This window comes from Aulonocara sp. 'chitande type north' Nkhata Bay, linkage group LG20 (genome assembly GCF_057382095.1).
Source record: "Aulonocara sp. 'chitande type north' Nkhata Bay isolate Kocher_YH1m ecotype deep benthic linkage group LG20, A_spYH_male_GT1.1, whole genome shotgun sequence".
Taxonomy (NCBI): Eukaryota; Metazoa; Chordata; class Actinopteri; order Cichliformes; family Cichlidae; genus Aulonocara; species Aulonocara sp. 'chitande type north' Nkhata Bay.
In genome coordinates this window covers 30,411,857-30,639,505 of record NC_141363.1, presented here as the reverse complement: position 1 = coordinate 30,639,505, position 227,649 = coordinate 30,411,857, and the positions used below count along the sequence as shown (strand labels likewise).

The window sequence follows — 227,649 nt, the reverse complement described above, 5'->3', positions numbered from 1 at the left end:
TTCGTATTATTTGTGAATTAATGACGCTAGAGAAACTCGGACGTATATTAGAGCGTCAGGACGGATACCAGGTTACACCGCTGCTATCTGTGAGGTTGCAGTTGATGGAGAACTGGCTCCATCTCGTGGCTGTATGTCGACACACACCCTGGCAAGTTTCAACAAAGACCTACATCACACAAAACATAATTTTCTACTATTGCGTCAAGGCGTCTCTTTTCATATTTAATAAACCATCGTACTGGTGCTCTTGACAGCTTCTTCACTAATAATTAAAACTATTTAAGCTCCTGTGTGTTCCTTAAATCTTAAGGGGTTCCGTTTAAAGATGTTTTTAATTCCGTGATGTAATTAGCTTAGTTTATTTACGCACAACTTCCAGTCTGTTTTCACTTTACGTGCATCTTTTGTCCCCCCCCCCCAAAAAAAAAACCCCTCTTGCCCTGCTTCCCCAGACCTTTTGTGTGAATCTCCACTTGCCTTTTAGGCAACCAGTGGTCGGTATAATTTAAAAGAGAGAGGATCTTAGCAGCAAGTCTCTCAGTCTACCTCTCCCTCTGCAGGAGCGCACGAAGGCAGGTCCCACCTCTCCCCTCACTAGCTTCTTAAATCTTTTACGTGTCTGCAGGCTCTGAGTGAGGGAACACTTCACATCTCATTTCATCACACACTCTCGCGCTCTTTCCCTTTAAAGTACTGTTCCTCTCCTCTCTCCTCCTCCGTGCGCCGTCCTGCCCTCTTGCGTCCAGCCGGCCCAGGAGGAGCTCCTCCCTCCCATCGCCAGAAATAACCTCAGGGTATTTGAGGAAGCCGACGAGCAGGCACGAATCAGGCATGGAAAAAAGAAAAAAGAAAAGAAAAGAAAAACTGAAAAGCTGAAACCCGAGTAAACGTTCTGGCAATCCACCTGCCCCTGTTTCCCAATAGAGTGATGACTTACAGTTTGCGTATGCTCCGGTACTTTTATTTCAGAGAGATAAGCAATGGCGCATCGTGTTACATAATCTCAGCAGGTGAGCATTTACTACATGTTGTACAGCTGGACTATGAATTACTTTTTATTCAAAATTTGTGACGATGGCAATAAATAATTAAAAATCAAATCACTAAAATATGAAAATATTTTTTGCCAATGTATTCTTCCAGGCGTCAGACTGTCAGCCTTATATTTTTTTCGCCAAATCACACCACCTTCATCAGCTGTCATGGTGTGCTCGCTTATGTACTCAAGATCCACCTGGTTCCTGTAAACTAACAGCTAGAAGTTATTTAAAGACAATCAAATACATTATAATAGAAGAATGACAGTAATTGCAGTTAATGCTCAAAAGGTTACGGGGACCTGAGTTAGTTATAGCCAGGAAATACTGTTCAAGCTTAACATTCAAGTGATACTGTTTTGTTTTGGGTTGTTTTTGTTTTTGGGGGCTAGGGGTGGTTACTTTCACATTTTTATTCCAAATTCTAAATAGTATTTATCTTGTCATATTTCATTGAATAAAGGTGTTTGCTTGGTTCCGTGTGAGTGATTGCTCTGTTTGCCTGTAGCAGATGGCATGTTTCACTGTTACACATCAAGCCTGTAAGTGCAAGACATAAGTGAAGCTTATTTATTCCTAGGCCGCATTTCTCATGAGAACACGGCTTCTGAACGTGTGCCATAAATCTGTGCTTGTGTGTATTTGGGTTGCTGGTTGGGTGGGAGAGAGTGAGACAGAGAGGCAAGCACAAGGCTGAAATAAGGTCACTGTTAAAAGTTCTGTTGGAAGCCTTGATGGAGGTTCTCCTTGTGTTCTCATTTTGCCTGACACCTCCTATCTTCACAGTCTGCATAATGTGTGTGTATGCGTGTGTGTGTGTGAGTGGGTGGGTGTGTATCCAGAGTACTTCTTTCATGACAAGTGTGGCCCTCCGGGGCTGCTGTTCTCCATGAAGACACTAATGTGAAGTGACAGGAGAGCCAGTGGTGCACTGCTCTGAGGGGACCTGCATTGTGGAGGAGACCCAAGAGTCTGGCCCACAGTGGACAACAATAGGAAAAGATCTCAAAAGGACAAGGCCTGTCTGTCTTTGAAAAAGCGTCTTAGCCTGTCGCTTTTACTTCTCTTTCTTCTCCTTCTCTCCTTCTTTTTTCCTCACTGATTCTCTTCTCACACGTTTTTGGCGCTCAAACACACCAGTGAGGATTTTGTCCTGCAGCACTCAACAGAAGTCTTTTTCACTTTTATCAAAGGGCCAATTCATCATTTCTGAGACATGAGAGCAAAAGAAATTGAATCCATATAATTACAGCAGCCTGAAAGACTTGATTTCCCCCAAATTATTGTTCTTGCAACAGTAGTTTGCTCACACCAAAGGTTCGCAAATGATGTTATTATTCAGGCAGAAATGAGTATGTCAGCTAGGGGGGGTTAACAAAAACAACACCGGATATTTTTGCAGTGGTGCAACTGAAATACATTACAACCTAACTTTAAATCAAACGCGAAATGAGCTGCTCCCTTCAGCTCTGTGGGAGATTTGTCAACACGAACTAGCTTACACAGCTTCAAATTACAGCCACCGCCGGCTTTCCAACACGCATATGAATGTTTTCTTTATTTAGGCTATGCTCATAAAAGTTTAACGATATACAGTGCATGTGGCGATGGGGGCGCAGTCCCATCTGATTTTTTTCCTTTTCTTTGTTTGCTATTAAAGAGTTCAGAACTCGATAAACAAGGAATACAGAGGCTGCTATAAGGAACACGTCAATAACTGACAATACTTCGGAAAGGAAATATTTCTCCTCAGGATAATTTTTTGAGAAGTCGGTGTTACTCTAACTGCGGTCGCTTGGAGGCACTCTCTGTGAGGTCAGTCTTAATTGAATGGGTGCCTTCACAGGTGCGTCAATAGAGATTGAAGCCGGAAAAGAGGTGAAGAGGAACCCCTTCAAAATAAAAGTAATATATTTCGTGCTGGTTAGACTTCAGGGGAAATCACAAAGTTTTCCTAACCAGAGAAGAAATCAGCTTGAGTTTATGCTAAATCAACAGCAGATACTGCTAGAGAGAGATATCAGCCCCACAATCGATTCAGACCAATTTAAGACAAGAAAAGATGAAGAAGGAACTAAAAAGATTTTAATAATTTTATTTATTTATCATTTTGCAAGATGAAATCAAATTTAATCTACTATCTTTTTGGTGATTTCTACTTTACTATTAATGGGATTCTTCTTCAGTTTCCTTTCCCCAAAACTTTAGCTATAGTGTTTTATTTTGAAGTACGGTAACAGGAAGTAAGCGTGCCATCGCGTGTGTTTGACGCTATTTTCAGTCACATGGTGCTGTCCAACCGAGGGCTGCTGATGGAGCCAGATGAAAAAGACAGGAGGCGAACCCCTCCGGTTGCGCGTCAGCATCCCCTCAAATAGGAATCCGCTTCTGTCACTTCTGCCCTGCACACCGAGAGACGGACGAGAGCAACCCCGAAACAACACCTGAAGGAGAATTTTATTTGGCATGCAACGGGTTTGATTTTCTTCGTTGTATTTTTTTTCTTTTGTAATGCCAAAGAAGAAGAGTAAAGGGAGGCTGTGAGGAGGCTGAAGCCTTGCAAAGAATGATAGTGAGGATCAAGGCGCGCTGTCCCAGGAGAACTCATCTGAAAAGCTGGCCGTGAGAGACCGGGATGCTCCTCTAAGGCACCGGGGACGAGTGAGTACGACGCATCTGGTCTCCGTCGTTTTCATTTTTGCTTCCACTTTGGCGACATCTGGGCAGTTTTGGATAGTGTCCCTCCTTACCTCTGATTTATGCCGTAGCCACTACTCGATCCCACCTGTCTGATCAATGATTCACGGGCGTCTTTGTAAAGCGCGCATAACCGTGTCTTCACCGACGTGTGAAAGTTGCCCCTCATTTGCAAATGGTGCACTTTCAGCGGCAACTTAATGCACGCAGGCGTCAGGGGTTTGATGTCGTGCGGGTGATTGGGAGGTCGATCGTGCCCCTTTAAAGTTTTGATTAGCGGGGACGTGTTGCACACTGCGGCCACAGCGTCGGTGTTAGGCTAATTAATAAAGCCTTTGTGAGGGGCTCTCCTATCAAAGGCACTTATCATTAATCCACTGATGGCTCGGAGGGCGTGGGTTGCTGTACGTGATGTTAAGAGAAAGGCACCAGTCCCGCTCACACGCTCGGGCTGATTAATTATGGACTCAGAACTGATGAACTCGCTGACTATTAAGTGCCGAGGAGATGCGGGCTTGTCAAAAAGAACCAGTGGCTTTTCAGATCAGCTTAAAGTTGGATTGTCACAATTCAGTCGTGGCATTTGGGCTCTTTTTTTCTTCTTCTTTTTACTCAAAATACAGGTTCGGGCCGTTAAGACACGTGGTGTGTTAAATATAAGCTCGCCAGTTAGAAATGACATCATTTCATAACATCTGATTCACTCAGTAACCTGAAATAAGAGTGAAATCCTTGCTGTGCTGCTAAATGTGTGGGTGTGAGCAGAACTTCTGCAGCAGGCTCAGTGCATGTAGATGAGTGAATTGCACTTAACTATGCAATAAGGGTTCCCATCTCCTCTGTGTGTGTGTGTGTGTGTGTGTGTGTGTGTGTGTGTGTGTGTGTGTGTGTGTGTGTGTGTATTTCACCTCATTACACCCATTGTGTTGACTTAAGCAGGAGAGTCACCCCTGAGGCCCATTCTCCTGCCTTATTGAGGAGTGATGCCCTGAATTTCACCATGCTCGCCCTGATTACAGACGAGGGAGAGGCTTTTCAGCTTACGTGTTAAATTCACGGCCTGTTATTTCGACTGAAGCATCATGCATGAGTGTGACGTATATTTCCTGCCGCAGATATGCCAGTGCATTACACAATCACCACAATGAAGAAGTACCCCCCTCAAAACAAGTGCTTTGTTTTTGAGAGGTGCTTAACTCTTGCACGTAATAGATTTCCAATTTGCTACGGAGCTCCGGCTTTGGTCCGAGTCTTCAGCAATTATATTTTGCAGCCTGCCCACGCATGCTTTGTACAGGAGCCCCACTATTCCTGGTTGTTCTACAAACTGACCAAAAAAAAACCCTCTCTCCCTTCCAGCCCGTGTGCTGCATTTCTCCTGAGGCATTTTCAATATTCTCCCTGTGTATGTATTAAACATCAAGCTTGTCGAACTGCGAGCGCGGGGCCGAGCACTTTAAGGCAGAGTTAGCCTTCTGTTGAGGGTGACAGAACAGTCAGATGGCCCCCACAGGGCAGAGAACAATTCCTGCTGCTGATGCACCCAAGGCGACAGGACTGGAGCGCTCTTTCCTCCTCCCTTTTCTTTCATCCAACCTACATCCCATCATCCCTTCCCACCTTCATCTCAGAGAAATGGAAAAAAAAAATGAAAAAGGGGGGGAAAAAAGAGTCTCACTGGTTCTCTTGCACACCTGCACCACGGCGTCTCTTCTCTTTCCGTTTTCCTTGCGCTTCGACATATGAAACATTTACACCCTCCTTTATAAACACACATGCAGACGTGTGCCTCAGGACTAATATTTATGAGTGGCTGCTTAGGTCGTAAATCAGACCTGTTCTCACACACAGCACAGCTCTACTTCACATGTAATACCTACAATCACGTTTTTTAGCATTTTGTCATAATTACATACCCTGCTGTTCTCTACAACACACACATTTATTGATTTATTTGCAGTCAAATGCATTTGTTCTCTTATAAAGTCTCATTTTTATGAGTGTTAAACTGTGTTTGAGTAGAATTTATGTCATAAAGATGATTATGTAAAGGACTGTATTATGTTCAGAGGTGTTTAAAAAAGTACAAACACTTCTCACTATCATGCACCGCATCTTTATCTGCGATCTGTCAACAGCCTCTCAGTACTACAAACTTAAAATGTTATAGAAGAATTAAACTGCAGCGCTTTGTCATATACATGCAGTCAGTGTGTCATAAAGGTAGTATTAGTCACTTACACGTATACATTTGCTCATAAAGTCAGGCTGTTTTGTCACACTGTGAGATCAGTCTGATTTGTTGCACAAGCATGACCTTAAACTCACTAAATGCTCACGTAACTGCTTGCCAGCTGGGTAAATTAGCATGCTTAGAAAAGAGATACTGCAAGGCTGTACTGGAAGAGAAAAATCATCTTTGTATAAAATGTTGCTATTCTTGGTGAACAACTTGAACTTAGTGAATTTTTAAGTTCTTCTGCGGTTGGTTTGAAATCTTCTCTGAAACGTAAAGATAGCCAGAAGATACGATTTCTTTCCAAAAAGGCTGCGAGCCAATCAGAAACTGAGAATCTCAACAGCTTCTCTGTTCAGAGAAACTACCCCCTGTTTCAAATAAATGCTCTGCACACTGACACAGATGTAAAGTGCCTATTCACTGTCATTTTTTTTCTTCTGGTACAATCGTACTGACTCATAATATTCATGCAAACAATTATACAACAGTTATAGTCTTTCATTTATAATCTTCCCCACACACTGATGTGTGCCTACATGCTAGCTTTTAGCAGATATCCTTCTGATCCCACTCACAGTATCATGCTCTCTTTTAAAAAGATTTTTTTTAAATCATGCAAACTACCATTCAGTTATGCATACATGATAAAAAGAGGGATATGTTGCCCCGACTTTAAGTAAGAATGATAATGTTTAGAAGAAAAGCCACACAAATCTTCCTTTTTAAAATATGTTTGAACCAAGTGCAATTTTTGTGTCCAATTTCAACTTCTCTCTTTTGTGGTTTGTTTGTTTTTTCTCTAAGTGTGATTTGCCAATGCTAACTTTTGTCAGTTTTGATTTTCTTTAAAAGAACTACAACTGACAGCGTACAGAATCAAAAATCAACTTTTCATTTTTGTGCACTTTTTTTCATAAGAAACAAAGGTGAAGGTGATTTAAGTGTCTCATTAGGTTAGTTGTTAGGTGGTGTTCCTCTGCAATTTAAGTGAAGTTTGTGCCCTCCTCACTCACAGTGAAGAACTTGCTAACAGCCACACCATGGCGACATGTTGGTGTATGGCTGTGAGTGTGCCGGTGACCATTGTGTGCATGTTGCACATCCATGAAATGGGTTGACTCATAATCTGACAAATGTGAGACTGACGCTAAGAACGCTGATTACACTGATCCCAAATCCAACAACGGCTAACTTGATTAGCTAACTAATGTTAGATCTATGTCAACTCTGTTCTTCAAACTGCAGCAATACTGACTCATCCAGATTCAAAATACATTGCACGCTCTGAAGTGATTTGTGAAACCAACACTTTGCAGTTGCAAACTGTGCTTGTAGCAATGGAACAACACAACTGACTTTACAAAGCAGATTACTTTTTGGGTTACATGTTGCCGCTACAGAGTTTTCCCATCAGGATTCTTTATTATTATTTATTTTCCTTTTTTGTCTTTCTGTTATAATCTCTCTGGCAGAGACCCTCGGCAGCACGTAGTTGTTGAGAGCTTTGAAAATGTAAGCCATTGTCAGTGGCTTTTGGTTTGCTTGTTAAGCGTGATGGTAACTTTACAGATCACAGCGTTAATGGTCCATGAATCCTCAAAGTGTGCATGTGCATACACATGCAAGCATGTCAGCTGTGTGCCTAATAGCTCAGGGATCAAGGGGCTGTAGATTGGCCAGTCAGCCAGACAGATGTGCCCTAGCCTTGACTTGTAGTGCAGGGCTTCAAACTGGCCTGCCACCCAGCATTAGTGCCACGGATCTGTTACCAAAGGGCACCAAAAGTTACTCTCAGCATAAAATGCTCTAAATTATTAATTCTGTTGTATAAGGCAGTAAATGGCATTGCAGTGGCCATTCAAGGATAACATATTCAATAGATACATATAATGTGCATTCTAACAAATTTATATCAGATAAAATTACCATACCACAGATCAATACAGTGACTGCACAGCACTTCTCTTACTATTTGCTTAGCCTAATTAAAAAAACAAAACAAAAACAGGTTCGTTGGGCCTTCATCATTTTCACCATATTTTCCATGAAAAAAGCCTCGGAAGTGGTTACCACGGCTCATCCCCTGAGTCATCACTTGACGCAATTAACTAACAATTATGCAGGATCCTCCCGACTAATTGTCGAGTGCATGGAATGTTTAGTGTCCATTGTCTCGCTGTGCACTAAATATATTTCAGGCTTAGCGTGGCAAAAGCTTGCCATTAGAGTCTGAGCACGGTAATTCATACAGTAAGTATTGATTCATGTCTCAGCGGCACTACAGCATAATGTCCCTGAAAACAAACGCGAACAATAAATAAAGTAAAGAAATGGCAGTGATTTACATAGTTATGCTTTTAACTCCCCATTATGTCTATTTGTAATGCACTTATAATCCAAACGACATAAAATAATGTACTTAGAACATTTTAGCTTTACTATTACATGTAAGTAATGTACTACAGCCTCTTCTGCTGAACGTGACCTGAGAGAAGTTATTCTCCTCTTTTGAACCTTGAATCAGAATCAGAAAGACTTTATTTATCCCCAAGGGGCAATTAACAAACAACAGAGCAGCATGACGTTGAAGATAAGCACAATAAGAACAGGCAATAAGAGTGAAATAATGAATATACAGTATATACAGTTTTAAAATTAAAGTGACTGAAAGGTGAATAAATAACTGTAAGTGACTAAAAGTGAATAAAGTGTCGGTAGTATAAGAAGAGTGTAGTTTATGTTTATGGGTGTGGGAAATGGCCTTATCGGCTGGAGTTAAAAAGCAGAGTGGCTTTGGGGACAAAGGTGGCTCTCCTCCTCTCAGTCTTGCAGGAAATGCAGCGTCGCCCAGAGGGGAGCCATTAGAATGCAGGGTGAAGAATGTGAGATGGGTCGTAGATGATTTTGGCTGCCTGTCTAAGGGCCTGTTGGCTGAAAACCTGTGCCAGAGTTCTGACAGGCAGGCCAATGATTTTAGAGCACACTGATGGAGTGTGCTGCAGTCTGTTCCTGTTCTGAAGGCTGGGGGAGTGGAACCAGCAGGTGATGGAGAAGACCATGATGCTTTCCAGGAAGGCATAGTAAAACGTCATCATGATGGGTGTGCTGACTCCAAAGGAGTTGAGTTTCCTAAGGAGGTATAGCCGTTGGTGGCACCTCCTGAGAATCTCCTCTGTGTTGGCAGAGAATTTAAGGAGGTTGTCAAAGATGGTTCCCAGGTATTTGTACTCCTCAACTACCTCCACTGGTTTCCCGTGGATGGTGGTGGTGACTGAAGCGGCCAGATCCCTCTGCCTACTGGAGAAGGTCACCACCATCTCTTTGTTTTGCTCACGTTCAGTTCAAGTTTGGAGCTGTCACACCACTCTACAAACTCCTGAAGAGCAGGCCCGTGGTGTTGTGAGGGGCCTGACAGCAGTGACAGGAGAACTGTGTCGTCAGCATATTTAACCAGGTGACAGTTGGGCTGTGTGGATCTGCAGTCATCAGTGTAGAGGATGAAGAGCAGGGGGGAGAGCACACAGCCCTGGGGGGAGCCAGCTTTTGGGCTTTATTTTATTCAGCATTACTTCTTGAAGTAAGCAACCTCATCCAGTAATTTGATGAAAAGCTGAAGAAAATGACCCTACTGTAATAAAATGCTGCAGTTTTTACATGTCAGGTTATTTAGGCAGAGGAAACTGTAGTAGACACATGAATCTTCTCGCATTAAACTTCCTATTAGCCGGTTTTAGAAAGTCTGAAACCCTTTAAGTCTCAACTGCAGGCATAGTTGTCAAATTATGCTTTGAGGAAATATTCCTTCCATCTTTAGCTCATACTCAGCATTGCCACTGCATGTGATCCATTATTTCTTTGGTAGGGTTGCATGAAGGCGAACAAAATGCGCTTGTGTGTTGGTTTTTTTCCCCGTTGTGGGAACCACAAGTTAACTCATAACCTAGTTCATGTTTCAATGCAAACACGATAAATCACCCACAATAACGATAATGTGATAATGCAACCGTACAGTTCTTTGATACGTGTCACGTAGCAGGACAGTTATTTACAGTAGATCGAATCTATCTGTGGAAATGAGGGAGAATAAAATAACCATAAAGGTAAAAACTGGTAATTTTGTTTGATTTATTGTATTGTGTAATATTGTTTAATTAATTAGCTCTCTGAGTCACTTTGTCCAGCTGTCTGTGAAATGTCCCCTGTGAGTTTCTTCGTCATCTTTCATTCAGTAAGCTCCACCACAAGAACTCATGAAGTAGTAATTCCAGAAAATTAAATTTGGGAATCCACTCAGGACCTCTTAATGGTTTAAAAAATAGTTATTAAAATATTTGGCACTGGTGTAGACCAGACCACTGTATCACATGGAAAGAAGTGCTATATCGGGTTACATAGTTTGTCCCAATCCTAATCATCACCAAAGTCCTTTCTCTTCAGAGTGCCAGACGTGTGTAGGTGCCATTTTTGCCCTACTTTGTACTTGAGTCACGAGTGACTGAGCCTTTTTATTTCTTTAGAAAAAGGGGGGGAAAAAATGAATGCATCGTAAACCAGTTGCTCAGTTTGCACAATGTGAATCCACAGAATTCATAACTGTGTGATGCATTACAGGTGCAACTTGAGAAGGTGGATTTTTTTCTGATTAGTCAGATCGCTAAATGAGTCTTTGAGACTTCTAAAATTACCTAAGTAGAGGTGATTTCTGATAAACTCTGTCTGTATTTTCAGACTTTTTTCTTTTCTTTCTTATAATTTAGAAAATGTGGTGTGTCTAAGCATGTCCAGGGGTTGCAGAAAAATCTCTTCAGTTGTTGTGGCCAAAATTGTGAGTAACCATAGAATGTCAGTAAACAAATAAAAATAAAATAAATAGCTGCATGTGATGTCTTGCACAAATGTCCCCTTTTTGTGCGTGAACCGATTTACCATTTGCGACATTTGTGTAGTCACAAAGTGCGAAGTGTGCAAAGTTCCTATTTTTAAATAAAAAGTGAATCTTTTTAGTTTCATTTGCCTAAGGAAATTTGACTTGGCTCGACCTTTTCCAGCACTCCCGACAGCGTTCTGCTGTCTGCAGTGTTGCTCCTCTGAATGTTCAGGGCCACACTGAAAAAGCCTTACAGCTACAGTACAACAAGTACCCTGTTTCCATGCTGATAAAAGAGGGAGGAGAGTTTTTCATTCTTAAAGTTAGAGTTTCTGACTTCTTGTGGGTGGAGAAGTGTTTATACTGTAAGTTTAATCTGCACAAACAGAGCATATCTTCTTGATCTCATTAGCGAGGATGGGATGCTCTTCTTTAGCTTGCCTCTTGTTTTGTACTGCTGTAAATAACAAAAGAAATACTCCCTACTCTTGGTTCAAGAAAAGAGTGTTACATATGCATTTTCCATGATCAGATTTAGGCTGAGCTAAAGCCATCGTCTATATAGTTACAGAGGTGTTGCATCAGGTGTTTTACTTAAGCTTAATACCGGCATCTGTGCGAGAGACCTCTAGATTGGCTTTGGCTGCAAATAAATCACATTTGCTACCACCATCTAGCAAACATACATGGAGTTAGTTATTGGAGACATTTTTAAGTGTTTATTGATTGCAATGAATATCTGTTTGTGAGTGGACGTCAGGAAAAAAATGTACAAGAGGAAACGAGCTAAAAGTTCTTTATTGTCTTTTGAGTGCAGCTATATCTTCCCATTGAATGTATTAGATTTGATGCTATTATACCAGCCATCTGTCTCTGTACTTCCACTTATGTCGTATGCATGTTTGTTATATGTTTGTTCTCACTGGCGACTCACACTCATGCGTCAATTTGAATGTGAGGTGTTCCTCTGCCGTAAGTCTCTTTCTGTTAGAGACGCAGACAGTGGGAGCACAGTGTGCACTGGTGGGCGAGTTCACCTTTGCAACAGTAGCTGTTTATTGATTCCTCTGACAGTCACACAGGTGTTAGCGATGGAAGATCAGCCTCTGCACTCAGAGAACACGGTGACAGTGGGGCATTCATGCTGACTTCCCTGTTTATTTATTCATTAACAGGCGGTTTGCTCCTCAGCTCCACCTCAGAGGACTATTTTCACCCGTTTCACCTCCTGAGGTTTTAGATAGTGGCACATCAGGCACCACATCTGTCACACATGCACACGCATGCACAGTAGCGTCAGCTTCACCCTGTGCTTACCATGAATGAGTGAGCCTGTGGGGGACAGTGAAAGCCAGAGGAAGAATGAAGGGTGGAGTCGAGGGCTCCGCGGACCATGGCAAGACAGATCCTTTATTGATTGGTTTAGTAAGAGAATCCTCAGGCTTTTAGTGGGGCTGCTTAATAAGAGTGGCTTGTGGAAAGAGAGATCACATCATCTGAACTCCACTCCAGAGGCTGCCTCTGGCTTTAAAGAATAGTTCACAGCAAAATCAAAACATAAACAAGAGGGGGGCTAATCCGTTTAAATAATGGTTTTCGGCACTCCACAACTTTCAGGATTCAGAGGTATCTCGTTACACAAGAGCTCACATCAGAGTCGTTTACTTGCACTTTCTCCCTGAGGTCAGTTCAGGTTTTCAAACATGCAATATAATGGCCCAAAAAAACTTTTGACACATGGCCAGATGAGTACCCTGTCACAAGCGCGTCCATACATCCGATTCAAAACCTAAAAGGTAGAATTTATGTATCTACCTATCACATAGTACATAGCAGGATCACACAAAACGAAACTTGAGATCTTGCGTTGGGTTTGTGCGCCTGTCACAGCGGGGATGGTGTGGTTTTTTGTGCACTGACGTCTCTTTTTCTTTTTTCCTTTTTTGCTGCACGCTCCCCTATCTGCCTATCTTGGTGTTAAGTCAAGTGCCTGGCTTCAGAGAAACTCTGAGCTATTTAAGGAGGCAGCACATTGTGCTAAGCGAGGAAGTAAAGTGACACAACTGGGGTTGAGATTTCTTGGTGTCTGAAAACCTTGAAAATATCTTTATTTAGTACTCTGCTCCCCCGACACCTTGCAGATTGCACCTAGCTACCATCAGATAATGAGTAGCTATGGAAGCAAGCAGCACATCAAAGCCGGAAGATAAACAACGCATTACTGACAATAGTTCTTTTACATTTTATTGCAAAATGACATTTCTAATCAGAAAGCCTCTTATTGCTATCTTTAGGTCATTTTAATTTTTGAGCAAGTGCTAACAAAAAAAATAGTAATCATCATTTTGACAATTCAATTTATAGATAATTTAATGTCAGGACTGATACAGACTAATGTGACTCCAGTGAATGTAGAACATGTAATATGGTGCGTATATTATTGAAAGAAGGGCTGGGACTATTTTGGGCTGTTTTTGATGATTTAATTTTATTATTTATGTATTCACCTCCACATGAAAGAGCGCTTAGGTCCCATGCGGTTTGTCTTTTTCTCGCTCATGCACACTTTTTCATGCAAACACATGCACAAATCCATATTTATTTAGTTATTTGCTACCATTTGTGCAACTACCATCACCCTTTTTTATATATATATGTGTGTGTGTGTGTGTGTGTGTGTGTGTGTGTGTGTGTGTGTGTGTGTGTGTGTGTGTGTATATACACATATCCACATACGTCTGCCCTTTTGCAACCAAGCTGGTGCAGTTCATTTCAGTGTAAAGAGACACATTTGTGTGCTGATACAGTCTGGTGGGTTTTTTCATGTGCTTGGACTTGTTTAATTAAAGCACCTGCTGTTTGTCCCCTTCATTCACCCATTTGATCGATAGCAGGCTGGCTCTGTCAGTGTGGTAGCTGTAATGGAATCTTTGCTAACCCAATTAGCAGTGCCCCTGCACTATATTAACCCTATTTACATCGGTACACATACATCTCCCTGACATGAAGCATGCAAGGCCATGCAGCTGGTCAGACATTCAGCGAAATGAAGTCAAGTGCATAGAACATTTCATATAACAGGTTTAGACCTAATGTCCTTATCACTACTCATACCCTTTGGTTCTTCCATAGCGAGCATTAATGGTTGTAAAATATTAATGGCCTGTAATGTCTGTTCCTTTGTTGTTGTTGTTGTTTTTTTTTTTATTCAAATAAATTAAGTATTGGATAATTCAGGAAATAGGACTTGAATAGGATGTTTGGTACTTTTCCAAAGTCATTTCTGTTCATGAATGTTATCAATACCTATACTGTTTTTTCTATATACAGAAGCATTGTGACGTCTCCAGTTATGTGTTTTTTTCTTGTTGTTTTTGTGTTTTGTTTTTCTGCTGGCGACCATTAGTAAGTCGATGATTCCACAGCAAAAACGGCTGGTTCATTATGATGATGTTTGTTTATCCCGTGCTTATGTTAAAAATGCGTATTTTTATTGAACTTTTCTCAGCTAATGCTTTTCATCATGCTCAAAAATTCACTGCAAGTGGAGCTATACATATGATGTCAGCCATCATTGTCTCCTACTGTTAGATGCTTATATAAGCATATTCTGTTTATTTCACTTTTCATTATTTATTTATCTGCTATTATTTGTGCCAATAAAACAAAGAGTTATAACAACATATATGAAAAAACAACTGTTATGACGTTTTTTAGCTCTCATCGTGCTGTGTTTGAACATTATAAAACATTGCCATTAGCAGGTTTAATACATTATACTGTATATTTATGCTACAGAAGTTCATCTGTTTGGCTCTCATTTCGCTTGTTTTTGTACTGTTTAGTTTAATTAATAATTAAAATGATTAAAATACTCTTGCTGGCCACTTCATTAGGTACACCTGCTCATCCACTTGTTAACCCTAATGTCTAATCAGCGGCAGCAACTCAATGCACTTAGGAATGTAGACATGGTCAAGATGATTTGCTGAGGTTTCAGAGCGGAGAAGAAAGATTTAGGTGAATTTATGTGATGGCTGTTGGTACCAGTCTGGTTGGTCTGAGTATTTCAGAAACTGCTGATCTACTGGGATTTTCACACACAACCATCTCTAGGATTTACAGAGTATGCTCTGAATAAGAGAAAATATCCAGTGAGTGTCAGTTCTCTGGGAGAAAATGCCTTGTTGATGCCAGAGGCCAGAGGACAACAGGCAGACTGTTTCGAGCTGATAGGAAGGCAACAGAAACTATTGGCTTCTCTTCACTGGCTCCTAGACTCTAACTCAAAATCCTTCTGATCACATACAAGGTCTTGAATAGTCAGGCCCCATCTTATCTTAAAGACCTCGTAGAACCACATCACCCCAATAGAGCTCTTCGCTCTCAGACTACTGGCTTACCTGTGGTTTCTAGGCTATTTAAAACTAGAGTGGGAGGCAGATGTTTCAGGCCCCTCTTCTGTGGCGCAACCTTCCGGAGACAGACACCCTCTCTACTTTTAAGATTAGGCTTAAAACTTTTCTTTTTGATGATGGTTGATACACCACTCTGCATTTATTCATTAGTTATTATTAATCTCTGGCCTGTCATCCTCCCCTCACCCTAACTTGTCGCAGCAGTCCCTGAGCCTGGTTCTACCAGAGGTTTCTTCCTGTTAAAAGGGAGTTTTTCCTTCCCACATGTCACTAAAGCACTTGCTCATAGGGGGCATCTAACTGTTGGGGTTTTCTCTGTTTTCTGTGTATTATTGTAGGCAACAGCACCTTGTGGAAACAGTTTTTGTTAAATGGAGCTGAACTGAATAACCGTTCATTACAGCCAAGGGATGTAGAATGTTACTGTATCTCTAAATACACATTGTGTTAAACATTGTTAATAACCATTTCACTTCCTTTATGACTATAGTGTGCACATCTTCTGATGGTTGGTTGGAAACATGGCAAGAAGTTCACTGTACTCAAATGGCCTCCAGGGTTTGGGGGCAAAAGGGGGTCCAACCTAGTACTACAGGGAGTGCAGAATTATTAGGCAAGTTGTATTTTTGAGGAATAATTTTATTATTGAACAACAACCATGTTCTCAATGAACCCAAAAAACTCATTAATATCAAAGCTGAATGTTTTTGGAAGTAGTTTCTAGTTTGTTTTTAGTTTTAGCTATTTTAGGGGGATATCTGTGTGTGCAGGTGACTATTACTGTGCATAATTATTAGGCAACTTAACAAAAAACAAATATATACCCATTTCAATTATTTATTTTTACCAGTGAAACCAATATAACATCTCCACATTCACAAATATACATTTCTGACATTCAAAAACAAAACAAAAACAAATCAGCGACCAATATAGCCACCTTTCTTTGCAAGGACACTCAAAAGCCTGCCATCCATGGATTCTGTCTGTCATGGATCGCTGTGTGGCAGGCAGGAGGAGGACCCAAACGCAAAACTCACAGACACGGGGATGAACTCAAAATCACAGCTTTAATGCTGGAATGGCAGAACATAGGAAATACAAAACTAAACTGGGAAAAGTAAACTAACATACGCAGAGAGACACAGGGAGATCCACACAACATGAGGGAGAACACGACGCCGAACAGAGGGAGACTCAGACAGAAATACACAGAGGGAAAACGAGGAAAGTGGGCACACACGGGGAACACAGGTGACACTGATAATCATAACGAGACAGGGCGGGGTGAACTGAACATGACATGTAGAGGCACAGAGGTTCCGACAGGAGGAGAGAGAGCACGGGGAAAACACAGACATAACGGGCTGGGGAAACATGAAACAACCACAAAGGGAGACGAGGGCTCATCAATACATAGAGGGCACACAGGGGGGAGAGAGCCATGAAGGGAAAAACACTTAGGGAACAACACAACAGGGCAACTCAGAAGACATGGCCTAAATAAGGAACGAAATACGAGAATACAAAGAACTAAGAATACTGGGCCCACATGGCCCAGGACCATGACACCACCCCCCCCCTAAAGGGCTGGCTCCCGACAGCCCAAACCCGAGAAACAAAAACAAAAACAGAAAACAACCCACCCAGGGCGGGAGGCGGGGGACCAGGACGGAGGGACCAGAACGGGAAACAAAATAAACAACAGAAAACACGGGAGCACACGACCATAGTCAAAATAAAGTTCAGGGGGCCGACCCAGAGCCCACGGGAACAAGAGTTCACGGGTCACACGGTCGGGGGGCCGACCAGGCGGGTGGCACAGGTGGCAGAGCTGGTCCGGAGGCCGGCCGCGCGGAAGGCAGCGGCGGCGGCGAAGGAGACGACGGAGCAGTTCAGGGGGCCGGCCGCGCGGAAGGCAGCGGCGGAGGAGACGACGGAGCAGTTCAGGGGGCCGGCCGCGCGGAAGGCAGCGGCGGCTCTCCAGTGTCAGGCGTGCTGGCCATGGCCCGGTGGGCACAGGACCAGACGAAGCACAGGCCGAAGCCGCGGCAGACGAGGCACAGGCCGGAGCCGCGGCGGGCGAGGCTGCAGCAGACGAAGGCTCGGAGGCTGCAGCAGACGAAGGCTCGGAGGCTGCAGCAGACGAAGGCTCGGAGGCTGCCGCTGACGAAGGCTCTGAGGCTGCAGCTGACGAAGGCTCTGAGGCTGCAGCTGACGAAGGCTCTGAGGCTGGACCAGGCGAAGGCTCTGAGGCTGGACCAGGCGAAGGCTCTGAGGCTGGACCAGGCGTAGCAGAAGGTGGCTGGATGGGCTCCTCGGGCCCTCCAGCTGATGTGGCATGGTGCTGAACGGGCCCCTCGGACCCTCCAGCGGAGACAGGAGGCTGAACGGGCCCCTCGGACCCTCCAGCGGAGACAGGAGGCTGAACGGGCCCCTCGGACCCTCCAGCTGACGTGGCATGAGGCTGGTGCGGTTCTCCTGAACCCCCAGCTGACGAGGAAGGTTGCTGAACGGGCCCCTCGGACCCTCCAGCGGAGACAGGAGGCTGAACGGGCCCCTCGGACCCTCCAGCTGACGAGGTAGATGGCGGCGTGGGAGCCGCGGAGTCCTGGATGAGCTCATCCGAGCTCCCAGCAGGAGCTGATGCAGAGCCAGAGAGATTTGAGACCCCTGGCTGGATGTTAAGCTGACCAGCGGACCGTACTGCTATCGGGGACTGGGCTACAGGAGCTACTGGGGCCTGCGCTACAGGCGGCACTGGAGCTACTGGGACCTGCGCTACAGGCGGCACTGGAGCTACTGGGGCCTGCGCTACAGGCGGCACTGGAGCTACTGGGGCCTGCGCTACAGGCGGCACTGGAGCTACTGGGGCCTGCGCTACAGGCGGCACTGGAGCTACTGGGGCCTGCGCTACAGGCGGCACTGGAGCTACTGGGGCCTGCGCTACAGGCGGCACTGGAGCTACTGGGGCCTGCGCTACAGGCGGCACTGGAGCTACTGGGGCCTGCGCTACTGGCGGCACTGGAGCTACTGGGGCCTGCGCTACTGGCGGCACTGGAGCTACTGGGGCCTGCGCTACAGGCGGCACTGGAGCTACTGGGGCCTGCGCTACTGGCGGCACTGGAGCTACTGGGGCCTGCGCTACAGGCGGCACTGGAGCTACTGGGGCCTGCGCTACAGGCGGCACTGGAGCTACTGGGGCCTGCGCTACAGGCGGCACTGGAGCTACTGGGGCCTGCGCTACAGGTGGCACTGGAGCTACTGGAGACTGAACCGGGGGTGACACTGGAGCTACTGGAGACTGAACCGGGGGTGACACTGGAGCTACTGGAGACTGAACCGGGGGTGACACTGGAGCTACTGGAGACTGAACTGGGGGTGACACTGGAGACCCAGGTGACACTGGTGTACTGGGGTGAAGGCAGCGAGGATGCAGTCTCTCTCTTAAGGGAGGATCGAATGATTTAGCGATAAATCTTGACGGGAAAAGATGCCGATGCTGAAAATACCAGGCAGCGGGGGCTTCCAGGAGGGTAGCTGACTGAGCTGTGAAGGGCTGCGAGGGAGCTAACTGAACTGAGGGTGGCTGCGAGGGAGCTAACTGAACTGAGGGTGGCTGCGAGGGAGCTAACTGAACTGAGGGTGGCTGCGAGGGAGCTAACTGAACTGAGGGTGGCTGCGAGGGAGCTAACTGAACTGAGGGTGGCTGCGAGGGAGCTAACTGAACTGAGGGTGGCTGCGAGGGTGCTAACTGAACTGCTGGTAGCTGCACAGGCGATAAGCAGCTCGCTTTGACATCCGCCACACAAGACACAGCTCCTGAATGAACAGTCATAATGTCTGGAAAAGACACAGAGTCCTCACTCACCACAGCAGGTAAATTAGGAGTCCGAATGTCCGGCTGTGGGGTGGTGCGACGGCGGCGTGAACGCCGTTCCTTCTTGACTGCAGCTCCCGATGAACCAGACAACGGCGCTTCATGCGCGCCGGGCGGCGTCGCAGAGGCTGGTGAACTGGGTGCTGATGGAGCGGTAGATGAGAGTTCCTGGAAGCTCAGGGGACCCCCGAGAGCCAGGCGGGTTCCCCGGAAGATCTCCTCATAGTCAGGAGCTAGCCACGGCTTCCACCGGAGCTCTTCATCCAGTTGATCGCATGCTGCACGCTGCCGCTCCTCCAGGTCGAAATCCATGACCTCCCCCGCATCCTCGTGTGGCTCGTTGGAGGGCGAAACATGCCGTAGCGCTGGGCGACGGCGACGCGAACGCCGCTTCCTCTTTGAGGTGGTCGTGGATGAAACTTCGATTTCTGTGGCGACCGGCTCCTCGTCTTCTGACCACATCCGTGCCAGATAGGAAGCGGAAGACGGGTAGGTCGGTCGAGGCGGTGAGGGTGAACGACTGAGCTGCGACAGCGAAGTGGAAACCGGCGAGTAGAGGGACGGCGCCAGCGTAGAGGAGTGTGGTGCCGTGGCGAACCTCAGCGTGCCGACTTGTATGCTCACAGCAGGCGGAGGGGAGGCTGCGCGGCCACGGGGCTGTGGTGACGCAGTCCGCACACCGGACCGCTGATGCTGCCGAGGGCAGGCTGGGAGGATGGTGCGGAGGAAGTCCGAGATCAGAGGGGGTAGCGCCTCCCATAACCAGGGAAAAACCGTGACGCTTGTCCCCAACGAGGAAAGTAACTCCTCCCTCTCCTCCTCACTAGAGCTTCGGCTCCACTGGTAGCATAACGACTCCACCGCTTGTATTACGTCTCTGCCAGGAGTCGCTGGGTCCATATCGTGGTCGTGTTCTTCTGTCATGGATCGCTGTGTGGCAGGCAGGAGGAGGACCCAAACGCAAAACTCACAGACACGGGGATGAACTCAAAATCACAGCTTTAATGCTGGAATGGCAGAACATAGGAAATACAAAACTAAACTGGGAAAAGTAAACTAACATACGCAGAGAGACACAGGGAGATCCACACAACATGAGGGAGAACACGACGCCGAACAGAGGGAGACTCAGACAGAAATACACAGAGGGAAAACGAGGAAAGTGGGCACACACGGGGAACACAGGTGACACTGATAATCATAACGAGACAGGGCGGGGTGAACTGAACATGACATGTAGAGGCACAGAGGTTCCGACAGGAGGAGAGAGAGCACGGGGAAAACACAGACATAACGGGCTGGGGAAACATGAAACAACCACAAAGGGAGACGAGGGCTCATCAATACATAGAGGGCACACAGGGGGGAGAGAGCCATGAAGGGAAAAACACTTAGGGAACAACACAACAGGGCAACTCAGAAGACATGGCCTAAATAAGGAACGAAATACGAGAATACAAAGAACTAAGAATACTGGGCCCACATGGCCCAGGACCATGACACTGTCAGTGTTTTGATCTGTTCACCATCAACATTGCGTGCAGCAGCAACCACAGCCTCCCAGACACTGTTCAGAGAGGTGTACTGTTTTCCCTCCTTGTAAATCTCACATTTGATGATGGACCACAGGTTCTCAATGGGGTTCAGATCAGGTGAACAAGGTGGCCATGTCATTAGTTTTTCTTCTTTTATACCCTTTCTTGCCAGCCACGCTGTGGAGTACTTGGACGCGTGTGATGGAGCATTGTCCTGCATGAAAATCATGTTTTTCTTGAAGGATGCAGACTTCTTCCTGTACCACTGCTTGAAGAAGGTGTCTTCCAGAAACTGGCAGTAGGACTGGGAGTTGAGCTTGACTCCATCCTCAACCCGAAAAGGCCCCACAAGCTCATCTTTGATGATACCAGCCCAAACCAGTACTCCACCTCCACCTTGCTGGCGTCTGCGTCGGACTGGAGCTCTCTGCCCTTTACCAATCCAGCCACGGGCCCATCCATCTGGCCCATCAAGACTCACTCTCATTTCATCAGTCCATAAAACCTTAGAAAAACCAGTCTTGAGATATTTCTTGGCCCAGTCTTGACGTTTCAGCTTGTGTGTCTTGTTCAGTGGTGGTCGTCTTTCAGCCTTTCTTACCTTGGCCATGTCTCTGAGTATTGCACACCTTGTGCTTTTGGGCACTCCAGTGATGTTGCAGCTCTGAAATATGGCCAAACTGGTGGCAAGTGGCATCTTGGCAGCTGCACGCTTGACTTTTCTCAGTTCATGGGCAGTTAGTTTGCGCCTTGGTTTTTCCACACGCTTCTTGCGACCCTGTTGACTATTTTGAATGAAACGCTTGATTGTTCGATGATCACGCTTCAGAAGCTTTGCAATTTTGAGACTGCTGCATCCCTCTGCAAGATAGCTCACTATTTTTGACTTTTCTTTTGACCCATTTTGCCAAAGAAAAGGACGTTGCCTAATAATTATGCACACCTGATATAGGGTGTTGATGTCATTAGACCACACCCCTTCTCATTACAGAGATGCACATCACCTAATATGCTTAATTGGTAGTAGGCTTTCAAGCCTATACAGCTTGGAGTAAGACAACATGCATGAAGAGGATGATGTGGACAAAATACTCATTTGCCTAATAATTCTGCACTCCCTGTAGTAAGGGGTACCTAGTAAAGTGTTTGGTGACTATATGTACTAAGTGCATTCAACTAAGTGCTGTAGTTGAATGGGAGCCTCTAAAGTGTGTACGCTATCATTTGCCCTGTAACACCTGGGATAATGAATGTATGGAAAATTAACCAAACTGAAATGACACATAAACCCCATCTTCCCCTTGGTTGGCAGCTCTGTTTGTAAGCCAAAGTGAACAGATATTAGACTCAATAGAAAGGAACTCCAAGCACAGTCAAAATGCTGTTCTTAACATTATTCACACAGGCGAAAGGCAGAAGATAATGATATTCTAGCTAACTGGTATGGGTCTCTGCTTCAAACCCCACATATCATTTTAGATGTAGCAGCACGATTTGTGCTGATAAAATTAGTCATCTGTGGCTTTTCTTCAGTGTCAGAGGCTGTGAGTAGTGTAATGGATGAGCAGGCGTAGTAACTTGGCAGCAGCTGTGCTACAGTGGAGGTGTAAGGTAGGTGGCCTTGGACAAGGAGTGTAAAGAAAGGCAGGATGACTCACCTAGTGAGGAGCATGCAATACTCCATTGACGAGCAACCCACAGAGCTCCCTCTCCTGTCTCTTCTCCATCTGTGGTGTTTCGTAGGACAGTCAGGGAAAGCAGGAGAGTGATGGGAAACATGCATGTAGGTTAACGTTTCAGAATTCACCTGGGGTAATGGTTTTTCCATAAGCTGCCATTGTTGAGGCTGACCTGGCTTTTAAGACTGAATCAAATCGATGGCTTCTCCGTCTGAGGCTGGGAGGAGCGAGGGAACCTGTCTCTGTCTGCACAGCAACGATAACACTGCTCAATAGGCACTAACCACCTTTCAAATGGAAATGTAGTATCCAGTGAAATTAGACACAGTTATCTGGATGGTACTGAGTAGCTATGGGGCTGTGAATGGGAGATGGTAGGGCGACTGTTGAGGGTGTGTCACGCTTTGACTTTGTTGTCCCAGAGCTTAGTTTGTGCAGAACATTCGAGGTTCACGTTTCATGTCTTTGAGGTTCGATAAACACACCCAAAAACACGCAAAAAGAAATTGTGTTTCATATCAAAGGCATGTACGATTGGATGCAAGCTTGCAAGTGCAGAGGGTGACTCACCACCCAAAACCATGGGGGTGTGTGGTACAGACAGTATGCTAAGTTACAGTACACACTCATCACAGTGCCAGTTCGTTCTTCCTGCGTCTCCCCCTCTCTCTCTCTCTCTCCCTCACTCGCCATGTCTTTGCTTCCCACCTCTCGCTATCACTCATTAGCTTGCTTGCAAACACACATGCGCATCCAGACAAATTCAGACTAAGGGGGTGGATTCACAAATTGCTGACATAGAAAGTGAGTGCTGTGATCAGGTTCAGTGCTGGCTCAATCCTGTAAAACCCCCAGGGAAAGGTTTAAAATAAATCACTCATAGATTCTGCCTGCCCTGAAGATTAAAGTGGGGGAAGAGTGTGTTTGTGTCTCTGTGTGATCATTCGAAATAAGACAGTTTGTCTGCATTTGTGTCTCTTTTGTTTCTGTGAATTTACGCCATGTGCATGTAGTCTGCGTCTTCGTGAGAGTTACTGACTGTAAAGGTGATGAAAAGAGCCACTGGGTGGGTGTGCTAAATGGCTGCATGAGAGTGTTGGCATGTGTAACTGCTCCAATTGGCTTGCCGGAGTTGTCCTCGGGGAAATAAGGGCACCGGCACAAGCGAGATAGCCTGCCACTGATACAGAGTTATGTGTCTTTCCCATATTTGCAGGTTTTTCTTGTGCATTAAGACTGATGCCTGGAGATGCAACAAATGTGCAGAATGTGCAGATACAGGATGCAGTCATTTACATTTTGTATGCGTGCATGTTCATGCATCTCATATCTAGCTAGACCCATAGAAGTTTTAACTATGACCCTGGAAATGTCTTTGTTTACATGAACAATATGTCTGAGCATATGTAGACGTACTGTCTGTGTCCAAAGGCTACGTGTGTACAGTGGGTTTAGTCAGGTCTTCCAAGAGGTCCATATGGCGTTAGGGGCAATAAATGGACTCTAGGGGGAACAATCGGCAGCTGTTTGCAGAGTCACCCTGAACCATGACCTTTACCCTCCAGTGTGTAAGGGCGTGTGGTTAAGTGGCTCTCTGCTCATTATAAAGTATAGAGTGCTCTGGATTTGAACCCACCCAGACCACCTCATTTGCACATTACACCCTTTCTAACGACACAGCTGAAGATGCTGCACTGTCGTCCGCTGTTTTTGTCATCCGGGGTTTTTGTAGCCATGTTGCATGCCCTATAATTAATCCTATACAGTGTGCATCATCAGACCAAATCCCATTTATAGCTTTACTGTTAGTAAGTGCTGTTATTTAATAGATTATCGATACTGGTCAGTGTGTTAAGTGTTGATCAGCCTAAAGGAAACTAACTGGAAACTTTGTGATGAAATCAGATTCAGAATACTTTATTAATCCCAAAGGAAATGATATGACTTCAAAATTTAAGGAGTCAACTCTGTCAAATATACTGTCAATACAAGGTCAGATACTTTCAGGTAGGAAATGTTTTCTCACTTAATGTGGTTCATTGGTGGAAAAAGAACTAAAGTGCCATGAATCAGTCATCAAATAACTCAATGACATAAAAACATTCAGTCGTGACAAAATCATTCTTTCCTATTTAAGGATCGGTTGACTTGTACAGCGTGTGTGCACATAACTTGTAGGTTGTGACCTTTCAGAAAGGTCGCTTAAAACGTGACGTGAACACATTGTGTGAGATCAATAATTGTATAGGGTCTGCCTGGGTTTCCAGGCTAACTCTATCAGCATAGATGATACCTGGTGCACTGCCAAACATTTCTGGGATTTGCAGTCAGGAATTTCTACTCTGCTGTTGCAGGATTGTGGACATCCATCCATCCATCCATCCATTTTCATCCGCTTTGTCCGGGGCCGGGTCGCGGGGGCAGCAGCCTAAGCAAAGAGGCCCAGACCTCCCTCTCCCCAGCCACCTCCTCCAGCTTATCCGGGGGAATACCAAGGCGTTCCCAGGCCAGCCGAGAGATATAATCTCTCCAGCGTGTCCTGGGTCTGCCCCGGGGCCTCCTCCCGGTGGGACATGCCTGGAACACCTCACCCAGGAGGCGCCCAGGGGGCATCCTTGTCAGATGCCCGAACCACCTCAGCTGGCTCCTTTCGATGTGGAGCAGCAGCTGCTCTACTCTGAGCCCCTCCCGGATGGCCGAACTTCTCACCCTATCTCTAAGGGAGAGGCCAGCCACCCTTCGGAGGAAGCTCATTTCTGCCGCTTGTATCCGCGATCTCGTTCTTTCGGTCACTACCCACAGCTCGTGGCCATAGGTGAGGGTAGGGACGTAGATCGACCGGTAAATTGAGAGCTTCGCTTTTACACTCAGCTCTCTCTTCACCACGACGGACAGGTGCAGCGTCCGCATTACTGCAGCTGCAGCCCCAATCCGTCTGTCGATCTCCGGCTCCCTTCTCCCATCACTCGCGAACAAGACCCCGAGATACTTGAACTCCTCCACTTGGGGCAGGAACTCATCCCCGACTGCCAAGACTGGATTGTGGACATAATTATAGTATTCTGACAGTAACTGTTTAGATAAGATGACGTACCAAACAGAAGTCTCAGACGTCGGTAACGAACAGTTCAGACCGGATACATGTAATGTTACACCCATGCTTGTAATGATTAATTGCATGTTAATATGGAAACATGAGCAGCAGTGCCAACATAACAGAATACAGTGCATATCACAATTATACCAATACCAAACAGTGCAACAACGCAATTAATCGCCCCTTGGCATAGTCATAAGTCATCAGAGAAGCCGTCCTTCGGTTTTCTGCATGATACTGAGGTTTCACTGCGTTGGGCGGAACAGACACCCCCTTTTTAGCTCCAGTTTAGCTTTGGTTCAGCTGAACCTGTGCTTGTTTTGACAGAGCAATCAGGTCTAGTTTGGCATGCAGCTGCGCTTTTAACCCCTCTGGGTTCGAGATTAGCTGGAGCCACTCTAGACCACGGCTAAGCACATCAGATGCTAAGCGACAGAGTAATTGTCCCATTAAGTTTAAACTGGAAAAGATTAGGTGCACTGTTAATAAAAGGCTGAAATGTTATGCTTTATTTCATGAGTACAGCTGCTGAGCAAGAGTACGCGAGGTGGATAAAAAAAAAAGAAAAAAAAAAGCCTCTTGTGCTGAAAAGGTTGAGCGCCACGGTAGCTGAGTTTCAGTTTTGCTGGTAATTCAAAAAATCTTTTTTTCTTTGTAACTGTTGATTGAGCTGTAGAGGATTGGAAGGTGCGCGGTTGGCTTAGAGAGAAGATAAGGGAACTAATTCCTTGCCTCTTCTCTTTCTGCTCTTTGATCCTCACCTCCCGCTTCATATCTCTTTGATTGCCATGTTTATGACAGCTCCTTTTCCTTTTCTCCTCTTGCCTCTTTCCTCTCCTGCTGTGTGGTGTGGCATGTCAGCAGTTCATCTTCTGTTGGAGGTCTTCGCACACACGCGCGCACGCTCCGAATCGAGCATAGACAAGCGCGAGTGGAACACACACTCAAAGGAAGACACACCCGCCTCCATCCTAACTGAGGTAAAGTGAGTGCACCAGCATCCGTGATGAATAATTGAGTTATCTGGCTCTGCGCAGAAATAGCAATCTCCCCACATAAGTGTGAAAACATCACTTGCCACCGGAAACCTGGGAACTGGTGCTGCCATGTGGGTCTACACGTGTATGCGTGTGGGCTTCTGACTGTATTAGCTTATATTGGGACCTTTGTCATTTTTTGTGTTTTAATCTGTGAATATTTTAGAGAGGGAGTCACGGTCTCAACATGCCTTTCATTACATGCTGAGGTGGTGACGTTTGCGTATCTGAGCTACAAAATGAAAACGTATCAAATATTGTGACGTTGAAATGAGAGCATGCCTCCTTCAGCGTGATGCTCCGATCACTCAGGCCTGTGTGATTTGAAGAAGAACTAAAATGTGGAATCTTTTTGAGTCCATCTCCAGTCGTAAGAGCAGCATTTTGATCACACACCCTGCCCATGTAGCTCAAACCTTAAAAATATAATATTTTGCTAGAAAAATTTAAAGAGATGCACAAACATAAATGGAAATGGAATATATAACCAAAAAAACAGGCTTTGTACACTTCTAACAAGCTTTAAAGTCAAGTAACCACTTTTATTCTTCAATACAGCCTAACTCTCTTTCAAGCTTTCTTGCTATTTCTTTAAGTAGATTTCAGGAATAGTTGTCCAGGTTTCTTGAAGGACATCCGAAACTCTTCTTTGTATTGTCGAAATGATCTCACACTGCTTCAGTAATGTTGATGTCTGGGAGACCGGCACATGAATGATCCACTGGCATGGCTGTTGCTCAGGTGGTGGTGGTTCAGGTGGTTTGATCCTTTGCTGCTCCAGTCTCCATACCGAATATCCTTGGGCAGCATACTAACCCCAAGATGCTCTCTGATGCATCGGAGTGTGAATTTGTGTGAACATTAGATAGAAATACCTTAAACATAGAAAAAAGCACTTGTGTGAATAATGGGTGAGAATGGGCAAACGAGGCCTGTTGTATAATGTATTTTGAGTGATCAAGTAAAGTAGAAAAGCGCTATAAAGGAACCAGTTTATTTACCTTTAAAAAAAAAAAATCCAGTTATGGTATGGGATCATAATCACGCTGAAAAATTAAGCCGTTACCAATAAGATGCTCAGATCAAAATCGATACTACTAATGATCCTTTGTATTCAGTTATAAAATATATATATATATATATATATATATATATATATATATATATATATATATTACAGTTTTCCAATAGTACTGCAACATGACATATTTTTCCATAAACTGTCGTTGCTAAATATAGGACACGACCTGTTTCTGTAGTTTGATTGTGGTAACAGCAGCTCTGGAGATTATCGTAGTTGTTTAAATAATCATAACTAGTGTTTTGTGCGGAGCTTAAGCATTCCATCTGTCTCAGAGAGGACTGACCTGATGTAAATCAGCTACAACGCCTGGCATATATTCTCCCAGCGAGCACCTCCCAGGAGCCCTCTGAAGCAGTCGAAACGGTGACATGACAAAGCTGAGGGAGCAGAATCACAGCAAAGTGACAAATAAGGCCAAATCTGACAGGCGAATCCTCTGAGCAGCTCCACATTTTGACAGATCCTTCAGCGGAGAAGCACAAGCCAACGCCCTCCACGGGAGCGCGATTGGTTAATGCTGTTTCATAACACTACGGTGGAAATGATCACGTATGTGGCAGATCACCTATCAGATATGGTACATATACTGTACTGTGTGCTGTACAGTATAAAAGTGAGGTTATATAATAAGGAGGAAACCTTTGAAGAGTAAGTGTTAGTGCTGCAGTAACACAGGCTTGGGGGTGGACTCAACCAGCTGTTGGGTCTAAACACCCGGTGTTCCGTTATGGGGAGACAGCAGCAGATTAAACAGCAATCCCGCTGATCCAGCCCCACACAGTTAGCCCGCCACTCCCCCTCCCCCTCATACACGCCCACATTCATCACGGCGAGGAGGTGCTACTGTGAGTGACCATTTTATCTTCTGCTGGGCTGTAATCTGTTCTGTTCATGTGGCAGTGTTTTGCCATAATAGGTAACAAACCTGAAAAGAGGGCGAGGGTGAGATAGGGTTAAATCTGGGGCAGGCTGTCCCAGGATGGATAGCTTCCACAGCTGTCAGCGTGATGGGGTTTACTGGGAGGGAGTGCAGGGATGACATTATCAAGACACTCAAGGTAGTAAGAGATGATGATGGAGCATGCTGCGAAAAAAATGGTGAGTTTCTGGTGTCATCATGCCGTTAAGCAAGTGTTTGCATATGTTTGACAGCACGCTTGCACTGACATTTACACTGCTGCGTGTGTGAAACTGGGATTTAGCGATAGTGTGCAGTTTGGTTTCAGGCAAAAAGAAGTGAGCCTCATGCCCCTGCTCTTTGCTTCCTATGTGTTTTCTAAGGGGTTAAGAGTCTTTAGTGTGGAAATCGTCATTAATCTGCTCTGTGCAGACGAGTCAAACAGAGCTGGGAATATTAAAACATGTAGGGAGAAGTCTCCCTGGATCATTCGAAATCCTGTTTGGATGTTTCACTACATTGCAGCTGAGAGATTGAGCCATTCCCAATCCCGCTTTACTGCATCTGTCTCACCCATTCTTTGTTCTGGTGTTTTCCTCTCCCTCTTCTCTCTCTTTCTCTGTCTTTCTTTTTTTCTGACATTCTTGCGGCGACTTCTTTTTCTCTAGTCTGCCTGTCTCTCTTTCTCTCTCTTTCTCTCTCTCGCGCTTCTCGTCTTTTTGCTGCCAGCTGGGGAATTGGGAGGGTTCCTCCAAATTGGCACACAGATGAATAATGCATCTAAAGCAAAAGCAGAGAGCTGGTGTTGGATATATCTGTCTGTCAGACTCTTTCTCTGTATTACAGTTATGTACGGAGTTCTGCTGATACTTCAGAAGAGAAAAAGAGACGTTTGACGCACTCTACCCTTCTTCCCATTTACTTTCCCGTCTGTTATTAACTCTTTTATTCTCGGGAAACGTGAGCATGTATGGTTGCAGAACACTGCGGATAACATGCAAGTCGGATGGTGATACATAGTGTGAAAGATTCTTGAATTTTGGAGCTTTTCTTTTTAGTAACAACGCACATACATAATGCATACATAGTAGTTTGATTTCATTTGATTCTCTGTCACTGTATGCATGAGTTTCTCTGCATGTGTGTGTGTGCGTTTCTTGCTATTCCCAAACTGCAGTGTTAAAAAGCAAACTGCACTCGTGAGCATAAGCTCACAGTAGAACCATCATTAAAGTAATGAGCAGGAAGTTAGCACTGAAGTCAACCATAAACAGAGAGTTAGAGAGGGAGAGGGGAAAACAGGGAGTGAGGGAGAGAAAGCGAGAGAGATCCCCAATCCCATAAGGACAAATCTTAAATCCTGAGTGTTGCTTCTGACTCATTCTGGTTAATTAAGTCGAGTCAAGTGAGAGGAAAATGGGGTCTTGCCTTCCCTGAGTCTGTAGGATCAGCACTATACTGTATTTGCAGCTTATGTAGTCTCTCACTGGAACTGTCCTCTGTGCACTCACAAAGCAGGAACGGAACAAATTGTATTGAGTCTATTCCTCCTATTTTTATTAGCTTGACCTGCACAGCCTCTTTATACTCAGAAGATTTCACACACACTTCCTGTCAGCTCTGAAATTTACATATACATCAAGAGAAAATGCTCCCATTCAGCATTAGCTTTCAGGCAGTAGATACGCTAATGGTTTCATTTCTCACACTTTATTATTCAACTCCCACCAATTCATGGTAAATGTTATTTGCTCTGCACATCCTGCATTCTGCAGTTAAAATAAACACGTATCCCACCCCCTCCGAAACTCAGAGAAACAAAGAAATCTGTTGAGCAACCTCTGGGATTTTCTTTGTTGTGTTATGGTGGAAAGATTTCGCCATGCGACAAAGGATGAGGCAAACAAGTGAAATGTCAAAACCCTGTGTAACTCTAAAAATAAAACAACACAAGGGCTGCCGTTCGAGGACATCATAGGCGCTCGATCGGGTGTGGAACAGATAAAACAAACAGTTCTTTATACCCAACAGCAACCGGGGTAGAGCTGCCAACTGTCCTCTGGTGAGAATAGCAGAGAGCGGATTTTAGAAATGTTTACCTGTTTAACATTTTAAACCAAGTGCCCTTAAGATTTATAATGGCAGACAAACAACAAGGGCCTTTAATCAGCACAGCGTATCCAAAATGCACCATAATGTGCAAAATATCATTTATTTACATTTGAATTACATAATACGCTTTGTGACGATGTAATACAAATGCTGTGTGATGCAATAAAATCATAGTTAGTCCCATCACAGCCTTAAGGCTAAAGGATAAGCCTGACATTATTCTGTAGTTTCTGTACTCAAAGCAAATCCTATAAGAAGACTAAATCTAACAAAACATTAGTCCGTCCCTCTTCTGACGAATCTTTTAAAAGGCAGTTCTAGATTAGCTATTTCCTATCATGTTCTGAGTAATGTTAGGTCTGCAGGTTTTATCAAACGCTACACAAACAGCATTAATTGGCACGTTTGTCAAGCTGAGAAAATAAACTACACTGTTGATTTTGGACAAGTATGCAGGGCTGTGGCATGGACAAATATGCGAGTTTAGTTCTTGGATGGTGTTAGTAAGTCTGTTAGTAATGTGATGGGTTTTGATCCATGTAATTGGTTAAAAAACATAAATGCAGAGTATCAGTAGATGTAGTAGACAAAATGTAAATATAATGTAATGTGAAAAATATGAAAATCTTTTATTTTTATTCATTTATTTATGTTATTTAACCCCGTGTTTGCGTGGGTTCCCTCCGGGTACTCCGGCTTCCTCCCACCGTCCAAAGACATGCAGCTTCTGGGAATAGGTTAATTGGATAATCCAAATTGCCACTAAGTGTGAATGTGTGAGTGAATGTGAGTGTGACTGGTTGTCTGTCCCTGTGTGTTAGCCCTGCGACAGACTGGCGACCTGTCCAGGGTGTACCCCGCCTCTCGCCCTATGACAGCTGGGATAGGCTCCAGCGCCCCCCGCGACCCTGAAAAGGATAAGCGGAAGCCAATGGATGGATGGATGGATGTTATTTAACCTTCATTTAATAAGGGTAATAGTAATTATACAGATCAAAAATCTCAAATTAGCATGTCTTGTCCAAGATGGAAAGCAGCTCAATTCATTTCACTTCAATGTTATTTGATTTATATAGTGGCAAATTGCAGCAGCAGCAGTTTCAAGTCAAGGACTTTATATTAAAAGGTAGTCACCCTACAACAATAAAGAGAAAACCCCCACAATCAAATGACCCCCTTTGAGCAAGCACTTGGCAAGAGCAGGAAGGAAAAAGTCCCTTTTAACTGTAAGAAACCTCTAGCAGAACCAGGCTCAGGGATGGGCAGCAGTCTGTTTAGTTACCATGGATTACACAATAATGCGCACACAGCAAAACATAAAAAAGACTGTATGTATGCAAAAGATGGACAGTGACATGTAAAAACATACAATATTATAAACTTTAAAGCTACAGAAACACAACTGAATTTTCACACAGTCGTCACAGGTGCACAGGTGAAGTGTTAACATAATACTAAATCGGTTGATTTTTGCACCTGATTCCAAGCAAATTTGAATATGCTCTTTCCTAATTCAGTAAATGCTTTGTAGATACATAAAAGGAACAACGCCTGGGAGCGAAGGCAGTGACTACCAGTAGTTTTATGACGGATGTAGGTCTGTAAATAAAAAATGGATAGCTGAGAGAGAGAGGGCCTTGAAAATAAGACGACACCCGTGGTTGAATTTAGGGAAAGACAAAGCAGACCATTCATCTCATAGACAGATCACCGCATCAGCAAAGTGCGTGCCTGGCTGTAAATTTTTAAATGTGTACAGCAAAGGGGTTTTGAATATGTGGCATGATTTTGGAATTATTTGAATGTTTAATAAGTGAACATATTAAATCACAAGTAACGTAAGGCTTAGGTGAAATGGCAGTTGATGATCTTGTGGTCAACAGAGAAAAGTCATACATTCTGTGCAAGAAAGACACATTCAGCAGCTCAGCAAAGGATAACTGTCAGCAGCAGTGCCAGAGCTGCAGAGCCGGATACTGATGTTCATGAAGTTAGAACCTAACTGAGGAAAAAAAAATTTTTTAATTTTTTTTTGATAAAACTTTAATTTTTTTTTTTACTTAATTTTTAAAATGTCAAAAAAATGTAGAATTTTCCCTCCAAAATTAATATATATGGTAAATTGCCTGTATTTATATAGCGCTTTACTAGTCCCTAAGGACCCCAAAGCGCTTTACATATCCAGTCATCCACCCATTCACACACTGGTGATGGCAAGCTACATTGTAGCCACAGCCACCCTGGGGCGCACTGACAGAGGCGAGGCTGCCGGACACTGGCGCCACCGGGCCCTCTGACCACCACCAGTAGGCAACGGGTGAAGTGTCTTGCCCAAGGACACAACGACCGAGACTGTCCGAGCCGGGGCTCGAACCGGCAACCTTCCGATTACAAGGCGAACTCCCAACTCTTGAGCCACAATCGCCCCGTATATATAACATATTTATTTATATCTCATAAATAAACAGGCTATTCTGAAACAAAACCAAAAAAACTGACCCTACACTTGCCACTTAATGCTTTTGCTCATTAAGGAAAGTATGCTTAGTAAGCTTTTAGCAGAGTCCAAATCATATTTGTTCTTGGTTATGAGATTAGAACGTTAGTCCAGGACAAAAGCTCAGCAGGTTAAATTCACTTGATCTTTTATGCGACCGTTTGTAACAGGTCACTTCGGGATAGGCATTAAATTGCAAACTGAATTTTCAAGTTCCTGTACAAGGTCTTAGTCCTGTGCCTGTGTGTGTGTGTCCGTGTGTGTTAGTGAGGCTTAGCTGATGGCAAAAATGTCAGAGGGTTAAGCTGCGCACCCCCATCCCTCCACCCCACCTGCCTTCCTGTGCGTCTCTTTCCCTTTTTACTGCTATCTCCCCATCAGTCCATGTTGTTATGCGCAGCGTAGCGGTGTCCCGCTGGGCCTGAGATTGCCACGGACATGATGTGATTCCGCGTCTCCTTTTAGCTGTAATATGCTGCACTACAGGCCTCTGATGAACTTGCCTCATAAGGCATGTTGTCCTCTACACTCTCCTCTTTCTTTCTCTGATTGCCATCTATTTCTGTCAAACACAGATAATGCGTGCTTCAATGACTGATCTTCAAATGGCATTATTGATTGATTTGGAGGTGGGAAGTAAAGAGGACAGACTGTTTAGTTACAAGTCGGTGCTGTGGAGGTGATTTAAGTGAAAATATGTCATATCACTCGATGGGCATTGGTGGCCTGTAACTGATGTGTTGATTTATTGGGAAAGAGCAGTGCTGCACACTCGCTCATTCACAAAGACCCACACACTTACGCAGCAACCCTCATATCTCAGAACTCCATTGTTGCCGTTGATTAATAATCACTTAGTTGAATTTGTCCTAATGTGATGACAGAGGTTGAAAGCTGTGCTCAGGATCATGGCAGGGGCATATCAGCCTTGTCTGGCTGCATTTACAAAAATTGCATGAATGCTGGCTTTATTAATCAAGTGTGAAGAGGGAACAGTGGGGTTTGGGGGAGTCTTTATGTGATAAATTCAATAAGCTTGGGGACAGAAGAGACAGTGGCCAACGTGGGAATTGGAGGGAAAAGAAAATTTAACTCACCTGTCTAGCATTGTAGACAGTTTCGGTTTTACATACTGAGGTTTTGAGATATCCATCTCTGAAAAGGTTATTGGTGCTGCTCAAAGTTACCAAAATACAAAAGCGTTCAACAGCAAGCTGTCAATCAGCGAGTCGTCGTCAGTTTTCATCGTGACTATTTTCAACTGAAGTTGACAGTCATGCCAACCAAAAAAAGTCTCTTTGCGTAGTTTTTGGAAACAAAATGGCCAAATCTGAAACTTATTTTAAGAGAAAAACGATGAGATAAAAAACTTTGTTGAGGTAACACAATGTTTTTTTTAAAACACCAGCCAAACTATAAATAGCGAAAAAAGGTGGAAATGATTGTCATCTATGAATAAAACACTGCATACTGTCACGTGTTGTTACGTTTGGCTTTTACTGTTACGTGTGTGTGTGTGTAAAAATAGTTTGTGGGATGTTGACAGATTTTCCAGATGTTACAGCTTTACTGATAAGTTTTTAATGTCGAATTACCTGCTAAAACTCTGATACTATTCCTGATTGTAACTATATAGTTACATAAGTAAATTTAACCAAGCAGTCTTGTTAGCGATATCTTAGTTTTTTGTTGTTTTATTATTGTTTATTTCTTATTTGAGCTATTACTAAATTATTACTATCATTCTATCACAAAGTGTTGCCCACAGTGGCTATGGCATCAAAATAACATTCATTGTACAGTCTGTATCTGTATCTATCTAATATAAAGCGCTTTGAGGCGACTGTTGCCGTGATTTAACGCTATCAATAAAATTGAATTGAAAATACAGCAATAGTTTAAAATGAATCTTAATATCTATGTAACCGAAGATGAAAATACACCCGAAGAAGCTGAAATTGTGTCTTCATTCACTACACTGTGGTGTTAGTTTGTTCTTTAATGTCAGGATTGTGTTATTTAATTTCAATATTGTTTACCCAAAGTGAGTTTCTTCTTCTTCGCTGCAGCTTTTGCTCACTTTCATTAAGTAAGCTGCATGAGAACTCATAAAATAATAACTCTGGTGAAACTGTTGGGTGTGCAGTTCAGTGACTGCATGTTTTTCTGAAGTACTGATATTTGTTACTACTCTGTCAATAATTGTACCTGAAGAGGAATCATTATAATGTATTGCCATATTAATAGTTCATTCTACCCCACTAATGGTAAGAGTGTCCTTTTTAACTTATAGTCTATTTTTGGATAATTTACTGAAATAAAGAATATGTTTATGATATTACAGTATTTTAATTTATGAGGTTATTTATGGTAACATTAATGTCTTTTCTCATTTACACACTCATTCTTAGTACTGATGTGATATTGGATATTATTATGCTTAAGTTTTAGAATAATAGTTTATGCAGTGGGGATGTAGGCAGAGAGTGATTTTCCTCTTTGTTTTGTAGTGTTCTGTTTTTCCCCACATTTAGCAAATAGATTCATCAACTTTAGTTAGTGGCGGACATCAAATCAAAGATAGTGATGTGATTGATGGAAACAAAAAGGTTAATTTCTCTCCTTGGTGAAATACTGTGGTTGTGATGTGTAATCTGTCCAGTTTGATAATGCATAAACATGACAATGTGTGTTACGGTGAGCGTTAATTAACATCTTCATTATACAGTATGTTTTTTATGCTTAATGGAGACCAATGGCAGAGAAGTTGGTGCTGCATTGTCAAAATAATTTAATCAGTAAAATACAAAATAGATTTATTTTTACATAATATTTTTACTTCCATGTTCTGCATTGTGTTTACGCACGTGATGCTCCAAAAATGTCTCTTTCGCAAAGCTTGCCAAATCAGAAACTAAGTAATGTAAGTAACCTTATGTAAGTCGTTATAAGAGAGCCATTCTAGGATACAAGAAGAAGAAGAGCAGCTGCACAGATTTCTTTAATTTTGGATGACTGCAGGGAATCACTGTTGAAATGCTGAGGCGAACCTTAATATACTTAATATATACTCAGACTCCCCAAAGCCGTCCAGCTTGTGCTTTGTGCAACATTTGGCGCTGTTGGTATTGAAGTCATTTCTATTCAGCTCTTCTGCTCTTTCAGTGAACCCTTCATAGGGCACTCATTGAAATACTTGGAAATGTAAAATTTCGACCCTCGTGTGTTATTGGAGGATATGATGTGAGTTAAAATTGTTTTTATTTATTTATTTTTTCTTACTTTTGTAAGCTGGGCGATACAGCCTTAAAATTGAATCACAATATTTAAATGAAATTTGCTTTAATATTTCTGACGATATAGAAAAATAATTACTGAAAAACATTTTATTAATGCTTGCAGCTTACAGACTACAGCAAGTGTAAGCAAGTGTGCTACCACCAATGATGACACACTATGTAATTCAAAGAGTGAACGTACGAGATGTCTGCAGCAGTATTACAGTGACACAGCATTGTATTCAGTGATAAAGCACAAATCAACTTAAACAGCAAAGTAGCCTAGGTCATGTTTTCTTTGTAAATTTTAAGTCAAAGTATAAAATAACTGCTCGACACATTAGTTTAACACTAACTTAACCTTGTAACACTTCAGAAGCTGCAGAAGATTGTCAGATAATACAGTTGAGATATATTTTCTACCTTGGATGTTCCATCTTACTTACGCTGAGCTGTTTAACCAGCTGGCTACAGTTATGCTTTTCCACCATGTAATCATATCATATGGACTGCAACTAGTGAGCACAGCTAGTGGCATGTAATATCGCGATGTGACACTTTTATATCACATAAAAATGTACATGATGTTATCGCAGACAATATGATATGGCACAGCCCCCCTTTTTTAATATTTTTATGCTGCAAATCAAGGTCAATTATATGATTTCTCACACATTTAAGGCAAAATAATTATTATTTAGGAATATTTATCTTTACTGATACTCGCACTTGTCAGAAATATAGCACACAGTGCAGTCCTGTCCAGTCATAGGGAACTGTTTCATAGCACTTGGTGAAACTGCTGTAATGTGGCAGCTCTTTAAGCTCTTTCATAAACATCGAATTAAGCATGTGTATAAATCCAAATACAGCTTGAACTATTCTCTGGCATGGTAGTTGATAGTCTGGCACAGCAACATCCTCTTTTTTCCATAAAAGGGAAGATCACAGTTGCAAAAGAAGATTTTTTTTAAAATCAGTATTGATATCCCACTTTGAAGTGAAACTGTAACAGTAAAGTGCAGATCCACTGAAAACAAAATACGTTGACATATAAATCGTAAATATATAACATTAAGTGGTACCACTTAATTTTTTTCCTACACAAAATTTCATCAAAACTATATAAATCCCAATATTGGATTACTAAATCAATTTTAGCTGCACCAAGTCTCACAGCATAAATATACACTAGTATATGCAATATAAGTACGTATAATAAAAACTGCTATAAGGTCATAAAACTTAAGAACGCACACATATTTGACTGTTTGAAAATGTCTATGGGTGAAGTAAACTTCTTACTGTATCACTGTATATTGTTATACCAACCTTTGGCAACATCCAGTGTACTATTAAGCACTACTGTCCAGAGTTATGTGTTATGGCTTACTGAATGCATCTGGTGTATGTCTAAAAATGAACTGGGTGTAAGAATAATAAAAGGCAAAAAAAATAAATAAAAACACATTTTGAGTTTAAAATACTCCGGGCTCATGTTTGTTCAGATCTTTGCTTTTTAACTGGGAGAAAGCCATGTGGTTCTACAACCTCACAGAGAAGCATGGGGAGGCTAATTTTGATGTTAGCATACATGGTTCCCTGCCTAATGAGAGGTTAAAGCTAGCCTTCACAGGAAGCTGACCCAACAAATCTTGACTACTGAAAGTTATTAAAATTGTATAACAACCCATGATGCAATCCACAATTTAAAGAGAAATATAAATGTCATCTTAGAGATGCAAGTGAGCCAGGTTATGTTTATTTTGAAACTTTACAAAAAAGCCCACTTTTGATGTAGTGCTGCAATCTAAGAGAGGTCGGTTCATAGTAAAAAAAGACATTGCTCATAAAGTAGCTTGTTGATAATGATTTTTTTAAATATCTAATTAAAGGGATAATGACTAAAAATGCTTGTAGTTATTCATTTGCAGAAACGAGTCTGATAAATTTCCTCTGCTGGTCTCTAAAACAGATTTCCACGCACCTGAAAAACTTGCTGATGTTTTTTTTTTCATCAGTCTATTTTAAGCAACTAAAAGTGGAATCTATAATTAGCTTTAGTTAAGCAGAGATTGCAAAATCACAAGGCTGCACAAGCTTGCCAGACCCCATTTGCACGTTAGAGGGTTAAATAGTGTGACGATTTGACTTTTTATTTGCAAAGTGATTGTGCAATCCAAATACTGGCATTTGTAACACAGAAATTGTTTTATGTTCTCTGTGTGTGTGTTTGTGTGTGTATGTGAGTCTCAGAGACACACAGAGGAAACCTTCCACCCTGTGGTTGTGCTGCACCGCTGCATCCTGCTTGCTGCTCTCTCAGTTCTGCTGCTTGCATCCGCACCTCAGTGTGTCTTTGTAACAATCCCTTTGACCTCTTTACTCATTATCATCAGTACCATTACCATCAGTATTAGCTACTGCACCTTTCATCATCATTGCTGACATCTATATTATAATCACCAGCAGCGGGCCTCAATAGGGCTATCACCACCATTGTCATCTTTCTCAATATGCTGTTATTATCACTGTCATCATTTTACACGTAATCTTCTGAAATGAAGACAGATGCTGGAATAAACATTCTTGCACCCTAACTGTGTGTCACTGTTGAGCATGCTGCAGGGGCGTTGCGCGTCATGCAGGAACTGCCTCTCCTCCTCCTCCTGAGGCTTGTTCACCACTTGTGAGCTTCGCATACTGTTAAGTATGCTGCTAGACATGTGCTCCCGTCTTGCATTGTGTTCGCTGGCAGTTCAGAAACACACCCGTCGTATGTGTTTCTCCTCTGAATATTTCAGAAGGGGGCTGACAAAATGCAGGCAGAAACAGACCGCTGATGACCTCCTTCTCATCGACTCCTTTTTCTCCCTCTCTGCGCCCCCCTCCATACTCCCGCGTAGATCGCACATTCTCTAAGGCTTCCACGGCAACGGCATTTCTCTGCTGTCCTCATCCTCCTAGTCTCATCACTCTCTTTTCTCTCTTCCCTCCCCCACTGTTTATTGCACCCTTCCCTCCTCGTTCCTCCTTCGCGTTTGAAGTGCGCTCCCCTCTTTCCCAGTCATCCCCCCATTTTCTTGCATATCTTCCACCATTCTCCCCTTTCATCTCCACTCATTTGCTCCCGTGTCTGACCACCTCTCTCTTACCATTTGCCTTCATTCATTTTCTGCCTCATTCCCCCCCCGCCCTCTCTCCACTGTGATGTACTCTGCCTCCCTGTCTGTCTATTCCATAAAGGGCTGTCTGAGGCCTCTGCTCTGCTAATTCATTCGCTGTGCATCGCCTCACATATCTGCAGGGTTATGCAGACAGACAGATAGAGAAAGAGAGAGAGGAAAGCAGATCTAGAGAGAGAGAGAGAGACAGATGAGAAAAAAGAGGACATGGAAAAGATGTAGTTTTATCTCCAAGAAACAGGAAGCCAGAGCCAGATCCTGTGGTGGTATGTTCCAGAATCACTCTCTCACACACATTATGTACAGCTGTATACAGCCTGCCATGACCTCTTTCTGTGCACTGTACGCTTTGTCACTTGGATGCAATCCTTAACCGCATGGATGCCATTGTCTGTGTTTCTAGAAGAATGCAAAGCATATAGTGTGTTCGTGTGCCTTATTCCTAATAACTTGGGCTGATAAGTTAGTAATTCCGAGTATATTTGGACTATATTCAGTTCAGGTTTTAGAGATAGATGAAGCAGCCTTTTGCAAAATTAAGCTTAGATGTTCACTTAACGAACTTAAGATATGAGTAGACATTAGTTCGTGTTAAATATTGACACTGATAACTTAACACTGCAGACTAACTAGATAACCATAGCTGACGTCTACGGTTAGCTTGCAACAATGTGGCCCGTTAAAGCTGAAAGACGTAAATTAACACAAGGTATAAATACTCTGTTCAAGTGAAGACACAATATACTTAAAAATAAAGCCCAATCGATATACGAGTTTTGAAACTGATACCAGTGCAGATATTTGGACTTGGATCTCATATATTGGCTGATGTATGTATGTGTGTATGTGTGTATATGTGTATGTAGTATAGAAATAATCTTACTTTGGTCCATCTAGCTCTGCTCGGATCAGTTGGCTGTTGCCTTTGTGGACACACTATGCAACCACAACACTCATAACATGGTTGAAATGTGTTTGTCTCATTTTGTCTTCTTTGCAGTACCAGTATATTGGCAAAGAGCTACTAATAGTCAGCCTCTAGTAAAAAAAAAAAATGCAAAAAGCAATAATAATAATATCAACATAAAAACATTATACTGGTATGTGTATGTTAACTGTACTGATCATATGGTACTGGTAAAGTTAGTGTTGGCACTAAATATCATTAAAAAGCATCTAGCATTTTTCATTAAGTAAGACATTCGTCAAAAGTGTGAGTCTCTTTTTGAAAGCTAGGCTGTCCTGTAGTAACTGAAATGTAAGGTTCATTTATATTAAAAATAACTTAACTGGGCAAAACACTAAAATATTCTGCTTGGAATAAAACCAATACTGCAGCTTAGTGCACTAAAAGCTAAAGATCATTAGCGTAATTAAATAGTTAGCTAATTAAATATCAGTATCCTTAATAGAGCATACAGAAAGTAGGTTATATCAGCTTGCTGCAATTTCACGGATCATTTTCCTCGATTGTCACTTTGGCTGAACCTAAATATACCGCACTAGGAAACAGACAGGGTAAAAGCACTGAAATATCTGACTCATCTCACCGTGATGTTTGTGTCTCCCCGACACCTCTCTCTGTACTGTTCAGTAAAGTTTATGAATGCAGTCCATCTATAAAAATATATTCACAGAAATGCAATTGGAGGAAGAATTAACTTTTCCTTTACTACATACTGTACTCCATACCACTTTCAAATAGAAGTACCATACTCCCACAAATGCACAGGTATAAAATAAATTCAGCCTAGTTTGTAAAATACTCAATTTATTATAAAAATTGGTCATTACTGCAACCTTGTTGATGTACTATACTTAATAATATGCTGATATTAACACATTTTAACCTGATAGTAGGCAGCACATTTTGGAAAACGAATCTCATTTAAGGCTTATGTAAATCAAATTGAGTGTGTTTGTGAAGTAAATTATATAAAAAGACCTGAAGTGAAAATCCTACCTTGTATGTCGTACACTTCATTATTAAAACTGAAACATTTTGCTCGTCAGTGTTTGAGCCACTTGTGATATGAGAAAAAGAATTCTGCAGGCAAATGGAGTGTAGCAGCAGCGAGCCTGGTCCTTCCGTCAGTGAGGCCACACTCTTGGGAGCTCAGTTGGTTTTTCCTGTTAAACTAACTGCAAGAATCTCTCTGGTTAGTCAAATGAATGTTACGGTATCATTTGATCTTTTTTTAACAGCAAAAAGAAAGAATGTGATGAAACAAATTTTGGCGTGCTCGTAGCCGCTGCTTTGTAAGGTGTTCTATTTTCTGTGCATTATTCGACTGAGTCAAAAATAGAAACTGATATGTCAGAATGAGACAGTGACAAAGAGCCAGAGGCAAACCAGGAGCACACACACAAACACACACGCACATGTTTTCACCTTGTTCTAGGCAGCATTTTGCTTTCTTATCTCTCATGTCACTCATATGTTGTATCGCGTGCTTTATCCTTCTCCTCTATCTTTGCAGGTTTTCCTTAGCAGACGGTGTGAGCGGAAGAGTTTAAGCTTGAGTAAGGAAGTGAGCAAAACGGAGTGGGTGTCATGGAAAGACAAGGGGGCTCTCAAGACAACCTTACCTACCAAAACCTGCTTCTACTGGGAGCCATTGCAGCAGCGTCTGCTTTCGTGGTCACCATCCTGATCGTCCTTGTCTGCGTCGGCTGCCAAAGGTATGATTTGTGGTCACGTGACATTGAAATGTGGTATAAGTAGGCCGTGGAATAAAATGATGAACGGCCAGTTTTATGATCTTTGCAGCTTCTTGCTTTAGTGCCTTCCCAAATTACTCTCACTATCCCCTCTTTCTTTTATGTGTCTCCGCTTCTTCTGAACTCTTCTCCTCCTTCCTTTCTTTTCACTTCTACATCCTTCCTCTCCATCTCATTTATCCCCTGCTTTGAGCAGAGTGGCGCTAATGAATGTTAATGGCTGCGAGTGTCGGATCAGATGAAATGATGTTTACAGGACACTGACGAGACAGGCCAGAGTCAGAGCAGGATCACGTCATCCCTCTCCAGCAAACTACTCAGCAGGCAAAAGCAATGGGACACCCCACGGTTTACAAAGGATTAGACTCTGAGCCAGGCAGGAGCAATGGAACAGCCTATGACTTTTTTGCCGAGCCCTCAGAGACCAATCAGAGGCACTGCAGTTTTGTTGCTATGGTATACAAAGACAAGCATGTGGAGAGAACCTCGTTTGTTTTATGAAAACATAACTGCAGTAGTGTTAAATTGTAAAGAAGATGTAAGCTTCTGATTTTTAAGATGTAAGGTTCTTTTAAATTCCAAAGATTGCAGTGGATCTGACTTTATGCCTTCACGTCATTTTTACCTTAAACCCTTCTGCTGTGCCATGTTATTATGAAAAGCTCCAAGGGGAGCTCTCTTCTCGTGGTTTCCTTGGGCAATGATGGCCATATGTTTGAACAAAAGATTTCCAGCTTACTAGAGGAGATAATATCTAGCTCCAGTGACATGGATCTGCCACAACTTCCCGTGGCACCTTTTATATTCAGATTTATTTTAAGCGACTTGCATAATAAGAAGGTGCAGTGTATGGTTTCTGCACCTGTTTGCAGCGCTCTGTTTTGCAGCACAGCAGTAAGAGCTCAGATCTCAGAGGTGGGGGTAGAACTGTTGTCACATTTGCACCTGCACCTAGGAGCTCTTGTCTTCTCGTCACACTCTCAGCCATATCAACTGTTTCCTATAGATACAGCCTCCGGGGATCCACAGTGCACTCCATACATTTGCTTCACGAGGTTAATGCTAGAGGAAAGTAACGTGAAATTGCAAAGAGAATCGGCACAAAGCAAACAACATATTAATAATTGTGAGCTTGCCTGCTCTTATCTTGAAAAACAAATTGCAGTGAAGGTCATTCTCCACTTTGGCAAAAAAGCCTGAGTCACGCTCGTTCAATGTTTTACTGGGCTCTTGTTATCAACCGAGGACTTTTATGCCCTAACCAGAGTTGGATGCTGATAGTATCTATCTGCTCTGAGTGTGTGTGTATATTCTCTTTCTGTCCACTGGCTTCTGTTGACCTTCTTCACTTTGATTTTGTGTCAGGAAAAGCAAAAGCAAGCACCCTCCGGCCGGGGAGAAAGGGACATCTGTAAATATGGTGAGACATCTTTTCATTATTCTATCTTTTCCTCCCTTCTTCGTTTCCTCTCTCCACTTCTCTATCTGCCACTGCTCTTTTTCCTCCAAGCTAAGTACAGATGCACATGCATACGTTTGCATGTTTTACGTCTGTATTAACAAGTCCATGTGTGCACGACAGCAGGGTACCCTTCGCCACCCAAAACTCAACTCCATGAGTAAATCTGACACCAGGCTCCATGAGATCAATCGCTTTCCCTGCAATGGAAACTGTAAGTGGTGGCTAACAGCTCTTAAGTGATAATAAATGATATACTACAATAAGCCGTTACACTGTTTCAGCCATGACACAACCATCTCCTTACGCTTCTCCCTCATCTTTCTCTTTTGCGCAGCTGTTAGTAAGAGCCGTCCAGCTAGTATGGACCTCCTGCTTCTCCACAGTCGCCGCTCCCAGACGGATCTGAGGCCCTCCCACGGCCGACAGCTCCCCCAGATCCCCACCAGTCCACAGAGATCTGGCCAGGGGGGAGAAGGGGAAACGGGAGGGGAAGGGGGAGGCGGAGGAGGAGGAGGCGAAGCAAGAGATCACACCTACACTGAGGTGGGCCTACGCAATAACCCCACCCCTACCCACTACCTGGATGATGGCCTATATGAAAGCGTAGGTGTCCGGGAAGGCCCAAAAGTACCCTCTGCCCCACCAACCACATCAGCCAACGCTCCAGCTATAGCCAGGGCTCCTCAAAGCCCCTCTACTCATGCCAGCGGAGCTCGGAGTGGAAACGGGCACGCAAACGTACGTACATGCATTTTAAATAGCTGTAAATATAAAGCAACTTGCTCACGAGCAATCATGCATTCATGTACATTTCTCCGAAAAACATCTGGGGAGGTACATGCACTAAGCAGTTTAACAGCAGCTATTAGTCACGTGAAATAAAATGTGCCGCACAAGAACCAGTATTACAACTAAAATCGCTGTTTGTTTGCATATAGATGGCTTGCATCATTGCCTTGTTCATGCAACATTAGCTTAGGGTGCTTTGCATGTAATTTTTGTGTGTCTGTGTGTGTTTTTGGATGGTTGACGCTAATAATTTTAGGCAATGCTTACATGTTTTCTCTGTTCCCATTTTATATTTTTTACTCCCAGGGTGGCAGAGGGAATGACACTATTAATGGACCAATGACGGGACGAGGTAATGGAGCAAGTGGGGTCAGTAGGTCACCTCTCTCTTCTGTGAATTCCCTGGCTGTTCAAGATCCATCTTTAGCCGAGTATGCATCTATACGAAAGTTTAGAAAGGTAATTACATTGATTTGTTTTTATCAGTGTTTTAAGCTGGTATCTTTTAAAATTAAAGAGGTGGCGTTTCCCTCATTAAAGCTATGAGTAGGGAACTATTCTAAGTCAGTTTAGTATAAGGAGTAAATCTTTAATCATTTACCTGCATTCACTTTAAAACTTCCAGCAAGCCCAACCTGAGGTAATAAAAGGACACAGATTCAGCTGTACATTCATGTATCTTGTTACCTACTGTGACTAATGTAAGAAAACACACTAATTGAATTCATTGAATAAAGACGTTCGCTTTCAATCTTTTACACTGCTTTTTAAAATCGTCTATTATATTAAAAACTTTTATTAAAACTGCATATAATGTTTTCAATGATGATTCAAAACCTCAAGGCTGACAAGATAAACAGGAAGGAAAACAACGGCGCCGACAGCCAGTCAGACAGCCAATCGAGCGTGAGTGATTCACCCTCTGCTGGTCCTCCTCCACTACATCGCAGTCAAGAGTTTCCACGGAAACAACTGGAGCCATTTCACCTTCACTCCTTCCCAAAGGTAGAGAAATTATTGAATCAGAATGCTCTATGCGACCCATCATAACGCCCAACTATCCACCCACTTTTCCAAACTGTAAGGCTGTCTGATTACCACCAGGGGGCACTGTCCACAAACAAACAGCTTTCTAAAATCAGATTGAAGATTAGTATTCTTGGATTGCTAAAAAATTTTGAAACAACAGCAGAAGTGATCACGTTCACCACATCACTGACCTCAATAAGTTCTGTTTTTATTGTTTTGTATCCTATCTTAATTGTATTTGTTTTATTAAAATTGTTGCATGTGCCAGTTGGGATGTATTCATAAACACCTATGAGCATGGGGATGGCTATTACTGTGTTTTTAAGGAGATTTATTTAAGGGTGTTTAAAAAATGCATGTGCATGTGTGACTCTTTCCCTCCTTTGCACTTTGCTGTGCAGCGCAGTAATATTGAGTAAAGGGTGGAAAGATAGATTATGTAAGAGTTTGGCAGGCTGCCCAGCTTTGTGTGTATGTGTGTGTGTATGTATATATATTTAATATATATATATGTCCTGTTGAATCTATCAGCAAGTCTGTCTAGAAACGGCTAACAGGTAGCCAGCAGCCAGAGTGGGAATAAATATTGTTCACATATTGAAGCCATTTACTCTGCCCAGGCCTCTATTACTCACTCTGACTGAGGAACAGGAGGAACATATAAAAGTTTAATCATCCTTGATCACATGTGTACACACCACTACATGATTTCTAATTGGTTTTTCATCACCAGTAGTTACTGCGTCCATTTTAGTGTTAGTTTCCCACGCGTCTTCTGTTTCTTAGCATGGAAACAAATAGAATGGCATTGTTCACATAATTTGATCGAATCTATGCAACTGTGAATTCAGTTGTAGGAATTGAAGTTTAAGAAGGTCCTGTAATTTTGTAAAACAGAGATTTTTCTTAGCTGTTTTCCCTAAACTCTTGCTAAAATTGCCTCCTCCTCCATTTAACTCTTACAGGCAGAGTTAAATGGAGGTTGTGTTTTCGGAGGCATTGTCTGTGTGTCAGTGGGTCTGCCTGTCTGTCAGCAGGATGTCTTTGACTGAAGGGATTTGCATAAAAGCTTGTGGAAGAGTTGGCCACACAACAAGGAGAAACTGATTAACTCACTCCAGATAGAATCCATTGCTTGGCACTAGTTTACACCTCTAAAGCATTTTTCAAAAATAACTATACAGCTTATTTTGAAATAGAATTGTTTTTCAAAAGCCTGCTATTTGTTACATGTTGTGATATGTACTTTTTGCAGCGCTTAAAGATTGTAAATGCAATATTTGCCTGAGCTCTTACTTTGATTTTCCTAACAGGAAGCAGTGTTCATGGGCAATGGGGAACAGTACATCTGGAAGCCTCCAGAGGACAACGACATCATCACCTTGCACCCACCTCCACATCACCCACCTGGGGAGAATGAACAGGGACACCCATCGCCTCCAACTGCAAAGGAGGTAGTATGTGTGTCTGTGTATGTGGTGGGAGCTGAGGGAGGGACTACTAAAAAGTAAGGGCTACAAGAAGATGGATAGATAGACAGGTTTCTGATTACTGCTGTGTTTACCGAAGGGGGCGCCCATCTCATATGGCATGCCGTCATAGTACTGCTGCCCTGTGACCTGCCTGTCATACAAGGTTTCTGCTTACAGGCAAAGGTTGCGTGACATGGATCCAACACCCTGCTTGCGTGAACCCTGACCCTAATCTCCAGCCCCTCCCCCCACTCATCTATCTGCCTTGAAAGTATGAGCAGACAGATCAGACATGAGTATTGCTTGCCCTGAAATAATTAATAATCTCTTCACATTCATGGAGATGCTTGTTATATGCTAGATTTTGGTTGGGTTTTTTTCGCTTCATCAATCCAAGACCATGACCTCGACTGGGTCAGCATATGTCTGGTGGGGGAAGGAGGAAACCTGCGCTTTGCCAGTCATGTCAGATACTCCACCGCATGCGTTTCTGCAGAGCAACGCCACCCCCACTTTTCCACTCTCGGTCCCCTGTCTCATCTTTTCTCTCTGCTGGATACAGAATGAAGTGAGAGAATTGCAAGTTGTGTAGGAAATTCTGTTATGCCCGAGGGGCTGGGGGAGTCAGTCCAGCTAGATGGACAGACCCCTGTCTATAATTAGTCTGTGTTTAACACAACTTCTCTTTTTCCATTCCATTCACCAATCTTTTCTATCATCTTCAACAGGCCAGGGATAGTTTCTGTGCAGTAATAGTTTCTTAATTTTGACAACAAAATAAAACTTTCTTGCATTAAGGATGAGGAAAAAAGGATGAACTAAAATAAAGTATGGTTGTATCCATATTGTCTATCTGTAGGCATGTTCAGAACAGTAGAGCAGCAGTCCTGACAAGTTTAAAGCTACTGCTAAGTTTCTTGTCTACGCCTGTGTTGAGCCACACAATGCTGTTGAATGCTGTATGTGGAGACGAAGAGGTTACGTCTCAACTGTTTGGCTTCACTTTAACTCCTCTTTTTGCAAATCAGACTGATACACAGAGCAGCTGGCCTTGAATGCATCCTGCTATCTCTTTTTCTTTTTTTTGTCTTTTACAGACTTTTCTCTCTTTTTAGCGGCTGTTTTTCTGTTTTCAGTTGCCCTAACATGCCGATATACTTTGTATCCTCTAGAGTTTGTCAGTTACAATCGTCGAAAGGTGTTGGATTTCCACTCCCGACTAAATCTCCTCCTCTTTTCTGGCGCTCTCTTCTTCTGCTCCACTCCATTTGTGGCTATTAGGAGGCGCTGCCTTCCCCAACCAATCGCATTGCATGAAACATGTCTTACCAGATGAATATCAACTGCTAGAAGACTGTTTGGAAACTTGCGCCATATCTGCTATTCATAAAGTTGATCACACACAGATGCATCATGCATATGGCTGTTTCCACTGCAAATCAGCAAATGCAGAAAATAAATTTGTGACTTAGCGAAGCCTCGGTCTAAGCAGAGTGTTCAAGCAATGCCAGAAACATAACAAAAAGGAGTACTGGGTGAGGAAGGAGAAAAGAAAACATACAATGTGCAGGCTTCCTCAACAGCTGCAGATACGAAGCCCAGTTTTGAAATCCCCATCATCTTGTGACTTCCTTCCTCTGCAGCAGAGCTGCAAATTCTGTGTGCACACGTGTGCATACGCTTGCACATACACACACACAGGCACACACACACACACACACACACCACATTGGCTGCACACACTTACACCATACGCTAGGGTCTTTGTTTATCCAAAAAGGTCACAAAAGAGAGATTTGTGGGGGGAGGGAGTGTGCATCGCTTGAAATCTCTCAGAGATAGAACCAACAAACAGAGGAGAGAGAGAAAGATTTACAGACAGTGAAAGTGATTTACACTTAAAGTGTATTTCAAAGGGACGGTAAATATGTAAGACATATAAATGCAAGGTGAGCACACGCACAAAGAGCACTGTCTCTGTGTTCTCAGGTTTCAGTTGTTTGGGAGTGCACAAAAACAAGACTAATCTTGCTCCGCGTGTAAGCGTGTACATGTCTTTGTGTGTGTGTTTGTGTGTGGGGGTGGACACAAGAGTTTGCATAGCCAGTGTTTCTCAGGGCCAGTAGATCAGAGCTGCTGGCCTGGGTGTGAACATGGAAGGTAAACAAGACCATGTCCCACAATCCTCTGCTCTTATGCTTCTATTGTGGGGAATTCTGATAAACCAGTGTCGTGACCTCTGGTATTTCTGTGTCAAAATTGCATAAGACCTCACACATGGCCTTAAGTGGCAAATTCTAGATGTCCGATTTTCTCATTCGGACATCTGCATATGCAGTATGAGCTCACTCATACTGCATATGCAGTCATGCTGCACGCACATGCAGAGCACGAAAAAAAAAATGCACATAAGCAAATAAGACGAGAACAAAGTCCATTAATGAGCACAAAGCTTTTTTTTTTTTTTTTTGCAAGTTGGCTGTGATCCAGCTCTTTCACACTATACTTCTGTTGCCAAAGCAGTCGTGGTGAAACTTTAACAGGTTCGTCCACTGCACAGTTAATGCTGCCTCTCGGCCTAGAACTTAACGGACTGATAACATAGTTTACTCTTTCTTATCCTGCCCTGTAAAAAAAAAAAAAAAAAAAAAAGGTCAGGTCACAGCACAGAGCTCTGTCAACACATACACAAACTGTTGCATACGTACACAGTCCAGGCTCGGACAATTATTATTTGTCTGAGCCTGTAGTATATACAAAACGACTTATTCACAAATTATACCTTTATATCTGGAATGCATACAGAAGTGGACAAAAACGGGTAATTACAAAAATATTGGAGCTACATATAGATAACTCAGGAACTGGGAAAGAGGTGACTATTTAAATGCCAGTGCAAGTGTGGTTACGGACTTTCACCAACACATAGCTTCTATTTAAGGAGCTGTCATCAGTGGACTACAGGATAGAGTTGTAGTGCAGCGTTATTAACTAACAACATCTTCCTTCTCCTACTGTGTGTGTTCTCAGATTGCAGACACCTACTCTATCGTATGTAAAACCCAGAAAAAGAAACCTCCTATGGAACACAATGGAGCCAAGACCCTCCCACGATCCTTTGGTGGAGATAGAGGAAACATGGGTTCTCGGGGCCGAGGTAGGGGAGTCCAGAGCCAAGCACGTTCGCAGGAGGAACCCTGCTACGAGCCTGTAGGAGACAGGTCCTGGTCTTCCCCAGTGGCTGAGTCAGACCCTGCATACGCGACTATCGACCCACACCGGAAACGTGAGCAAGGGGGAACCAATAACAGCACAGCTGGGGGTAGTGCCACTCTGAAGAGAAAGAAGCAGCAGCAGCAGCAGCAGCAGCAGGCAACACCAGCAGCACCTCAGGCCTCAGGACCAAGCACCCTTCCTACTAGAGGCCTGCCTGGTGGGGAAAACTTCTATGAGACCATCAGTGATGTGAAACAAGGGGGCAACAGCACTACCACCATCTTTACTTTCAATGATGGCATGGAGATGTATGTCACAGGCCTGTAGCTGACTGACAGGCAAAAGGGCCCAGAACCCACTGGTATAGAGTCTGGAGATTTTCCTGTTTACAGAACAACAGGTTGCTGTACATAGACACAAGGCCCTCTATAGTAAAACAACATGAGGATCCATTTTGTGTTGAAATCAGGTACAAACAGGGTCTTTATCCAGGTTCAGACTTCCTTTGATTGGTCTGTACTTAAGAACCAGCCTAAGCCTAGTCCAGCCCAAATATGGACTAAAATCATTTGAAAAAACAAACAAACAAACAAATAAAACTGGGATAGAGATCTTCAATCTGCTGTGTCACTCACCATAGTCACCTGTTTGTGCAACATTTTCCATAATATCTTTATTTTTATATGAAAACTCTTTAAAGCATATGTGGTGTAACTCACAACCTCAGAAGAACACACTTATATATATATATATATATATATATATATATATATATATATATATATATATATATATATATATATATATATATATATATAATACTCTGTCCTGAGTATGATAAAATATAATATAAAGAAATGTGCATGCATTGTGCAACTAAAAACAGTAGCAGTGAAACTGGCTATATTGTACAAGGAATGTGAGGCACACTGTAACGTATTGTCCACAGTATACACACACAAACACACATGTACACGCCTCCTCTTAAGCACATGGATGTCACAGAGATTTGCGGTGCTATCTCTCCCTAAAATAAACACTCGAAACAGATTTTCATTGTGCGCCGACCTGTTGCCTGGAAGACGCGATTGAGGTGTTGTGTCCAAATACTGGCTTATGATTTGTAGACCTGTTTAAATGTGAAGGATGTTGTCCTCAGAAATGATCCAACCCAAGCTTTTTAGCAGTTTTTGGTAATAGCCCACTTAATAATCACGACGCATATGTTTGGCTCGATAGTGTAACCTCCACTTGAATGAAGAGATTAGCTAAAAATCCACCTAAATTTGACATCTGTAGCTAGAGGCATGTTGACACACCCCAACACACACACACACACACACATGCACACATATTTGGCAGTGATGCAGGGAAAAGTGATCAGGTCAGGGGTATTGAATGGCTTGTGATATGGATGATAGATTTCACAATGCAAGACTTTTACAGTATTATTGTGAATACAGAGAGAAAAATATTTTCAAAAAAAAAAAGGAAGTGAAAGAGTGTCCAAAATAATACAGGATGCTTCATCATGCGCAGTTAATGTCATATCTTTTGGGCACTGTAAACATCTGATTTTATGACCATTGTAATTTAGCGCTGGACAGCTGCAGGACTGCTGGGCTTATTTGTGCATTATTGTGCCGTAAAAAGCACAGCTCTGATTCGTTTTCTGGACTTAAGTTAAACCCAGAGCTCCCGGTAGCTTACCAGATTTAAGTCTTGTGGTTGAAATAGCAACAGAAGTCTTGGATTCCAAGGAAAATAAAGAGCTGGGCATAAAAATGACCAGCGAGTGTCTTTTGGAAGTTTGCCCCTCTCCCCACCCATGTCTCCAGCCTCTGTCCTGAGTTTGCTTCCATTATAAACAATGTCTTTCCCATGTAGCTGTGGGGAAACATTGAAGAAAAAAAAGGAACAGAGGGGAAAAAAACAAAATATTTGAGGCTTAATAAATGGGCATAAAGATATGAAGTGAAGAGGGATACAAACTTGCTCGCTGGCTGAGAGTAATAAGATGTATTTGATCTCACTGTGAGACCAAATGCAGAGAGAAGACAGGTTTAGTAAGGTTAGTAAATTAAATTAATAATGTCAGAAAGTATGTAAAAACAAATGCACTCTGTATTTTAATGCACTGTTTATTTTTTCTTACCTACTGACAATTCTATTGGTTGAATAGCTCATACCACTGCCATAAAAACAGTATGTTTATGTTGTTGGTGCAATATTTCCTGCTTGGTCAAAAAAAAGTGCATGCTTTAATATATCGAGATGAAAAATATTGTGGTACATAACTGATCTTGTTTGTTAATCTTTTCTGTTGTACTTTTGTTTTTCTTTTTTGCCATGTGACTCAAAGCAGTTTTTCCAAAGCAACAACTTGGAGGAGCAGAGCAAGAGAGCTAACAGGGAGGAGCCGCTGGGAGTTTAGGGTAGAGCTGTGTTTATTCTCTGCTCTGGGGGAGCAAGAAAGTGTCATGTTGAGGGGGTGGGGGGTGAGGGTGCACACGCAGTATAAAGCTGGATGAGGCTCACTGCAAATGGACACAGACCCACAGGACACTCCTCCTCTTTCTCCTCTAGTGTGTGCACAGAGAGCAACATTCAACCATGTGCTTCTCCAGTTTAGGGGAGGAAGCACATTTTGCTTACATTTGGTCAGCTCTTGCATAATGCTCCCTTTTCCAGCTGTGTTCATTCTATAATACAGACCTCTTTTTCCTTAGCTTCACCTTCCTCCCTCGCTGTGCAGGTGAGGTGTTTGATGTGCTATTCTGAGGGACTGGGAGCGAAATGGAAGTTGAGGAAGAGGGCAGAGGCTGTGGGTCACGCCAACCCCAGTCCGATATCAACAATGCACCCTCGGCTCAACTATTATCTAATGTGAGAAATGGCCAACAGCTGAGACGCTTAACAAGCTCCGCTGAAGCTTCCCTTAAACAATGCCGGCTGGAAGCCGCTATCGCACTTAATCCTTTTTCTTTGGCTGTCACCTAATGTGTCACATTTCCTTTATCCCGAGAGGAAAAAAAAGCACTGATGGATATGTTTGGTTGTTATACACACATCGAGACAGATGTTCATTGCACAAATACAGTATGATGATGTAAATGTGTAAAATACACTGTTGCTGTTCTGATGTTGTTGCAATGTAACATACAGTATACATTTGTTGAAAAAAAAGAGATGGTTGTCACAGACACATTGTACTTTGTGGATGCAAAATCTTTCATGCTTTCCATGCAGATACAGACCCTGTTTCTTAATTGTCTTCTTATATAAATATGGGCCAATACTGCTGTGACAGCTGTAGCCAATGTTGTATGTTCCTAAAGCACAGGTTTTAGTTTCAAAATAATTCATATATTAAAATATAGTGTGACAGTGCAGATACTGTATGCAGAAGATTGTAATGTTTTATATTAACCTTCATAAAACATTAAAGTGAGTTTTTACTTTTCTAATAAAGTGGCACATCAGAAAGTGTTTGTTTTGCCTGTAGTTTCATTGCTTTGTGACAGCTTTCAAACTACACCTGGTTCCTGCTCTGCAGCGGCCTCTCATTTGAAAGTGCAGCTTACAAGAAAATGCTTTTTTGTGTGAGAAATTAAGCAATACAGCAGGAACAGCTGGGAGGTGTACTGTGTCGTTCAATAACAGGAGCTATGCTGAATGAAGAAAGGTTGCTGAAATCTTTTTTTTTCTTTCCGACCACACTCAAAAGGCATTTTATAAAAAGGAAGCAGACACATGGACGACATATAAAAATAGAGGAATATGACCTGAAACCTCTCGTGCAATGCAGTGCAAGTCAAGCTTACGCAGATTTGAATTAATCACCATAAATCTGTACCTTGCTTCTGCAAATGACCTTATTTACTGCAGTGAGTTGCAGTGTTTCATGCTACTGTGTCCGGACGGTGTTAGTTTTCCAAAATGCTAACTTTTGAATTAGCATACATTTCCCCATTAATGCAGGCCAAGTCACTTATAAGGAGAAAGCAGTGTATGCATTTTTTCTATAATAACTCGCCTACAATGAGAAGTTCAGGTGTAATAGTTTGCAACTCGCTAAAGTGCTATTTGAATTGCAAAATTATAAATGCGCAGTTAGCCGCTGAGGCCTGCACGCTGTTTTTCCTGTACTCTCTCGACCTCGCCTCCCTCGCAGACCGGCTCAGCGTCGACAGACACCGGCCGGTAAACTGAGAACACGCCCCTCTCTCTCTTCCACCCACAGTACTTAGCTTCGAAAAAAATGTTATTGACAGAGTGAAACTAGCCAATCACCTGCAGCTTTGCGGTGGACGCGTGCCAGAATGTAATGTTTATATATGCAGAGCACCAATAGGAGTGGAGCAGAGGGGGCGTGGCAGCCGTTTGGAGGAAAGAGGCAAAACAATCTTTTATCCTCCTGACCGGGCGGCTTTTTGGGGCAGCGGCGGCGGCAGTGGTAGAAAACTTTACATGTAGGCTAGGATATAAGTAAAGACACAGACAGTTCCCATCAACTTGCGACAATCCTAATAAATGTATCTGACTCCAGCAATTTGCACTAAAATTTCTAGAAAGCTGGTTTTCTTTCTCCTGCTCGCCTTGTCTGAATATGGAGTCCAAATATATTGTGGAGAAGTCGTCGGTTGGGACAGGAGCTGGCGGTGCGGACTTTAACTGTCGGACCGGCCGCTCGGTGCTCCGCGACACCCGGGTCCCTTCGGTGGAAAAAACCGGTTCCATGTCGGCGTACACAAACGGGGCCGTGCCGTACAAAAACGTAATGGACGGCGGCTTGGCGGCGGAGATTAAAAGCGAGAGGACCCCTCTAAAAGGGAACGGGCTGTCTCTGGGTGGTCGGCTGTTGCACGACGTGGAAAAAGTAAGTGCAGTTGAGAATTTTTACGCGTGTGCGCACGACTCCATTAGCCGGTAAAGTCCCTTCATATACCCGAGTTACCGCTCAAGATAATATCGCCCACGTAATGTTAGCGTGTCTGCAAGCTGTGTGACTTCAAAGTTTTGACATTTTACGCCATTTTCATGTGCTGTTATTACGTTTTAACGGTTGCGACTGTGAGGCTTATACGTCACTACTGTGTCGTTATTTTTAAATAACTTTTAAGCGCCCGTTATTTCAATTCCTGCCCGTTCCTATCATTATTAACTCCATCGTACTGTAACCGCTTTTAATGGCGGCTCACTCTTTGCAAAGTTTACAGAAAAGGGGGCAGGGACGTCAAACTACAAGCCCAACCCCCCTCCCCCATAACTTAAGGGTGAAGCTACAGTTTGGGCTTCCTGGCGACATGGGAAGGCCCGACTATAACTACACATACGCCACGGACTTAACAGTAAAGACACGTGATATATTGTTGTTGTTGTTGTTGTTGTTTGCGTCGGCCTTGTACTTGCATTGTGTGTGCCTGTATTTAATTTGTGAGCCTTTATGCAGACAGCAAATAAATCTCATAATAAATATGCCAGTTACTCACGATATTAAAACCACGACATCAACTTATCAAAATAATCTCCTCACAATGTAACACTGCTGGGAAATACTGGGTCCTGCCATTCATATGAATGCGGCTCTGACACTTGTTGCCGGCTGGAGCATTTTTGCAGACCAAGCACACCCCGTAACAGTATGGGCCCTCCCCGGTTGCAGCAGCCTCTCTTTAGCAGGATAGTGCACCCTGCTACCAAATTCCCAAGATCGCAATCTGATTGTCCCAGCAGAACAAGCCAGAGCCACAGGAGCCCCACCCCACAACCCACAAAACCCAATGGATACTCTGCATCCCAGTGGCAGACACTATAGGACAATCCCAGAGGTCTGGTGTGCGTGGCCATGCCCTTATTTCTGTCACCTCAGATTTAAAAACTTTTTTAAATCTGAAAAAAGCATGTGGAAAGCAGTTCTGGACTGCCAAAGTATATTTGTAACATTTTATAAAGTTAGTGGTTAATCAGTTATATAGATAACACAATGAGGCATATAGTTACTTTTACACTGTACGTGCTAGTTATTTTCATATATTATCATGTAATATTCAATAGAGTTTCCATTTGCATCGCAGAATACACAAAACTGGACACTGGACCTGGCAGTTATGTGTATTTAGCAGATTTACACAGCTACTTTTCTAGATTTGTGTTGTTTTGTAATTTAGGTGGCAGGAACAGAAATGATAACCATATTCTAACCCAGGATTGCTTCTGTTCTGGTTGGTTCAGCAGCGTTCATGTCCAGTGGAGAGGACAATAACCTTGGGTTTATTAAGTGAGAGGAAGGAAAAATTAAAGAAGATGCTATTTAAGGCAAACGGTTACACTAAAAAACACCATACCCTGGCTTGTGTATATATATATATATATATATATATATATATATATAATTAGAGAAAAACAGTAATCTTATGCTCAGTTAAATAAGAACTTAATGGTATTGCTAGACTTAATGTTTTTAATCGAGGCCTGATTGTAACAGAGATAAACTCACTGTAATTTTTTCTTGCTGCATTTTCTAGAATGGCCTGTTGGACCAAAAAGACACAGGTTCCACGGGGATCCTGAAAAGGGCAAGCCCCACTCACTGCCTGGGTGTAAACGGGCAGTTGCCAGGTGGCTTTATGCATTTGGACATCAGAAACCCTGGGAAGCAGCCAGACCCGACCAACAACTTCAGAGTAGCGCAAGGGCAGATCCTACCACAGACAGAGAGATATTCCCTCTCATCATCCCACATCCCTGTCCCCAGAAACAGGTATGGAGAGGCTGATGTCATCTATAGTCATGGACACTTGGTGAATCTTTGGTTTTCTTTTCTCTAGTGTTCCTTGTTGCATGAAAGAGAACTTCAAGAAATATAGTTATCTGATGTGTTTCCTACTTTTATCTTTGCATTCATTCACAAGCTTGGGCATATGTGAATAGATTGTAGCTATAGATTTATGCAGCACATTGTAAACAATCAAACCAGATTTTGTGCTCTTATCTCTATTAAGCCCCTATCCCACTACTAGTTTGGCACTGAATATGTGGTGATAAAAGTGTTGCAGGCAGTTTTCATGCACAGCTCTGGACTTCTGTTCCTTGCCAATGCTTCGACATCTGGCTAAAACTGTACAGTGGTTTGGGCATGAATGGTGTGGGGGCGTGCTGGTTAACTGACTGCATGTTTGGTATTTCATCCAGAATGGTTTCGAAACTCGTCTTAAAAGAGCCAAAGCTTTATGAGGGCCAGGATTGCTCAAGCGCTTGACCAAGTGAAAAGGAGACTGCATGAAATAGTGACAGTGCATTTCGCTGATAACTCCACTATCTAGATTTCGGAAAGTTTTTTTTTTTTACTACTCGCATGTCTAAATGTATTGATTGCACCTAAGCTCAATGCCATCTTTGTTGACCCTCTCTTGACGGGCTAGTGGATATATCAGCGTGATGTGTTCACTGTATGTCAGGCAGTAAAATGCACCTTTGCTGTGTGTGCGAGTGAGTGTATTTTATTAGATGTTTCATGTGCATTGCAGTTTGCTTTTCCTCCAGTTGTTTCACACTATTTTCACACAGAGACACATGAGTATTCCTGCCCAGAGCCTTCTGTGATTGGTCTTCGTTAAACATACATGCAGAACGTGCACCCTGAGACAAGCCTACTGCACTAAAGTGATTATGTAACAGTTAAAGCGGACTGGGAGAGGCTGTAGGTGGTGCCTAAGAGCATTTTCCTTCTTTTTATACAACTGCTGGGGTTATTGTCCGTGTCCAAAAACTGTTTGCCTGTCAGACTGCACTTTCACGCTGAAATACCTGTTAGCTGTATAAAAACTGAGCACCTTCTTGTTGAATATGTTTATATGCAAATGTCACAATTCTTTAAGAGGTTCTGTATGATAATTTCTGCAAATGTAATAACATTCATCGGTACAAATAGTAAGCAGGCATCGTTTTTGTATGGGTCTGGGGGTTTGCACAGCGCACGTTTACTGTTTTCCGTCCTTCTCTCATCATCACATGAATTTCACGTGCTGCTGGTCATGTATGATGTGAGGGAGTGTCTCCTGGGAACATGCAAGACTGAGCGTGCGTTAAAAACCAGGGTGATAGTGTTAAACAAAGACAAAATGGCTCTTTTTTTCTTTTCTTCTTCTTCTTTTTTTTTTTTTTTTTTTTTTTTTTTTTACTGATCTGTTCAGTTTAGAAACATTTATGTTTCTTTTTATCTCCACAAGGCACAAGAACATAGTCTGGGTTGACACTATGCAGTGGCTAAAAGAGGTTGCATAACATTATATAACTGCGCAGTGATATTAGCGAGGCCTCTTTGTTGCTCCATTGACCTTTCGGAGTAACTTCTAGTCTCTACTCTGCTCCAACTGGTTTTGCTGGTGATAGAATCTCCTTTCTCTCTCTCTCCATGAAATTGTTTACCTAGTCATTATTCATATTTGGATTTAAACTAGGTCTGTGATTGATTCATTAGTTGTTTGCTCTATAAAACATAAGAAAGTATTGAAACTTGAACTTCCAGCTCTCAAGATAATATTGGTAATATGAAATTATCAATATTTTATTGTTTGGTAGCTAATACATATATCTCTACGTAAAATGAATTTTGTACTGATTCTAGTAGGAGAGCTCATAATGCTTGTTTGATTTTCTTGGCTCATCTCAGCTCTCTCTGTTACCCAGATGTGCATGCATGTGGTATTCATCACAAATTATAAGAGCACTTTAAAAGGGAACTCTTATTGCCACACAAACCCACTCACAGTAATTTGGTTTTGACAAATCTGGCTTTGACCTTCACAAAGTAACAGCACTGCGCTGCAGTGTAAGGTACCTGTTTTTTCTGCTAGTGTTGGCCACAGTTGGAAAGTGGTAGTTGTCTATGTGGGTGTAACTAGGGCTGAACGATTATGGAAAATAATCTAATTGCGATTTTTTGCCCCAATATTGCGATTGCGATGCGATATGCGATTATTTTTTAAGGTCTTTGTCTTCTGTATTATTAAACAAAGACAAGCAATACATCATATAGTATGGCCAATACTATATTACATTAATTTTAAACTGTTCTTTCCTGGAAGACAGACCTCTGTTATGATGACATGAGGTGATGCATGAATTGATGACTGACATTTTTATTTAACTTCTTCAATCACAACAGTATATTTGAACATACACAATAGTTTATTTTTAGCTTACAAACATCTGAGCATAAAGTGCTGACAAGGAACCCTGGTGTAAACATTAAAATGAAAGTCAGTACAATGTGCAGATTGCAGAAATATACATAAACAAAATCAGTGGCTTTACCACACTCAGTTTTTCGACATCTGTGAACTACTAGACAGTCATTCAATTAAAAAATAATATTAAATAAATAAAACTAATAAATAAAAAATACACACATCTTACTGATCTCTGCAGTCAGTAACATTACACATAAAGTGCAAACATAATAGCAATTGTATAAACACACACACAAACACGCCTTTAAAGTTTAAAGGCGTGAAATTGGACGGTCTAGTTCTGATTAGCGTCACCGCTGTCTCGGTGGAGTTTAATAAACTCGGCCGTCTGCTTCTTGCTATCTAAAATATAACCAGACACTGGCGTAAATTCTCGACTGTCTCATACTTCTGTTTAATAAGTTTTCTGTTTGACGTTTAGTCAGCTGTGTGAAAACCAAGGAGGAACCCACCCGGGGGATTAATAAAGTTTTATTTTATCTAATTAATAACTTTAATCTCAGCCAAACCGATTTACTCACGAACAAACAAAACACTGAAAAAAGCCCAACAATAACATTTTTAGGTTGTCTAAGTGACTTATATATTACGTTTAACCCGAGCAGCGAAACTCCGCGGTGATCTGAAAATGATGTGCCGGGAGTTGTGCCGTTCTCGGCCGCATCAGTAATCCTCGAGCTCCCGGCTAGCTGTCGAGCTGGTGGGTAGCAGACGCCTCTGAAAACGTCGAAGCACTTTTGCAAATATGGGATATCTTGATAAACCGAGCAGATATTTGATGTTTACACAACTACTTTCTCGCCTGAAAATATGTTAAAAGTTTATTTTGTGACCCAGAAAGATTAGTATGAGTAATTTTAAAACTTAGTAGCGGCCGCCATTGCTGGAAACTGGAGTTTGGCTGGGCCGCGCTATGAATTCTGGGATATGGTAGTAATTTGGACAGCCTTATAATCGCAGTATAATCGCAGCCTTTGCGGTTAGAAAATTGCACTTGATCATGTCGCGATATTATCGCAAATGCGATATATCGTTCAGCCCTAGGTGTAACCCCCAGTGCATTTGTAGCACTCTTTGCCTTGCGTTAGATTATGTCAACAAAGCCATTTATTTTCATTGGTTCTCCACCGACTTGGGTAATACCGTCAGTGTGGGACAGGATTAACTGTGTTTAAAAAGAACTTACTTTAAAGATGTCACTCAGTCCTCTGTGTGTTTTATATTAACTGCTTTGTCAGTTGCATATTGTTTCTTCAATACGACTTGATACTTTTACACCTTGTCTTGTTATTTTGCAAATGCCGCAAAGTAGGTCACTATTCCTTAGACAAGCCTGGACAAAGATCTTGCAGGAAGGAAGAGGAAGAATCAGCACATTTACTTGGGCACAAATGGTTATGGTCATCTAAACATAGTCAAACTGCAGCACATTTTTAAACATTCCCACCTGTCTTGTCAGCTGCGGTCTTAGTGTGTGTGTCTCCTTTTAACTCTCTTTTTTATGTTCGCTCTGCAAAGTCTCCCTTTCACCCACATCCTAAGTATACCACGTCAACCTGTCAGTAGTCATCAGTGTGAGATCTAGTACCCTGATAACAGAACAAAGACCAGTTTGAATGAACATTAAAAGAGCTCTAAGAAGTGAAGGGGGCGGGGCTGTTTTGTTGCGATATGAAAAGCTTTTCTCTTATCGGTCCTTGGTCAGGTACACCGTTACCACAGTAGGGTAACATGAATGGAAAACATAGAATCAGCATAAACAAGACACCAGGAGGGAAAAACAGGTCTGTTTTTAACATAATTACTGACCGGCCTCTGACTCAGTCTGTATAAGAATCACCAGCAGGTTTTAGGTCTGGCGAGCAGGCAGAATGTAGTTCATCACCTCTCAATCCCCCTTCATCCACCTCATTACCAATACACTTCTCCCAAAGGAGACATTACTGGTGATTGTTGAAGGTCAGAGGAACATCTAACCCACCCCCACTGTAGTGTGGAGGTGTCTAACCCACATTCAGGGTGCTGACATTTCGTCCTGATTGAGGGAGATATAGTTGCATAGTTGCCTTGAAATGACACTTTAGGGTTTCCAGATTTGAGATAAAAAAAAATTACCGTAATGTCAGTGTTAAAGTGAGGAAAGTGACGACCGTTATCAGTATTATTGCAGTGCTGTTAAAACACATAAAAAACACACATTACACATGCAGCAACAGGACAACATGTAGTGTTGGTTACAAAGATGGCTTCAGTTTATATCGCTGGCAATGTGCTAACAAGTCAGACTGGCAAACTGTCATATTTCCCATTTTTGATTCTTTTTAAATAGTGGGAAGTACTTGTGAAGGGATTTCCTTCCTGTCTTTTGCAGACAGGGTGACAATTTTTAATCACATCTTTCTCAGCACTATGCTGAAAAACGAAATACGACCACACTTAAAAGTCAGTCCTACTATTAAAAAGCTAAAAAAGATATCTGCCCTGTCTTTGGGCCAAACAAACTCGCTGTGCTGGTTCAGCTGCATCTGTTGCTAAATTTGGTTAATGGTGAATAGTACTGTTGTTATTTTTTCAAAATATGGCAATCAAACATGATTTCATTTATAATTAGGACTTTAAATGGTAATTGTATGTTAAAAATGTTTGTTTTTTCATAAAATCAATGTCTGAAAAATCCCTTCTGAATTAGAAGGTACATTTTCATCCTTGCTTGTAGCCTCCTTTCTTCCCTCCAGAGTACAAGAGGTTAAACCTCTTGCACTGATAGGCAGGGGTTAAAGGTCATCTTCAATGAATGGAGTCATGCAAGTGGGGAGGGTCAGATCAGGACGCAAGCAGGCATCTGGAATGTCTGCTAGGTCAGCCTCAGGATCTGGGTTATGAGCTACATAGGTGATTTATAACCCCAGAGGATTGTAGCAGACAGCTTATCATCTAACTATGCAGCTTTACTGTCTACTGATTTGGAGGGGCACGGAGGAATGAGGATCTACTATCAAAGTAAAAAGTTTTCAGGGTGCACCTTTGTGGCTGTCTCTGAATCACTCCTTCTTTAATACTAATAAAGGTCTCTGGAAGAAGCGCAGACTAATGGGGGGAATCTGCACTGTGTGTGTATGTGTACAGAGCTCTAATGAGACATTAATCATCTCCTGATATGCGGTGAAGAAGAGAGGCAAAATTTCATTTCAGTTTCATAAGTGAGGAGGAGCGTAGGAGGCATGCAGGAATGTTTTCTGCAAACAGCGCTCTGTTGTAAAAACACTGCTCTCTATATTATGTGTTGGATACATGTTCAGTTAAAAGGCCTGGATTGCTTTTTCGTGTTCGCTAGTGTATATGTCAGTTTTTATAGTGTCCTCGGGCAAGATGCCTTAAGGACAGGGAAAGAAATGCTTATCACGAGGGAAGGAAACTCTCATTGCGCAGCTCTGGCAAGGCTGCAGAAAAATGCTTTATCGCTTGCTCACACACACTAATAGATGCTTACATAACGCCTCCTGTTCTGCCTCAGCAGCGTTTAAAGATTCCAAAGTCAACTATCTCTCCTTCTCCTCAGTCAGTCTCTCTGTCCTTCTGCCCAATTCTTTATACCAACCACCAGCTGTGCAATCCCCTCCTACCCACCGACAACTGCCACCTTTCTCTTTCCTGTGTGTCATTATATCCTTCCCTTAACTTTGCTTTATCTAAACAACTGTTATCATTCCCTCGATATCCTTCCCTCTTGAGTCATTAACATTCTCTGTTTCAGTGTTGGGAAGGTTACTTTTGAAGTTTTACAGATTATTTATCATTCTGTTATTTTTTTTTTTCAGAAATAAATCCCTTTTAGTGTTTATTCCAGCTTTATTAAGACATCTTCAATTTTTTGCCATACAAGCATAAGGTTTGTCACAACTGTTATTGTTCCTATCAACTCTTAGTCAGGTGCAGCCATACTTTCGATCATTTAGATCTCTGCATCCTAATGTCTATGTGGCCCACACTACTTGCACATAGACTCCCACCAGTTCAAATCAACAGAGAGGAGTGTAAAGCAAAAACAAATCATCTGCAGGCTGGAGAGAGGTAGTTTCTGCTGGAAGAAACAAAAAACGCTTTACTCTGTACAGTAATGTCAGAGGCCTTTCCTTATTTTGGTTGGAATTTGAAGCTCTGAAAGACATTCTTGTCCCAAGACATGGCCACCTGCCTTGACATGGTCAGCTGGTTACTCGCATGACAGACTCGGGTTGGTTCAAGTAATGCATTTTGACATGCGGGCGGAATCAGAAACAAAATGCAAAAAGATATATCACCATTGTGGAATAAGTGGACACTGCATCAATGTAGAGACAGGTTCTTGAATGCTTTCTTGCACTGATGTTTGTCCCAGGCCTTTGCTCACCCGCGTGATTTGCAAAAGGGCCAATAGAAAATGCAACAAAAAAAGAATAACTTCTGTATTCTCACAGAAGCGTTGCATGGGACATAATGTATTTGGATGCAACCCAATATTTTTATTTGTAACTAATTTATTTACTTGTTTCCCCCGTAATTGCACCAGATTACAATTACTGGTATGTGCATACCATACTGCAGCACTGTTTGGTCTACATTTGCTGTTGGCTGTGAAAGAAAATGGTAAGAGTGCTTTTCTAAGTTGTTATTAGTGTCTAAATGTAAAAAAATAAAATGAAATATGATTTTAGCCCATTGTTTTGTTGTTATTCGGCAGCATCATGGGATTATAATGTATCCATCAGCTTATATGGACAATTGGATCCTTTTGTAATGTGCTGTAGATTGATAAAGTTTTTTTTATCATGTTGCTATCATGTTATAGGGTGGCTGTAGCTCAGGTGGCAGAGCAGGTCAGCCACTAATTTGAAGGTCGGTGGTTCGATCCCAGGCTGCCTCCTGGCGGCATGCCAAATATCCTTGGGCAAGATACTAACCCCATGTTTGCCTACTGGTGGTGGTCAGAGGGCCCGGTGGCGCCAGTGTCCGGCAGCCTCGCCTCTGTCAGTGCGCCCCAGGGCAGCTGTGACTACAATGTAGCTTGCCATCGCCAGTGTGTAAATGTGTGTGTGTGAATGGGTGAATGACTGAATGTAGTGTGAAGCACTTTGGGGTCCTTAGGGACTAGAAAAGCGCTATACAAATACAGGCCATTTACCATTTCTAGGCAACATGATGATTACGTAATATCTGACATAGATAACAACCCCCAGAGATTTAAGATGCACTTGGTCTCGCAACTCCTGATGGCGTAGGAGGAATTAACAGATAAAGAAACAAACACAGACAGTCAGAGAGATCAAATCAAGTCAAACGCTCATTTGTTTTCTCTCTTTGTGCAGTTTGCTTTTGTAGATGTGAATACACAGTCGGATATGGACCAAAACAGTTTTACTAAAATTCTTTGGACAAGGTGGTCTCAGCCTGCTTTCAAACAGGCTCCAGAGAGGTTTGTTTATGATCCGACCTCAATCTGACTCAGTATATGCTGCAAGTTTTTTGAGCTAGCAGAGCACTATTGATTGTGTATCGTACAAAACCTGCACAATATTACCAGGTAAATACGAATGTTAAGAGTAAATTCTTCATGTTATCCACTTGTTCAGACCACAGCACCTTCCTCTCGTATTTACTTTGGTTGCTCCCTCCCCTCACATATCCGGCCAGTAAGCGTACCAGACATTCTCACATGGTTTGTAGTGCCACATTTTGGATCGCTTGGAGTTTTCTCTCTGTGAAAAGAAGAGTTTACCAACTCCTGAGCTGATTCTCCCCCAGAGGAAATGATCTATAAGTGTGAAAACACCCTTAATAACGTAATTGGTAAATGGACTGGTTCTTATTTAGCAGTTTTCTACTCTACCTGAGCTACACTACCAAAGCTCTTTACACAACCTGCCTCATTTACCCATTCATACAAGCACTTTTTTCGGTGCTTTTTCCATTTAAGTGGTTTCTATCTAACGTTCACACACATTTATTCTCTGATGGATGCGTCTGAGAGCAACTTTCCCAAGGATATTTGGCATGCAGACCAGGGATCAAACCACCAACCATAAGGTGTGGAAACGATGGCACACTCATCACTGGAATTTTCACATTGTTTTTGTTGGCATTGCAGTTGCAGATTTGCAGACTCAAAAGCCAAGGAGTGATTTTGAGTAGAAAATGTGTTTACTGGTGTGCAAGGTTAAAAGTTTTTTTGTTTTTTTCCTCCAAAGCATATAGTCTGACAGTATTATACATTTAAATTGTAAAAATCCAATGGCAAAGCTAAATATGCCAATTTTACTACTCCTTCCTGTGAAAGATAGATTGGCACAACACAGCAGGAAAATGAAAATGTTCTGAGTATGCTGCGTAATGCTTCGGTGCATTTGCAAATGGCACCCAAAACCAGCTCCAGGATGGCTGACAGCAAGCCACATTCATGGGTTTTCCTTTCCCTTGTTTCAAATCACAACACTTATAAATACACACACAACTCTATCGAAGTCATCTCGTTCTGCTGACAACAAGGAGTGAAATTCAGACAGTACTGCAAACTTAAAAGTTTGATGGACTCTTACTGCGTACTTTGCCCTGTGCAGAGGGGGGGGGGGTCTTATATTTGTTTAAATTACTGATAATGGTTTTTGGGTTTGGTGATGTCACTGCTGATAACAGTTTTTAGGAAATAAAAATATTTGTAAAAAATCCATATGTTGGCTGATATTCTTTGTGGTACTTTTGTATTAGCACCCCCCTTTTTCCTTGGCAGGATGCTTATTTAACATTTCTTTATCTGTTTAACTAAAATGGTGTGTCCTTATGATGCTTTTTCTTGATAGCTTTTGGCCATTACTGAACTTAGAGCAGAAATTTCTACACATAATGTCAGAAAATTTTCCTCTTCTTTTTTCCTGTCTCTTCTTTGTTACACTGGCTATCTGCATCTCAGTTTGGTAGTATGCAGGACATGGAAAAAGCTTATTTCGGGTAGTGTCCTGAAAAATGTCAGGTGAACGTGATCTCACTTGTAGTAAACGACTTTGACAGCCCCGTCTTTTGGTTTAGTCAAAAATTCAGTTGTACTGGGCTACTGGCATTTCAGTCGTTTTTGTGTTGGCACTGACTTCGCAAAGTGCCAGGAACTGCAATTCAATACATCAAAATGGGAAGAAAATACCTGGAAGCACTACATAGACTGTAAGTCTTCTCTTCAAAATAATTTTCAAAGATTAGGGCTTAGATAAACAGATTATAAAAGCTACCACGCCCAGACTCCAAAAAACCAGTGGGCCCAAATCCTCACAAGCTTCTAGAAACCCCCTACGCTTTGTGTGTATCCTTAAGTGTGTGTAGACATGTGCATCCTGAACAAAAGAACTACAGTATACAGGCTTTGATAATCACTTATCCTCATGCTGGTGGACAAGATGAGCAGTCAAGCAACATGTGAACAGATGTGTGTTTTCCTTTTTCACCCCCCTATTTTTCTCTTTATCTCATGCACAGATGTACACACACACACACACACACACACACACACACACACACACACACACACACACACACACACACACACACAATCGCTTTCATTCTGTAGCCACAGTGAGGTAGTCAGGTTTCATTTAGCACTGATCTGCCAGTAAGGCTGTTGTCCTCTCACCTCCAGGTTATTGCTTCATGCGTCACACTGTTTGCTCTCCCCTGCTAAGCTATTCAGCAGTATTTACACACAAGTCAGTTATATGCACAAAGTCAAATTATAGATGACTCCATGATTTAGCCACATGATACACAGATGTTTCCATATTAATGTTTGATAAATGTATGTGTGTGGGTTGTGTGTAACAGAGAAATAGAAGGGAAAAGAAGTGGTGCTTTATGTGCATATTGTTTGCTTTTTCACCTGCTAACTTGGGATCTGTGCTCTCCACTTGACTGGATTGATTTTTTTTTCCACACACCCTTTTTTTTTGTCTTTGTGCTAGCTAAATCTTATCAGTCCTATTGAAGAGAAAGCACTTCACACAGCCCATATTTCCAAGTTTTGTTTGTTTGTTTTATAACTACAATAGTATTTTGCTTTATTTGAATTTAATTTTAGTTGCTATTAATAACACATGAAGATGGTTATAAGCATTTATTTATTTATTTATTTACTTTTTAGCTGAGTACTCTCAGGAACACAGTGACTGGACTCCTGACTGCTGCCAAGATAATGTGGAGATTTCCGGCCTGTGGATATGCAGAAAGTAACCCCTCTTAATCTTAGTGGCTTCCAGCACCAACATGCCACTGCACAAAGCAGTGAGTGTGTGAAGCTGTTCAGTGAGGTGTAAAGTACAGCACCGATCACTTCCTGACTAACCTGTAGAACTTTCATAGCTGTTCCGAAGCACAGAAATAGTGAGAGATTTTCATATTCCTGTTAGTCTTTCTTTTCAGATTTGCTGGATTTTCAACTCTGGCTTTTATCTGAAACTGAACTTTTTTTTTTCTTATTTTTTGGTTCATATATGATAGATCCAATGGTGAAGTCTCTCCAAGCTCAGCATTTTTCATCAAATCTATCTTGCTTGCAACCTCTTTAGAGGACAAGACTGGGCTGATCACAAGTCTCTTGTCTAACACCTTTTGCTCTGTCCGAATTGCCGTGACCTGGCTTGGGCCAAGATTCAAAACAATGATCAATATGTTTCACACTATATTTTTTCACCACAGTTGGCCCATGAGTAAACAAGAGAGAGAGAAAAGAGAGGAAACCATATGCTTAGTTTTTATATAAAATTTACACCAAGGTTTCTATAGAACCTGAACATTTGTGTTTTATGCTTTTTGCTTGCTGTCAAGGAAGTGACATCCTCAAGAAGATACTAAAGTAATTGTATAGTAAAATTACCAAAAAGAAAAAATAAATAATATGCATGGAAATATAAAAATAAAAAATAAAAGCACTATGTGCAGGAAGTTGTAATGTGTAGGAGTAAAGATTAAAGTAAAGATTTTTACACATTTATAAGGTAAAAATAAAAGTCAAAAGTTAAAGTTGTCATGGAATTGTAGATGTAAAAATTTTTATGCCTTGAAGCCTGCTAATGTTTGTCATTAATGCACAATTCCCATATGTAGTTCTAGAAATTATGTGTGTGCATGTGTGTCCGAGTCTGAGACCCCAGAGACTTGGATGAAAAAGATCTGAATGTCTGACAGAAAGACATCTTGCTTGCACAAAGCATGACTTTCACTGGGCTAGAGCTCCATCGGGGCAAGTTCTCCCATCTGTTTGTTTGTCTGTGTGAGAGAACGAGTCTGTCCTAGTCTGACCAACCACTCGGCCTATCCTTATTGGAAAATGCATAACTCTCAGAGGGGAACCAGCATTTGCATTCAGCTAGTCATACTCCTCATCATATTACATCCAACATTCATTTTTCAGTGAGCTGCTAAATGTTTTAAAAAACAAAACAAAACAGAAAAAGCTAGGAGGCTGGACCAGCAGTGAGGTTTAATATTATTTCAATAATCTGTGACAGTTTTATCATCATCACTACCATCTCTCTAGTGTTTCCATGATGTGCTCTTATTGCTACCATTTATCTTATTAACTATTCCATTCCTGACGTGGCAGAGTGATAAAGGGACCATTTTCCTTACCTTATTCCCAATACTGTCATAAGGCCAGAAGCTCCACAGGGAGGCTTAAATTACCAAAAGATATGGTTTATGGCATTTTCCTCTATATTAGTCACTACCCGGTACAGTTTGGCAGGATTAGCGAGGAGCTGAGAGTAGGATGATATTCAGTGAAGATCTGGGTTGAGTAAAAAAATAAAAATTTTTGTTACATATAATACAAAATAATATATAACAAAATGAGAGTCTGTTTTCATGCCATTTTTATAATTTAATCTATAGATAGTTATCCAATCCCTGTGCAAGTTTTTAAATGTATTTCTGCTAATGGTTCAAATACATGTCGCGCAAAAATTAGGATGATCATTATAGAATAGAATAGAATAGAATAGAATAGAATAGCCATTTATTGTGATTGTACATTTACCACGAAATTGTGGATTTTGTTGTACATTAAATCCACAATTATTAGTTTTTTTGTGCATGCTTATCAGTCCACCACGAAACTGTGTCAAAGGTCGTCCTTAGATGACAAACATAACTCCTAACACATCTTTGCTTTTACTGCACAGTAAGCAAACAGGCTGTAGACAAACATTCAACTTAGAAGCCAGGTAATACTTTTGCTTTTAACGTCTTGCTTCACATTCATTTTTGTTTAGTTATTTTTTTATTTTTTTTTCAAATTTTTTGCGAGAGTGCTTCTACTGATGTGCTTCGTACAACCCCTATCTTTTTTAGGGGTCAGTTTATTTTACTGGCTGGAGTCTTTGTCTGTCTGACGGTGCCCTGCAGATATTTGGCTTTATAGGAGTAAGTAGAGCAGTGTGGCTTTGCAACAGCTTTGGTTTGCCTTTGCAAAACACAGGAAACCAGGCAAAGGCCTGCTCTGGCTTGTGATGGCAGACGAACAAATCTCAGGAGTAGGCAAGTGTAGGAGTGAGAAGTGAAGAATTTAAAACAAAATAAAAGCATGACTTCTTCAGGAAGAGAACTTGACCGTTATTCAAAGCCTTTTCACCATTTCCACTAAGTAGCATTTCTAGTATTTACTTAGTATTTTGCCAGTTAATGTGAGTACATTGAGTGACTGGGTGGTTTAAATTAGTTTGACCCATACATGTGATATGCACTGATGACTTCTTACTACATCAAATATAGATTCATATTTGTTTTGATAAGGAGTAGAGGTTTTCAGGCAGAAAGGTCTTTTCTTGTTTACTTCCTAGAGGAAAATAAGGGCACAGGCCAGAAGTGAATACCCCACATTCCCCCTAGCAACAGCATTGTTATTGGAGGGAACTAAGTTAGTTATGAGAGACATTAACACTATTATAAAGATGTCTAAAAATAAAACTACTGACTAATTGTAGTATTTATTACTTTGTAATAATATTACATGTATAAGCAATATACAGCTATAATACAGATTTAATGTCTTACGTGAGGTGGTAGTACCCTAAAGTGTGGCTATGGAAAAGTGACTGTGGATTTTTTTTTTTTTTGTATTCATTGACGAGGTGAGGTGAGGTTTAAATTCAACCCTTCTTCACTCGGCGTCTGGTTGCACTGGACTGTGTCAAGCTCGCACTGTAAATCTGATCACCTACGATTACCCCATGCACAGTTTATGAGCATGGTATGCAAGTCAGGCAGTGTGTCATGATCTACTTTGTCATCATCCTTTTAAGTGCTGTTGCTGAGTCAACATTTTCTCACTGAGGCATGTTCGTCACAAGCACCTGTGTGATCCTGAAATGGGATGTGCGGTTACTCGACACGAAATAACCATTATTCACTGAGGTTTGAATCAATGCGAGCTTGTAGTTCAGCTGAAATTTGTAGATATCATCCTCTGTGTTGTGTAGTTTATGACATCTTGAGTGAATCGCCACCGCCACAGAGGGAATCATGCCTTTTTCTCAACATCTAGCCGGTATTATTTTGCCAGAATAAAGCTATCTGTTGTTTGTGCTTCTCCCTAAGGGCACAGATTGCATTCTAGGATCAAGAGAGAGAAAGAGAGGGCTTTTTGTCCCACCACTGAATAACCATCACACTCACAACCCACTTTAAAGAGACACGGCTCCTGTCTGACAGCCTCTCTCTCTCCGGGGGTTCAAAGCTCGGAGACTTACGTAAGCGGCAACATGTGTATTGAATGGACAATAATGGCGGACTTAGGAATATACACACACATGTGTGGTTACATGCACAATGATAATCATACTTAATGCCTACCCACACTTCTATATTTATATACTTCACATATTTTTACATTGTATTCATTCAGTTCATACAGTGCATAGTACCTTTACATAGAAGTGTAAAGCAGGAAGCCTAGAAAGAGGCAGAGTGGACACTAACACCAGCTTGTGTTGGGTCAGGGATAGAGTGTGCTAATCATTACCATCTGCCTGCAGCAAAAATAGTGAGACAGAAAAAGATGAACAGAGGGCATTACGTAATACTGTGGAGTCAAGGCAAGATGCTGAGGGGCAGCGAGAGTGTGGGATTGAGAGTAGTGGGTGTGGGTGTGGAAGGGGCAGCTGTCCGAGCTGCACCCCAGGCAAGAGGAACATCAACAAAAGCCTGGTCTTTTCTAATAGCCTCTATTGTCTTAACGTTACCTCATTGGACAGAATATCCCAGTTAGATGACATTTTGCTGAATTTTCTTCATTTTTAGACAACAGTCCTCATTTTCTGAGGGCAGCATTTACAACCCTCTTAGTCTGAAATAGACTGAAATCAAAAAGAAAGAAAACACCTATTACAGCAAGGGAGGAAAAAAATATGTTAGCAACACACTTTGTGGCTGCCATCTATTTACCTGTCAGCCTCCTTCACAGAGTGTGTGCATGAGGATGACTAATGCAGGCGGAGATATTACCTTTATTTTTGGTGTGCATATCTCTCTACCCCATGTGTATTTGGATTTGTTTGTGTTCAGTAAAGATACCTCATAAGAAAACAGGAAAAACACCAGTCAGCATATGCTGAATGTGTAGGGTTAGGTTCCATGATGACTCAAACAGAGAGGTGCTTCAAAGTTTATTTTACTCGTGTGATTGTGATGCCGTGTTTGCTGTCTTTCTAACTGCCAATCACACGCAAGCCTCTGCCAATTTAAGGAACGTGCACCTGCTTTGAATATGAGGAAGTCAGCACACATACAGCACATACAGGCACAAAAAAGCTATCTGATGCCTGTTTTGGGGATCATGTTGAACACATGATCACATTGGACAGATAAGTGCTATTTAAAACCTCCACCACCGGGGCTTAGGGGAAGATCAGAGATTATTGTTGGCAGTGTGTTGCTCCAGTAAAAACTGGACCTGTCATACTGAAGTGATACAACAAACGATAAATATTACAAATACTGCCAAGTCCCTGTCCCTCTGCCTTAGGGCTGTTCGATATAACGATATATATCGGATGACGATATAAAAACGTCTAACGTTTCATTTTACGCTATCGTTTGTTTCGTGGTGTCGCAAAATAAACTGTTTAGGGCAATATTTTTTTCATCGTTTTGATGGTCACTGTAGTGGCTATGTTAATTTCTTAAAGTTCTCTCTTTCTCTTATATTTAATATAACCACACTACAGACGGACAAGCGCCTGTTTTTATGCGTTTTGGTTAGCAACAACGACGATAACACCATCGCGTGTCCGCTTGTTTATGTTCCACATAAACCTTTCACAATAAAGCTCAAGATCCTGTTGAGACTTTTCAAAATAAACTGAATCACGTGAAAGAGCAGATTATTTACGGATGAGAAGTAAAAAAGAGCCGCCAGGTGCTAAAAAATAAACCTTAGACTCAAACGTTAAAACAGGCTTTTCTCCGCAGCACGCCGTGTAATAAATACTCACAAAGAAAGCGGCGGCCGCTACAACTTATGTCTAGAAATGTATAGTTTCATGCATCTGTTAAAACACTCGACTCCAGCTACATGACGCGCAGCTGGAAACACTTCCCGCAAGTCGAGCTGCCCGAGATTCACAGAATTTACAGAAAATGTTACATTTTTGTGATTTATATCGTTATCGGACGATAGAATTCTTATATCGGGATATGAGATTTTGGTCATATCGCACAGCCCTACTCTGCCTTCCTCTTTTTTTTTTTTTTGAACTTCTAAAACTGGAGTCAAGTGAGGCACAGTTTCTTTCTTGGTAAACAAGATAGATACATCAATGTAGTCTCATTGACATGCAGGAGAAGCCCTAGATAAGAGGGGGATTGTTGGTAGTCAGTTTTTATAAAATGAGTATATTCTTTGGCAGACAGGTGAGATACATCAGTGGCATTACATGAAGAAGAAATAGCAGATAGAGAATCCTAAATAGAAATCTGTTTTACCCCTCTAAAGAGCAAATCAACAGTTGAAGTGGGAAATACATGAGCCAATCATAGATAGGGACAGTAGAGGTTCACAGCAGTTTTAACTGTGTAATAGCAGCCATATCTAGTTGTTATCTTAGACATGAATTTATATTTACTGATCCACAACAGGAATTTGTATAGATTTGTACAGTACTCTAATGGGACACGTAGTTTTTATATCAAAGTGAGAACCTAATATAATAATTGGCCTTGTTCCAATTATTTGACAGAGGCTTCAAAATAACTGCCCAAAGGCATTACCAAGAAGTGAGACACTTCTAGAAGCACCTTGGATACACATGCAATTATCAGATTAGGTTGGGAAAAACTCAGATGAAAGGTGTACTTTAGAAAAGCCAATAAAGTATGACAAATCTTCAGCCATATACACAGTGTATCGCTTTTTCAGTCATGTGTTTTGTAGCTGTTGACCTGGATCTTAAGTGGGCTATCGTTCTATAAACCAGGCAGATCCTAGGGATTTTGACTGGAATGGTAACTAGAGCAGAGGTGATGTGTTAAATATAGTGGGGAGGCCCTGTCGTCTCCCCAACAACAGCACAGAGCCCACTATAGTACCGGCTGGTGGTGCCAAATCGTAACTCGGCAGTATCAGAGTCCTCAAGTGTCCCCTTAGGAAACTTGGAAAAACCCCATGTTTTCCACATCCAAGTAATAAAAAGTCAGCTGGAAAATCATCCCACGGAAACAGCCCGCTCTTGCCTGGCTTATTGCAGTGCACATTAGGTGAAATGGTCATCTTTAAAACGTAACTGTTTTTGGCACACAATATACAAATATACACATCCCTGAACTCCCCCCCCCCCCCCCCCCCCCTCCCCGCCCTTTCCATAATCACACCTTGTTGTTGCTGCCTGCTTCTTGGCTGGGCTTTAAGTGGCAGTCTCTTTCTCTCCCTCTCCCTGTATGTGCCTGGGCCTGGCTTGTTGATTTTTAATTTTTAGCTGGTTGTGTTGTGCTACTGCCAGAGGGGAGTGTTTTTGGCCCAGCCAAGGCCAATATAAGTTGAGGAGGAAGGAAGGTAAGAGGTTGTGTGTGAGCGAGATTGAGTGAATGGTGTTGTTTCTGCATGTACTTAAGTGTGCCAAACGCTTCAACCAAACTAGATGCAAAACACACACACATGCAAGTACTGTAAAATAGAGTTAGAACTTCCCAACTGATGTATTACCTGTCTCATAAAAGAGAGTTGTCAATGGCACTGCTTGTAAATTTAAGAGCTTCAATTGCAAATTATGTCATTATAGTTCAACAAATACCAGAGTTACCACATAGTATGTGCCTACACATGTTCATGTGTGGGAGGGTGGAGGGCTGCTATGTTTATCATGTCACTATTAAATTTACTGCATGCCATAAATGCACCATGGATAGCCTCAATGGTTCGTGTAAACATCCTGGAAACCAAAACCCCATATATACCACACACAGACCAACTTTGTTGACAGCAATCGCTGTTCTCTCTTTGCCTCACTCTGGGCACTAAATAAAGACATCCCCAGTTTAACTTGCTCCAAAATAAAGCCTCTCATAAGAAGATGCAGACAGATTTACGGCACATCAATGCTGTTGCTCTTTCAGCTGTCATCCACTCTCACCATGTTTAAAGGCTCCTTAGTTAGTTCACAGGCAGATGAGAAGTGAAAACAAGAGTAGCAGGCCGTGTCATTTAGTGTGCAATATCTGCTTTAGAGTGAGCGACAGACAGGGATGGTTATCTCTCTAATCTGGTTTTTATAAAATGTAAAATGTGACAGCTGTCTGCTTCTAAGTTGATGTAAACATTGATATCAAAGTCTGTGTGATATCAGATTAGCTCTGCTGCTGTCAGCAAGAATAGAAGTCAATCAACAAGTGCCCTTTTTAAAAAAGGTTTCTGAAGGAGGCCTTTACTGTTTTGTTTTTGTTTAATCAATGCACACTCACACACATTAAAAACTTGAACCAGATGCAATGAATCTGTGGTGTAGTTATCATTGCTTTTTCTGGTAAGGAGGAAGGAAAACACTCAATGTCAGGAAATCAGGGTGGGTTGTAGGGATGGGTATTAATGAGTGCTGGGGTGTGCTGGAATGGGTGTGTCTATATCAATGTGTACGAGAGGGGAATATCAAAGTTTGAATGAGGCCATACATCAACTACAGGGATTGTTGTCCTCCCAGTTTGTGTTTGTTTTTCCTAATCTCTCTTGCTAAGGCCACACACCAGAAAACAGACATGCATGACTGTCAGTGGTATGCTATCAGAGTACTGCACTATATGAAGGCCAAATGGAAGGTAACCAAGAGCCCTAACACAAATTTTATAGATGGATTTTATTAAACGAGAGATGGAGGAAAATCAGAAGTATGTCCCTGGTTGGCCCGAGTTATTGCTGAAAACAAGGCTAATGACTGCAATAGGACACAGCTAATCTTGTTATCTCTTTATCTCTTGTCCTGTGTGTGTGTGTGTGTGTGTGTGTGTGTGTGTGTGTGTGTGTGTGTGTGACCATGGCTTCTATCTTGGCAGTATTTGAATATTATAGAGTATATCCTACCATTTTTCCAAATGTCTGCGTTGAATTCACAAACACACAAGTTTTGGGATGCTGGAGAGTAAAACCAACAACTTTTGTGGGAGCACATTTGTGCTCAGACTGGCTGAAAGATTCCTCCGTATCGGGTACATTCCATTTTGATCTGTTTGCTTCCTATCCGACGCATTCTCATCAGCGTGGGAGCTTAGGCACTTTTTAAACTTTTTTTCTGCGTGTGTAAAATGTTTTAGAGACTTCTCATTTGAAAATGTGTGTGAATGTGCGCAGATACACGTAGACTTGCTGATTTTGAAACGTACTTCTCTTGTTTGTTGATTCCAGCATGAAGTTTGTGTTTTGTGTGTGTGTGTGTGTGTGTGTGTGTGTGTGTGTGTGTACGCGCACCGAGAATTCAAGAGTGGATCTCTGCCAGGGCTTAGGGCTTGGCTGAGAAAATGCCTCAAACCAGTTTACTCTGGTTGTGTAGTGAAGAGGTCTGGGGCGGGACTAGAGCTCTTAAAGCTGCAGACTCTATTCTCTATGAGAATATGAGTATGTGTCTACTGTGTATAGCACAGATCGGTAAATTTGGATTTATATTTATTTACATACATATGGTACGGACACTGGTATATCTTTTTCAGGATGTTACATGAGAATTGAAATCTGTTTATGTGTGTGCAAATGTGAACAACTGTGTGGGGATGAACGCTTGGCCTGGCCTCAAATAGTTTTCCCCACATTTTGCTTTCAAGGACAGTAGAAGTCTTAAATAGAACCAACAGGAATAATAAGTGTGTGTCTGAAGCAGATAAGCTTATTTGTCTTTGCAGGATCTTTTTTCTTTTCTTTTTTTTTTTTTAACAAGAATGCCTTATGCCAAAGCACACTGTTTAGGCTGTCTGTGCCTGTGTTTGTGAATGTTTTCTGGTGTCAGTTCAAGTGAGTAGTATGAATAAGATTTAAGATGAGGTTGGATTGCTTTGCATGGGGCGTTCTGAGAAGGAACTGAGCAAAAAGCATGGTTCTCCCCTCTAAGCGAGGTTGCACAAGCTGTGCAGAAACACACCACAAAACACTTTCACTCTAGAGGCTTTGTCCCCGTGTTTGTATATATGCACACAAGCACATATTTGAACACACACAATAGTAAGTTGTCTAAGATTTACTGTACATGAAATTACATATCTCTCTGTCTTCTGGCTGCTTGTTGGACTTGTTTACCTCCTAATGTAAATTTCTTCTAACATCACAGTTTGTATTTTGTGGCTATATAGAGAATTGTATGTTTCTCTGGGGACAAGGTTAAACTTTTTTTTTCCTTAAATATTTTCCAATACTCTGAAAAACAGACAAACCTCTGTTTAATAGAGCATGGGGTTGGTTAGACAAGAGTACCCCTTAAAACTACACCAGATATGTTTCTTGTGCTCAGTGTGCATTTTTATTTTTCAGGAAGCCGTCAGGTCACGCTGATAAGGAGGTGATGGCTGCCACCGTCCTGACCTCACTGTCCACATCACCTTTGGTGCATTACCCTTCGTCTGCACCCACAGGTAACACCATTGGCTCGGCATCAGTTGCATTCATGTACCCATGCACCTACTGCTCCTTGAGTGCAAGCTGCTTTGTCACACACTGACTCATCCACTGTGTTTAACAAAATCAAGGACATTCACTTTGTGTTGCTCGCTGGGGACGGTGCTCATCACAAATCACTTGATGTTAGTTTACCCTGACACAGGCTGAGCTGCTGACTCGTTGATGTGTTAACATGTATTTATCCCAGAGAAGGGTCACGCAGTGTTATTAGCACTTTATTCCATCATCTTTCCATGCATGTATGTTTACCCAAGCCCAGCACTTACTGCCAACTGTTTAGCCTTGACCATTTCACCACAGCTCCTTTTGCTGTTTCCAGTGTTGCTGTGGTTGCTATTACCATGCCAACCACCAGACGGTCAAAGTCCTGACAGCTTTTTAGCTCAGCGCTAAACCCGGGCTGCTGGTTTTTTGCTCTCAGGAAGAGCTTCTATAGTTTTTATCTCTAAAGGCTAGAAGCACCCTGTTGACACTGCTGCACCATTTCGGACATAATAGAAATAAACCAAGAACTGTAAGCTTTCATTTTAGAAATGATCTGTGATGCAGTCATTAGATCAGATCAGAGGATGCTGTGAGTTTATGATTGCAATGCTTGATGAAATGCTTATTTGACAAAATATTTCAGAAAGGGGGTGTTGCTTGATTACTCTGTGGTAAATCACAGTGGTGCTTTTATAAAAAGTATCCATGGCTGTATGGATCCCTGTTGAGATTGGATAGTTTTTTTTTTTTATTTAATGCAACCTCCAAAACCTTTCCTTATATTTTTATAACTTAAAAATTAAATTGTTTATTTATTTATTTGTTTAGCTCCTGGTGCATTTGGTTGTTTAAAAAAGTGGCAGCTTTTTGTTTTTATGAGTTGAGACAGGATTGGATATCCTATTTTTATTTTTATATTTTTTGTGTTAAAACACACAGTCCACTGAAGCCCCTTGATAATTCTGAAAAATAGTTTGATAACCCTTATCTCTTTATATTTATATGGGAAACAGTTATTGAATTGTAGAAGGTCTCTCCAAAATGTATGATATTAGTCCTTGCTCTGTGTTTTTCACTATAATTTGCCTGATTAAAAGTCAGATAAAGCCATTGTGATAATCAAGTCTTAAAGCACTATATAATTGATCAACAAATTAACAAATGTATTGAAAGGGTTTCTGGGCCTACACACTGGAAATCGTATAGTGTTTGTTCTGGGAAGTAAAGAAAGTTTGGACTCAGTGGTTGAAGTTTCAGTATACAGTAGCTAAAAAATATGTGGTGTAGTAAAGAATCCATTGTTTTAGATATTATATAATTTGTGGAAATAAGCTTCTAAGGTTTACAGATTAAGACATATGTTTTAATTATTTTGTGACATTAGAATTGGGATTGTTTTGCAAGAGAGCCCCAATATTATGTTTCCAGTAATACAAATTTAAAATTGAGAGGTATTATCAAAGAGTTCTTATAACAGATCAAGTTAAAATTGGTTGTCCTGTTCAAGGCCATCTTCTTGTGCACCCCCTGGACTGTTGGTTGTTTTTGTTTTTTTGTAGGGCAGCTGTCCACTTAATTTGTGTCTGCGATGGCCACTGAATCTGGTCCAGTGTGCCAAAACTGCTGCCCTTCAATTTCATTGTTATTTTTGGGGAATGGAGAAAGTTGCAGGAGGCAAATCTAATGAGGGGCCCATATGGTGAATGAAAATTGTTATGTTGTCTGGCCAAAAAAACTCAAAGTGCTCTGAGCTGGCACTCTGGTATGCAGCATGGTCAGAAGATGACGGGAAGTGATTTGAAAATACCAGCTGTGTTGGAAGCTCAAAGCTGTCTTCTCATCCATGAGATGGCCAGATTTAAATGAGCTAAGTTTGCTGTTTTTATGGACCTGTTCTCAGAACTTCTATTTTTTTCTCATACCTCACTGGTTCACATTTGGCTCTTAGTTCATGGTCAAATTTGTATGTCTTCAAACATAAAACATCCTCATTTCAGTCACGTCTTGCCAATAACAATAAGTTGTTGTGTTGTATAAACTACAGCCCCCGAGCCGGCCGGCAGAGCTTGGAAAGAGGTGCTGTCAGCTAGCTACAGCAGTTCGACCAGCGGCAACTGGAGCTGGGATGCCAGTGACCATTCAGTCCCCTCCACTCCGTCCCCACCACTTTTAAACGATACAAACAAGAGCTTCCCGCTCTCGTCCCAGGGTGATGATGGCAGTGAGGATGTCACAGAGAGCCCGCACTTCATGTTTGAAGACCCCATACCTCGGAAGCGAAAGGTAAAGATAAACGCTTACGTCCTGACTTTCTTTCTTAACTTGGGCAGTTTTGTGGCATCCAAGCGGCTTGAGGCTTGAGGCAGTGGTGTCACACCTCTGCAGCTTGGACTTTGTTTTGGTCTCAACAGTTTTTTTTTTCACCTCACTACACCTTAGTACACCTGATGATTACAGTTTGTGTTTAGATTTGGTGTAGGCTGCTGGGGGCTTCCAATAGTGCACTGAGCATTTCTTCTTCTTGACCTTTTTTTCACTCTGTGTTTATACACCACACTGTGTTTCCACAGCATGTATTTTGTCCTGTCTCACTCCTCTCACCCCCAGCTGATTGCAGCAGATGGCTGCACTGAGGTTGGTTCTGCCAGAGGTTTCTTCCCATTAAAAGGGAGTTTTTCCTTCCTGCTGTTGCCAAGCGCTTGCTCTTAGTGGGTCGTCTGATTGCGGGAGTGTTTGCTGTATTATTGTAGGGTCTCTACCTCACAATATAAAGCCCCTTGAAGTGACTGTTGTCAACTTGATAAAGTTTCATAGAGAAGTTTAAAAGAGGAAAAAGCAGATTCAATTTTAGTTTTGAATAGGAAATAATCAGTGGTTCATCCACCCATCTGTCCATCTATTTTCTTAACCACTTGTCCAACTTAGGGTCCCAGGGGCCAGGAGGCTATCCCAGCTGTTATAGGGTAAGAGCATTTAACACATGTCTAGGCTAAATATATAGAGTACATCCTGAAGATAGTAAATCAAGCTGAGCTTGTATACAAACAGCTCTGTACCTTTCTAATTTTTAAGTACTAGGTAGGAGATAGAAAATCCACAACACAAACAGTCAAACATAAGCACTAGGCAGGTTAAATAACCTCTTACATATGGCCTGCCACTCTCTGGTTGTGTGGACGATTGATTATATTCTTGCTTTTACTTCACCTCCTCCGTTTTGTACTACAGAAGCAGTCCAGAACAGCAAAATGTTTTTGCTGTCAAGTAGCTTCCAATTGCCTTTTCAGTCCTTTCAGGGAAAGAGGTGGTAGGGTTTTATAACAATGAAAGAAAATCGGCAGACTGTGTAGGAATGAACAGCAGGAAGTAAGCATGCAAGGGATGCATAAAAATGAGGGCAGTTGGAGGGTATAAAGACGGAAAGGAGAACTGATGCACAGGGTAGCAGCAGAAGGAGAAATCAATCTCAATATTTCCTCCGGCCATACGGTGACAAAGGAGAGCTCATATACTGTATATGTGGGAGTTTGCAATTGAGCCTCCCTGGAGTGAGGCAGCAGTGAATATATGAAAACCATAGAGACTCCAAGGACATGCCATTCTATAGATAAGCAGACAGGAAATTAAGTAGGATGATGCTGGGGCAAGTATAGAAAAACAAGTTGTGTGGAAGTGGGCTTAAAGGTTGGCTAATTTGCTGGTTAGCTTTGTGTTGTGACATAGCTGTCACAAACTCTTAACAGCAACTACCCCCACTGGATTTTAGGCTGTCTGATTTTTGTGCGGGCATTGAATTAAGAGGATTATTTAACATGACATTCACTAGTCTTAATGTTACTGTGGTAAGAGGCAAGAAAAACACTTTGAGAATTAAGTGATTTGTGATTGTTTGTAGGATTACAGATTAGCTTTGCTGTGTACTTTTTGTTGCAAACAGCTTCATGGGGTACGTGCATAAAGCTAGCAGCAGTCAAAGAGTTTAGGAGTTTGGCCTCTTGTGTTTTTGAAGGGTTTAGGGGTAAGTGTATGCTGTAGGAGTCAGTGAGAAGTAGTTCAGAGGAATAGCGGTGCAGGAGAAAGTTAATGTAACTATTGTTAAAAACCTGCTTTAAACTCGTTTCTCTTGCCCTGCTTCCTCTGTCTCTCGTGCTCCCTCCCTCAGTTCTCTTCTTCTTGCCCTTTTTTCTCCAGAGGCTATTGGAAGGTAATAAAAGCACACACCCACTGTCTTTCACCCACTGTCTTTCATTAGCAGCAATGCAAGTCCCTGCCTGCTAAAGGGACAGCTGCCAGGGCCTGATATGTGGAAAAAGAAAATAAGTCAAAATAAAAAGTGGCAATCTATCTCTCATCAACTAACAGCTTCCCATTTAAATGAACTAAGGTCTTATGTTTTGTTCTTTTGTTGTTCTTTCTTTTGGTAAAATCACAAAAAAAACAAGAGGATCAGCTATGAGAAAAATTTCCAAATTACACGTCTAGTTTTGTGAGAGGTCTTGAATGTTTTGTTAAACAGTGTGACCAGCCTTTTATGTAATCACCGAATTATTTCCTGTGCTATATATCCCCATTCCATCCCAAAGAGTTCCCACTGTACTCTTACTCTTTCTCAACAGAGCAGTTCTTATTGAGGAGGCCACACAGGCCATCCCATGCATAACTGAGTTATGCAGAAAATGTGTTCATTTATTTATTGTTTTAATTGCAGCTTGATTCTCACTCAGAAACCAGAGCACAACTGCTAAGATTTTGCAACAGCCAGCTAACTTTAGTTTTGTTTTTGGTAAACGTCTCTTGCAGAACTCAATGAAGGTCATGTTCAAGTGCTTGTGGAAGAACTGTGAAAAGGTCCTCAGCACCTCCTCAGGGATCCAGCGACACATCCGCACCATCCACCTGGGGTTAGTTGGTAGTCATCACAAAGTAAACCCACACAGTGTTGAGTTACTGCCTTCGGGGCTCAGCAGACTGTATTTGTGTAAAATATGACCAGATTACAGCTGCATATTCATGTTGTGCTGTCAGATGTTTAAAAAAACGATTAAATGATTAGAAAATTGTAGGCTCTCAAAGATAGTTTTTTTTTTTTTTTTTTTTTTTATATATTGTGTGTATCATGCACTTAGCACCATGCTTTTCTTAGCTAAATACTTAAACATACCCATGCCACCGTCATGTGTTTTATAATCTCAAGAGATCACACGGATATTCTTTTTTGTGAAGCTGTCATTGTTTAAAGCTGTGTTTTCTGTTTGTGTTAGTAATCTCTTTTCTGCAGCTCCAGATAATACTCCCATACCTTGTGATTTTAAAATAGTGTGGTAAGACAAGAAAAGTGACACACATTGCCACAGTTTGGATGGTGTCCAACTGGGCTATTGAATTACTGTGCCTCTGCACAGGTGCTCACAGGCACATTTGCTATCAAAAACCATTCAGCCATGGAACGTATGCAAAGGTTTACAAGTAAAACATTTTCATTTTCTGGCATGAATTTCTAACTGCTCAAAAATAAGATTTTTTTTTTAGGGGATTTAGACCTGCTGTGCAGATATAAATCCTGAAAATACAGGTGTTTAAGCCAAGAAGCAAGTACAGCAAAGATAAATGATCTGTCTCAAAAGATAGAAAGACTAAATTGATTACACCAAAAAAGGCAGTGCTTGAAGGAAGATTCTACATTCTTAAGCAAAGGGCACATAAAAGGTTAGGTGAATATTACAAAAGGAAAAATGTATTCACATTGTATTCACATCACAAGTTTATGGAGGTGAATAATTATGACTGCAACTGTGCATTGCCCAGTTAAGACCAATTTTTCTCAGCTTAACCCATAATTTATTACAGTGCATGGAGATGTTGTTTCTTTTGCAAGACATCACATTATATTATATATGGTCAACTGGCATTGATGAGTCATGCTGTGGCTGTTTTTGCTGTGCAGCAGGTACGCCTTGGGTAATCAGAAATCACTAACAGAAGGCTTGAAAGCGATTTCATACCTTTATGCAATTCTAAGTTAAGAGAAAGAGACACTGTTACTCGAAGGATTATTTTCTCTTGTGGGCGTTGTACTTAGTTTTTGTTTTTGTTAGTTTAATTCCCAGCTTGTATGTTTAAGGACCTTTGCAGCACACTGGGTTATACTGCCCCCTTCTGTTGGAGAGAGTACACTTTTTTTTGTTATAATCAACAACTTGTCTATCCGTATTTATAGGTGTCTATCTTGATTCCGTCGTAATGTATTGAGAGCCTGTTTGTGGTTTCTTATCATTATCACTTGTATGTTTACAGTTTTTCTTAAAAAACAATTTAAATGTTTATTTTAAATCGGGAATATATAACCTTCCCCTGTAGGCGAAGCAGCGACTCTGACTACAGTGATGGAGAAGAGGACTTCTACTACTCAGAGATTGAGGTCAACATGGACAGCCTCACGGAGGGCTTGTCCAACCTCACACCCACTTCCCCAACCACAGCCGGTCCGCCGCCCATCTTCCCTCCACCGCTCACCGATGTCCCTCACTCCAAGCACATCAACATGAATGGTTCACAGTGCCACGCCCCTTCACTGCTCAGTCAGTCAGCTCCCTCCACACTCTGCCACATCCGCACTGACCATGCCTACCAGGTAATTCACATTCAGCGCGAGACAAGACACACAGAATAGCTGAAGCTGCATTTAAAAAAATAATAAATAAATAAACCAAGACAAAACATTAAACATTTGGCAAGTACAGCAAAGATAAATCCAGGATTCAGTATTCTAATATGTGGAATGTGCAGAGGCAGTTTTTCAAATCAGTGAAAACAAACAAACAAACACAAACAAATAAATAAATGAATAAATAAAGAGGCCAGGGTGAGTTACTTAGCTCCTACGCCAGTGTGGGAGTATGTAACAAGGAGAGAAACAAAACTTTCTGGCAAATATTGACAGAAGTTCACATGACGAATGAAGTCCGAATCCAGTTTTTGCTCATTTTGATATCAGAAAAGTTTTAGTTATTAGATTTTCAGATCATGGTTAAAGTCCTGTGTAGTCCTGTTTTAGGTGTCTATGCCTTCTTAAACCTCTTCTCATTGGCCTTCCTTGCCTGTCTATGCGCCGTTTCTATTGACCCGTCCTTGAAGGTAAAATTACATGGTGTCAGCTGGAAGTTTGGTTAAAGTTTAAATACTTTAGGAATTCACAGAATTCAGTCCTTTTCATTGGCTTCAGGCAGGATCACACTTTTAGTTGCCATGACAACTGAATACACATATTAAAGAAACAGCAATGTTTCTTTTATGCAAAGAAACTGAATAGGACTACTTCATTTTCTCTGTATTGTACTGTATGCGTACTCTTTTATTTATCCTAACTTCATATTCTTCCTGCTATTCCTTATACTGCCGTTTGTGCAACATTTTGCAAGTGCCTGCCAGTTTTGGTTAACTAAAGTTTTCACTCAAATCTTTTTATTTGTGTGAATTTAAAAATATTAGCAGTTTTGTTGTACATTTGTGATCAGTATTTAGTTTAAGGCACCTTTCAGATTAAAAGCTGAAGATATGCCTTCCTTTCTAATTTATACAACCTATTCCCTCTGTGATCTCTTATTTTCTGTTTCTCTTTGCTCATTTCCCATCCCTTCTCGTTTCTGTTGTGTCTTCTCCTGGCTATGTGGGGTGGCTGTCCATGTTCCAGGCCACCGCTCCAGTGAGTATCCCAGTGGGTCCTGAGCTGGCTGGGATAGGCAGTGGTAATGGGATCGGGCCTGGAACTGGGACTGGCAATGGCATCAGTGTGTCGTGGCAGTCCCCTCCTGTCATTTTTAAAGGCATCCCGGTGAGTGAGGCTTTATCTCACAACCCTTTTAACTTCATCTTAACTTCTCCACTGCTCTTTTCATGGAAGCTTTTTTCACTTTTTTGTTTTTCCTGTCCTTGCTTCTTTACGCTATGTTCTTTTTATACAGAGAAGTGTCAGTCTTTGTTTCTGTACCTAAAGCAGTTGACGACTCTGTTGGTTTCAAATGATCATTATCTAATACAATTTGTTTGCTCAGTGCAATGGCTATAACATGATACCAACAGAGTTTACCACCACTTTGAATGAAGGCTCGATTGCACAACCAGCAAAAGAAAAGCAGAGTTCTTTTGTCTTCCACTGTAGATAGTGGTAGTTTTCCCACTGGTAGGAAAAATTGGAGCTGGAAGAAGGAGCAGAGTAATTATGGAAAGGCAGTTTCCCCTGTTTTGTTACGGTTGTGTTGCAGAGAACTTTTAAGTCATGCTCGTGCCAGTGTCTGAACCAAACAAATGCAAAATTTAAATGTCATTTGTATATTTGTGATAAACCTGTGTGTGTGTGTTTTATAGGTGTTGCACAGTACACTGCTCCACAAAGTGATCTTGTTTCTCTTAGTAATCAAAAACAGTGAAAAACATAGACATAAAAAAATGACTTTTTAGATTGGTATTTTGTTGTTGTATTTTTAATTTCTTTGGGTATATCAAATGAACATTAATTCTGCATTAAAATGCAAAGAAAAGACTGCTATTTTTACTTTTCACTTCAGAAATATATGTAATTTGCCAAAGGGTGCTCAGACCACTGAACAGTATGTTCACCTGCCACTTCATTAGGTACGCCTTGCTAGTACTGCGTTGCTCTCTTTTGTCTGTAGAAGTGCCTAATTTTTTATGGCATAGATTCAATGAGGTGATGGAAACATCCCTCTGACATTTTAGTGCATATTGGCATGATGGCATCCTACGGGTGCTGCAGATTTGTTGGCTGCACATCCATGATGTGAATCTCCACTATATCCCACTACCTCTATTGGATTGAGATCTGATGACTGTGGAGGCCCTTTGAATACAAAGAACTCACTGTCCTGTTTAAGAAACCAGTTTGAGATGATTTGACCTTTGTGACATGCTGCATTATCTTACTGGAAGCAGTCATGATAGAATTGGTTCACCAGAATCCTGAAGAGATTGACGTGATCAGAAACAATACTCAGCAATACTCATGTCATGCTGTTTTAGTTATGATTAGTATGATTAGTTTGATACTATGGAACCCAAGTATAGCAACACACCATTACACCATCAGTAGCAGCCTGAACTGTTGATTTAATATTAATAATTTAGATTTGTATAGCACCTTTCAAGAAACCCAAGGACACTTTACAAAAGAGTATAAATAATCAAAAAGTCTAGAGGTTGAAGGCTTTGTTGAAGTGATGAATTTTAAAAAGTTTCTCAGGAGTCCAGTGATAGAAGGAGGCATGCTTTCATGCTGTTTAAGCCGAAATCACACTCTACGATCTGCAGGCAGCAGAAATTGGCAATCATCAGACCAGCTGACATTGTTCAAATCTTGTGTTATCCAATTGTTCTTTTTTTGTCCTATTATTAACTAACAGGAGTGACATGATGTGGTCTTGTGCTACACTAAGGTACTGTAGTTCATTAAGACAGGGGCAGAAAAATCCAGGTTGTGTCTTTCTGTTTTTCAGCTGTCATCATTGTGTGGTTGTAACTGCATAAACATCATGTGTCTGTTCAATCAGTATTTGATATCTGATCATTTCTCTTGATGAAGCTGGTCTGCTCTCTGTCAGTATGATTTTGAGTATTGACTTAATGACTCTTTTACAGGGGGCAACAACTCATGTTCGTACAGTTAGCATTGGAGAAAAGCGGCAGCCAGCACCTAGCTCACACGCCATTGTTAACAAGAACCACCCACTGATTATGCCATCGCCTAAATCAACACAAGGAGCCAGGTATGCATCCACAATTTACTTAGAGTGCTGATTAAGTCTGCTTGAGTCAAAGTGCTAAAAGTACTTTTGCTTCATAGGAAGAATGTTTGGGATTTTAAACTGTTGGTCAGCTGGTGCTTTTCTGTGTGAAGTGTGCATGTGTGTTCTAAAGGTGTTATAAATTGGTTATAGGTGTGGATGGGAGTGTGAATGACTGGCTCTTTCTCTCTGTTTGCAGATTCAGCATTTGATATCAAATGTGAAATCTTTTCTTTCTTTTGCATTTTTTTCTTACTTTTGCTTACAAATATATACAGTAAAAAGCATCTACGTAGCATCTGGGTTATAAAAATTAAACCTGCATTCTATCTAAAGGCCACCAGATGGCGAAAGCTGTGGTTGCTAAAAGACTTATGGTTCTATAGAAATCTATGGGGAAATGACTCTCTGTTTTGACCTTTGTAAATACTTTCCTGGTGAGTTTATGGGCTCACTCACCTGTTTTAGCTCATACTGAAGTAAAAAAATAAGATTTTGAAAATCTTGGCCATACTGTAAAAAATGGAGCATTATCAATGGTATGAAACCGCGTAGTCATTGGCTAACAACTTGTAAAACACAAGTCAATAGCCGACAAAGCACATGGTTTCACAGTCAGACGTGCCCCTCCTTGTCAGATGGCAAGAAACGCTCATTTCGAGGGTGTAAAACTGGACTTCAGAAACCAGTTGGTGACGTCATGATACCTGCGTCCACCTTTTTTTAATTGTCTATGCTTTCAACACACTTCCCATTAGTTCCCTTAGAGGAGTCTGCAGGAAGTCCATGCAAACTCCTCAGGCTGGGAACTAAAATGAAAGATTTTGGCTATTGTAGCTACAAAGCTATTATCATTTCAGTGGGTCACAGTAGGTTAAATGAATAAAACTGCTGCTTGCACTAATATACTTTCTGAAACGTGAATGTGATTACATTCGTACCTGTGTGATGTTATTGGGCTGGGTATTTAATTCTGCTGATAAGTAGTTTGACTGTTTTAAATTCTTATAATGGCGTTTGGATCATATGTGTAATTATAATTGTGCACCGCCAAAAGCCTGTGTTACTCTTCAAGGTGCTGAACCATGTCAGATATTACATGTGTATAGGTATAATAATATCGGCCTCTTCAAAAATGGTGTTCTTGTACTGAATCACTGAATTATTTAAAAGAGAGATACTGTACCTACTCACCTTTAAGCACATTGTACGTACATGTTTGCCGTTTGCCCATGTGTGTGTCTGGATGTCTATGTGCATGTCCTTATGCTGTCACATCTGCTGTTACCAAGGAAACCCCGTGGGGAGGCGAAGAAGTGCCGAAAGGTGTACGGCATGGAGAAGAGAGACATGTGGTGCACAGCCTGTCGTTGGAAAAAGGCCTGTCAGAGATTCACCGACTAATAAAGTCCCCTTCCTCGGTCTGCGATATGAGCTCTTCCCCTCTAGGAGCGACAGCGAGGTGGACACTTCCACTGAGGAAATAAGGGGAGTCTCTTCACAATGGAGTTCTCAGCACTGCTTCCTCCAGCCCAGCAGTGGGTTTCGCCTTCACTCTTTTCCGTTTCCAAACACAAAGACAAAACAAAACTGATGCTTCAAAACAAACATTTTAAAAAAACTTCTCGAGAGAGAGAGAAAAAAAATCTTTATGCAGGTTTGGATACTTTGTTCTAAGACTGAAACATTTTCACTCTGTTGAGTTAAGGAAAAAAAAAGAAACATTTAAATTCGATTATAAGCCTTTTGATTTGAGTTTTTGTTTTCAAATTGCTTCAACTCAAGGCATTGTTTAAAGACTACAAATAAGCTTTTGGGCATGCTCTGTTGTTTATCAGAAGAGCATCATGCAAGCTACTGTTTTTGAGTCGGATCATGGGTTAACACCTGATGTGCTTTGTAAGACCTCTGTAGCATATCTGTTTCTCAGTGTCACTGTTTAAGGGACTCCAAACCTACCAGGTGCAAAAAGCCTGTTCACTTACAGCCAGCAGATTTGGCGTAAGCTCTACCATCTCTGTCTTCAGCAGTCTGGCTGACTGCATGTCGAAATGCGTTTTGTCCAGTATCAAACAACTAGTTTGTTACACAGATTCAGAGTAGCCAAACAGCTATATTTGTTTTGCAAAGCTGCACAAAAACCCTTCACACTAAGTGGTACAAAAATATTTCCTGTGATGCACCAAAATGTTTTCAAGATATGTATTTCCCTCTGTTCTTCTCTCTACTTTTAGAAATATGCACCTTCTTTTAAAGTGTCATGGTAACAAAAAAAAGTGGACATCTGTTTCTTATACTGTGTAGTTTATTTTCAGCAATGAGTTGCTGACGCAACAAGTAGATTCACTGTGCAATTGGCAGAGTTGCAGGATTGATTATCATCTGTCTTGCTTTGTGGTTGAGTTGAGGCTGAAAGGCTGATAGTTTTTTCTTCTAACAGCTGATGCTCTTAAAGAGATTGTTTACCACGACGATACGTGAATGAGAACTGCCCTTTGAAACTTTAACTTACAGTCTGACTTATTATCTGACTTGATTGCCACCTGATGATGACAATCAGGCGCTCTAATTCATATTCTTACAGTTTTAAGAGGACAGGTTACTCACTCTGCCATATTTGGAATAGTTAGCATTAACCAGCATTGCACACCACAGTTAATTTCATAGGTCTGAAATTATCTTTTGCTCTGGTGTAACATTTGGAAATAAATAAGCAGGATTAAGTCAAGTCAGTGCAGGGCAGGGTTTTTGTAGATTGACTGATTTATGTAAACAATTAATGTAGCAATATTTTACCAAAATGAAGTCTTACTTTTCAGATTAGGGCTATAAGAGTAAAGGAGAGGCCAAGATTTCCATGCTTTAGATAAAATATAAGTGGGAGATTTTTAGAAGGTTAAATTCTTTATTGTTCTTTTTTCCCGCTCAACATAGCCCCTTTAAGGACGTTTTACATCACTACTGGAAATTTAAAGTAAATGGTTACGTCTTAAAATCCCATTTATCTGAAATAAGCAACAGAGAGCAAAATAAAAACAAGATATTTTTTAGGTTGTCCCTGTTTAAAGGTTAACTAGCTTTAAATTGTGAGCTTCAATGGCAAAAAGCACTTATAATTGACAAATAAATGACATGAGTAATCTATGTAGTGATCTGTTTTTGATATTAATTTAAAAAAAAAAATCAGGAACAATTGTTAAGAGTGCATTATTATTTATGCATATTCCCCTTCCCCGTTCATAGTGTACATCTCTCATCAGGTTTCTCAGAGCTGGCTGAGGTATTTTTTTAGATTTAGATGACTGAGATGAAAGATAATCTTCTAAAGATACTTCCCATTAACCATTGAGCCAAATAAAAGTGCCGACATTCTTAGTGACAAAATAAAGGTTTCTGGCAAAACTTCACCTACTTTCACAGAAAAGAAGGTGAAGTCTGAAAGTGAGTAAGGCGTCATGAGCTCTTGTAGTTGACCCATGTGTCAGGATGTGACTGTTGAAAGTGTTGCTGGATCTTCTGTGTAGTTTGTAATATCTCCTGTTCTTTGGACTGCTAATTCTGATACAACCCAACTCCATTAGAAAGAAAAAACTTTTAACTGGTAGCTTTTTTTTCTCTCAGAGACATAAAACAGATATATATTTTTCCTTTTCTTTTTTTTTTTTTTTGAGATTCAACTCTGTGTTTATTGTTAGCAGATTTTATATGCAGCTCGGCAGCATGCCCTCGACTCTCTAAGCGACACTGCCTTTACCTGATCTCAGTAGAAATGTATGACAAACAGAGTGCCTGTCCTCCGTATGAGAATGCAATCTTTGAACTGTCTCCTTGACTGAGGTACAGGATGACTTCAGACATTTGTCGCCATAGAAACACCTGTGCTGTCCTTTGTCATCGCAGAGTCGCATGTGCTGTCTGTTGTTGGTTGATGCCACATTAGAGTGAGAGAAACAATTACTTTATCTCCTGAGTTCACTCACTTACAAAGAAATGAACAGATTTTTATGGTAGTTACATTTTAATGGAGACAGACAGAATATCAACCAAAAAAACCCAACAAAAAACCCACATTACATAAAAGTTTGCATGTAAAACATGACTTAGTACTCGATGGACAAACCCTTGCTGACAAGCACAGCGGTAAGACGTTACTTGTAGTTGGTCACCAGGTTTGCACACATCTCAGGAGAGATTTTGGCTCACTCCTCTTTACAGAAACTCTAAATCCACTCAGTTTTCTTGGCCTCTGTTTGGCACTTTAAAGCTCAATTTCAGCTTCAGTTCCCTCCACAGATTTTCTCTAGGACTGAGGTCTGGAGACTAGCTAGGCCACTCCATTCATTTGTTGCCTTGCCGGTATATTTTGGGTCATTGTCATGCTGCAAGACTCATCCACGAGCCATCTTCAGTGTTCTGGCTGACTGATGGAGGCTCTCTTCCAAGATTTTACAGTACACATCCTTGTCCATTGGCCCCTTTAATGCGGTGAAGTTGCCCTGTGCTCTTAGCAGAAAGACAGCACCAAAGCATAATGTTTCCACCTCTGACTGTAGGGATGGTTTTCTTTGAGTGATACTCAGCATTTCTGTTCCTCCAAACATGACAGGTTGCGTTGATGCCTCACTGCAGCACTTTCTCCAAAGCCTGCTGTGAATCACTTAGATGTTCACTGGCAAACTTAAGATGGGTCTACGTGAGCAGGGGGACCTTGTAGGTGCTGCAACATTTCAGTCTATTACAGCGTACTAGTGTGTTACCAATGGTATTTTTGGTGACTGTGATCCCAACTGTCTTCAGATCATTAACAAACTCTTCACGTGTAGTTTTGGGCTAATCCACCACCTTTTTCATGATCATCCTCACACTGTGAGGCAGGATCCTGCAAGGAGCTCCAGACTGAGGGCGATTGAGTCATTTTATATTTCTTCCATTTCCCAAAAATCACACCAGCAGTTGTCACTTTCTCACCAACCTTCCTACTGATGGTCTTGTAGCTCATTCCAGCCTAGTGCAGGTCTAGTGCAGCCAATCAGTGGAGATAAAGGACTATCTCTAACTGATTGGCTGTAATCTGTATGCCACATGGGCACATAGCCAATCTGTTGGACCCTGAACTCTGGCTGGGTTGTAGTAGATGCTTATTTCACTCACTGATTGCAAATAAATTTATGATGTTTATGTAATGTTGGTGTTTTTGGGGGGGGGGGATTTTTTGTTTTGGTTTTTTTTTTTGGTTGGTTGGTATTCTCCCTTAAAAATTAGCCACTGTTTATTTCTTTGTAAGTGAGCAAACTTGTAAATACAGCAAGGGATGAAATAATAATTTCCCCCACTGTGTATGGTAGCACTTCCCCCTTCTAGCATTAAACACACACGAGCACTTATTGTTGTTATTGAACATTAATTTCCCCACCTTTTAAAAGAAAAGCATTATTCCAGTGGCATCTCACATAAGCTAGGTCAGCAGGCCTCTAACGTCAGAAAATTAACCATTTCACCAAGTGCCAATGAAGAGAACACAAAAAGGAAAAGATATACTGAACTAATCAAGTTGCACTAGGTTGCACTGTGCAAAGACGCGTTTTTATAACTGAAAATTTTATATACGAAACTTTTTAAGTGAAAGGGGTATTTTGTTTTGGGCGGGGTCGTGGGTGGGAGGCGTATCGTCACTGCCTGATGGAATAAATGGGGTGTCAGGGGCAGGGGTTGCGAACCTCTGCGGTTCCCCATTATTAGCACGTGATCCTGAGAGTCAGTGTCTTGCACTCTGTGTCAGAGTTGTTGTACTAAACACGGCAGTGCTGCCAGCTTTAGGAGCGTGGTACTGGAAGTACAGTGAGGTACTCGGTAGTCACTTTGCCTTTCCTTGGAAGAGTGCCAAGGGATGAACGCAGCACCAGCCTTGTCTCAGTGATGGGAAAACACCAGTTTTAGCCAGTAGCTACACATTATCAGCTTGATAACAAATGCTTTACAGTGTTTTATTGCCTGGAGTTTCTTTTCACAGTACAATTTTTATCCACAAAGCTCAGCCTTGTGCTTCCTTTACTTAAAAACAAGTTCCTGCTTCTTTACATTTTGCTGAAAAAAGTAACATGTACATATGTTATTAGTGCTGGATACCACTTTTTTATTTTGTATCCTTCGCTGAGCTTTGGGTTAGTGTCAAATGCACCCCATTTTAGCTCTTTCTCTCTCTCTCTCCTCCCCATCCGCAGTGCAAGCACTTTCAGATTCCACCAACGGTGGTTACAGGCCAGCGCTTTAGCAGGCAGAGAATGGGACTTTTAGCACCTGTTAAGCTAGTATGACCCTCTGCCTGCCACAGAGGCAGGTTTTTTGTTTTTTCTTAAGTTGCACTAAACTGGCGTGTGAGGGTAAGTCCCTAGACTTGTTTTATTAGGAGTTTTGTTCTTTGAGTGAATCTTGGGTAAAAACATGGGAACAAAATTGCTCTTGTGTTAGACAAGAGAACATTTGTGGTGACAAGATCAGCCATTACCCCTTTTCAGCTACATAATGAGAGATGGAGATAGAAGTTGACTGTTTGTGGGTGTGCACATTAGCAGTAGATGGAAAGCAGTGACGATATAGATGGTTTTGTGCATTTTCAGGGCTTTTTTGTACATATGCAACATAAAGAGAACCGTGAGGTTGTTGTGGGGTTTTTTTCATATATCGCTTTTCTTTTGTTTGTTGTAACTGTCATATGAAAAGGAATTTTTTTTTTACAGTACCGAATGTTTTTCTTTCATTTTTAAAGTTGTTTGAGAAGTTATAGTGAACAGATTCAATGTATATTGTAGCTTAGAGGCAAAGGGGAGAAAAACAAAACATGTTGAATGTAAAACCTATAAAAAAAAAAAAAAGTATAAAGTCTTTTTTTTTTGTTTTGTTCTTGTTGTTGTAATAGTTGCTGGCTAGTTGGTATTGGCCTGTAGTGAACCTTTAACATGTCCTGATTTTTGGTATCCAAATCTTTAACACCCACAGACAGCTGTTGCCGCAGTGCTAAATCATATAAAATGGCACGACCTTGCAGTATTGCTTTACTATCCTACTTTGTGCAATGAAACGCTTTACAATGGAACAAGAACTAACTTGCTTTTTGGTGACGTTCACACTGTTGCTGTTCTTTTACCCTGGCATTTTTTTTTGTTTTTCTGTGTGGTTATCATTGTCAGAGGTGTTGTTTGTGGATTTGATGTTAAGTTTTTTGTTAGGCAGGATAACCTTCATCATGGGGCACCATGGAAATTTTTGATCCTGCCTTGCACATTCCAATAGATGGCATGCTTTTAGTGTCTTCCAACTTCTCACATAAAAACAAACAAAAAACAAAAAAACATATCCTTTCCACTTCCTTTTTACTACAGCGATTTTCCCGATCACCTTTTCCACTTCCTGTTCTTGTCCTGTCCAGCTTTATTGTGGTCACACCCAAGCCTTTACCCAGTATATTAAGCTAAACTAAACCCTTGAAATGTGCATCAGAAAGCCTTTGTTTTGCTGTTGTTTTGTTCTTTTTTTGTTTTTTTCAATTACGTCAAAATTGATGTGGTGCTTTTGTGAATGTCGTCTGTAAACCAGCAGCAGCAAAGCCAATAGATCTCCTTCCAAATCAAATGTAATGCATTGCAATGGCAGCTCTACACAGTTCTCTGCTTCTTCTACTACTTTGCTGTGTTGTTTGTCTGGGAGTTTACTCCGTCTGTCACTTCTCTCATCCGATGACCTATTTTTTCCCCGTACCATCTCGTGTTTTTACTGAGCCTTACGCTGGCTGGCATAAAAACCAACCTTTGCTTTTTATTTCTCGATTGATTGATTGATTGTCTGGTTGAGTTTGAGGTTATTTTGCATGTCTAGTATCGCTCATTTCCCCCCCTTTTTTTCTTTTTCGTTAGGAGATACAACACTGAAGGGTTTTATGTGTTAGATTTCCCCTCCAAGTATCCAATAACCCAAGGCTGATGTAGTCTGTTTTTCACCAGATGTAAAAATGCTCATTGCAACCCGTAACACACACAAACACACAGTGCTAAGAGCATTTTGTGGGAAACTTGACATCAGTCTTGGGTCTTCACTGGAGGGCAAGATTTCTCCTGTGTGTGGGCTTGGCCTCTGGTCCTCATCAGCAGTCCCACGCACATGGAGGAAGCACTTTCTGAGGAGTGGTGCACTCAAGGAGTATTTGTGTGAATGTCAAGCTCATGACGAGAGCTTGGAAAGATGGATGAAACATGTATGATGTCGATAATGTGATCTCTGTGATGTAATGTGACAGAAAGGAAAATAAAACCTAAATGGAAGCAGCCTTGTCATCGGGTTCATTTGTTTATATGAAGATGACTATGACTATCGAAGTGTAAGCTTCAAAGGCAACAGTGGATTCATTCCTTCTGCTTTTGCTACCTCGGCTGTCTTTTGACTTGTGTATTCCTCCCCCTTGTGGACAACAGGTGGTGTGACAGCACCATTGCTATTAGCTGTGTTCATGAAAACAAAAGGCACAGCACACACTGGTCACTTCTTTACAGCAGCAATTTCAAAATTTATTGAGACTGATTGGTTTTTGCAAATAATAGTCAAGCTAATTCTTCCACTAAACATGAATTAGAAAGAGGCTTGGACGGCTGGCGGGCCTGTCCCAACATCAAAACAGGAGGCTCATGGTTGACTGTAAAAATGTTTTGTGATCAGTACTATCAACCAAAAAAATATCAGCACAAGAGCACTTAAAATCTGCCCAAAACAAAACAGGTGTAAAAACAGGACAGGTTTTTTTTTTTGATTATTTAGCACATTTTGTTACAAACACAGGATTATGATAATATAAAGTCAGCATCATATTGAACAATATTCCCAATGAAAATAAACAAACCTCAAGCTTCAAGTGCGACCTTTTACAAATCAGAGACCCTCTGAAACTTGAGGGAGAAAATAAATAATATATAATAGTAATATAAATTTATATATATGAAGGTATACACACATCACTCTTAGTAGAAGAACAAAATCTAAAGTAAAAAGCGCCAATTTTGAAATATAGTATAATATAGATATACCCATATCTATGGCTTCATGATTTGCACGTGTGAATCAAGCTATACAGGCTAAATGAGGATTGCAATTTGTACATGTCTAAGAATACCCATATTCATCTGCAATAGAGCAAAAAATTCCAGTTTTGCATCGTGTGGAATGAGACAGTTGTGTGCAGATGCCGAAGATGCCGCTTTGGTATGACAAAATGAACATAGGCATGCAGTTAAGACCACAGAATCAGGGCACAAAAGGTCATCAACACACAGTGGGAAGGAGAATCTGGTCGCCCATCATGATTTGTCTCTTTGAAGTTTTCAAAATCCTCGAACGTTTCGGCCCTCTAATCTGATCGGTCGCATCTCGATAATCTCTATCCATTGAGTTACAAATATTCAGTCGTCTCTTGGAAACAAACACTCTTGCAAGCACACAGGTGAAATGTCATTGAGGCACATATTGAGGGGTTGATGGCAGACGTTTTCCTGAAGTACAACCCAGAATGAGGAAGAAGACGTACAGTACAGATCGTGAGAAGAGCGCGGGGGCCGGGGGAGTCACACATACATCCAGATGCCTCTCAGGGGCCAAAACAGCACCACAGGACAGAGATTTGCCACCGATTATGGGCTCCTTCCACACCCACCATTGACATTCATAAACATATTCTACCCCATTGTCTTTCTTCTTTTTTTTTCACCCCAGAAAAGTACAACTGTTTGATAAGTGGGTCAAACAAAAGCACAATAAATAATGCAAATAAAATAAAGATATCTGTCAGACATAAAGAAAGCATCACAAATCTCACTGTACTGAGAGTCTCTCAGCAGGGGCTGATGGGAAGTGCAGTCCATGGCACCTACAGAAGAGGCCAAATGTGTGCGACCAGCACTGGCAACAAAATGTTTCCCAGAGTTACTACTGCAGCACTCTTTCCCTTTATGTAAATGAACTGGGGTCAAGCCAGGAAAGCACTGACATATAGGAATACAGCATGTGGACTCAACGCTCTACTGTCCGATAGACGTGTTTCGTCTGCACATTGCATTTCTACTTGATTGCGTGTCATCAAAGGCGTGAGACACAGCAGTAGCCAGAAAAAAGAAAGGAAAAAGAATCAGCCTGGTTTTAGGATGCGGTCTTCAAAAGCTAGCTGGTCCTTTCACACAGCCCTTCATATTCACAATAATACCATAACGTGCACTTTTTTGTTTTTTGTTTTTCCAAACTGTGACGAATAATGACAGGTTCAAAAAAATAAAAACAACCCAACAACAAAACTGTTTACCACAACAATAAATCCAGAAGCACCTGCACACACAGACCGTGAAACAAAAGCACTTTATGTATACAAATTACTAGATTGTTTTTGGTTCGATATTAATCAATTAGTGTACATTAGTGATGCAAAAGCATGTGCTGAATACATGTTTCAATCAATATCTAACAGAGATGTTTGACAGTGAATGTGTTTTCCCCCCTGGTAAAAAAAAAAAAAAAGAAGAAATAAAAATAAAAGCAAATACGACAGAGAAAGCATAAACTGGCACAATAAAAGATTGATAAAAGCCCCATGGCTTGCTGTCCACAACAAGGCAAAGTATAAAAGCTTTTTTTTTCTTATACAAGATATAAAATATCCAAAAAAAAAGAACACACCATAAAGCTTAGCATCCAGCACTTAATAATAATTAATAATAGTAACATCAACGACAAGTAATCATAGTTCTGATATTCATAATAATAAGACATGTCATCTGACTCACTTGAATTGTCAACTTTGCCGAAAACAAACAAACCAAAAAACAAACCAAAACATGGAAATAATCTTAAGAACTGAATATAGAATATCTTTTGGCCACTGGACACTCATCCTTGCATACAAGCAGCCATCCTGTTCCACTCAACACGTACAGAGAGGGCGAGAGCAAGGGAAGGACTTCTGAAAATTAGGAATCCACAAATAAACAAACAGGTTTCTCAATAAATAGCTGTCAAACAAAACAAAGTCAAATTACACTCTCTGCAAAGAGCAAACTCTGAATTTCAAGCACAATTCTGCAATTCTTCTTGTTTTTTTAACCTTGCAAAGCCAGAGAAAGCATATCAGCAAAAGAATCGTGGAAAGAGTCTGCATATTCTGATTCCAGCAAGTGGAATTACATGACTCACTTAAAACGCGCACACGGCAAACGAACAAACCAAAAAAAAAATTTACACAAAGGCAGCTCCTCCTTAAGTGTGAGAGACTTAGCTCTCAGGTCCTATCGTCACAACCTCCAGTGTGAGAGAATCTGGACCAGAGAAAGCGAGAGAGAAGGAAAGAGTTATTAGTGTAGAGCATCCACTGTGTGCTTGAATTGATTTTAAAAACAGGAAGCAGAAACTGATGTCCACTCTGTGGGTGAAGACGGCTGAAACGCTAAAAAGCATCTTTCGGTCTCTCTGTCTCTCTCTGTCTCGCACAGCCTACAGCCCCTTTTAAATTTCCACCCACCCCCAAAAAAACAACCCCAAAACCAAAACAAAACTTTATGTACATTTCTCAAAACTCCAGTATTTCTTGGAATGGATCAATAGAAACCAGGCGGTAAACTTAAGTGAAGAAAAGATTAAGGACCCCACTGAAAGGCATAGGCTATATAAACAGCAATCTGCACAAAGATTCAGTGATTTCTATTTCGTGATAACAGTCAAGAGGACATAAAGTATATCCTTAAAGGTAGGTGCGGTCACCGAGTTGTTTAGGTAAGTAAAGATCAGATCAAAAATGTAAACCACGGGTTCAGGGTATTGATAGGAGTCAGTTGTCATTAAAGTGCAAGTCTGTGGCAGTAGGACTCAACAATGTGCCATTGGGCTGCCCGGTCCTCTGACACACGTAGCTTTGCAATAGATTTAGACCCCCCCTTCACTCATAGGGAGACACTTTTCCCAGAAGCATTATAGTCATAGTTATAAGACCAAGACAGCCTTCCTCCTGGCTATTTCCCTACACTGTCAGTGATCCTTGATTTCCATGATGATTGTGATGGCAAACATACATAGCAGTCTGGCGTTGGCCATGTCCTTGGCAGCGCCGCCATTGATTCCTGTTTTGACAGAGTAGAAAACTACTGGACTCTGGCCTGAACCCTCGAGAAAAATAACACAAAAACACTGCATCAGAATTAAAGGAGGTAAGCAGAAAAAGCCTTGCACTGAGCCATCTCTTCCTCTACTATGGCAGTCAAGGTTGAGAAGAGCGTGCGTGCGTGTGTGTGTGTGTGCGTGTGTGTGTGGTAAAAGTGTGTGCATGTCGGTATGTGTGCATTTGAGTGTTACTCGTAATGGTATTAGATCATTGTCGCGCATCACCCTACAGCATTTCCACTCAAAGGAAGGCCTGCCCCAAGTGGGACGAATGGGTAAAGAGAGCAGAGGATTCTGCCTGAGAGATCACAAAAGATCTTCAGAGATCGGTCGATGGGTCACTAACAGGAGCCGGACAGACTCTATGAGATCCAGGCAAAGTCCTTCTCGCTCCCATTCTGCTGTTCCCCCTCCTGTGCCGAGGAGTCACTCTCCTCTTTCTCATTGTCCAGCGTTCCGTGCGTCTCAGCGGTCATCCCTGAGTCCTTCCACTTCCCTCTGTCTTCCTCCCCTTCTCCCAGCATCTCTCCGTCCCCTTCGACCATCATCTCCTCCTCCCCTTCTCCATCTCCATCACACTCTGCTTGGTCATCGTGGAAACGGTCGCCAGGATACAGCTCCTCCTCCGGAGAGATATCGCCACCCACCTCACCATTGTGGTCCAGGAGTGCGGCCATGCCTCTGCCAGAGCAATCAGCGCAGACGCCGTGGCGGCGGGAGCCATGCTTGATTCCAACACTGGCTGCTGACATGAAGACTCGGCTGCAGACTTTACAGACGTACTTCTTGTCTTTGCTGTGGACCTGTGGGATGGAAACACAACATTTTTGCAAAATTTTTAAATTCCAAGTGGAAGAGCAAAAGCCTGCAACTTCACAGCTGAAACTGAATGTGAATCCATTCAAATTACAATTGCAGCAATATGCTAGTGACAGAATAAATAAAGAGGAAGAGGAATACAATTTATTTGCTGGCAACAGGTGACTGCCAGGGGGGTCATTGACCAGTCTGCAGACCTGTGACATGGGGCTTTAGCAATTTTCATTTGCCATCAACCTCCAGCAACCACTAATAACAAGTCAGGAAATACAAATATTTTCACTCACGATCGGTGATTATGAGATGGTTTTGGACCACTCTTTAGGTCTCTGTGACTGGGGCCTTGTTTACTTAAATTGTGAGCTAGGTTGTGACCATGATTGTAACATTTCCGGCAGACAAGCTAACATCATATGATGGATGGTCAAATGTCTGTAAAACCTCAAGAGAGATCTAGGGCCTCCTAATTTGACCTCTGTAAACACTTTCCCACAGAGTTTATACACTCACTGTGTCACTCGTTTTGGGTCACACTGAATAAAAAATTCTGCTTATTTTGTAAATCTTGCTCATACTGTGTTTCGAAATTGAGTATTTTCTGTGATCTGAAGACACACAATAAATTGCTAAGAACAAGAGAGTGGTTTTAAAGTCTGCGGTAAACCTCACATCACATCCAGTATTTTGCAACAAGATGGCGATGGTAGAAACGTTAATCCCAAGGCTTCAAAAGGGGCACTTCAGAACCCAGTGGTAGCTATGTCCATCTTTTATACTGTCTAAGATTGCTTTGAACTAAGTAGCTGGTGTCTGTGAATGCACTATAGCATCTAAATAAGCTGGCCTTTTGTCCAAATCACTTATGGCTCCCCCCCCCCCAAAAAACCAAGATGGTAATAGCATTGATGTTAAATCAAAGCTTCTACACAGGAATTAACAAACGAGTCGGTAATGTATATATAATGTTTTGTCTGTCTCTTATATATAACATCTTTAAATCTTCACTTTGAGTAAGGTGTAATTTGCTACCTCCTACATGTAAATGAAGGCCTGCACTCACCAGTGTGTGCCTCTTCATGTGCTCCCTTCTGGTGAACTTCTTGCCACAGATTTCACAGGGGTAGGGCCTCTCACCAGTATGGGAGCGCATGTGCCTCTTTAGGATGCACTGGTGCATAGCAGAGAAACTGCAGTAGGGGCACTTGAACTTTTTGCGGATCACCGTGAAGTCATTCACTGAAAGGAGAGAGAAAGGGAGGGAGGATAGAGAGAAAAAAGGGGGAGAGAAAAAAAGAATTGAAGGTTGAGTGAAGCTTGTTTAAATAAACCAACATGTCACTTTTTAGTTACTGCATTTAATTAGCGGCATGGTCTAGAAATGTACCATCAATTCCCATGGTCACCCCAATCCCCGTCAAAGCTACGGTTGCCCTGGCAACAGCTCTTCCTCTATACTAAAGTAATAAAGGCAAAGAGATACTATAAACACATAACACAACAGCCAGTCTGCCTTAGTTGCACTAGAGGGTCTCTTCTATGGACAGCGAAAAACACAGACAGAAAGACAAACACAGACAATGACAAGAAAATAAAATCACCCACACAAAGAAGGAATATTGAGTCACACAAGGGGAGGCAAAATACAACAAATATTAATACCATGTCTTAGTGTTGTGTCGGGGTCTGGTGAATCTTTTATTTAAAGTCTAGATTTAAGTGGTAGCTTAGGTAAAAGACATCGAAGTAAACTGTTTCTCTGTGTTTGTCTGTTTCTAGCCACTGACACAAAGCATATGACTCGGGGAGACTGGAATTGGATTTACGAATACAAAAACACAACAAACACTAATCACGTATAGTTGGGAGTCAAACATACGGTAGGGGTTACAAGCTTTTACAATATATTTACCTCCATCTGCAAATCGACTTCTGCTCTGATTAAATATTCAAGAAGCACATCACAAAAAAAGCATGCAAATACACATGAACTGCACAACAGTTTTGTTTTGTTTTTTGGTTAAAGTGCAAAAGTAATGAGAGAAATATTGCAGTGTGTGTATGTGTGCACATGTGTACATAACACGGATAGCTTCATTGAAGAATAAAAACGGCAGCAACGTTTAAAAATTTCCATCATAGTTTAATTACAGCATAAAATCTACAAGTAGAATCTTGTTTGAAAAGTACAGCTTTTGTACAACACAGGGATGTCAATGAGAAAATCTAGAATGTAGAACAAAATATCTTTCAGTATTTTCACATTTTGCAACAGCACTCAAAAACAGCCTTTCAGTATTTTTCATTTCTACTCAGTGACTGGCTCTGACTATTTCCTGACTTCTGCGAGCCTGCTGCTCTGTCCCGGCTGCTGGCTAGGACAGGGCGTGCTACCTGAAAATGTGGGATTCTGTGGTAGAAAGGATTTGGCATTTAGGAATTCCCCACAGGATATGCACACAACAGGAAGCAGACAGATTCCCAATTGACACCAGTTCTGCTATTCTAAGCACAAAGAAGTTGCAGCTCAGTGTGCTCAAGTGATAATTAGAAGTAAACACAGGTGAATAGCTTCTCTTTGGGCATAGTAATCACAGTATGCGTATACACAATAAACCTATTTACTGTAATTGGGTTTTATCAAGACAGTATCTTGTTGCATGTTAAAGGCCTGCTGTAAACGAAAGAGCGAAAATTTTGGCAGAAATTGGTGTAAATTTACATTAGCAATGGGTTTCAAGCCAGTGTTCAAGCTGATTCCAATAATCCTGCTTCTGCCCATCGACATCCTCCACCACCTCTCTTATTATTCTCCTGCATTTGCCTACTTGTCTCTCTTGATCTCTCATTTTCTACCCCGTGCTCACAACCACACCATTATCTATCTGCAGCCGTGACATCACTAAGATCATCCAGAATCTGCCCTTCATTGCCCACTTCCTCTTCAGATGAGGGGTCAGAGGTTAAGAGGGGCCGGAGCCGTGAAGGACCAATTACTGTCCAGCTCCAACCACACTCAGCCGTTGCAAGAATTACAGATCTGGGAGAGAAGAGATGGACAGAGAAAGAGAAAATGACACCACCCAACCCCCCCTTCCTAGCTGCTACTGATCTATTGTTTTAGCTGGCTTTGTCTCGTTCAGCACATCCCCTCATCTGTACCGATATGACAGTCTTTGACTGAAAGCTGTCATGTCGCACTGAGTTCAAGATACTGTGCTCAATAGCGGTGGATTTTGGGGTCAAATTCTCAAATCGAATGTTTTTGTTCTGTGTTTCAGTTCTTTTATGACAGTTCCTTCTATCAGCTGAGGCGTACTGCCCCTGGCATCAGTCATATTCTCGCCTGGGTTTTTATTCTGTCCTTATGATGCAATGCTACAAAATTCCTGCAGGTGGTGTGGTTGTGTGGGCTGTGACTCAGAGTAATGCCTGGCAGATATCTTTGAATGTCTTTGTGCCCCTAATGCAGGGGTGGACAGAAAGATAAAGATCTCTCTGCCTAAAAAGGAGAGAAGAGTTTAGTCAGACTGGTGGCTGGCGACAGAGAGTGAGACAAGTGGTTAAGGTCGGGGAGGTGGAAACCCCCATCCCCCCCCAAATCTCTCAACCCGGCACTGCAGTGGAAAGTAATTCACCTGTTCATGGGTACACTCAGTGCTCACTAAAACTATTCGCTCAGTCTAAAAAGACCACATATATTTTCAGTCAAAGGTTTGTTTTAAACGTATCTCTCTTTTTTTTTTGCATAGCAGTTGTGCAGTTTTGACACATTAGTCGTCAGTTTGAGTCACCATTAAAAAAAAAATAGTGACATAAAACTTTGCAAGCAATAGAAAAAGTCCCTAGATATTTATATCCATAATCAACAGACATATGATTTTAAAAGGAACTCTTACTTTGTTACTGCGATGACACCACAGAGTATTTTTTGGCATGAACGTAAAACACATTTGAGGATACACGACTAACTGATGGGTAGGAAATTGTGTAGCGTGCTGCCTGTAATTCCACTCTCAGTTTTCCACATTGATACTGTGATTGTGATTGTCAACCTTCATCTGTTGCGTTACTCGCCACAGTGGGTCTATAGTCCCACCCTGAGACATTTCCATTCCAATGTTGCCTCCCAGTATAGCTCCTGGCACTGACCCCACCTGGCAGCACACCTTTACATGTGTGGCCAGGTTTTTCTGGGTGCTAAAAGCCTTGGCACAGGCAGGGCAGGTGTGCCCTCTCTCTTTGGAGTGAACGGATGACAGGTGCCTGTGTAGGTCTGTGCGGTCTCTAAAGTGTTTCAGACAGTACACACACTGCATCAACTTCTTCTTGAAGTGGATGGTCTTCTCGTGTCGGTCCGCATTAGATTTGAGAGTGAAGCTGGCGGGGCACTGCGAGCACAGGTACCGCGCCGGTGCAGGCTCAGCTACCGCAGGCCGGTATAAAGACTGAAAGGGAAAAGGATGATTTTGCGGATGTTGATGGGGCTGGGTTGGTTGGTGGTGCGAACCTTGGATGCTTGGCCAGTCAAGGGACAAGGCCATCAGAGATAGGGTGTGGCGGTACTCGTGCTCCCTGAGATGCTCCAGGCTGCGGAACAGCCGTTTGCACAGGGAGCAGGCGAACCCCTGTGAGGGCCAGGCACCGTGCTCTGGCACAACCCTTTCCCCTAATCCAGCCTCTTCACCCAGCCCAAGCAGCCCTTTAGTCCCTCTGCCAACCACGGGCACTGACGCAGGCACAGTCAAGCCACCCGCACAACTCCCCTCGCCCATCTGATCCCTCTCGACAGGAGACTGGTCACCTTCCAAGGCTGAAATAGTGAGAAGGATGGTGAGAGTGAAAGTCAGAGAAATAATGAGGTACAATAAGCACAAGCTTAAGTTATCACGACTATTAAATTGTGACAACTTTTATAGCATACTCCATACCTGTGTTGTATTCTTTCGTGTCTTCTTTGTCTTTCGTGCCCTCCTGTAAGCGCAAAACATATCGTTATGTCACACAGGCATATTTATACAGCCTGTATGGAATGTTGTCTGGACATGCAAGAGGAAGGAAGATGGTACAAGCTGTGAAGGCAAGCTTATTTAAAAAATAATTGTAAGAAATGGAGAAACAAAGACATGGAAGCAGAAAATTAAAAAGTAAAGCAAAACAAGGTCATGATTATTCAACGACTTTGAAACTGGAAAGCAAACAGAGAAAAAAATAGTAAATCATTTCTGGATGCTACAGCTGTCTCATGGGCACAGAATGAACAGTTATGCTGAGCTACAGTGTTAATAAATGAATTACAGGAGAGATACTCATAAACTCAAAACTCTCTTGGTGTGGGGACGGGTGCACCTAAACACCCGTCCCCACACTTTCTTTCCTTCGGCAACTAAACTAAACTCCACTCTTCTTCTTCTACTCCATGCTCCTGCCATTCCTTCACCCCCGCCCATTTGCTCAGCCCCTACACTCCTCCTCCTCCTCCTCCTCCTCCTTCCTCCTCTCTAAGAACAGAACACCATGCACTGGGCAAACAGATGGCTTGTCCGTAGAGATAGGGAGGCTTGTTGGGAGGCAGGTCCACTGAAATCAAATGCTGCTCCTAAATGCTCACCCGCACACACAGCGCACACACATAGACTGGCACAAAACTCACTGCTACACATGCTCATATTGCCATGCTCTCTCTTACACACACACACACACACACACCCACTCTCTCACTCACACACTGAGAAGAACAAACAATCTCCTGGGCTGCGAGAGCAAACCTCTCATTGTCTACTTGTATTGATTCTACTCACTCTCATCACACTACCTTGCCTGTTATCTGCCATCTCTAAGCACACGCTGCCATTGTGACTAGACGTGTCATCACTAATGTAACTACTACGGACTACATTACCACTAATGTTGAGCAAAGACATTTCTGGCTTGAAGGTGAATTCAAGTCTAACTATATTAAAAGATTATTTGAGAAGGGAGACATGAGCGAAGAACTGGCAATCTGAAAGGAAGAGAAAAGCAAACAAAGCATACAGAAAAGAAAGAGCAAACAAAGGAAAAAAATAGCATTTCTTCTCCAGCGAAGCAGGAAATATGCCAAATTCCACAAAGAGAATGAGATACAGAAAGGAATTGAGCAATGATGTGCTAACATTTTAAAAAGAACTCTCTCTGAAATAAGGGTAATATCCCCATTAACCCCCAATTCCTTCTTGCAAAAACTCCTAGCTTGCTCCCACCACATCACTTGCCACTTCCTACCCTCCATCACCTCTCAAACCACTTCGGTGTGTGCGTGTATAGAAACAGGGTGATGCTGCCCCCTGGATACTTATCTCCACTGTTAGAACTTTTATCTGAGTGGAGTAGCAGTGCCCAGAGAGCAGCCTGTGCCCTGGAGCTGAGCCAGGCTCTGGTACACTTACCTCAGGCAAGGTGGAGGGCTCTGGGCCCTCAGGGGCCTCTTCAACTTCCATGTCCAATCTCTCTGAGTGCAGCAGGGGTGCCCCAGCCCTCAGACCGGGGGCCTCCAGGGGCCGAAGCTCAGAGGGGTGCAGTGGTGTGGGTGGAGTGGGTGGGCAGTATGCTGATGTTGATGTTGTTGATGATGATGATGATGATGGCGGTAGTGGTGATGATGATGGTGGAAGATGAGGAGGAAGAAGAGGAAGAGGAGGAGGAGAGGAGCCAGCCCCCTGTTTGTTATGAATAGTGGCCCCCGTGGCCCCTGGCCGAAGCGTGCTGCAGTAGTTGTTGGAGTAGAGCCCTGAGGAGCACAGGAAACGAGTCTCACCCACCCACTCACGTACAACTGCAACTCTGCAAGCAGCTGGCCACCAGAACACAACGGGAGAGAGTGGGCAGGGGGGCACACAGAGGCTGCCAGTGCTACACTATCAAACACTATGCAGAGGGGGAGGAAGAAAAACTCTGAAGTTTCACTTTCCACCAGCCAAGGGGAAAGGGTTAGGGCTTCTCTTCTCTCTTTCTCTCTCTTTTTTTTTCTTTCGCTCCTCTGCTCTCCTTCTCCTTCCACCCACATGCGTGCGCAGAGGATGGCAGCGGGTGTGTGTTTTGTGAGTGTGTATGTGCCATGTTGTGTGAGTAAAATGCATATAAGGAGAGGGCTTGAGGATCCTCTGTAGCGTGGAAGGAGATTGTTTTGGAGAGGAGCCATCTTGCAGCTCAAGTGAAGATTTTTTTTTTTGTGCACGGAGGGTAAAGGACGACTACATCGACCATGTAAGATGTTTACCAGCAACAAGTTAAGACACGCTGGATAAAATTTCAATTTTTTTCACAGAACCTTTAGCTTTCCACAACTATTCACACAGAGCCTTTTTTCTGCTACATTAATATCACCATTAGCTGGTACTGAGAGCGCATTTCTTTTTTTCTCTCTTTCTTCGCTTTGATTAATAGTGTGTATTAATCAAAGCATAATGTATCGCAAGATTCTCTAGACAGTGCGTGTACGCATGCAAGCGTGTGCAAATGTGGGCAGCATTTTGGGGAATGTCTCCAGAGTTATGCAGTGGGTTAGCCATTCATTGCCCTCCTCTGCACAACGGACAGAATCACACAACCATGAGGCTCGGCCGTGGATGGATTCCTGGAATGTTAAACTACCGCACCCGACACTCCCCACTCCCACTCACTGAGAACACACACAAATGCTTAACTCCCCATCTCTTCTTCCCCACCCCATCAGTGACAGGGGAAACAGCATTAACAGCGAAGAGGAAGTAGAGACCGAGAGTAAACGGATGAGATACAGGTGAAAGGGAGTAGCTCATTAACAAATGGTGTTCTGGCAGTAGACGGTTCTCAGGAAAGGGCTTTCATGGAATAGTTAATCAGTTTTGGTTCAAGCCTCTTGCAGAAATGCAACATGTAACTGAATATATTACAGTGTCGTATCACTGAGTTTAATATTTCAGTTGTGTCTGGCAAGCTTTAAAGTATGCAAATAGCAGTCAGCTGACTGCCTGCACAGCGGCAAGAAAGAAGAAAGACAAGAAAAAAGTAAAATAATTGCATTACTTAAACATGGCTCAATAGGAACTAACATACAATCGTCATCCCTTTCTTTCACCTGCCATCCCAATGGAGTCTGTACTTATTACATCTGTTTAGGCTTTAGGGAAGCAATTACCGGAAGGTGACTGACCAAGGTTACTAATTAACTAAAAAGCTCTGTAAGTTTGTTAGGCGAAAATAGCAAGATTGGATTGGATTTTACCTCTCTGTAACCTCACGGAAAAATGCTTAATGACACATGGCTAGTCATAACCTTTGGACAGTGTTGTTTACTTTTTATTATTTGAAAAACTATATGAACAAAAGACCGTGCAGGTTCGGGTTCATGGCAGCTTTGTGCACATCCGCGTATTAGATCCCTCCACTTGCAGGTAAGAACTGTTGAATCCAAAAAAGTTGATATATAAAGTAGACTCAATTTGAAAATCCAAGTCTGGATTAGATTCATTTCCATCTGCTTTTTGAATTAACCCTCACTGTTCTTCCTTTACAGTTGCAGTACCAAAAAAAAGAGAGAGAGAGCCAGAAGACAAGCTATATAGGATCCATTTGTTAAATTTGGAACAAAATTTGTGTCACAATCATAAATAAATTTTGAAAATCTCTTGGCAGTAGCTGTGGAATGAACGGTAGCTCACAGAGGTGAGTCAATTTTTAAAAGTAGATGTGAATTGATGAGAGCTGGCAATGGAGGGAAAAGTTCAATAATGTCAGTATAATCTCTATAGTTAATTGGATGTTCCTAACATCCTGTACATGGTGGCAGTGTGGGCAGGTGTGCAGGGATGGTTTTGCAAAATCCATTGTCTGGAATTGACTCTCTGACGCACAGAGGGGTAGTGGGGCCAAATCCCATTGATCTTAATTGGATTTTGGAGGTTGATTGACATACACACTGATTCCACTGTATTTTGGCATGTGGTCCGTGACCCATGCAAAGGATAGCAAAAAGAGAAGCTGTGCATTTTAATTCCATGTCCTGTCAACAAGATGGGGGTCGAATCAGTTTGACTTGCTACATACAGAGAGAGATATTTCCAGTATGATCTTATTTTTGGATGCGTGGATGTTTAGCAGAAACCCGGTTTATTAAATCGTCAGTTATGTCGGGGGAAAAAAAAGAATGAGAGAAAGAGGAACAAGATGAAAGGGTGTGGGAGGTGGTAGCTCTATGTCAAGGCCTTTTGCTTATATGCAAGCCTCTCTGGAATTGGGACAGGTGACCTTGCTCTGCCTCCTCCGCGCCTAGATCAATACTTTCCCACTATTTTAGACCAACATGCTTTGATGCTCCACAGCTGAAGTAAAAGAGGGGGGGAAGAGACAAGAGTGAGACAAATATGGAGGAACTGCAAGAGCTGGCCAAAAGGGGAGGGAGTGAGGGAGAGTGTGAGGGATGAGTGTTAAGGAGGGGTGAAGGAGAAATAGATGGAGGAAAGGAGGGACGGATAGCGTGAGGGGGAGTACAGGAGGGAAAAAGGACAGGAAGGATGTTAAGATGGGTTGAAGGAGAAGCGGGAGGAGAACAAGAGGAGGGGAGGGGAAAGGGCTGAATGGAAGGAGGGAGGCAGGGAGCAGTGATCTGTCAAACCAGGCAGACTTATCCTCCGCCCAGTAATCTGAGGTACAGTGTTTGTTTATTTTCTGTCCTCATTTAGACACAGGGACAGACCTGGGGAGGGAGGGGAGGATGTTGGCCATCTCGACAGGCCCATTTCCCCAACCCCTATTGTGTAGGGAATAGAAAATAGGGTTTGGCTAACCAAAACCCTCCCTGAGGTTTCTTTGGTGACAACTAAAATACAGATATAGTGCTCATTCAATGTGTTTTTTTTTCCATGCACAGAGCAAATGATTAACATTCTCTGAATTCTCCAAATCCCCTATTCATATAGTCAAGGCTGAGTGTATCTGTAAAGTCTGAGTGTGTATCAGAAAGCCTCTTCTTCTCTTTTCTGAGGCTTGTGAGGCTGTCTATCTGTGCTGTGACAGCATCCGATTCTCCTCTTTAAGCCAACAGAAACATCTCAATCCCACACACTTAACACTGACACAAAAGGAACGATGTGATGTGGCGTGCATGTACGAGCGCGTGCAACTGCGAATGTGTGTTTTGGTCTATTAAGTCTTGGCCCTGTCTTTTATTTTGTAGGTGAGTGGGGCTCAACTGAAAAGACATGACAGAGTTGTACCCTTCCTTTGCTTTTCTTCCGCTCACAAAAACAGGCAGAACTCGGGACAAAAGATCCAATTACTAGACTGTAAAAGCTAAAGAAACAAACACACGAGTTGAATACACACATGCGCGCGCACACAAATGTGCCCACGCGGACGTGGACTCAAGCAAATGCATGCTCACACTGGGACACACACACACACACACACACACACACACACACACACACACACACACACACACAGTTTAACACCCTCATTGAAGGCAGAAAAAACTGACAGAACAAAGAAAAAAAAATCTCTTGTTAACACAGACAAATTAAGCACCAATGCGGCCGCTTATTGATCTATTATTGATATGATTAGGAAATGATTTATTACAGTGTAACAGGAAAAATTCTGTGATTTAAGAGCTTATTTTACTAATTTTAGCTGAGCATATCAGATTTTAAAGAGAAGAATAATTATTGGTTGCTCGGTCGTGCACAGATATATAACAAGAAGCAAAGATTTGTAGCGAACAAATAGGTGAAGATCACCTTTTTATTGCTTGCTGTAATTGTGTTCTTTGTTTATGACATTTGGTGAGTTTGGATGTATTTGTTCATTTTGAAAGACCTTCTAACAGCTTGCAGAGATTTATATATTGTAGTTGGAGCAATTCGGTAAGTAAATATCTGAACAGTTGCTGCTGCACTGTTGTGTTATTTTGCTGCGGTGAAATACAGCCGTAGACCCACTGATACCCACAAAGAAACTGTCACATAAAACCAAACAAATTTTCTCGAGACAGCACGAGCGATCCCAGCAAAATGTTCTCTCACTGAGTCACTGCTGACTAGTCATCACTGGCATTACCACACAAACTGGTTACACACTCAAGTGGCACCACACACGCACACACACACACGCGTGCACCAATATGCACACACAATTGCACACACAGGGATTCAGAGTTATCCAGATAACAGTGGCTGATGAGGGAAAGTACTACAACAGAGGAGGCGCATGCCAGAAGCAGTCACGCCTATATGTTTTATGTATCGCAGGTGACTACGTAAGCAGGTAGTCAAAGATAAAGTAGTAGAAAATTTGTGTATGTCTAAGTTATATTGAGGTGTGTGTGTGTGTGTGTGTATGTGTATAACAATCAGGGTGAGTGCAGTGTTAGTAAATAGTGACTTACAAGACAGGGAGTGTCCTCCTTTGGGCAGGTACTCATACAACAAGGGGTTATCATCTCCCATCATCTCAGCCCGCAGTGACAGCAGGCTGTTCTTACTCATCAGCGCTGCCTTCAGATTGGCTACAGATGAGATTGTTCCACCCCCGGCTCCTCCCCCGGCCTCCTCCAATTCGTTGGTGCCCAGGAAGCTGGGCTCTGTGGCAAGAGGCTCTTCCTGTTTGAGGAAGAAGTCGAGGCGTTCGCCACGGCTGTCTGAGCTGTTGGGTTCAGTCACGTCTGCCCCTGAATAGAGATGAAGTAACAGAAGACGGGTGAGGTTCTTGTGTCCTTATACAACTAAAAATGAGTGACATTAAAATGCTATTCAAGCTCAAGCTGGTGTTTTAAATCACTGAAGCACTGTTTTAATATATTTGAGGGATTATATGTTTCTCTATAGGATGAAAATTCCATCACTTTTGACACTGTGAAGCATCTCCAAAGGGGATAAACAGCGATGGCCAAACTACAAAAAACAAGAAAAAAAGTTGACACTTTTAGGTTTCACCTGACAGTGATAACAGCCTGAGTGAAAGCACAAAAAAACACCATATTAAACCAATCCTTTCAACCCTCTCAGCCAAGTCATCGTTTACACCCAGTGTTTTTGGTAGCGACTACCAACACGTCACCACTCTGATTCATCCCTCGCTCTCCTCGACTCCCTAACATACCTCATCATCGCCAGTCAACAAAAATACAGAGAGATCATAAAGAGACAGTGTGAGACCGAATGGCAGACACAGACGTGATCCATGTGTGCGCGCGTGTTTATGCGCTATGCCTCTGAGCGTGTGTGCTTGAGTGTGTGTGTGTGTGTGTGTGTGTGCGCGTGTGTGCATTTAGCCATCAGACTCGTTGAAAGCAGAGAGAAGCTGTCAGCAGTAGACATGTCGCTGGAGGTTCCACTGTAGATCTACAAGACTGTCAGACCACACTGCTGACGACAGCTCTGCTCAGCACACACACACACGCAAACAAAAACACACACAAATACAGACACAAACACACTTTTATTACCTCCTAATTGACATTTAGCTGATGACAGGTTGCTTTCTCCAACAAAGAAGTAGACAAAAATACACACCAGGCACATCACTGGCTTAGAGTCTTTGAAAGAATGGCTTGTCTACATCTAAAACAAACACAGAGACTTCTGAGAGCTAATGCAGACTTGAGTCTTGCCTTAAGGAGAGGGGTGTGTGTACATAATTATGTGTGACTGTTCTGGACAGAAACCTTCTGACATCCTAATATATAAGTTTACCGTTGCACAGCGCCCATGCAGCGACAGCTGAAATCACACTCAGAGCTAATGGGGAATAAACAGAGTGAGGACAGTAACTAGGGTGATGCGGGGGCACTGAGAACAGAAACGGGTGGGGAAGCAAAAGAGGAAAGAAAACATGAAAAAATTTAATGGAAGCAAGAAAACAAAATAGCCCTATTGTTCATTTTAACTACAGTTGGGCAGTGTTAAGTGTTTCCTGTGCAGCCTGGTGGCCGTCTGCTGCAGGGGAGTCAAGGTGACAAAGACAGTAGTTTGGCTCCACGTCTGGAATACCGATGGGTATACAGCTTTTTCTCAGCTTACTAGGTCAATGCTGACCACCCTCTCTCTCTCCCTCTCTCACACACAGACACAGGGAAACTGTCAGTCATTTTTCATGCTCGGGATAGATAAATGATCCCAGATCAGATGGATGGATACATGTTCTGTATGCATGGCTGCACATATAGATCTGAAAGGTGTAGAGAGATATGAGTGAGATATTGAGGATGGGCCGCCTCAGATGAGAGTGATATACATACGAAGTAATCAGTAGTCATCAAACGGCTAGCTAACGTATCACAAGATATAAAAAAAAAATAAGGGTAGGGGGAGTAAAGAGGGAAAAAAAGAGGAGGCATGGGCAGCGTAGAAAGAGATAAAGGAATAAAAAAGGCAAGGGAGTGTAAAAGCGGGGGTGTTGAGCTGTGGAGGAAGCACAGATGATACACACAAGACACACATGCGTGCATCCACGCACACCCCCGTCCCACCCGCACACACACACAAAGTTAATTAAGGAGGGGGTGTAGGGGTTGACGCACAGGGCATGAGGTGCAGGAATTCATTAGAGCTCTGCCCCCTCCTTCAGTGGGCAGCCCAGCAGCCACAGGAGTCAATCAATAACATAGATCTGCTGTTGGCCAACAACAGCACACACACACACACACTTGCACAAATACACACATATATGGAGAAAGAAGAGGAGAGAGGGAAAAGAGGGTCATCTCTGACCCCTATCTCCTTCCACTCATCTGTTCATTGGGTGAGTGAATGACCCCAGAACGGTTTCCCAGCATCCCCTTAGACACGTGCATCTACAGATGGAACATATCCGCACTCCTCACAGTCATACAGTAACAATCCTTCAGTCACACATTGTAGATTGAATGGAAGGGTTATGGAAGAGTGATTGCTTCATGGTCTCCTTGCAGATGCCGGTCTAACTTCTGTCTTGCACAGAAAAATGTGTGAAATGAATTTTTGTATTTGATGCATTAGTGAGCCACTTTCCCTTGCCTGCAACATGCAGTGCCATATCCTGTTTTTCTGAGGATATACCCACATATCCGGGACTAAGCGGGAGATATTAGAAATTAGTATTCAGCTGATCGCAAACAGGCTTCCTCGCTAAATAATCGCAATATACGGTATAATCCGCCTTTACTTATGTAAGCTTTATCGGGCCTGCGTAGATGCTGTCTTACTTAAACCTCATCCTGTTCTTACAGATAAAATCATTTACCACACCAGAACCAGTCGCACCTAATCCCATGCGTGCAGCTTATGGATTTCATCATACATGTGCCGGGTTTGGTTGAGGATTTGTAGATACACATATTGTGGTATCTTTCAAAGGCAATAGGTTTATCCCGAGTTTTAGAGACACTGTGGTTACATCATTCCTTTGTGCACATATGCTGAGTGTTAACGTACCGGTTGTCATGAGGCAACCTATGAATTTCAATGGCGTGGAATATGGCTTTGAACTGCGTGGTCAGATACAAAAAAAAACAATAGCATTTTCCTCGTCTTTTTTTCCCCCTCCTCTTTTCTTCTGCCTTTACAGTGCAGCGGTCTCTATACAGTGAAGGGAATTTTCATTTTCCCCTTCATAAAAGAGTCCGAATAATTTAGATTTCTGCTCTCTGAAGAGATCTTCCGTTTAATTTGGTTGCCATGGTAGCCGGGCACCCTTGGCTTCAACATTTATGCTAAATAAAACCCCCTTTTAAAAAGAGAGACACATATGTGGAAATGGTGGGTTCTCTTTGTTCATGTGTGTGTTTTGGGTGCGTGTGCGCGCGCATGAGCGATGCTGCAAGCTATGCAGGGGCTTGAGTGGGAAAAAGCAAAGGAGGAATAAGACTTGCCTTGGAAATAAAATAGGTGTGCGCTGAACTATACTTCAAATGTGTTATGAGGAATCCTGAATTTATCATCCATTGAGCGAGTTACGGCTAATGGATAGAAGATAGAGTTTTATGCGCTGTGGTTGGAGGCTGCACTGTATCTAAGTGATATGTGTGTGTGTGTTTCACAAGGGGAGTTGTGTTACTAGAGAGCACGCTTTGACGCAGTAAAAAGGAGGAGAGAGAAGGCCTGAAAAGGGAGGGAAGGGTCGGGTGACCCAGTTTGACCTCTGATCTTCTGTTCTGATTGTGTGTGTGCGGGCGGGTGTTTGTGTGTGTTTCGCGCTACAAATGCCTCCCTCTTCTCTAAATGAAGCCTGACACTGTTTTGGGAGGGAGTTTCCATTTTCCAAATATAAAGATTCTAATAGATTTAAAAATAAAAAAAAAAAAGAAAGAAAGAAAAAAAGGCACAAAACTCCCCCCAAAAAGATTTCTACAGGTTTCGCACTCAAGCGCACATGACCTGGCTAATGATGGACACGCTCCTTCAACACCTCGAGTCACAAACACACACTCACATAACTCACCCCGCCTTCAAATCAACAGAGACAGTAACCAAACACAATGGAGAGAAAAAGTCCAGGGTGGTTAAGCAACGAGTTACTGAGGCTTGACGACCACAAGAGAGCTGTCAGAGAAGAAAGTAGGGCTTGTGTGCATGTTTGAGTATGAGAGAGCGCAAACAAAGGAGAAAGACTCTCTCAATGTGTATCTCTCCATGCATATATGTGCGCATGTGTGCGTGAGAGACAGGGGAGGATACAGAAAGAAGCCTTGCCCCAAGTCGGCCCGGTTAATGGCTTGACCAGCCTGAGGTTGAAAAGGACAAGGCATTACAAGAGCCGTGTTGCTCACAAGACTGTGAGCAACACGCGCGCCGCCGTCACAGCGTCAAGCTTCCAAATGAGAAAATGAAAGTCTCTCCTTCACCTTTTATTACAAACAGTTTCGTACGCTGAACCTGTGATTAGTGCCTGTTTGTCCTCGAGTGGACAAAGAGGGGAGGGAAGGTGGAACTTGCTTCCTCAGCATGCCAGAGTTTGAGAGGGTAAAAAAGTAATTTCAGCTAAGAAGGGGGAGTGAGGCACTAAAACAGCTCAAGAATTCAGAGGCAATTTAAAAAGCAGTGTGGGAGAGGAGAATGAAAAAAATGCTGGGTTAAAAAGGAGGGAGGATGGAAAGTAAAAGAGGTTGTTATCCTCTCTCTCTCTCTCTCGCTGTTGCTTTCTTTCTCTGTTGTTTTTAGGGACTAGCCGGGCCACAACCTCCAGGAGAGATAGGGAAGGATGGGTGGGTGGGTGGGTGGTGGTGGGGAGGTGGATAGGGAGGGCAAGCATAAATCAAGCAGTGCCTGAAGGCTTTAGAGGAGGGAGGGACAGAGGGAAGAAAGTGGTAAAGGACAGGAGAGAGAAAGAGAGAGAGAGAGTGAGATGATGGTGCTGGTAGTGATGGTGGTACTGCTGGGGGCTCGGAGGAAAAAGAGAGAGTGTGGGTGGAGGGGAGGAGAGGAGAAAAGAGAAGAGGAGCACAACGATTGCAAGAGTGGTGGGGTGAGAGGTGGACGGTGGGGTGATGGAGCGTGGGTGGGTGGGTGAGTGAAGGGGAAGCGAGGAGAGGTGAGGGGGAGGTTACAGAGGCTCCGGGAGGGAGGGTTGGGTGGTGACGGTGGGGGCGAACGAGCGAGTGTGAGAGTAGGCTACGGAAAGCCAGCTAAATTTGAAAACGCTTGCCTTTCTCTGTGCTTTTGCCCGTGTCTACATGAAGACGGCAATGCTAAACAACCACAAGATGCAAGCATGTGGGCAGAATTAATCAGGATGTGATCTCACGTAATCTGGCTACGGTGCAATATCTGGCCACGGTTAACCTCCTCAAGTGTTTTTCCAGTGCATTTGTATTCACGAGGGGGATATACGTGTATTTCTAGGTAGGATTTATCCCTTTTTAAAATGGCGGTCACACTTCAAAGCAGTGCAGCACAATTCATCGACACATCCGTAGGCCCACCTACCCGCAGGTGTCAAGCTAACAGCTAACACTTCGGCCAGCCTCTTTTGCACTTATTCTCGCTTACCGTTTCCTTTCTGTGGCTTACGTGTTATATAAATATCACTGAGCTGAGCATTGTAGATCACATCATTCAACAGGGAGTGACTTAAGAAGAATAAGCTGTCCAAATGAGAACAGTTGGATTTGCTTGATCCTTAATGGATCAGTGCTCTAAGTTCCAAGAAGTTCTCAGACTAAATATTCAGATTGGTTGCTCGTTAGCGTCCATATGGGAGGTTTAGCTCGTACCTTCTGAAGCCTCCCATGTAAGTTGTGGCAGTGGCACAAACACAAATGACTCTCAGCCAGGTCCTCTTAAGTGTCACTTTTACTCGCAGTTTGATTTTCTTCTTGAGGTTGATAATGGAGCTTGATGAATGATGTAGTTAGTGTTAGGAAAATGTCATGGTTGAATTGCAAACTTTTGCAATGCCAAACACACATAGGGCAGGGCTCCATGCTCTGTTTCTTAGGTGCCACGTTTTTCTACGTATATAAGTGACAACCCTGGCATGCATTTTATATCTACTTAGTCACATGCTTCCCTTTAAAATGGAAATGACCTTGTCTGTCATTTAATACACTTTCTTTAAACACACTAAATATATTTGTACCTTTAACTTCTGCCTCGCACCTGTCTGCTCTTTTGTGGACCAATCTGTATTCTGACAGAATAGATTCAATAAAAAAAATGTCAGAACACAGCATACGAGCAGCACTTTTTTTGTAATGACCTGATGTCCCTTTTCCTGCCCTTTTAAATGCTGGTATGCACAGGACTTTCATCCACCAGTAAAAGCATAATGGAAAGTATGTGAACCACTAGTATCAGAGATTTCTAATGACATACAGGTAAAAGGTAGCGTCAGTTCAGTCAAACAATCCCAGCTGGTGGAGGATATCATTGTCAGCTGACATGGGGTTATGGCTCAGCTGATATCCTTCTACACATCCAATTAGAAAATCTCATTTAGGCCATGCTGTTTAGGCAATTTTCTGTTGATTTGAATGCTCACCATAGTGGAGTTTCGTTTCATTTATAATTCTAAAAGGCTGAATTCTGAAGCATTTTGATGAGCCTTTATCGTTAATTTGCTTTTGTAAAACTACTGGCTTGAAGGACCTCTGTGTGTACAGAAGGCCTAACTAAGTATTCACATCTGACTCATCTTTGATGGTCTGTGATCACTGTTCTTTTTTTTACTTGGCTAATTTTTGGACAGTAGAAAGAGAAAAATATCTAAATTAGAAAAAGAAATTGTATCTTAAAGACGGCTGTGTATGCCTCTTTCCTTAACACAAGTCAGTGAGGCACAGTTCTGTTAAGGCCAGTGGACTAGAGATCTATTTTTCTACAGTTTAAGTGTTTGAGCGTGGACAGAGATCTTCACAAAATGCCACAAAGCAGTTGTTTATCCACACTGTCAAAATTAGCTGTGGACGTAGTCTGAGTGAGCAAGTGAATGACTGAAGGAAGGGAGGGAAAGAAGAGCGGGTGAGTGCGTGGGGGATGGAGGATTGCAGGGCTCAAGGTAATCTGGGGAGTTAATGCAGCTTAGAGGGACTGAGAGGAGTGGGAGGGAGGTAGAGAGAGGGAGAGAGGGGGAGTGATGGCAGAGAGAGAGAGAGAGAGAGAGAGGGAATATAAAAATAATAGGGTCAGCAGGGAAAGAGAGGGAGAGAGAAATAAATGAAGATATATCAGAAACAAAAAAGCCAAAGCAACTGAGGGGGTAGACAAAAAAGAGAGAGAGAGAGAGCGGGGAGTGTACAAGCTGGTGAGATAGGGAAAGAGAGAGAGCGATCCGAGTAAGTGCGTGAGATAAAGAGTGGGCTAATGAAAGGTAGGGTGAGGCTGAGTGAGTTGGCGGGCAGGAGGGAAGTCGACAGAGAGAGAACGAAAGAGAGCGGGGGAGAGGTCTGCATGGGGAAAGAATGCTGGGTGGGGAAGGAAGGCAGACACGCAGGGCTTTGTGCTAAGAGCAAAAAGAGAGAGCGAGATCGAGAGATTGAGAAAGAGTGAGAGGTTATGTCTTGGATTTATACATGGGAGAGGACCCGGCTCCAATGCCCCCGTCCAGCCCAGTCAGGGTTGTATTTTGAAGGGTGAGTTGGGACACGGAGATATTGAGAGGAGGGATAATGGAAAGTGGAGGAGGAAAATGACAAACACTCAGGGTGGGGATGGTATAGCCTGTGGGTTACTGGTGTGTGGGTTAACACAATATTTGACTCACACTGACCAACAGAAAAGCTCGAGTCTAACTATCCAGCCGGTATAATCTTTTTACTTCTCGGTGGAAATAAATTTAAGACAAGTTTAAGAAGCAAACAAAGTTGGCAAATGTCAAAAATATTTCCAGCTGGACATCCTGGAGCAGGTTGTGGAACTATAAATGAGATAAATGGCATATTAATGTCCACATATTCAAGAGAGTTCAGTGGTGAGGAAAAATGGTATATTATATTTTCTTAAAAATATCTCACCTTTCCACAAACTCACCACATAGTTGTGATGGAAGTTTCTGGAACTGATTACAGATACCACTGCCTACTTACCTACTTAAAATTACAACAATATGATTATTTCATTTCATTTCAGAAACAATTAGTCATGAAACCAATAATTCAAAACACCTGATTAACGAAAAATCATTAATAAATCATTTGCACTGGACCCAAGTGTACAGAGACTCTTATTTAATGTTTTTAGATTTCTTCAAATTTAGCACTCGGTTGTGTGCAGACAATTGCATTTAAATTCATTTGGTTAATGTTTTATATCCAAAGAACGGCAGCTCGAATGCTCCCACCAAGTGACTGCCTGACAAATGTGCAAACACACAACACAACACATGCACTGCAGTCATACAATACAGTCACAACAGGTGAGCGGGGAGCGGGCGACCAGAACAAAAGTTACTCCACAACCCACCAGTGTCACTGTGCTCCATCCACACAGGAACACTTCACAAAGTGGGAAGCATAGGGAGTTACATGTACTCTGGAGAGCATTAGCTTGCTGTGGAGCTGCCCAGTGACCAGAGAGGCTATTGCCCCTCTTCCCTTCTCTCTGCTCATCTCTCCCATCTCATAACATTAAGACTGTGCCTCTATGCTTGTATCCTTGGCAACCTGCCTCCAACAATGGAGGCAGAGAGCTCTGGCCTCAGCATGGGAGGAGTATGGTGCCATGGAGAGGAAAAAGCAAGGGCGAGGAAGATAGAGGGAGATGGAAAGCTGGCACGGTGACTGCAGAGAAAGGGAGAGTGAGGGAATCACTGTTTGGCTCATATACAGACATACGAATGAAAATGAAGGAACAGAGCAAAGGGTTAAACAGGAGAAGGAAGCGCAACAGATGAGCTATATATGAGCATATACACCTGTGCTAGCTGCAAGCTTGGTGCTAGTGGATCAGGGGGGATCTGTGTCACTCCTGAGCTGATAAAAGCTAGATGGATCTCAAGATCAATCACGACAGATCTGGACCTTGAACCTCGCACTACTCCACGAGCCTGTCAGCAGTCTGAAAACCAAAATCGACGATTATCTGTCCTAATGCAGCTCTGAATTGTGGTGCTGTAACCAGCGTGGAGCTGATTACACACTAACTGTGCAAATCCAAGTTTGGCTTTCCAAGTATCAACTTGTATTTTTATACTTGACTCAAAATTTTGCTAATCCATATAAGTGATTCATATGTTTGCTAACCTTAGACTCATTAAAAGCTTTTCAAACCAGATTGTGAAAAAAGGAAAAAAAAAGGGGATTTAGTACTAATATTTGTCTGCAAAGACAAAATTTGCTGGGGTTGTTCTGCAGGGGAAATCACAAGGGACGACATGGGAACGACCGCAACAGCAGAATCCCCACAGCTTGTTCCCTCTATGATACAAATATAAGGGATAAGAAGTGTAAAAATCACACTGCATGGACGGAGGGGAAAACCAGAGCAAGGGACGCCTGCATAAAGAGGACTGTGTTCATTTCTCTTCCCCCACTGCACCCGAGCTGAGCCATTGAGATTAATTGCTTATGATCAAATCAGCAGAAGCTGTGCAAATTAAAGAGCCCCCAACCCAGCCCAGCCCCCCACCCGCACTACCCTCCTCCCTCACCTCCAAAACATCTCCCACCCATCCCCGTGCCAGACCCAGTGGACACTGCGCGTGATGAGCTGCAGAGCTTATTCGAGGCTACAAACGTGTCATTTCCTCTTTCCCCAGAGAGGAACAGAGAGCAAGGAAAGGCCTTCAAATGGAGCAAGGGTCGGTCAAGTAGCGCAGACTATGTGCGCGCACAAATACATGTTCAGCTGTACGCACAGCCTCGTACAGAGACACATGCACGCGCACACATGCACACACTGAGTCAGTACCCCAAGCAGAACTGCTGATATCTCACCCCACTTCTCAAAAGCGCTTCTCTCCCTGCTTCTCCCTCGCTCTCTCTTTCTCATTAAGAAGCCATTAGAGGAAAGGGCAGCGTGAGACCACATGACCTCTTCCTAACCCCTGTAACCCACCCTTGAAAGGGAGGGAGGGAGGAATAAAGCGAGGGGGGAGAGAGAAAGGGGGCAAAATATATAAACAGAGTTGGACAGCAGAAGAAGGACACAAAAGAGTGGAATGAATAAAAAGAGAGGTGAGCAGTGAGAGATGAGACAAAGAAACCCCACTGCAACAGAGTGATAGGTAAGTGGCAGAAATACCTGAAAATCTGTGAGAGGTCAATTTGACTTAATATTTGGCCATACAGTAAGCTTTTATAGTGATTTTGGTGTTTTTCGGCTTCTATTAAAGCAATCCTAAGAGTGATGCAAGACATAATCTGAACTTGTGTTTGCATTGCAAAACAGGGACATTATGTCACTGTACCACCAGATCTTTTTCACTTGTTCTAGTAAAACATTTTACGCTCACTGTGAGATGATTAGACATGCTGTTTGCACCGGGCTCAGTGGAAGGATGGAGAAAGATAGAGGAGGTATGTATGAGTCAGAATGGAAGAGAGAGGTAAAGAGGTGTGTGTGATAAGTATGTAGTGATTTTAGAAGAAGGGGATAATTTGGGAGTGGAGGGGAAGACGGCTAGGCTGCTTCCTTAGTCGGACACAGGAATGTGGAGCGGGCGGATCCCAATGTGTGTGTGTGTCTTTGTGTACGCATGCATTTGTGCTAGACAGGAATCCCTAACCCCCACAGACTTCGGCTCCACTTATCAAGGTCTAAACAGAGGGGTATGAAGGGGGAGAGAGGGAAGAAGGGTCTGGGTGTCCTCCGCTATCAAATCTACCTCTCACCCCCGTTGCTCGCTTTCTTCTTTCCTGTACAGCACACAGACACACACACACACACATCTACAAAGACACACAAAACTAAACCTTGAAGTTGGATGTCTCTGAGGCTAGATAAACTACGGGAAGGCCAAACAGTCTAACCACACAGAGGGGAAAAGAAAAAAAAAAGCCAGGGTCACAATTACATTTCCACCATATACAAACTTTTCTCTATCTCTTTGTGCCCTCCTCAAACACATGCTCACTTACATATTTACCACCATGTTCCACTGCCTAATTTCTCATTCACTCTGACTTTATCAGAGAGGTTTAACCTTTTTTTTATGGTCACTCAGGCGAGGTGTAGTGTCAACTGGGGGATTTGATGAAGGGAAAAAAAAGATACGGGTACAGTTGCTGGGGCCCACCTGAAACAAGCCCGTGACCCAATTCAGATTCAGATTTACTGACATATAAGAAAGAAGGTTTTGGGGGTGGGGCAGAAAAAAAGATAGAGAGGAGATTAAGTGGATCAGATGAAGTTATTGTTTGCATGCTGCTGCTGGAGCATGAGGGTAGCGAGGAGGAAAAAGTTGCGAGGCGAGAGGCAGAGGAAGGTGGAAACAATGAGGAGTGTGGGCAGGCAGGTGATCTGGGGCAAAGGGGTTGGGGAAGAGTGGGAGACAACGGGAACAAAAGGAGACTGTGGCCTCCTTTTATCAAACTATGTTAAGGGACAGCAAGGCACAGAGGATACAGAGACCTGGAGTCCTGACGTCAATTCTGGGCTAACCGCTGTTCTAACAGGAGAAATATGTCGCCGTAAGTTCGTCAGAGAAAAACCCATCGATGTTACACAGAAAGGCAATGCTAATACAAAAATAATGAATATAGACACTTGGGAAAGGAAAGACTGGCCTGTGTTTGTAACCTCTGACAAACCACCAACAGTGTGACATCACTTGTTTTTTTTCTCTCTGCAGCTTTTCCCTGATGTGTGTTTACATGTGAAAGAAGTCACACAGCAACTAAAAGCAGGCCATTTATAGGTCCTGCTGCTCTTTTATAACAATATATTATATTGCATTTATTGTAACTGAGTGAGAAAATTTAGAAATGAACATTTTAGTATGAATTATGAATCATGTTGGGTATTTTTTATGGCGCTAGCACTGATTTGTGTTTAGAAATGTAATAGCACATGTGTTATCATCATGGGATGATTATATGAATTGTATTGAATAGTGGAGTGTAAAATCAGGAGGAACTGCTTTCAAACTGCAGTGAGGCAAGGCAAGAGGAGTTTTTTTTTTTATATGCAGTGGGGCAAAAAAGTATTTAGTCAGCCACTGATTGTGCAAGTTCCCCCACTTAAAATGATGACAGAGGGCAGTAATTTGCACCAGAGGTACACTTCAACTGTGAGAGACAGAATGTGAAAAAAAAATCCATGAATCCACATGGTAGGATTTGTAAAGAATTTATTCGTAAATTAGGGTGGAAAATAAGTATTTGGTCACCTCAAACAAGGAAAATCTCTGGCTCTCACAGACCTGTAACGTCTTCTGTAAGAAGCTTTTCTGTCCCCCACTCGTTACCTGTATGAATGGCACCTGTTTGAACTCAACATCTGTATAAAAGACACCTGTCCACAGCCTCAAACAGTCAGACTCCAAACTCCGCCATGGCCAAGACCAAAGAGCTTTCGAAGGACACCAGGAAAAGTATTGTAGACCTGCACCAGACTGGGAAGAGTGAATCTACAATAGGCAAGCAGCTTAGTGTGAAAAAATCAACTGTGGGAGCAATCATCAGAAAATGGAAGACATACAAGACCACTGATAATCTCCCTCGATCTGGGGCTCCACGCAAGATCTCATCCCGTGGGGTCAAAATGATCATGAGAACGGTGAGCAAAGATCCCAGAACCACACGGGGGGACCTGGTGAATGACCTGCAGAGAGCTGGGACCAAAGTAACAAAGGTCACCATCAGTAACACACTACAACGGCAGGGAATCAAATCCCGCAGTGCCAGACGTGTTCCGCTGCTGAAGCCAGTGCATGTCCAGGCCCGTCTGAAGTTTGCCAGAGAGCACATGGATGATACAGCAGAGGATTGGGAGAATGTCATGTGGTCAGATGAAACCAAAGTAGAACTTTTTGGTATAAACTCAACTCGTCGTGTTTGGAGGAAGAAGAATACTGAGTTGCATCCCAAGAACACCATACCTACTGTGAAGCATGGGGGTGGAAACATCATGCTATGGGGCTGTTTTTCTGCCAAGGGGACAGGACGACTGATCCGTGTTAAGGACAGAATGAATGGGGCCATGTATCGTGAGGTTTTGAGCCAAAACCTCCTTCCATCAGTGAGAACTTTGAAGATGAAACGAGGCTGGGTCTTCCAACATGACAATGATCCAAAACACACCGCCCGGGCAACAAAGGATTGGCTCCGTAAGAAGCATTTGAAAGTCCTGGAGTGGCCTAGCCAGTCTCCAGACCTCAACCCCATAGAAAATCTGTGGCGAGAGTTGAAAGTCCGTGTTGCTCGGCGACAGCCCCAAAACATCACTGCTCTCGAGAAGATCTGCATGGAGGAATGGGCCAAAATACCAGCTACTGTGTGTGCAAACCTGGTAAAGACCTATAGTAAACGTTTGACCTCTGTTATTGCCAACAAAGGTTATGTTACAAAGTATTGACTTGTATTTTTGTTATTGACCAAATACTTATTTTCCACCCTGATTTACGAATAAATTCTTTACAAATCCTACCATGTGAATTCATGGATTTTTTTTTCACATTCTGTCTCTCACAGTTGAAGTGTACCTCTGGTGCAAATTACTGACCTCTGTCATCATTTTAGGTGGGGGAACTTGCACAATCGGTGGCTGACTAAATACTTTTTTGCCCCACTGTAGCACCTTTCAAACACTACAGCAATTCAAGCAAGTACAAGATTTTAATAAAAAAAACCTTTATTACAAAAAGGTATCATTGAATTATTTGCATTATTACAAATGTGACTATGCACTAGCATTTCTTCTTGCTTTTTTAAACTTTTGGAACCTAACCTGGAAATTCTGGTTTTACACAAGCAAACAAACTGACACAGATCCTGCTGATGAGGAGGAAGTTTAACCCACAGCTCTGCCTTTATTTGAAGCCCATGTACTCAATCTGAAACCACACACACACACACACACACACACACACACACACACACACACACACACACACATGGCCGCGCACACACACACAAACGCACGGCACAAGAAGTGGCTGTAGCTCCAGTGTACGAGATGAATGAAAACAGAAGTGACAGCGTGAATTGACAGGATGGTTAAAAAAGGTCCAAACAGACGGAGGGAAGGAGGGATAGAGGAGAGAAGAAGGGGAAGAATATTTGTGAAGGACAGATAGTGGCTTCCAGGACTGTTTTCAACAACGTCACTGTAACTATCAAACCCAAAAAGAACCGCACACAAACACACACACGTACACAGCCCAAGCCATAATTGTCCCCTGTGGTGATTTTGGCCTCTCCCTCCTAGTTTCTCATTGCTGTTGGCCAACTCTTCTGTATCTTTAACACTTTCTTTTTTCCTTTTTTTTTTTTTTTTTTTGAAAGAAAGGCAGAGGGGTGGGAGGTGGGGGGTGTCACAAGAGAAGGAAAGAGGGATGAAGGAGAAAGAAAGGTCTAAAGGAAGGAGGTGTAGAGGGGTGTGACAGCGGAAAGGGGGAATGAAGGGAAGGAGGGAAAAAGAGAGAATGAATGTGTAAGAGGAAGGGAGACTTTGCCCTCCAGCGGGAACACTCCCACGATTGTGTGTGTGTGTGTGTGTTTGTGCGTGTGCACGCTTGAGTGTTTGTGTGCGAGTTGTGTCACAGCCAAACCGACACACCCACAGGCTGTAGACCTCTATATCCTGTTCGGGTTGTCCGTTTGTCCAAACATCATGCCCTCCTCCCCCTCCTCTTCCTCATCGCTCCCCTTTTCTAACTGGTCGGACAGGGGTAGAGGCTGCTGAGGGAGTGGGTACAGTAAATAGAACAAAGCCACCTTTCTAAAATAAACAGACTGGGAAAGAGGAACTTCACATTGACTGAAAATGAGAGAGAAAGAGAGCGCATGCATTTGACTTGATGAACTTACTGTAAAGTACTTTATTTTAAGGTTAAACTCTTTCCTAAAGTTGCAGCTTCTGCTTCTACATGTCCGTCACTATGTCGGCGTACGTGTTTGCCCCTCTTTCGCTCTCCCCCACACTTCAGTATCAGTATCCTCCCTGCTTGTGCTTGACTAACTCTTGGTAATTTTTGGGTACCATGTCACACACCATGAGCTAGCAGTGTTATCCAGGCTCACTGACTACAAGGACCATTACTGGATATCAGATCACTGGAGGAGGGAGGCATCCTAGCGCACATCACATCTCATGTGTCTAAATCAGGCGCTTTGTCATGGATCCTCCATCAAAGAGTGGAAGCAGGAGCAATCACTCATGTGTAAAACCAATTTGTTTTTAACATTAAATTGCAAGTTAACAAGTTAATTACAAGTGAAATTATAGTTTGTCATGTTTCTTACGCAGTTTTGTCCTGTGCCTGGCCTTCTGCACAGCAGCACCTTGAACTTATTCAAATGGAGCATTTCATGTGTGAAAAAATGTTACCGTATAAGGAGAATGGATTTACAGTAAATAAGTTCCTATTGTGGCAAATTAGGATCAGAAGTTCCCAAATTTAATTTTAACTGTAACACTATGACCCTGTCAGTTATCTTGCAACACCTTGAGCAATTCTGAAACCTGTGCAGAATGATGGGCATGTTCTGCACACCCAGGCATGATACAGGGCAACTTACTTCTTACTCATTCTATCATCATTATTGATAATCCATCAAAAAGAAATGCCTTTAAATCCACTTAGAAATCACAGGACCAAAGTGCATTAAAAACCACACGGCTATGTGTGTCTTCACCACAGACATCCACGTGTGCACTTCAAAGTGTAGCTGCTAACTGCTAATAAACCGTTACATTGCATCAATTTCCCAGTAAATAATGAGTAAATAAATGCAGCCCACATTTAACTTTACACAATACCCACCTTCTGTGCTGCCTACCTTCTATCGAGCATAACAAAGAGTCAAAATCCAGTTGTAGTAACGTTCTTTCATGTTGTGCTTTCATTATCTTGATATTTTTTGTCTTTTGTCTCTCTCTCTCTCAGACACCACACATGCACACACTCACTCACAGACACACACACGCACGGGCGCGCACAGCAATGTGTCTGAGTAGTTAAAATGAGATAAGGTAAGTGATAGGTAAGCAAAAATAGAATGGTTATAGTGAGGTGTGCTTGCAAGGCAAATACTATTTAAAAAATCGTGTTTGACACAGATTTTGGTATTATTGATTTTTTTAGGCACCGAACAAGTAGAGTAAAACAAGCTGTATGCGGTCATTGATATGAAAGGAAAAACGCGTCTCCAAAAGTCAACAGGAAAGCAAAGACAAATCAGTAATCGTCTTCTTTTTTAAAAGATGAACCTGAGCGTTAGAACAAATAACTGATAACTCAGAGTATAACAAATGTGTCGTCATGTCTAACTTCATAGGTGTGTGTTTTTGATCCGCAACCACAGACGTTAAATTTATCTTCCAAAGAAGTTTGAAGAGTTGCGTGTGGATGTGCCGGGGCCATGTTTTAGCTGTGGGGGTACTGCTATGAATGTTTAACCACAGAAACCTCTTGACCCACCCACCCCTGCATCGTGCCAACAGGACATCCTGTCAGGATGCATTCTGGGTAGTTTAATTCTGAGACCTGTGTGATCAATGCCAAGATGTTTGTGTGTGGTACGTGTGTGTGTTGGGGGGGTCTATTTGGCCACATTTTGAAGTGAGATGTTGGGATTATACTACAGAACATTTTAGAAGACATTTCCAGCTGCTGCGTGTATGCGTTTACATACCCGCGCTTTAGTGGGTGAGAGTCTACAGGTTGTGTGTGGGCTGTGGTTGACTAAAGCACACGCGCTGGCACGACCCAAGTTCACTCAAGGTGGGATGGCTAATCTTTAACCCCCCCTCAGCCAATCTCCAACAACACACACACACACATACGCAAACTATATCCTTCCCTTTTTCTTCTTCTTCTCCTCCACCCAGCAATCCTTCTCTGGATTGTTCCAGGGGCAGGAGGTAGAGAGGTGGGGGGTGCTGACGTTCTGGAAAAAAGCCACGGTCAGGAGTGGGGAGGGGGCAGCTTCCTGTCCAAAATGGTTCTTTTAAAGCCAGAGAAGTATAAATAGAGCAGGTGTCAGTATTGAGAACTCAGAGAGAGAGAGAGAGAGAGAGTGCTGTGAGAGAAAAAGACAGACAGCAAGAGTGTGAAAAATTGTGTGAACGCGTGTGTGTGTGTGTGTGTGTGTGTGTGTGTGTGTGTGTGTGTGTGGGGGGTGTGATGCCGTGGTGGAGTAGGAGAAGGGGCTTTTAGCTGGTGGACTGCCCGTAATGTCCAGCAGGATGTGAGGTCATATGACAAAGAGGGCTGGTGGGCGGTGAGAAACGATTGGTTACCACAGTGATAATGGAACTTTTTTTCTTTTTAAATTTAGTGGGGACTGAAAAGGAGATGGAAAGAGCAAAAGGGGAAAAAAGAGTATTGCAGTGTTCTGTCACAACTCCCCAGAGAACATAAAAGACCATACAAGGGGGCAAATGAGTTTGTGTATGTGTGGTAGCAAAGGACAAAAAGGGGAAGGAGAGGATGGAGGGGAGAAGGGGGAAACTGAAGGAGGTGGGGTGAACAGGCCGTAGAAGTCAATAGGATGGGAGGAAAGGTCCAAAATCAGCTATGCAGTCAGAGAGGACAAAGCAGCAGAGCAAACAGAGGGTGGAGGAGACAGAAAGAGGCATAGAGAGAGGTCTGCAGTACAAAGGCGCAGAGAGACACAACTGATAATAGAATGACGGCGGAAAAAATGAGAAAGATGAACCAGGAGGCACGAGAAAAAGTGAACTGGAGTGAGTGAAAAAGTGAATCGGGGGGATTGACAAGAGAGGCCTCAACATGATGTAGTTATCTAACCCGTCATGTGTCAAACACTAAGCCATGAAGAAAGGGGTTAAAAATTAAGTCTACACAGTCTAAAATATTAAATCTATTTTGGTTTTTAATGAAGGAGGAGTGAATTAGGGACGAAATATGAGAGTAGATTATTAAACCATGAGCGAGGAGATGGGAGAGGAAAAAGTGGAGAGGTGTTCGAAGGGTGTGGGGGTTGAAATCTGTTCATGGTGTTTTAAATATTAAACCTATTTCAAGTTTAATGAAGTGCAAATACTATGGGGAGAGTCTTAACTGGAATACAGAGAGGAAGGGGGCGAAAGGGGGATCCGATTCATTATTTCAAGTGTTCACCTTTAGACTGCCGAGACTTGGGGAGAGGAGCGCAGGGAGACGAAGAGGGAAAAAAAATTAGAGAAAGTTTATGCGGAAGTGCAAAGTAGAGGGCAATTTTGAGAGCACCTGTCTGCGGGCCCCCGAGTGGCTCCAGGAGGCTCCGGAGCACGAGAGGATGAAAATGTGAACTCGAGGACGCCAAAACACGCAGCACCAACTGCAACGCTTAAGAGCTCGCGCGAATAAACAGGATGAGTTTCTATGGAAAAACGATTTCACTCTTTTTAGTGCATCTTTGTGGGTATATGTGTGAGCGAATGTGAATAAGTGGTTTAGGAGGGGAACTCTGAGGCCACAGAGCAGAGAGGAAGAGAGTCAGATAAAGATGTTGGATTTCAAAAAAGATTCTCGATGTAATCAATGTGCAACAGCTAGAGGGAAATGGAAAGAACAGCCCACGTGTGATTGAACTGTTCACGTCTACATAATCAGATGCTCTAAGCTGTGTGTATGTGAGCGTGTATATCACACCGGCCATTGCCAAAATCCCCCAAGCTGCCACTAAAGGTCACTGTGTGTGTGTGTGTGTTTTAATACCAGCAAAAACACACGCAAAAAGTATTTCCAGTGCCGTTATTATGTGGGATAAAGATCAAGTTTGTGTTTGCCCCAAGTATAAAAGCAGCAAGAATTTTTTTTTTTAATCAATCGTTAACTCGTGTTTTCAGCAGCTCTGGCTTCTTCTCAGTCTGAGGGGGCAGGTTCAGAAGAAAGGGTGACGTCTGCCTCCAAAATGTCATATCCACCAACCAAAGAAGTGACTCCTACTTTAATAAAATAAGTAAAATGAGCACAGACGGCACATAATGTCTCAAAATGACACTCATATAGTCACAACTTAGCCATCTTCCTGATATCTGGCGATATCTATAAATACTGTATGAGATTGTGTGTAGTGTGCACAATCTTACGTTTCATGAGTTGCCAAGAATATTATCGCTCATATGCACATTTGAGGTTCACTTTCATGGTTAATAAAAAAATATTTAATATTGTTTAATCAAACGAACTGCACTTAAGTAGCAGCTCTACAGTCTTGTGGACCACTCACAGCCGCATCCACTAACACACTGACACATCGAGGGCAGCCAGGGCTGGGGTTGAGTTTCTTGCCCAGGGACACTTTGACATGCGGACTAGAGGAGCCGGGGATTGAGCTACCGGCCCAAGATTAGCAGACTACCAACTTTACCTCCTTTAAACACAGCTACCACATTCATCAAATTGATTAACTGATTGCACACCCTGCGTGGATTACACAAAGAGAGGCTGACTCAAGGCCCCACAGAAGAATATACTAAACTGATTAAAAAAAATAAAAAATTGACTCCTGATATTCAAAACAATGTCTTTGATTTGCTGGAGCTTTCTAATCCAGGTCTGGACGAAGCAGCGGGGGCCAAACTAAAAATAATCTTGGATAATTATTCAAAGGTTTGAGACGTATGCAGGCAAAAGAAGTACAGACTATTAAAAACTCTCTTCCTCAAAAATTGTCACCTCTAATATAGTGTTGTGTAAAAAAGAAACATACACATGTTTCAGTTCCCTGAGATGTAAGCGCGGCTGGTTTCTTTTCTGGCTTCACGTGTGATGTTTCAAACATTCGTGGCGGCAGACAAGGTGAACGTAAGAAATGCGGAGATCAAGCGTTAGCACGGGAGAGAAAAGGATGCTGAGTGCTTACTGGCCTCAATAATGACATCAAGTGAACAGAGCAGATGCTTGCAACGGAAGGGGATCTAAAGAAAACAAATCCTAATTCCCGCAGCTGTTTATGTCAACATGGGCACATGGCATTTTCATGCACGCTAATACACTGAGCCTTTACGCAGCTATACATTATCCTTATATTAGAGAATGATCCAGTGAAATCCTCGTGGTTGTGCGTCATATAAGCGTTTCTAATAGCAAAGCATAGACACTGATTACAGATGAATGAGTGAGAGAGAGAGGGAGAGAAGGAGTGAGGGAGAGAGTGCGTCTAGGCACTTCTCATCAATAAAGAATGAAGCAATTAAGCTAATCTAAGACTGAAGGTGCCCTTTCTCCTGGATACCCTTTATGACAAGCAACAACTGGACTTCATGAAACAACACCCTCACCACACTAACGAACTAACTCTAAACCGTTAACCTACCACCTCACAATAAGCACATTTAGCAGGCTTTGTTGTATTAGTAACATTTATTATGTCTGCATTTTTATTTCAACGTGACTGATTTAACGCCTGCTTGCAGTGTCTTGGCTTACTGTGAGAGTGAATGGAATGAATCATCATCATTATTATGCATACTTGCCATGTATGCTTTTTCTTTTCAACTGATGTGACCATTCAGAATGATCCCTACAAAAAAAAACAATAAAAAACAGCCTATAAGTCAATCAGCAGGAACTCAGGCAATTATTTGGAAAACTTGAAAATCGTTTATCAGGCAAACATTAAATGCGCTCTGATTTATATAATTGGCAGTAGGATAAACTGCGTTCGATCCCACACGTCAGTAAAACTAATGAAGTAAAGAATGAATGACTCAGTAATTACAGACTTTATTGCCTAAAGAATACAGTAGCAGACCTGCCATGGTCACATCATCAAAATAATGCAGCGTGGGCTTTCTATTTGTAGGGATAACAATCGCAGCAATAGGCTGTGTATGTACGTGTTTTACGTTTGTTGGGTCTGTTTGTTTTCATCTTTAAATTAATATTATTTATGTGTCAGCGGGAACTTTTAGTGTTCCATTATTATAAGCTCTTTATTTGTCAAGTAGCAGCAAAGAATCTGTCATAAAACAGACGTAACTCTTTGCCATCGCTGTAACGCTTTCTAATATTATATTTGAAAAATCTGTAACAGAATCATGCATCACTTTCTAATTCTTTGGCATTTCCATACAGCTTCACTCCTGATTGTGATCTTTGCCTGGAGGTGACAAAATCCTGGACTTAAGGGGGACTTAGGACTTAAGAACACTAACTCTCATAAGCTCACAGACATCCTGTATATTTTTAACCCTGACTTTGTCAAACAAACTTGTGGACATTACACATTACGAGCAGAGGAGCACTCCCACAACCAAAACAATTCACCACTCCCCGTACAGGCTCCCTGACTAATATCAGGCCACTAAACTTGTTCAGCAATCCCCTAAACTTTTACTGAGCACACAGACACCACCCACTGCAAACGGACTCAATACACAATATGGTGTCACACATCCTGATATAAACTGCCGCTGTTAAATCTCAAATAAGCCCACTGGTAACATGATGTTTTACTGCTAAATGGCATCCAACTGAAGGAGACCCAATCCTTCCATTCTTCGCCATGCTGAGCCCAGTCCCAAAACCCGGGTGAAAGCGAGGATAAATGGTTGCCTTTTGGCGAGCACCAGGCGAGTCTACACCAGCAGCAACACTAGACTTCCTCTAACCTTTAGGTGAGACAACACCTTTCTTATTAATGGCTGCTTCACCACAGGCAGGCTTAAACTCTTCTTTCCACCACAGCTCAGAACCATGGTTATAGCCAAGGGACTTAATAGAGCCATTCAGCTTGTGAGTGCATGTGGTTCTGGCACCGTACTACAATCACAAAATCAGGGACCTGGGACATTTTTATTAATTTCATCAGTTTACTTTTTGTTGATTTCCAAAGTGGGTTTAATTAGTTTTAAAGGCCTTTTTTTTATTATAACATGCGGTTGTTTACCAAGGGCAAGAAATTAAGAAGAATTCTGTCTCCTCATGCTTTTGATAAAATTCAATCTTTCTTTAACTTAAACTTCTTCTTTCTGAAGTATAATTTTTAATTTCCATTTCAGTTTGTGAAAACATTTTTTTGTTTTTCATATCCACTCCCGGTTTTAGCTTTAGTAACCGCAATAACCTTGCTTAGAAGACTTTGAGATGCACAGCCTAACTCTCGTAAGCCCGGTACGATGCACTTTCCAACGTCCGTTTCTTTTTGTCTCTGTCGTTTTTCCTTCTCATTACCCCTCTCATCTGCCACTCTCTCTTCCTTTTCCCTCCTCTCGCCCTTTCCAGAAGGTCCTTCCCTAAACCCCAGAGAGAGGGGAGGAGCTTGGGATGGCGAGGACGCGCTGGTAATCCGTGCAGTGACCCAGGTCAATTCAATTATCCTGTTTTCTTTCGCTGCGCGACGCGTGTGCCCATTTCACAGCCAACTCCCTTAATGCGCCCAGGATTAGCTTCCCTTACTTTTAATGATCTACCTATCGACGCCTTGGGCTTCACATAGACACACACACACGCTCACACTCACACAGAGGTGAACGAACACACACACACACACAGACAGGTAAGTTTTTCATGTATAAGTTTTAGTCTAAAGGAATTCACTAAACACACAAGGCCGAGGATCAAGACAGGCTTTCTCAAAATAAATATGTGTTCATGAGTGTGTTTGCATATGCATTTGCTTGTTTATGTGGGAGTGTGGCTTACATAAACTGCAGTAAGGAGAGGATTTCATTATCCATCTGCATTTACCCAGGCTTCACCTCACACCTCCAAGATTTGAGATAATCATCTTAGGCCTAACACGTTAGTGTATAAGCTCGCTAATCTCAACCCCGGAGGAGGAAAAGAGGTCATTTTATACTAGTAAACTGTGGATAGCTGACATGCATTGAAATACGCATGCAGGAATGAAAGTATTAGGCACTAATGCACCGTATTGTAAAGTGTCATGCACACTCTAATGCACATAAAGTCAACAAGGCAATTTAATTGCTCCAACACATCTACTGGTCTGTTGGTTAGAAGATGGCTTTTAAAAGATAAATTAGATTTTGCTACAGTTAGGTGTTAGGTGACACTCTCACCCAATTAAATAACCTGATCTTATTATCTCACCAGTAATCACTAATTACATGACTGGATAACTAACTAAGTAGGGACCAGCATTGTAAAACTCTAGCAACTCCAGGACACCCTAAAGCCTCAAAGTCATCAAATCAGCACTACAAAGGGCTTTCTTTGGCCTCCCTCCATCCTACCAGTTTTGAGAGCCTGTCCAATTTAATTCCATCTGCTGCTGTTCTGTTGACCTGATAATCTAAAGACCACATTTCTGACCTAAAGACACCCGGTTTGTTTTCACTATTACTGCTTTTAAACTTTCCACAAATAGGAGAAAGTGTTCTAAGCTTGTCAGTCCTACCTGGGATATCCTGCCCGTTGTAGTTCCATCCAGCTACAGCCAGCATGGAGGGCAGAGGAGATCCAGGCCTACTGTCTCTTTCTCTCTCTCTGTCCCGCTCGCGGTCCCAGTTCCTCTCAGCCTGCTGGGTAATATGTCTGACTGTGTCCTTGTTCTTCCTGTTCTTCCTTCGCCCTGATCCTGACAGAGGTTGCCAGGGCCCTTCTCCACCTCCTCCACCAGGTCCCCCAGTCCCTTGCTCCGCCTGGCTTTGGGCTGCCCCCCTGGGAGTGTCCCGGGGATGAGAGGAGGAGGCAGGGGATACCTGTTCCTCTTTGACAGTGATGCCAGGCCGATAGTCGTGAGGCCATGCAGGCTGAGAGTCATGGCAGGCTTCTTCCTGGCTCTCATGGCTCTTCGGTGGTTCTTGGTCCTCCTTTCCATACGTGCTGCCACCCTCATGGCAGCTGGCGATGGCTGAGTCCCCAGAAGAGTTGGCCGGGCTGGTCCGGCGAGCCAGCCAAGGAGAGGTGCTGCGACCAGACATGATGGAAGCAAGGGCTTCAGACGCCATGCCCACTATGCCCCCTCCGCCTCCTAAACCAGCTCCTGCAACACCCCCTGCCCCTGGTAGACCAGCTCCTCCTCCACCACCTCCAGCGCCCCCGCCTCCACCTAGGCCAGCAGCAGCCACAGCGCCCATTTCAAAATCGGCCAGCTCATCAGCCATCTCTGAGCGGATGCTGATGTCTAGTGCAGCCTTGATGAAGCTGTGGCAAGCCTGGACAATATCTGTCATCTGCAGGTAGCTGGCAGCTGACATGACCTCAATCACATTCTTACTGGTGAGAGCAAGGTGCGCCGAGTACATGAAGTCCAGGATGGCTTTGAAGCCTGTTGCTGTGACAATATCCAGATGAGTGACAGTAGTCTGGTGGTGAGGCTCTGCCCCCTTTTTAACCTGGAGGGTTATAAGAAGGAGTATTAACAGCAGTGGTTTAAAAAAAATATTTACCTCATGCTATAAAGGAAAAATATCTGTAAAAGATCATTTTTTTGCCCCAATGAGGTCTCTTACCTGGCAGTAAAGAGTCTTAAAGTAGCGTGACGATCCCAGGAGGACATTCTTATGAGCTTTGAAGATCTTTCCGTCCACAATGACACAGGCATCGCAAAGGATGCCATGCTGCCTCTGCTCATTGAGCTCTCTGAGGAGCTGACGGTAGTGAGACGAGATCTCCATGTCCTCCTTCCTGTTGTTCATCTGTGTAGTTGAACAAAAGCCTCTCCTCCAAACATCTGCTGGAAAATTAAAGACGACGTGTAATCAGTCAACTAAATCTGCAAAACATATCAAAATATTTTAAGTGTACCATTTCAAATGTACAGTACGGACATCTGGTTTCTGCAATGCAGAGAAATAGATAAATATGTATATATAGCAGCAATAGAATCTAATCCACTTTTGCAAACCTTATTTAATTTTCATGTAACGAGGGGAGAAAAAAATTGAATTTAACTGAACCACTCTTTTATAGATGAGCCAGGGTAAGGATATATCAGTAATGACTGTGACATAAAAAAAAACAAAAAAACCTGACATCAATGGAAACCACATCTCAAATGCCGTAGTTTGATGTCTAAAAACAGCCCAGTAACAAATAGTCAAAATTCTCTGTGTTTAAACCGTGTCTGACAGGTACATTTATGTGTGTGTGGGAGTGTGTGTGGCTGCGAGTGTGTGTGTGTGTGTGTGTGTGTGTGTGTGTGTGTGTGTGTGTGTGTGTGTGTGTGTGTGTGTGTGAGTGAGTGTGTGTGTGTGAGTTTGTGTGTGAGAGAGAAAGAGCATGTGTAAGCTCATTAAAAATGTCAGTTAAAAAGTGTAACACTTTCACAAAACAGTTGTTGAGGGAGCAAACAGACTCATTTAGTACGGACCACTTCACCATTACATATATCAATAAACACAGCCTCGGTTCCTATTTGTTTTATTTTTATTTTTTTTCTCGTTTCCCTTTGACTATGAATATTCAATCAGCTGTCTAGTTAAGACAGAAATCCACTCTTGAACCTTCACCTCAGTGTTTGTGATCTTGCACGGTTCAGTCAAGGTTTGCGAACACTGAGGGTTTTTTTTTTTTTTTTTTTAAACTACAAAGAAAGGACCCTTAATGACAAATTGTGGAGTGGCTTGACTGTCAGGGAACAAAGATCTAACTTTCATGGTGGTACAACCGGAAGACTGTCATATTTTATTGTTATTCTTGCAAATTAAATCCCATAAAAAAGCTCACGACTTGAATGTTTACAATCTCTTATCTCATAAGAGAGATTCTACTTTTAGCCACACAAATAACAATTTCTGATTTGTCTTTTTGTTTTGTTTTTTTATCATTTTTTTCCTTTGAATGTAGATGAAACAGTATAGCCTGCTGTGCACAGGTTAGGTGACACATAAGATGTACTGTGAGCTCAAACACTGGAGAAGCGCTGCAGGAAAAGGCCATAGCGAGGGGAGTGAAGAAGGAGACAAAGGGAGACGTGAACATCGTTATGTTGAACCAGGGAATAAGGTGGCAGGAAAACAAAGAGAAACCACATTAAGATTTTTCAAATACAAACATGTACATGCACACAGAGAGAGGGAGAGAGAGGGAGAGAGAGGAAGAAGAAGACCCACACATGCAGGCAGTACATTAGCCAGAGCATTAGCAGCCGCCGCTCCTGCTCTTGTCTCGGTGAGGGCTAAATCGTGGGGACGCAGAGTGTTACCAAACGCAGCAGTGATTTGTTTTGGGAACGCCACAGCTGTCAACTCTCATGGGCCATTCTAAGAGATGACAGCTCGGGTTGGCCAAGGTGACAGCAGCGTTTGCTCGGGGGCCGGCACACTTCAGGTCATGTTTAGCAAAGCTCTGCTCAACCTGATGGCTTGTAAGATCAGATAAATCCACAGTGTCTCCCACGTCCACTTGGACAAACACACCTCCTATGAACAGCAGTGGACAAGTGGATGGAGTGATGGTGACAACTAGTGAAGCCTGCCTTGCACAAGTAGAAAAAAAAAACAATCAATGCAAAGCACGCTCAAAACCTTTCGCTGTGATTGGTGTTCGTCAGAGAGAAAAAAAAACTGCGAGGAGGAGGAAAGTTGGATGTGAAGGTAGAATAACAGTGTCCCTCAAAGTCTCAAAAGGTACGTTTTGACGCAATGCTTTTATCCACCAGCTCACACATTTCTCAGAAAAAATCTATTGGCAGTTTAACCTTGAAATATTTTTTCCTTTCTGCATTGCTCTGATAGAGGTATTGAGAGTCTTCACCTCTCACCTCTGAGGACAAACCGAGCAGCTTTAAAGACATAGCTGTTCTGCTCCTCATCCCTCTGCTCTTCTTCTCTCAGGGCCACTGGCACATCCAATTGTATAGACAAGTCTATAAGATAGACTTGCTCTCAGAGCCAGATAAAACACAAAAGGAGTCATTTATTCACTGAGATATCTTCCTGTGGTTTCTGTGCCTGGCGTTTTTTTCTCCCAACCAACATGGATGGAGAAATAAAGGGTCACTGTACAGCACACACACACACCGTTCAGCAGCGGTCAGCACGATTTCAGACATAGATTTGTTGGTAGTTTAGAGGAAGTCAGCTATAGCAAGTCATTAGGTGGAGCAATAATGTCTTCGCTCACACATTTAGGATCAGCCAGCTCTCTGTTTCCGTCTGTGTTACAAAGATGACTGAATGAGTAACATGAAAAAAAGGAAAAGAAATTAAAAAAATTGTGTTTCTTTGTCACACTAACCAAAATTTCTTTGGGTTTTAAAATCAAAGTTGGACAAAGGACATCTTAAGAATCACCTTGGACTTTCTAAAATTGCACTATAGGAATGTTCATTATTATTTAATGGTGTGTAGAGAGAGGGATTAACGTCTAAGTTGAAAAAGCCGGCAGATTAGCAGGTGATGAAAACAACCATTAGTTACAGCCTGTGCAGGAATCAGTTTGTAACAAAATTCATTGCACATCTATAACTGAGAGAAGTCAGAAACGTCTGACACAGATATCGTGCATCAGTGCTACGCACCACGAGATGAGGGGGAAAAAAATGTGATTGTAATTTGATCTGACTTATTTTAAATACAGCTTACAATCCTTATCAGCGTATAGTTGCGACTTTTCATATTCTGCTGTGATGGGTGTCCATAGATCTAATGATAATGGCCCTGTGGTAGTGCTCTGATACAATAGACCAGGTACAAAAAAGGTGTCATTGAGTTTGGTTGAACGTAATGTGAGCGCGCAGCTAGAATTGCACCCCAAAACATGTTAAATGATGCCTTAGATTTACCAAAAGCAGCAACCAGTGGAGTGTAAAACAAGAAAAAACCCCAAACAGCAGTGACTGAGAGCAAAAGAGAAAGAAAGGGAGAGGTATAATCAGATTTATTGCCTCAACAGACTCGAGACATACTGAGTTAGTCGTTAGGTAGAGAAAAGCAGCTTTAATGGAGAGCGCTTTGACCTCTAAACTCTTTGCTTGCCTAATTGGCTTGTTTAATTTCAGCATGTCCAAATCCCTCCAGTCAAAGACTCCTTTTCCAGAGGAACCAATCCTGAGCTACACATAAACATCGTGTTCATAGTAGCTTCTCTCTTCCTTAAAGGTCTCCACCTTTTTACCCCAGAATCACCAAGACCAAAACCCATCCCTTCTACAATATGAGTACAGCCTGCAGTTATATTAAATCATTACTTTTTTCAAATATACTGTATATATCTGATGCAAGAATGGAAGGCAAGGTAAAATGAACTTGTCAAACAATCAGCCATACAGAGAGCGAGCCAGAGACTTTTGCGTCTCATCCAAAGCATTAGCAGTCTCACCAAGGCTACAGAAACTAAAGCCTGCTTTCAGGCTTTAATGTTTGTCACACAGCAGGAAGAAAAAGCTTTTCATCCTTCTATGAAATTTCACTGCAAAAGTGAAAAATAAATAATGAAAAAGAAGCAAGGAACAAGTCATCAGGAGGCAGGCTGACAGTCTGTGTGCGCCTGTTTGAGGTCAGAGAAGATTGTTTCAGTAAAGCATGCCACTGGAGCTCCAAGTCCCTGTCACCCTTCTGAGGCCAAATCAAAAGTGACTGTCCTCCTTAACCCCTCCTTTCTTCACACACACACACACGCGCGCGCGCGCACATACAAAATCAAAAGCACCGTTCCCCTCAAAACACGCACACACATTCAGTCCCTGCCCCTAAATACACAATACACATGCAAGAACTAAAAACACCCACGTTCACACGCTTAGCAGAGCCGTCATGGCATCACACCGGTTTGTCCTGGTCACATCACGGCAAAGTCACTTTAGGCCCCAGCCAGACGACTAAAGAGATGAGACGTGTGATGGAGTGAGAGAATGGGGCTTCCTCCTTCTTCTGTTTCTCTTAATGCAGCCTGTCCCTCTGAGCCACTTCTCTGCCTCCTTGACCGCACAGGACCGAGGGGAGACGGAGCGCAAGGTCCTTGTGGATCAAAGGCAGAGCGATACTTTGTTTGTACTAGGGTTTAACACAGAGCTTTCACGGCAGGCCAACGCTGAGATTCCACGAGGGATTCGCACATCACTCTGGATGAAGAAGTTACAACATGTGCAACATCTTCGCACAGGGTGATAATATGGGATTGCACGACATATTTTAGCAAATACAACTCGCTCAAAAGCACACTTTTACTTTTGGTGTTTGTTGATTCAGCCGTCATTAACATTCCTGTCAGCAGGTACACAGATTAACTGGCTTTAAAATTCCTTCATGTGCATGTTAGCAGTATCTGGGCAGTTTGCAGTTGTATTTATTTTGAATTAAAGGATTTCCAGTTGGTCAGGGCAAATTATCATTAAGTGGCCAATGTGCTGCTCGCAAAACCGCCACCCTCAGCTAATCACTCCAAATTCAAATTGTGGCCTTCTGCTCGACAAATGTAACAATTCAGCTCATTATTTGATAAAATGAGTTCGACATGTCAAACCGAGTGAACACAGAGTTCACACAGCCCCCATTTTGAGTGGCCACATAAATAAATAAATAAAGCCATTAATAAATCAAGAGAAAAAAACACAAACTGATCAAATCATGAGAGTGAAAACATTTTAAAAACATTTAAAGTACAGCGTGAACTTGTTTTTGCGCGTATAAAATTCGTTTGGTTCATTTACACCACTTTTCTGTGTTTTGCATTTACATTGTTGTTTCAGATATTTCTTTCAAGAGTCTATGGAGACCAACGGCAGCTAAACGAGATCGAATATTAGACTTATGTTCAAAATAATGAACATAGCACAGCACGGATTACAGAATACATGCCAAAGGGCACAGTGCTGCAATAGATCTCTTATCTTTACTAATACAAGATCAATTCATTTAATTCATAAACAAAAGCAGGCCTTATTACACTGAATTCCCCCCATTTAACATCCCTATCATTATCTTGGCGCTGTCTTTGACAATCAGCAGGGGAGGATGCAATAGAAACTGGCCAGAGATTGAAGAAGTGAATGAATATAAGGAGGTAGGCAGAGGAATATCAAAGCGGGACTCGGTAGCCAAGAGCTGGCTTTTATGCTGTCAACCACCCCGGCTTCATGCCTGAGCTACAGAATTTTATCAGTTAAGCTAAAAAGGCAACACGCTCCTTTTTGCATATTTTCTAGTACTGACTTGCACCATCACCCTATCATATCAGAGCAGGCAGTTTCTGTGGAAAAAGGAACCGAGGTGGCAGGTCTGAACTGAATGATTATGTGCTGTGTTAACCTTTCAAACAAAGTAGAATAAAACTAAGTTGTTTATATTACGTGGCTTTTTGACACTAATACCGACAAAAATAAGAGGAAGTAAGAATTTGTTTATTTGAATGTGAGTGGACTCTTTTTTTCTGCGTAATGAGAGAAAAGTACTGGAACAAATTAGAACATGCATAAAGGGAATTAAAATGATATTCGGCTGAACAATAGAGGCACTGTTCTTACATACACATGTGGCACAGGGCAGCTGTTACTTTCTAGTTTCAAATCTACTGCTTCCACTACTTAAAAAACAAAACAAAAAAAGTTCTATTGAATTTCAAGGTTTATTATTTTCAATGTAAAACTGAATGTGTGAACACTTTACAAATCAGGGTCCTACAAGAGGTCGCGTTGAATGCGGGACGAGGTTACGTGAAAACGGAGCAAGGTGAAGAGTCAAAAGGGAGACAGAGGGAAAAAAACGTAGAGCTGGAGAGATGAGAATGGAAGAGATAAAGACCACTGAAAAACAGAGAAAAAAAAAGAGCTAGAGCAGAGAATCACAGAAACGCCAAGGCTAGAACGATGGAGAGAGAAGATAGAAAGAGGGGGAGACAGGAAGAGAGGGGAGAGAGACTCAGGCAGCCAATATTTTTTAAACAGCTTTGCTTCCACTCAACTGGGCATCAAGGCCATTATCCCGGGGTTAATCCCCAATCCGACGGAGCTGGCAGCCTTCCGGGACAAGCCAGGGTGGCAGTCCATCAACAAGGCGGGCACGAACAAAAATAACACACACATACTCAAACACATGCATATGACACAGAGCCAGGCCCAGGCAGGCATGCAAGCAATTAGAAAAAAATAAATAAATAAAACAACAAAGCTATTAGCTGGCTTGTTCTTAGCTGCTTTTTCCTTTATTGTCAGTTGAAAAAAAACTATTGCTAATCTCTTGTCTGTCATTTTATCTCCGTTTCTGACTTCTTTAAATCTCCCTGTAGGTTTTCTGTGTTTTCTCCCCTTCTCCCCTTGTTTCTTTTATCACACGCCCTCCATCTGTCCACCTTTATTTTCTCCACCTTCCCCACCAGCTCTAATCATGCCACATTTTGCACCTCTACCTCACTCTCCCTTTCTCTGCCCACTCTCTGTTTCACTGGCCGGCATCCAAGGAGCCAAGGTGGAGGAAGAGATTGACTCAAAGAAGGATAGCCATGTCATGTGGAGAGGGACCAAAGAGGATCCGGGAGGCTTAGGGAGACTTAGCAAAACTCCCTTCATCCCTTGCTTTTCCATCCTTGGTCACACCTTGCACACACTGACCAAAAACAATACCCGCACCGCCCTTATTTTCACCTGAAGACTTTCATGCAGTTACCTGTATTTCTTCTTATTGTTTTGGGGTTTTTTTTGCACATCCAAAAAGATCAGCCTCTACAACCCTCCCATCATTCCGTCCCACTGATCTATACGGTTAAGCAGCTCCAGACGTTTTCCGGCACCATGCATTCTCACCTTCAGCCAGGCAGGTGTTAAGCCTAGAGTGATCTAATGGAAATCCGCTCATAGTAAGGGAAAGAGGTGTGACTCAAACACACTGGTGTTGATGTCCTTTACCTTAAATACCCTGGCTGGGTTTCAGCTTCACCTTAAATGCCTTGCAACCTGTGACACTACTTATTATTTTAGAGTTTTAAAAAAAGGGTGAGAAGATCCATGTGACCATCTCTCTGTTGTCTTTTTCCTGTGTCTTCCTCCTTCACACTCCAAGATGTGTGTGTGTGTGTGTGTGTGTGTGTGAGTGAATGTAGTTTCTGGGCTATCTTTCTCTCTAGGCCCCTAAGCCTGCTATGTCTCCCATGGTAACTCCCTGACTGACGACCCGGGGCTTAGCCTAAATTCTCCCTCTATTAAAAGCTGTGAAATGCAAATAATGAAACATCTCATTACCACTGTCGGAGAACCCAAAATGAAAGGGGGGGGGGGGGGGGGGGGGGGAGTGGGAGGGAGAAGCGCAAGGCTTGGGGGGTTGGGGGGGTGGAGGCAGCAGCCATGGACTGTAATACAACGAAAGAGGGCTATACCGGAGGGAGGAAAGGTGAGAGGACAGGGAGAAACAAGCGAGAGCTGGAAATAAAGGAAGCAAGGATAGACAAAAAGGAAAGGGAGGATATGAAGCGCGTGAGAGGATGAGAGCAGATCTCCAGACAGTGCGTCGTTTCTTCCATACACGCCGTCATCAACAGAAAGGGGACCGGGACTAGCCAGACAGAGGGAGCACCCTGATAAATAAATTGCTGCAAATGAGCAGGTTTCATTCAAATATCTAACAGCCAGTGCTAGAATCTTCCACAATCACCTGCAATGCATGTGCAGGTAAAGACGGGAAAAGGCTACTGGTTTGTGAAAAACGTTTGCGGTGTACGTGGAAGTGAAATCACCAACAGGAAGTGTTCGTTTATGGTTTTTTAGGTGGGTGGAGACAAGTGGTGTAAGTGTGGCATTAGAGATGGGGGTGGGGTGGTGGGGGAAGGTCACTTGTGAGAATGATCACATCACCTTATGTGGTCTGTTGGTGTGAAACCCAAGTTTCATGACTGGAATAGTTCAGAGACTCATCTGCTGATTCACAAACCCCTGATAGTCTGAGGAAATTTATGGGACGTGCAGGTTTTAGCGTTTGGCATTGTCTAATAGCAGGATTAGTCCATGGCTTCTTGAAATCTTTATTTAAGAAAAGATTCCAGAAAAACAGCCCCATTTGTGATCCATTCTGATGGATCACAAATGCATCGTGTCTTTTACCTTCCTCATGAGGGAGAGTAGTAGATTATCTGGACTGCTGGAACAGATAAATTCTCCCTCTTTCTTTATAAACACCAAGGTTATTTCTGTATTTTCAGTCCTATTGAAAAAAATTACTTTACACCCATCACTGCAAAATCTCTACATGTGTGTCATACAGGGGAAGGAACACAAGCTGAAGCAAAAAAAAAGAAAAAGAAAATTATGCAGACGAAAACTTGAAGACAGCTTTTGCTAACAGACTTTCAAGTTAAACTTTGGCCAACTGTACTGCATAACTGCATAAATATGTGGATGCCAGATCACAACACATGTAACATTAATAGTTCTTAGTGAACACCTCAGTCTCCGCTTTACTGAAATGGCTTTCCACATGATTTTGGGAACGAGCTGCAGGGATTTACTTCCATTTGGTAAAAGAGAATTTGTAAGGTCAGTTACTGGTGATGGGAGAAATTTCACTTTTTTTGTGAGGGGGGCATTGTTAAATATTTGCTGTGGTTCAGTCACCAACTCACTCCTGTCACTGCGTCAGTATACGGTATACTGCAGTGGTTATTTCCGGCATGTGTCCCTCACTCTGTCGTGACCAAGAGGTAGCCTATCTGAGGCTCTCATTCACCTACTAACTCACCAACTCCATCAGTCCTACACTTCTGGCATTTCCCAGCTCTCAGCCTCTGTTTATTCATTGTAAGCTTATCCTCTTAGTCCCAGGTTTAATTCTTAGCCAATCATATGCTAGCTTACAGCATGCCCTTACATGCATCATTGGCTGTCATTGGCCATAGGTGGTGAGTGACGCTGATTTGATTTTATGTTTGACAGAGAAGTGGAAGAAAAACAACGAGTTGCTTGTGCAGTAAGATGAATGTAGTGAATGTATAATTCTTTTTGGAGATTTGTTCCCTGCAAACAAATGATTTGCGACCATCACGACACTACCACTCCCTGTTGAAGGTTAAGCTCATCCCAAAGACCCTTTATGACTTTGAATTTAGGGCTCTGTTAGTGTTGGGTGCTTTTTTTGAGACTTGATATTTGTTGTTTATGCTTTTGTCTCTTTATTCTGCCGATCTAGCCGCCTGCCTCTTGGTACATACCAAACTTGTAAAATGCAACTGCTGAATAGCTGCGCAGTGTCTCCTTTTTGTTGTGTCGAGCTGCAGTTGTACACAGACGCTGACAGATTGAAAGCGAGATTCTGAATGGCAAATCTAGTGCAGCGGAGACCTGGCATTGTATAGTTGATGTTAAGTACTGCAGAACAAAGAACCGGTGTGAAAGTCTCTGTTCTCATGTCAGACAAGCATGTGAGCTAACAGAAGCAACAACTGCCGCACGTTACTGGTTGGAGATATTGATCATTGAATAACATATAAGGTTGTATAGTTAAAGTGTACAAAGATTCCTAACATCTTATAGCTTCCACTTGGACCCCCAAAGCTTACTGGTTTTGTCCAGTTTAAAACCAAACAAATATCTGAGAGGAGATTTTGCTTTGATTACAACAAGCAAGTGCATATGGGTGTAGGGGTTCCCTGCACACACACACACACACACGCACACACACACACACACACACACACACACACACACACACACACACACACACACACACACACACACCACATTCACACCTTTGTGAATATATTGGCAGTCACCAGTTTTTGAACTGACAGCACCCACCCAGTTGGAAACATTTAACATATCATCCAACCTAGACTCTGCGCAGGGAGTTAAGTACTGTACTTCCACATCAAACATAGAAAAAGAATAACAAAAGTGGTGCTGGGTGCCGTAGCGTTAACCCTTTCTAGGGCACTCGGTGAAATACTTTAAACTTCAAAAATCCAACTATAGAGAGTTATTGAATGATATTATTATTGGACTTTCTTTAACTTTTGTGACTTGTTCATTTCAGTGATATGTTGCGCATCAAGTTCCCATATACAGTGGGGCAAAAAAGTATTTAGTCAGCCACCGATTGTGCAAGTTCCCCCACCTAAAATGATGACAGAGGTCAGTAATTTGCACCAGAGGTACACTTCAACTGTGAGAGACAGAATGTGAAAAAAAATCCATGAATTCACATGGTAGGATTTGTAAAGAATTTATTCGTAAATTAGGGTGGAAAATAAGTATTTGGTCACCTCAAACAAGGAAAATCTCTGGCTCTCACAGACCTGTAACGTCTTCTGTAAGAAGCTTTTCTGTCCCCCACTCGTTACCTGTATGAATGGCACCTGTTTGAACTCATCATCTGTATAAAAGACACCTGTCCACAGCCTCAAACAGTCAGACTCCAAACTCTGCCATGGCCAAGACCAAAGAGCTTTCGAAGGACACCAGGAAAAGTATTGTAGACCTGCACCAGACTGGGAAGAGTGAATCTACAATAGGCAAGCAGCTTGGTGTGAAAAAATCAACTGTGGGAGCAATCATCAGAAAATGGAAGACATACAAGATCACTGATAATCTCCCTCGATCTGGGGCTCCACGCAAGATCTCATCCCGTGGGGTCAAAATGATCATGAGAACGGTGGGCAAAGATCCCAGAACCACACGGGGGGACCTGGTGAATGACCTGCAGAGAGCTGGGACCAAAGTAACAAAGGTCACCATCAGTAACACACTACAACGGCAGGGAATCAAATCCCGCAGTGCCAGACGTGTTCCGCTGCTGAAGCCAGTGCATGTCCAGGCCCGTCTGAAGTTTGCCAGAGAGCACATGGATGATACAGCAGAGGATTGGGTGAATGTCATGTGGTCAGATGAAACCAAAGTAGAACTTTTTGGTATAAACTCAACTCGTCGTGTTTGGAGGAAGAAGAATACTGAGTTGCATCCCAAGAACACCATACCTACTGTGAAGCATGGGGGTGGAAACATCATGCTATGGGGCTGTTTTTCTGCCAAGGGGACAGGACGACTGATCCGTGTTAAGGACAGAATGAATGGGGCCATGTATCGTGAGATTTTGAGCCAAAACCTCCTTCCATCAGTGAGAACTTTGAAGATGAAACGAGGCTGGGTCTTCCAACATGACAATGATCCAAAACACACCGCCCGGGCAACAAAGGAGTGGCTCCGTAAGAAGCATTTGAAAGTCCTGGAGTGGCCTAGCCAGTCTCCAGACCTCAACCCCATAGAAAATCTGTGGCGGGAGTTGAAAGTCCGTGTTGCTCGGCGACAGCCCCAAAACATCACTGCTCTCGAGAAGATCTGCATGGAGGAATGGGCCAAAATACCAGCTACTGTGTGTGCAAACCTGGTAAAGACCTATAGTAAACGTTTGACCTCTGTTATTGCCAACAAAGGTTATGTTACAAAGTATTGAGTTGTATTTTTGTTATTGACCAAATACTTATTTTCCACCCTGATTTACGAATAAATTCTTTACAAATCCTACCATGTGGATTCATGGATTTTTTTTTTCACATTCTGTCTCTCACAGTTGAAGTGTACCTCTGGTGCAAATTACTGACCTCTGTCATCATTTTAGCTGGAGGAACTTGCACAATCGGTGGCTGACTAAATACTTTTTTGCCCCACTGTATGTTTCCTTGCACAAAAGGTTAAGCTTGGCCAAAACTCGACATAAAAGAAGCAAGAGATTCTGCTGTTTGACTTCTACCCATTAATGAGTTGGACTACAGCAGCTACTAAAAAACAAAACTACAGTAGGGTGCTCACTGGGTTGAGCAGGTAAAATATGTGCTGCAGAGGCCAAGATTTGATTCTACCCCGAGCCATTTGCTGCGTATCTTCACCCCGCTTAAACTTTCTCGTCCACTCTCAAACCACCCTGTCACAATAAAGCCCAAACGAAATAAAATTACAAAATTGATGACTCAAGTTGTTTAAAAGGCATAATTTTCATTTATTGTACTCTTCTCCCCTGGGCTTGTTTTTATATCCCCTCATCTCGTCTCCTCTAGTTTCTCTTATTTTGGCAAATCTCAGTTCTGTTTTCAAAAGCACCAAATGGCTTTGTGGCCAGAGCGATGATGACAATATAAGGCTACGGACTGGCTCAGAACTCACATTTAACACTTACTCTGATCTCTCTCTCTCTCTTCCTCTCCATGCCAGCGAGCCACTCGCTGTGTGTGTGTGTGTGTGCAAATGTGTGTGTGTGTGTGTGTGGTTGTCCAGACCCTCTCATAGGTCTTAACACAAAACCTGTCACAGCAAAAAAGCAACCTGTCACGACTCAGCTAGACACGACTGTACATGACTGCACCACAAAGAACACAAGCAGGCTGTTCCCGAGCTGTTAAAACAGTCACTGCAGCCACCAGCTCCAAAGGTCTCAGGCAAGAACACACACTAGGACACAAGCACACACATATACACACATAAAGCAAGTGAACAGTGAGGAGGAAATGAGACAAAGGGTTACCAGGAGAGGAGGAAGACAACGTAAAAAAAAAAAGAAAAGAAAAAAAAATCACATTGTATAGTAGGCCTCAAGGACTACATGTCTGAAATGTCTGACAGCTGAAAGCTAATTGTTGTTTGTTGGAGTGTGTGGTTTTTCGATGTACAGCTGAATGACTGAATGATGGTGACTCACTGCTGGTGGCCAGTCGCTATCTGGTGCCGAGGCGGGCGTCCAGAAAGTGTGTCTGTGTGTGTTAGGGTAACTTGGTGAGACTGTCGCTCTGTCAGACAGCAAACAGAGGCATCTTTCTCAAATCCACACTGGGCCACAGCTTACAATGAGCTCACGCAAAGAGGGGAGCAAAAAAAAAAAAAAACCCACGACAGCTTAAGTGTGTACTCACAGGTTCAACAGGCATACCCTGCATCACCCTGAGCAAATATTACGAGACTTTACTCCCTGCTAATCTTATTCACAAACACTCTGGAGCGCACATAAAACTAAACATTAAAAAAAAACAAAACACATCATTGTACTGTATTAGCTTAGCACTCCACATACAATATTCACTCGTGACTAACACTCCCAAAACTAACTGTACTACTGAGCAGCTCTGGGATTTACATATAGTGAGCGAAGCGTTTATAAAAACACATTTGTATATAATAGCCCGGGGCTGTGTTGTCACTCATCAAGCTGATCAAAAAGCAGCTGCTATACAACACTGATGAATCTTGGAGTGCTTTTGCAAATCTGTCCTTCAACGGCAGAAAAAAAAAGGAGGTGAGATAAAGGGAGAGAAATCAAGGGGAGAGGAGAAGAGTATCTAAATATAGAGAGACTCGCATTTTGGAGTCAGAAAAGAGACAGTGAAGGGTAAGAAAGAGGCAGGGAGACAGGAGATGTAAGAGAACGGAAAGAGAGGAGGAGAGACAGGGAACTAATACAAAAGCAACAGAAATGGAAGGAGGTGGAAAAAAGTAGCCTTCAAGCTGCAAAAGAAGAAGGAGGGAGTATGGAAAACCGTCAGTATAGACTCATTAGGTTTCTCATCTACTGCACTGCTTAGTGGACTTCTGGAGAACTAAACACTTAGTGTTAAGTCCACAAGACTTAAGAGTTTAGTACATGACACAGGGTATCACCACAGGCATTAGTCAATGCATAGCATCGATATGGAGGCTCTACCTCTTCAACAAAAAGGCTGCAGCTCCTCTTCTGACTAAATTCTTAGAGTAATCAGCAAAGATACAAAATCAATTACACTCGTTGTCTTCCTTGTTTCGCTGCTGTGCTGTGCATGGAGTAACTGCTCCATTTTAATGGCATACCTTCGAAAGCTTCTGGCAAAAAAAAGAAGTGGATTTAAGGTAAAGTTTCAAGTAAAGTTTCTTTTGTTGGAATGTAATTGTTTTTTTTTGTTGTTGTTGTTGTTGTTTTTTATAAAAAAGGGACTTTTTAAAGGACATTTGCATTGACGGAAGAGTGGCTCAAGGCCATTATGTCCACTGTGACTGACGAAAAGTGAGGCTTGATCAGACAAACGCTTCACTTCAATCCTCACTTCGGTCCTGATACCTCATTTTCTGTCACCCCCTCCCTCCTTATCTGTCTGTCTCTTCACTCAGCCAGCGTTAAGTTGAACGTGACGCTGACTGTCACCTGTTGACTGCTGCCATGGCTTGCAGGCTTTTGGAACTACTGCTTGCCCGCCCACCTCCCCGACCCCCAGACAGCAATGGAAAGAACTGTAAATTCATAAAGAGAAGAAGGCATAAGAAACACAATGAGCGAGGGAAGGACAAAAGGACCACTGTGTAAACTCTCACCATGGTGCTCACCATTGCTAAGGACAACACCCACCACGGAAACCTAATTTTGAAGAAGTCACACATTCCCACATTGTGAGCCAGTGCCAGTATCAGGTGTCTGTCCAAACCACCAACCACCAATCAACTGCCACCCCCTTCATGACACACCAGCACACACACCAAAACAACCAGGAGGGGGGAGGTGAGATACAAGACAGGAGGGAGGGAGGGATGCGGGGGTGAAAAAGATAGAGTAAAAAAGATGAGGGCACGGGGATAGAGCCAGCTACAGACAAAGGCAGACAGAATGGCAATGAGTGAAAAGAGGAAGAGTGAGGAAAAAAAATAGAGAGAGGTGAAAAGCTCAATGCCATCTCACTGTGCTAGAAGAGAACAAAAAGACAGCAACAATGACGCTTACATATGCATGTTTCAGTTAGTGTGTGTGTGTGTGCCCGTACATGTTTGAAAATGCGGTGTTGGAAAGAGTGGTGACAGGGCCGTTGGGGAAATTTGCCCCTTGCCACCGAAAAAGGGATGTGAACCTACTCACTTCTGTTCCCATGTGGATTGGCTTCACCTCTTTTGTTCATAAAGGGAACTACACTGACACCGAAGAGCCCATAAAATGTACGGCCACTATGACAAAGGTCCACTTGTTTCGTTGATTTATGAATTTCACATGTAAACACACAAAGGACGTGGTTTTGGAACAACAAAAAAAAGCTTTGTTAAAACCTTTCTGAAGTGAAATAACTTCCTCCAGTCCTAACAGAAAACTTACTGCAAGTTGAACGGCTTATCTTCACAGGTAATACCGCATCTGAGCTAAGTCTGTTGGTGTATTTGGCAGAAAACTGGACCCTGCAACTTTTCATATTAACAGAATGTATAAATATGCGCTAGGGTCAAGGGGAAGGATAAAAATGAGAAAGGGAACAGAGAAAGGGTAAAAATGAGAAAAGGAGTAGAGGGAGGGTAAAAATGAGAAATGGAGTAGGGGAGGCCACATGAGGCACCTGGCCCACTTACAGCAGAGGAGGGGGTGGTGGAGGAGAGACGGAGGAGGAGAGGTGGAAGATTAAGGAGTGGGAGGGGAAAAAAAGAAAAGGAGAATTTGGAGAAGGAGGAGGAAGTGGAGGGAGAGGATGAGGAAGAAGAGGCCTGGAGAGAAAAAAGTCAGGTTGATACAGCTGGGACGGAGCAAGGGGAGGTGGGCGCGGGGACGACGGGGGGCTAGGGCAAAGTGAAGGAACGCAGAAAGGTTAGGAGAGAAGAGGATGTGATATGAGAAGGCAAGAAGAAAAAAATAGGAGATGAAATAATGGGAAGGGGGAGAAGGGCACAGGGGGAAGTGAGAGCGGGAGAGAAAGAGAGAAGAGGTGGAGGCTGGAGACGACGAGGTGGCCTTGTGATGTTGAGAAAGGAGGTGGTGTGCGCAACGAATCTGTGTGCGTGTCTCTCTTTGTGTGTGTGTGTGTGTGGGTGTCTGAAATTATGACGAAAAAACTAACACCTCACCCAAAGTATGAATAACCGACCACAACAGGCCAACGTAGGTTCAATCTCTTCTCCCAGCACATTCGAGCAGCCTGCCTATACCACTAATATCCCACTAATACCACCCACAGTCCTCGCTCCACCTCACATCAATGAATATTTCATGTCCTGATGGCACTTTTAAAGCAAAAACTAATTAGCAAATCCAAGTTGATCTGGCATTAGTCATATCAGGCCAATTAAAAGCCCAGTCCTACTGTACATGTTAATGGCAGCGAAGTGGAATAATTGTATGTTGAGCAGGGGAGAGAATGTTAAACAGGCCTTGTTAGCAGCACTTTAGCACTCTAGCCTGAGTCCATGGCTGGATTACAAAACTCTACAAAGCTGAATAATGTTCGTCAGAAACACGCACACACATACGGAGGCACACACACATCTTTGAAAGCGTCAAACGAAAACTCTATCCATTAATTAGAGTGTCGCCATCAATTCCATGGGGTCAGGTCTGATACTTATAGCTAAAGAAGAGAAATAGTTCCAGGGAAAATGATGGCTCTATGCTACAGTACTAATATTAAACTGAGATCCAAATATTGGCAGAAGCTTACAGGTCAGATGTTATTCAGTATTAGTGGGAGAAAACCATTCTCTGCTCCACACACTGTTTCTGCGGTCAGAGCCAGTCAACATAAGGTTGTAGAGACAGTTTTTGTGTGCTATTTGAGTACAGAAAGGTGCTGGTTTGTATTTGAGTCCTGCCAACCTTCCTTTCTGCGTGTGTGTGTTTTTTTATGCAGGAGTTTAGATTGAGACAGACAGCACTGACACACACAGACTAAACTGTGCTGCACAAAAAAAAGCAACAGAATAACAAGGGCTAGAGCGCTTTTGGAATGAATGTCTGTTTCATCACCACCACCACCCCTCCTCCAAGACAGTCACCCCCCTCTCCATTCTCTCTCCTTCACGTTCCCTCTTTTCCTTCCTCGCTCTGCCTCCCCTGTCTCGTTCTCTCACCTGAGCTTTGATATGGAAATCTCTCACCAGCCAGAGCCCGAGGCTAGTTGACTGTTTCTAAAGATGTATTTGCTCAAAGCCGCTCAATTTCTCATCAAATGCTCACACTATGTGTATAAAAGACAAACTCTTTCACTGGGAAAATAACAACTAACAACCATGTACTTATATGAAGCTTTCAACAGTCTGCAAACTCCAGACCTCAACAAAGAGGTTTTTCTAAGCCCAAAAACCTTCAAGTTTCTAATGGCTTATATAAATTTGACTAAGGAGATGGTGACCTTTCTGCAAAGTGGAGAGACGAGGACGCCAACTATCTTGTTGATAAAATAATTCAACTGAGCGAGCGCGCTCGTGCAGACTGTATTTTCTCACTGGTTTACCAGTTCATCTACGCCAGGTAATGATTATGCATTAAGGACGGCCTACCCAGCATATATACATATGACACTGAGCCAAAAACAGTGACAATTGGAAATATTCAAGGACGAGTAAAACAATTTGCAAAAGAGGCAGAAATCATTTAATCATCTAGAAAGAGGTAAGAAAGTCTGGGTAAGATAAAATATGTTTTTTGTCAACAAAAGCAAATCATGCGAACAACAACGCTAATCAGTCCCATGTCAGCTCATTACTAGAGAGTGGTGAAACAGTATCACAGGTTCATAACGCAGACGTTGTTCTTGTGTGTCATTCTTTTGCAAATTACTGTGATCAGTCCTTTTTTTTAAATAACTTGGATGCAAAAAGACAGATTAACTCTAAAAAGCTGATTTTTTTCATACTTCCCACAGAGATATAAAAGTTTGAGTCAGAATATCCTAAAACATGGGGTAATCTGTAGCTTAACACCAAAGGCGTTAATGGAAAAAAACATGAAGGGCACAGTTGCTAACTGCCTGAGACGGAGAAATATGTAGTGTAAATAAGCAAGCTTAAAGGGATAAGAAAACAGATATAATTTCTGTTTTGTCTCTTGTTTGTTTATTACCAACAGACAGAATGCTAACTGGAAGATAATATGTGTTTGTTATCTAACCGGCCTGCATTACCTGACGTGCAAAACTGCCATCTTCACTTCACTTGTTGCAATTTTGTTTTGACAGCTTCCGAGCAAGTGAAAACGCACAGAATATTAAAGCAACAATTAGAAGTGCGGTGACGAAATAATGGAGAGGATCTGATCGGTTTTCACAAGCTGGCCCGAATGTACGCATTGATGCAATTCATAACTGCTGTTAGATAATGTTGCCAATTCCAGAAAATTGCTCATGAAGCTGATAAGCATTGTGTGATGATGGCTCCCTGGAAAAAAAGCCGTTCTGCTCCACATTCCTAAATAAAAGAAAAACACACCCTGGTGAGAGCACGCAAAGTGAAATCCGTCATCTGTTTTCTCAGAAATGTGTGATCCAAAAAGGTGTTTTGCAATATCAACAGCTCCCAAGCAAAAATTTTCAAAATTCCCTTGCATTTATTTTTAGCAGCAATCAAATTTAAATTTTCCTTCAGGACTTCAATCTTTCTTCTGAAGTGTAAAAGACAAAAAAAAAGATTAAAAACTGGAAACGACCTTTTAATTTAAAATTCAGGGACAAAGTAACGAAAGAAAGGAACTTAACAGATTGTTATTTTCATTGACGTCCTGTGAGCGCAAACAACGCTATGAAATATTAAGATATATGTGAGAGGTAGGGAGTAATTCTGCACATGTGTGCGGGTCTGGGGTGGGGATGGATTAAACTCACCTGTTCTCTCTGCTGGGGGCAGATAGAGTATGTCAAATGAGTAGAAATGGAAGCCAGCTGTTACACACAAATACATGGACGCACACACATCCCCCACAGCATCCGTGTAACCCTATGGGGATTAGGAACACCTGTATTCATCCCTGCACAATGAGCTATAGAACCAGTTAAGCTAAAGGGCCTCGGGAGCTATTACGAAATGGGGGGATGGAACTGGTAGAGATATGGGTAGGGGCAGGTGGGGGGTTAATATGTGCCAAACTGTCTAAAAATGAAATAGATGTGAGAATTATAATATCCACGATGTAACAGGTAGGAAACAGAGTTGTCACAAAACTCCAGAGAGATGTGTTGTGTCATGTAAGACATGTACATGCCAGAGTAAGTGGTTCATTTTGCAGTGAATTAACCAAACAGGTGTTCCCATTAACAAGTAAGCTCTGAGGGGCAATCGGGTTGAGAAAACTGGCAGGGAGAGATAGAGACAGGGAGATGAATCAAGTACAAGGTTGTTAACAGGGACAAATGTGTCTTTGTGGAGCACTGATCCTTCTATCTTTTGGGAAAATGTATTGTAAATTAGATAAACTTACTGTTTAGAGTATTGCCACACTGTTTATATGAACACACGCTTGATGTTGTGAGGGTGTAGTACACTACATCCCCAGGGTCTGCGTAGCTGAAGTCGACCAACTCGCTACCACACAGTTCAGCCCACAACCTGAGCACCACCTACACAGCTACAGGCTTGCATTCATACACACACACACACACACACACAATGAAGAGGCCATAGTTTTGAGCTTCATACCTGACCACCACCCAAACCAAGAGCCCTCCTTCTCATTTTCTCACCCTCTATTCACACACAGCCACACCCTCACCGTTTCCCACAGATGTCCAAAATCTGCTGCGGCGTGTGGATATTATTCAGTGCAACAACCTCCGCCAGCCTCCAGCAAACACGATGGGAAACTTTGGTTTCAACCGAGAAAAAGACAGAAAAGTCATGCTGATGCACTTAATCTTGTTTAATCAACTTCAAAAGGTCCATTCATGAGAGAATGCACAAGTGTAAAGTGCTTCAAATCCTGCTTTGCAGTCCCACAAGAACACGCGCAGCTAATATTTTTTCCATCTTTCGGCCGATCTCGCCTACACTCCTCCTCCACTCATCCTTGTAACTGTTGTCTTGGTCTGTATTATATTCTCCCCGTGGAACACACAGATGGAGGTGCAGACACACACACACACACACACACACACACACACACACACACACACACACACACACACACACACACACACACACACAGAAACACTGACATTCACTGTTCTCAATAATGATACTACACAACCCCACTTTAGGGAAGCAGCCCCACTGGGATGTCATGTCAGGACCCACAGACAGGATTGTGGAAGAAGCTAAGGTGACAGTATGGATGGCATATTGAAATGTGTTTGAATGCCAGAACAGCTGAGGATTGTAGGCATTAAAAGAAGATAATTAGGCTTTCAACTCCTCATGAGGACTTTGCAAAATGTGCATGGCATGCATGCAAACACACAAACACACACACAGACAAGCCTACAGTAATTGAATTACTGAATAAAAGACTTTGGAGGATTTATCATATCAAGCGCCAACTCTTAACTGAGTAGTAGGAAGGACAAAGTAACCAGACAAATCCAGAGAGAGGCCTAAGACAATTTGGAAAAATGGCTTGATGGTCTCTTAATCCCAGAGATCCAGTTAGATGATGTCAAACAGAGGAAAAGACCTAGATCTAACTGGCATTACAAAGCTATAAGCCAAAAGGGCACGATTTAAATCTGCAGTGTTTTTGTTTGATTTGTGTTAGCACAAAAAAGCCCAAGTATGTCTTCTCAGCCTTCTCTCGCTGACTTTTGTAACTTGTAACTTTGCTTCTGCCTATTCTGAAAAACAGGCTTTAACTGATGTAGGTTATACATAACAAGATGAAACAATTAAAATAATCTCATGAGGAATAAATCCCAGCGTCAGTCTAAGTTTGTCCTATGTTATATTAAAGTTTGAAATCCCCTGTGATAATGGACAGTGATTAGAGCAATGCATAGATCTCTTTGCTGAGCGCTCACCTGGCTGTGCAGGGGATGCACAACAGCTAGGGGCCCACCGCCGTTTTCTTTACAGAGCGTGAATGAAGTGGGGTTGTTCCCCTCTCACATGGTAAGCATGGTAGAAAATGGAGGAAGACGGAACTGACCGGTTTGAGAGGGCAGACACAGACAGCAGACATACACTGTACCCACAGCGCTGGAGACAGACCGAGCGGGAGAGACGCTTCAGCTTTAATAAACAGAAAACACTTGACGCCACTCTCTTTTCAACTCTCAACGCGGATCAGATGATGATCAGCTGTACCTCAACAATTACAAAAAAGAAAAGAAGAAGAAAAAAAATACCCAAGAGCACCATCTGCAAACAAAATCCCCCCTCTGTCTTGTCTGGTACTCTAGGGTTGGGTGTTGACGCAGCAGAAATTTCCAGCTGGAGAAATCCCCCAAACGGAGGTTAATCGAGGGGAGAAGGAGGAGGGTTTAAGCCCTTGTCTTCCAGACTCAGAGCGCTTTCATTTTGAATCCCCTCCAGACGGCTGTACGGAGCATCACTCGTATTTTCTGGTACGGCGTGTGCGCTTCACAATCCTCCCACACCCCAATCAGTGTGGCGATATCGTGTCATGCTTTTCAAAACTTTGTAAAAAATTTCAGCAGGATCCGGTGGTTTCGTCAAACTCGAGGAGCTGACACGAACCCCAAGAGAAAAATTACGTATGTGTCGGCAAGTGTCACATACACCTGCCTAACCTAAAAGATGGGCTTTTTCGAAAAGTCAAAAGGACACGTTTGACTAAGTGGTGCATGGTTTTTATTCAAAACCAGTCGTAAATTACGCAAACTGGAAACTGCATTTTCTTCCTGCGCGCTAACAATGAAAAAAGTATATTTTACTACCCATTTATACTAGTAATATTCATTTGGATTTGAAGCAGTTTGGTAGTATATTCAAACACATGTGGAAAAACACAGCAAAGTGGACAGGAATAGATTTTTTTGGTCTATCTGTTTAATAATTCGCCGCCTAATGTGTGGAATATGGCTTTAATATGCGTATCCATTCAACAAATTACAGCTTCTCCAAATATCAACAAGCGCAATAGACAGCTGGCTGTCACGTATGGAACAGGTAGGCGTACTTTCAGACTGTTGCCTGCTCACTCGGTCGGGTATATCGCTGTCAAAATGCACTCTGCGTGGCTAACATGATGCCGACGGACTAGACTAAAAAGCACTGAGAGAGAGAAAAAAACAGAAAGAAATAAAAAACAGACAGACAGGCCTTCATACAGTAGCTTTTCCGATGGCCAACTACTATAGCGCCACGATTTGTGAAGAGTTGCATTGTGTCATGTCTCCAACCTGTGCGCCCACCAACTATCAGCTGTAGACGCGATGGCTCCGTGAGGCAGAAAACTAATTGTTGGTAAGATAGAGCCTGAAGCCATGGAAATATTGCGATATCCGCCGCGTCTCAATGAAATCTTAAACCTGTTACCAAAGGGAGAGAGGCTGAACGCTGTATTTTTTTAAAGGGCTACTAGTAATATAAGGAAGTCAGACATACCTGTTACCCCATGGGGTCTGGGGTGGACGTGGTGTCGGTCCTTCGGAGTCCAATCTGGTGTGACAGCCTAAGAGAAGAAAGGAGGGGATGTCCAAAGCACTAGGTACTCTCCTTCCTCTCCTCTGTATGCTCTCTGTAAGTCTTATTCCCCGTTTTCTCCAACTCCCCGCTCCTCTTCCTCCACCAGCCCCTTTTTCTTTCTCTCTTTCCCTCCCCTGCTTTTCCGTGTCTTGGTATCAGGAGCCTCCCCCTCCTCCTCCTCTTCTGTGCATGTCTATCTCTCTCCCTCTCTCTCGCTCTCTCTCCCCTTCTCTCAGTTCTAACCCTACACACACACACTCTCTCTCTCTCTCTCTCCGTGTCCCCGTATCTCCTCTCGCTGTCTCTCTGGACAGTCAGGAAATGAGACAGCGTGAATGCACTGTGTGTAGCCTATATCCATTTAATGTGAAATGATTCCGAAACGGATTCCGAAATGATGATAATAATAATAGTAGTAATAATAGTAATAATAATATGCGTTATGATGTAAGCAGTGGGGCTGTGATGAGCCCCCGTGGGTCTTCTAGCTTGTGCGTCTGTTGCCATAGGGCTCAGTAGTGACCGGGGGATTATTGTAACTTACCCCCTCTTGTGGCAACAACAAGAAAACACCGATCAGTCAAAAACAAAACAAAACAAAAACAAGAGTGGCTTTTGCAGTTTGACACAGTTTGACTGGAAAACACCTATGACAGACATGTGATGCTCAGACCTGCAAGTGTCTCTTTTTTGGCAAAAAGTCAGGGGTAATTCCACTTTCAGCCTGAGCTCTCCTTTTCACACATGATGGATTTTTTCTTCTTCTTCTCATTGCATGCCTTTAAGTTCTGGGGAAAATTATGAGGTGGCAAACATTTAACACAAAAGGTAGGGGGGACATATGTGAGAAGTTCTGTGCTAGTCCAAAACAAACAGTGCATTTATTGGAATGTAGTGTACTTCCCGTTAAAGTACAGGTCTGTATCGGTGGGTTTAGAGTCAACAGATGGACTGACTGAACAGATGAAAATTCTCAGACACGGAAGAAGGACTTTTTTTGCTGTTGTTATTGGCGTAAAAACGTCAATACAACAATGTAAAAATACTCTGTTACTACTAAAACAAATTCATTCAAAATGCAAAAGCACAGATGTTGCTATTCTGAGGAACATACTCTTAGGAGGTGGGGCTTGTTTGTCTATTTATTTATTTATCTGAAAACTCTTGTTTAGTCCAGCTGGACCTGGAGTCAGATGCTTCCAAAGGGTGTTGAGATAAACTGCAGGTGTCATAAGATCAGGCAGGGCATCGCAGTCCAACTTGTGCTGGCCGACTGGCTGACATGTATTACACTGACTTTCACATTCATAGGTGTGTAGATAGCATTTGGTACAATACAAACTCTGAAACCTGACACTGTGTATTTCTGCTTCAGTTATAAGATTCATCCCAACATCTTCCACTATTCAAACATCCTTTTCATGTGGTATTCTATGCTGTAGAGCTACAACAAACACAAGAACTGTTTACATCGCATTTTACTATAGACTCACTAATCGCTTTATTAAGTACTGGGTTGGACGCCGTTTTACCATCAGAACTGCATAAATTCTTTCCAGCACCTAGTTGAGTCTTAAGTAGCTTGAACAAGGAGGGAAGGTTGCTCAGAGAGTTTTAGCCCAAGAGCAGCAGATTTGTCATCTGTGCATCCATGATGTGAATCTCCTGTTCCACTTCCTCCCAAAGGTTCTCTGTTGGATTGAGATCTGGTGATTATGGAGGCCAGTCGAGTACAGTGAAATCATTGTCATGTTTAGTTAGATAATCTGAACGTTGTGACGCGGCGTGCTATCCTTCTGGGACCAGCCATCAAAACATGGCTACACTTTGGTCATATAGGGTTCGTCATGGTCAGCAATTGGAGATAAAGTCTGAATTTCAGGAGTGGGACCAATGTTTCCAAACACACTCCTTCCGGTTCTTATCTATATATGTTCCTCCAGTTCTACAAGCTGTTCATTCTTGTTTACATGCCCCACCCACCTCCCCTTTTCAATTCTTTAACTTCTGCACTTCTGTTTAGTACATGGGGATCTGTCAGGCCCGGGAGCAGCCACCAGTCCCCTTCGAGGCCTTCCCCAAACCGCAGCTCAATTCATGTCCAAGCCATTCACCTTTATCTATTAAAATGCTGTCAAACCTAAAATGAGGACGTGGGCCCAGCTGGTGAATAACACTCAGGTAGACTGCTGTGTTTAAATGACACTCAGTTGGTAGTAAGGATTCCAAAGCGTACCAAGAACATAGCAACCACACCAGTACACCACCATCAGCCTGATCCAAGCAGGATCCATCCACGCTTTCATGTTGTTTATGCCATATTACTTACCTACATTCTGAAACTACCATCTGAATGCCACAGAAAAAAATCATGACTCAAACCAGGCAACCTTTTGCCAGCCCTCTATTGTTCAAATTGATTGAGCCGATGGAGCTTAAGCTTCCTGTTCTTAGCTAACAGGAGCAGCCTGTGTGGTTTTCTGTAGCTGTAGCCCATCTTCCATGTGTTGTGCAATCAGAGATGCTCTTCTTCATATTTGTAGTTATTTGAATAGCCACCTCCATCCCCACCCCACCCTCCCACTCCAGGTTGATGGATGGATGGTTATTTGAATTAGCATTGCCTCCCTGTCAGCTTGAAGCAGTCTGCCCATTCGCCTCTGACCTCTGGCACCAACAAGGCATTTTTATCCCCAGAAAACTGCTGCTCACTGGATATTTTGTAATTTTTTGGACCATTCTCTGTAAACCATAGAGAAGGTTGTGCAGGAAAATCTCAGTAGATCAGCAGTTTATGAAAGCAGCCCATTTGACCCAACTACTACGCCACGTCCAGAGTCACTTAAATCACTTACCTCATTCTAATGCTCACTTAGAATTTCACCATAAAAGCTTAAATGCACAGAGCAGTTGCCATGTGACTGATTGATTAAACATTTGCATTAATGAACAGTCAAACAGGTGTATAAAGTTTCCAGTGAGTGTATAAGCATTTGCTATGACTGGTCCCTTCCTTGATGTACAGAAATCCAGCAGATGAAGGAGTAGCATAAAATAGATGTACCTAAAATAAGTACAAGTATAAAAGTAAACAAAGAAAACTGAGGGGAAATGCATATTAACTCATAAGGAAACTTTAATTATTATTAATATTTTAAATATAGAACTTGTCTCTTTATTCGGAACTTTTACAGTGTCAACAGACTAAAGTTTGTGTGTGTCACTGATTATAGTGAACTTTGTGTGTGGATGTATATAGTAATGAGGAACTGGGTATGAGCCTATTTCTTAGGAAATAGAATATATGGGCTATGACCAGGAATCATTTTAGGTTTGAGGAAGTGGGGACAAAATATGGGGAAGAGAGCGAGTAGTACAGCAAAACATGCACTGTGCGTGCATGCACGTGTGTGTGTGTCTGTGGAGAGTGATGTGTGGCGTGGCGCAGCAGGGGGTAGAGCTGTATCTCCATCAGTCTGGTAGTTGGCTGCAGAGGGCTGGATAACAGAGGATGTCAGGCCATGTGGATTAAGGCTGTAGGTCTGTAATGCCCAGGCACAGATCCCTCTCGCTCTCTCTCACACACACACACACACACACACACACACACACACACACACACACGCTCTCTCTGTGAGTAGGGTCTGCAAACACAATCCCTCTCTGAAACAAGCTGCTTTACTCAAAGCTGTGCTCCCTCACGCCAGCGTGGCCTTCCAATCCGCCTCTCACGACAAGCATGACCCTGGCATCCCCTCCTCAACCCCACTCCTCCTGTCTCTCGCCCGCTCTTTTCTCTCCCCCTCTGTCTGCTCATAGATGGGTTTAGGCGTCATTAGGCCACTTACACATGTATTCACTCCTAGGAGCACTCATCAAGGCAATCCACCCAGGAGAGAGTGAGTGGTGTGAGGGAAAAGCGGGATTTCGGTATTACAGTGGGTTTAGTGTGTGAGTGTGTGTGGTACTTATGTTTACAAAGAGTCCTTGAAGCACAAGGTGATGGGTGTGTTGTGGGCTGCTGTTTACCCAAAGGGGCAGTCACTGTTCTTCTGTATTCTGCTTTTCCCACCTAAGTTTTGCTATTAAATAATGAAAGTAAGCTTGTTGTTTAGACTTTAACAGTTTGTTGCTGAGGCAGAGAAGAAGTTTAAAGCCAGACACAAAGAACACACATGATCTCAGCGCAGGAAGTGAGACCAGGTCCCTTTCTAATGACTTGTATTTGAATCAGAGAAAAAACAAAAGACAAAAAAACAGGATGAAGAATGTAAACGCACTTTAGGAAAACTTTTTGAAGTCAAGTATTAATTTGCTCTCCAAGCTCCCCTGCTGAGGAGCATAATTGGTCACATTGAATTAAACAGCAAAAAAAATCTACAACTGTCACAAAAATAGCACAAGGCGCTTTCAAAGCCCCATCCACTACCCTTCACTATCAATTTACCAAGGGGAACAGCTGTGTGCTGCTTGTGCTATCCTAGCCCTGCTTGTATAGAAGGCAGAGCCTGCGGCTGAAAGAACACTATCTCTACCAGGTGCAGGCAGGGGATGGGGGAAGGCTTTACAAAGGAATATTTGGCACAAGGTGTGAGACAACAATATGTGTGAAGGTGCAGCTTAGTGATACTCAAATCAGAATTGGGAAACGACAAGCCTTTTATAAAGAGAGTCCTCCCTCGGAGAGAAAGGCCAAATTAAGAGTATGGGACCCAAGTCCACTGATGAGAGGATGGGAGGGAGGAAGGAAAGGAATGAGGGGTAAGAGGAAAGTAAGGAAGGGTAGCATTAATAATGGAGGAGAAGAATCCAGAGAATGAGCTGATTTGTCAAAGAAAGTGTAAATGAATGAATTACAATGTAGAATGACACCAGGAAAAGCAGAATGAATTGAGGTTATTGGATTTAAGGGATGCATAATCATCTGGAGGATTCAGAGAATGTGTTTGTGCTCGCTGCCCACACATTTTGTGCCAGCGTGAAGGCACCACGTGGAGTTGGGGGGGGGGGGGGGGGGGCAGTGGAGCTGTTCACCACTGCCTGTCCTTGTGTCACCCGTAGGAATTTCTGTCCTCCCTAAGGCCTCAGGCCTTGGTGACTATTGTATGTGTAAGATGAAAAGATGCCCCTGGACAAGCTGCGCATCACCACATCCAACATCGTGGCTTTCTTTGATAACAATTGCTCCTGGCTGACCTCATGCTGTCTATCGGCATGTGTGGACAAGGAAGATGTATTTTACTCATTTCCGAGCAAGGAGGATCTTCTTCCCAAATGAAACTGCAGGCAGACTCATATTCAGGCTTTTCATGCCCATTTCTGTGGCATCAGCCCCTGGCTGCCTTGCTCTAACCCTACTATCCACTTTACTTTAGGGGAATTCCGATCTTTCCTGTTTATCATATTCTTCTTCTCTGTGTTATGAATCCTACATTAAACAGCCCTCTCTCCCTCTGCATCTTTCTTTCTTCGTCTTTCACCGTCTGCATGTCTACCCTCTTGATCCCTTCCTCCACTATACTACCCCTCCAAATCTCATTTACTCCAATGGAAGTAAGTAGAAGAAAAAGAGAGAGAGACAGAGAGGAGTACAAAACGACCTTCTCTTCCCCGAAGCAAGAACATCTTCTTATTGTGGAGGTCACCGTCTCAGTTCAGCCCCACGCTCTGAACACTACTCTGCTTGTTTTAATGATGCACAGAGCGGAAGAAGAGGGAGGGAAAGTAAGATAGAGAGAGGGAAACTAACATAGTATTAGAGAGTGAGAGACAGTGAGAAAGAGACGAGTGTCGGGAGTGGATGGAGATGGGAGGATTGGGCTATTTTTTTTCTACCGACGCGGCTCACCCCCACCCCCTCTCCTACCTTCCCTCCCCCTCTTCTGTGCAGAAAGTGCACCTCTCTTTCCACATCCATCTTGAAAGGTTCTTCTAAGCTGTCTAACCTCTCAGCAATATTATATATTATTGCTCGCCTCAACCCACACTGAAACCTGGGTTGCTATGCTACAATAATATGACCTCTCATCTCTTCTCCTCCACTACATTTCCTTTCTCGTTGCTTTCTCTCGTTTCAGCAGGGAAAGGCGAAGGAAGGGGTTAACAGCCTCCCCCCATGCTGCTTGTCCCCATCAGGACACTCTGCCTCTTTAATGACCTCCTCGAGTTCAGCACTGCTACTTGATTTGACTCTGCTGACCATGTGGGGTCATGACCCCATTCCACACCACAGCAATGATCTTTGACCCTTGCAGAAGAAATAGGATCTTATTTGTTGTATCTAGCTAATTATATACAGCATGTAATGACTATCTATCTATCTATCTATCTATCTATCTATCTATCTATCTATCTATCTATCTATCTATCTATCTATCTATCTATCTATCTATCTATCTATCTATCTATCTATCTATCTATCTATCTATCTATCTATCTATCTATCTGGTACCTCAGTCCCTTGTAGGCATTCAAATTAAGAAGTATTCCTTATACATAATGGCCTTTAATAGTCTTTGTTATTGGATCATATTATTGGATTGGTTTGAATCAGATTTTAATGCACTGCCGGGTAGTTTAATTTATTTTAATTTACACCAATGGACCATATGTTGTTCGAAACCAAAAAAGTATTTCCCTCTTAAATGAAGCAAAGTACAAGTAGAAAGTAGCAAGCTGGAAGCTGGAAGAAATACATAAAGTAAAGGTATCCATATGCATTGCAGTACAAGAGTACTTGTTTAATTCCCCCCACAGCTATCAACCTACCACCACTGGCTTCTTTCTTCCTGCACAAAACTAATTTCAGTATGATAGAGAGATACAGATATAGATAGATATGAACTGCTATGAGCTGCTGGTTCTGAAATTTTCAACCCAAATCATAATGCACAGCCAAAATTCTCTGTTACATCATCCATCTCCAATCCCTTCCTCCTCCTCCTCATTCTCTCCCTCCACCATCCTCTTCTTTCTCTCTTATCTCTGCTGGCCCCGTCTCTTGGGGGTCGTTCGTTTTTGTCATAATCACCTTGGAGATTGGGGACTGGTGCCCATGGCAGAGCTGAGCTGAGTGGAGGAGAGGAGGATAGAGGATGAGAGGATGAGAGGATGAGAGAAAAAACATTTTGATTGGGGGGGGGGGGGGGTGTTAAGATGAGCAGTGGAGGACAGTCTTGCAGGGGGGGGGGGTGACGGCTTGTCTGGCTCAGCCCCGGCTAATGTGAGGGGACAGCCTTGGCTATGCCTTAACCACACTCGCGCCGTCGATGCCAGGCAGAGCGGGGAGGAGAGAATAGACGGATGAAACGCTTTCCTTTTCAGCGCTGCCTTCTCCCGCCCGCACTGACTGCATTCCGAGGCGCGTGGGGCCCCAATGTCACACCCTGTAGGTGTTTAAGCTGCTTACTTACACCAACAAGAGAAAGAGATGAGGCAATAGAAGACAGGGAGACAGAAAGGGAGAGGAAGCTACAGAAAGGATGAGAGAGGGAGAATGGGGAAGAATTGGAAGAGGTTGGGGGCGGAGGTCACGGTTGTAGGAGGTTGTAATGTATAAGTATCCCAGTTAGACTGTCTTCACATCAAGGACGGGTTTATTTTATGTGAGGGGGATACTCATCAAGCGTTACGCCGGTGCAAATTGCACGTATCTAGGTGTGATGACTAGAACGCTGCATTGTAAGTGGGAAGAGGCAAAGTCATCAGAATGACAATATGATAAGTGTTTTTTCTCCAGCCCCACCCTGCTGACTCTCTGTCTTTCTTTTTTTTTTTTTACGCTCTTCGATAAGGAGAGGCTGAATGGGAAGGCGTGGGATGCACCAGTCAGGAGATGGTTTCATCACGAGCGGGAGCCAGGGGGGTCGCAGTGTGCCGTGTGAGTTTTTAAAAAATCCTATTTTGCTGTGAGGCTTCGTTGTGTTCAAACCTGTGTTTATCTCACTGGGATGTGAGGGGGTGATGATGACATGTGTTGGGGGTGGAGGGTGGGAGGGGGTTTAGCGTGAGGTCAAAGAGTGATGGGCACAAGAGAGGCTTCTGTTGGGATCATTTTAGAGGTGCTACACAAGGGTCAAAAGGTGATAGTTTGGGCAAAGACGCCTCACACCAACAAACATGTTTGACATTTGTACTCGTGCTCTTTTTCTCTCAGTGTGTTGCGCTCACTGTTTTAACTTGTATTTCTGTCCTCTCAGCAGCCTTCTTGTTGATCCATGCTGGTAAGGTTCTCAGACACTCCCTCCTCAGGTCACCGGCTCTGTTTGTCCTAGTCCACCTTTCCTTCTACCCTTTTCCCTCCCACCCCTCCATCTCCTCTCTTCCTCTCCTCGCCTGACCAGTTCCTCTAATTTGGTTTCTAATTTTTGTTCTGCACCTCATCTCCTCCCCCTTCGTCTATGTGGGGGTAAAGTGCAGCCCCTCCCCTCAGCGGTGTTTGTGTTTTCTCTGTTAATATAATGTGTATGCGCACTGTGCCCATGCGGGTTTGTGAGTGAATCCCCTAAAGTACCTGAGGTTTTTAGCTGTGCGGTCCTTCTTCAAAATGAAGATTTAACACTGGTGGCCTTTGGGAAAACACGCTCCACATAAGACTCCTGGTTAACATGCTGGGAGAAACATGTTGGTTTATATCATGTGCAAAAAACCCACACATCCAAAAGTGCACGCAAACACAAAAATGAAGAAAAAAGTCAGACTGAACAGACCAATAAATAAAATGTGAGCCTGACTATGTGTATGATGTTTTTTTCTGTGTGTGTGGGTTGTCCAGATGTTACTCATGTTGTGGATCTGTTTAAGCAGACACATAATGGGGGTATGTCTTGGTTAGGGAGTCCCAATGATGTAAATTATTAAACTGTACAGTGAAGACATTCACCGTATTTTAAGTTTAGCATAAGGTCAGTTTAAGGTGAGGGTTAACCAAGTACCTGCTATCGTTAAGGTTAGAGAGAAATCAAAGTAAAGTCAGTATATATCTGTAATATGTGTGTTTGTGTGTATGTGTGCGTTTGCTGGACAGAGAGAAATTGTGCATAGCGTGGTAGTAGAGCTTACAGTAAATGGAGACATTTAGGAAAGCAGTACACAGACACAAACACGCGGATCAAAGAGGTTTGAGCATTACAGTACACTGGGGAACAAAAGGAATAGAGAGAGGGAGAGAAGAGGATGTGAGTGAAGGTGAATAGAAACCCCAATCAATATGGCATCCAAGAACAGCTTGAGCTAACGAAGGAGCGCAGAAAGCGGGAGAAAGCGAAGAGAGAGAAAAAAGTAGGTCAGATAATGAGTGGAGAGGGTGAGTGTTTGTGTGGAGGACAGAAAAAGGGAACAGAGCTGTGATAGAACAACACTGGGGGTCAGGACAGAGAGGAGAGACCGTGAATGAGGGAGTCACGAGCTCCTGACCCATACTGACCTCTCAGCCTGGAGGACCTGAAGAGCTCAGGGCAGGGCAGGGGAGGGGATGAGGTGAGGTCTTGTGGGAGGTTTGGAAAAGGAGGAGGTGATATTGATGTGGCCAAAACATCAGGGGAGGGAAATGATGGGAGGAGGAATGAGGTTGATAGTCAAAAGGGATGGGGGTCAGCTGGCAATCCAGGAACAGTAGGGATTCCTCTTTTTGCTCTCACGAATACTGTACACAACTCCGAAATTGAGTTCACCTCAATACTCACATCAGCTGTGTGTCTCCTTCATAGGCCGTTCTGGTAGCGCACTCACATTTGCGCATGTCACACATCTACCTGGATAACAGGAACATTTATTTTCTTATCACTAACATGTAGCAAAATAAACAACTTCACATTCCTAAAAGCTCCAAATGTGTGCCAGGATAACTGGCACACATTTTGTTTGTACCCTAGGATCATTGGCTAATCCACGCGACCCTGTCTTGAGGATGATTCCCTGTTCAAAATCCAGTTTAGTCCTTTGAAAGAGGAAACACAGGGCTCAACAAATGAAAATCTTTACTACTACTACTGCACAGACACTGAGAAATATTCTGTGCTGAAAAGGGATTGCTAGGCAGGTTTGTCTCCCAGTGCCCCTACTGTAGGTTTTCTCATGAGAAGCATTTTCACATGTTTTCACACAAATCAAAGATGGTGGATTTCTGTTTCAGTTTCACTGCTGTACAAGGATCAGCTGTACTTTTCTTTATAATGAGTTAAAACGGCTGCTCTGAAAAGGCCTCTTGTGCTTTTGCAGACAGAGAAGTTGCCCAGTGGTGGTATTTGTTGTAAAGGAAATGAATAATGGACCCAAAGCAATTCTTTTTTCTTTCTTTCTTTCTTTTTTTTGGTGCTGCACATACACTGAATTTAAATTCTTGAAAGATAATAATGCAGTCAGCGTGGTCGGGTTGGTAGTCCATGTATGCAACCAGTAAATGAATGTTTCTGTGATACGTGGCTCTTCAGACATCAACGTTGTGCATCGTGATGATTTGACCTTATTTAGCACTGCACTCCTGTAACATTGTTCAGTCATGATGTATGGGTTTGCAAACAGGATCAAAAACCTTGCAGCAGACTAAGAATTAGAATATCTATATATTTCTATTCCATACTGTTTTTTCCTTGTCAAATCTTGGCATCTACATTAGCTACTATGCAACTCATTTCTTGGCAGTTTGCTCAGAGATTTGGGTGTGATCTTTGGTTGGGCCTCCAGCCACTAGCCTCAAGTAGAGATGAAGAGCCAGCTCACCTCTTTCCACAACTGGCCACAACTGATACTGAGTCAAGGAGCATCACTTTAGGCTGTCCATAGCATGTTTTCTTTCTTCTTGTCCACACTGCACGTAGGCATGCAATCTACAGAAATAACCTCCCAAGATCTGTAAACACACCTCGGTGTGCAAATCGAAGCATTCCACCCCGTAAGATTTCATTCTGTGTAACCGTTTGATATAGGCTTAGGACCAGTGTTGCATGTAACTATAAAATAAATATAGGATGAAATTAGAACAAATTTGGTTGTCAGAATTGACAGGGGTTGCAGAGCACCAGCCATGTTTGTTCAGCTGTGAAAGACAGAATCAAAGTGTCTGCAGTGGCAGAAAGAACCTTGAATTTTGGAACTTTTTGTGAAAATTGCATCTTGATCTGAACGTGCACGCAGCAGTAGTCAAACATGGAATATGCCATCTTGATTTTTTTTTTTTTCCAGAAGGCTTTCTAATACCTCAGAGTGCTTGCTGTGGATTGCAATGGATCGGGAAAGATTCATTTTGGTCTCCGAGTGAAGAACAAACTGCTTCGAAATTGTCTGTAAAGATATTTATTGTAACTTAAACAGTAAAATCAAGTAAAATTCTGGAACCACTTATGTAAAATGACTAAATAGTGAGTTCTCCTCCAGGCACGTATGAACACTACAGACTCTGCTGTCACTGCATGTAAATAATGAATTCAGATGATTTCAGTTAGATTGTACTCATATCTTGTGAATCTGAGTCTACATGCCCTTCATTGCATTTTAATATATGCTAGTAAAGCAAAGTGAGCACAAGAATAGCTGTGGGATGGCTTTGGCAGCCTATCATTATGTATATAGAATTTTTTCTTTAGCACAGTTCTTTCATATATATATAAAAAAAACACAGTAAGTGAATGTGGAGGCTTTGAGATGCACGTCTTTTCTTTATGCTCACATAAGCTTTTACATTTATTGTCTCTCTATCAAGTGAAATCGATACATATTGCCGACGCTGAGTACTACCATGCTGTAGAAATGTTTATGACCATGAGCAACATTCCTCCTTCTGTTGCTCTTTGTGTACCTCCATCCTGTCTCCTACAGCCTCAGTTCTGGCTCTCCATCCCTCCCTCCTCTCTTCTCATCCCTACTGCCTCCTTCTTGCTTTCTCACACACATGCACGCACACACACCCACAAACACACACGCACACACACACACACTCTCTCCCTTTCTTCAGCCTCCTCACAGTCCAGATGGCCTAACTGCCCCCACACTCACTCCCCCACATACACTCAGTCCACCATGCGCTCCACCCCACTCCTCCTCTCCCCCTACGGGAACAGCACTCCCTTTCGAGGAATAGACCCCCCCCCCCCCCCCCCAAAGAAAAAACAACACCACTACCATTGTTCATAATATATACACACACCTCTCTCTCCCCACACACATACTCTTCCACACTGTCCCTCCACAGACCACAGGCTTATATACGCCCACACAGACACACATACACACACACTGACACAGAAGATCTCGTTCACAATTCTCCTCTTCTGCAGCATAATGACTGATGGGAGCATAGTAGGAATGCTGCTGCTGTAGGTGTGATAAGGTGGCATAAAGTGAAATAGATCAGAACATGACTGTGCTTTGTTGTGGTTGTTTTATTGGTGTCATAAATCCCATAAAACAGATCATTTCATCTCTTTTGATAATGGCGAGTGTTGGAGAATCAGCTCACCGACATCTTTCATCGGTGACTCAGCTGTTGCTAAGCACAGACGGGATCTTTAGAATGCCTTTCAACGAGCTGGTTGTGCGTCTTGTTTGTGTGGTTAGATCACGAGCGCAGACCTACCTGCAGAACCACAGTGGCTCAAACAGAAGCGTGCCTACGTACGTTCATCCTAAATCATCTTCATGACAATTAACTGGTCCGGGGTCAGAGGCGGACCAGGCCAGGGAAGCGCAGAGATGGTTGCCAGGGTAGAGTCGAGTTCAAGAGCAGGGAGAGGTATAAGGGAAGAGGGCTATTGTTGGAGAGTGTGCATGCGTGTGTGTTCATTGGCCAGGGAATGAAGGATAAAGAGGGGAGAGTTGTGGATGTTTTCTAGGGCCTGCTATGGTGGTGTGTGGGGGTGTAGGCCAGAGGAGGAGGGTGTGGTTAACGGTTCTAGCACTCACAGGAAGCCGTGAGGCAGGGAAAGGGGAAGTGAACCACCCCCACACTGTTCCAAGGTTGTGGCCGTGCTCTCCTCGAGGTCGGAACTAACTGACCTCAGCTTACAACTCCCACCACACCTTTAAACTCTTTAACACACATACACTCACACACACTCACACGCAGAGATGCCCGCAAGATTGGTAGATGATGCACGGTCGCGTACTTTTATACATAATGATTGATTGTTGAACTACATGCCAGTGTTGTGACTGTGCGTTCTACGTTCTATGGTTGTTGTTTGGGGTTTTTTTTTTACAATGTAGCAAAACACTTAGCCAGCATTTTTATAAATAATTATATTCATAATTGTGTTTTACATCCACGTTGCTGGAGAAAATTGCTGTAAGTAGGATCACAATGGTGATGTATGACATTTGGCTCTGCAGCTGCAGAGCCGATGATCATCAAAGTATTGCCAGCCATTTTCCAAAGCCTACTACAGGTTACTAGATTGACTACCTCCTACACGATGCACACAATTAAGCACAATGAACGCACAGAAAAATATGGAAACCATCTAGCGATACACTGAAAATTAATTGTTAGAGGCAATCAATCATAAACATTCATTTGCTTCGTCTATTAAAGAAAAGTTACGCACAGTATAGTTAATGGGAACTTATTAGAATAAGTTTTAAAATAGGTGCCTAAAATGTTAGACACATTGTTATAAATCCACTCTGCATGACTTGATTTGGTCACGAGTCTTATGAGAAGATTAAATTTAATGAGATCATATAAAAAATGTAATTTTCATTGTCGATTTTCATCGCAAGGTTAAGTGTATTTTTGAAAAAATACATTATTATAGATTTGAAATCTTTCTTATCATTTTATATACTTTTTATGCAACTATAAATTAACAGGAAATGTGTTTTACTTTATTTTTTGCCCTATACTTTCATGACACGAGCTGACCTAAACCCCTCCTCTGACCCTCAGAGTTCACTGTGTGCCAGCCAGCTCGTCTCACACTTGGCCACCATCTTCTGGCTTTTCATTCCATACACACATTCATTTCCAGCCAAATGACCACCAGCAACATGGCTCAAACTCTTCAACTCTGGTCGGCTGACTCACAGACAGAATGCTGTGGGGGAACACAGGTTAAAGCTAGGCGAGCCAGCAGGAAAACACACACGCACATCCACACACACTCAAAGAATTTTTTCACTAAGGTTATGATTGAATTAAACATTTATTAATAATTCAAATCAACAAAGCCAATTTTACAAAATACAGACAACAAACATAAACACGTTCTCACCTTCAAGATTAATATATGTGTCAGCGTTTGCCAGAGTGACCCTTGTCATCACCAGTGTTCATAGCGTTACCTTAGTGACCGCATTTAATCTCCCCAGAGACTTCTATCCCAATCTGACCCTTAACCCGGATGAAAGGAATGTCAGTGAGGTCACACACTCCTCCAGTCTATTTTGTACATGACCATTTGCCTCTGAAGGGATGCTTGCAGAATCAGTATTCAGGGATAATAAAATCTTGCATTTTGCATATTGTCCAGATACATTTACTGCAAAACTCTTCTCTCCTATCCCGCCAATTTATTGGCAGTTTGCGTTAAATAAGATTTTAAAACCACCTCCTCGCAAAAATCATGAGAAGCCCCGAAAAACAAAAGAATTCTGCTGCTCTTTAATGAAAGTAAAATTGCCAAAAATACAGATTTTAAAAAGGCACATCAATTTTAATACATCATTGTACGTGAGGAATTTTTCACGCTTGTATTCTGATTTCAATTATAGGTTTTTTTCCCTATAGGTTTTAGATCAAATTACTTATTCATTTCAGTAAATCAGAAGATTATAAAACTATGAAGGCGAGTACATGGTACTGTACATAACTCACAAGAAATACATTTAATGTGGTCATTTTTAAAAGATGTGTGTCCTGCGTCTAAAATATCCTCAGTGCAATTTCCCATTAAAAATATTTTTAAGAAATCTTATTTTATTCAAAGTTTTAGAAATGTGCAAAAAAACAAATGAGACATCTCAAGGGAGCAATCTTACAAGCTGAGTGGAGAACGATCTAAAAAATTGGGGGGTTTATTGAATTATAGATTATTAAATTGGGGTACTACATCTGTAGTAAACACGCTGGAAATGATACAGTGAGTAAATATCTTAACTAATTTAAGAGAAATAAATCCTTTTTAAAGACTTACATATTTCACTGACAGTTTCCAAGTCCAGTTACAACTAATTCATTTTATTTGGCATGTTTAGTTTAAAATATTACAATATTTTTTTTATATTGTTGATCGATTACTGTTTCGGTTAAGATTCTGCTTTAAGCAAGATGATTCAGAACGTGCTGAACTACATTTGTGTGCCAAACAGGCAAATAAACTATTGAGTTGGTGCACTGATTTGTCTTCAGGGATATTAGCCACTTTACTCACTGTATCGATTATATAAATCAAAATCAAAGAAAAGGGAACAGTTAGATATTTTTTGTAAAACAGTAATAAATATAATTCTACTTTAGTTACAGATTCAAAGTGTTTTTAATGTTTTTCTACAGAATTGATGACAAAAAATATTAATAATGCAAAAAAGGTAAGTGCGGCCTAATTTTTTTTTATGAGCTTGTGCAACCCATTTACAATATGCAGGCATCACTTACACTTTGAATATAATTCTCAAGTTTTTTAAAGCATCTTTTACATTTCTCAGCCATGCATTCTCTTTAAAAAAATCGGAGACAACTTGAACGTTAACAGAGATGTCAAGTCGTCGAACAAGAGGAAGATTTTTTGCTTTATCGGAGCAAACAAGATTCTAGATCATTCTGGATCATCAGAGGTGGATTTTTCTTCAGTATTTTAGAAGAGAAAGCACATGCGCTTACATTATTAATAATAAAACATGCTGAGAGTATATTTTACTTTGGGTCTAATGCTATTTGACCATATTTGAAAAAAGTGTTTGTCCTCAACATTTAAAGAGCAACAACTACTTCATGAAGACATTAAAACAGAATTACTGAATAGGAACATTTAGATTTGATTAAAATTATCATTCTTAATACAATTTCCACAAGAAGCAACAGCCTCTGGTTTTTGGTTACTGTGTACATTGCTCCCTCTACTGGTTAATAATTACTGAAAGAAGCTGTTGTATTCTGTAACTCAACATTAAATATTATGACAATATATTTCTGTTTGAGGAAAAGTGACCTGTCAAACCATCTTTAATATAGCTCATAATGAACTTAGTAAGGGGTTTCTTTGCTGTTAGATTGCAATATTCCCGTTGAGTTAAGAAAACACGAAGGATCTTTGTGTTTTTCAGTTTTTAGCCATGCAATAAAGAGACATAAAGCTTGTGATTGTCAGCGTCCTCAGCAGGTAATTCAAAATCTTGATGCGGGAACCAAATTCCAGCACGGTCCAGGAAGGTTTGGGCTCCTTTTGGTGTTCCTTCTCATACTTTGCTGAGGCGAGTTAGCATTTCATGGGCTGACGAACCTGAGATTGAGCCTATAATCACCATTCTCAGGTTGGACAGTCCTTGAAAGGACTACTCAAGATTTAAAGCGGGACCGGATGTGTTGTTCAGGCCGCTCTGCGAGCCGCCGCATGCAGAGTCCACGCTGAAGGCAAATGTGTACAAAAATAAAATTACTTGACAAAGAAAAGATGAGAATGTGTCTATGATAACACTCCACATGTGATTACACATCTGGAAATATACACCTGTTGATGGATATTCTAGTGAGCTGTTTTTCCATAATTCGGAGGCACAAATATCTACTGTATGACCTCGTGGTGGAGAGCTGAAATCATATTTTGCAGCAATAATATTTTGACCACCAACATTTCTAATTGCTCTGAACTAAATATCACCCAAAGGTAGTTTTTTTTTCTAAAGCTAAACATAAGAATTTCAGTACAGCAGGTTTATTGATTGGATTCCATTTTGTGGTGTTGTTCTTATTTCCTGCAGGATTATTAAATACATATGAAATAAAATCAAAAAGCAACTCCAAAAGCAAAACCAAACAAAGATCTAATTGAAAATCTAAAAAGTAAATCATTTGTTAGCCACCTGTATAGTTAAAGGGTGTGATTTTGGCGCCACAGGCAACCACCCAGCGAGACTAAAACTGAGAAATTAAAAAACGCTTGAAAAGCTATTAATGGAAACAGCATCACATTAAGTTTATTGAGGTTACACAATTTAATTCCTGTTCTTGTGATCTATATATGTTATTGTGTTTAAAGCAGCGACGCATACAGCGATTCATCATAGCTCATTTCGGTAGAATACAAGTTTTTAACCTGATGGCAAACACTGCCACAGTGAAAAGCATTCAAACAACATATCTGCCTCACATTTGTGCCATTTTTCTCAGTCAGAAACTCCAGCCATAGATTAACACCACATCTGGCCCCTGTTGTTAGCTAACTTGCACTAAAACCACTCAGAGAGCAATTAAACACTCAGGCAACGGAGCTTAATGCACAAACTAAAACTCATACTAAAAACAACTAAATCACCCTGGCCTGACTTTATGAGGACAGTCCAGTCTCTTAGAATTTTTACTCTCATGATAAACTATGCAGATGGAGAGTGGAGGGGAAGACACACACACACACACAGAGCGAGAGAGTGAAAGGAGAAGGAGGGAGCGAAAGGGAAAGACAATACTTTACCCTCTTCAACAGACTAATCTAAACCCTCTTCACATGATTCAGAAATACTTCATCGTCTGAATTATTCATCCTCTACTCTCCGCATTAAGCTACTGCTCTGTGCTGGCCTACTCACACCATCTCTTCAACATTTACAACCCAGACGCACTCTCTGCCAGATAACACTTTAACCAAACAAATAACAACCATGAAAAAAACACGGTTCCTTTCCACGATTTCTCAAGCGTAATTACAACAACTTTGGAAAGTCTCATTGTGTGGAAGAGCTTTCATAGTCTCCTCTGTGCAGTCCTTACCCACATGGCAGACTCCTCAGACCCAGTCAAGCAAGACAGGGAGGCAAGCTTCACCTTCATTCAAAGTCAAGACCAAAAGAAGGCACACAGGAAGAGAGCACAACAACCTGGAGTTAGAAGCTGGTGACATGAGGATGAAAAAGAAACACAGGTCGCTGAGTTTTAACGGCCACCCCTGCTGTCTCTACCAAGCTGTGACCTCATCATGCTCTGTACTACCAATGGGGATGCAACTCACACACGCACAGACGCACACATAGACACACTACCTTCCTGTTTGTCAGTGCTGGTGGTAAACTTTCCACTGACATCTTCATTCAGAGGACCAATCTGAAGTTTTCAAGCATTTAGTCACGTGGAATAAAACACATCTGTGCCGATTTTTTAAAATACACTTGTCATCATCATGATCAAGCAGCAGAAAGGACCAGATTGTTTCAAATTTAAACCAGTTTAGCACATTAGCTCATTTCAGAGCCTACTTAACCTTTGCTGAAAACCTTTAAAATCGGCTGATATTTTGAAGAACCAAACAAGTATACAAATGTTGCTGCTCAGCTTCTTGATATTTGTATCTCTTGCATGTCTTTTGACTGTCCTCCTGCCTTCTAAAGAAAAGAAAGAAAGAAAACACGATGCTTCATGTGTGTTGATATCTGCCCAAGAGGCTGCTGATTTGTAATTGTCCATCAGCCTCATGAAATGCACGTCAATCACACTTTACTGCGGCTGACATCTTGACAGCTGTCAGAGTGATAATTATGGAAAGTGATGGAAGATATCAAGGTTACTTTCCATGAGAAGAGGACAACCACAATATCCTTCCTGTTCATTGAGTGTAGGTAATGTGTCTCTCGTTCTCGAAATGTGTTGATAAAGGTAGAAATATTCACCCTGCTTTATGTTTTTTGCAGGTGTATTTTAATCAGCCAGAGTGGAGAATATTTTCAGATAAGTCGTGGGAGCTGGCAGAATACTAGATTCTGAAATTCACATTTCGCATAAATAAACTGTGAGCAGTTTAAAAGTTGTATTGCACTTTTATTCAATATTTTAAAAAAGCAAAACAAAACCAAACAAAGTCCCAAAAAGAATTAAAATCAAAACATGCAGATGAGTAAAACCCAATGAGGCTACATAACATAATCGGTTCATACCCGTGCACATTTAATGTACATTAACACACAATTAATATTTAAAGGTGAACTTGCTGCGTATGTGACAGAACAGATTTACAGTTTCAGTGCAATGTTTTTGTTTTTTCCTTTGTCGTTTTATGAATCCTTTCCTGAAAAAAGCAAATAACTGTGAAAAAATAGAAAATGTTGTTAAACTGAACACTGTGTAATGGTAATTATGGCCCGGTTTATAATATCAGAAGTTTATAGACAACTTTCCTCAAATATCCCGGACTCGTATACCCGCAAGGATGAAGCGAAGCGCCTCGTGTTTGGCAAACTAAAGCATCATTTTCAGCAAACAGTAAGGAAATGTTAAACAGGCAACGGCATTGACAGATCTCATTCATTTTTACCGTGACAGTTTAAAGATGAGGCACTATCAGGACTCTTTGTGACCTTTGGATATTTTGAGTTCATATGTCCACAAAAGCCGTTTTTGAACAAACAATCTGATGGGCTGCTGAAAAAAATGAAATAATGGAGGGATAAATTGGGATCTGAGGGACTAAAATAAACACTTCACATAAATGAAGATGACCCATTTTCACTGCAACAAAAAGACGTACGAGTTGCTCGCTGACTGGTCAGGACTATCCATAGTAAAAAAATATGCAAATGAGCGACATTCTGCATAAATACGCACCACAAGTACGCACTTAAAGCCGTATAATGAAAAATGCTTTTCAACATCCTTTTCAACTGGTTAGGTCAGCATCCACAGAGAAGGAAAAGAGTGAACCAGTGAGCTAAAAAAAAAAGAGAGAGACAAAAAAAAATACACCTACACATTTTCCGATTGAATGGTCCTTCAGAAAGTGCTCATGGCGATGGAAGTTGAGCAACATGAGTTCATGTTCTGATTTTACTTTTGTGAAAGTTGTGAGGAAGGTGCGTGGTAAAAAATAACCTTAAAAAGTTTACTTCTTTTTTTCTTTCTTTTCCTTTTATGTCGCATGCAATTTCACATTCAGTTGTGTCGTCCACAGTTTAAGGCTAGAAAAATCTTTTCAGAACATTTCTGCAGAAATCGATAGAGATTGTCACAATTTAAGTGCTAAAACGCTCTGACCTTATTACATTCTGTACAAATAAAAATATATTTAACACAAATTTAAATAACATTATTTAAAAAAAACCAAACAGATACAAATAAGCAACATTTTTCTTCTCTTTAGTCTTTTTTTTTTCAACAGCAGCCATACGGGGGCAAATGGTATGTCTTCATATCGTCCAGGAGCACAGCCCTGACTCTCAAAAAGTAAGTCAACTGACAGCAATTGATTTAGTAACTGGGCTCATCCATGTCTTCATCACTCCAGTCAGGCGGTGCGTCTGTTCCAAAATACCGATCTCCAAAGTTTCCTAAAAAACAACAATAAACGACATCGATAAAAAATATAAATACAGTGCTACAATGCTTATTTTTACATTTCAATGACTTTAAAACTGTCCTGTCCTTCCTGCTTCCTCAGCATTGCTCACCTATTCCAGGTATGATGTGAAAGAGATCGTTGACTTTCTTGTCGACAGCCGTGGTGATGATTTTGACCTGCGGGAACGCGTAAGCAACAGAATGGACTCCCATTTCAGCCATGAGCAAAGAAACCAGCAGGATCTTGTCCTCTTGAACATCATGATCCTGAAATTGAAAACACAACTGTGAAAAATGATCTACATGTGCAATTCATTTGCACAGGAGGCATTGGCATTGTTGTGAACAACTGGGTGCACCCACCAGCAGGACTCGCACGGCCATCATGGCAGCAGCTCCAGTGGACACAGTGCAGTCCATTAGAATCACGTGGTCCTCACTGATGTCTTTCGGTAGACGAAGATAATGGAGCTAAAATTGTGCACAGACAGGATGTGGGTTCACGCTAAAATGTGACACATATGACCTACAGCTATATATATACATATAGAAAACCTCTAATATTACAAACAACTGCTTCATGGCAAACTAGGCCAAAGGAGGTTACTGTGAAAATGTGTAAATGTAAAAACTCATATAACCAAAATTGTTTTTGGTTATAGGTTTTTGACAGCATGTGACATTAATGTGGTTTATTACCTCTGGCTCTCCAGTGTCCTGGTTGGTCTGGATGAGGATCTTGCCGATGCGGACGTCTTTGCATACGGCCCTCAGAGCCGGCTCCATGGTCTCCCCGGCTCTCAGGATGGACACCCCTGTGATCTAAAGCAAAACAAAGAGGGGTACAAAAATTAAGCAGAGGTTAATTGCATCAATTTAGTTTCGAGACAAAACTCTTCAGAATGTTTTTCTTTTTTTCTCAATTAAAAATAACGCACAGAGAATATAGCAGGAAGCAAATGGAGTTCACTCACCCTCTTTCCATGGAAAGTCTTGCCTTCGTAATCCTCTCCCTGGGGGGTCTGCACTATGTGGACCTGAGGTAATATTAAAAATCATAAGAGCTTTAGAACGATGCTACAGTCTACCACAGTAAGGAAAATATACTGTGACAAGCTACAGTGAATGCTGAATTGTCGGTCACGTGCATTTGTGAAATGCACACTGAATGTTGCGATAAAGATATGGAAACTTTCCACTGTGGTGACTTGATAAGTTTCCATACTCATGTGGCAGGCCAATACACTATGTCTATCTGATTTTCTTTGTAGAAGACAGATGGGGAGATTCTTTTTTCCATTTATCAGTGCCTTTTCAGATTTTTCCCCATTTCAGGGCCACACACTGTAGCACGGTCTCCGTGTGTGACTTGTCAGCATCTTTCTATTGAGTGGTTATCTCATGCTTTCTTTCTCCTACACCTCTCTCTATCTGTGGTAGTTTTCCAATTGTTTAAATGCCCTCCTTGTTATAAAGAACGTAACTTAATTAAGAAAGAGTGTAATACAATACTTGAATTGAACCGTTTTGTGTTTGTGTTTGGGACCTGTGAGGGGAGGAAGGAGAGGGCTCGCTCAATCAGCAGCCGCATCAACCTCTTAGAGTAAAAGATGAACTCATCGCGACTGGTCTCCTTGTTTCTAGATGTGATGGTCGAGAAAAGAAGGATCGAAGGTTTATTCGGCAGCTTTCCACCGTCCAGGTTTCCATGAAAACAAATGCAGTTATTAACGGAACAACAATGTGCTTTCTTAGCTTTTACCTGATGATGGTGTGCATGCCCCTGACTTGAGGTGTGCTCTCCAGAACGCTGAGGGTCTGGGGGAGGGGTTGGGCCTGGTGTGCAGAAGCCAGGGCTGCCCTGTAACCACGGCAACAAATAGTAGCGCGGGGGTGGTACACGCCGAGAGCAGCGGAAAAGAGAAAAGATGGACAGACGCATGAGTGCAACACGTGAAAGCCAGTGCAATTAAGACTGCTCTGCACGCATGTGTACAGTATGTGCAAGGTCATACACACACACACACACGTGCACATACACACTTTAACACACACACAGACCTGTGTGTGCATGCAAAAACAGATAAATAAATAACACAAAAAAACCCCACACAAATAATTTTTCAATAGCAGTTAGAGTAAAGTTGATAATGGCAGTGTACCCACAGTAATGGGAGTGCTTGGGAAGAAGCACACACACAAAATTGCAGCGCACACAGGGCCAGTTTTGAGTATTTCAGTGGAAAATAACAACACCACAGAGACCGTGATAATGGAAAAATAGATTAATTTGAAAATTATAATTATACAGATACAAATAAAAGATTTAAATGTGCAATATAAACACATGCATAATTAGTTTCCCATGGTAGGGCTGCACTTCTAATATTTCCCCATGTTTGCATGAATAAATATTAGTTCTGAATGCCTTGTTAGCCTCGCTCTACCTTGGACTTGAGGGGAATAGACACGCTTTTACAAATTCTCAGTGATGCAGTGTTGTTCACACTAGACTGACTGCAATGCCACTGAGATACACATTAGCCAGATGCAAAGAAAAGAGAAATCATAGCATGTCTGCTCACATATCCCAGCGAAGTTTCCTCTATGGGGAGGGACACAGATAAACAAAAAAACAAACCAAAAAAAAAACAACAACAGATAAGAGGAAGAAAAATGAGAAAAGACATAAAATCAGGTGGATGAAAAGATTATCGAGAACAGTGAAAAGTGTGACAGCCAGAATTGCAAATGTCAAAAGTCCTTGAACTAAATGACATCAAAATTTAATAGTAATAATAATAATAATAATAATAATAATAATAATGCAATGAGAAAAAGAAACCAACCAAGTGTTAGCTCCGATTTTGATATCCCTTGCGTGTATGCGTGGGAGGTGCACAAACTATCGTGTGGCTGTCACTCTTACACTGTGTAGAACAGTAGAAGTTGGTATTTCAGCTCACAGGCCCCAGCACATCCTGTGTCTAAAGACAGACACCAAGCTCACTTCCTCTCTCTCTCTGTCTCAGATACTGTGGCCGACATTCAATGGAAAAACTCAGCGCTTTGTAGTAGGGTATTGGAAACTTTTTCTGTGGCTGAGGTATGCGATAGTCAACAATAGCTGTAGCAAGAGCTTCCTCTCTCTCTCGTTTTCAGTTGTAGTCACTCTCTCTCTTATTCTTGCTGCTGCTGAAAGGAGGGGTCAGTGACTTGACTCATTGGTGTATTTTTAGACACAGAAGGCAGGAAGAGTGTGAGTTGTCATTTCTTTAAAAGGTAGAGAGAAGGAAAACCAACACCTTTACACTGAATGCTGGCTGCACTACACCACTTTCAAACTTCTTATCAGAGTGCAGCTTTTAAATGTTGACAGCAGTTTTCGCACATTTTGATCCACTTCTTCTTATTCTGAGGTGGTGTGGACCGAGTCTTAACCGTGTATTATGTCCCCACTGACAGAGCACTAATTAGCCATATTTGGTTAGCTACAAGATACAAGAATGCCGCCTGGTGACGTGTCATGGCAGCCAGCACGTCGGTGGAAGGTAGAGGTTGGTTTTGCTCTCTTCTGATTTGACATTTATTCTCGCTCTCCCAGTAAAAAAGCTGGTGCAGCAGGGGAACTGGGCAGATGTTGAGGAGAGAACGATATAAAGGATAAAGGCCACTCTACCTGACGCTGAGTTCCCGCTGCAAGCAATGGAGGGATTTGGTGATGAGGGGGAGAGAGTGAGAGAGCAGTCCATCAGCAGCATATGTGTTTCAGTGTGTGTATGTTGTGAGGGAACAAAGCAAACTGCACAGTAGGGCAAAGTGCTCCGACAGCCAAGAGCGTGCCTTTGGTGACCAGTGATTAGTGCATGTTGCACAGCTAATCCCAAAGTGCGTCTAACAGGCCATCAATCGACATTGTGTATGACAAGTATGAAGATAGGGTGTCTTATAAGGCTGTGTGACTAATGCTGCATAATTATGTATTAGGATGTAATGTTTCCACTGTGATTACATTTATTCCTAAACTAAATGCCTGGAGATTAGTTTGGTTTGAATTAATGCAGGACAAATAACCACAGCAAGAGGTTAATATGGTTAAAACACTGAAACCTATTTCTGTCAGCAAGCTCCATCTGACATATTTTCTTTATTTGAGGAAGCTACTTTCAGCTGCTCCCTTATTCACAAGGGGTCACCACAGTGGGGAGCTCTGCATTAGCCGGATGTCCTTCCCCAAAGGGATTTGAGTCTCCTCCAAGGGTCTAACCAGGGATTGTTTGTTTGTGTAAATCACTAAACCACACATATATGCCATATTTAAAGGGCTATATTCATATTCATTCTTCTTCTCAAGTATGAAATGATAAGAAAACAGAAACAGAAGCTCTGTTTTCATAGAGCACATTTCAGAAAACATCATTTAGCCTTCTTGCTTTAAGTGCTTTGGCAGTAGATTCAGAAAATGACTAATAATTAAACACTTTTTAAAATCTTGTCAAGTTTTTTGAGTGTTCAAATAAACACATAAGAGAAGAAAAAAGTAGAAGATAAAAAAACAAAGCAATTTAAAATTTATGTTCTCTGAACCAAATAACTACAGTTTGTTACTGTTACTAGGAAAGTTAGCAAAACCAAAACCAGTTTAGAACAGTTTTTTCCATTGAGTGTTAATGATTAAACCTTTCCCCAAAGCACTTACAGACATTCAGCCTCAGTAAAGTTTCTTTCCACTAGAGGGGGTGATCTGCCTTGAAATTACAGGCACATACTGAAGGGGAGCCTGCACATATACCCTCTTATGAATGCAATAACATAACTAGATGTACTGACCCGGAGGCCATCAAGAAAAAGGACAAATGAAAGGTTATAATTCTCCCCCCAAATTAACTATTTAAGTGGCATGACAGATTTTCTGCGTGTGTATTTATATTTATGTCTGTAAGCATGACCTCACTTACCTCCTCCAACTGACTGTGAACATGCTGTACGATCAAGTCGATTGCCACCATGTTGCCACCTCCTGACCGGAAAAAAAAGAAAGCATAAAAATGAGGCTTTAATTTTAAATCTTTTTAGGATTGTTGCTGCTATACTGAACATGTACATGAAAGTATGTTGGTATATACTCACCACGTGGCACCACGATATCAGCCAGTCGCATGGTAGGCTCAATGTATTGTTCAAAAGCTGGCTTAACAAACTTGTTATACTGCTTGATGACCCCCTCGATATCTCGGCCCCTTTCTGTAATGTCCCTCCTCAATCGGCGCACCAGGCGGATGTCAGAGTCTGTGTCCACAAAGATCTTCATGTCCAGCAACTGGAAAAACAAGTTGATTAGATCAACACAAAGTAATATAAGACACATTCACAAACAGATGACATGAAAATAGCGAGCTTAAAATACCAAACTGTATTCAAATTTGTATTTTTAAAGGGTTATTGTGAAAGCCTGCAAGAAATTCTAGAAAAAAATTGAATGAATGAATGAAAGATCTGAAAGCAAAAAATATTTCCTGCAACGTCAATGTAAGTATAGATGAAAAATGAATGAATATTAGATAACTAATGAAAATGTTTGCTTCTCTTTTGCTTACAATGACTTCTGATTTTAACAGACCTTTAAAGGAAAAAACTCATTAACTTTACTGTGTTGCAGTTGATACTGCAGTTATTCAGAACCATTACGTCTTTTAAATCGATGACACTTAACAGTTGAAAAACAAACCTGTCGGCGCCCTCAAGTGGACAAACTATGTACTGCAGATATTTTTTTCTTATCTTTAAATCAATATTCACTTCTCTGCACATATTAGCTGACACACAGTGCATACAAACATATCAGGCTTTTCAATCTATTTACTTATCTTGGGCTATCATGCATATGCTGAATCTATTTTAAAAACCTGCAAATCTTGTCTATGTACACAACATGGGAAAAATAAACAGCTACCTCTTGTTTAATAAAGACCTCTTACACCACTTGTATGTGTTTTCTAAGAGTGGTTTTTTTTATTAGGTAATACATATTTTTGACAACAAAGCTGACAGTAGGACCTTGTATTGGTTTGTTCAGGGCTAATGACCTTCTCTTACCTGCAACAGTTCTTTATCTGCAAAGGCCATGATTCCCTCAAAGATGATAACACTGGCTCCATAAACTGTTTTCTGGGGCAGAGACATGTACATGTAATAACACAATACAATTTACATACCAAAAATGAGAACGAGGGCATTAAAGCACTACACATTAAGTGTGCATGTATTCCAACAATCGTTGTAAGCTCTCAAACTGACTTGCCTCACTAATGTGTGAATGTCTGTGTGTGATAGGATAAAGAGAAGTAGACAGATATCACAATAGCGATCTGTCGGAGACCATCTGGAGATGTACAGCTTTACAATGCAGCTAAATCTATAGAAAAGAGGATTAAAACCTTCTTCGGTAAACAAAAAGGAGGGATTATATGCAAAAATGACACGCTACTTAATAACTTAAAAATACAAAGCCAAATGTTTGGGTCTGTGCATTCATCCTTACCCAGTCCTTTTGTCTCCCGTGAGTTGTAAAGTCATACACAGGGATTTTCACGCTCTTGCCCTGTTTGAGTTTGCGCAAGGTGTGTGTCAGCAAATCAAAGTCAAAGGCATCTGGGTGGTCAAAGTTATAGTCGTTACTGGCAGCCATTGCCTGCTGCTCTGGGGACAGGACCTGAGGATTGCCATGATACTGAAGTTAGAGTATGTCACCACTGCATGCTGCTTTTCAATGCTACAAGATTTCCTGAGAAAATGGCATGAACACATAATAATATTTGCATATCAAAAGAAAAATCTCTTAGTCAACTAACATTACACACGTGTTTTGCAGTACAACAAATGATGCATTCACAAATAATAACGCGAAAACATTTTGGCACAGATCGCTGATCGAGAGCAGAGAAGTTTGGGGACCTAAATTTAGGAGGACATCATGTGCCACAGTGACGTCCGTACGAGGTGGTATGTGCACGCACGTATCTGTCCTTTGGGTGGTTGAACATTAAAAACCCAGTCCTGGTATTTGGCAGTTAATGAACAGCAACACTCCCTTCTCAAATGAACTGGTAACATATTTATGTAATAAACCAATGTTATACTGGAAAAAAAGCAAAATATAAAAATGCATAGATTAACTGAAAATAAATGGCAATCTTTTGTAAAATGTGGTGAGCAGACCACCACTTGCTGAGGGCTACAGCGGCACTGGTCACTGGTAAATCCCTCCAACTCTGCACAGTCTGATCTGCCGCTGTCAGATTTTGACAGGATTACACAACTAGAGAGTGGGTGGAGGTGTAGAGGGGGCAAGAATGATGGCTCTTGCTACACTGTTCACTACATCTCTTTTTCTCTCCCCCTAACACCCATCACTGTGTTTTCATCCTTGTTTTCAGCACTGCCTCCTTATATTTTATCTACTCTGTTTCTTCTCTCTCTCTAATCAAAACCTCTTTTTCTCATTTTCCCTCTGGGATCCAAAGGAAATGTTTCCTTTTCTCTTTCACCCTGTTTCCTGCACTCAGGCTCGCTTTTCTTTAGCCTTCCTTTAGGCCCCTGGGTGGTTAACAGCCATTCAAGACAAAAGTGATAAGAACAGAGTTTCTTGGACCTATCACATGTCTTATTTATAACTCTAAACACTTATTTAGACATGCAGCAACATTTAAAAATTCAGATAACTTTTAACAACTTCACAGATACAGTGACAAATGTATCACTGCATGCAAAAGGACATATACGGTTTTGTAGACACCACAGAAATACCTTGTAAAACGAGTCCATTGAGAGTAGTACAACCCAGGGTACATCTAAAGCTTCTATGATTTTCCTTGCTACAGTTGTCTTTCCTGAAGCGCTGCCACCACACAGGCCTGAAATTAAAAATTGACAAACAGCCATTGAGTAATAACTTCCTTCCAGTTAAATTACAAAAACAAAAGAATTTAGGCAAGTTGACATGGTCAAGATGATCTGCAGACGTTTAAAAAGTTCATCAGAATTGGGAAGAAAGTTGAAATGACTAATAGGTATGGTTTTACTGTAATTATTTCACAAACTGCTTATCTACTGGGATTTTCCCACACAACCATCTCTAGATTTTACAGAGGATGACCCAAAAATAGAAAATCTGATGCTACAGTTTCCAGGGGTCAACAAAACTGGAAAAAAGGAAATTGGAAAAACGTCTGCTGTGACGTTCAGATGGCAGAGTCAGAGGTTTTCAGAGCTTAAGGCTACCTTGGAGTGAATAAATGCGTGATGTTAGGGGAGCTGTTGAATCTATTATCTGTTATGGTATCACTACATGGTTTGAAAACCTTTCTGTCAAGCTCAGATCCCAAATTCAAAATCTGATTCAAAGATAGTTAAAATTACTACGGACAAAAATGACATCCTTTATAATGATTATGAGTTGATGTCTTCAGGAAAAAGGTACAAAACTGTGAGTTGGAGTTACATTTTCTCTGTGAGTGTTTGCATATGTGTGTTATTTTACATGATGTGTTTCCCTCGCTTGTCCAAGGTAAATTTGTCCCCAGAGGACAATAGAGGCTAATCTAATCTAACCACCCTGCCTTCAGGGCGGTGTAATGATGTGGCGGATATTTTCTTGACAAACTTTGGACTCCTTAGTAGCGACTTGAGCAATGTTTAAATGCCACAGTCCAAGTATTGTTACTGACCATGTTCATGTGGTCACATTTTCCAGCAGGAAAATGTGCCGTGTTACAAATCTCAACTCATCTCAAAGTGGATCCTTAAGCATGACAAGGAGTTACTCAAATGGCCTCCACAGTCACAGATCAATGCAAGTGAGAAAACACCTTTGAGATGTGCAGCCAACAAATCTGCAGTAACTGTGTGATGCTGTCATGTCAATAAAAAAAACAAGCGCTTTGAGTGCTGAGGTAAAATAGCGCTATATAAGAATCAGTCCATGTCAATGTGGACAAAAATCTCTGAGCAATGTTTCCAGTACTTTTTTCAATCTATGTCATGAATTAAGGCTGTTCTGAAGGCCAAAGGAGATCCAACCTGGTACCAGCAAGGTGGCCCTAATAAAGTGTTTGGTAAGTGTACCTTCACTTGGTGCAAACATGCTATCAGTAGTTTGACTAGTTTGGCAAGACTTGTTTGAGTGCATTGTGAGGTTGCTTTAGGCTATTTTAAAAAGGCATGCAGAAACAGAGCCAATAACATTCTTCAACATAAACGTTCTCTTTATTCCTATTTTTCACAAAGTCTCTCACACATTAGTTCAGCACTTCCTTATAGCAGGGCACACCCATCTTTAACATACTTGGATGGATCTGCTTTGCTCCATCCAGTGAGAAATTGTGAGTTAATGCCCTTTATCACTAGTATAGCAGGGCTTTCCTGTATTTAAAAACACTCTGCCAAAGAGGAAACTCTCCAGTTTGTGAAAAACAACTAATTTTAACCAGTGCATCTCTAACTGGGCTTAGGTTTCTCAAGCTTTCTTCTTCATAAAATGGTCAAATACGCCAAGAAAATGCCTTACCTTACCTTAAATAAGGTAATGACAACTTTGTGCCACAACTATATGGGAAGAAATTATGCTAATGTGTGCATTCCCTGAGTTTTCTAAACATTAAAAATTTTCACTTATACAAAGTATAAGGTTAGTTTATAAACAATTATTCATTAGTTTCCTAAATTTAAAGGTACAATCCGAACATATTTATAATACTTTAGATGAAAACTCACCACTTAATCTAAGCTGGGGCTCTGACAGGTCATAGATCTTTATGATGTCTAAATGTCAAACACAGAAAGTCATTCTTCTTACCAATGACAAATGCCTCTTTGGACTGTGTTCCATGCTCGTTGTACCAGGGTGGGCGACCAGCAGTGTAGATTGTTCGTTTGGAGGTGCGTAGCAGAGGAGGCTCTGACTTACACTGGCTGGTTGTCCTTTTCCTGGGCGAGAGGCCTGTGCTTACCGAGGGGAGGAGACGGTCGAGTGATCCCTCGCCACCTCCACTGCAGATGAGAAACATGACATTACTCTCTGGTACACAGGAAGCAACTTTCCTTCTTGTCACTGCATTTTTCTGGGTTTCATAAAACCTTTTGCGTAGCAGTATAACGCCAACATTCTCCATCATCACATCTTCTCCACCTGTATATAGTAAGACACACTGAACCCGAATGTGCTGTGTCATGATTTCAACTTCTAACATCGGTGAGCGTTCATGGAAAGGTAACGAGGTAAAACAACAGAATCAAGGCAATAACATACCAATGTAATATACAGGATCAGTCCCACTGAAATAGCAATCTCTTATTTGGTATAGCCTTGTTGTCCCCTTGTATCTAATGCCCGGTGACACATTAGACACACAGAGACAGACATTGTTTGTGGCATGTAACCATGCAATGGATGAACAGATTGACTAAAGAAAGGCGGCCCAGTTAGTTACCAACAAAACAGCAGTGTAGCATTTTCCCTCCTGTCACTGGTTAATTTTTCAACCTGTCAACTTTGTCCAGTCTTGTCCAGTGTAACTGCTGCAGGTACTAATGTACAGATGTTATAATATATTACATCTAAAGCTCCCCATAACCATAAGAGAATTATAGAGTCAAAGTGATGGATTGTGTTTTCATAGTCCATTGTATTTTACCAATTGAAAGGATCAGGTATCCGCCACTGGAAAGACAGCATGCTAGAAAAGCAGGTGGTTACAGTACCTAAAAACACCTACAGAACATGTTAGAAGTGGAGAAATGTTGATTCAACTAATCGAATAGTCCTGTGATCAGTTTTACGAGCGAAAAGATTGCTGCAAAAAGGCCCTCATAAACAAATGACAACAAGCCAATTCAAAACAGGTACAAGGTGCTTAGGCGAGCGAGGCATGGAGTGAATTTGCATTGACTTATTCAAACTACACCTGATGGTCTCTCATCTGTTCTGTAAGATAGAAGAAATTAAGAAAGAAATTTATGTAATACCCATTGCAAGAGTTTTGTGTCTAAACTGCAAACAGCTGCACATATGGGCTACTCTTTCACTATTGTAAGTTACTTAACCTATAATGACTAAGTTTAATGTTGTGCCTTTACAAATCATTCGGCAGTTGTGAGTAACTGGAATTCAGAGCAGAGAAAAAACTTGGTACAAAGAACTGGTCGAGCAGATTGGTGAGCAACCTCTCTATTACTTCCTCTAAAACAACAGCCTCACTTCTCTTACATAACTCTATTTTGTCAGCGTCTCAAGAATCTGCTGTGCCGCTGACGTTTGATAAACAAAATATTGCTTTTTTAGGAAAATGCCACTCGATTAGCGAAGCAATCTAAAGTCGCTCACAATCATCATGAAAACAACTGCTGCGTTCATTGTTTAACAAATACAACGTAACATCTGTGTGCGGTATGCCTAACTGAGCAACAGTTGGAACACTTACTGCATTATCCGAGCCATCCACACTTCACCCAGTGAAGACTGTAAAAAGCCAGCGGCCATAACTATAGCGGCGTTTGTAATAAACAAGTCTTAGATCTTCCTCTGTTTTCCAGTCAACTGTCAGGCTCCACACATTTATATAGGTCATATACCTGCCCAGGTGGACTGCCAGGAGCTCAGAAGAGGAGCAAACAAGAGAGAACAAAGATTTATCTTATCTCACCAGGGTCACCTGGTTAGAGGGAGCCAGGGAGCAGAGTGGGAGACTGCTGAGAGCGTGCGCAGGACATAGCTCACTGAAGTATGGTTATCAGTTAAAACCCAACTAGTGTGCAATAAAAGATTAGCTTAGCTGACTGTGCTGAATCATGTCCTTGTTCTGTGGTTACACTTACAGTACCCAGTGCTTCAAAACATTACATGAATGCACCTTTGTGATAAGAAGTTATAGTGTGGGGTACCTGAGAAGGCCCTTATGAAGCAGACATCTAAGCCTTATGGGCAGCAGATTGAAGGATAATATTAGCAGCAAATCAAGACGCAACGTCACATCTAATGTCAGTAAAGCGACATGTTTTTCTTTACTTTCTCCACAATGGCTCACACAAAGAGTAAATTAACACAACCTAGCTGCATAAAGTGACTACTGTTTCACATCAGCTTGTTCATTTGTCCAACAAGATTTCATAAAAAACGAGTATGTACAAGTACGTAACACTACTGTAATGTCAGTGTAAAATTCTCAGTTTAAAAAAAACTTTACGGTTCCTCACATCACGTTTGCACTTAGAAGGTGCCACATTTCCTAAAGTATGTAGACAAAAACCTAGAGGGTATAAACAAGTGAGCTTCAACTTGGAGTTGTCTTTCCTGTTTATCCAGACTTTTAAAAGCATTAGCTGTACACATTTTAAGGACATTTAAACTACAGACAGGAATAAAGTTGCCCAGGTCACCTAAGGAGTACATTAAAGGAAATAAAATGCACTTACCTGCCATCAGATCTTAGCGTCCAACAGCCAGATATTCTAGCTCCTGAGTAAGCTGGTAGAGTGTTCATAACTGGGAAGCTTCCAGTGTTTGTACTCCAAAAGTTGTGTTTTAATCCTATACTATTGTCAGCCGGTATACTCAGTGTACATATTCATATGCACTCAAACACACACTTAACAGCGCTCCTCTCTGGAGCATCACATCCAGAGAGGTGGCGACAGAAGGTGGTTAATATACATGGGAATCGGCTTGGATGAGAAACGAAACTTTAAACATTTGCTTAGCTTTCTATTTCTTCCATTCTCTCAACAGAGCGAGAGAGAAGGCACTGCAGCTTGGTAGAGGAGGCGCACTCAGTGTGAAACTACAGCACAGCATTTCCCTCCTCTTTCACGAACTCGCTGCTCCTCCCATTAGACGCCCAGCCAACAAACATAAGAGGATAACCTGCCCTCCAGATTATGTTCATTAGGGTGTATTAATAGCACCGGGTTAGAACCAGACCACACCACTCCTGGTACACACACGCACACACCCACATATATAAACACACACAGACACATGCCAAGCTTGGGTCATCTGTCTTTGGCAGTCAGTGTCGCAGTATGTGGCCGGAGGTGAAAGAGGAACCAGAAGAGAGTGACAAGAGAAGAAACAAACTAGAGGGTGGAAAAAACAACCCAAAACAAGACAAAACAAAGAAATAAATAACAAGAGTGCAGCGCAGTCACACAGCCAGCCATTATTCTCCTCTGATGTTGATGCAGTTGGCTGAATTCACAACAGAGACGCCTCAGGCTGTGTTGGGGAGGTGAAGAGAAATTGAAGGGGGTGCGGGGATGACAGAGGGGAAGGGTAGAGGGGAGCTGATGTGCTTTTACCCTGTGGGGACATACAGTGCCTCTGTGTGCCTTATACCGAGTCTAGAGATGTCAGCACCACAGCAAACACACACACACACACGCCCGAAGAGCAAAGTCCCCTCCCTGTTTTCACTCACAGTGAAGACTGGGGAATAAACAGCATGATGAAACCCAACACTACCACTGCTGCTCTATCAGCTGACGGTCTGGGGAACAGCCCTGGGAAACGCACACAGACACACACACACATGCACGCCATTCCACTCCTCCCTAGCCACAACTTGTACAGAAAAACAAATCATTATGCTCAGAGTTCAGAGGAGATGGACTAATTGCTTTTCAGTGCACAGAAAAACAATCAAGCAGCTTAGAGAAGCTACTAGCTATAATACAAAGCAACATGAAAGCTTTTCCAAATATTTTGGAACATGGATTCTGACCAGACTTCATTTCTCTTTATTCACTTTTTTATATTATACAGGGGACCAACAGGGGAAAGAGAATTGAGTGTTCTCCTCTAATCTGAACTGTAATGGTTTGGTAGTGTCACTGTCGCTTTAATCTTCATCGAGAGGACAGCTGCAGAGCAAGAAAGCCACATCGAAACAAGAAGCCTGAACTGGTTTCTATGCCAAACATTCAGCCATCTCGCTATGGCGACAGTGATGCACAGGAGGCTTACAAAGTCTCGGCTGCAATAACACTTAACCTAAAACTAATACTGTAAACACACTATAATATAAGCTAAACGTATTAGTAACAGCATGTAATGCTGACTTTACTTACTAATTTAAAAAAAAAAAGTCAAATATATTCAGTGATAAAGGGAGGTTGCAGTGCATAGAACCTTTGCCTTGCAGAGCTCTCGACTGGCCCGGTACTGCCTCAATTAACAGTTTATGGTGCCTCTGTGTTAGGTTATAGTTTAGTGACCAACTGAGTTCTGTCATACAACTATATTAATATCAGCGGTCATACATTTAATAATGTGAGTATAACTTTAAAGCCTGCGAGCCACTAAGGTTGACGTCTAGAAGAGCAGGAACTTCTCTGTTCCGGACACACCAATACAATACCGCCCTCTTGTGGAATAACGAGGTATTGAACATCTAAGGCAGACCAGCAGCTGACAAACAACTGGACCAAGTGCTTCAGCTTGAGTCTTAGTCACCTAACCCAAATGTTATTCTGTTCCGTTACCTTATATATCCCATAGGAAGATGACATTTGCCAGAAATACCCGCTTTACTCACGCCGCAGTACCTCCAGAAAACACCAAGGCGCGTGCTTTCCACCTCTGCTAAAAGAAAGCTCTCTTAGTCCACTTTCTCTGCTTTAAGCTAGCTCTCCAATTCTCTCTAGCGATTCCCATTACACGTTAAAATAGGTGAGCATGTTTCAGTTAACAGTGACTGCTTGGTAAAGACGTGTTTGATGTGATTTCTTCGCTTCCGAAGATTACAATGAAGTAAAGCTACGAGGCAACCTCGTGTAAAATAAGATGACAGATCGTAAAGCCAAAGAGAGGGAGAGAGAGTGGACAAAAAGAGAGACTCAAAAAGCAGGCCTCGGGTTTATTATATGTATAATAAACTAATAATTATACTGTAACTTCTAGACTGCTGTTACATTTATCAGGCGTATTATATATTAATTACTGTACCACTGGGACGTACAGTGTAACAGGTCGTGTTTCCGTAAAGATGCTTAACCCAACTGCCAGGATAAGATGAAAAAAAAAATGCATCCAGTAACGTCATAATAATGTACTATAATACCAAAGGTTTCCGAAGCAATCTACAAACTCTATACCTGTTCGATACAGAGGAAGTTTTCGCTTCGCTGTCCATCGTTGAGCGCCTGTCTTCCACGCTAACCACAGACATTTCTGCCCTGTTGACAATCAGGTGTTAAGAGCGCAGTCACAGCTGAGGCATCATGGGACTTGTATTTCTTCAGTGGAATCTCTTTCAGCTTCGCGGCTGCACTTGGACTTCAAGCCCCAGAATGCACGTGATCCGTTTTTTCTATTCACAATAAACAGCATGTACTTTTATTTTAAGCTTACAGGGCCTTTTACAGGCCACGTGTAGGTGGGAGTGGAGATGAATCTTTTTAGTCAGTTTTAAAATTTTAGTTTTGCTTCATAATCTCTCTCCAAATCTAAATAACTTTACAGTGCTGTGTCTTGAGCCACTCCTATGTCCTTATATTTTGCTCCCAAGAAACCAGACTTTCTGGTAATTTTTTAAAGCAGTCTTGAGCAATAGTTCTCTTAAAGTCTTTTAAATGATTTTCAGTCCAGTTCTTGTACCTTAACATTTTCAGAAGAATGTTATTTGTTTGTTAAACCACTTAACACTGACCTACTAATGGAAAACAAACAAACAAAACAACAAAAAACCACCTATATCAAGGAATGAACCAGTGTTGTGACAGCACTTTGTTCAGTGTCTGTTGTGTTTCAGTGCACAGTATAAATAAACTGGCTTGGCTTGACTTCTTTGAGAAATTAAAAGAAAGCTTTCCTAACAGAGTTCAGGCTGTGTTGGTGATTGAAGGTGGACATTCCAAGCTTTTTAGAGTTATTTTCACCTACACTATTTTCCAGGAATTTTTGTACGTTTCAATAAATCTCAGCCCCAAATTTCCAGTTTCCTAGCAAAATATAAAGAAGTGAGGGGTGGCTCAGTGAGGGGTTGTGCACAGTACTGTACAAATATATATTTCCTTTTTTTCATGAGCACAATTAGTGGCAACTAAGTGCAGCTTTAATAAACTATGAACAAGTGTGATAAAAGCCAGTATTAGATAAAATTGTAACCCTAATTATTCAGCTGCATTTAAAAAAACATTTATGCACTAAGGCAGGGGTGTCAAACTCAAATACACAGTGGGCCAAAATTCAAAATGGAACAAAGTCGCGGGCTAACGTTAATATTTATTGAAGAAAAAAATCTTCCTCCAGATATAAGAATGAGTCTTTATGGACTCAAACAAGTTTAGCTGAAAAACTGAATATGGAACAGCAAAGCTTAATACTAAACAATATATATATTAGCTGTATAATACCAGCAGGCCAGCTCTAATAGTAATTTGGTATGGCTTCGCGGGCCAAATGTAATTACGCTGCGGGCCAAATTTGGCCCGCGGGCCAGAGTTTGACACCTATGCACTAAGGGCTCCTTTTAATGTGTGATGTTGGTTTGAATATATATAGTCTATTGTCTGTACTTGGCTAAAAGGACTATTAATCTTATTTCACAGCCTTGTGTTTGTCAAAATATTCACCCTAATAAGTTTATTATATTCCACTGATTGTCTGTATATAACCATCTTCATCATCTTTACACAATCTACAATCCCATCAACTACATTGTACATTGCAATAGCTATAAAAAAGTAACTAAAAGGTGACAGAGATGACACATGTTTAGTCAACAAACTTTTATTAATTAGTTAAGGGATACTAATGCACAGGTAATACAACAAGTTTGGGAGAAAAAATTGTAACAGTTCAGACTCAAAGGAGGTGTTGAATCCTCCAATGTTAGGTACTATACAGCTTAATTTCAGATATGGAAATCTTTAATACATCATTAGTCTCATTTAATTTGTTACCTATATACCATAAACAGTTATGAGCTACAACATCATCTCTTAAAACTCATCACAATGACCCCAACAACAGAGCTGGATGCCATTTCCTGCTTTTGAACTAGGTAGCATACAAAACAAACCACCAAATAAAAAGTGTAAACTTCTTCAGCTGTCTAGGGGAATTTCTAAGGAATAATCTTGGTTTTGGAAATAACATTGCTGACAAAGGGAAGACACTTGAGCCTGCTGTTTCCCCAGGTACAAAAGTCACACCACACACAGTCCAGGTAACTAGAAAGCTCCAACAACACTCCTATTTCAAGCCTATTTCATGGTATAGTAAGTGCACTAAATACAGAAACAAACACACATACATATGCCTTGTTGTCCCATACTGAATAGATAATAATAAAAGGACTCTCTCAATCCGTTTGCCATCATGTACTGAAAAAGCTCAATTTATGTGCATCGTCAAAGTGGATCAAATAACAGTGTATGCCAACACTCAGGCCTACAATGTTGTTTGTGGTCTACAAAGTTTCTCAACCTTTTTTGTGTAGATTTCATCATATGTAAAAAGCATTTTTTTTAAAGCAAATTAATAAAAGAAGGGGAGTGGGAAAAAAAGCCATACAATTTCGAGAAGACACATCGATATCAAAATATCAGCAAGCCAACAAAATCAGCTAAATATGGTGTATTGCTGTACTCTCTAAACATGTTGCAGTTAGCTCACACTGCGGGATAGATATGTGTTTTCCACATCATAGGAAGACAGATAGTAAAGGGTGTGATAAAATATAAAATACCCACTGTTAAAAGCAGTGCTAAACTATCATATTGCAACACCAAAGCTCGTCAGGTAAACACAGTCAATGTGACGTCATTAATGAAACGAGTAACAAGCAGCTGATGAACTGATTCTGTGCCACAGCATAACACTCAAAAGTGTTACTATTTCTGACATCCAGTCATTACAAAAAAAGGTGCTAACTGTTTAATACACACACACACGCACACACACACACAAAGTCTGGACAACTCATATTGAAAAGGTCCGAGGACCACTCAGTGCTTGTTCATCTTATCCTCTCTGTCATCTGAACCCAGGTAGAAGATAAAGGTCCATCCCCATGACAGAGACACGTGCATAATCATCCCCACCTGAATTAACTCCATCAGTTGATTAGCAATGGGGGAATTCAGATTGAATCTTTGCGTTACGTTATAAAAAGTCACAGCGTAGGAATGAAACCACCTGGAAAAACACACATTTCAAATTCAATGTTTCTTGAAAATGTTCTGCTGACATCAGTGCTTGATTTTAATGACATTGACATTATGATGCAAAATTCAGAGGACTTGCCAGTAAGGATAATATGGACTTGAGTGAGTTGTATCAGGCCCTTAAGGTAGAGTGGCAAGTAAAGCACCCTTATTATCTCACCAGAATATCCTCACATAATTTTATCCAAAGCTATCAGATTGCTATCTAAGTAACACACACCATAGAATATAAAATAGATTTATGATCTGTATTTTTTTAAGCAAGCAAGTCGTTATTTTCATGGACATAAACTTCAAATATAAATCAAATATTCATGGAGTTTTAATTTGCTCAAATTGTTAATACAACTGTGGATTCAAGTATCTACTTTCAACATGTTAAAGTGAAAATATTCTCTAATCTTTTAGATTTTGAAAAGTCATTTAATATTTTGTTTATATATTTATATATTTTAAGCTAATCTAACATTAAGTGGCTAAGCAGCCCTAAACTTCAATAAGACCAGTTATGGCTTTGTGAGGTGAATCATAATTATACCATTGTGTTGGATTTCAGATACAATATAGAAAGTGTCAGTCATGTTGCTCATGACAAACTTAGTCTCTTTCTCTAGTTTACCACCAGAGTTTAAAAAAACAAACAAACAAAAATCCCACTCCTGCACCAGACAGCCACTAGGTTAGGGTGAATAGTTCTGGAGTGCAAAACTACAAGAGGGGAGCAGGAAGGGTTAAAGGTTAAAGTGCAAGGCAATAACTTTGAGCGTTCAAGAATTCATTCATTTACATTATTATATGTGAATCTTAATTAGCAGTTTTTCTGTTTAATAAAAGATTATTATCCTGGACCTCTCTAGAAAAGATAATATATTTTTAAAATTCCCTCCTCAGCTTTGATTGAAGCTAAAGCAGTAGCCAAAACGTGGCCTCATCATTTGATTGTGCTGCAATGGTGCAACAAGCTTCACACAGAATTCTTCCTCCTGTCAAACATTTAGCTTTGCTAGACCGATTTTAGAGTGTTTCAACATTTTTTTCCTGGTTGTTTTTTTTTTTTAAATTCAATTAAACGTGTCTTTCTATTTCTAATAGCAACTAAGTTGCAGTATGCCTTACAGATGAAAATATCAGTCACTTTTCTGGGTATTCTGCATCTCAACTTCCATGTAAAACCAGTCTGGAAATAATCTTTTCACACTTAATTATGGTTGTCAAAGCAGATACTGTTCACAGTCATGTGAAAAAAAATCCTTGGAAGTAACAACTGTAAAAAATAATGTGAAACATGAACAACTTACAAACATTTTAGCTTATATGACATTTGCTTATGTAAAACATGAAAAGCAAGAAACAATAAAAGTCAAACTAGAAAAAAAACTATATTAAAACAACATTGCACTAAAGCACACACTGCAAAAAATTCTGACCGCTTATGATCCAGTTGGATGTTTCAGGCTTGGAAATGACGGATGGCATCATTGCTTTGAGTATATAGATATAGATATAGATATTGTTCATGTACACAGTACAGTATATCTGTGAAAAAATGTGAAAACACTAGCTATTATTAAATGACTTCACCATGCTAATAGAATATCCTTTTTAAAACCTCTCAAACACAACACAAATCTTGCAGAGAAAATGACTCTCCATTGGTATTTAGAATACTAACTCTGTTTAAAAAAAAAATCTATGTTTAGGTCAGGACTTTGATTACTACTGACACCCCTGCTGTGAGTACAGAAATTGAAAAATGTGCCTTAAATGGGAGACAAAAGTGGAATGGGGAAATAAAACACTACTGTTCTGAGTACAACAGTATACACATTATCTCGGGGGGTTCGAAACCAAGATTTGAAGACTGGGTTTTACTTCATATTGGTTGATTTTTGGCTTTCTTCTCAGTGCCAAGTTCTTGTAGCGCTAGAAATGTCTTTAAGCTTCCTGGCAGATATTTAAAGAAAGAATCCTCTTGGGCTCCTAGGTCAACAAAAGCAGAGCTAGTCGGACAGTAACAGCCTCTTGGGTTTGTTTCTTCTGGTGGCGGAGGGAATTGGCTGTCTGTTTTGGCCTGAATTATCACTGTCCGTTGGGTCAGGGAACAGAGTTGGGGGCTGTGCTGTGCCAGAGAACAGAGTCGCGGCAGGGGTTGAGTTTTGGGTGGTAAGCGCCTCAGTTTTTGTTTCGAGAGGTACATTCACAGGGGGGCGCTCTTTTGGTTTACGGCCCCTCTTTTTACCAGTCGTGGCTCCGTTCCTCACTTCGGCCTTTATCCCATTGTTCTCTGGGACTTTAGTTTTGCTACTGGACACAACTTGACTGGCAGCTGCACGGAACCAGTTCTAAGACAAAAAAACAAACAAACAAAAAAAACAGTAAACCAGTCAAGATCCAAAGAAGGCAAACAAGCAGAATACAACTGCATGTGTATACATTTTTCTTTCTAAATAACTGTATAAACCACCATGTCTGAACACCAAAGGTTAATGTTAACTGGGGACAAGATGGGGATGTTAAAACCGAAAAACAAAGAGGCTTTTTTATAAGGAAAAAAAAAACTATGTGTTATCTTGTAACTAAAGTTGTTGTTGGTGAAGAGAAAAGATTAGTTCAAGGAAGATATGTATAGACTTGTTGAGTGCAAGAGTATTATGACAAGGTTAATGTGCAACCTAGCTGGTTTTACCCACAGACAGTATAACAGGTGGATGTAGCCACCATGATGTCACTCGTTAGTTTAGAAAGTCTCATTATGAAGCCTAAAGTGTGTGGCTTCACTGTCTTGGTGTTTTGAAACCGGATATGACATGATTGACATGTCGTTAGAAAGTCCTCCTATCTGGCTGTTAAAAGTATAACCATAATGGACTTAATGTTCAATTCAAGTTCATTACTGTTACCACGTTGGTAACCTGCCCATGAATCTTGTGTTAATAACAACATCATAAAATTTCATGGCAGCAGGAAGATACGATCTGTCCTACAGTTCACTCAACCAAATTATTATAGACTGGTTGACTACTATTGCCAAATGTGGTCTGCACATTCTTCTTCATACACTTTTCCACAACAATTCCCAGTGAGTCCCAGTGACCAGCTTCTTAGTGCTCTTTTCGGTCATATTGGCAACAAGTCTGATAAAATAAACTGGATCTAAGATTAACCAATGCTGTTTATTATTTTATGACGTATTACCAGAAATGAAATTTACTAAGTGGGTCATGTTAATGGCAACCTCTAAGTTTATACTGACAGTGACCCACCTGTGAGTGTGTCTTGCTAATATGGTATTTGACGCCACTCTCCGAGCTGAACTCCTTCTGACAGATCAGACAGGTGTACTTCCCCATTTCGCCACCACCCTGTAACAAACACACACACCAGAAATGTTGCTAGTACCTGGTTGGACACACTTAAACTTTCCCCTGAGATTTTGGTCTGTGTTAACATGATATCATCAAATGTTTGTTCTTGATTTGTGGGTAACGGCATCATCTGGTGTATCTCCTGCTCCACCACATTCCAAAGGTTCTCTGTTGGATCTGGTAGTTGTGGAAGACACCAGAGTACACTAAAGTCACTGTTTGGTTCAACAAACCAGTATGAGATGGTATGACCTTTGTTACTTGGTCCATTATTACGCCAGCTGTAGTCATTAGATGACAAGGACAAGACAAAGGGATGGTCATAAAGTGATCGAGATGGTCAGCAACAATACTCAGTCTTTGGAATTTATGACACTCAACTGGTACTAAAATGTGCAAAGAAATTATCCCTCACATCATTACACTATCTGAACACCCTGAATTGTTGACACAAAAGAGAATAGATGCATGTTTCTATGTTGTTTATGCCAAATTCTAACTATACCATAGCCTTATTTGCCCATTCTTGACTGCCATGTGGACAGAAATGTTCTTTTTTAAAATTTAACAAACCATCTTTACCATGTCCACCTGTTCATATGCCAATTTTCTGCCTCATGACTAATAAGATATTTGCTTAGATAACCAGTTTAAGGTTGCTGCAGAAGGTGCAAGTTAAGAACCCATCAAAAACCATACCCTGTCAGCCTTTTACAGCAGGAGGGTGTTAAAAACATATTCCAAGTTAAGTTTTTATTTAAATAAGCTTAAAAACATATTTTGAGAAAATACAGCTCAAAAACAAAATCTTGGTGGATTCTGATAGTGATCAGGGCCATAGTTTCAAACGCAGAGGTGAACTTACGTGCAATGAATGCCGATCAACCAAAAACTCAGGTTTCAGAATGTTCGGAAAATATTTACTATGCTTCACCCTGTATGATGTCAGTGAGAAGGGATATCCTTAATATGAGCGCAGCAGCCCCTCCCAACATTTTCTTTCCAGGGCACAGTCAATCTAAAAAGGCTTGTAGTATACAGCGGATGAACTGAGAGACAGCACAAAAGCCCAGTATACCCCCCCCCCGCACGTATCATAGTAAATTGCTAATAATACAAAGGTACTCTAGTAGAGAGTGAAAAATCGTTGAGATGAGTTGGAAATGAGCAAAATAGATCCTGTTTTACAAGTTATACAAGATCATGCTGTGATTCTAATACTTCCTGCTTTCTCTTCATTTTGTATCTTTATTTGTCTTAATTTTATTTGAACTGTACCATCAGATTCCACTTCCTTTTGCTTAAGATAAATTTTTTCAGTTTGAGTGTATTTTTGGGATGTCTGTATTGGTTTGTTGGAATATTACTGTATATCCAGTAATATTCTCAGACACTGAGTTTTGCAGTAGTGTGGATTTGTACCTTGCTGCAGTTGGCGAGATGGGCCTTTAGTCCTGACACGCTGGAATAGACAGCTTCACAGTTCTAGAACAAAGCAGAAACAAACAAGGATTAAACACACTGACTTCGTATTTATGTTACACTCAACGTTAAGGCAAATCCCTTTTGTTTTGCTCAGATATTGTAGGTTATTTTTTGTACATGGTGTATTTGTATATTCTTACTTCGTTTGTGCAGCAGATGAAGCCCTTCTCCTTGACTTGGTTTTTCCAAGCCTCTAGAAGCTCTGGGCTGAAGTTGGGGAGGCCAGGGCGGGTGTAGTTTAACTATGCAGAAGACAACTTTTTTTAATCTATCAGTATTCAAGTTATTAATATAATTCTACAGTGTAAAAAAGTGGATGTAACATAAAGGATTTTTTAAATCTGCTGATGGAGTTTGTGTGGAGCCTTTGCATGGCCTTTGACCTGGACTGCTAATATACTGTATTTACTGTGGTCACCATGTGCACTTAATGCATCCAAATTTTATTCCTCACCCTCTTGCTGTCAGGAACCAGGTCATCCTTGATGCGGCGTTTTGTGCCCCAGTCTTTAGCCAGCTCATCCTCAGCTATTTCTTGCAGGTGGAACACCGCCACCTGAGCTGACCGCCGTCTCACCCTGCCACTGGGGGTCCTTTCAAAGTCCTCCCCCTGTCTCTCAATCTGTGCTGCTTTTTGTTGATCTTGTTCCTGCTCCCTTTCCCTGTCTTTCTCTCTAGCGCCTCTGTCCTTCTCCTTAGGATGGCTGGATGGGGCTTTCTCTTGCCACCGTTTCCTTTCAGTTTGGCTTTGCTCCTTCTTACCTCCTGTTGGAGATTCTTCAGAGATCACCTGAAGGAACAGTAAGACCTTTGAGTGAAAATATAGGAAAACTTTAGGTACTCATTAAAATTCAATAAAATGTGCTTGTAATCAGCATAAAATGAAAAGAAAAAAAGGTTCATCTCTTATAACTGCTACTACAACCCTCGTCTATGATGATCTCACCCTCTCCTTGCCAGTGTTGTTGTTGGTGTCAGTGATACTATCCATGAGGTTGGTGGTGGCTGCGGCTGTCATTGTGGTGGTGATGGCCGGGGAGTGTTCGGTGCGTACATGGTAGTCTCTGCCAGCCTTGGAGCGGTAGCTTTTTCCACAGTGCTGGCACAGAAACACAGGCTTCGCATCGTCAGAACACTCTCTTCCACAACGCTGCTGGTGATACTGGTAGCCCATCAGACTGGAAAAGTGGGCTGAACAGCCCTGTATTTGTGTACGTGTGTGCGTGTGTGTTTGTACACAAAATGTTTGTGTGATTGAGTGACGCCAATGACAAAAATGAGACAGAATGAAAACAAACATTAAGCAAGAGACTGGGTAAGTGGAACAAAGTGTAGTTTTAATGGAACTCTGCATTTGGTCAATACTTTGTGGTTAATGTTAAAAAGACAGAGAAAACAGGAGAAAGATGCTCATTTTTCAGTGTGAAGACATGTCACTGTAGAGTTTATTCTTTACAGCTCTTTCTATTCTTACTCTCTCTGCCTTTTGCACTCTAGTGTGAGTAATGCGAAGCAGGGTGTTGATGTGATTTTGGGCAACATGTCAAGAACAAGGCATAAAGGAAAAAGAGAGGGAAGAGGGAAGGAAGAGAGAGAAAGATAACAAGAGAGAGAGAAAGAGAGCGAGAGAGAGAGAGAGCGAGAGCGCGAGAGAGAGAGAGAGAGATGTAAAAGGAGAAAGGCACAAAAGAAGATCCTGAGGACAAGAGAGAAATGAAATCAAAACTGGCAGATGACGAGGGACAGAAATGTGACATAAAATGAAAGACACAGGAAAGCAAGAGTAGTATAGAATGAGAGACAGTAAAAGAGGAAAGGACCAGGTAAAAAGAAGAAGTGCATACCTCACTGGGACACTTGATTCGTCCCATTTGTTTGAGCACTCGGCGCAGCCTTTCCCTCTCCTCATGCTCGTTGCCCGTCTGGCCTTCACTCCCTGAGGGCTGAGGGGGAACAAATACACTATCACACCACCACACACCCCACTTCCTCATGACTAAAAAAAAAAAAAAAGCAACCAAAATGTGTTTTCTATCTCTAATGTTCACACGATGCCAGGATCATTAAATGGTTTCCTGGTGAGGCTGTTACTCAAGGCATGTTTATGACACCTGTCAAACTCGTGTTTTCGCTCGCATGTTGGTTGGTGCCAAACACCAGCCAAGACCAAAACAACAGATGGTAGGGCTGCCAGAGATGGAAAAGAAATGCAGGGGACTGGAGAGAGAGTAGACTAACTGAGGGATCCCAGCGGAACACATTTAATGTGCTTTCTCATGTGTTAACACACAGAGATGACTGACACACAACACTACAGTAGCTTTCTGTAAAGGTAGGAGGGAGATACCACTTGAGTACTTCAATAAAGCTACTGCAAAAGCCTGAGGGTAGCAGGACAGGCACCAGCAAGCCTTTGATATACAATGACAGGGACAGCAACAATGAAACGACATCAGCTTGTATTCTTAATGCTTCTATCAGGGAAGGAGCAAAAGAGCAAGCGTAAGAGAATGAGGCAGCACTATCACAGTAGCAACGCCAAGGTCAATCTCAGTGGGTGACCCCTGTCCTTCTGTCAGCCTGCTGCCTTTCCCACACTGCATTTGGGTAAAGCCACATGACAAGACTTACAATATCAGAGCAATGGTCAGTGAAGTCTCCAAGTCATACAGAAACCAAACACAGTAACACAGCTTACATGAGACTGAAGTGCAAATCGGTTTAATATAGAAATATTAATAAGAAATTCAACTTATTGCAATAGTGCTGGACAAATTAACATATGTAAACTTAACACCTCTAATAAAATGTATGAGCAAAAGCTTTTTTTTCATTATATGCTCATTTTTCTATTCTATGTTAAAGGACACTGTACCAAGTGATTCACAAATATTGGAAAATACATTAGTTCAACATATTTGCATGAACAAAAGTTCTGCAGATTTGTCGGTGGAACACATGAGTGATGAAAAAAAACTGCTTTGCAATTCAAAGGCACCAAACACTGGTCTTTTTGACACTTTTGAATGAATAAATGCCTTAACGGGCGACCGTGGCTCAGGGGGTTGGGAATCGCATCTGTAACCGGAAGGTCGCCGGTTCAATCCCTGGGCTCTCTGTCCTGGTCGTTGTGTCCCTGGGCAGGACACTTTACCCTACTTGCCTACTGGTGTTGGCCAGAGGGGCCGATGGCGCGATATGGCAGCCTCGCTTCTGTCAGTCTGCCCCAGGGCAGCTGTGGCTACAACCGTAGCTTGCCTCCACCAGTGTGTGAATGTGAGAGTGAATGAATAGTGGCATTGTAAAGCGCTTTGGGTGCCTTGAAAAGCGCTATATAAATCCAATCCATTATTATTAATATACAGTGTATCCAAAAGCACAGTTGTAGTAGTGCCTACTTCCTTAAAAACATGACTCTAAAACCGCTACAATGTATAACATTGTAGCATTAATAAATAACATGATTGATACTGTAGAAAAGTACTTGTCTTACTGTAGCACAAAGGAAACGTTTGTATCTAAACAGAAAGAGGGCACGTCATACTTCTAAAGACTGATTTTAAGAAATGTGCTATCTCCTCCTGATCTTTCAATTTCCTGAAATTTAAAATTCATTGGAAAGTAAAAAGAGTGTGACACCAGTCAAACCCACAAGCTAAAAAAGCCTTCTTTAATAAGGAACTACTTCAAATCTAGAGCACACCAACACACAAACAGAGATTAACACAATAACAGCTTTCATTCTGTCACAAAAGTTGTAATTATCTAATCAGAAGAACAGAAACAGCAGAAGTTTAGATGTGTAGGAAGGCTACCTTGTGCAACCTTTAAGCATTTTATTCTTAACACGCACGCACGCACGCACACACAAGCACACACACACACACAAAAATAATGCACTAATGCCTTTTGCTCGGCTGGACTGGAATCCCGCCAATAAGGTCAGGACACAACAGGTCCCCTCTGAAGACAAATGGCAGCATCAAACAGTTTAACTTGGCTGACACAGATGGCACGGTCATCTATCAGAGCCCTTAATCTAGCAAACATTACACAGCCAAAGCCTGTTAAACACATACACATAGATTACCATGTATTTCATATACTATAACCATACGCATTCACACAAAAACACAAACACACATGCCACAAGGTTTGCTGAGTGTAGATTCATTAATCTTTTATAATACTTTTTGAAACGGGTAGCTTTAAATTATTCAGCAAACTTCATAGTGGCACCACTGCTCTAATGCAGGAGTGTCATGATAATATCTTAATGAAGCTCTCTGCTGTCAGAGTTAAGACAGCTGCAGAAAGAAATGTGAGCACTTCACTGACAGGAATACCAATCGTCAGTTCAACTTTACAATCACGATTTTTTAGAGACCACAAGATCAAATTTTGAGAGATCATCATAGCATCTGACAATACTTTTGTAACTGATAAAATTATAGGATAGAGTATATTTTTTACTCTATACGTTGATGCATATAAATAGCTGGACATCTGCTGTGTAAACCGATACTAGCAGAAATAAATGTAGGATTTCCATGCATACTGTCATGACAAACCAAACTATTAGCATTCACTTTTCAGTTCTTTGGTGTTGTTTGAAACTAATTACCATGTTCAGTGATGATCTGATCACCCAAACCATCTGGACTCATAATGAGTCATAGAAAAAGGAGCAAAATCAGTCACAGGGTGTCATTTTTAAGTTTAAAGTCTTTGAAACCGGTTTACAAAGTACAACGTCAGCGAATTACCTTGCTGTTGTGCTCGGCCATGGTGTGGTAGTTGAGGCCGGCCTTGGACCTGAACTGCTTGTGGCACTGCTGGCACTTCAGGGCATCCTGGAGCTGCAGGGGTTGAAGGCCAAAGAAGAAGCTCAGATAACATTTTTCTATGAGAGGAAAATAACCCACTCCTGCTGGCTTTGCTCTTTATTGAATCCATCAGTATAGCAACATTTCATCTGTAACCTAATAAAGTTTGTTACTAGTGCATATTCTGGTCAAAGTAAAAGGCAAGGGACACATTAGGAACCTTAAACCCCCCCCCACCCCAATTTATCACATATCACAACTTTGTTGTAGCTTCTCTCCTCGCCTCAGTATTGATTTGGAGACAGAGGTGTCTTGATGGTGAGTGACCCAGTGGTAATGTGATGATTCTGTCATTGCTTAACAGCAGACTGTCACTTTAATAGAGTCACACAGGCCACTGGGCTAAGGAGCCATTAAAACAGGCTCCAGGAACACTGTCTTTGAGGGCTGAGGCTACTGCAACACTCAACCTCATTCATCCACTAGACAAGCTTGACATAATACAACTGAAATAACCCTTTTTTCCCCCCACGCTTTAGCCCATTACACACTATATTTTCAGTAGCTTACAGGGCCCTTCCCTTCTCCTTTTATGATCATACATAACATTATGACCACTGGCAGATGAAGCAAATAAAACCGATTATCTCTTTATCATGGCACCTGTTAGTGGGTGGGATATATTAGGGGGGCAAGTGAACATTTTTTCCTCAAAGTTGATGTGTTAAGTGTAAGGATTTAAATGAGCCTGAGAAGGACCAGATTATGATGACTATGAACATCTTCAAAAACTGCAGCTCCTATGGGGTGTTTCTGGACTGCAGCAGTCAGTATCTATCACAACTGGTCTAAGGAAAGAACAGTGGTGAATCAGCAACAGACTCATGGGCGATCCGATAGCCTTATTTTCATTATCTTTACTAGAAAAGGTTCCCAGGCTCCCCAGTTTTAACGTATTCAGTGCACAATAACCACAATGCAAGGCTTCTTCAAGCTGAGCTTTACAGCTCCAGTTTGTCTTTGAATGCTACTACCAGCAAAACAATTTTACTGGTTTCACAGTTTGCTCTAACAGCTGTTTTGACAGCGCAGCCACCCCGCTCCCATTCTGATGAACAGATGCATCGACTACTGACCTTTTGACAAATCTCCATGTGTTTCTTGAGGCCATGGATTGTTTTCCTGGTAACGATGGAGCAAGTGGGACACACCACTTCACCTCTCTCTGAGATTGCTCGCTGCCACTGAGTGTCAGGAACAGCTCCTGAGTAACATTCAGAACACAGTACTGCTTTGTTATTTAGCCAATGAAATTACATGGTATGATGTCCTTATGTGTCAGCAATCTAGATGATCAGTAAGCACTTACGTTTTTAGCTTCCCAAAAGTGAAAGATTGCTGCTTTCTCAGTTTCATATGACTGAAATGAATATCCATGGGGTTTTGATAGTTTGAAGATAAATTTTTTGTCGTTTTTGTCATATGCATGCATATCTCATTAAGATTTAAGAAATGCTCTTTGAAGAAAACATGATGCAACTTATAAAAGTAATAATTATATTTAACTGATTAATAACTATGCATGTTCTTCTACCTGCGTGGGGTTTCTCCAATTACTCTGGCTTCCTCAAGTAGTCCAAAGGCATGCATGTTAACTGGTTAACTGGTAATTCTAAGTTGGTGGCAGAGTGATCAGTGTATTTTCTAGTTCCAATTCTAGTTTCAGTTATTTTCCAGAATGGATTTCTCATTTCAGTTTAGCATTTACTGTTTGAAAATGTATAGTTTTGGTTTTCTTTTAGTTAGTTTAAATGTTCAAGCATGTCCATCAATGCCCAATCAAGGAAGCTATAATAACATTTATACCAAACTATACCTAGAACTAAGGTTACTTTCGCTGTATTTATATTTTAATTAGTTTTTCAAGTTCACTATTTTTTAAAGATAGTCTTAATTTTTTTTAGACATTTTATTGTTATTTTAGTCAACTAATTTTTTTCATACCTAATTTTAGTTTTTAGTTAATAAACTTGGTTGGCTGTAGGTGTGAAGTGAGCATGAATGTGTTACCTTCTGTGTTAGCCTTATGACAGCCCCCCAAAACCCTGAATTGGACAGGTAGATACGAAAATGTATAGCTGGATGGATGGATGTGTGGATGGCTAGATAGATGGATGATTAATTTAAAAAATGTGATCTTGGTGTTCACCAGAGCTTGTTGTGGCCGAGTCTTTTCTAGAGGGCTGACCTGACGAAGGTCTTCTCTGAGCCTCCTCAATGAACCCACTCCCCTCTGGTCTCTTCACACGGCCTGCCTTCAGCTTCTCCTCTACCTTAGTCATACCTACAACACACATGTGCACACGCAGACACACACATATACACAGACAGTCACGCTAGTGATTAAAATTCAAACTGAAAGTATAGAAGATAAAGTGAGAAATGCGAGTGGGACAGATGTAGGGCAAACCAAACAAGAACACGATACTAAAAACAGAAAGTTGATACTGACTATAAATTGAAAAAAGGAGGCTGAAAATGGAAGTTGTTTTGAGCTATACCAAATCAATGACAAGCAGACTAAAAGACAGCAAAAGACAGCGCCTGTGAGCTGCAGATGAACTGTCTGACAAGTGATAGTAAGTAGTTTACAGCCCTCTGTATGCTATATGAGTCACTGAGCATTTTCAGCATATATGTGAATGAGACAAAGAAAGGCTGAAAAAAATATGCGTATGTAATGTGTGCTTGATGTGTGAGTCACTGATTAATTTAGCCAGATATGAGACATCTCTACAGTTGCTACATTAGCACTGTGTAAAAAAACAGCACCATTGATCAGTGGCAGCAGGGAGCAATCTCAGTCACTTACATAACTAATAATGTCCCTCCTCCCAGCAGTGGCACATTTGTCCACTCTGGAACTCAATATTTAAGTAAATTAGCAAAGGGCTCCTAAGGTCTGTTGTAAATCAACCAGCATACAAAAAAAAAAAAACTATTCTGTCTCATATTTTTATTATATCAGTGACATAGGGCTGTGCAATATGACCAGAATCTCATATCCCGATATAAGACATCTATCGTCCCGATAACGATATAAATCACAGAAATGTAACATTTTCTGTAAATTCTGTGAATCTCGGGCAGCTTGACTTGCGTGAAGTGTTTCCAGCTGCGCGTCATGTACCTGGTCGAGTCGAGTATTTTAATCGATGCATGAAACTATACATTTTTAGACATAAGTTGTAACGGCCGCCGTTTTCTTTGTGAGTATTTATTACACGGCGTGCTGCGGGGAAAAGCCTGTTCTAACGTTTGAATCTAAGATTTATTTTTTAGCACCTGGCGGCTCTTTTTTGCTTCTCATCCGTAAATAATCTGCTCTTTCACGTGATTCAGTTTATTTTGAAAAGTCTCAACAGGACCTTGAGCTTTATTGTGAAAGGTTTATGTGGAAAATAAACAAGCGGACACGCGGTGGTTTTACCGTCGCTGTTGCTAACGACAACGCATAAAAACAGGCGCTTGTCCGTCCGTAGTGTGGTTATATTAAATATAAGAGAAAGAGAGAACTTTAAGAAATTAATATAGCCACTACAGTGACCATCAAAACCATGAAAAAATATTGCCGTAAACAGTTTATTTTGCAACACCACGAAACAAACGATAGCGTAAAATGAAACAATAGATGTTTTTATATCGTCATCCGATATATATCGTTATATCAAACAGCCCTACAGTGGCATGTGAAATTACATCACAAAATTCTTTGTCATGCTCAAGTTTTCACTAAAAAAAACCCCATGTTTTCCTTTTAATAAAAGGTATCTACCTTTCAATCCAAAAGTTCCAGATATTGAGGGCTGTTCTCCAGTGAATTTCTTAGGTGTTTTCTGCTTTCGTCCTAGTGCAGGAGGAAAAACAGTGCATAATGGTTATACAAATATACTGGAGCATATAATTGAGAACATTTCAAATGGCATGTTGAAATCTTACTGTGCTTCATTCGCTCTGGGTCTTCGTCAGGAAAAGAAGAGGGAAGGCTGCCCCCCTCGCTTTCACTTCCCCCTGCATCAGATGACGTGCTTTGGGAATGAGATTGCTGGGAGTGAGGCTGGACTGGCAGGGTCTGGTGAATTTGTTGTGAAGGCTGGCTGTGGCTGTGCTGTTTCCTCTCATTTTTCTGGTAGGCCAGCTCCCCATTCTGAGAGGGTGTGGACACTTCATGGGTCTTTTTCACTTTGAAGAACACAGGAGAGGGGGGACTGATCTCCATGGGCCTGAATTCACAGAATGAGACAGGACAGTTTTAGGCAGTTATCTTTAAGTGACTCAATCTGGTTAGGAATTTGAGCTATATCTCAGTCACCTTTTCTTAGCGCTGGACTTCACAAAAGTCTTTTGAAGCTTAGGTTGCTCGTCCTTGGTTTCCATGCTGACTCTCTCTGGGTGATTCCACAGTTTGTGTTTCTGCAGACGCACCTTTGTGGCAAACACGGCCTCACAGTAGGGACAGCCATGACTCAGCTTTTCAGCTACGGTGGCCTGGATGCAGACATACGAAGAGGAGATTCAAAGTGAGTTCTCTCCCTATCCAAAATCTAATGACAGTGGGTAGCTGTTACAAAAAAGAAAATACCCCCCCCCCCCCCCCTCCAGCTGACTTATCTTAGGTTTTTGAAAAAGCCTTAATAATTGCTCAGGTTTGTAATAAGGCCATTATATATTCTCTGGAATTATTAAACGGTGCCCTATTGGATGGGTTTCTCCTATAAAATGGTCCAGTGCTACAAGTCTACTCTGAAGCATAAAGGTATAAACAGCCTTGTGGCAGGAAAGAGCAGAGGCTAGTGACTCACCCCTGGGCAGCGCTGATAGTGGTACTTGACGCCATAGATGCTGGGAAACTCTAACCAGCAGCCTGAACACGGACATTTTACCCTGGAGTGCCGCTTAAACTCTTCCTTCCATTGTACTATCATATGGGCCTGATCAGGGGTGAGGAAGAGAGAGTTGAATCCACGCCAGATTTATTGCTATATAGCACTGTATATTGTGAATATTCATGGGGAGCTGCCTACTGTGCAAGAAAAATGAAGCCCACTTCAAGTACCCACTCATTTCAAAGAGAAATACTCACAGGGATGCTTCTCAGTTCCTGCATTTCTGCTTTAGGACGACCTTTCCGCTTCCCCTCTGCTGGCTCATCACACACTGGACCTGGCAAAGCGAGAAAGAAAGCCACATCAGAGCTAAAAACAATCTACTGCCAACAATCCATAAAATAAAAAATTCTGTAATACCTAAAATCCTGAAGTTTCATTTGGAACTTCTTTGTTATTGACCTAACAAGCCTAGTTATATTTGACTTGGCATGTCTAGATATGCTCTTGAGATATCACAAAGAGATTTAGAAGAATAGATTTGTATTCACAAAAACTGCAAAATAAGTATGAACACTAACACTTCTGAAGAAAAACAAATAAATGCAAAGTTATACAGTGTTTAGGTTTAACTGTGACCATTGTTCAAATGTTAGCCTCTTCTGTGGAGGGACACAGAATGGATGTCCACGATTGTGTGTGTAAGTGAGGGAAAAATGAGGCAGCCTGGGCAAAGGCCTTATGTAGAGCCAAACAGATCAGCTATAAATCGCTAGTGCCTGCATGGACCTCTGACACAGCAGACTGCAGACCGACTGCCTCAGCTCTCTATGTGCTCTCTATTGCTAATTCCCTCCATCTCTCATGCTGCTGCTTTACTTCTTTCTCACCCCATGTCTACTTTTCTCACTTTTCTTCCCTTTCTTTGCTCACACCCTTTCCAATGTCTCTCTACGGTTCCACTGGCTCATCACTGCTCTCTTCTTGGGTGCAATTAAACCTCCACACTATCAGCCCTGCACTCTATTCCCTCTATACACTGCTCCTTGAAGAAGGAGAGAGGGAAGGCGGAAAGAGCTGAAGATGAGTGTATGCATGTGGAAGAAGGGGAGGGGGGTTGACAAAGGAAGAAGAGGAGAGCACAGGATGTTGAGGAAGAGAAGAGAATTGCAGAGGTGGATAACTCTGATTGAGCATAACACTGAATCATAGTGCTCCAGGTAGCTGTACTTTGCTCTACAAAATGACATCTTTACATGTTCTCTCAACTTACTCTGCATTAATCTGACAAGACCCAACAGCAACAGTAGGAAAATAAGTAAATAATAAGCAGGAAACAAAGACGCTTCAAGAGATGCTTCAATGACATAAAATCTATTTACAGTAGGGAAGATGGTATTTTGTTGTGAAGTGGAATGCACTTTTTTTTTAGATCTCTTTCACATCACCATAACATTTTTTTCTGCTAACTATTTTCTTCTCCTGCAAATTGACAAGCCAAGGCAGCATGCACATGCCTGGTGCTGCCCATTTGCAGCAGGTCCCAAACTGGATCAGAGCACACTGTGTGCCTACCAGGATTACAAAATGGTTGGATAATTTTTCATCAGATAAATGAATTGACTTAATGCCATCATTTCTCTTAAAAACAACCCCCCCCCCCCCCCCCCCCAAAAAAAAAACAGCTTGTGTTAGCAAAAGCCACCCTTTGACCCCCTCAAAAACAACTCTCTATACCAGGGATGTTAATGTGTATAAGAAGCACACGAGGACTAACCTACTATGGCCTCCCCTGCTCATTTCCCTTCGTGTTTTATTACACAGTATCAGCTCTCTCCCTTTCCCTCATTTGTCTTCTTTTTACTCTCTCAGTTGGGAAACAGAGATACAAACATATGTAGGCAGATTATATGTAACATTTTACTTCATACTCACAATAATAAGGTAGATTGAAAATAAAGCAAGACTGAATAAAATGTAATAAGAAGTAGCAAAGCAATACTGACTATGTTTTGGAATAGTTGATGACACAAGGTGTAAACACACACATCAGGGCACACTGACACGCAAACAAGTACACAAAACCATTACTACCGAGTGTGAACGAGATGTGATTGCATGGATATGAGTGTATTAATATTCTCCAGGCGACAGAGCATTTCTCTATTAGCTGTCTGGGTAGCAGCTGGAGAGGTGATGCAGTCGGCGGTGCAGCTCTTATGCTGAGGAGGAAATTGAGCATGCATTCTAATTCCTGTCTTAGAAAATAAAGGTCTTGTAAAAGAAAGGCATAATTAATGAATTCTGCTCTTGGGAAAGATATGTTCTTGTTGCTATGGGAATAAGATCCACTTGTCTTAGTTACCATTATCAGAGGCCTCTTTACAGCAAGCAGAACAATTAGGCCCACATGCAGCAGGCTATAGTGCAAACAGGCAAAAATCACACTGCAAAGCCACAGCAGTGCACATGCTGGCAAAAGTTAGAGCAAAAAGATTTTTTTTTTTAAAAAAACCCATGATTTTCTGGGGTGAACTGTGCACACACAAAATGTTTTTATACATTTTACTTTGTTTGAAATGACTATGGCTAGCACACTTGTGCTCAAACATTCAGGCAATCACAACCATTGTCTTGGTAGGAAACAAAGCAGGTCTATTGTGGCAAATCTAAACCCCAGTTCTCAGGCGCAGACCATAGGGATAAAACAGCTGTTCAACTAATGTCAGAGTGTGACTCGCTCCCAGCTGTCTGCAACTGTTGCAGCAGACTGGTTAACACTCACAGAAGCGAAGAGAATGGTTAACACTGACAGAAGAGAAGAGAAGAGAAGAGAAGAGAAGAGAAGAGAAGAGAAGAGAAGAGAAGAGAAGAGAAGAGAAGAGAACCAGGAGTGTTGGCAGCTGTCTAATGATCTCAAATAACCTCTGAGTTCTCCTAGCTACGCCTGCAACTGCTCTCCCTGAGTGCAAGGGTTCACACATTACCCACAAATGTACACACACATATACACACACAGAACAGTCATTTGTTTTCCTTGACAAACAGTCACACAGGAGCCTTTGTCTGTGCCTTCACAGTTGGTTTTAGACATGCTGTAGTTTAGAAAGACAACACACAAACAACATCACTCACCACTCATGCTACTTCATGAAAAAAAGACAAGACACAGTACTTCCTCAATCTCAACAGACGCTAGATGTATAAACGAATACACCTGGACTCATTGCAGAGCAAACGCACTAGCAGATGACTGTACAGCATGTGCAAGCTGTGCAGCTTTTATAGTGAATGCAACCACAGGACCTTACTAACATCTCTGTTTCTGCTATAAATTTTTGTCTATTGTGCTTTAACTTCTTCTTGCTTACTGTTTCCTTCCTTCACACATTTGATTTAGCAACAGTTCACCGCTTTTATACAAGCACACGCACATATTTATATGCTATTTTACATTATGTTCTCTCATTTCCTCCCTCCTTTCTTTCTGTCTCTCTCTCTCTCTCTCTCACACACACACACACGCACAACAGTTGTTCCATTTATATACACACCTCCTTTTGAAGACGTTCCTATATTCCCTCACAGTCAGGCCTGATTCCAGACAGTGAGTAAGGAGTGAGGTGGAGCAACACCAGACAAGTCTTACTACCCTGATACAGCTAACTGAAAAAAAACCCCAGAGTCTCAGTGAGTCTGGCTCTCACTTTCCATCTTAGTCTTTCCTCTCTCTATCTCTCTCTCGCTCTCTCTCTGTCTTTTTCTCCCCTCCCTCCTTTCTATCTCTTGCTTTGTGTAACCATCTGAGCTTAATCTTTTACATACATCCACTTGTTGAAAGACACAAACATTTAACTAATCTGTCAAAATTCATTATTTTTTTAATGGAAAGGAAACAGCAGTTCATCAGTAGCAATGTTTATAAATCTGTATAATTTATAGAGCATTGCAAGAAAACATACCTTTGCTCTGGGTTGCCTTAACTGAAAAGTGGACACAACCACAAATAAAAGGTGGAGCTCCACTGGTTTATTTGCAAAATAAATTAGAGTTCCTGTTGGCAGCAATCTAGGAAAGGACCAGAATTTGAAAGTAGATGTCCCGCCTTCCACAGCTTTTCCTTCTCTCTTCTGAGCCCCATTCCACCCTGCCAATTTGATATGTATGTGTTGGTATGTATTAAAATAATGCCAATGTTGACTTACGGCTTTACAAAGAAATCAAATCCAGCTTTCCTCTAAGAATGCCCTCTCCTTAGCCCACTGCACAGTGGGGTGCTTTATACCCAAACTTTTTCTTCATACTATGCCACACTATTTGACTGTTCTTTTCCAGAAAAGATCAGATTGGCCAAAGTTTCCCTATCATGGGGCAGAACAGAGCCGAAAGCAGTTGCAGGAGTAAAAACTCCTCTTAGACAACTCGATTTATAATATGCTGATAGGTTACTTTTGGATTTTTGTCTAGTGGCACCACCTTCCTATTTGTTTCACCTATTTCCTAATATTAAACCATTCTGAGTGCTGGCATAGACTGTGGCATTTGCTATCACTTGCATTATTCAGGGAGAGTTGTTGGTCCAGTGGTTAACATTGTTGCCTCAAAGCAAAAAGCTCCTGGTTTGACACCACTGGTTGACTGGAGGTCTTTCTGTGTGACATTTGCATCGTCTCCCTTTGCTTGCAAGGGTTCTTCTCTCAGAGCACTACGGTTTCCTCCCACCACCTAAACACGTTTGGTTAACTGGTGATTCTAAATTGTCCATTGGTGCGATTGTGAGCTTGAATGGAAATCTGCCTCTCTGTAATAGACTGGTGACCTGTCTGGGTGGACAGCTGGAATAGGCTCCAACTATGACCCTGAATTGTGCAAGTGTAAGAAAATGGATATATAAAATAATTACATTTATTTCTATACTTGCACTAGTCACTCAGTCTTAGTGAAAACAGTTACACTGGGAGATTCTTCAATGTCCTAATGAATGCCAATTTTTATTGCCCGCAGACTTACTGTATGGGGAATCACTTTGTTTGAGAGGCCAGGGATCACTACACAGACATGTGGTAGAATATCAGTTTACTTCCACCACTAAACCACACGTAAAGCAGCCAAGAATAGAGCTCAGGCTTGAGATTTCTGCTACATAATCTGGTGACTCATTGTACCTCAACAGCTTCTTCAGACCTGTATTGATTTTACAGCCTTCCACATCAACAGCATGCTTCATATTATTGGAAACTCAATGAATTACTTGATACTTATTTGGCCCACAGCCAATGCCATGTTTAGTGACATCAAATCGCAACAGTTTTAGATAAAACCTGAGGGATAATGGAGAACTGACCAATCACTGGGGAGTTTACAATTGATGCACAGCATATACAGACACTTGAAAAAACAACAACATAATAATAAAATAAGCCTATGCAACAGGGCATCCAGCACTTTATATGTGTGCCGAGAGACAATGCCTGCTACAAACTGTTTGCAATACCCTCCTTATGGACAGTGACTCACCAACTCAATCTCTCTCCTCTCCCATTTCCCTGTACTCATTCTCATCAACCATCCACAAGTCTGCCAAGTGAAGGTGTGACAAAGATGACAAAGGACTCTCCTCAAAATGAGGTGTAGCATCAGGCTGAGAAAAGCACCAGAATTCAATTTCTACCCAAAAACAAACAGTCTCAATCTATAGCTTTTTATTGATTTGATATTTTGTTATTTTACTGATTTGATAGACTCAAGCCATTAAGAGGAAGTCCCTAGAAAATGTAACAAATATGAAATGTGATTAGAGTGAAGACCAGAAGTGAGGGTAACGGTTGGGAACAGGCTGAAGAAGGAATGGGAAGTGGCAGGAATAGTGAGGTTAAGTCACTGCTAATACGTAAGCAAGAAATAGTTGAGGAGGCTGAGGAAGAACAGAACAGTGAGCAATGACAGTCACGTCTGGACAACAAGTAAGTGAGAGAAAGCTTGAAAAAGCAGCACATTTAGAGGAAAAGCAAGAGACTGATGGACGGATACTGACGCAGATATACCAGGTCAATAGAGAGCAACTGTGGACCTGAAAAGAAGGTCCCCACAGCAGGGTAGACAAGTGTAGCATGAGAACACACATGCTAGGGCAAACACAGGCACGAACAGATGCATAAACATAAACACAAACAAATGGCACCAAATAGCACATTATCATTCACACACAGCCACAAGCATAAAACTTATCACGCTCTCAGCTCCCCTCCTAACCCACTTATGTTACCATACAACAACAAATCTGGAGCGCTCATCTCCTCTTACACAGAACATGCCGACTGGATAGTGTGTTCTGGGGTCAGAGAGGGTAAAGAAGGGGGCGGCCTTTCACACATCCAGGTTTTACTTATTTAGACTTGGGTTAACGTTTGCTGAAAGGTAACTATTTTCAGGGCCTACAGCACTTGGCAAAACAGCATTAGTTCTATATAAATAAAAAAATGACTTAGCTTTAGAATCAAACAAGACATTAATAGGAAACATCTTGAAGCACAAAAGAGAGAAACAGCGCGCAAATCACCCTCAAGGACCACATTCTTTCCTGTGACTTCTCTGGTGTGGCAAGGTGACAGCTCAACCACAACACTCTAGGAAAGCACACAAACCCAGGTTTTGTTGTCACATATGAAGGCACATAGTGATTTCAGGAAACCACCAGTACAACAGCCAGACGGGATTTCTCCGCTATTACATCATGCAAAGTTTCCAGCTGGAGATTTATGGGCCAACATGAGAACTGATAACGCAACATAACAGTCCAAACTCTCCATGGACATAAAATGAAAAATGAAGAAGTAACCAGTGGGATGAGGGCAGATAATGAGGCTATCAGAAGAGCACACTGTGTGCAATGAGCATGGACTGAAAAACCTTCATAGGGAGCCTTAGATATTGATGCCTTTGTTTCCCCAAACTGAGGTTCATATCCCCCCTGGGATAGACAGGCCAGTGCCAGGTTCATTATATCACCACTGTAGCATTTCTCCTTATCATAACATCTATAAAATTTCTAAATAATAAGTTAAGGAGACTGAAAATTGTAAAAGATTGCTTGGTGTTTGAAACACAATTTGGCACAGTCAGTCAGTCAATGAATATCTTACTGGTTTATGAATCATATTCCAAACTGTACAAAATTTAACTATATTCCTAAAATGGAAATGTAGAATTTCTTATACATTTCCCGTGTTGTATGTTATGTCTATATTCATCTTCTTATTGGTCAGTACAATCTACATGTGCTCCAGGAGAAGATCTGTCTCTCTCCTTGTGGTTCTTAGAGAAGATAAATCTCAACCAGCTGGCAATGTTACCAGCTAAGCTTCCTTAGACATAGTGGAACATAGATTCTTATCTTTTGTGCCAGAAGCTATTCTTAAAACAGACAATAGCACAGACTTGCAGTATCAAACATGATCTAAATACTACTGGTATCACTTAGAAGCTCAACATAATTGCAAGTCCGAACAGATCAAGTGTAAAAAGAGAAAATGAAATAGACACACAGAAATAGCAGAATCTTAAGTAACCTGAAAAAGCCCCATAAAAACCAGGGCCAATCCATCACCTGTTATAGTATTACTTTAAGACGCGCGCACACAGTAAAACGCGCAGTCATCAGAGTTATTCATTAGTGAAGCTAAGCCAAAAGTGTGTATCTAATCTCTTGTCTTGCGATCGTGGCTCAAGAGTTGGGAGTTCGCCTTGTAATCGGAAGGTTGCCGGTTCGAGCCCCGGCTTGGACAGTCTCGGTCGTTGTGTCCTTGGGCAAGACACTTCACCCGTTGCCTACTGGTGGTGGTCAGAGGGCCCGGTGGCGCCAGTGTCCGGCAGCCTCGCCTCTGTCAGTGCGCCCCAGGGTGGCTGTGGCTACAATGTAGCTTGCCATCACCAGTGTGTGAATGTGTGCGTGAATGGGTGGATGACTGGATATGTAAAGCGCTTTGGGGTCCTTAGGGACTAGTAAAGCGCTATATAAATACAGGCCATTTACCATTTGTCTTTAGCCTCACATCGATCAGAGCAGAGCCCAGCACAAACTTTCTGCTGATTGATTTATAAACTCCTCTTATTTACTGAGTAATAAAGTGTAAAAAAATGCCCATAAAACACAAAGCTTTAAGAGGCTGCAGAGAAAACCATTTCATTCAAAAAACAAATGTACTTCAACAGCAAAAACAGCCAATCAGCTGCCAGACCCTACACAATGAGAAGTTGAGGAGAGTGTTTTATTTCTAACTATGGGAAGATCTTGCAGACAGTCATAAATACATGAAAGATCATACAAGAAAGATTTTAGTAAAGGGATTCCACACTTTTTTTTGTACCATGTGTCGCCGAACTCTCATTTCTTGCAACACAAGCTTTGCATTAATAACCACAACAAGCAAACATACACAGAAACACATGCATGCACAACAGTATGAAACTCTGGCCTACAGGGCTGAATAATAACATGAAAAGAAAATAAACCGAAGCACCTAGTCTAGTGTTTGTGCTCTGTGTGTCTGGGAATGAGAGGCTATTTTGTAGCAACCAAAACAACTGGGTCATATTAGAACAGCCCCATTTTTCCAAGCCTGCCCACCGCTATTAACAAAGTCATGATGATCTACTGGTTATTGGATTGAAAAATAATTCCCCAGTCTGGCCCTCTCTTTCCAAAATCTTCCATTTCCATCCAGATGGCCTGGGGTTTCACTTGTGTCAGTGCTTGGCAATTCTTGTTTGTTTGCTTTTCTCACTATAAAGCAGTCTCAGGGAAATTGCTGGAGTTTCCAGGCTCTACTGTGGGGTAGAATTACACTGAACCTGAAACCATTGATTTCTAATAAAATATAATCCATTCAAAAAAAAAAAAAAAAAAAAAAAAAAAAAAAAAGCAGCTACAGAGACCCCTGCATGCATGGTATGCTAATCAAATCCTTGAGAAAGCACACTAAAGTGCACTAGCTGGAATTACAAAACTTTAGCCAATGCAAACCTGCTGGATCTAAGAAACAAATATGCAAAAATGAAAAATTCAGTTGTCATATATGTGTTAGTATGTCATGCTGTATGCACCCAGTACCTACTCTTCACACTGTATCGCTTCATGAACTTCATCCTAGAATCAGTCCAGGAGCAAACTTGAGTCATACCAACAAAAGCTGAACTCACACACTGTATTCATTCAACAAAATGTAGCGGCTCGTCACTCACTATGTTTGCTGTGGTTTTCAGGGCTTGACATGGTTCTAACTTGCTCCTGGGGATGTCCATGCTTGGGCGTTCGGCCCCTCGACAGCCCTGATGAGGACAGCTTCCCAAGCTTGGGCCCACTTGGGCTCTCCATGCCTGCAATGTACAAACGAGGGGGTACAAACACACAGGAGACATAGCTAAAGGTAATATCGGAAATGCTTCTGCTGCTCATTAATCCGAATCCATTGTTTGTCAAAACATTATTAGCAAAGTCTGCTGCATCAATAGCGTGTGCTGATGCTGTCTCCTTGTTCAATAATGCAGCTTCTTTATGTTGGCCATCAGTGCTATTGGCCTGAAGGTTATCTGAGCGCAGGCACACGTGTGATAATGAGGGTGTGACCTTCCATGTTTTCATTTCAAAATCAATACTCTCACTCGCACACTAACTTCATGCTCTGCCCATTAGACAAAAGGTGAGTCAAAGAGATGGTGGGGATACAAAGCTACGCTCCTGAGCAGCTGTGCAAGCTTTCTTTACTATGAAAACCAGCGATCTCTAGTTCAGGTCAATTGAGATACATTACATCTATCAATCCCGATGCTTATATTGTACATGTCAAGTTCAGACTCTCTGTGCTTAAACATCATTCCCCATCAGGAAGGAACAGCCTTCTGAATAGAGGCTGACAATTGCTAATTATGGTGAGTGGTACTGATTACAATCCAACATGGTTTCTCTTAGCACACATTCATGTCACTCTCCTAATGAATTACAAAGCACACAAAGGGTCACTCAATGGGGGCCACTCGGTGTCCATTTACATGCTGTGCAATTCACTGCGTGAATACCACAGAGATAAAGCGTTCACAGTAGTTGTAAAGTTTTGATGATTTTGACTATAAAATGCACGGTGAACTTGCTGCAGGGTGCAACTTGATGAAATCTTTCACACATTAACACTAGGCATCTTCCTTTTCCGGTATGATGTATCAGAGCATGAAGAGATGGGCTACAGATCAGCTCATAACTACTTAAAATAAACAGGTGGTGAGAAAGATATGGCTGATTGATGGTGAGTCTTACTGTGCAACCCTGTAATAATTATGTAGGATAACCCCCTTTTAGATTTGCCACAGTGTTTCAACAGCATCCTCCTAATAAATAAATAAATGAATAAATACATTGCAGCTGGGGTTTTCGTAAACGATTAAATCTACATGTAAACACAAACCTGCTACAGAAACTTTATTACCATATACTTAGCTAGACACAACAAAACCCCGTGACACCCACTCACATCTCCTCTCACAATCTGCTGAGAGACCAACCTAGAAATAAGTATTTTAACACCGCACGTGGCACACGGCCACGCTGTTTGACAACTACAACAAGGTCTGAGTTGCCTATTTATGTGGTTAACTAAAATAGTGCTCTACTTTCTTCCTCCTCCCCGGCCACACCTACCTTAACTGTCGAGCAGTCACCCAGCACCAGAGCCCGGGTGGCCCCGGGTCATCCACGTGAGGTAGGAGGAGGTCAGGGGCAGGAGACAGGCACCAAAGTAGGCGTTTTTTTTCCACCAACGTTAAGTTACATGGCAATCACACCTGCTGTGCGTCAAGGAGCGGTCAGGTTGAGCTTGGGGGGCCTGAAAGGAAGCGGACAGTCGTCACCGTCGTCCTGTCCCCCCCAGTCTGCAGACGACGACCAGGTGGACGGTAAAAAACAGCAGTGCAGGAGATGAGAAATTATAAATTCGTCTGAACATGAAAAGAAATCCAGGATACTTTCACCTTATTTCCAGCTTCCAATTGCCTTGCCCCCCCCTCTCGTTCTCCTTTCGTGCATTAATATGTATACCACGAGGCACTTCTCCAACCCTTGTCTTCTCGTTAAACTCTCCAAATTAATAGAAATAGCCAGGAAAGACAGAGCCCTCGACTCCTTGAGAAAAAATATTAGAATACGGGATGGTTTATATAGGCAGTGAAGCAAAATGGCGACTTTATTACGAAGGAGGAGTAAAAAAAAAAAAATCCTTGCGCTGGCTGGAGCTAAAGGGAGGCACAAAAATATGTTTAGTGCAGTAATTTCGACGGCTGTGAGTCTGTTGGTTAGAGTAAAAGAAAACGAACGAAAACGAATCAGCAGAAGCGCCAAATCTCGGTCGGGTTTGGTTCACTCCTCGCTCCTTACCTCGGGATTATTCGTTTTTTTTATACGGATATTATCTCGGCGGCCGTGTACAGTATTACAGTAATGTGTGTTGGGTCATGCGCGTATCCACTCCACCTTTGACAGTTGCGACTACAGTCTTGAGGCAACTTGCAAACTCTCGCGTTATTATTATCAATTTTCGAGCTGAATAATAGTGGGCTTTCTGGCTAATAAACTCGCTGCAATACCGGCTCGTGCTACTCTTCCGACGTAACGGCGCTCGCTCCTGACGACAAAAAAAAAGGGTCAGGGCTTAAATTCCGTATACAAACCCTTAGCGAATTATTTTAATCTAGCTGCAGCCAAAATGTTCTTCCCATGTCCTCCCGCGTAGCCGATAACGGCTTCTTGTCCAGTCTGTGGCAGGCTGTTCTAGCTGTCATACCAGGCCGGTGCTGTAGTCACTGCAAGTAGCTCCCTCCAAAAAAAGCCTCTGAAATATCAAGTATGCCTATAATTTAGTAAGGCTATACATAAGAGCAAAAGGCTCCACATAAAAAAGTGAATTATTAATTGGCTCAATATTTTGCATTTAAAGCCAGAGTTTTGTAAAGAGTAAAAAGTCTTTGATGCTGTGTTTTCAATTCAAGGTCAGTATTTAGACATAAGCCATTAGTCCTTTTTGATGTTAATGGCAGCTTAACAGCACACAGGCCTGCAGTCAGTAACACTGCTGGGTCTTTAATTGCTGTATAGCTGCAAGCTGGTTACGGGCTATATGAACAGACTGGCATTTCCCCATTTAACACAGAATAATAAATGCTTCACATATGGTGTGAGCCCACATCTTTTTTTTCTTCTTCTCTCTCTTTCTAAATTAATCATTCACAGCATCACTGCCACGTCACTCACTTCCAGTAAAACAACAGTGGGTCCCTGCTAGTCTTTGATTGGTGCCAGTCATCATGACCCGATATTTCCTATTAGTGGAAATCATCAGGAACCATGATGTAATTTATGTGGGATCGTTATTGCCAGAGGAGGGCGGTAGATCCTCATTTTTATAGCAGGTTTGACTAATGTAAAAGTATTACTGGTATTTCAATAATGCCTAATAAATATTTCCGAGAAGGCGCGAGATTAGCGATTAAAAAGGTTTTTCTTGATGAAAAATATCACGACCCCAAGACCTGCATGCACTTGAGCATGAGAAAAAAAACATTAGTGCACAATGGGACACTTTTCAAAACAAAATGAGTGAAAAAGAATTAAGATAAAAAGCAATAATAAATACAAAGTAAAATTAACCTCATCACGGTCTCCAGCATTTTTGCCAACTCCTTTGCTGTGTCTCAGAATGGCCATATATACATCCCTAGAGTCAAGATGGACTCCTGGAGTTAAAACTGAGCATCAGACTAGGGAAAAAATGTGATTTAAGTGACTTTGAATGTGGCATGGTTGCCAGACGGGATTTTATGAGTATTTCAGAAACTCTTACTGGGATTTTCCTACACAACCGTCTCTAGGGTTTACAAAGAATTATCTAAAAAAGAGAAAATATCCAGTGAGCAGCAGTCGCCTGTGCAAATATGCTTAGCTGATGCCAGGGGTCAGAGGAGAATGGCTAAAATTATCCAAAGCTTTATATTGTAACACAGAGATCCTGCAATAATAATGAACCTCTGAGAGGAAAAAATAAGAGAGTTCTGAAGGATATGAGGTCAAAGTCAGTCCAGCCAGTCCAGTCACCATCAAAGTGTACCTAATAAGGTGATCAGTGAGTGTATATATGTCCCTATCAGCATGTGTCCAGGAAGGGTCCCCAGGCTAGATCTGGAGCATGACACATATGCGAAACGTGACACTTATACCAACTTGGATGTGACCTGGTTTACTAAAGTCCACATCAGATGCTGGGAAACCAAGACAAACTCATGAGAAGTGGGCTAGTGGAACAAGAAATACAACTACTGAAATACCTCAGTGGAGATGGTGGAGTCAAACTGTGTGAGGCAACAGTGTTAACCACCACACATCCATCCATCTATCCATCTATCCATCTATCTATCTATCTATCTATCTATCTATCTATCTATCTATCTATCTATCTATCTATCTATCTATCTATCTATCTATCTATCCATCCATCCATCCATCCATCCATCCATCCATCCATCTATCTATCTATCTATCTATCTATCTATCTATCTATCTATCTATCTATCTATCTATCTATCTATCTATCTATCTATCCATCCATCCATCCATCCATCCATCCATCCATCCATCCATCCATCCATCCATCCATCCATCTATCTATCTATCTATGGAGAGAGAGAGGGATAGTCACTTTTGTGGTATTTAACATACAAAGTGGTTAGGTTTTTATGTGGCTTCATGTTTTTGCAATAAAAAGATAAACCCATGTGGGGAATAGTCATAGATACTAATTTCACACGATTGGACTATATAACATTAAGTTATTACCACTGAAAAGCTTTCATATAGTTTCATTATTCTTTTCAGTCAAGGTTTATCCGGATTCTTCCACAAGGGAGCAGTGCAGTCCTGTTTTGTGTTAGAAACCGTTCTTGTTGATTACTGGATAGAAATATTTGGGTTCCTGCAGCATTGTTGTCGCTATTTAATGTGTGACTTATGGAAGAAATATAGTATCATCAGAGATGATACTATATTTCTTCCATAATATTTGATGGTGAATTTTTTGCAGGTGAATTTTTGCAGGTGAATATTTTTGCAGGGAAATTTGGAGGATAAAAATTCAGTGTTATAAATTCAATGTCTAAAAATAGTTGAATTCTGATGATACTATATTTCTTCCATAGTGACTGGACTTTATGCAGCGACACGTGTTGGTACAGACACTGTTGGGGTTGATCTCTGATCTGTTAGGCCAGAGGGGACACTCAGCTGACAAACCAAGTCTGCGGGGTGCAATTGGCTTCTGCCATTCTACGCCGAATATCCAGCTGATCCTGAAATTTGCTTTCCTTAATGGCTGTTAATGAATAGTTCATACAGAGCCTAGTCTGACCCCTGATTAAGACTTCCAACCATGGCAGTGATTAATGTTCCCACTCCTGCTCTGCTGAGTGAGCAAAAGGCTACTTAATAGTTTATAAAATTGGCCAGGTGGAGTGGTCTGTGCACTTAAAGGCTCTTGAAAAGTTGAACCAGCAGCTGACTGTTATTGACCTTTCCAGTGAAAGTCTGGGGAGCAGGCATGCACTATTTCATGCTAATGTGTTTTGTACTAGTTTTCTGTATTAACATCTGAGGGATGCCAGTAAAAATTAAATTCTCTAGCTGTTTAAGTTTATTCCATAGAGGAAATTCACTCAAGCAACCGTTAAAGGGCTTGTCAACAGATATAGCTGATGAGAGGGGACAGAGTGTTTTTCATTCAATTTCAGTGCTGTCATATGACTAAGATCCATCTGATCAAAGTCACTAGCAGATAACGATAAACAATCTGGTAAGGGTGTCAGCTTTGGGGTATTTTAGCGAATAATCATAAAAGAGCAGCTTTCTGAAAGGAATTCATTCATCTACAAATGCCACACAGAGAAAGAAAAGACACTTAACAGTAAACAGCATCCAATTAACTGCACCATCCAACCATCTGCGCCAGATTTTTTTTTTCCTGTCAAGCTTGAGCAAGCTACTGTTCACCGACTCTGTTTATCATACATATGCCCTGTTATTAACAGGTGAGATGCTTCATGTCTCTCAGTAATTGGATGCCAATGTGTGTGTGTGTGTTTGTGAGTGTGCGTGCATGAATGTGCATGCAAGACACAATAATCGTGTGTAGCACTATTTTGCATTCACAGAGTCAGAGTCGTCACAGATGGACCCACAATTCAGGAAG

At 41.9% G+C, this 227,649-nt stretch overlaps 6 protein-coding genes and 1 long non-coding RNA gene across 26 annotated transcripts; 2 read left to right on the top strand and 5 right to left on the bottom strand.

The window, feature by feature from the left end:
- The first annotated feature begins 3,322 nt into the window (after positions 1-3,322).
- On the top strand, positions 3,323-50,977 carry LOC147305919 (uncharacterized). Of its 4 annotated transcripts, XM_086276134.1 has the most exons (10): positions 3,323-3,701; positions 26,314-26,432; positions 42,024-42,225; positions 43,630-43,684; positions 43,847-43,937; positions 44,061-44,464; positions 44,822-44,974; positions 45,359-45,520; positions 46,858-46,998; positions 50,047-50,977. In XM_086276134.1, exons 3-10 carry the CDS (start codon positions 42,098-42,100, stop codon positions 50,557-50,559), a joined length of 1,647 nt encoding a protein of 548 aa, XP_086132260.1. In that variant the 5' UTR covers positions 3,323-3,701; positions 26,314-26,432; positions 42,024-42,097; the 3' UTR covers positions 50,560-50,977. The 4 variants fall into 4 exon arrangements, with proteins under 4 accessions (XP_086132260.1, XP_086132262.1, XP_086132259.1 ...); XM_086276136.1 differs by lacking the exon at positions 26,314-26,432 and having other exon boundaries at positions 43,850-43,937; XM_086276133.1 differs by lacking the exon at positions 26,314-26,432.
- Positions 27,058-42,434, bottom strand: LOC147305920 (uncharacterized). The gene is made up of 3 exons (XR_015126541.1): positions 42,137-42,434; positions 27,857-27,950; positions 27,058-27,364 (listed from the first exon to the last, which is right to left on the bottom strand). It is a non-coding gene; the product is annotated as an uncharacterized LOC147305920 (long non-coding RNA).
- Positions 50,978-54,587: 3,610 nt separating the features above from the next.
- On the top strand, positions 54,588-95,743 carry slc2a4rg (SLC2A4 regulator). Of its 3 annotated transcripts, none has more exons than XM_086276138.1 (9): positions 54,588-55,111; positions 56,760-56,995; positions 77,500-77,600; positions 79,676-79,914; positions 82,432-82,532; positions 83,989-84,262; positions 85,322-85,462; positions 87,283-87,410; positions 88,721-95,743. In XM_086276138.1, the coding sequence occupies exons 1-9, from the start codon at positions 54,842-54,844 to the stop codon at positions 88,830-88,832; spliced, it is 1,602 nt and encodes a 533-aa protein (XP_086132264.1). In that variant the 5' UTR covers positions 54,588-54,841; the 3' UTR covers positions 88,833-95,743. The 3 variants fall into 3 exon arrangements, with proteins under 3 accessions (XP_086132264.1, XP_086132266.1, XP_086132265.1); XM_086276139.1 differs by lacking the exon at positions 54,588-55,111 and adding an exon at positions 55,412-55,583; XM_086276140.1 differs by lacking the exon at positions 85,322-85,462 and having other exon boundaries at positions 54,589-55,111.
- A 220-nt stretch (positions 95,744-95,963) lies between these two features.
- LOC147305917 (zinc finger and BTB domain-containing protein 46-like) lies at positions 95,964-102,399 on the bottom strand. Its single transcript, XM_086278285.1, has 3 exons — positions 101,812-102,399; positions 101,488-101,663; positions 95,964-100,411 (listed from the first exon to the last, which is right to left on the bottom strand). The coding sequence occupies exons 1-3, from the start codon at positions 101,822-101,824 to the stop codon at positions 99,971-99,973; spliced, it is 630 nt and encodes a 209-aa protein (XP_086134411.1). The 5' UTR covers positions 101,825-102,399; the 3' UTR covers positions 95,964-99,970.
- A 147-nt stretch (positions 102,400-102,546) lies between these two features.
- zbtb46 (zinc finger and BTB domain containing 46) lies at positions 102,547-159,621 on the bottom strand. Of its 2 annotated transcripts, none has more exons than XM_086278283.1 (7): positions 159,043-159,621; positions 136,388-136,608; positions 135,331-136,270; positions 111,829-112,110; positions 106,853-107,193; positions 105,356-105,398; positions 102,547-105,237 (listed from the first exon to the last, which is right to left on the bottom strand). In XM_086278283.1, the coding sequence occupies exons 2-7, from the start codon at positions 136,571-136,573 to the stop codon at positions 104,441-104,443; spliced, it is 2,589 nt and encodes an 862-aa protein (XP_086134409.1). In that variant the 5' UTR covers positions 136,574-136,608; positions 159,043-159,621; the 3' UTR covers positions 102,547-104,440. The 2 variants fall into 2 exon arrangements, with proteins under 2 accessions (XP_086134409.1, XP_086134408.1); XM_086278282.1 differs by having other exon boundaries at positions 136,388-136,611; positions 159,043-159,620.
- Positions 159,622-178,057: 18,436 nt separating this feature from the next.
- uckl1b (uridine-cytidine kinase 1-like 1b) lies at positions 178,058-194,861 on the bottom strand. Of its 6 annotated transcripts, none has more exons than XM_086276392.1 (15): positions 194,735-194,861; positions 189,444-189,637; positions 187,397-187,503; positions 186,132-186,302; positions 185,687-185,758; positions 184,721-184,910; positions 184,549-184,610; positions 183,270-183,286; positions 181,353-181,451; positions 181,137-181,230; positions 180,565-180,627; positions 180,290-180,412; positions 179,954-180,061; positions 179,701-179,857; positions 178,058-179,580 (listed from the first exon to the last, which is right to left on the bottom strand). In XM_086276392.1, the coding sequence occupies exons 1-15, from the start codon at positions 194,806-194,808 to the stop codon at positions 179,501-179,503; spliced, it is 1,611 nt and encodes a 536-aa protein (XP_086132518.1). In that variant the 5' UTR covers positions 194,809-194,861; the 3' UTR covers positions 178,058-179,500. The 6 variants fall into 6 exon arrangements, with proteins under 6 accessions (XP_086132518.1, XP_086132516.1, XP_086132519.1 ...); XM_086276390.1 differs by lacking the exon at positions 183,270-183,286 and adding an exon at positions 182,176-182,195; XM_086276393.1 differs by lacking the exons at positions 183,270-183,286; positions 194,735-194,861 and adding exons at positions 182,176-182,195; positions 192,059-194,681.
- Positions 194,862-196,354: 1,493 nt separating this feature from the next.
- Positions 196,355-224,524, bottom strand: LOC147305914 (zinc finger protein 512B-like). 9 transcript variants are annotated; one of them, XM_086276900.1, is made up of 18 exons: positions 223,391-224,524; positions 223,062-223,291; positions 221,612-221,746; positions 212,629-212,708; positions 212,348-212,476; positions 211,858-212,033; positions 211,485-211,768; positions 211,321-211,392; positions 209,695-209,829; positions 208,622-208,749; positions 207,426-207,518; positions 204,504-204,602; positions 203,606-203,860; positions 203,114-203,467; positions 202,800-202,901; positions 202,597-202,659; positions 201,073-201,171; positions 196,355-200,151 (listed from the first exon to the last, which is right to left on the bottom strand). In XM_086276900.1, the coding sequence occupies exons 3-18, from the start codon at positions 221,742-221,744 to the stop codon at positions 199,810-199,812; spliced, it is 2,544 nt and encodes an 847-aa protein (XP_086133026.1). In that variant the 5' UTR covers positions 221,745-221,746; positions 223,062-223,291; positions 223,391-224,524; the 3' UTR covers positions 196,355-199,809. The 9 variants fall into 9 exon arrangements, with proteins under 9 accessions (XP_086133026.1, XP_086133027.1, XP_086133030.1 ...); XM_086276901.1 differs by having other exon boundaries at positions 223,062-223,245; XM_086276904.1 differs by having other exon boundaries at positions 203,606-203,758; positions 223,062-224,524.
- Between the last annotated feature and the right edge of the window lie 3,125 nt (positions 224,525-227,649).

What these genes read in the sequence shown, in the direction of transcription:
- LOC147305917 (XM_086278285.1), bottom strand. An exon ending in ACATGAAGAGGCACACACTG is followed by an intron (nt 100,412 to 101,487) that starts GTGAGTGCAGGC and finishes TCCATCCCACAG; the next exon opens with GTCCACAGCAAAGACAAGAA.
- slc2a4rg (XM_086276138.1), top strand. Translation starts at nt 54,842, where the DNA reads ATGGAGTCCAAATATATTGTGGAGAAGTCGTCGGTTGGGACAGGAGCT. An exon ending in ATCCGCACCATCCACCTGGG is followed by an intron (nt 82,533 to 83,988) that starts GTTAGTTGGTAG and finishes CTTCCCCTGTAG; the next exon opens with GCGAAGCAGCGACTCTGACT. An exon ending in TCATTTTTAAAGGCATCCCG is followed by an intron (nt 85,463 to 87,282) that starts GTGAGTGAGGCT and finishes ACTCTTTTACAG; the next exon opens with GGGGCAACAACTCATGTTCG.
- LOC147305919 (XM_086276133.1), top strand. Translation starts at nt 42,098, where the DNA reads ATGGAAAGACAAGGGGGCTCTCAAGACAACCTTACCTACCAAAACCTG. An exon ending in AAGGGACATCTGTAAATATG is followed by an intron (nt 43,685 to 43,846) that starts GTGAGACATCTT and finishes TGTGCACGACAG; the next exon opens with CAGGGTACCCTTCGCCACCC. An exon ending in CTATACGAAAGTTTAGAAAG is followed by an intron (nt 44,975 to 45,358) that starts GTAATTACATTG and finishes CAAAACCTCAAG; the next exon opens with GCTGACAAGATAAACAGGAA.
- zbtb46 (XM_086278283.1), bottom strand. Translation starts at nt 136,573, where the DNA reads ATGAACAACAGGAAGGAGGACATGGAGATCTCGTCTCACTACCGTCAG. An exon ending in TTAAGACTCTTTACTGCCAG is followed by an intron (nt 136,271 to 136,387) that starts GTAAGAGACCTC and finishes ATAACCCTCCAG; the next exon opens with GTTAAAAAGGGGGCAGAGCC. An exon ending in CAACGGGCAGGATATCCCAG is followed by an intron (nt 112,111 to 135,330) that starts GTAGGACTGACA and finishes ATCTCTATTCAG; the next exon opens with GGGCAGACGTGACTGAACCC.
- uckl1b (XM_086276389.1), bottom strand. Translation starts at nt 189,837, where the DNA reads ATGTTAGAAGTTGAAATCATGACACAGCACATTCGGGTTCAGTGTGTC. An exon ending in TTCACAGTCAGTTGGAGGAG is followed by an intron (nt 182,196 to 184,548) that starts GTAAGTGAGGTC and finishes CCCTCCCCATAG; the next exon opens with AGGAAACTTCGCTGGGATAT. An exon ending in TGGCCGTGCGAGTCCTGCTG is followed by an intron (nt 179,858 to 179,953) that starts GTGGGTGCACCC and finishes TTTCAATTTCAG; the next exon opens with GATCATGATGTTCAAGAGGA.
- LOC147305914 (XM_086276899.1), bottom strand. Translation starts at nt 222,011, where the DNA reads ATGAAAACATGGAAGGTCACACCCTCATTATCACACGTGTGCCTGCGC. An exon ending in ACATGGAGATTTGTCAAAAG is followed by an intron (nt 207,519 to 208,621) that starts GTCAGTAGTCGA and finishes CAACCCCTGCAG; the next exon opens with CTCCAGGATGCCCTGAAGTG. An exon ending in TTAGCAAGACACACTCACAG is followed by an intron (nt 200,152 to 201,072) that starts GTGGGTCACTGT and finishes TTTTTGTCTTAG; the next exon opens with AACTGGTTCCGTGCAGCTGC.